At 41.4% G+C, this 242,742-nt stretch overlaps 2 protein-coding genes across 3 annotated transcripts; both read left to right on the top strand.

The window, feature by feature from the left end:
- The first annotated feature begins 292 nt into the window (after window positions 1-292).
- Window positions 293-228,395, top strand: LOC101794833 (uncharacterized). Of its 2 annotated transcripts, none has more exons than XM_072030618.1 (65): window positions 293-515; window positions 26,737-26,895; window positions 31,879-32,445; window positions 69,781-69,855; window positions 86,609-86,720; window positions 94,641-94,764; window positions 96,420-96,695; window positions 97,748-97,828; window positions 98,421-98,534; window positions 99,092-99,136; window positions 104,895-104,948; window positions 105,705-105,740; window positions 122,544-122,597; window positions 124,161-124,214; window positions 125,814-125,867; window positions 130,995-131,048; window positions 133,187-133,231; window positions 137,686-137,739; window positions 139,514-139,567; window positions 141,095-141,130; window positions 142,223-142,252; window positions 143,128-143,181; window positions 144,114-144,167; window positions 154,947-155,000; window positions 164,224-164,277; window positions 164,684-164,737; window positions 165,695-165,748; window positions 166,413-166,466; window positions 166,930-166,965; window positions 169,726-169,788; window positions 170,970-171,023; window positions 171,841-171,882; window positions 173,681-173,713; window positions 176,941-176,994; window positions 177,529-177,582; window positions 178,751-178,804; window positions 180,865-180,918; window positions 182,525-182,578; window positions 183,499-183,603; window positions 184,130-184,174; window positions 186,391-186,468; window positions 189,893-189,928; window positions 190,896-190,949; window positions 197,307-197,351; window positions 197,817-197,864; window positions 199,772-199,885; window positions 201,502-201,555; window positions 204,210-204,263; window positions 205,090-205,143; window positions 206,346-206,399; window positions 207,728-207,781; window positions 208,590-208,643; window positions 209,722-209,775; window positions 210,447-210,491; window positions 211,439-211,492; window positions 212,491-212,544; window positions 213,881-213,934; window positions 216,507-216,578; window positions 218,322-218,357; window positions 218,612-218,656; window positions 218,960-219,139; window positions 221,328-221,394; window positions 222,830-223,012; window positions 223,862-223,939; window positions 224,436-228,395. In XM_072030618.1, exons 2-65 carry the CDS (start codon window positions 26,805-26,807, stop codon window positions 224,621-224,623), a joined length of 4,845 nt encoding a protein of 1,614 aa, XP_071886719.1. In that variant the 5' UTR covers window positions 293-515; window positions 26,737-26,804; the 3' UTR covers window positions 224,624-228,395. The 2 variants fall into 2 exon arrangements, with proteins under 2 accessions (XP_071886719.1, XP_071886720.1); XM_072030619.1 differs by lacking the exon at window positions 293-515 and adding an exon at window positions 12,875-12,980.
- A 1,981-nt stretch (window positions 228,396-230,376) lies between these two features.
- Window positions 230,377-237,027, top strand: LOC140000595 (uncharacterized). Its single transcript, XM_072030620.1, has one exon. It carries the CDS (start codon window positions 231,879-231,881, stop codon window positions 232,872-232,874), a length of 996 nt encoding a protein of 331 aa, XP_071886721.1. The 5' UTR covers window positions 230,377-231,878; the 3' UTR covers window positions 232,875-237,027.
- Window positions 237,028-242,742: the final 5,715 nt, after the last annotated feature.

Here is a 242,742-nt window from a genome sequence, read left to right as displayed (position 1 = left end):
TTTTTTCTTGTCTTTTTTTTTGTTGTTGTTGTCTCTCCTCTCCTCTCCTCTCCTCTCCTCTCCTCTCCTCTCCTCTCCTCTCCTCTCCTCTCCTCTCCTCTCCTCTCCTCTCCTCTCCTCTCCTCTCCTCTCCTCTCCTCTCCTCTCCTCTCCTCTCCTCTCCTCTCCTCTCCTCTCCTCTCCTCTCCTCTCCTCTCCTCTCCTCTCCTCTCCTCTCCTCTCCTCTCCTCTCCTCTCCTCTCCTCTCCTCTCCTCTCCTCTCCTCTCCTCTCCTCTCCTCTCCTCTCCTCTCCTCTCCTCTCCTCTCCTCTCCTCTCACCCCCAGCAGAGGATGCAGCATTTTTCCCACCCCTGCTTCATCACCAACACATCTCTGTGACTCTGTGTGTCTGTCTGCGTGTCTGTGCACTCCTGCCCTGCACACCCATCACCACAACACGTCCCTGGGGACTGACAGCTCTGCAGAGCGCACTTGGGCTGTGGTACAGGTCACCGGTGGTGCTGTGCTTGTGCAGGTAAGAGAACATCCTTGGTTTTACAAGCCTGGCACCTGGGACACTGTAACTGAACACAATCCTTGTTTTGTCCATTTCTTTTCATTTTTCCTGTGCACAGAGAGGTGGATCCAGTTCAGAAGATTTTTTTTTTTTTTTTTTTTTTTTTTTTGAATATGGAGACATGCAGAAACAGCATCTGTGTTTTAAAAAGAAAATTCAGTCGGAACTGTGTTAAGCTATTTGGGGTTTGTTCATTTTTTCCTTAGTCAACAAAGTTTGTAGACCTGACTCACCTAGACTCTAGCTCAAGTCTTGCTCAGCCCTTGACTTGTGCTTGGCGGATGCGGAGAGCCTTCACTGCAGGTGGTAAAGCAGAGACGGGGAAGGGCTAATGCCCTCTTTGAGACGAACCACCCAGAAAGTTCAGAGCTGACAGGAGGTTTACAGATGTCAAGGTTGCATTATAATTGTTCTATTTATGCTTGGTTCTTCCAATCATACATTCCTTGGCATTTTGATGACCTAACACCTCCTTGTATTCTAACTGTGTGGCACTTCAGTTTTTATTAGTATGTGGGAATACCCTGGCGTGTTAACAGGATAATGTTTTGTTTTTTTTTTTCAGTTCATGTTTATTATGAATGTGGTTTGCATCACTTTCTTGCTATAGCCTCCCAGTCTTCCTCCAAGCTGCCTTACTCAGCAGTTCTTTCCCTTCTGTATTTTTATAGAGCCAATGTTCTTAAAAAGTGTACTGACTGCTTCACAGCTGACACTTCACAGGCATTAGTATGCACGCAGTGCTGTGCCTGTTTGCATGTATTTTGATTAAGATCTTAAAATAACACAGCCCATCTGCACAGTGTGGACACTAATGGAATCATTCTCAGGAAGATGCACCTGCAAAATCTATGCATGGAACTGTATGCTGAATTTCCACCGAGGATTACCCTAGATGTATGCCTGCATCTCCTCCTTTTCTTTTACAAACGCCAGTTTAGACATCTGACTGGGAGGATGGTTGTATAAATACTAAAGGAAACATAGTATTTAATAAAATAGGAGGAGCGGTTTCTTCCAGGTCATGCAGTCAATCACAAGTTTTAGCCCAATTCTAAAGCTCCATGATTTTTTTAAGAGTAAGTATTTCTAAGCAGTTTTTATTGAACTTTTTAATTGAATCCTTCTGCTATTTCCTAGTGTGATGCTGCAATTCTTAATATATAGGAACTGCAGTTTGGATGTGTTTTTGTCTGTGGATGGGAATATGCTCTGAAGTAAGCACCCAAGTAAGACATATCAAGTATATGAAAACATCTGTTAGAATTTACATGAGTGGAGTGTTTATGGAACGTTATTATGAAATAAAGTTGTAATTATATAATGCAGCTTTGCTGTTTATCTTTAATATGTGTGTTGTATTGCTGTGGATCCTGACAAGAGGCAGTGTGATGTTTTGGGATCCTTGCAGGGGGAAGCTGAGGCTTGGAGAAATTGCAGTCCCGTTCTGAACTTAGTGATAGGCAGCCTGCCAACAGATGAATGTCATCTGTTTTTGGGTAGAATTATTCAAAGTAACTTGCAGAAGGGCAATCTTCAACACTTTTCAAAGTGAAGGGAAGAAAACAGGTCTGCTGGAGCAGTAAATGACAGTGCTGCTCTCTCCAGGGATCAGTTTGACCAAATCTTGCTTCATTAGTACAAATAGTATTCTCTATAATTTAAGCATTTGACTTTGCAATTTGTGTGAGATCTATACCATGAATGAAAAGAGGCTTTGGGTTGGAACAGTATGCGTGATGGAAGGCTTACTGGGAGGGATGTATCAGTATGATTCATGAGTATGACTCATATTAGGATGGCGGAAGAATGAGGTCCCCAGTGGGTACCTAATGGAGGAGGAATTAGGTGGAAAAATCAGTTTGTTTCTGCATTTGTGGGAAGCTTTTTCTGAGCTCAAAGACCTAGACAATGTGTGGGTGAACATGTCTGTAACGCCTATACATACACATAAGTCTTTTCTTACTTCTGCTGGCACTTCTTACAGTTTTAGGGCAAATATCTTTGCTACATGCCAGAGCTAGCTTTTCATTGTGGAGAGTATGATACTTTAAATAATAGGAATAAAAGTAGGCTTTTGTTTCCAACATGTGATAACTTCCTTGCTAAAATACGTTTCTGAGATTTGCTCAGCAATTATCTTGGCTTCAAAGGATATTTCAATTGTCACACTGTAACAGTTTTTGCTAAAACCTGTTTTGATTAATCACTGCTAGGTGATTGCAATTCCTCCCATTTAAAAACCATTCCTAAATGGTTCCCCTTTCTCATAATGAAGAGCAAAACCTTTAAGAAAAAAACTGCATTAGATCAATGTCTCATCTGTACCACCATACCTGACTGGTACAGGTGAATCTAGGCTATTTCAGCTGTTCAGGTAATGTCAAATTCTCCAAGCTTTCTGAGGTAAACTGTAATTTTATGTGGTCTCCCACAACACCAAAATATCCTCATCCAACCTTTCCAGCTCTGTTTTCCTTCTTGAGGAAGATGTGGTGGTGCCACATCTTTCTTCCTTAGTTCTTTAGAGAGGAGCCATTCCTACACATCTTCCTTTGGCCAAATGCGTCTTAAGACATCAATGTTGGGTCCTTACTTACCAAAACTGTAGTAGACACTACCAATTGTTATGAAGACATTTAGGAACATGAGAATTCATGTTTTGGGAAAAAGGGAAGGGGGAAACAGCACCTATAGGAATTACTAATATAATCTACTTAATCACTGTAGCTGAGGAATTAGGAACTTTTTTTTTTTTTTTTTTTTTTTTAGGAAACATAGGTAGAACAAGAAAAGAACACCAAAAGAAGACTACCTAGTTATGCTTTGAAATCTCTCTCTCTATCTATCAATTTGTTCCATCTTGTACTTCATTTTTCTTGGTGTTTACCTAATGGCTTGTTCTGTTGCTGCTGAAGGTTTTGTGATGCCCTCCACTGGAAGTGGCATCAGTCTGCTGAGGTTGTCGTAAGCTAAACTCAACTCAGATGACCGTGTCCCAGCTCATTTAATGGTGTCAAGCAGGAGCTGGTATTTTGCTGGAAAAGAAGCCTCTGCAAAAGTCTCCAATAGTGCTCTTGGGAGATTTATACCTCTTAAGCCTTCACGTTGTCTGGTCAAGCCACACTCAGACTTTCTGTCTTCTTGGCAAGCAAGTATGAAATCCTGTGAGTTAATAAATTCCAACTTCTAGTCTTCGGTTTCAAAATTTGTTTAAAAAATAGTGGTCAGGTTTTGAGGTGTTTTTCAGAGGAGAGGATGTGTTAGTCCTAGATCTTGATTTATAAACTACATTAGGGGTCAGTAAAGTACAAGTGGAATTAAGAATTTTTGCCTTAACACTATGGTTAAAAACTCCATTGGACTATAGTCAGAGGTCTCAGACAACTGATACTGCAGTGGCACAATGTGCTGCAAAGCCTTTAACAAGTCTCTGCACAGTCAGATCTTCTGTCTGTGAATGATGGATAACATTAGAAGAACCTCTTGAATCAGTTGTAACTGAAATCCTAAAAAAAGTTTTTTATTAATACGCTGCATTCTGATTTCTTAATGAGTAATATATTCTCTAAGAACCAGGAACACTTCCAGAATACAGGTTCCAGAATACAGGTTTACCTGGATTCAATTTTTAAGAATTGAAAGACTTGTCCTATAACATCTTGTACTTTTCTGTTGTGGAGCACATCTCTGATGCAGAATTCTGGCCAAAGCTGTTATATGCAGGGGTGTGAGGCCCTGGGACTCCAAATTTGTCCTGGCATGGTTCTGAAGATGTGAAGCATAAGGAAGATGCAGAATGGGGCAGGCATGTCCTCTTTTTTTTTTTTTTTTTTTTTTTTTTGTCTCTGAGACACATGCATAAACTTACCTTACTGAGGTTCCAGCACATTTCCATGACTCTTATGGTGTATTTGTACTCTTGAGAAATGTGCACAAAAAAATGGTCTTCGGAGATAATAACACAACACTGATAACCCTAAAAAAACTTTTTCCATGTCAGGACTCTTCCCTTTCTTTTTATGATCTCCTTTGCACTTGCTAGTGCTGGCTGCCATGGGAGTTGTGACCAGCAATTAAAATCCCCAGGTTGACAACCCCAGCAGAAGACCTTGGCTGGTGGCTTGGGGGAAGAGCGTGCACCAAATTCTTCTCCCCAATGTATTCCTGATGTTCAACTCCACTGACTAGGCTTAAATATTGTAGCAACTGCATATGGTCTGCAAAACGGGACTGATAGTTCTGGTTGAGGAAAAAGTTGCTTTTCTCTCTTCGCCTCTGTTCCTAGTCTGAACATGGGGGTGGAGGGGGCTGATAATATTTATTTTCCACCATCACTAAAAGGTCTATGAAGATTAAATAGCAAATGCTTTGCCTAGCAAGAAAAAGGTACATAGGCATTATTATTGCCTTGGGAAAAGTGTTTCAGAATTGGCAGTAGGTGGGTAGATGGTGAGTGTATAGTCTGCTAAAGACTTGTGGTATAGATCATAAATTTGACCTGGCATGGGGAAAATAAGAAACAACCCACCTCTATAATAAACATTATTGATACACAACAGATGTATTACAACCTACTGGTTAGTGGAAAATTAATTTCACTAGGTGATACAAGTAGCGAGCTAGTTTTCATTTCCTTGTGCTGCTAGAAACAAATTAAAAACAAAACAAACAAACAAACAAACAAAAACAACAGAGTTTGGTTTTGGGAGATTGAGAGTTGGGCTGTAGCGGTGTTGCCATTCAGATTATTTACGATATTGAGTTTTTCATGGCCAATACCTGGTATTTTGCATACAGCGATGAAGAAGAGTCTCAGACTTGTGACATAGTTTGAATTTTAAAGGCTGCTTGATGTAAAGCAATATGAATATTCTTTAGTAACTTTCCATTGCTTGGTAGGGAAGTTAGCAATAGAGGGCAGGTGCCTGTGAGCGCTGGCACCTGCTTGGAAAGGCTTGTGCTACAGAAATAGCACCACAGCCCATCCTGAGCACCCCCTGAAGAGCCACAAATCCCACACCAGGGTGGATGTGGCTGCAGAGCTGGCCAGAAAGTGCAAAACCTGGAGCTGATGTGGTTACATGTCACAAATGCTCCTCCAGGCTATGTTAGCCTTGACAATTCATTAGGAATGAATGAAATTGAATTATGGGTCATGTATTGCAAGTGCTGTCAGTCCTGATTATGCAGTCATTTAGATTTCCTTTGCTCAGGGAGTACTGCTATCGCAGAGCTTATCTACTATGCAGTAGATGCAAGCTATCCTTGCCCAGCTTATCAGAATCTATTTACTTTGCATTGATTCAGTTCCTTAGAAATTAATCTTTGATTCTTTGCAAAATAGAAGGATCCCCCTGAGTTTGGTTTAAGCAACTCAATTTGATTATTGTTATGTCCAGAATATTGATTCTTAAGTAATTTTAATAAGAGATGTCAAGCCCACCATATTTCACATCACATTTGAGGGGAAGTTTAAACTATTGACAGTTTAAAATATTTTTTGGAGTCATGCTCTTTGATCAGAGCTTAGCCAATGCTTGATAGTTGTTTTGACTGCTTATTACCCAAGTGCAATTTTTGCAGTGCTGTTTGCTTAACCATGTTGAATTATGTGCCTGTTGGCAGCATCCAGGTAATTCTTTCAAAAGCAACAAAGTTTATATTGATTTTCATAAGAAGAGGTATTCTGTATATCAATTGCAATTACCTTTTCTGAGCTGGAAAGTTTAGAGATGGGGGAACCAGGGGAATTTCTGTTGGCTCCACACTTAGTATCAAACTAATTACCACTTGTACAACAGCACAACAGTAATTCCAATTTTATCAGTAGGTAAAGGTTACAAATAATGTGTATGGATTGTCTTGGTTATTACTGCAGTTAGAAATGAAACAACAGCTTATACCCATTTCAGAGCGCTTCTTGTAATGGACATCCCTGCAACCCTTTATCCATTTCAGTGGTAGGACACAGCTTTTGCTCCGCAGCAAATGAAATACCCTAATTAAATGATAAGGCAGGAATGCAAAGGAATGTGTGGTTTTCAGTACACTGTAATACTTAATAAGAGAAAGGTGCTCAGTGCTGTTCTTTGCAAAATATACCAGAAGATCTTCAACAAGCCCCATTGACTAGATCTAGACAGATGGTGAAAGGCACAATGGTTGTAATTATAGATTAGAAAATCATGGACTCACAGAATGGTTGAGGTTGAGGAAAATGGTTGAGGAAGGGACCTCTGGAAGTCATCTGGTCCAAACTCCTGCTCAAGCAGGGCCACCTACAAGTATTTTTTGTTGTTCAGATGGAACATCTTGAGTTTCAGTTTGTATCCATTGTCTTAAACTAGTTGAGTCCCCTCTAAAAGGCACTGGAGCACAGTCCTGCTGTAGCACCTGAATATCAGCTGGTCCCATGTGGGTGCTGGTAAGGCTCAAACCTACCTTATCTATAAGCTCTGCAATGTCACAGCCCAGGATGCTCTCAGGCTGAACACGGGACTTGATGAATATTTCTGCAATGGCCAGTGACTCCACGTTCCTGAAGCAGGAAGAAAAAAATCATTCCTTTCATAAAGCACAAGGCTTTAGCGTAGGTAATAAAATTGTGCAACTTCTCTGGGAGGCTAGGGAACTAGTGAACTACTCTTTCCTAACAAATGGGTTGGCAACCTTTGTTTGAGTTCTGAAATTTCATAAGCCACCTCGTGCTTGAGTCGTTTCAAACCAATTTCCCCCTGTCCCGCTTTGCTGTATAATTATGGTACCACCTGTAGTGTATTTCTAAGAGTTGTTTTTCTGTTTTGTGGAGGCTTTTCTTAATTATACGCATAAGTACTTTTATGATTCATTCCTGAAATTAAAGCAGTTTACCACGTGGGCTTATTTTATTCTTTGTCATGCCTTATTTTATTCTTTGTCATCCCTTGGGTTTATTACTGAGTGCATTTTCTTTTTTTTGTTGTTGTTGCTTTGTTTTGTTTTGCTTTGTTTTTCACTCAAGTTATTTGTTCATTTCTAAGTACTTTCTTCTTTTATTTCACTCTTCTGTCTTTTTTATTCCCTTCTTGTATTTCTTTTTACAGTGGATATCTCTATTGTCATGTTTTGTTCCCCTAGTGTCCTTTTCTCTTCCCTTAGCAGCTGTTCCTCGACTACAGGCCATGACCCCAAGAAGGCTGGAGCAGTTACGAGCGGGCTATAAAATTAAGTTGTTAATTTTAGTTGCAGCAATACAGGGTAGTCAGAGAAGTGCTGCTTTCCAGGACACCATCCAATAGAGCTGTATACTGACTCCCTTACTTAAACTGTTTCTGAGTTAAGACTAGTAATAACACATGACAAAGCAAACAGATAAAGCATAAAGTAACCTTATGCCAAATTTCGCTGGTATGATCAACAACTTAAAAATGTTTCCTCTTACTTCAATTTCTTTTCATTTCCACTTCAGTGTTTATGCTTTCAGTCTCTCTCCCAGAGAGTATCTTTGAAGGTAATAACCCACAAGGTGGATCCCAGCCAGCTGAGGAAGCCACAGAGGGAGCTTGCATATACAGGGGAGACTTTCTCCCCTAGTTGGAGGAATTCTTTTATCCTTCTGTTAATGATGTGAAAAATCATTGTATCACTGTCTGAATTCCCTTAAATAATTACCATTGCACATAGCACAGGTAGGTATAGTTCCTGGGCAGGGATTGTGCCACCAATCCCTGTGAGGTTTGTGTGGCTGTTAACCTTTCTTGGGTCTGCCTGCCTCGTGCAGAGTGGCCCAGAATATAATAAAACAGAATCATTAAGGTTGGAAAAGACCTCCAAGATCATCTGGTCCAACCATCACCCTACGACCAATATTACCACTAAACCATGTCCCTAAGCACCATGTCCAACCTTTCCTTGGACACCCCCAGGGACAGTGACTCCACCACCTCCCTGGGCAACCCGTCCCAGTGCCTGACTGCTCTTGCTGAGCAGAAATGTCTCCTCATTTCCAACCTGAACCTCCCCTAGTGCAACTTGAGGCCATTCCCTCTAGTCCTATCACTGGTTACCTGTGAGAAGAAGCTGACTCCCAGCTCCCCACAGCTTCTTTTCAGGCAGTTGCAGAGAGTAATAAGGTCTCCCCTGAATCTCCTCTTCTCCAGACTAAAGACTCCCAGTTCCCTCAACTGCTCCTCACAGGGATTGTGCTCCAGGCCCTTCACCAGCTTTGTAGCCCTTCTCTGGGCACGTTCCATGGCCTCCATGTCCTTCTTGTAGTGAGGGGCCCAAAGCTGAACACAGTACTTGAGGTGTGGCCTCACCAGAGCAGAGTACAGGGAGATGATCACCTCCCTGGCCCTGCTGGCTGCACTATTCCTGATACAAGTGAATATGTCTGAGACAGGTCCTTTCAGCCCAAGATGTCATGGTGGGTCACCTCACCTAGCTTTAGATGCCTGCTACCAAGTCCTCCTGCTCAGCTGGACAGCCCTTACTCCCTTTGGTGTTGGGTAAGAAAAACAGGAGGTTTTACAGCATGATTCATCTGGCCTGTTTGAAATGTATTACTCCCTAGAAACGTCTGTTCCTCTCTATGGCTTATAAAGGGACAGCAGTGGTTTGCTCGGATAGAGACAATGACACTGTAAATCTCTGTATTTGATCAGTTTAATCCCCGTAATTTCTATAAGGCCTTAGCACATCAGTCAGCAGAGTTAACAAGCAGGACTACATTCCCACAGACGGACTGGGGGGGGGGGGGAACCATGGCTGTTGACCAACAAGCAGTGGCATCACAATAAATTAAAACTGTGGAAAAGTTTTGAATTGATTATTAGAAAAGTTTAGGTTGAGCAGGAGGATCTGTACTAGCTGTAGCAGGGTGATGTGACAATTTTTATCCCAGATACCAGATTTAGGACCCTTATGGAGATACACATTTTGACTATGATGCCCACATAGCTACGTGCTCAGTCATGCACAGATGATATAGGAAGTTTTGGGCTGTTGGGCTGCATGTTATCTTAAAAAAGCTCTTCCCTGTCTCCACCAGGGCACATGCAGGAGGAGGGATTACACTGGCTTTGGGGAAAAATAGCCTTTGGGGTGAGTTATTCATCCCCCATAGCCAATTTATGACAATGCTGTTATGAAGACAGTGTTTGTCTTTCACTGAAGATGGCCAGCAAAAATAATTGCTGGAGCATGGTGGCAATTTTCTGTGAAGCAGACACTTACATGTATGATCCTTTTGCTTATTCCTGTTATAAATGGGATAATGTTTATTAATTCTGATTTGTCATTAACAGGCTCCACTGAGCATGGATTTTTCCATTGTCAGTCCTAAGCTGTCTGCAGATGTTGACCTTTATCTGTGAAGTCTCTCAATTAAATAACAGTATTATGAATACTCTTGACCCATGCCTAGGTGGGGGGATCCATGCTATTGTACAAACAGCTTTTCTGCCTCATTACCAGCTCTTCTTGTTTAGCTAACTTGTTTGCCTGATCCAATGATAAGTGCTAATCCCTTCTCTGTTCTGTGACATGATGCTGTCTGTATGGGAGAGCTTCTCTCCTTAAATACCCTCCACAAGAATGGGAGGGGCAAGGAGGCTATTAATCCCTTTTGAATCCTTTCTGGCTGTGTACTCATGGGATTTGTGAAATTCTGCTTATTAGATTGTAAACTCTTTAGGCACTGGGATCATGTCTGGTAAACAGGGTGCCCTTTGCTGTGCCAGCAGAGATAACAAAGGAAAAGGAAGCTTTCCTTTTGGTGCAAGACTTGCCTTGCTGAACTGAGCTAAATTCTCAGCAATGTCACAGTAACCTTAGGCAAAACAGATCCTTCAGTGTCCAAGTTCCCTGTGTGAAAAACTGGCATTTTACAGACTAGCTGACAGGTGAATGGCCTGATTATAGCCCGTATCTCATTCCTCCAGGACCTGTTTCTAATTCAGTTCATAGCAGAGACTTGCTGGGAGATGTATGCTGATGGGAGACTTGAGGCATGGCAGCATCTGGAAGATCAGTTGAAGGAGCACTTTATTTCAGGGCTTTAAAAGACTCAGGAGAGAGAAACTTGGAGGAATTAGGATGGGAAAATTATGTGTAACTCTTTAGGGCAGAGCTTGTCTTTGAATTGTTCCCCTGCCAAAATCCCCTAAGGTGCATTGAGAGGGAGTGTCACTAAACACTCCTAAATTATGCTTCAGGAGATGTAGGCAGGTTAAAAGAGAATTTTTGAAAGGATTTGTCCTACCTACCCCTGTTTTTTCCCACCTATGATGTTTATTCATTTACCACCTATGATGTTTATTCATTGAACAATTCCCCTTTCTTGCTGAAAACCTCCCACTCAGTAACTTCCTCCATTGCTGCGAGTAGACAGTGCCAACTGCGTGAGAGTGGTAGGTTTTACACTAGGTCTCACAACTCCCAGCTGTCTTTCTGGGTTTTCAAGTCAGATATCACCTGCTCAGCGTTCTGGAATTGCCACCATTCAAAGTGTGTTGTCTGCTGCCAAGAGACGAGTCTTCTTTTTGGGCATCTGTATGACTATAGGGCTTGTTTTGTCCTTTTAAATAAAACATGCGATGCGCATTGAAGCAGCCCAGTCCTGTGATTCTTGGAGTTACGCAATCTTGTGTTTTACTGAAGATGATCCTCTTTAGGTCATGGTTTATCACAAAAGGCAATCTTGTGGTCTTCCTGAGCAAGTCAAACTGAATCACAAAAATAATCTATGAATTTCAGTCCCCTGAGGTGTAAAATCACTCTTACATATCCAACAACGACTGAAAAGAATGGGAATTAAAAGCTAAAATTTGCAGAAGTGCTTGTCAGGTATTACATACTGGGGGAAATTTTTCAAGTTTGTGTTATTATTTTCTAGGAGAAATAGGGTACCCGTGTCTTATTAAATAAATAAAATACCTGACACTTGAAGGACTTAATAAACACTTAAATCATTCTGAGATGATTCCACTGACGTGAAAGTTTTAAGTTGTATTTGAAAATGCAGACAGCTTACTTTGGTCACCATTGTATAAAAATAGTGGCATACGTCTCTCTTTTAGCACCTGCTAGTTTGCCATAGGTTTTGGGATCCCTAATGTGTCCACAAGAAAAGCCGATGATTAAAATAAGTAGATTTTGAAGGTTGCAGAAGAAGTCTGAATGGATGTGGACTCAGGAATTACTTCACATTCAAGCCTATATTTGAGGAAAAAAAGATGTTTTTTATCCTCTGTGGTCTTTCATTGTATCTCCTGAGTTCAGAAAAAAGTCTCTAACCTTGTGCACACTGATGCTTTCTTGCACAGTAAAAACTAACTCTTTGGGATATGGTTTAAGTGATGGATGAACAGAATAGGAAATAAAGGTAAGAAAATTAATGCAGTCCTGCCCTTAGGTTTAATGCTTTCTGGGAATAAATCCATGAAGTCTAGGGAGGGCTCTGTCACTAACAACAGCTTTCTGTGATTTAAGGTTTCAACAGTGTGTTTAGTGTTATATGGACTTAAGTGGAAAATGACTCCCAATTTATTGAGGCTTCTACTGTGGTTTCTTTATTTAGGAGTAGATTCTGTCATCCCAATGAAAAAAATATGGAGTACTTTAATCTGCTAAGAGGTATGTTGAGATACCAGTGGGATTGTCTGAACATCGATCTTTTTGCAAGCTGTGTTACTAAATCAGCTAGGCTAGCAAGGACTGTAGTCATTTCTGAAGAACATAATTCAGGGTGTGGTATTTCAAAAAAAAAAATGTCAAAGTTGGCTTCTCCTGATGTGATGAGTTCAGTAGGAACACTTGAAATATTGAAAATATTGAGCTTTTAAAATGTTTTCAGTAATTTGCAAAATGACTCAAATCTTTTTAAAAATTGTTTATGACAAATTACAAAAAAAAAAATGCACTCAGGCTGCTCTTTACATCAGAAGTAGATGAGCTAGAATATTGCTGGCAGCATCTTTTCTAGGCTAGTGCATCAGGAAATGCTTGAAATCAGACTAGAAGCTGGTGAGCTTTGATTGCCAAAGAGCAGTCTGAATTAAATGGGTATCTGCAAGTACTGGTGCATTCCCCAGTATTCATGGGGATACTGGGACCAGCACAGCAACTGGTCTTTAAGTGAAAGGGAGGGTGAGCAGTGCTTATGTGTTGTCTTGGCCCAGGAGGGAGGTAAGGGCTGGTGTTACCCAAGCAGTAATCATGGGAGGCACTGCAGTGGGGATAGCCCTTCATTGCCAGTCCTTTTCTGCTTTTGTGGTGGCTGTGAGGCTACTTTGGTCCCTGGGAGGGTACAGCTTCTCAGGGCGGCGGGTGTTGTAGATCCCAAGTTCTGCCCACATCCTGCCTGTCCCTGCCTGTTTACTTGCAGGGCTCCAGCCTGCAAGAAGGGCATTCCTCTGCTGCAGGACGGCGTTCAGAAACAAGGTAGGTCTTTCGTGGCTGAGAAACAGATGGTAGGCAAAATACTCTTCCCACCTCTGTTTTCCTAAGTTGAGAAATGGGAGAATGTAGCCCAGTCCTAGATGATTGCTTTTCCCTTATAAATGTTCCTTTTCTTTTGTGAGATTCACACCAAGCAAAAGCAATGCTGCTATTTATAACCTGTGGTTGAAGACAAGTCTCTCATTAAGTAGAAGAGTCATCTTAGAGTAACCGTTGAATGGACTTAAATGATTTGGTAATATATTTTATGGGCTTGTCCTCTGAAGAAAGGTGGTTAAGCCTCAGCATCAGGGGCAGTGATACTTCACTCTTGTCTAATTCCTTTTGGTCTTAAGATATATATTTTTTGTTATTGTTGGTTTTGTTGTCGGAGTTTCTTTTTGATAAGAAAAGAAACTGGTTTTGTTACACTAACACATAGAGCTGCAGCTGCACATCAGAATGGAGTCAGGCGCTGAGATTCTAAAGATTTGCTGGTACAGAAAAGTAATTGATTCCTGCTACTTGGAATCTGATGAAACTGAAATGTGTTAAGCCTTGATACTTAGCCTGCACTTGCATGATCTTTCCAATAACTCATGTTCCTTTGAAGTCATTTCATTGTCCTGACTTTCCTGGTCTTGAATTGTTGCCAGTGAATCTGAGTCCTCCTGGCGTAACTCATAGGCTGGAGTCATAAAGCTGACACTCTTGTACACTGGTATGCACTAGGGAAGAAATCTTTTTGCCTCTGGGATGTTATTAGGAACAGGATGACAACTTGTGAATATTTTCCAGATATCATAATGTTGTACTGTATTGGAATGCTGAATAACATTGGTGATAACATCGCAGCAGTGTGTGACAGAAGAATAAGCACTGCGTTGCAGCGATCTGTGCTCTGGCTTAAGATGGACATGGAAAATCTTGGTGCTGAGACTTGTATTCTAGCTTTTAACATTGGTCTTTGTCTTTTAATGTTTTCAACCTTACAGGAACTTCACCTGAAAAACATACAATAATAGGGAAAACTCTGGTCTGATGGCTCTTCAGTGGCATTGCTGTGGATATAACTGAACGCTTTATAAAAGTGACAGATTAGCTTTTACAGCATATAAAAAAAAAGTTTTTACCTGAAATCTAATAATATGTTAGGAAGGGTGTTGCTCTGTAGTTTCTTTTTGTGTTTGTGTATGTGTGTGTTTTATGGTGGACTCTTCTTAATTAGCAAAGTCAGAGGCAAGCTAGACAAGCTGCTACACATGAGTAAATGAATCAATATGTCAAACTAAGGCAGTGGTGTGGAAAGGGAATAAGGGGGCCATTGTCAGTGAGAAGAGACTCAGGAGTGGAGGAGTGGATGTACCGTGCAATTTTGTCTGACAAACACTTCTCCACTGACTTCAGAAGTGGAAGGTGTGTGTCGAGTATGAAGAACTGTAGCATGCTTTTGATCTTTTCAGTGTTTCACACACCTCAGAGGGAAATAAAATTCTGTCTTCTCAAAGGGGAGAGCAAATGTGAAGAGCTAGGGTACTCCTGTCTCAGTGACTTGAGAGTCAGAGCTGGTGTTCGTACACGTGGAAGCACCAGAGAGACGAGTTAAACCTACAGCAGTCTTCTGCTCAAATGGTTGTTTCAAAGAATAAAGGAGACCCAGCACTCTCTTCTGGTCTTACATAGCTATTTCAAGGGGGGAAAAAATCCCTTTCAACAGAAAAATGTCAAACATGACTACTGCACTGTATGATGCCAATCATATAGAGAAGACTATGCCATGGGAAGGTGTAGTTTATGTCAGACAAGTTGAGTATAATGGCTCTCCAAAGCCATTTGTATCCCAAGTAGTGTTGAAGATTTGTTGCTTTACTACACTTGCAAATATAGCAAGGCAGAATTCTAACACAGCAAATGTTTCTCCAAATCTAACTGTTACTTGAACAAAGATTATTTCTTTTCCCATCCTCTTTATGGTATTTTAGGACTTACACCAGTTATTGCTTTAGTGTAATTCTCCTCGGATGTCAGATTTGCCTGAGAGATGTAAGTCTTTGTGCCGGCAAGACGTTTCACTGGAAATGAAAGCCACAGTCCAGCAGTTCAGATTTAAGCATGCTGAATTTCAGAGAGAAAATTCCTTTCCAGAATTTGGGAGTCACCCCAGCAACTCGCATGCCGTGCATGCCAAGTGGAAGCAGTAGGGGTGGGAGCTGAATGGGGAGTGGGATTGCATCGGAAGACCTGAAAGTTAGATGCATAAACAATGGCTGAAAAATGTACTTTCTTAGGTAGCTTTAAAAGATGTTTTCTAGTAAAAACACAGTGAATGCAGTTGCTATAGCTACTGGGGGCGGGGGGGGGGGGGGGGGGGGGGATTGTTGAGAACTTCTTGAGATACTTGCTGTTTAGTTGTACACAAATGCATAGTTTTTCTCACTCGGAGGGTTCAGCATCACCTTGCATTTGGCTTCTCTCCTAAAGCATTTAAACTGCCACTGGTAAGCAGCAGCAGTGTTTAGAGCTTCTGGAGGGCATATAAAAAGCAAGGTGCTATGCTGATCTTGAGGAATCTTTTTATTTTTTCTCTCTTTATTGCATAAGTAAAACGCTGCTGATTTAGCTGAGCTGGTGTTTTATTTCATTTCTTATTTGCTCATCTGTTTGGGGTTCTTTTTAGGCTAAGGAATAACTATTGGCATTGTAGAGTTTTATGATCACTTTTGTAGGGAACATTTTGAAATTTTTGAATATTACCCGAGCCTAGCAACTCAAAACTAGGCCCCAAAAACAAGTCGGGGTTTCAGATTAAAGCATGATGATGTAAGGACGCTGGAAACAGAAGATGAATGAATTCATTCTAGAGTTTCAGTATATTACGTGATGGTAACTGATCACCTGAACAACTTTCTAGTTGTGGTGCAGGAATGTTTGGTCTCATAAATCAAGACTGAAAGCTTTCTAGAGCCGGAAAAGTACTGCCTCTTTTGTACAAGCTATAAATGATATACTGATATTTTAAGGATAATTTTGGACCCATGTTACAGAGGAGATCAGATTGCACGTAATCTTCCTTTTTATCTGCTAAGATCTGTAAGTCAGAGTTGTCCTCTAAATTTGTTGATATAAATATGAAAAACAGCCATTCCTTAAATTAGGTCTTATGCATACCCATGGAAAACAGGAGTTATAACCCCAGTTTTCATCCAGTAAATAAGTCTGTCAGCCATGCTAACACAGAGAACAAAACAGCAGAACAAGGACAACCTCATATATATTTTTTTTAATTGAAATTAGAAGATATACTCAAAGTAAAGAGGCAGAAACTTTATTTAAACTGTTACTCTTCAGAAAACAACTGCTTTGTTTATTTGTGTATGGGTAAATTTATGTGCATCTCTGCCCGTCATGATGGTGCATTAAATATTTTGCACTTGCCTGGATGTGAGAAGGAAAGCAACGAAAAACACTTGCTCTTTGCTTGGTGGGAAAGGAGATCTAGTGATAAAAAGACATAGAAAAGGTCAAGGAACTCAGTGCTTTATTTCACATTTGTTTTTACTGTTGTGGTGTGTTCTCAGGTCCCCAGATCCTGGAGCCTACTTCCAGAGTCAGTGTGAGCATTTACGTCAATTGAACATCAAGACTAATTTCATCCAGTTCAGTTTGTCTGTACGGAAAAGTCAAACTGAAGTTTCACCCTTTAGGCAATTCAAGATTCTAGAAATGCCCTTTTAGGTCCTGTGTCCATAATGATTCACCCAGAAATTAGGCTAGGTCCTGAATGGGATGTTCTAAAGCAGTCTTTGTGTAAGTATACATGATATATAGTACAACAGTTCAAAATGGCATTGCTCTTTGTAGCTTCACTTTGTTCCTTCTACCCAAACCTGCTTTTGTAACACAATTTCATCATTCTGGAAGGGGTATCTGCGTAGAAATCTGTATGTACTTCTTCTCCCCATTAGACAAAGTCTTTCTACTCAACTGTTTTCACCCTCTGCATCTGAACTGGCTAAAGTTTCCTATCGTTACTGTTAGTCTGTGAGTAGTTGCTGCTTTTGGCTGGCTTTATCTCACATTGACCACACAGACATCTGTTGATACATCAGCATCTAAATCTCAGCTGTTTATCTAGGCTCTGAGGAAGATAAGCACTGCTTGTGTGTAGCTCACTTGTTTAACTCATCCTCCTCAGAAAGAGATAAAATCAATCTAGGTATGGATTTGTTTTCTTCTCCATGAGCTAGGAGGGGGACCCACCCTGAGTAGCTCAAGTATAACACATACAATATTAGTTAAGACACCTAATATCTGAATTTAGATTAAATAAAACCAAGCCAAAGCTCTACAGTGTCTTAGGAGACAGTGTAGTGTGAGAGAGCTTCTTAAATGCATCTCTAAAGTCCAGAAAGCACAGATGTCATTTGATTTAAGTTCTAGAACTGCTATTTAAATGTGTATTTCTTTTCCATTTCTGCATTTTTTCCTGTCCTTTCTCCTCTACCAAAGTTTCCAGTTCTGCATTTGCTGTCCTTTTCCTGCTAGCAGCTGTATGTCCTGCTGTCTGATCCTGGCATCCTCGTTTTCAGTTGTCTTTGCTTTTACTGCTTTCCTGATGTCACCATCCAGCCCTTGGCCATCTGCACGAACTGGTATGAGAACAAAGCACAGGGATAATGGGATAGCATCATAAAAAGACCTGTATGTAAGGATCGGTACTCTGTTTCTGAGATAACAATTCAGTCTGCAAACTTGTCATTAGTTTTGGATTAATGGGAACTTTAGAAACATTTGAGTCCTTATTCAGTTAAAGTATCCTTCCTCTAACCATCACATAAAACCTTTGATATCTGGTACAGCCTATCTAGCCTCTCTCTCTTCTTTTGAGGTATGAATTCATGATATTACAATATGAAAAGGAAAGGGAATGGAATCATGTAATTTTTAAGTTTCTGGTCTTTGACACAGCTTGGTGTCACAGGTGTCTTGTAGTTAATTACAAGAATTTGAGATATGAAGAAATGAGAATGTTAAGAAGACCTGAGTTTGTTATTGTTCTATGTTTCATCCCCAAGCTTTATTTTTGTATAGCTGTCTCCCTTTCTGCTCTCTATTTCCTTCAAGAGTGTGACTGCTGCCATTTCTGAGACTTGTGAGAAGAATTAAAAGAAATGAAGCAGAGCGGAGGGGATCGGCTGCAATGAGAATTGAGGTGATTCAAAACCCTTCCAGTCAGTGTCAGGATTATTGACACTGACCCTTTGCTTGGAGCACAGACAGGCAGACAGAGCTGTTGTGCTGGGGTGGTAGATATTGACCTTTCTTATAAACTACTAAGAATCCTTCTGCAGCTGACACGTCCCTGGTGTGAGAGTTGTGTGTGAGTTTTGGTTTCTTACTTTTGGTTTCTTACCCTTTCTGTAGAAGTGGCAGTAGTCATGAGAGCCCTTCATTGAGGAAAATGGGAGCAATTTGCACGCTTTCTCTGGCTACAGTTATTTTCTGTTTCATTTACAGCTTCCAGACCCTTATTTGCTATACTTCTTTTGACTTTTAACTTCTTCATTGGCATCCTGTTCTTACTCACAGCCCTAGAAACAGAAAAGCCAGGAAAACGGACAGGAGTAGAGCTTTACAGCAGGTCTCCTGGCAGGATGATTCATGGGCAGCAATTTCCTCTCTGTTGCATTCAGAAACTGGGGGCAGGGAAGTATATTTTATCTCAGTCTCTTGACTTAAGATCCTTGAAATTCTGCTTTTGCTTGAGTCTCATGTGCTCCCCTTACCTGCTAGTCCTGTGTTGATGGTGCTTACAATGTTGGGCAGAGATCCCAGCGGCATCACGGATCTGATTTTCAACTTGCCTTGACTCAAAGCTTGTGCTGCAGTAAGGCTGTGCTCCTTAGTTCTCTCATTTCTCTTACTTTAAAGGAGCTTATTGTGACGGTGAAGGCATCTACAATGCAGACCCCTATGGTCAGAGAAGTTGCATTTTCCCTTTTCCTCCCATCCCTAGATCCTTTCATGAGAGAGAAAAACATTTTATGTTCAAGCCAAAAAAAAGCCTGGGTGACATTTAGGCACCTACTTCCAAGACTTTCAGTCTCAAATCCTCTGTACAGCACCAGGGATGTAAAGAATGGCCTTCTCCAGAATATGTGGTGGGAGAGGGTTGCCTGCAAGCTGCCTATTTCTTTGCCCATTCAGCTGTCCTTTTATTTTCTTTCTTTTAAAAGAGAGGTGGTAATGCTTGTTCTCAGTAGAGATGAGCCTGGAGATGCTCATCTGTGTGGATTTCAGGCAGTGGATCCCTCACAGGGGACAAGTGTTAAGTGAAAGCATCAGGGCAAGGCTGAGGATGTCACCCTCTTATCTGCACCTTCCCATGTGGTTCTGGTATCTTCTGGTTTTGTGGCCTTTGTTCAGAAATCTTTCACTTTTGTTGGTGTGGTGGTGTCCTCAGTAGAGTTCTGGGTTTCTTTACAGAGGCCAAGAACATGAAAATTAGGCAATGAAAAGGCTTTGTGATTGATCTCTTAATCAAATGTAGCCATCCTTTCTGTACACACCTTCAGAAAATTTGATGGCCATTAACATGTTGGAACAAGTGGAGGAGAGATTCACCCACATAGTGTGCGTAGGATATGTGTATTCCTGTATTTGGGAAATTATCTGTCCTCAGTAACAATGTTGGAAAGTGGGTGGTTGATGAATGTGTGGTACATTTCAAATGACTGTGGACCTTTTATTAACCCTTGGAATGAGAAACAATTGGTATGAGCTTATTTCTGGAACTTTTAGGGATTCTGGTAATCCCTTTTCATGCCATTATCATAATGCATTGGGAAAGAAATCCAAAGCAATGCTTCCCTGGATGGGCCTCAGTAGGACTTCTGGGAGATACATTCACCACTCTCCTCCCTGTTAGAAAAATATGTTGCCTATTTTCCAGATTTAGGCTGTTATCCCATCCCAATTCCTGGCTCCAGCTCTGTTAGCTGACTATATAAAGCCATGACATATGGGTCTTTTTACTGACATAATCCTGTACTGTACTAAAAAAAAATAATATATTAGGTTTCATTCCAGGAGCTGGAAGAACTTCCATGAGGATATAAAAAGCAGGAAATGGGCCCGGTATGAGTAGAGCATTCTCATATTGAATGGCCTCGAGGGGCTCAGTGTTAAAGGCTTCTTCCCAATCGTTAATGCGGGCTGGAACCGCTCTGTCTATGCCTGAAAGGAAACGGGGTTTGTGGGACTTGCCTCATGCAGGTTTTAGGGCTTAAGTCAATGGACTGGTGTCCTGTGACCCTAAAATAAATCAATGTTCTCCACACATATGGCAGTAAGGACAGTCAGAGCATTTTGTGTTGGGGGCGTCTTGGGATTTTCTACTCCACTGAAAGTTTCTTCCATGGTTTGGGCTGTTAACTTCTTTGGATGTCATTTTGGTTTTTGACTCACTAACATTACTCCTTATTAATCTGGATAGCCTTTACACCAGTGGCTCTAAAATTAAATGTTTGAATTGGGCTCCTCTTTCCATGAGGATGCCAGTGAATAGTGTTCTCTATAATCCTAAATTGACAGTGTGCTTTGTATTACATGCAAGTGGTGGACTTTTCAGTTCTAGTATATGTGTGTATTGCAAACCCTGCTACGGTGACAATATGAGAGATGCTTCTGTGCTAAGTTTAAAAAAGTTGCCAAGGTAAATTTGGGAACGGTAGTGGAATTGGAGGTACCCACAGACTTCAGGATTTAGGAGATTCTATCTCAGAGACATTTTATTTTAGGTTAGTTTGGGGTTTTCGTAGCCAGTCAATAGAAAGATCTGATATACAAGAATACAGTTTAAATATGAAGTTACTTCCTCTGGACAAATCACTGGAAAGTTATACTTGGGGTTATTGCATCAAGGCTTTAGCCTGCAGACACTGTGTGGCTACAGCAGGCAAAAATACATCGCAAAGTGCTTGAGCAGTACATAGGGTATTTTAGAACTGCATCAATTTGGCAGGCAACCAGTAATAGCTTGTTTTAAATCGTCTGAGGGGGATGCACTCACAAAGGATCAATTGGTGGGATAGACGATCTAAGCGTGGGTTAAGGAGTCAGGAGCTGCCCAATTCCAGTTCTGACTTTCTCTCAGGTTTCCCTGCAAGAGCACGTGCAGTGCCACGGAGTTTAGAAGAACGTTTCTACGGCTGCAAAGTGGAGCGTGCAGAAATTAGGAAATGCCCGTGCTGAGTTAATCCAGTCCCCCCTGGAGAATGTTGTCTGATCCTTTAAGACACTCAGTTACCCTTCTCTGTATGATATTTTTTCCCATCCAATTCCTGCCTCGTTCAGTCTCCTGGACAGACACCTGTCACTTAGCAAGCAGCTAGTTATTAATTTCCCCCTCCTGATTGTTCTGCATGCAATTTATTTGTTGCATGATCAAACTTCTTTCCAAATGCAGCGATATTAATCATTCACGGGGCCCGGCAGTTCCAGCACCAAGTGCTTCGGAGCACCAAGAGAGTTCAGCTAAGGCAAACAAACCAATGGGTTTGGAGGCTCTGCTGCTCTTCCCTCGGCGCCCCATTTCATCTCCTGTCAAAATGACAGATCTCTTTGGCTAGCATTCACACCAACCATCTCAGTGCAAGCGATCTGCTTTTTGGGGAGCAGTTTAGGAGCGGATTTTGAGACGTGATATTGCAAAAGATGGGAAGAACCACCAGCTCCCACAGCCTCAGTACTTACAGCAGGTGCTGGGGACCTCATGGCTGGCAGGGTTCATGAAAGTCCCCAACTAACCAGCTGTGGAGCTGCTGACAGTCTCCTCCCTGGTTTCACAGATTTTCCATTGGTTGTAGTTAAACAAAGTACCTCGGGAGTAACTGTGGTGTTAGCAGAGGATTTTCTGCTCTATTATTCATTTGGGTTTTGAAATAATGCGCGCTGAAATCAATGGCCCTGTTTTCATTAACTACACTTGGCTTTAGATCAGGCCTGGAAAGATGCATATCTTCCAGAAATGCCATGGGATGATTTCTTGAAAAAGCATTGAACAAAGATATACGATGGCATGAGCTGACTGGGGGGGAGAAAGCCCCATCTCTCTTTTATATGGTGTGCTTCCTGCTCATATCAGCAATAATTTAGATAATTAAATTGCTTAGTTCAGGAGTTGGAAGAGACACGATCAACAAACTGACTCTACTAGATATCAGATGTATTAGTGTCCTTTTTTGTTGTTGTTCTTTTTTTTTTTGTTTGTTCATGTGTGTGAAAAGCTGTATAATCGGACACTGTCTTTTCCACCCTAGGCTAACCTCTTCTTCAGAGGAGCATACTAAAGACATTTAAAATCACATTATGAATGCCAGCATAGCTAGGATATTTATATGGTGTATGGTGATGTGCAGCAGCAGCAGACAAATGGGTGAGATTAAGAAAAACAATATCAGCACCCCTAGAATTTAACAGTGAGATGCACAGGTTGGTGTCAGGATCTAGTAAACCATATCCTCCGGTAAAAGCTCAGGTATGTTAATGAGCACACTTCAGTCCCCAGCTAGACATGCTTTTTACATTCAGACTTGAATCACTGCTCCTTGCACTGTCCCTGAAGGGTCTTTGAACTTTTGCATGCATGAGGTACGAGCAGTTTTATTAGATTGCACTGCTGAAATGATCGCCTTAGTATTGACTCCAGGTTTTTTGTTTGTGTGTTTTTGTTTTTTGAGTTAATACAGTTTTGTGACAGACTCATTTGTATAAAGGATGAAGGATCAAATAAATCGGTCTGTTCGGTGTGTGTGTGTGTGTGTTTTTTTCCCATCTCTGATTCACAAAGGTTTTTGTGTCAGTGATATGCCTCAAACCAGGACAGAAGAGCAGAGTCTGGGGGCTGAAGCAGGGAATATCCAGTGCTTGTGCTTAAATCACACGTCCTAGAAATGCTCTGAAGTTTTCTGCTCTGCCACATTCTTTGTATCTGTCCCTTCTTTTCTCTTCATTTTTGCAGGATGCCATTTCTAAGCACACAATTTTACTTGTATTCTTTTATACAAGTTTCCCCTCCTTGTCCCCTGAATTACAATGATGTGACAGCACTATCTGAGAAGTGGGGCTAAAACAAAGTCCCTCTATTGTCCCTTCTGCATCCAGCCCAGGTAGGACAAAACCAGAGAGAGCAGGACAGAAAACCCCATTGCCTTATTTGCAAAGAGCAGGGGCTTTGTTTTCCAAATGAACCCATGTCAGGATATTCTTTTATTTTGGTTCAAACAGGGAAAAACAAACAAACAAACAAAAACACAAGAAAATGCAGCCCGGCTATGTTGTTTTGTTCTGAATGTGTATGGGATGCTTTTGATGCAGAGCCCTAGCTGTTCTCAGCTTCCATGATGCTCAAGAAGACAAAGCAGCATCCCTTACAACACAGGAGTACAAGAGAAGCCCAACAATGAGCAAAAGAATAAAATACTTTTGAGATGAGAAGATCCAGTCAGCTCTTCAGCTCCTTTTTTTTTTTTTTTCTCTCAGTGCTGCTTTTTATGACCATACATTTCCCAAAGTGAATTTACTTGCCATGGATGCTCACTGACATAACTCTATACCACCCTCTGAAAAAGTTAAATGTTATGCAGAGCTTGTGTCTATCTTCTGCATATTGTTTGTTCAGCTGTGAGGCTGTATGAATAGCTTGGTATTATGCCTGTATTTTAAGCACAGAGAGCTCACTTTAACGTTTACCAGCATGCTTTTCAGCCCCAATGCCATTCCTATATAATATTTGCATGTAGCCAGAACTGTTCATTTCTTTATTCCCTGGTAAACTATTAAAAATGGGACCTCGGGCACAGAGTTTGCAGTTTGGTAGCAAACTTGGACATAATAGGGTTTGTCAGGTCTTTTTGCAGTATCACATGTAAATGTGTCACAAAGGGATCCCCTAGTGATGCTTGCAAAATAAACAGAAAAAAGAGGTATTTTTAAAGAATGTAAATTGACTTATGCCACCTGAAGGAAAAATATTCCCAAGTGATAGGCTGAAGTAAATAGTAATAACAGAAAACCACGTTGGCCAACTGTAAACAGAGTCCCCTAAAAATAATTTCTTATTCTTGGGTCACTCTGAAGCCTAGACTGTGCCAGTCTGGGCTCCTTTTCAACCCTTCCTCCTGGAATAGGATATAAACATTGATCAGATGCTGTGACCACAGACTGGGCTTCGTCTCATGGTGGTGAACTGAAGTGGGAAGGAAGCTGCTGTGGAAAACCTCTCACTAGAAATGCTTTACCTCCAACCTTTCTTCTAACACCCCTGAAGACTTCATTACTGGGATGTGAGTCTTGTTGATGTGGATGGGGCACTTTCGTCTCCCTGAAACATCCATACATAAACCAGTTGCAAGTTAAGAGACTTGGTTCAATTCTCTGTGCTGTAAAAATGGATAAAATGATGTATTTTGGCCTGAATGCAAGAATAACACTGAACCACAAATGTGCATTAAAGCTACCACAGGTTATGATTCTAGATTTTAAGCAGATGTTCTGATTTGATTTGTGTTCCCCCTTCTCCCCCTATTTTTAGTCCAAATGACTGCTCTGAGATACCTTTCAGCATTCATAACACTGCAATGAACTCTTGAAGTATTTTAGCCTGGAGTGGGGATGAATGACTTTGAAACACAGCTCTCCAGTCCTTCTTTTGGGGCAGAAGTATGGGAAGCGAACCGTGCCCCCCAAGCTTTCCACGTCTGCTGCCTTCCGAGCCAGCCTCAGCTCATCCCGGCACCGTTCTGCTGAGTGACACCAGCTGCTGGTCTGCTCCATTTATCCTGGCCCCGTGTGGGTTAGCAGCTGGCAAAGGCTGTTTTTAATAATGTATTTATAAAACTTCGCTGGCGTGCAAGCCCAGACACACAGAAATGACGTTTTGAGCTCCCGGTGCTGAGAGTGGAGAATGCCCCGTGGCAGATCTGGTTTCTCATCTCTCGCTGCCACCCCTAAGTGCCAGAAACCAACGTTTCCTGAGAAATACACGGGAGGAAAAACCTTGGGCTCCCATAGCTATTTTAAATGGTGCTTGCCCCAATCCCTCCGCAGGCAGCTGCCCGATCGGTATTTCGGTAAAGTGTTTATTTAGAAGGAAATTCTAACTACTCTAGGGCACTGTGATATTTTAATGCCCTTTTTATATTTTACCCCGCAATCTCTTCCAGGGAGCTCAGACCTGAGCACCTCACTGTCTCGCAGGGACACCATCTGGCAGAGGTGTAAACTACAGTACCTGCTTGTACCCTTTGGATTTCGGGATGCTGCTTGAATAAAAAAGCAGACTTTTATTTATTTATTTATTTTTGATCCTTTCTTGAATTTATATTCCACTGCTGGCAGATGCTTCCTACTTTTTATTTGCGGAGCGCAGGATGTGTTAGGTGCATTGTTTTCTCCTTGTCTGTATATGATACAGATTTTTTAAAATCAAGAGGCCTGTATTTTGTCCTTGGAATAAGAATTTACAGCTATGTCTCAATGACTACAGAAGATTTTTCATTTTTTTGCTTCCTAAGCCAGAATGATGTGCAATTTATTTCTGAGAGACATGATAGAGATTGGCCCAACATTTGACTGATCAAGACTGTATTTGAACAGATGCTGACACCACCGTTCTTTTTGTCTATGATTCCCCCAAAACCCTATGGCTTTGAAAAGAAATAGCCTAGACTGCATAATCAGCCATACAGCAATGATCTACAATATAGTTGGCTTCTGTACCCATCAACAGAAGGAAGCTGATGTGCATGTTAAAAGACAGAGGAAGCAGAAATTCCTTAAGAAAATGAACCAAGAAATGTGTGCACTAAGAAGGAAAAGATGGATTCAGGAGCTGGGAGAAACTTTTCCAAAATGATTCCCTAGGCAATAAGAGATACAGAGTGGAAACTGTTTTCCCTTGCATGTATGAAACTCAGTCCATAAAATTGCAATGACTTTATGATCTTTATAGTAAAAATTAGCTTTTAAAAAGAGTAAATAAATAATTAAATATTGAAATAATATAAAAAGAGTTAGCTTAGTGTTAGAAAATGTTGCTAAACTTTAATTGCCTTGCTACAATACCTGCTGATTTCCGTGGCTTCAGACAGGGTAAATTTGAACCAGTGACGTTAAACTGAAGGTGTTCCACCTGAGCTTTTGCAATTCTTATCTAAATAGTCGAAAGACTCGTTCTGAAGCTGCTGAGTTTAATACTATAGACATCAGCTGAGAGCAGCAAGCAAATGCATGAAAACAGCCACATGTTTTTAGTGCTCAGCATTTCTGGGGCTTGGGAACGGAGAGCAGCGATGGGTGCAGTGGCAATGGGTCGTGTGTGATTTGCAGTGGGCTGTAACTCGGTTCCGCGTTTTGTTTCCCCTAACGATGAATGTGTGGGAGGGCCGGGTCAGGAATGGTTTCCACTCCAGTGCGTTGATTGTGTAGTTGGCAGTGGGCTCAATTAAAGTATAATAATCTGGTAATCTCTCTCCTTTTTTTTCTGTCCAGGCTGCTGCATGCTGAATAGAGCTAGTGAAAGGCTATAGCATTTGAAAAGTAGGTGAACTTCTTGCCTCTTTGTCTGAGTGGTTTGTGTCTGGTCAACAAAATGACAGGCGGAAGCGACAGCTCCCAAAAACGGTGCTCTCATGGCTTGCATCATTGCTTCTGTTTGTTTTTCTATGAGATAACACTTGCTCTTTATTTTCCTTGCTAGGCTACAAATTGGATTTCTTGCGAGCTTCTCACCACGGTGAAAAGACAAGCTGATGTGAGGAAGGAGATATGTCTGTTATGGGAAGACGCCGCGTACCCCATCTCCTGGTTCTCCTTACACTTGTGTTCGGTGGGGAGAGAACTGAGGCACAAAGAGCAGGTATGCAGCATCCCACTCCTGTTAAATAGCTGCTGGGGCTTTTACGTGGCTGAGATGCTATCATTGGTAGGAGGAAAACAATAAAACAAATAAATAAAAAAAAAAAACAACAAGCAAGACATTTACTGCTGAAAAGACATAGAACAGACCTTAGGGATGGAGGTAACTCAGGGATCAAGGATTTAACTAGAGTTCCTGGTTCTGCTGTGGGCTTAGACAAGTTGGCTCAGCCACCCACAACAAAGGGAGAAGTGTGATGTGTGCTCATGGATATGCCTCATCCATGGAGACAGTATGGAGACCACTCCTTACATTGTCTTCAGAGGGTTTCAGGTTAGACCTGGCGAATCTTCCTTCTGGCTGGCTTTCCTGGTGCACTAAACAGAGTCAAGGTACTCTGCTAATTCTTCTGGCTCATGGTTCCTACTGTCTAGAATGGACCCTGACATGGTTTTTGGCCTGTGCCAGTTAGCACCTTCCCCTAAATGCCACTGAAGGGCAACCTGCTGCAGGTAGGCCTGCTTGAGCAGGGAGTTGGACCAGATCACCTCCGGAGGTCACTTCCAACCTCAGCCATTCTGCGATTCTGTGAATGAGGGTGGTGTGATTGAGAAGCTGTTCCTATGGGTTGTCTTCACAAGGACAGATTATTTTTTAAGGGGAAATAGGAAGAGTTATCTAGAAGTGCTAGAGGTCAAGGAGAAAATACAATTGTAGACCTACTCTGCTTATTCATTATGAAAGCCCAAAGGCTTATTTATTATCGTTTATTTATTTATATATGCTTGAGGTGGAATTTTTCTGTCTCTTTTTCTAGCAAAGATGCTATTCTGTATCCTTGGCTAATTTATAGTAAAGAAAAGGAGTTTTTAGACTTCTCTCTGTCTAAGGAATAGCTGCTTTACAGTGATGTTATGTGATCTATGTAAGGCTTTTTGTATGAACTTTAACAGGAGTAAGTACTTAGTAACAAAATAATGTGGAATAGCATCTTTTTTTTTTTTTTTTTTTTGCTTGTGGATCACTCAAAGGAAGGAAATGATGGTACCATTTATATGTTCTTTCTGTGATTACTTTAAATAATTTGGGTCTTATGGTTTGTTTGTGGACTATTTTTAATGGCAATATAGCAAAATGGTTGACTCATTGTCTGAGCTGGTGAATACAACTCCTAGAATTATGTTTCCACAGAGCATTCCTGTAATTACAAAACTGAAAGTTGACTTTCTATGAATTATCTCCCATATTCCCTTAACATGAACTGTTTCTGCCAGTAAACAACATTGTAATAGCATTCTTGGAAAACAATCAATTTTGTCCAGTAGTGGACATTACTGTGCTAAAAATGCAGATTAATATTTAGTAAAAGCTTTTCTGCAGCATTTAATCTCACTGCCATCAGGTCTGTAAGCAAAGAATCACTAACTTTAAGAAAATGATCCTGAAAGACCGTCTTTTTCTTCCCTGCAATACTGCCTGAATAGGCATTGCTTTTTAAACTTCAAAACCACCTTGTTTTAAGGCTCATTGCCCTTGAACACAGATAGGATAGATTCTTTCTGTTGTGTTTGTTTTTAAACTGCAGCCATCTCACCTGCTGAGAGTCATTAAAATGAGCAACAGGAAGGTCTGTACCTTGTGGGCTTTATAGTTAAACCTTTATATTCTTTAGTTAGCCTAATTTATTTAATTTTTATTTTATTATTATTTTTTTTTTCAAGCATCATAGATTAACATAGTGTTGTTTTTTTTTTTCGTTTTGAAAGCAGAAATTTCTTGCTTAGCCTTTACTGTTATATCCTTTATATTTTGCAAAGAGGAAGCAGAACTACACTTGGCAATCTAACCTATATACACGGATGTAATGTAATTGACATCCCATAGTATAAATCCATATATTCCATCATCTTCATGCTCTCATTACCCTTGAGAGAATTGTTATTTTCCTCCTTGCAGCAATGTTCAGAAGGCTGCTCATGCTGCTGGTGTATCCATCCAGACCTTTCTTGCTCTGTGGTTAGAGAAAAGCATGCCCTCACTTGCAAAATGCCATCACGGAATGTGATCTTGTGTGGACAGGTTGTTTCCAGTGTGATCCGATGTGGACAGGTTGTTCCCAACATGAACCCAAACCCATACATACAAGTTTTTCCCTTAGACACTGGAGGAATGGCAGCACCTGGGTGAGGTCTCTGGAATATTCCTTGCAACAGAAATTAACACAGCAAGAGATGATGTTCATTTTCATCACCTGCAACATTCTGGGACCTTTATAGGCTTGAGAGTTGGGCCCGTGTCATCTTTGTAACGTTCAACAAGGCCAAGTGCAAGGTCCTGCATCTGAGTTGGGGCAATCCCAAGTACGGATACGGGCTGGGTGGAGAATTGATTGAAAGGAGCCCTGTTGAGAAGGACCTGTGGGTGTTGGTTGATGAGAAGCTCAATATGAGCTGGCAATGTGCACTTGCAGCCCAGAAAGTCAACCGTATCCTGGGCTGCATCAAAAGCATCATGGCCAGAAGGGCAAGGGAGATGATTGTCCCTCTCTGCTCTGCTCTTGTGAGACCCCCCCCGGAGCTCTGTGTTCAGCTCTGCGGTCCCCAGCACCAGAAGGACATGGACCTGTTAGAAAGAGTCCAGGGGAGGGCCACAAAGATGATTAAGGGGCTGCAGCACCTCTCCCGTGAGGACAGGCTGATGGAATTGGGGTTGTTCAGCCTGGAGAAGAGAAGGCTCTGAGTAGACCTTACAGCTGCCTTTCAGTGCCTAAAGGGGGGCTACAGGAAAGCTGGGGAGGGACTCTTTGTCAGAGGGTATAGGACAGAACAAGGGGAATGGCTTTAAACTAAGAAATAATAGATTTAGACTAAACATTCAGAATAAATTCTTCATTCAAAGAGTGGTGAGGCACTGGCACAGGCTGCCCAGATAAGCTGGGGATGCCCCATCCCTGGAGGTGCTCAAGGCCAGGCTTGATGGGGCTTTGGGCAACCTGGTCTGGTGGGAGTTGTCCCTGCCCAGGGCAGGGGTGTTGGAAATGGATTAGCTTTGAGGTCCCTTCCAACCCAAACTGTTCTCTCATTCTGTGAGGTCTGAAAACATCAGCTGGGGTCAGCCACTCTCCAGGCATGTCCACAGAGGTGAGGCAGGTTTGAAGTGAAGCTGGGAAATCAGTCAGTGGCTCAGGCAAGGACCAAGGGTGACAACTTTACCTTAAAAGCAGCTTACAGAGGGAGGAGAGGCAAATGTTTCTTGAATGCTTGTAGAAGAGCTTCCTGAGGAGTTCACCCAAGGCCATGGATCCCTGACAGCCAAGCCCCACAGAATAACCATGCTCTCAGGGCCCTGGCAAGGATTTCAAAACCTCCACAGTGAATTTTTCAAGCATTTTCTGTTGTTGTGCTTTGGTTCACGTTAGTGAGCAGCCCTGTATTAATTTCCTATGAAACTGAGCTGCGAGATGCACTTCAGATGCACATGTAATGTATCTTAGTCATTGATGTGCATTTAATTGCTGGAACTTGGCTGGAACTAGTCTGATGTGAAAACACACAAAGTGTAGAGCAAGAATGACTGGAATCTCATATTTTCACCACTACTCCTGGATTTTCTGACCAAAGGAAGTAGGTTGGTTGATCCAGGTCAGAGCCCAAAGGAGGTCATTGCCATAGATGTAGTGGGAATAGTTGGGGAAATCAGGGTCCTATAATGAAACAGGACAGATCTGCCCTCAGTGGGTGTGGATAGATGTGGGCTAGCTCAGAGCCTGGTAAAGCAGCAGGGTTTAAAAGCAATTGCCAGCAATTCAGAGGACACATATAACATCTCCAGTTCCGTGGGGCAAAAAAAAGCCCTATAAAAGGGATGCAGTGGCACAGGCACTTGTATGGACCAGCTCTCTGTCATGCACCATGTTACATGTGCTTTTTTTTTTCCTTTTTTTTTTTTTTCATGTGATTGGTTGTACTTCCTGAGGTGATGTGGGAGAAGAACTACTGGAGAAGTGATGGCTGATGGGGGACTATATAGGGACTATAGCTTATAATAATAAATTAAATATATCTATGTATACATTTTGTCCAGCTGTGGCATTATGTTGATACGTCTTGATCACCTCTGGGTCTTTTTATGAATATACTGCTGGTTGGCTTATCTGTGTTCAGAAAGAGATAGAAAACATCTCCTGGGAGATCTATTTTCTTGGTAAGCAGCTGACAAATATATGACCAGTCTGGTTTCATAGGGCAAGAAAACTGCAATTAAAATACATTTGCCTTTTGGATTACATAGGCCTCAGATTACAAATATCATGGTTGGAGCCAAAAGGGTGTTTGTGGGGATAAGTGAACTTTTCTCACACAAAGGAACTGCCCTTTGTTGTCAAGGAAGCCATCCCAGTATTCAGTGAGTCATCCTTTAGTCAATAGTCAATGGCAGAGAGCCTCAAAATCAAAATAATCTTGTTATAAACTTGCTTCACCAAGATATCATGCTGAGCAGAAGAAGTGCTTCTAGCTAAGCATAAATAAATCATAATGCTAATGCAAGAGGGAACATGAAAGCTTCACTACTCAAGGTCAGGATTGGCAAAGGGAAGGTCAGAGCAGGTCTCTTGAGCTGCCAAGGTCATTTCAGAGCATTGCCTGAGCAGAGGGACTGCAATGAAGTTTTTAAAAGAGAAAAATAGCTTCATATGCATGCAGATGGTGTAGGTGAAAGATTGAGCAAAGGAAGTTAGTAGTGCAGGAAGAGAAAGGCTTTGCATTTCAAAGAGAAGCGTGTGCCGATCTACTGTAGATGTCCTGAAACAGATGAGGTGAATCACAAGGAAGAGAGGCTGAGAATCTGCACTTTCTCTGCAGGATAGGGATGTTTGCTGCCTCCTCAGAACAGCTCGCTGAGGAGCCATGCCTGGGGAATATTTGTTATATCTGATACTTGTCTTTCACCTTCCCTCAGCGATATATTCTGCCACTCCTGCAGGTTGCAAGAACGTTCACTATGACCTCGTGTTCATCTTGGACGCCTCCTCCAGTGTTGGAAAAGAAGATTTTGAGAAGGTTCGGCAGTGGGTGGCTAATTTGGTGGAAACTTTCGAGATTGGCCCAGATAAGACCCGTGTAGGTGTGGTGCGATACAGCGATCGGCCAACCACCGAGTTCGACCTGGGAAAATACAAAACCCGTGAGGAAATCAAAGAGGCCGCCAGAAAAATTAAGTACTATGGGGGCAACACAAACACTGGAGATGCTCTCAGGTACATCAACACGTACAGCTTTTCCAAAGAAGCAGGTGGGAGACTTAGTGATCGAACTGTTAAAAAAGTGGCTATCCTTCTGACTGATGGAAGGAGCCAGGATTATGTCTTGGATCCAGCCACTGCAGCCCGTCAGGCTGGAATTAGGATCTTTGCAGTGGGTGTTGGCGAAGCCTTAAAAGAGGAACTCGATGAGATTGCTTCAGAACCCAAGTCTGCTCACGTGTTTCATGTCTCCGATTACAATGCCATCGATAAAATTCGGGGGAAGCTGAGAAGGCGTCTCTGTGAAAGTAAGTAGAGCTCCCAGTTCTTCTACACAAAGAGAATTATAATAGGTGCAATTAACATAGGTCTGTGATTATTTCCTTCCATGATTACCTGGTTCTAACACTGCTGATAGTTCTTTATTTTATTGTTTTCTGCTCTGTTCCCTTCTGTAAGAAGTTGTTTTACTACCCAGAGTGCAATGAAGCACTCACTTTCTGGGTTCTTCTGCCCAAGTCACCGTTAAATATAAGACAGCTTCTAGTGGTCACCTGAAGAGCATAATGTGTCTTCACTTTTTGTTCTCATATAGTTTAGTTACTCTATTAGATTTTGTATTACTGAATAGATTTTAATCTATATCCAGTGTATCCTGGCATAGATGTGAAGGTTGACAGCTTATTCATACCCAGAATTTGATCTATTCTGTATATGAAATGTGCTTTTTTTTGCCTTTTTTTTTTTTTTCTTTCCTTATTTTCTGGCATTATAATATGAAAAGTGTGCTCTGGATGCTTCTGAGATTAATCCTTTAGGAAACAAAAAGATACTTTTTATTTTTGGCCTTTCAGCATCCCAACTCTACTGACAACTGGTGTTCACAAGTGGTCTGGCTACTAACCACATAAACCCTGCTGATGTTTTGAATGGTGTTTAATAGAGAACAGTGTCTGAAAATCACACAGTACAAATGAACTTTGAATTTCTAGCCCCTTGGAAAAGAACTGTAATAGCATTATGTCTGTTATTAGTACTTCTTACCTAGGTCTGTGTTTGTTGCCTTCTCAAGAAATCATTTGCCCATCTGACAGAGTATAATGCTATTTGCCCGTGGCTTTCTGAGCCCATACTAGGTCCCCACATAAGTGCATACCACTCATTATTAAATCCCAAAGGATTACTAGGATCATCCTTACTCCAGAGTGTGATCATTGTCACTTCCAGGGTGTTTGCTTCCACCTTCACTGGTGGTTTTGTTGGGGAGAAATAAAACCACTGAAAGGGCAGGTGAAAGGGAAGAGTTTAGTTGTGTTAGATACAGAGAAATTTAAGGGGAAGGTAGACTGCTAAATGAATTGTTTCAAATGTGAGAACAAAAGGAATCAGACTGCCATCAATGAACATTATTAGTAAGAACATTATTAGTAAGAAAGGTAGCAGAGAGGAAGGAATTAGCTGAACAAACAATGAGTTGATAATGTGTACATTTGGAGGGACATTCAGGCAGAATAACAAAGTGTAAGGAAGTGAACAGTGACAAGGGGAATTGAGTATCTAGTACATGGGACACAGTGAATGCAGGTAGATTTGAAAGAAATGGATCTAGGATAGGGGAGTTATTCTAAGGCAGCAAATACAGGTGCATAAAAATGTATTAATCTTTGCAATGGCATGATTTCCACAGGAACAGAATTTATAGGGGATAGGTGTGCAACAGGTGTTCCCAGGTGGCGTTTTTCTGATTCAAGGATGCTGTTGAGATGCTCTAATGTCCCTAGATCCTTCATTCCAGTCTTAACAGGGGAGACTTTCTACTCAATGTCTGGCCTCAGTCCCACTCACCGCACTGGGAGCCTGATCTGGTTCTGTTTTCATTGGATATCAAAAAGTATTTATTCTCTTCCTCTGTACAGCAGTCCTTTCTCTTTGGAGGGCTATTACAGAATCACAGAGTGGCTGACGTAGGAAAGGACTTCTGGAAGTCATCTGGCCCAACCACGCTGCTCAAGCAAGGACACCTAGACCTGGTTGCCCAGCCTTGCTAGAGAAGATTACATATCTTTCCCAAGTCGTTTCTTTCTAGAATGAATACAAGGAAACTGTTCTGAGGCAGAATAAACTTGTTTAATTTATCGTTTTGCATGTTTTGCACTTAGTAGAAGGTGTCCCTGCCCATGGCAGGGGGGTTGAAATAAGATAATTCTTAAGGTCCCTTCCAACCCAAATCATTCTATGATTTTATGTGAAATGAAGAAATTATGGGTGGCACTGAAGCTGGCCATTGAAGTAGGGTATGAGACAGCAAGAGCACCATCAGCAGAAGTATTAACATAGAGATCAGGTAACTTTCTAATCTGAATATGTGAAATAGAAATGTTTTGGAGGATGGCAGAGAGCTGGTGGAGAAAGAGACCCAGTCTATTCTGGTGCATGTGCCCCTTTTAGTTGTGTTAGTATGGTGGGAACAGGAGAGGAGTCCACCATAAGGGCTATAGGTATACATATTTAGAAGGTAAAACTTACAGTAGATGTTGTAGTTAACTTTCTGTAATTTTAACGTGACAACACTGCATAAAACAGGAACATATAAACTACTGGGTGGGTGGAAGACGTGACAAGGGCACATGCCAAGTTGTTTGGTTCGTGCACATTCTGAGATAAAAGCGTGTATCATCAGAACCAAGCCATGGTTTTAATAGACTTTATCTGTGAGTTCCTGGGAGACACATGAATCAATGAGTGGAACTGGTAGGGAGAAAGTTTTTTGTTGTATTGACTAGTGATGAGTCTTCCAGTCCCTGTGCTACTGTACTATGGAAAGTGAAGAGTTGCGCAGTGTTTCAAATACAGGATTTCATGCCAGCAGCTGCTCATAATCTCTTGTCTCTGGTCTCACTGGATGTCTGTCCTAGACTCTGTCATTCCATCTTGTTATATATGACTGAAATTATTTCTAAGAATATGTCATTATGAGCATTAGTAACATTCTCGGTCTCACTTGATCTTGTGGAAGTAAGCATAGCAGAATCAAAAAATAACATGTCTGCTCAGTGAGACATGGTGGCAGTGGGAGATATTTTTGCCAAAAGTCTCTGTTACATTCTGGACTATAGTTAGCAGGCAAAAATGGGTGATGGTTTTACAAGACAGCAGGAGAGATGTATTCTGCTAAAAATTCCGGAGATGCTACTTGGTTTCTAAATAGGATTTCTGCTTATATGTTGTAGGGATAACAACAGACCTATGGAATATTTAAAAATATACTGGCACCTGCTTCTGGGAGGTAAATAGTAGGCTTATGCTTGTCAAAGAGAGCCAATTGGCTCACACACAGGTTTATTCGAAGCTGAACTTGATAACTTAGTATATGTATAAAGCTGTCAGACTGGCTTAAATCTGTTAGCTCTGGAGGTTAACAGGAGGTTATCATCTGGTAAACCTCAATGGGGAAGACGTTGCAATGGTTCCCTAAAACACCCGTATTTCTTAAATAACACTGATTCCAGTGCTCTGCACATTGTAGTATTTGAGTTTATTGTGTTATCATTAAGCCAGACAGATAATAAGGTACAGTTTTCAAAACTGACCAAAGACTTTCGAAAACTTTCTCACTACTCACTGGCTCCATAAAGAAGAAGCCTATGACTTGGACTACATCAACACGTATGATTTTGAAAAGAAATGTAGCATTAGACCTATAATCACTGCTAAGAGCTATTTTTTCTACATCAAGTAATAGGAGAAGCACACACAGATGTTTTCTAAGGAAGTACTGTGCTCAGCATTGGTCTATGTCCAGTAGTGAGCAGTATGTATAATGTAGCCCTTCCTACAGTCAGTTTTTTGTTGCCTGTGAGAGTGATTTGTATGCCACAATGAGTTTTTCTGCAAATGTGTAGACCAAAGAACCATGTCATCATACAAATCTCAAGTTCTTTACAAGTATAAGGAACTAGAGTTGAAATGTTTTGATATCTGGTAGGTACCAATGCTTTATTATTGATTTCAAAGCAAGTAACAAGTCCTGTGATGAAGTCTCAAAAGCAATCACATGTTCAGATGATTCATAAAATGTATTTTTCTATTTTGTATGTGTCTTTCTTTACTTTGGGTTGTGTGCACAGTGCATAAAATAAGTCCTGCGCTGCTACTGCTCTATTTCTAATGCAAAAGGGGCTACGACTTTCAAGACACCAGCTTTAGTACCATTCAAAATAATATTCTAAAAGCTTCAGAGCTGTCTTTTCTTTGAAGTCAGCTTTCCTCAGGTTCATGGCATGTTCGCAGAAGAGCTTGTCATCAGAAAAGAGGGCTGTTTCTTCTTGGCCTTCAATATTAAAACTATCACATATACTGAGAACAAAGGGTAGGCATCTGAATTGCCATATTTTGTGGCAATTCAGTGACTGACAATTCCTGAAAGACTTAATCACCGTGGTCAAATTTCAACTGAGCATTTAAATATCTGAACACATCAGTACTTAGCAATATTTACCTAACTGTTGACATGAACATTTTATACTCCTTGTTGAGCTCTGAGATTTCACTGTAAAAGCATTTATTTCTAGATAGCTTTGTGGTAGACATCATGAAGTAGGGAAGGAGGTAGAACTCAACAAGCTGACAGGAGTGAGAAGCCTGAAGTATTTTAATGAACTTAGTTATGGTAGTTTTCTTTTGAATTTGGTGAGCAGAATTTGTAGACTTGGGAGTCTGTAGACTGGTTTAACCTTCAGAGTTGGAGTATAACTCTATTTGGGTTCTCCAAAAGTTCAGCTTTGCCGTAGTTTGAAGTCTTACCTACTGGTATTGCAAGGTCATCTAGAAGCTGCTTTTCATTATTGTGATCACTTGTAGAGACCTTCCACAAATGTGAACATAACTTCTTGTCATCTGGGAAGAACTTTGGGCATGCCAGAAGTGGATCTATAAATTTACTTGGAAAAAAATGTGGCACACACCTCCACGTTGAGTGCAGAGAAGGTTGAGGTGTTCTGGTGTAACAGACTGGCTGAAGTCTGGTTAGCACAGTATGTCCCATGAAGATTTTCTAACTCTTGTGCTTCTGCCTCATGTATGCATCATGCCTGCCACAAACAGCATTTTTACTGTGATGTTCCACATTCAGCTCTTTAACAGTATATCCAGGCTACGTGCAGCTACTAATTTTGATTAGTAATGATGATTACTATTCTTTTTGTTTTATTAGTAATCAATGATTTTGATTCTCACTTGCAAATCTAGGCACTTCCAGGTGGTTTGGAAAGTCTGATAAAAGCTGAGCAGACATCTGCTGCTATTTAAAAAAAAAATGCAGTGACCCAGTTGGTATCACCTCTGATTTCTCTTGTTGCTTCTTGATGCTCTCGTCACCCCCAGCTGCAGTGGTAGCTTTCTCAAACTCTGTAGCATCTCCAGTTTGTAGTAGTCTTTTCATGTCACAGATGACAGGATCACACATCCTTTCACTCCTACATTTGCTGGATAACAGCAGTTTCCTGATAAGGCATAAAAAATCTGTAATATAATTTCCAATTCATTTATCTTTTGCTTGAAAGAGGAGAAGAACTTTCACTTTTCGTGAATGGTGGGCTGAGAGGGCATAAAATATTTGATGGGCTCAATGGGAATGACATGCAACTTTCTTCTGCTATTTGGTGGGTTGAAGGACAGCCTGATATCTTGGTTTATGGCTCCAGCAAACACAGCAAGGATATTCTTTTTTTCTCTTGCAGCATTTTTTTTGTTTATTTTCAAATCAAACACTTGCCTTAAATTCTTGAATCCAATTTCCTACTTGTTGTGGTCATCATCGGCTAAACCAAAATCATTCCAGAGCTGGTGAAATGCCTCAGCTCAAGGTTAAGCTGTGACTTCTGGTTGCTCCATTTCCTCTGCAGATCCTGTAGAAGTAACTGTTTTCCCAGAGCATAAATACAGTCCTGTACGGCTTGTGTACAATCTCTATATCACTTAAATAACTTCTTATTTCACTTGGGATTCTGAAATGAATAGGTTTATTCTGAGTTAGCAACAGTGCTGTTCTACAGCCAGTTAAGCCCAGCCCTGCTGCTAAAAAAGAAAGGCTTACTCTTCCCAGCTTCCTTCTCCCATCTGTCAGCACAGGCTTTTACGTGGCCCCACCATGAACTACAGCAGGGAGACAATGAGAGTTGTTGCCTTCTTTCCTGGATTAATTTGCACTCTGATTTAGTTCACCGTGAAGCCACATGGCCATTTGCTGTTCCAGAGGAGAAACTGGCACAAGGTGAGAACAAGAAATTAGAGATGGAAGGAAGAGCTGGACTGTGACTTTTGGTACAGAACTTGTTCGTGCCAGCTTTATAAACCACATATCATTTGTTAAGGGCTTCATAATATGCTCTCACTATAAACATGAGCCTTTGTTCTGCCATCCTATGGTTAAAGTGTGCACAAAATGGATTGCTAGGCAGGTTCTTCCCATTCCAACTCATCTTCTAGGCTTCAGCACAGCTTACTTACCTTAAATAATCTGCCTGTTTAACAAAAATATCCCATTGCAGACTGATCTCTTCATGATTTCATTACGTTTCCCTTAAATAGGCTGTTCAGTATGAGTAATTATTGCTGCCTTGCCACTAACTTAGCTGCTGGTTGTTTGGGGTGGTAGCTGTAACCACAGAGCTCTCCCTCCTCGGACACGCACTGTGCCTGGCTGTGAGCATCTTCCTGGTGGTGGGGTGAGTGACCTGACCATTGCTCTCACCGCTACTACTTTGGAAAGGGATTTATCAGTTTGGTTTTCTTCCCAGGTGCTCTGCAGAACACAATATGTTAGTCATTGTCTTCAGGTAAGGAGGAAATTCAGCCCTGCAACATCTGTGGTCTTGCTCCTGCTTTTGCTCAGGGAGCAAAGGTGTGGATTGAGCACTCATCTAAATAACATATTTTTAGAAGTAACTCTGTGGCAGAAAAAGGAGTTACTTCTACTCAAATATAGCTGAAAAAAAGGAACCTGTTCCAAACCTGTAGCTTCTTACAGACCACTGGGGACCTTACAAGAGGCTCTGAAGGCAGAGATATAATAAAATGGCATCAATTAACTCTTCTGCACTTGCCTTTCTTATCTCCAGTTTCTTTCTTTCCAGTTTCTTTCATAAAAGTAGTAGCATCATAAAACACGGGCAAACTTTTACATAAAACAATGAATCTCTGGACTGCCAACAATGTATTCTCCAAAATCACAGAATCTAGCTGAATGATAACATCTCTTCTAGCTTGAAATAGTTTTTCTTGCTTTTCAGTTAAGAAATCTCTCTGAATAATGTTTAATGTGCAGCAAAACTAATTGTAAAGGCAGAGAGAAGATTAGACCCATGACAAATAAAACTGAGCCCCAGACATTAGAAAGAAACATTGAGACACTCAGGGAAAGTATGGGTCTCAGTGGCAGGAGAAATTACGTCTTATGAAAAAATTATGTGCCGTTTAGAGAACAAAAAGAGGAAAAATACGGTGACTGTGGGAGCCTTTCCTAAACAGGGTAGGAATGAAAGAGAAATACTAAAATAGGAACAGACAAAAGACTGGGACATATTGTTGTGTGCTGAAAGTTATTAGTAGCTTGTGTTTCAACACCGCCTGCAGCCCTCATTGATTTTGCAGGAAATCAGGGTGCTCAGCACTTTCCAAAATGAGGCTGTAGAGCCCAATACTTATCCACCTGCAATCACAAGGAGGCTTTCTGTCTGCTCCAGTGGACTCCAAAAGACAGGGTGAAAGAGAGGGCTCATCCTTGGGGTAGTACTTGGGTGTTTCTAATGGACCTGGGAGGAACCCTCAGCGGAAATAATAATCTCTGGGCAGGTGCTCAGCAGGAAACTAGGGCAAGGCACACAAAAACCTCTAAGGTTTCAGGTTTAGTTAAAGACTTTTCTGTCCAAGCTGAACAGAGAGATGAGGAGAAAACCACTGCCAGGTGTCCTTTGAAAAGCTAAAGGGCCTATAAAGCTCAGCAGCTGTTGTGTTGTCAGGGCTTTTTTCCTCTTTACTTAACAGCCCTCTAAGCTGACCTTTCACTGGAAGAAGGCCACTTATTTAACCTTCTAGGCCTGCTTTTTTGTGCTTTATGTGCCACAGAAGTCTAATGGTATCTTTCAGCATGTGGAGCTAGGCAATCACCCACCCTGGTTAGGCGCAACACTAAGTTAAAGATTTCCTCTGCTCTCCTTTGACTTGGGGACAAAGTTCTATTTAGGATAGGGAAAGCCAGATCTGGAAACATGCTATGGACACTTAGTCCTAGTTCTGCTAACAGAGCTGTTACAATCTATTTCAAGTGACAGAGAAGTGCGCGTGCTCGTCAGAGCACGCCATACAATGCCTCAAAGATCCCAGTTAAAGCATGTTAGGCTTTTTAGGCTTTCTCCCGAAACTTGGGTTATTTCCTGAGCCCCACAACCTCTTATGAAATAAATGTTTCTGTAAACCTCATATAGTAATGGTGAACTTGGTCTCTAAGGTTTTGTTTTGTTTTTTTCTTCTCCTGGCTCCATATTATTGAAGGCTGAAAATCCTGTGGTGGATAGCTGCAATGACATCTGCTACAAGTGATGAGGCTGCCTGTGTCACTTAGGCTAAAGTTTAGCACAAAAACTGTCCTGGTTATATAGAAACTTTCTCATCAAAGAGTTTCACTGGGAAACTTGCACCATTTTGCAGTGTTGAATCAAAATCTTCATATCACCTGAAAGCTGAGCTGCTTTTGGAAACCATTTCACTTGCAGAGTTGAACCATGAAAGCAAAACCTTGCTGAGACCTAGTTAACCTGTTCCATTAACAACACCTGAAACAACCTGGGCAGGACCACCTGCTTTTAGGATCTGGGATGAAACCACTGTTTCTAGTTGTGTCTGGCTGAGCTGTGTTTAGGACACTGTGATGTTTATCCCTGTGCCCAGGACTGATGCAAATCTTGTCATCTAAATTTCTAAGGGCTTATTTTGAAGATTTTCAGGTAGGTCTCTAATACACGGAAAACTTGTCTGGACTCTCTGCAATAGAGATCTTCACCCAGATGTTGTTACTGGAATTCAAACTCAAATAACCATTTCCTTTTTCATCCAGCACTAGCATAAAGTGAAATGATGAATAGTTTATTTTTTGGAAAGCTTATAAAGTTTATCGGTTCTTTCTGCTACTGAATTTCATTTCTTATTTTGCTCTCAAATGAGCTGAACCAACAGAAAAAATTGAATTGCAGTGTACTGGTTTGTCGAGAATATTTCTTCCCCAGTGGTAGAGCCGAAGTGTGGTTTAGCTGGTGGACTATTTTTGTTAGCAAATTGTAGGGTTAGAGTTTCAATCCCATCAAGGTCCCTACAAGTTACACCCAAAGACCAAATTCCTTTTTTTTTTTTTTTTTTTTTTAATTGGTAATTGGTTTATAATATGAAACAAAAGCAGGGAGAGCATTTTGAACACCTAGGGTTTTTTGTTAGAGTAGTAATTAGTCTCTTTAAAATGCAAATAAGAGATTGTAACAAGCCTGGTGATATTGATGTAGTTACAAATGACAGAAAATGGTGTCATTTTCTGGATGTCAGAAAATGCCTTTTGGTGTGCTCTCTGTTTTGGGAACTGTGAGTACTAACGCTGATCAAAAATGAGGAAGGTATCTTTCAGGAAAATTAGCTGGATCAATCGGATACAATGATTTTTGTTCCTCGCTGTTCGTAAACTGTTAAATAGCAGTCTTGTGTGATGTCAGGTTTCAAATCTCAGTTCATTTCATCACATCTTAATAGGAAAAATAAAGTGTCAGTTCAGCTATAACTTGATCTGTATTCTAGGAAATTAAGCAATACATACGAACACACACATATATATACGTGTAAGCTCTAGAAAGCAAAGCTGTGTCCTTTCAGCCTGAAGCATCAGTCCTTCCTTTTTTTTTTTTTTTTTTTTTTTTTTTTACAGTGAGGCAGATAAAAAGCCCTAACATGTTAAAACCCTAGTGAAGATGAAATACAGGACATTTTTACTGCAGTGTAACTACACACGATCAACCCAATCCACCACCTCTGGGCAAGCCTTCGTTTAGCTACACTGCAGTCAGAATCACTGTGCTTTTTTTCCCCCCAGGGTTTTATAGCAAGATGGATAACATATATTAGTTATCTGCTATAAAAACCTCTCACTTTTGGCAGTGAAGACATAACATCTCTGTGAGAGGCTGCAATACTAATATAACACATGTAGGATGGCGCAGCAGAATTTTAGTCTCTAGTGCTAATGCTTTTTGGCAAATCACTCTAATTCCTTGAAGGGTGTTTCTGAGTTTAAAACAGATGTTGGATCAGAACCGAGATCCATAAATTGAATTAAATGATACTGTATCTTTACCTTCAGGTGTCTTCAGTGGGATTCATATTTCCTAACTTCAGTGGCCCGAAAGTTATTTGTCTAGACTCTTTTGATAGTCAGTGAGAGGGAGTAGACACCTCCAGAGGGTGATTCATCCTTTTCTAAGAAGACTGTCCAAGACAGGTGGCATGATTCAACTTTGGAGTGCCTATCTCTTTTCATTAACTTCTGAGACAGCTTAGATAACTCGCTTGTATCCCTCGCATTGACAGCCAAAAGCAAACGAGTTGAATCTTTCCCACAGCACTCTGGGAATACAATAACGTTTGGTTGCTTATGATAGTAAATCTGGCTGTTGGGACCTGCGTTACAGGTGTATATATAAACTAGAGCGGTTGTATCGTGCACATCACGTTTCTTGTCTACCTATCTGAGGCTGTGGTATTTGTGCAGTTGCAAGAGACAACGCCATGTTAGAAATATATTTTCTAGTACTGCTAAATGTTTTGGGTCAAATATTGTATTAGTAAATTGTACTTCGTCCCTCAGTCATGTGCAGAAAGGACTACACTTGCAAAAAGAATTGTTTCCTCTCCTTTATCTTGGGATCCTTCCTAAGGATTGTGGTAAATTGGCTCTTGAAGTAAAGTGCACTGTGATAGTACCTGGTGCAGTCTCTTGGCTCATTATAGCAAGGAAATAATGCTTTAAAAACCAGCTAATGGCTGAAATACAATTAGGAGTAATAGAGAAGGAGACAGCTATTTTAATTAATGTTGTTGAAAGACACCTTCACTAAGGATAGCCTTTTTTTCCCGTTAATTGAAGCATGTAGGTTGCATCCTGAGACAGGCCCACAAATCCACTCTTGTTTAACGATCTTTCAGGTTATCGCTATAATAAAGGCAGACCCCAAACCAAACTGTTCTCTCTGCTGGAATCAAAATGGGAAGGGTCCTCGCTCAGACCTGTTCACATGCTACCAAGTTCATGGTACAGGCCCATACAAATTGTCTTCCCATCTAAGTAAGCTAAGAAACACGGAAGGCATGTGTAGGACCTGGTGAAAAAGCCCAGCTGAAGAACTGCTGGTGCTTCTTGTGGGTTTGGGGCTATGGACTGGAAAGCTGGCAAGTGACTTTGGATCATCAGAGTGTCCACGTATAGTAATTAAAAAGTCTTTGTTCAAGTTCTCATCAATGATATCATCTGATCTCATCAATGTATGTAAATACCTGAAAGAAGGATGCAGTGAAAGTGGAGCCAGGCTCTTTCCAGCAGTGCCCAGTGCCAGGACAAGAGGAAATGGGCACAAACTAGAGCACAGAAGGTTCCCTCTGGACATCAGGCAGCAATTCTGTGCTGTATGGGTGGCTGAGCACTGGCACAGGATGACCAGAGAGGTTGTGGAGTCTCCTCCTTGGAGATCTTCAAGTTCCTTCCCTTCAATGGCTAGATTAAGAACCTTGGATATTCTTTTGTTGTTGTTGTTGTTTTCTTTCTTTCTTTTTTTTTTTATTTTTTATTTTTTTGTATTTTTCATTCCCCATGTATGCACTGCCCTACCCCAGGGGTCCTGTCAGAATATACATATTGGCATAATCCCCCTGCCCTCATGCAGTTTAGGGAGAGCCTGCAGTCACAACTCACCTTCCAGAGACACGACCCCCTTCTAGACTCATGGCCCTATTAGTTCCGAGCTTGCTGCTTTAATGAAAAGGTTAACAGAGCATAGAGCCAGAAGGAAGCCATCATTATCTCAGCTGTATCACACAGGCCATGAGACTCCCTGAACTGTGAGTATACAACGTCTTGGGTAAAAAAAGGCAAAATGTCCTAGAAAATTTACTGTGTTAGTTACAAATCAATATATTTAGGGAGGTATCTGCTAACTATTCCTCCAAGCTATCAGAGAGATCTGGACTGGAATAGTGAGTCATGCATGTTGATTTTTAACAGAGCTGTTTAAGGAGACGAGTGTAAAATTTGCAAAGCTACAAATCTTTTGAAAATTCAACATCATTTCCATTGGCTATCTCTATTCCTGTTAGCAAGCACAGCAGCTGATGCTTGGTTTGTTTATCTGATAAACTGTTCTTTGACTTCACAGTGGCCTTGATGATATCCTGAAGAATTAATTTCCTTGGGCTAATATTATATTTATGATGTATTTTTTACCAAGGTAAAATTTACATGCTCACAGTTTTATATGCCATGAGACACTGCATGTTCACACAATGTAGGATGGCACACAGGAACCTCTTTATGGCTGGTTCAGAATCAAGGATTTTTATCATCTGTATTTAAGTTTATCCCAGTGGGTGGGATTTTTTTTTCATTGTAAACCTTTTTGCATATTATAATTTAGCTAAAAATACCATCCAAGATACTTGCTGACATGAAAAGAATAAGGCACAGGACCTCTAAGCAAATGCAATTAGTACATGGATTACTGCACTCTGCAACCACACTCAGCCCTACAAACTATTTTTGGGATGATTACATACCTCAAGTAATTTGGCTTTGGAGGTGGCTATATTTATTTGTCTTAGTGCAGGAGACCTGTAATAAAAAAAAAAAGTCTCAGGTTTTTTCTTTGATTTTCATGGGTTCATGCCTTGGCCATAAATGTTACACTCTGTTGAAATTTCCAAACCCATCTCTTTGTTTCACAGGGACAGGAAAGTTATTCCTTGTTCATATCCTACTGGAGATTGTTTCCCTTTTATTTATTTATTTATTTATTTATTTATTTATTTATTTATTTTAAAAGTACTCTTAATTCTTAATTTAGATTACTGCTAATGCAGTAAGATTTATTTTGTGGCTGTCATCTAAAGCTCGGAGTAGTTACACTCATTTGTGTTTACACTCAGTAGTATCTCACTGCAAGTTATTTTCCATGAACTCCTAATGTAGTAAGATAATATATATTCTTTTTTAATTAACCAAAACCTTGGAGAAAGTATTAGACTCTGATTTGCCACAACATTGCACAGCTATTTACATCAGCCCTGAGTCATTTCTGGTGGATTCAATGGTTTTCTTCCGTTCACACAGCAGGGCAGTAAAAGATCTCAGAGGAAAACCTTAGGTGACCTGATTTACACGCACATCATGCTGGAATTAAGCTGTTTGAATACTGCAGCAGTGGCACACGTCGCCTGGTGTTTCCCAGCAGGTCTTGAGTCTAACCTTGAAGGATCTCTGCTGCTGAAGGAGCCACCCGCATTGCTCTCCATCTCACCTATGTACTCACAGACTGCTGTGAGGTTGGGTTTGTAAGATATCCTCACCACGTTGGTGATTTTATTAGGTTGTAAAGCACTGATCTGCTGTTAGATGTGGTGCAGCTCCCTTCACTATGGGGTAAACTCTGAAGATTTGTGTGAGAGGCTTGGTGCCTAAAGAAGATGCATGATCTTGGTGTAAGATCTAACTGTTTCCATTCTAAAACACAGCTTGTCCTGTGAAGCCAATGCAGAAAATCTCTTTAGGAATTTATTTTGTTTGGGTATATGTGGTTGCACTGGGTATGGGGTTTGTGTTCCTACATCTCCCTAGAGTGCTCCAGCATTCAGTGTGGACCTGGCCTGGCTTTGTAGCTTTCCAGATTTTGTTTCTGCTCACTTGTCTTCTCTTGCTGATAAACAGACATTGTCGGTGTCATGCTAGGATGATGCAAGGTTGGGGCAGTTCAGGAGTGTTGCAGCAGCCCTTGAGGCTGTAATTGTGTGAAGCTGGCCCCTTTCATCTTCTGTTCTGTTCTTTTTTCTTCCCAATAATTGTCTTCCCTTCACCACAAAGTGTACAGGAGAAAAACAGCTTTTCAGGAAAAGTGTTTTCTACCCGTAAATCTGTGCTGTGGTGGGAAGAGAGGGAAAAATGCCAACAGAAGCAGATAGAAGTGCAGAGTCACCAAGGGTTTGGGTTGTCTGTGGCTTCTCCCCTCTGTTTGTTATGGCATAAGCTTCCAAATCACCTGGTGACAGCAGAAGGCAATGGGATTAATGCCCTCCTTCACCAGTTTAACTTAGGGAGATGCTGCCTCTGACTGGGTGGTTTCAAATTAAGTAGAAGATGAAGTCTAGATCAAGACACTTAGTAAAAGGTGGAGGCTGATCATCTTTTTGGGGGGCCGTTTTTGGCTGATGGGGAACTCCACATCTCCTGAAACACTTGAGCATATTCCACAATCTTCACTTGGAGTTGGGCTCCTTTGGTTAGCAGGCTCCATCCAGAGCCTTTCTTTTCACTTCACTTTACTCACTGCTTTTTATAGCATCTGCTAAGGGATTTTTTTTTCTTTAATGTAAATATGTGCATATATACATATATATATTTATATTCATATATATATATAACCACATGTGAATCAAGTGATTTTCTTTCAGTAAATGTAAATCCAGGGAATGTAAACCACAGGGGTGGCTAAACATGCTATTCATGCTGGGTGGGTCTGTGCTCCCATGGTGGGAGCAGAGAGTCCTAATTTCAGGATAGTACAGACTGAGTCTCCATCAAATAGATGTTTAATTATATGATTTTGGAGGGGACAGTGGAGAACACAGACATATATCTGCAATATATCTATAACTGTATAGTCATTTTCTGCTTAAGATTTTTTTGTTTTGCCTTTTTTTTTTTTTTCTCCTTCCTGACATTGTGCATTATTTTCCAAGAATTGGTAGGAACTATAAAAAAGCAGCTGAAGTCAGTAAAGAGAAACCCATCTCGGGTCTGGGTGTCATTTGTTTTCCTGCTCGTAAGCGGAGCTTTTCATCTCACTCTTGTCTCATCATCAGGCTGGATGCCAAGTTTGAGTCTCCCTACACTTTTAGGTTTGTAGCTAAGGAGGAACTGTGCTGGAGTGATAGTGTGAAGAAGTGTTAAATGTTATCTTTCACCTAGGAAAATAAAACACAGAGCTTTCTCCCCTAAGATTCTGCCTAGCATCATTTAACCTTCCCTGCTGGATACACAGCTTCTGCTATGGCAGCTCTTTTCAATGAAAGTGAGGAATATAAAGATGAAATGCAGCTGCAAGTGGATGCTCTCTTAGTTAAATAATGTACACCACAACAATGTTAATTATAAAGAAATTGCATTTAGCAGTTAATGTACCTGTAGTTAAGGCAAATAGGATCTGCATACACGGCTTTATGTTTACTTGGACAGATACTTTATGGTGAAAACTTGTGTTTATTCAATAACTGCATGAAATACCTTCACAAGAGAGTCCTTGAGCTGCAGACATGTGGTACTGATACTGCTTCCAATATAGACCTATTAAAATATTGTCCTGTCCTTAGCAGGTGCTTGCCCAGCCCTCCTTAAAGATCAGCAGAGAAGACATATCTATAGTCAAGTCTTGCGTCTGTTTTAAATATATAGGTCCAAATTCATTCTTGCTCAATAATTATAGCACATATTAATCTGCCTCATGATTCAAGACTTGCTTCTGACCAGGGATGAAATTTGTCCTTTACTGCCCAGAGATAATATTGCCATTCTCTCTTTCTACTTTTCATATTTATTAAAAGGCCTCTGGAGTCTCTCTGGAGATTCTCAGCTTTATTATATTTGGAGAAACATGATCTCAGTAACATACTCTGATTAAAAGAATGGATTTTGTGTTTTTATTATTATTTTTTTCCTGGTCTAAGAATGTGGCTTAAAATATACTTCCTTTCGAACAAGGCTGCCAATCTGTTTAATGTAAAATTCTTTGCTTTGGGCTGAGTCTGAATCTTATCTTTATGTTACTGTTTTATTTGGAGTTATAAAGTGACCTTGCACTAACTTAAAAAATTCATGCCACATTAAACACCAGTCTTGCTAATGATCTAAATTCCCAAACCACCTGTAGAATAATATATTAGGGAGTATGACCGTCAGTGCCCATCACGCCTTTGAAGAAGTATGGAAAGCTGAAAACAAAGGGACAGTCAGCTATGTTAGAACTTGTTGCACTCATGGGAATTGTGGAGTCAACCACAGCCTCTGCATAACAAACCGGACCACAAACACTTTGGAAAACACTATGGCACACTGACTGGCTAAATCCCTTCATCAAGACAAAAGTGGAAACTGAAGGCTGCTTCTCAAGGGGCAAAATATATATATATATATATTTTTTTTTTTTCTTTTTAGTTCTGAAGCTAATTAATCACTGCAACAAGATCACCAGGAGTGTTGCTGGAGTGTGTTCCTTTGGTCTTTTTAAATGCAGGTTGATGCTTTTGTAAGAGACGGTCTTGCTCAGCTCATCCTCAAACTGCTGGTTTTAACAGAATTTCCTTCTGCAAAAGAAGGGATTAATTCCCAAACTAGCAGATATCTCAGTGGGACATGAGCAGTCTGATGTCCTGTACAAGCTTTGATGCTGGTCATTCTCTGTAGCTGCAAAATCTGTTAATCTGGTAGTAAGAGATGAAAAACCCTCTTTGAGAGATCACCAGTATAAGCTTTCCTCCAGACAAAAAGCTACAAGAGCAGCTCTCTGTCAGACTGAGCTTCCAGACTCTGGTGGGAGGGATGTTTAGATCTATAACTGTTTATGTGTAGAGTTGTTTTTTTTTTTGTTTTTTTTTTTTTTTTTATTGCAGCAACTTTGCCCTGGCATGAACAGAAAATGGGAAGAAGGAAAAATGGCAAACACATCCCTGATTAGAAGGCAAACTGTGCTCTAATGGAGATGATTAGAGACAAATTGAAGACTTTGTTTGTACATAAGGCAGTAGAGTGCTTTTCTTGTGTGGTGGCCTGGAAGGCTGCCAAGATGTTTCTCAGTTAGCTAATCCTGAGTCAGTTAGGGGCACAGAAAACAATGCCACGTATCTAACACTTCCTAGGGAAAGAGGGCATAAGCTCGTGCTGGTGATCACCACAGATAGCAAGCTCTCACTTTCCCACTGGGATTGGTGGCTCCATGTCTGTCCCTCTGACCTGCCTGCTTCCTGGAGAGGCAGTGCTGGAGCAATTCAGGAGGAACTGGCCTTGGGACTGATCATTGTAAAGACAGACAGTTCTGCTGTGAAGCCAATGCTGTGATGGCTAGGGAAGGCCAAGTGAAGTGCATGGTGTCAATGCCCATGGCAGCAGGGTTGGACCAGAATCACAGAACCATAAAATCACAGAATCGTTTGGGTTGAAAGGGACCTTAAAACCCATCTAGTTCAACCCCCCTGCCATGGGCAAGGACACCTCCCACCAGCCCAGGTTGCCCAAAGCCCCATCCAGCCTGGCCTTGAGCACCTCCAGGGATGGGGCATCCACAGCTTCTCTGGGCAGCCTGTGCCAGTGCCTCACCACCCTCTGAATGAAGAATTTCTTCCTAACATCTCAGCTAAATCTCCCTTCTTTTAGTTTAAAATCATTCCCCCTTGACTTATTGCTACCTGCCTGACCAGAGGATCCTTAAAGGCATCTTCCAACCCAAATCACTATGATTCTATAACTTTATGGATGGGATGGATGAAGTCTGACATTGAAAGGGCTCAGTCCTGCATTGTCTTACTTCTCATATGAAAATTCATTCTTTCTGTAACACTGTGTGTCACATAAAAGCATGTCCTGCTCAGAGAAGTACCCCTGTGTAGGCCATTCCAGGCTGGAGTCACAAACATCTGGAAGACATTCTGCCTGTCTGCCCTCTTGGCCAGCTACACTACCACTAGTAGCTTAAGGCAGTGTCCTGGTGAAGCTTAAGCTACCATTGGTAGCTACCACTGGTACTTAAGGACTTAACATGCCCTTGTCTCCTTTGTGCTCCATCGTAAACAAAGCTGGAGTAACTCATTACATCCTTGCTGTTCTGGATAGCTCAAAGTGAGCTCTGGGATTCGGGCCACTCTCAATAAGACTTCCCCCTCTGTGGGTTGCTGTGCTGAGGAGTAGTGATGGAGACCTTGATTCTACACATACACACACAGTGAGACAAGGAGAAACGTGCTGTGTTAATGTAGGTGCTTGTGAACTGTACCACTACCTGTACAGGGCCTGGCCCTGGTGCTGTCCCACCACAGGCCTTGGGACACTCCATGGGTCCTATGAGGAGCAGCTGAGGGAACTGGGAATGTTTGGTCTGGAGAAGAGGAGGCTCAGGGGAGACCTCATTGCTTTCTGCAACTACCTGAAAGGAAGGTGTGGGGAGCTGGGGGTCAGCCTCTTCTCACAGGTAATTAGGGATAGGACTAGAGGGAATGGCCTCAAGTTGTGCCAGGGAAGGTTCGGGTTGGAAATGAGGAGACATTTCTGCTCAGCAAGAGCAGTCAGGGACTGGGATGGGTTGCCCAGGGAGGTGGTGGAGTCACCATCCCTGGGGGTGTTCAAGCAAAGGTTGGACGTGGTGCTTAGGGACATGTTTTAGTGGGTGACATTGGTGGCAGGGGAATGGTTGGATCAGATGATCTTGGAGGTCTTTTCCAACGTTAATGATTCTATGATTATGTGGGTTCACTCTGTGCTAATGAGCACTTTCTAAACAATGCCCAGACATGGTTCAGGGGATAGCAAAGTCCTGGGCCAGGAAGCTTTCCCTAATAGGCAGTGGGAATGTGGCATCCAATTTTGGGGTGGATGGGAGTGGAAGAGTTCATCTCTGCCTTCTCTCCCTCATGGCCAGGGACCAAGTTTAGTTTGTATAGAAATATGTAAAAAGCTTTGAGCACTGTAAAGTGGATCGGATGTTTGAGTGTGGAAGCATTGGGCCATACTGCACTATTTTGGGGGGTGGGTAGTGTTGCCCTCAGCTTGTCTTGAATGCTTGCATTGTCTTGCCTTTCACAGCACAGCCATTGAGCCTGTAACTAGTTCATACACTTACCGCATCCTTGATGGTGTCTTCTTCTGTGGGGACTTGGGTTTTCGTGCAGTGAACCATGAAGTCTAACCTGATACATTGCTGGGATGAGGAGGCCAGTGAAATACAGAAGCTCATGGCACCTCATGATCAAAGGCAAAAATGTGATGTATTATATATAATTTATATAATTATATAATAATTACATATATAATTTTATGTAATCAGTGTTTATTAAGGCAAAGTTATCTTTGACCTCTCCACAAAAGGCAAGCTGAGGCAAGCTGCCATTCCCTCTCCTCTCCTTGCTCCCCAATAACTCTTTGTGAGCCTCATCTAGATTAATCTCAGTTGAGGTGAATATCTGCCCAACCTCAAATCGAGGTTTGGGGGTTAGCAGCTATAACAGGACATTTTGCTGTTTTATAGCAGATTATTAGGGATAAGGCTCAGTTTGTGGTGTCCAATGTTGCACATTTAGCTTTGTTTCACTGCTATCAGCGACAGACGGGTGGTCAGAAAACAAAACACCCAGCTACATTCTGCACTCATTTACAGTGATCTAAATCCAGATTAATTTCACTCTAATGAATGAACAACTAAGCAAAAGAGTTGGCCTATCACCACACTTAGCACTAATTAGTATTTTTCTTACCAATGACTGCAGAAAAGCCGATCTGTTTTGTATTCTGAGCTGAAAACACACCCTCTGGTTTGCAGTAATTTTCATCACCAGCGTGTATATCATTCCCCCAGGCTTCCACAGCTGCTTAGAAAATCCTGTTGGGGGGACAAAATAATTTAGCCAGGCTGCTGGTGGTGAGGAAGTGTGGTGCAGGGAAAGCTACACATGCGGTCTGCCATGGGGACTTCCTGGAATTCACGCTGGCCTCGGCTTGCTTGCATCTGTTTTTGTGATAGCTGCTTTCCATGCAAATAGACCAGCTTTTGTGAAATGCCACCGTGGACCTGTGTGAGTGGCAGCTGTGCTCTGCAGTCAGGGTAGCTTTGCCTTTGTTGGAGGGGTTGGTAGTTGCTTTTGGTTATTCAGAGCCTCAATTAAAGGAGGAGAGCTGTGGTTATTAGTTGTGCTCACTGGGGCAGAGCACAATGATGTCTGCTCAGCGTGCGAGGGAACCACTGGCTGCTTCAGACAGCTCGGGCTTCCAAAAGACCCAGGAGAAACAGGGAGGGGAAGAGGACAAAGTGCCAAGCAGGGGTACTTTGGGCTAAACATGCCGCAGGCATCCTACGCTCTGGAGGGGATGCGGGGCAATGCGTGGGAATGGTGCCGGTGCCAACAAATCCTGGCAGAGGGGTCTTTGTTCTCCCATGCTGTTTGCTGAGCTGATGGGGGTCCCATTTCCACAGTCCTGAAGTAGCAGGTGGCAAAGAGCCAACTGGTCCACTATGGGACTTGTGGGGTGTGTTTTGGAGTTATTAGGAGGTTTATAAGAAATGGATTAACTTCCTTAGCTCTTTTTTTCCATCCCCATCCTTTCCCTCACATGTATGTCGCATAATTTTTATAATGAACTTATATTTTCTGCCACTTTATGGTTTTCGCCACTCTAGCTAATTACATAGACTATTTATAATCTTATCAGAAAGTGATAAATGAAAAGCTTTAATATGTCTGGTCATAATCCTGTAGCAGACTCCACCACTGTTACTCCCATGTCTATTCACACGCAATCCCAGCACAGTATGTGTCCTGCTACACTTCTGAAAGCTCAAACTTATTCTCCTGCGATCCTTGTCCAGAAACAATTTCTTCTTCAGGTCAGCACATAAAATCTGCTCACCAAGGCTGTATCTCTGCAAGATAAGTCAGGTAAACACGCACACGCACAAACCTTTACCATATTCAGCTAAAGCTCAAGTCTCTCTTTTAAAGGGGAAGCATCCAGCCTCCACACCCTGTATAAAGCATGGGAAATAACTGCCTAAGTGTTACACAGAGCTCAAAAAAAAAAAAAAAAAATTAAGCATTGATTGCACAAATAGGAATTTGCCTCTATCCTAGTGCAGAAGGGGGAAGTATTGTCACAGAACCATAGAATCACAGAATGGGTTGGGCTGGAAGGGACCTTAAAGATCACCTAATTCCAACTCCCCTGCCATGGACAAGGACACCTCCCACCAGACCAAGTTGCCCAAAGCCCCATCCAGCCTGGCCTTGAGCACCTCCAGGGATGGGGCATCCACAGCTTCTCTGGGCTGCTTGTGCCAGTGCCTCACCACTCTCCGAGTGAATAATTTCCCCCTTACATCTCATCTGCATCTCCCCTGTTTTAGTTTTAAACCATCAGCCCTTGTCCTGTCATTATCCAACCAAGCAAAAAATTGTTCTCCATCTTTTTTATAAGCCCCCTTTAAGCTGCAATGAGGTCTCCCTGGAACCTTCTCTCCTCCAGCTGGACAGCCACAGTTCTCTCAGCCTTTCTTCATGGGGGAGAAGAATTATCTCATATTACCTGAGATAACAGATATGAAAGAAAAAAAAATAATTAAAAAAAGAAGTAACATCTGCAATGTTCTTGGTGCCCATGTGGCTCTTCAGGGGTGTGCAAAAAAAATAAAAAAAAAAAAAAAAAAAAAAAAATACCACCACCAATGACAACAAAAAATCTCTTGGGGAATTAGTGTTTTAAAATATGTGGTGTCTCTTCAAGGACAACTTCTGGAGATGCGTTTCAGCACAGACCAGTTGTGCTGCTAAGCTGCTGCTGCAGTTGGTGGCAGTAAATGTGTCCTTCCCTGAGTCTTCAAGAGCTTTTCAAAAGCCATTTACCATTCATTTACCATTCATTTCATTAGCCATTTACCACTGCATTCCAGCAGTGTGCCCTGGCAGCCAGGAGGGCCAACCGTATCCTGGGGTGCATCAAGCACGGCATCGCTAGCAGGTCGAGGGAGGTGATTGTCCCGCTCTACTCTGCGCTGGTGCGGCCTCACCTCGAGTACTGTGTGCAGTTCTGGGCACCACAGTATAAAAAGGACATGAAACTGTTGGAGAGTGTCCAGAGGAGGGCTACGAAGATGGTGAAAGGCCTGGAGGGGAAGACGTACGAGGAACGGCTGAGGGCACTGGGCCTGTTCAGCCTGGAGAAGAGGAGGCTGAGGGGAGACCTCATCGCAGTCTACAACTTCCTCGTAAGGGGGTGTCGAGAGGCAGGAGACCTTTTCTCCATTAACACTAGCGACAGGACCCGCGGGAACGGGGTTAAGCTGAAGCAGGGGAAGTTTAGGCTGGACATCAGGAAGGGGTTCTTCACAGAGAGAGTGGTTGCACACTGGAACAGGCTCCCCAGGGAAGTGGTCACTGCACCGAGCCTGACTGAATTTAAGAAGAGATTGGACTGTGCACTTAGTCACATGGTCTGAACTTTTGGGTAGACCTGTGCGGTGTCAAGAGTTGGACTTGATGATCCTTAAGGGTCCCTTCCAACTCAGGATATTCTATGATTCTATGATTCTATGATCTCAGGCTGGAGAGATGGTATTGCAGTATGAGCAATGGTTGAACATTGTCCTTCAAGACTAATCAGAGGCTCTTGAGCTGAAATGCTCTACTTCTGCCTACAGTTTTTATTTTATTTCCGATTAAAACATCAGTTTCAATTCTCTCTTTCCTAACTGGCAGCAGATAAAATTATCTGCCTCCTGCACCATATAGCCCTATGTGCATGTGCTTGTGGACATGACATTGTGTAGGAAAGGAAACCACTCAGAAATGTTTGGGAACCTTTAATTAAGTGCCTGTCATAGGAAAAATGCTAATTCATTAAGACTGGAACTACTGTGAAAAGCCAAATTAGATAAGATTTTGGTGATGAAGGGGAATTGGAAGAAAAAAAAAAATATTATTAAAATGCTTGATTTTAACCTTTTTTTTTTTTTTTCAAAATGAAAAAGTTTCATTTTTGGTTCAAAATGTCCATTACTTAATGCATAAAAAAAAATAAAATACAAAAATCAATGCAAATCACGTTCCCCTTCAGGCAGACAGCATACTCAGCTCTCTAGGTAGGAGCTGCAGGGATTAGTAGAGTTGCACTAAGCTTGCAGATCCTCAGGCGACACATCGTGGTGTACTTCTTGTGACTATGTAACTGCAACTTTTATAGGCTGAATTCCTCCTGGAATGTCTCTGTGGAGGTTTGGGTCGTCTTGCTGGCCAGCTAGCAGAACAGCACAGTTTGATTCCAAATACACACAGATGACGACACATGGTTACTGCACAGTGCGGCAGTCCTGTATTATGGCACAGGGCATGATAAATGGGAGCTTTTCTTGCACAGATAGGCTCTTAGTGGGGAATGAAGATCTCAGTATCCAGAAGTGGCAGGGTTGTAGCTGCTGATTGATACTCATGTGCTTTTTGTCTCTTAAATTGTTTCCGTTTCGTACTCTGGGTTGATTCTCTCCCCCTCCCCTTTTTGCAGTTTTCTTGCTTGAAGCATCATTTCAGACCTCTTATATCTCCTTAACAAAATGAGTGATTGCCATTTCTGAAGAGGGAAAACTTCATAAAAGGGAGAGGAGGGGAAGAATGTTCTTGACCGATGTGTGCACCTGGCTCGAGGAACAGAACTCAGCTTGTGCCTGCTTTGATTTATAGCTCCCAATCGCTTTGCTTTCCAGGTTCCAGTTGTAACTTCCTTTCTGTAGCAGAGAGGGGAGAGGACAGATATTGTTAAAAGCATTTTCCATTTATTTGCTGTTCTTGCAGCTGCTTTTAGGCTTGAGGAAAGAGATTCCTGGAAGTTCCTGTGGAATTGAAGTGCCCAGGTCTCATGCAAGCCTCCTTAGAAAGTATGGACCTAGTGGCATGGTTGAGAATGGGCAGGTGGACAAGGCTTCTTGGATAAAATGAATATTGAGCTGCAGTTGCTTTTCAAGACATGAGTCAGAAATTTCGGCCTGGCTCTTCTACGTATGTTTGAGAGCTGTAAGACACAGACAGTCCCTTGATGGTTCTGAATTCAGTAAAGGTGTCAAAGGTGTCATTGATAGAAATGACATTGAGGCCATTAAGTGTGTCCAGAGAAAAGCTACAAAGCTGGTGAAGGGCCTGGAGCACAAGTTCTGTGAGGAGCAGCTGAGGGAGCTGGGGATGTTTGGTCTGGAGGAGTCTCAGGGGAGACCTCATTGCTCTCTGCAACTCCCTGAAAGGAAGGTGTGGGGAGCTGGGGGTCAGCCTCTTCTCACAGGTAACCAGTAATAGGACCAGAGGGAATGGCCTCAAATTGTGCCAAGGGAGGTTCAGGTTGGAAATGAGGAGACATTTCTGCTCAGCAAGAGCAGTCAGGCACTGGGACGGGTTGCCCAGGGAGGTGGTGGAGTCACCATCCCTGGGGGTGTTCAAGAAAAAAAAAAAGGGCACCACAGAATTTGTGGCTCCTGGTGTAGGCTGAGCTCAAAATGGCACTCTGGGAATCGCTTGGGTGGGTCCCTGTGTGGTCCCTTGAGGCTCATTTTTCCCTGCTGTTAAAAACGCTGAAAGCTGGGTTGCAGCAGAGCTCTGGAGAAATGAGAAATTGATGCCTGAGCAATATATTTTTGGCTGAAATGTGTGTGAACAACAAGCTGGAGCCAGGGATATTGCTAGGGAGGATGGAGGGAGCCTATGTGGCTGGAGCCATGGCATTCACCAGGTGCACCCAGCCCCCTCTGCCAGGATGTTAATTTATCCTGTCTTTTCAGAGAGGAAACTAAAGTCACTTATTTATCTTCAAAAACCCTTCATTTCGCAAAGGTGGTGTTACAATTCCTTACAAAACAAAAACAAACTCTTAACCAGAGTCAAGCCTTGTATTTATACGGAAATTTCCTGGCTTTGCTCTTGTGATATAATTATACTGCTGAAGGTTTGAGTCCCAAAGCCGCTGTTACAGTATACCAAAAAATACCCACGTGAAAGATGATACTGTTCAATCTGCAGTTGTATAATTACACCAGAAGAGTAACGCCAGTCACAGTCCTTTTAAAACATGTCCTTGAGCTATATATCTCTCTTGAAAGTTATTTGAGTACAACTAGTGTATATTTATTGATCGGCCATAATGGCACCAGCTTTAAAAGAAGTTGCTCCTAATTAATTCAGTTCTGGAATTACTTTGAAGGAACAAAATGCCACACTTACTTGGGTTTCTTCTTATAATTATTGGGAAGCTCCCCCCCCCCCCCTTTATTTTTTTTTTTTTGGTGAAAATTTAACAAATAAAGTAAACTTTTCTGTCTTTTCAGGATTTGCTTTCTTAACATCAATTATAAAACCTAACTTGGGGCCTCACTATTTTGCCAGTGCTTGCATTAGGAGCCTCTGTACTCTTGTCTCTTTGCTATGGCACAGGTGAGGGTAATGGATCAGCAGGCTTGGACCTCCTTCTGCAGATCTGTGGCTGTACCGCTCCGCTGGGCTCATTTAGGAAATGTGCCTTTCATGAGTACTGAGTGCAAGTGAGATGGATGGGGTTTTATAGCAGAAATATTGTAATGTTCCTATTCAGTGAGACCCAGCGCATCCGAGCTCTGCACTGAATTTGTTTTTAATCTCAGTTTTTTCAATTACAGAGCTAACACAGAATCGCTACTTTTAAAACCAAATGAAACAAAAACACCTTCTCTGTCCTGTCAAAAGCATTTTACAACATTTGAGCCCATCTCCCTGTTGTGAGATTTGCTGCTGGCAAAATTTTGTTTCCATATTACTTGCTTAATAGTGCAGGAAAAAAAGATAAGAGAGATCCATTCCTCATAGCGGAGATTCTTCTCCTCCTGATTCTACAATCAACACTCGCACATGTAGTATTGATCGTTATAAGTTTTAAAACAAGTACAAAGAACAGATATTTCAGTTCAGCTCTTCTTATGGACCACAGAAGTCAAATTTGTTCATTATGCTGAAGGATATTGGAATTAAGCTATATTGAAGTGGGAGGCTTTTAAGAAACAGCTGAGGATGCTCTAGTAGTTGTCTAGCTCTTCTGCGATGCAGACCCTAAAACACTGCTGTAGCAGAGCTGTGGTGTGTGGAAGGGCATATTTAAGCCTCTTTTCCTTGCCATTCATAGACCACACAGACACAGTCCACAGATTTCTTTGCATTTCTGCTTACTGTGTTTGAACTAGAAGCAAATTATAATGGTAATAGATTTCATGGTGAAAAACAGTGGAAATTTATCTGTACTTCAATCTTATTTGTACTTGAATAAAAATATATTTATTATAAGTAATTATCACTGTATTATTATTATATGGTATATGTAATGTTTTCTATCTATATATTATTTATAAAGTATTAATAATTGTATTTTAATCTGTATCTTATCTTAATCTGAGTTTTTGAGACAACAGATCAGAAAGTTAAGCCTGTTTTCAACAAAAAGCAGAGGGAAGATGAGGGAAGATGTACAACAGCTCTTCCAAACCAGAAAGGACTGACTTTAGTTCCACCCTTGAATGAGGAGCTGCACCTGTCCATTATATACTGTCAAGTACATTATATATTGATCTCTTCATTCTATTCTGTACTTTTGAGTTCCTCGTTTGATAAGTGGTAGCTTTGTCTGACCACAGCCAAGTGAACAATACCTTTAATCCTTTTCTTCATCTGGGACACAGAGGCAAGCAGGAAACTTTCCCAGCCTTACAGCCCATGATGTACACACAAGGAATCACCTAAAATTGGTGTGAGGAACCTAGTAGCTGGGTTAGGGGACATGGTCCATTTGTGCTGATAGAGCAGCTGTGGGATATGACTCAAACCCACATTGAAATTCCACTGAATATTTTATAGGTCATCAGCATGAAGCCATTTTGATGGAAATTTTTCTGCTAAGGCAATGATCAGCCACTTGAGAAACCCAGCAGTTATTTGGGTTCGAGCACACTTTGCAAGGTGAAGCTTCACCTCTTGCTTGAGATGGATAAACCCAAGGGAAAGGGGTGGACTCGCCCCATTGCAGTGATCATCTCACAGTCGGGATGGAAAGCGCTGCAGCTGCTAATTGCTTTCCTCAAAACCTTGTGCTGTTTGCCGACAAGCTCCTTGGCACACAGTCTGTGTGTTTGTTTAGGGGCAGACACAAGCAAATTAGCTTGGAAGTGCCGAGGCCTGATGCTATATTCATATTCCCATAGTGCCATTTATTCCTGTGGGAGCATGTGCAAATTAATTCTGGAGGCTGCTCACTTAAATGGTGCTAATTGCATCGGTCCTCTTGACAAGATACGTCTGCTGTCAGACGTCCAACGAGTTTCTTGCATTTGTGTGGGTGTGTTAGAGAGGGAGAGGCTATCGGAGAATCTTATAGTGTAGGTGTCTCTTGGAAAGAGGAGTCCTCACCAAGATTCAGGAGCTCCAAAAGGAACTTTGGATGGAGATTTAAAGACAGGCTAATGGGTCAGCCTGGAGATAAGACTGCTGAGATGTTCAGAAAAAAAATATTAATACATTTTTCTTTTTTTCACCGGGTTCAAAAGCACTTTAAGTACTTGGAAATCCCAGAACGCCCTGCATTTCCCTTGTCCTGACTTAAACAGGATAAGATGTTTCTTGGCTGTGCAATCAGCCCCTTCCCACTTTCTTTTTTTTTGAAACGAATGCATGTAAAATTGGTGACCTGTGACCATAAAATGAATTTAGCAGTTTTGCCCAAGAGGCTCCTTTTGATCTTTATTACAGAGCTCTTAGCAAAGGATGATATTTACGGGTTGTATCTGAACTAGGAACTGTAAATGTGGCCAGAAGCGTTCCTGGGCAATGTAATGCACTCATCTGTGCTGGTAAACTCGGAGAATGATGTCTGGTACATTTGGCCCAGGCCAGCTAATGCTCTGTCTGATGATTTGTAGGGCCCAGATGGGCACTTTTAGCATGCCAGGGACTGTTCACGGACAGCAGAGGCCTTGTTTTGCAGGCTAAATCCTTTTGCTAGCATAGACATGAACTTGAACATGCCATGGCCTCGGTGCATGTGACCGTGCTTGTTTTACTTGGATGAATGCAACTGTAGCATCTTTGATAGATGTCTAACTTGGGAACCGTGTGTCCTCAAGTTCCCCCTGTAATCAGAAGGGAACAGCTTTTTCAGGGGTAAATCAGGGCACCTAGTTTGGGTTTCTGCTCTGAATTGCCCTCTGAAGGAGCTGTGCTTCTCAGTCCCTGTAGAAGGAGTCAGAGAAGAACATCCTCCTGCCTGGGACCTTAAATGTGTGTGGCATGAATACACCCTGGGGTGTAATACCTACTAATAGCTGTAATACCTACTAATAGCTTTGCTTGCCCTCTGTGTGATATATGGCAGCTACTGAGCAGTGCAGGGCACTGAATGCATGGTTATTTGCACAGCCACATTTTCTGGCCGCTGTGCTGATAAAAAGAGAGGGAGTCAGGCTAAAGTTATGTGAGAGCAGATACCTGCACTCCCACCTCAATCACCTCTGATCCTGCTCTGCAGCCAGGGAAGTTTGTGAGCAGGGTGCTGGTGCTTATTTAGTCTGAATTACAAATATGGCAACCTCATCAGAGTCAGAATCAACGTAGGCACTATTTGAAGAGAAAAAGGCAGAATCCACCTTGGCTACAGCATCCACGAAGTGCTGATTTTCCTGGCATTGATGGACTTCAAACTCCGCAGTGTACTAGATACAGCATGGTTCCAGAAAGGAAGAATTACATTAGGCATTAAACTGCAAGGTGGAATCACATAATTGCTGTGGTGCTCTGTTTTACTTACACATTGCTGCAAATTATAATGTTAGTATAGAAGCAATTGCAGTATCATTACACTGCCAGTGCCGCCACTGCAATTGAAAGATATGCCAGTTTTTTTTTCCTTATGAATTTGTTTTCAAGGGTGGGTTGCACATTAAGGATCACTTCATTCGTTGGGAAGGAACATTTGACAATGAACATTTGCAAAAAGTCTTTAGTGCATATGGGCAGAGCGTGGAGGTATACTTTTAAAAGAAGTATTTTTAAAAGCGTTTAAAAAAAAAAAGAATTTTGAGGCTTCATAATACTCCATGCAGAGTGTTTTATAAAAGAAAAAAAAAAAGAGCAAATAAAAGTAGTGCTATAAATAGGAGTCATTTTTGTTATCAACTGACTGCGGGGAGTTAAGTGTTCTGGAGGAACTGCTGCACAGTGAACCAAGTAACTGAAGAGCAGAGCTAATGGGGTCTGGGAGAGCTCCACTGAGAAACTAGTTTCACGAAATCTCCTTAACTTTAAGAAGAATTTTGTCACTAGGCCCTTGTCCTTTAAGCTTGAGCTTTGATGGGAAAATTTCTTCCAATGCAGAAAAAAAAAATGCAATATTAACTACCAGAGAAAAATGAAGTTTGTTCTATGCAGCTAAGCTCTTTCCCCTTAAATCCTTCAAATCTCTCTTATGTTTAGCTCTGAAAAACACACAAGGTCCAGAATTCATCTTTGGACACTGGCCAAAGAAACGTTATCCTTTGCAAATATTTTGAGTTATGGTCTAAATTTTTGGAAGACAGCTTTTAATGAGGCTTATGAATTATGAATTATTTAATGAGGCCTGGATTTGCCAGGCTATTTCTTTAGCCATGGGTAGAATTTGTGGTGGGGTAAGATCTGTGTCAGAGGATAAAACAATTCAAATGTTTAAATTAGGTAGATCATGGTTTTTAGGAGAAAGTGGATGCTTTCTGCTGCAGAAATGGAAAAATGATGGAAAATGATGGAGATGCAGAGAGTGGCTAAATCTCTGGCAAAGCACTAGGCACTGCTGAAATTCTGGAATCCTAAAATTCTGGGTTTGGAAAAAAAAAAAAAAAGGAAACATGGCAATAAATAATGCTTGCTTTAACCTTCTTGTGTTTCTCTTCTCACCTCTGCTTTATTCTCGTGTAACTTGACAGTTACACGTGTTCAGCATTCATTATACACAAGTCCCTGGAGGAGTGCTTGGCAGCTGAGGGCTTGCTTATTCTTGAAAGAATAAAAATGAATTTGAAGAAACTGTTTAAAAAGTTTTGTCCTAAGGACAAAAGGACAGAGTGCTGGAAACTGGAGATTATGTTTAGTTCTTTGTACAGAAGGTTTCTCAATAGAAAACCCTGAGGGGCAGAAGGATCACAGCGTTCCTAGTCAAGGATCAGTGTAACAGGTGTGATACTGAGACTTCTGCAGCTCCCTCAGGAGGGGAGCGGAGGGGCAGGCGCTGAGCTCTGCTCTCTGGGGACAACGACAGGACCTGAGGGAACCAGGACCTGAGGGAATGGCATGGAGCTGGGACAGGGGAGGGTCAGGCTGGGGGTTAGGGAAAGGTTCTGCACCCAGAGGTGGTCAGGCACTGGGACAGGCTGCCCAGGGCAGTGGTCACAGCACCGAGCCTGGCAGAATTCAAGAATAGTTTGGACAGTGCTCTCAGACACATGGTCTGGTTATTTATTTATTTATTTATTGGGGTGGAGACCCAAAAGTTGGATTTGATGATCCCTGTGGGTCCTTTCCAGCTCGGATATTCTATGATCTATGACTTTAACCAAACTTTCAAAGGGAGGGAGTTGCCTTCTCAAGGATGTTGGATTTAGGGTTCTCAGCAGAGGGACAACCTCATGTCCTCCTAACGTGAGCTAGTCCAGAAGTGGAAAAAGGAAATATCATAAAGAAAAAATTGCCTTGCGCTTTAAATCTGTCTCAATGAAGCTTTAAGGGAGAGTTTAGTAGATTTAATAACCCACTGCAGTGCAAAATCATTTCTCCATTTGTGTGTTTGTAGACCTTAATGGGGCTTTGTGGTGAGCAAATTCTTTACCTTTCCCATTCCTTTCTTCCTTCTTTCTTCCTTTCTTTCTTTCTTTCTTTCTTTCTTTCTTTCTTTCTTTCTTTCTTTCTTCTTTCTTTCTTTCTTTCTTTCTTTCTTTCTTTCTTTCTTTCTTTTCCTTCCTTTCCTTCCTTCCTTCCTTCCTTCCTTCCTTCCTTCCTTCCTTCCTTCCTTCCTTCCTTCCTTCCTTCCTTCCTTCCTTCCTTCTTTCTTTCCTTCTTTCTTTCCTTCTTCTTTCTTCTTTCCTTCTTTCCTTCTTTCCTTCTTCCTTCTTTCTTTCCTTCTTTCTTTCCTTCTTTCTTTCCTTCCTTCTTTCTTTCCTTTCTTTCTTTCTTTCTTTCTTTCTTTCTTTCTTTCTTCTTTCTTTCTTCTTTCTTTCTTTCTTTCTTTCTTTCTTTCTTTCTTTCTTTCTTTCTTTCTTTCTTTCTTTCTTTCTTTCTTTCTTTCTTTCTCTTTCTTTCTCTTTCTTTCTCTTCTTTCTCTCTTTCTTTCTCTCTTTCTTTCTCTCTCTTCCTTCCTTCCTTCCTTCCTTCCTTCCTTCCTTCCTTCCTTCCTGCCTTCCTGCCTTCCTGCCTTCCTGCCTTCCCTTTCTTTCTTGCCTGCCTTTTCCTGCCTGCCTTCCATCTCTCTGTGACACTTTATCTTTCTCTCTGTTCCTTTCTGTTTTTCTTTCACTCTCTTTTTTTCTGTCCCTTTTCCTTGACTTTCCTTTGACATAACAAGGAGAGTTAAAACATCAGATCATTCACATTGTTCTTTCCTAAATTCTTAGCCCTATTATTACAGTTTCACGTCAATATGTTATTAATGCTAATTTAATGCTACTGAAAGTTTCTGAGCTGACATGCTCTGCTGACACATCTCTTACAGTGCATATACTCCGTACGGTGCACTGTCTCTTAATTTTAAAATATTTGACAGCTTTGGGATTTTTTCATGGGGCGTAACTTAAAGGATGATATATAAAAGTGAGGTTTAAATCACTCATTATCATCAAACAGATTTCAGTATGATTTGCTTAAAGAAAAGGGTGTTAGCTTCACTTTCAGGAAACAACACTCTGCTTCCTTGAACCAAGGAGCTCAGATGAACCAAGTCAGCATGTCCAGTGATGAGCAGGATTCAGAGGAAGATATCAACATCAAAATAAGTGGGACAGAGAGCCCCAGTTCCTTCAGGTTCTTAAGCATTTTTATGATGGGAGTTGCCTCACCTGTATTTAAATGTCTTAAATTAAAGTAAAAGAGATATATAAGCTCTGTTTGTATTCAGTGCAGAGAAGGACATTTCCAAAGAGTGTTGCAACCCACCTTAAGCCAGGTGTCCAAGACAGCTGTAGAGGGTGCTGAGACAGTTCAGAATAGGTAGAAGCTTTTCAGAGCCCAATGTATTGCATCATTTTTTGGTGCATTGGGTGCACAGGCACTGTGAGACTTGTCAGTATCTTTTGACAGGATTCATGAGACAGTTTCTGTAAGAAAGTGTCCCCAGTGCTTAGAAATGATTGAACGTCTTTTTGAAGGATATACAACATCCATTTCTCTTTGAGATTCAATTGTCACTATGACCACAATATTTTTCCCAATATTTTCTGTTGTTACTCTTTTGTACTTAAGACAGTCCTGCAGCAGGCATCCTCTATGCTAATATGACTCTGTTCCAGAGGACCTAGTAGGATGGAGTGAGGGAGGACAGGGATCAGGGTGGAAAAATAGAATTTTTTGTCAAGATCATCATCAGCCCTGGAACAGGGAAAGTGGAAAACCATTGTCCCTGAGTCAGCCTCAAGACTTGTGTGAGGCTGATTTGGATCCTCTGTTTTCTCACTGATGAGAGATCCACAAACAATTCTGAACAATTTGGAGTTTTCTGGAAAAAAAAAAAAAAGAAAAAAAAGGAAGGAGATGATCTCCAGCCATCCCAACAAAACATACTGTCATTGCTGGAAAGTGTGGACTACTGCAGTAGGAAAGTGTGGACTACTACAGGATAAGAGAAGAAAGATACCTGGGAAAAAATTTAGCTGTTGAGCACAACACTAATTATGGGCCTTTAAAATGATGATAATGTATTTCTAATTCAAAAAGTTATTCAAATGTCTAGTTATAGACCGGTTTACCTGATTCAGTCACAAAAAAAAAAAAAAAAAAAAAAAAGAATAATAGTTGACGTGGAAGCCGGTGAATAAAGTATTACAGATGAGAATTATTATGTATCCCTATTCAGGGATTATATTTTTATGAGAAGGAGGTCATCTCTAAGAAAACTCATTTCTTTCTGCGAGGAGTTATGGTTTGGTTGATATGGTAACTACCCAGATATAATATATTTGTTCTTAGGCATTGTTACTGCCTACTGAATGACATTTGCATTAAAAAGTAACACTATACAGTGGATTAAGAACTGACTGAACTCATGTAGCAGGTATCAGTGGAAAGGCATCATTTCTAGTGCAAATGTAAAAGGGATATATAGAAGTTCTGGCGCTATTCCAAATTTCTGCGAACCCTATGGACATTAATATAAAATCTTTGTCATAATATTTGTGGATAGAGCAAAGGATTGATAGAATATTGCATAAGGCAGAGGACAAGGAAGTAATTTTAAGCAGTATGTATTTAAAAGCTACTGCAAAATTGTATTGCTTTGCTCCTGAAGGAAAACACCACGGCTGTAATTTTATTTTATGAAATACTTAACATGCATGGGAATCAAATTTTCTAAGGTAGCTAGAAAGGACATAACAATGACCAGTGGCTGAAAGCTCAGGTTACTTAGTTGTGTCTTCTCTTTTACAGAATGCTTAAATGCTTACAAATTAACAGAGGTGTAGCTGCAGTGCAGATTTTATTACTCTATTTGCCACTCATGTTGGGTGCTCACTGCTGCAAACCTTCTGAGGAATTCTCCAAACACCACAAGTGTTTGCCTGAAGCTTTGCCTGGCAATAGAAAAAGAATGGGTGTAAGCACTCTTCTTTAGTGCTAAAATCTTTATCAGGGATCTGGATGAAAGGCTCCAAAAGAAGGGAACAGCTTTTGCCATCCCTTTTCTCTCAGTGCACCCCTGGACGTAGCACTGGGACCTGGTTTCCAGCTGGGACCAGTTGATTTACTTTCATTCTGGCACAGTCTTCCTTTGGACACAAGAAGCCGTGCTGCTAAGTTAGATGGTAAAGCACTAGCCTCTGATACGTCTGTATGAATTATTCTGTAGCTGGAAAGCGAGCATAGCAAATATTTTCTTTCCCTTGTGGATTATTTGTTCCTGTGCATTAGATATGGACAGGAAGGCAGTACAAGACATCTGTAAAATAAAGGCCAAAGTGAGGCCACAGTTGTTTAAGAGGTAATAAGAGATTTAAAGGACAAAGTTATAAGAAGAAAATTGGCATTTCTATTTCTTTGTGGCAAGAGAGTTCTGCATCAAGGCCAAGCATATAGTTTTGCTGTATAGTCCTGGTTCAAATACAGGAGCTACAACCAGGAAGATTTTTCTAGCCTGTGCTTCCCTGCTAGGAAGCCATGGTTCTTTCTAATTGAACCTAGTGGAGGGTGTCTGATGTCATTAAAGATTGAAGTGATAATTAATGTATCTATAATTTAGCAGCATTAGTTCCCTGTTACACGAAGAGGTACCCCGCTGTGTTTGTGACTTGTTTTATTCTTCCTTCTGTATCTCTCTGAGGCAGCATAGGTGAATGGCATTTTTGTGATTTTATTTATTCCTTCCATTTGTTTACTCTTTATTTGGGAGAATTTTGCTCATTTTGGTTTCTTACTTTGCTTATTTTATTGCATAGCCATACATCTTCTAATTCTGTGACCAGGCCTCAGAAGTACTGTTTCCTGCACTGACTCAGTACCTGTAACCAAAAGAGCATTCGTTCTTAGCAAAAGCAGAATTCAAAGCATCGATTTAATATCTGCACAGGGCTTTTGATACTTCTAAGCAAATCTTTTGTCAGTACAGCTTGGTTTTGAATGGGAGAAGTGGCATCACTTTGGCTCTTGGAAGTCTTAATGGTTTCAAAGTTCTCCTAACAGAGGAGAGTTTTGCTATTGTGTTGGGAGGTTGTACAGGCCTCTGATGAAGAGGAAAAAAATGATGATTTCACCTGTCTAATGCAAAGATATAAGTAGTCTTGAATGAAGTATCCAGGTTTTCAATCCACTAGGTAAAATGGAGCACAAGAGATCTCTGGCTAAAATTTACATGAAATGACCCTGTGATCACTCAATATTGGTTCCCGGTAGTGGATGGTGCTGCATCCAGCTCTGGGGTCGCCAGGACAAGAAAGACGTGGATGTGTTAGAGCTGGTCTGTAGGGGTCTTTATCAGGCTTTGTAGTGATAGGACAAGTTGTAATGGTTTTAAACTGAAAGAGGGTGGTTTTATATTATATATAAGGAAGAAATTCTTTACTCAGAGGGTGATGAGGCCCTGACACAGGCTGCCCAGAGAAGCTGTGGATGCCCCATCCCTGGAGTGCTCAAGGCCAGGCTGGATGGGGCTTTGGGCAAGCTGGGCTGGTGGGAGGTGTCCCTGCCCATGGCAGGGGGTTGATATTAGGTGATCTTTAAGTCACTTAAAACCAAACCCATTCTGTGGTTCTGTGTGATGTGAAAAAAAGGTGACGGCTCTGAATTTTATTTGTAGAAGCAACAGCCCTGAAGGTAGCCCAAAGAAAATCTGCTTGCATGATTCTGCTTGGCAAAGAGATGTAGGCATAGAACCACAGAATGGGTTGGAAGGGACCTTACAGACCATGCTGGTGTTTCTCTCAAAAACATGCTGGTAGGAATTTGACTGAGGTGCTCTACAAGTACTGTGACAAACTCCTTGCCTATGTGAACTATGCAGCAGCAGATGCTTGGCTGAGTAAAGACACTTTTGTGCTGTGTTGATACAAAATTGTCCCAGTTCTAAACACCCTGGATAACACATGCTAGTAAGAGTGACTGCTCTGTGGTCTCCTTTGCTGCTGCAGCAAAGGGTGGCTGGATGTGTTCAACTGCTTTTTATTGCTGTGTTGGCTTTTGGGACTTCTGGCAATGGATTTTACAGTCTTCTTTGTTTCCATTGAGCTTAGCGTACCTCAGCTGCATCTGATAATCTGGCCCGTAAATTCATCAGCACAATGAAACAGGAAAAATATCTGATTTCATTGCTAGGCTTAACTAAACATTGTGGAATATCAGATTTTTTATTGGAAGTTGGAAAGCAGGAGGAGAAATGTAGGTTCTGCTGTCAACATCCTCAGACAAATCATTCTTACCTCAAAATTTTTATGTAGCTTCATGAACAGTTCAAGGTGAGCCTACTGAAGAAAGTCTTCAGAGAGCCCTGTGGGATTGTGTCCCACTGGTGAGGGCATTGCCTCTGCTGGGGTCACTCTTGCTTTGACTCCTGGCTCCGTGCTCTTTTGGAAGCAGCTAGCCCTTGCTGCTCCTTGACAAGCACAACAACTAAAGATACTGAAGGAATAATGTATGAAATATCAGGCGAAGATGATATTATGCAGCAAGACAAGTTTTGCAGCTGCAGAATATATATATATATATATATATATATATATATATATATATATTACGGTGTTTACAATTAGGCAAATGGAGGAATGGGGCTTAGTTTTCCTCACCTGGCTGCATTGAAATAAGAGAAAGGACATGAATGTGGGGCTGTGCATGCAGTGTGTAGTCAGAGGTTCATTTGTACATTCTCATTAAACCAATTCCTCGAGCTGGTTGTCCCCGTTGATTACAAGTGTGCAATTATCTATTGATCTGGGAAAACAAAACATAAATAAATGTTGCTTCAAAGATATGTCAGGAAAGAGGTGAATAGGTAGACAGTTCTCTGCAGAAAAGCATTTACCCACAGCTGTGATGACACTAATTGGGAGCATGAGAAATGACTGGGTATTTTCATGATTTCCTTTGGAGCCTGTGTATAGGGCTGAATGTTCTTCAAAGTTTTAGTCGTACTTAATAATGCTTTCTGCTTGAGCAAACTCAAGGAGAACAGACACATAAGAGTCATGGCCCTAGAGCAGTGTTGTCAGGGGAACCACGCACAATTCGGTAAGATACCTGAGAGTGGGCTTCACTTTGACACTGGCTTCTTATGGGACCTTTTCACGATCAAAGTCAGTTCATCATTCCGTGCTCCAGATTCTGCTTCCCATCTTCCTTCTGTTTTAGGTAGAGATTTATATATTTATGAGTAGGAGCTGTTCTATCTATCTGAAAAGTCTGAGCAGCACCCAAATATTAACTGGGTCTTGAGATGGGCCTTCTCACCAAATATGACAGTGGAATCATATTTTAAATATTCTTAATTTTTTTTTGTCTTCCATGAAGATTTATGGAGTAATGAAAGAAAGCCAAAGTAATGACCTAGCTGTGGGGAAGGCTCTGTTGGGCTTCTTGGCTGGCCGGTCAAGAAAAAAGTAGCTCAAAACCAGATGTAGTGTCTTTGGTCTCTTGCCTAGCCTGTGGTTAAGGGATAGGATAGGGAAAGGGAATTTAGGGCATGTAGAGAGAGACAGGGAACATAACTTTTGCAGTGGGACCGCATGGAAGTGTACAAATCCCAAGAAATCAGGTTCTGTTAGTTCCATATCTTGCAAAATGATGTATTTACCTGTGATAATTTTGTACTGGTTCTTTTGCTTTTTCAGATGTTCTGTGTCCAAACGTCCGTGTGGAAGGAGATCGATTCAAGCATACCAATGGAGACACTGATGAGATTCCAGGTAAAGAGACACACTTTTTGCGCTGTAAATTGGGGGTTGAAAAAATAGAATTATACATTTCTGGTGTGATGTTCTTATCTGTTACACAGTTTAGCTGTCATTTTTTTAATCTAACACATTCAGTGATGGAGAATTAGTCTAGAAACTGTAGGACTGGAAAAGAGTTATCTGACCATGGACAGAAAATTTATCATGAGCTTTTTTTTTTTTCTTTTTTTTTTGACATGGCAGAAAATTAAAAAGCTAGTGGATCTTAGAGTAGTGGATAGAGGAAAGTAACAAGCCTTGGAGATTTTTTATGTATTTATTTTTTTAATCACTCAACGTTTGGTGAGTTTGAATGTCCATTTATTTGGTCTCTGATTGTTGTGGGATGACCACGACCAATAGTAATTACCATTGATGATCAGGTTATACATAGGTATGTAAGAGAAAAACAAAAAGAAAGAGAGAGAAAGAAATTTACAAGAAGAACCAGCTCATCTGAAACACTGGTGAGAAATCAAGAGGAAAGCAGATTTGGTTTTCTGTGGGTTCTGATACATCCTTCCAGGCAGATGAAGGACTTAATTTGCCAGACATATGCAGGGGCTGTGCTTCTTTTCTACCCACCCAAGACTGTTTGAGCTGTTGGCAGAGAAAATCTGTGCAGCAAGGATGTGCTGTGAATATCTCTGATTGACCCAAAATCTGTGGTGAGAGGCAGGAGGCTCTTCTGCAGGTTGATTATGAGTCAAAATGGTAAAGGTCTGACAGCTCTGCTACACGTTAAGAGTTTTTTTCACTGGGGGACTTGCACTGCCTGCACAGAATATCAGTTCAACTGTGCTGTCTGTAGGCAGTTATTTTGGCTGCAGTCTGGCTTCACCTAGGCCTGTGATGATGTTGGGTGGTAGCACCTTTTCTGGTTGTCAGACGCAACCCCATAGTCCTCATACACCCAATCTCAACTGCTGTCCACTTCTAGGTCTTGTGTCAACTGTGTCAACTTATTCTGACAGTCCTACCGGGCTGTGCAAATGGTAGAGATATTCAACAGATAACCATACTAATTCTGAAGGAACCTGTTTGCGGTGGAAGTTGCAGCTCAAAATGAGTAGGAGGATTGTATCTCTCTCACAATATCATCTTCTATGTGATGCTTTCCAGAAGTCTGGTGTTGCAAATGGCTGCCTATTTCTAGTCCGTGTTTATCAGAGTAGAATTTTAATTCATGTGCTAATTGATACACTCTGTGCTTTCATTTGATTTCAAAAGTAAATCTGATAGGAAGTGTAAAGGGCAAGCGTTCCACTTCAGGTCCAATGCAAGAGTATTGAGTACAGTGAGGTATACATTTTTATACACATGCACATTTATATATGTAGATAACTATACTCTTCTGCAAAGTTTCTGTCTTTTAACTGTAGACTAGTTCAGGTTGGAAGTAAACAATGGAAATCATCTGGTCCAACCTTCTGCTGGAAGTGAGACCTAACTTCAAGATCCTCTTTGAAATTAACAAGTTGTTTGGGGCCTTGTATAGTTGAGTTTTGAGTATCTTCAAAGACAGATTTTCCATGAGTCCCCTAGGCCCCTGTTCCAGTTTTGTTGCTATCACATTTTCTTTTTTTTTCCCCTAATATCTAATCAGAATTTTATTTGTTGCAAGGTGTCTGTTCTCCTGGTTGGACAGATAGCACGGTGCAGGCATTTACTGGACACAGCGTTCACCATTAAAGCACAAAGGCTCATCGTACTATGGAGTGGCTTAATAACAAGGTTATTGTAATATTTGACTAAAAATGGTCTAAAGGTCATTGTGCGGCTGCAGATGGATCAGTACGGGACCAAAATACTTACTTATACACTCCCTGCATGCACTGTGATAGTTTCAGAAGACTGCAGGCCCTTGAGTCCAATTCCAGCAGAATATCATTGCATTTTCTGAGCTGAAGTAATTGGAAAATTTCTGTTGGCTTAGACCACTGAATTTCCTTTTCTGAAATAAGGTGTTATGCTGGTAGTTGCTGCTGAAGGGCTTTTTTTGTGCTGCCCCAAAGAGGACTGTGCTGCAGTTCTGAGGAGCAGCTTTCCACCCACTACTCACACCTGTGAGAGCACTTCAGCTCTGGGGTTTCTGTGGATTCACCACTGACAGCACAGAGGGGAAGGCAGTTCCTCTGCCAACTAGTCCTCAACTATTAAAGGATTTGAAGTTAATACCTGTGTCTTCCACTCCTCTTGGAAACTTGATGAGAGCCAAAATTGGTACTTGCCTGCAGGCTCCTAGCATGGCAATTTGCAGCTGCATCCTGCACAAGCTTGTTTCTAGGCTGGCACAAAGTGGAGCCCCATAGGGTGGATGTTTCAGCTAACCTCATTTTAGGGTTCTGTTTAGGCTGTATTAAAAGGCTTCTCACAGCAAACACCTTTCCTCTTTCAGGCATGGATAAGGTGCGAGAACTGGAAGTAAGAAGGAGAAAAGTCCTTTCTTTTTTTTTTCTTTTTTTTTTTTTTTTTTCCTTAATTGATTGCAATGCAGCAGCACATGTCACAGGCAATTGTTTCACACAGAATATCACCAATGCCAGCCCTTTCCCATATACAATACTTACGTATACATAATAACACGACCAGCGACCTCTAAGTGTCTGATTGCAGTTAGCTGAATGTGAATTGAGTCACTTTGGATTAGCAAAAGTAAACATAAAGGCTAGATGATAGATGAGGTATAAAAGGACTTACTTTGTGCAATGAAGGGAGCAGGTGGTGTCACTGAGCAGTGGAAGATGTGTGGGATTTTGTTAGGGTTGAGGCTGAGGGTAGGGGCACAGCTGAGAGCATGGCCCAGGCACAACCCAGTGAATAACTGCATGAAAAAGGATGCTATGAGCTGGAAGAGAACCAGCAGACTAAAATGATATTTTCCCTTCAAAAGGCAGGTGCTTCTTTTCTTTAAAGAAACAGAACTAAGCTAATCTCATCTATCTGAACCTCAGCAAGCATTTGCCAGAGTATTGTATTGAAAATAATTGCTAAAATTAAAAAGGATAGATATTAATAAAAGATATAAAATGAGACAGAAACTGGCTAGCAGGGAAGTAATGATGGAGTTTCTAGGAAAGGGAATAACAAGCCCGAGGGCAGACAGTGATGGACCTCCTCAGGTCCAGTTTTAGGTCTAATCTTCTCTGTGAATATCCACAATATAAATTAGGATCAAGCTATCATGCAGGAGGAACTGGTTTGTCTCAAAAGCTTGGGATTTTTTCCAACTGAGTTGGGACCATTTGTTCAAAGGACATATTATGGGACTTAGGGATCAGGACCAGGAATCTGTGCCATAAACCCATATTTTTTGACGGCGTCTTAGCAGATGCTTGTAAGCCACAGAGCTGTACAGCTAGAGAAAAAGGCAATGGTCATTATTGGATAGGGTAAAGTAGGTCTTGTAGAGATAGGGAGGAATTCATGGGAATGGGCAGGGTTTTGGTTGCAATTTATCTAGAAGAGCGTGCTTAGACTTCTTTGGTCAGGAAAGATGGGTTTGGTCTCAAGAAACTAATATTGTGTTCAGGAGCCAGAGAGCCTATTTTCAACAGGAGATTACAAAACTGTAACATGCAGGTGGAAGGGGGAGATATGATTGTCTTCCACAAATAGATCAGGGGAATAGCTGGAGGGAGATAGGGGAATCACTCAAGCTAAAGGACAAAGAGTATCATAAAAAATGGGTATCAGCTGTTTAAGAAATACATTCAGGTAAGGCATTAGAAGAAGGCTTCAGACTGTCAGAGATACAAAGTCCTGGAACCAGCTGTGAAGTAATAGTAATGGAGACAAACAGCAATGGACAGGGCTACTTCTCATAGCAGAAGGCTGTACGCTGACCCTCTGGTATCACAACATTTAAATGAAAAATCACAAGCTGTAGCATCCAATGATGGTTGCCACAGTGAAACATGATTGCATGAGGTAAGGATATATAGGCAGCTTTACTGTACTACTGATACAAATTTTGGCAGTGAAGTGAAGCAGCATCTGCTGAGCAGTTCACAACACGTAAATTCTGAATATAAATGTTTCTGCACGCATTAGGAATCACACTGGGAATTTTGCAAGAAAGAGAGAAATCTGGTTAGGATACCAGGATAAACACTGTTTCTCTTCCAGAAAGTCTGATATTTTAAAGCAATGCTTAATGATACTTAAAATGAATTTCTTTCAGCATCCTTGTGGGTACCATGAGTTTTTTTTTGTTTGTTTGTTTTTTTAATCAAGAAGGGAAAAGAAAACAGAAGAGGGTTTAACTCATCTGCCCTGAAATATACAAAATAAAACCACAGTTGTAATACTTAATCTCTCATATATTTCTATTGTTATTTTGGTCCATCACTGTTCAACAAGGGATCATAGCCTACTATGAATTGTGTCCAGGCAGGAAAACAATGATAACATTTTGCACCCTGAAGATGTACCCCTTGTGTAGTTTTATGAACCATTATATTACATTGAAACAACACATGAATTATCAAGCTACTGAAAAATGAATTATACTTCATGAGGTTTTAAAACTTCACATTTGAATTATTTGGTTATTAAAACAGACCTGCAGGACATGCGGGATTTGATTGCAGAAATCTGCATGATCCTAGATGTAAAAATGAGCTGAGCTCTGGTCTTCAGCATTGTCCACCAGAGGAGATAATGCTACTCAGCAGATGTCGGTTCCTATTTTCAGAGTGAATCTGCCACAGAAGTAAAGAATGACTTGCACATACATTTTTATAAAATGCAAGGAAAAATTAACCCTGGGGAGGGATGCTTCCAACCACTGCATAACATTATGCATCACATACAAGCCACACTGGATGGTGTTAATGGGGAAAGAAGGAAACATGAAAGCCCTGACTCTGTCTCCTAAGTAGTCACAAAGGCCGTGGTGTGAAGAACAGCAGACATTGCATTATGGGTTGTGCCACGGATTGACCTCAGCAATCTAACTCTCTTCCCAATCTCTGAAACCTTCATTCACAGATGAGCAAAATGCCAGCATATTTATGATCTCCGTGTTTTTCTGTTGCTCTATAAAAGACATTTGGGCATTCTACTATAGAGACACCGGCTGTAAAACTAGTAGCCTACAATTATAGCCTGTAATGGCTGTGTTTAACTGTCAGCATGTCTCCAGTGTCCTGTGGTTTGCCATACAGGGTCTGCATTCCAGAGATGCCAGTGACTAACCAGCTAATTATAATATTCCTGGGACTATTTATATTTTTTATATTAAAACGTGGTAGCAGGACAGAACTGGAACATCCAGGCTGTTGAATCTGCAGAAGGAGCACGTTAGATCCATGTCCCTCAGGGGGCAAAAGTGCTCTTGTCACAGCATGATGGGCATTTTGCCCTCCCTTTGCACTTGGTACACTGCATCATCCATCTCAAAGTCTCCTTGAGAATCCCCTGAGAGGAGAATGGTGAATCCAGGAATAGCTGCAGAGCTCTGTAGTGGATCATTGACTTCAGACAGTAGATGCACGCAGTTTTGCAGCAAACTTGAAGGTGGCGATTCATGTAGACACCAGCCACTCAATCCACAGTGGTGTAACCATATGTGCAAGACTGGATGTAGCTATGAGAGATGAGGGAGAAGGATGGAGCTTTCCTGTGCCAAGGTGCAGTCACATTGCTCTCACATTTTTCAATAAGCACCCATGAAGTAATGATAGAGTGGAGGAGGCCAGGAGCTTCTTCCTTCCTTCCTTCCTTCCTTCCTTCCTTCCTTCCTTCCTTCCTTCCTTCCTTCCTTCCTTCCTTCCTTCCTTCCTTCCTTCCTTCCTTCCTTCCTTCCTTCCTTCCTTCCTTCCTTCCTTCCTTCCTTCCTTCCTTCCTTCCTTCCTTCCTTCCTTCCTTCCTTCCTTCCTTCCTTCCTTCCTTCCTTCCTTCCTTCCTTCCTTCCTTCCTTCCTTCCTCTCAACTTTTCCTTCCCCCCTACTTTTCCAAGAAAGTTCCCCATATATAATTTGGTAAAGAGTGACCAGCATTGCCTTAAGTGCTAAAGATCATCCCTGGAGGTCTTCAAGAAATGTAGAACCCAGTAGCATGATATAGTGATGGACTTTAGTACTAGGTTAAAGGTTGGACCAGATAATCTTAGAGGGCTTTTCCAACCTGAATGCTTCTATTATTCTATGATCTCTGTTCTATACGAATGTGGAGAGGTGGATTTGAAGCCTGGCTCCTGAGACAAATGTATCTGACTATAGCTGCTGTGTCTCCATGAGAAGCAAGCAGGAAAAGCAGCAGTTGACATATTGTCCAAGTGTCAGTATTGTGTGAGCTGGAGAGACTGGATGGACTTATGTGGGCTAGATTCATCGTCTAGGCTGGTAGATGGGTTACCTGTGGAGGTAGTCTTAGGAAGTCATTTTCAGCTTTGCTTTTCAGGAGGCTATGGACTGTAAAATAGCTAATCTCAACAACATATCTGGGTTATCACACTTAAAAGAACTTTGAAGGTTTTCAGAAGTCACCAAATGACTCACCACTCACTGTTCAAGGACATTTTAGTACTCAGTAACTCCAAGAAAAGCAGCTCAGATAAGCAAATGATTGCCAATAAATCATCTGTGAGCTGTAGCTGTAGCTGCACCATGGCATGCCCAGTGTCCAGATCCCCCAGTTATCCAGGATGGGGACCTGTGGTGGTTTCACTTGGGCTTATGAACAAAAGCATCCTGCAGATTGTGCATCATAACACTGCCCCCAACAGAGCTGGGTTCAGGAATTTCTTGAATTAAAACCCCATGTTTTAAACTTTTTTTTTTCTTTTTTTTTTTTCTCCTAATACGTTCACAGTTGTAGCTACTTCCCAACATCATGGATCTCTAGGCATTGAATCTGCACTGGAGAAGGTAGCTCAGATTAGCTGCTCAAAGACATCAGGCAAAATGGAGAACAAATGATGAAATTACTTTAGGATTTGCTACTGCAGGAAGAAAACTGGAATATTTGGTAAAAACTGAGCAGTCCCCATGAAAACCTTTCTCTGGTCTGAATCCCAGCAGTAACAAATTTTGACTTCTGCATTCACATTAAATACTTACATGGGTTAACCATGCACAGAAATACGCACATGAAATATTCAGATACCTGCATATTTTAAAAATATCCATCCCCAAAGGTTGTAGGGTTTTTCTTGTTATTGTTGTTTTTAAACTAGTAACATTTGCTTTCTTCCAGAAGTCAAACAAGCCTGGGCTTTTTCTTACTGCAGTGTATTTGAGGTTGATAAAAGAGAAATAAATTCAATTTCTGCCTCTTCATAGCCCAAGAAGCAACCAATCCTTTGGCTATAAAAAGATTAATTGTTTGGAGAATGCTGAGGTACCTGCCAGATATTTCTCGGTCCAGATAGTTTTGATTAATCCTACTTCAGAAAGAGATTGCTGCAAAAGAAGGTACTGGAAAAAGAATCTCCTAGATTTGTCACTGCAAGTGTTTTGGCCATTGTGCACATAAGATGGGAAGAAGGTGTATATACAGTTTCAAGAACCTCCTCCTAATGCTTGGAAATAAATCAGCCTGTCTGATGCAAATGGTCTCCAATGACTGCTGTGGTCAGTTTTGAGATTACCTACAGGTTTAATCTATTTGGCACTAATCGTCTGGCACAAAGCAACCAGCACAGTCTCTTAGAAAGCAGTCCCTAGCTGCTGTCATATTAGGCCTTGCTCATAGCACCTAAAATTAACACGAGTACTTTTATTTTCATGAATAATCTGTTGATGAGGTTTTTGTGTAGCACAGAGAGTAGAACTGCAAGGAGAATTTAGCAGGTTATACCCTATTAAAATGGTTTTGATCATGTACCTTTCCACAGCCTGAAAACACTGGTAGTCTTTTGGGCAAGCAAACAGTAGGTAATGCTGAGTTCATCAGTCCTGCCACTCTCATATGCACTTATCTGCTGTTGCTCTTCTCACCTATATGCAAAGAGTTCTTCTAGGTCCAGTGTGCTGCCAGCAAAACCTTTATTCAAAGAAGTGTGGAGACCTCCCCTTCCTTCTGCTAACCCAAGTGGTTACCCTGTGGTTAGTCCATTTGATGGATTTCCAGAGGAACACAGGGCACCTCAGCTCCCAAGGAACTCAAAGGAGGGCTTCGAAATAGAGGAACTAATTAAAATCAGAACTTAATACAAATAGTCCTGCTAAGTTCAGCTGGTGCAAGCCTATCTGGCATACAAGGACATCAAAGGAATAATGAACCCCTGTTTAATCTTGTAAATCACTGGAGCAGGAAAGGAGCTGAAAGAGGGCCCATGGCAGTAAGCCAAATGTCCATCACCGAGAAAATGGAGAATGACTTCAACACAGAAAAGCCTTCAGCAACAAGGCGAAGAGCTCAGTGTCAAGACCAACTTTCAGTGTCATTCAGTATGCCACTTGCCCCTGTCCGAAAACAGAGGCAAACAGATAAGAGAGGATGAGTGGGCTGGTGTAGATAAACAGAACAGTGCATTGAATAAAGTGGCGTGTTATTAACATGGGATCAGGTGCTGAAATGTGCTGCCTTAGAGACAGCTGCCATAGACATGTATTTATTTCCTGCTCTTACAACAGGCCGAGGGTTAGATTCTACCAGGTGTGTCCATCTATAATCTGTGTATTCGCCTACTTATGACTTTGACCTCTTTCTTTCTCTCTAGTACTGCCTCTGTGGTCTCGTTTTCTTATTCATTTTATAACCCTCTTATCTTTCCTGAAAGGTTATCTTCCCCTTCCTGTGTGAGGATATGAAGTGATTGTTTCTGGTCCTTATTTTTTTGAGTAAAGCTTTAGGCTGATGTTTGCACAAAAGAGTAGCCCTGTAGTTCAGCCTAGTGACTGCCTGCTCACCTGCCTTGCTGCTTCACCGTGCTTGCTCCTTTTTGAAGTAAAACTCTGTGATATCCCTCAAACAATGTCCCTGCTTCTGGTAATCCCAGATGCAGACTGAAGCTCAAGCTGAGGTTGAGTTCATTTTGGCTTCTGCAAGGGACTGTTGTGGCTTGCTGCTTTGCTGGGCCAAACAAAAAGTAGAAATTGTCCCTTCCAGTGTCATGATGCATAGAAAGCAAACCAGGATCAGTAAAACAGCAGCCTGAGTGGTGGCAACAGGTATCAGGGTACATCTGTTTTATTATGGTTATAAACGGAGACCATCTAGGATATCTTCTAAGATACCTTCTGGAGTATCACCTGGAAGGTACTTGGCTTGCTGAAATAACTTCACTAGCTTCATGCTGTAAGAGCTGTTCCTCCTGCTTCAGCAGTGCCTCATTAGAAGCTTAATCTCTTACCTGCTCTTCCCAATGAGGCCGTATTAAAATTCCAGTGGATCTCATGGGAAGGGAGTCAGATCATCATGAAGTGCTGCTTAAATCTCAACTGTAGCATCTGTGGAAACAAAGGACACTTGGTTAATAGCAAGAACTTCTTTAAAACACCCTTGAGACCCTCTAATCTATAGGCTTTGGAGAATTGTATAGTTCCAAAATTCTCTTACAATCTGCTTTTAAATGTAGCAAATTAATTTTAAGGACTTGTGCAACCCATTTGCTCACCACACTGCTTCACTCAGGGTTTGTGGGCAGTGAGTAAATCTCTCTGGTTTACTCCTCAGGTGCAGTCCTTAATGCTCTGGGAATACATCAGATAACAGCTGCTGGATGCTTCTTTTGAATCAAACTGTTAAGCTGGGAATGCTGGATGTGGGATGAAATATCTGTGCAGAATGTAAGATACTGCTTTCTCTGTTTTTGCTGGAGAAGTGAAGTATAGGGGAATAAAACAGGGCCAGAAGATAGAGTTCTTATCCATTGTAAGTCTTTGGAAATCACTTAGTTGTTGACAGCCAGAAAGGTTTTCCAGGAAAAGACCTGAGGGTAATGGTGAATAAAAATTGGACACGAGCCAACAATGTGTTCTTGCAGCCCAGAAAGCCAACCATGTCCTGGGTTGCATCAAGAGCAGTGTGGCCAGCAGGTTGAGGGAGGTGATTCTAGCCAACTCAAACCATTGCATGATTCTGTAATAACATCAGTGCACAACATCTCCCCTCCTAAATACTACTTTTATTGCCCAGTGATTCGGGCACTGATGCACTGTTGTGGATATGGATAATTTTAACATAGAGGAAGAACTTTGGAGATGGAGAATTCAGTTATCCCTAAAAATATCCCTAATTATCTAAGGTTCTGTCAGCTCTTGCCAGAATTTCCTTTCCTGTGATGGAAGGAATGTCAGGAACAGCAAAAATGCTCTAGCAGATGATGGCTACTATAACAGTAACAGCAACACATGTTTAGTAAAGCAGTACATGTAGGTTTCCCCTTCAGTCTTTGGACACTTACTTCTGTCCCAGCCCTGGACTGAGACACATCTTCACTGTCCAGAAAGAACTATTTTCAGCCTAGAGCATTTTGGAAAACAAGGATGCCAAGGGTTTAGATACAGTAAAAGAAAAATTATAACTCTCATTTATACTCTGACTTCAGGTAGCTAATTGCCAGACACAGCTGGCTAAAAATACATCATTGAATTTCAGAATATGGCATGGTAGCTTTTTCCCTTTCCCTTTCCCTTTCCCTTTCCCTTTCCCTTTCCCTTTCCCTTTCCCTTTCCCTTTCCCTTTCCCTTTTCCCTTTTCCCTTTTCCCTTTTCCTGTACATATTAGCAGAATATAACTAGGGGAGGTAGCAAAAATGGCCACCGAAGGTGGTAATAATCTTGCAGACCATATTGGAGAAATTGAATGAGTGCGTTCAGGACCTACTGAACATGCAGGCTCTTCATTGTGAGCACAGGCAAACCATGTAAACTTAATTTTCACGAATGCAGAAATGTTAGGAAATAAAACTGATAAATTCTTGTATTTTCTGAAAGACTCCTAGGTGACACTATTCTTCCTAGGAATTCATACACTTCTCTACCAGAATGTTTACTGCCATTGACCTCTGCTAGTGAAAGTAACGTGCTGTCTTATCACAGGCACTACAGATTGCCATTTTCAGAAGTGTCAGAGGAACAGTAGCTGATGACAACCTCCCTTGACCTTGGCACTTGGCAGTACTCCATCAGTATCTAGACAAGGCTGATAATTCAGCTTGAAGTTTAACTAAGACCAGCGTATGGAGCATTTCCTGCAAACGCCACTTAGTCTTATATTAGTGCTTGTGGATGGAAATCCTCTGTGATAAATGTAGTCCAGACACATTACCTGAGGCTCCAATGCCCAGTGCCTTTCCAGATTCCTTTCTCACCTGATTTCCACATTGCCCACCAAAAACTTTTACAATTAGAAGTAGCCCGCTGAGCCCCCAACAAGTGTTACCTCGAGCTCCTTGGGAATGCAAAGCAGGAACCTTTTCTTAGAAAGTTTCTTTAGACAAAATAAGAAGCTAATGGCCCTGTCCTACTTTGAGAAGACTTTCCAAATGTGCACACTGTTATGTTTCTGGTTATTAAAACTTCTTGCTGTTGCTTTGGTTTTCTGAGTTTGGGTATTGTTTTTTCTTGTGACAATCCCCTGCCCCCTAATACAGATTCTTAATGGAATCAAGCAGAAATCCAGCTTGTGCTCAGGGGAACCAACTATGGCCCCTTCAGCCTGATCTTGAAATAATTACTATAAAAAAAAAAAAAAAAAGTGAGTCTGTGAGACAGAGCTCTTTGATCATCCTTTAGCCACGCTTTAGTGTGTGGCAGCGTGCAGTGTGGACATCCTTCCTGTAAAAGAGAATCTGTTGAAGGTTAGAGGTAGACGATGTAGAAATTGTCTAGTGCCAAGTTTTACCAATCTTTTCCCTGCAACAGGCAGCCTACTTTCTGATTCTGGGAAAATGAGCTGCTTCCTGTAAGGGGCTATTACTTGCAAGTAAAGATACATTCGGCTGATTTGATCAGTAGAGCAGTGCATAAGAAATTGCTTTTCAAGCCAAGTATGCTGTTAGGCATCTAGGCTTCTCTTTCAGGTCACTGTTTTAATTTTAATGTTAACGGGCTAGGGTGCACTGCTTTTCAGGAGACGTAATTAGGTTAGAGGGTTTCAGTGGCCCCATATTGTTTTAGTAGCCATAATGAAGTAGGAAGCTTATGATCAAAGAGTATTATTCATCTTATTAATTGTCATATTTATGGCATTACTGATTAAATAATTTATAAGCCATCTGGGAAACCATACCTGTCCTTTTACACACATAGGAAAAAAAAAAAAATCCTTTTCAAGCAAAGCACCTGAGAACAGAAAACTTCTCCCCTTTCATCCTGTGCTGGAGCATGGTGCAATGGCTCGGTAACAGAACCTTTGTCCTTGCTAATTCAGCTAGATATGTTTCTTCCTCTTCATTTTTGGAGAGGACTGGGAAGCTATGTGTAGGACCTCATTTTCCCTGTAGCCCTCAGACAGCATTTGACTTGTGTCTTCTAAACATAGCTGAACTCTCAAACTCCTGTTTTCCCACATTTGGCTTTTTGGAGTTGGAGATATCTGTGAATTTTCTTGGATCCAGGGATGATGCCACTCATTGGCAGTGACAACGTGATTTGTCCTTGATGGTGGAAAACTAATGTGCAGCCCAAATTTCTGCTGTCAGTCCATCCCAGAAATGTAGTGCAACAGACTAAATAGGCAGTAAGACATTTAGGGAAAGATCTAAGTGAACTGTTTTCACTGCATTGTTAGCAGCCAGGTAGTGCTGGGTGTAAGATTCTGTTCAAGTGTTGGAGAAATTATTACATAATAAATATTTTTTTAACAGTGATATTTAATACTAAATTAAAAGCATCACACTGGTTCCCTCACAATCCCAGTCCTAGTCCTGAAGTCAACAAGGGAAGAACATATTCAATCCATTGCTTCCAGGCACGTGAAATAAACAAAATAGTAAAAATAAAGACTATATATGTTTTCTTCTCCTTCAACTAGAATAATCTTGGAGATTACATTCAAGCAAAAATTTGTATGGGACTCTTTTCATGTCTTCTTTCCAGTCTCACCTGGGCAATCTGCCCAGACCAATCTCTCAACTCAATTGACAATATTTGGGGTTTGTTTCTTCTCCCTCTTAGAAATGGTATAGTACCTGTTTAAGAGAATACATAAATGGCCAAGAGATACTATTAAGGAGATTCTGTAAATGGTCAGGATAGCAAACTTAAGATATTGCTCTTCTGATTTTAAAAATCTGCAACATTTATTCAATCCTGAATGCAAATGAGGCAATGTAAACATAAATTATGTGTCATTATTTACATTTTTTTTCCTCTTAATTTCTGCTTCATTCAATGCAAAAAAAAAGAAAGAAAAAAAAAAACAAACAGATGTACAATAGGTGGAATAGGTGGAAAATACCTCACTTCAGTGGTCTGAAAATTATGGTCTGTATGGGCTTCCATTCTAGTGAATGGAAGCAGGTAGGCACTGCCAAATAGTCATTTGGCCTGTCTTTAGATAGGTCCAAGACAGATGTGTTCAGTCAGCTACCTAGATACTCCTGTATTTCTCTGCTGATCCACAAGGAAACTGAGACAACCTGCATACATCAGAAGTCTCCTGTTTTGGACAGCTAAAATTAGGTGAGGTGCATCCCATTCTCAAAACACAGTTCTTTGTTTAGTGCATGGCCTGATGCTATATTTTCTGTAATGCTACTGAAATCCTTGAGGTAATGGACGATTGAAATGTCTATTGCCTCCTCAGGTTTGGTAGGCAATGAAATATCTAGGAGTGTGAGTCATTTCACCAGCTATTCACCAGCTACAGACCTTTACTAGGTGAGGTTTAGCAAGGAGACTGAGCAACCTAAGCTCTCTTTATGTCAATGGAGACAAACATTCACTTTTAGCATCTGTTTTAGCATGAGATGAATCTTTCCCTAGAAGTGCATGTGTTAACCCTCTTTGCCTGAGAATCTATGTTATTACACTGTCTAAAGAGCTGACCTTTAGCTAGATGAAGTGCTCCATGTGAAGTGCTCTGAGAACATGAATTTGTTTCATAGCTCTCTCTAAGGAAATTAGAGGCAATACCTGAATTAGATATAGAGCAAAATCATGGTGTAATTAAGACAAAAGCATTTGCTGGTTTTGGGTGTGCACTCTGACACATTTAGAGCTCAACTTTTCCATGAGACTAAAAGGCACTTCAAATTTTCAAAGAACAACCGTCGTTCATTTCTAAATTAAAAGTATATCAAAAATTTTTCAAGTTGTAAATCCATAGCCTGAATACAAAAAAGGTATAGTGATTTACTGGTGTGCTTTATTCAGTTCTGAATGCAATTGGACACTATAAGTTGTATGTGACCTACCCTAAGTACTGCAAGTTCTGCTTGCAAATAGTCCTAATAGCCTTGTTTGCATTTCATTGTGTTGTTTAGGAATCTCAGGGGAAAAAAAAAAAAAAAAAAAGAAAAAAAGAGAGAGATGGAATAAACCTGACTCTTGGCTTATATCCACTGCAAAAACACGCTAGTGTGCACACCTCAATAGTTGCTCGTGATGTGAATGCTAACTTGAGTTTTTAGAGAAAGATGAGACTAAGTTTGGGTCTGAGCTAAATTAGCAGGAAATTCTTGTCACTGTATCTTGTACTTGTGTACCTGAGCAACGTTCAGCCTTACAAGCTCCATGGACTGAGCAATTCTTCATGGCTTTTAGACTCTTGTGACTTGACACTGTGACATGGCTTGGGCAGCTTTTCAGCCTTATTCATTCACACCTTAGCTCCTGTGAACACTGTACAATTTTCCTTGCCTGCCAGTACCGGCTCTTACCAGCAAAGCTCAACTGCCTTCCTCGCTTTTCTGCAGCTGGTGTAGATGAAGGATATGTATTGCATGATGAAACAAGCTATGGGAGAGTTTATACGGGGGACTCGTACTGCATACTGTTTTTCATGTGATAGCCAGCAGGGAGCTCTCATGTTCTGGTAGGGTCTATTTGCTACGATTTATAGCTGCAATCGTGGCTGATTACTGCATGTCAGAAGGGTGTATCACTAGCGTTGCTGCAGAGGTGATTATGAGGTGGAGCCATGAGGCCCTGGAGCATCTTAACTGCCTATTTGCCCTCCTGAAAGTCCAGTAATAGCTGAAAATAGAGTGGGCAGGAGGGAAAAGCTGTTGACAGCCAAGAAAGTTACTGTAATACAAAAGGCCTCAACTTGGCACCAGGCAACCATTTCTGTCTTTTCAAACAATTAAGATTATATTTCTTCAGAAAAAGCAATTTCTTTAGAAAAAGCTCCATGTCAGAAGTTTTGTACTTTATTTGCTGTCTGCTGTCACATCTTGATCTGCCTGGAGGCTGGACCACACATTTTTTTTGCACCTATTTATTCCTATAAATTTGAAAAATGATATCATTAGGCGGGTTCCTTTTCCTATTGCAGCAGTTTTGAAGTCCTGCTGTGGCTTTCAGTGGAAAAGATTCACAAAGGGAACTAAGAAGCCCAAGAGTTTTAAGGCTTAAGTTCACCACACAAAAATGTTTGTCAATTCTGAAAAGGATTTAGGAGCTCACTAATTGAACAATGTTGAAACTCCTGTCATAGTTCAACATCAATTTACTAAAATAATTTGTTTTAATATCACCAGTTTCATGTATTGGAATACATCCATGGGATACCATATGTGCAGTCCCGTGTCTGAGAGGGGAAGGAGATGCTGGAATAACCCCAAAAAAGAAAGACATGGGTTCTATTTTAAGCCACAGAAACACAGAATCACAGAATGGGTGAGGTTGGAAGGGACCCCTGGAGGTCATCTTCACCAACCCTCTGCTGAAGCAGGGTGGCCCAGGACTATGTCCAGGAAGCTTTTGGGGATCTACAAGGAGGGAGACAACACAACCTCTGGGCAAGCTGTTCCAATCTTCAGTCTTTCCTAAGTCACTCTTGGCCTGGCTTTTGCACTGTCTTTGCCTCTAACTCCACAGTGTGTCTGGTTCTGGGAGCAGCTAATAGTTTGGATGTGCATTCTGTGGAGGTAGTTTGGAGGTAAATTCAGGATAGTTGAATCCGCAGAGCACTGCAGCTCCAGGATCTAGATACATTCAGGATCAAGGCACAGTTGTACTCACTCTGTCCTTGGCAGGGTTTAGTACCTGGGACTGTGTCACGAAAGCATGGGCTCTTTGTGGCTGGGAGGACATTGATGCTAGAGATGCATAGACCCACATGAACAGCTTGAGCTTGAGCTAATAAGCCTTGTCAGAACAAAGTCAGAAGCTTGACACATGTGTCAGCAGTCCAGATTAACCACTCATAGTAATGATCAGTTAATTGGACTAGGTTGTATTAAAACTATTAGAAAAGTGTATGCAGACAAGTGTCTTGGACTAGCAATTTTCAATAAGTATTACAGTTTGCACACGTGCATTTTTCAACCTTATCTTAGACTTTACAGGGATTAATGAATTATATAGTATTTTCAAGGTGCTGTGGCAATGCAAACAATAACTGTTGATTTCTGGAGAACTTTATTTTAATTTCTCAAAGACTTGTTACATTTTGACTCTGAGCTTGGTTTTGAGATTTTGGGCTAAGCAGATTAGGCCACATGAGAATTTTGTTCTGGCTTTTCCCAGCAACAAGGTTAATCTCTGAAGTGCTACATCTGTGGGCTAAGATAACCTAAGTATGGTTATAGACATTCCCCACTGCTCCCCTTTGTGTATATAGCAGCCTGATCAATGCCTTGTATTTGTACTTCTGATATGGACAGGATTTGACCTGATGGATTCGTTCAGCGTGAAACAGATCTTTGGAATGAAAGAAAATGGAATTCAGAGCTCTTATGTGCGACTTGGAAGTTTTCCTGTTGTTCAGAAAACTGAGTGAGTACCCTGGTCCTTCACTGTATTTTTGTCTGAGACTCTGATTTTTGTTGTTTGGTTCCTCTAGGTTTATTGTGAAGTACCTAGTACCTACAGATATTCTGCTGCTTTGATCAGCTCTTTCAGTCCCGCTGGCTCAGAATTTATAAAAGGTGCTTGGGATCCTCTGTACCAACTTGAGGCTCCATGCTGGTAGACAATGAGCCGGTCACAGTGTATCTCAATGGCTGTGAGGAGCAGTATTAAGAAAATCACAAAATAATTTAGGGCCTAGTAAATAGACTCTAAAAGGAATATTTGGTAGCTCTCCTGTTGAGATACAGAATCACAGAATCATCTAGGCCGGAAGAGACTTTCAAGACTGTCAAGTCCAACCATCTTGAACTGGAAGTGCAGGTCGTGACCTGGTTTTCTTTCTCTGCAAAGGGCACAGGCTCATGTCTTCTATCTCATGGATGCAGCTGGGGATGTGAGACTTGTCCCCACAGAGGTCTGAGCTTCTTCCCCTGTTGGCATCATGGGCAGATGGGAGATGTGGGTTACAATCTGTGTGTCTGTCTCCAAGAGGTTCTTGCATCTTCTACATCCTGGGCACAAACGGAGGTGCAGCTCTTGATCTGAATGCTCACAGAGTAGAGATCCAGTGAGCAGGGCTTTGATCTCCTTGGGATCGCAGAGACGAGGTGGGATAGCTCACCCTCCATGGTGACACCAGATCTTCAGGAAGGTTGTGTTGGGGCAGTGAGGAGGAGGAGGAATTGCACTGTGTGTGAGAGCAGCAGGGAGGCATGGAGCTCAGTTTGACAAAAGTGTTTTAAGTGGAAAAAGTAAAGATTTAAGTTTTCTTAGGTAAAAAGTAAATGTTTAAGATTTCTCGAGTTTTAAGAAAATAGATCTTGGAGTAGTCCAGTAGTTTCTGGGATCCGAAAAGCTCCGTGAACTAACTCTATGTAATTGGAAGAAACTCCTGCTGTCTTTTGCTCCTCTGTCCTTTTGCCACATATGTAAGGTGAAAATTAATTCCAAAGCGAAGATAATGACAGACTAATACAATGTCTAACAGTTGTGGAATTGTTCTGACCATAAGGAACTGAAGTTCAGGCAACCTGGAACATATTTGCAGTCCCTTTTTGGTTTTTAGAAGATACTGAGTATTTTTTTCATTAAGTCCTGTAGAGACAATGTAAAACTGTCTACAGGATCATTTACACCATAGTATTTCAGATATTTTTAGAAATATTAGCAAATAATACACTTCATAATCTGAATGTCATTTGTGGCACTGTAGTGTATCTTCTAACATTTTTCTTCTAAAAATTACCAAAGTAACTCCCCTCACTGTGAATTCTGTAATGATGGTGATTTTCTGAGTTCAAGCGGGTTTTCTGGTGAAAGCTGCAGTTCAGAATACATTAAAATATATTTGTTAATTGCAAGAGACCACTTCGTAGTAGATATTATCAGTTAGCTAATAAGGTTTTTGGCCTCGTAGAAGAAGGAGCAGTTTTTAATCCTGTGTCACCATCAGTTTGGTCCTTGGAGCCTTTTATAACCTGAGGCTGCCAGTTGTGTCGTAGGCTATCAGACTGTTTTCTCTTTGGATTGTCATTTGAGTTGTGCTAGCATTAGCCTTGAAAAGAGTGAGTGCATAATTTCACTGAGTAACCACAAGCCATAGATTGAATTGTCATCATTAACATCTTTGCAGTAAATTTCACTCTGCTGGTTTGAACTTCAGCTTAAAAAATCGATGGTAATTCTTTTCCTTCTTACAGATGAAGGCTGTTTTTTGTTGTTTTTGTTGGATTTTTCACGTTGTTGATTGTTTGTTTTCAGTTTTGGCTCTTCTATTTAGCTCATTGCATCTTTGAGATTGTCCCGTGACTTGCATTTGCTTGATTTCACAATATATGTTAATCTTGTAGCCCACCTGGATTGATTTGCTCTTCTCTCCTCTCCTTCTTTCTCTATATAAACACAACATAAAGAGTCTTAAAAAAAAAGTCCAAAAATGGTATATTGAATGGAAAACTGTTTGCTCTAATGCCCATGAATGATGTCTAGTCTCAGGGCATGTAAATTCATCATCTGGAAGACGGCCAACAAACTAAGGCATCTTTGTCTTGACAAGTAGTGTATACATCGCTGGTGTGTGCAGGGAAGGAAATAAACCTTTTTTTTTTTTTTTTTTTTTTTTTTTTGTCTTACAGCAGCTTGTGGGCACAATCCTTGCTTGCTGTGGCTTGTAATAACAAGCAGTCGTGTACTCTATCACTGGAGAGAGTTACCATCAGGGCCTGTGTAGAAGGTAGCCCTTGCTGTAGGGAACTGCAGCTTCTACTAAAGAAATTCTGGCAGTCTTGATCTACTGAACTGGAGCTCAGGGAAACAGGACTAATGCAATCCTCAGGTGTATAAGCAGGAACTTGCAAGTATGGGCTAACTATCTCCGTTACGAGGAACTCTGTCATCACTTCTTTGTCCAGTCTTTGTGTCCATAATTCAATAAAGAATGAAATGAATGGAAGGTTAAAGAATCAGGAAGCAAGTCTAATAGTAAGAAACACGAGCACAATACAGTCAGGTAAAGTTAAGAAGAAGTTAACAACTGGGGTGATCACCACTTACATGTACAAGCACCTTTGGGGAATGAAAGGTTAGTAGAGAGTCTTTGGTGCAACGGATAGTGGTAGATTGAAAGTCAGTGCCTGCCTATTAACATCATCAAAAAACAGCTTGGAAGAAATGCACACTTTTAATGAATGCATTTACCCTCTGGAACAACTTACCATGGATTATAAAGAGCTGTCCATTTGCACTGCTTTTAGAAATTAAGAGCTGAAGCACTTTGTTCTTGTTTTTGCTGTTGATGTTCTCCCAGAAAAGCTGAGGAAGCAAAGCCAGACCAACCAGTTATGATGACTTTCCATCTGCTCAGATTGCATCCATTTATTTGTTCATGTTGTTTTTAAAATAAGTAGGATATTTTTGCCCAGTCTTTTTTTTTTTTTTTTTTCTTTCCAATTGTCTATTTTGCCAATTGGGAGTAAAGTATCCTAAATTAGTACATTGAAATGACTAAGCTTCCTTTTAAATGATTAACAGAAACATAGAACTAAGGAAGATTTTTTTTTCTGTTTTCAGCCTTTTGCATTTTAACTTCCATACTCCTGTGGTTTGGGAATGAAACCAAATGGATATGTCACTGCGGAAGGTGTCTGCATATTTGGTTCATTTTACTTGTTGGATGTCAGGATTCAGAGATGGTGCATATAGGGTCATTGCTCACAGAAAATGAAATCTCATAAGGCTGAACAAAACCGATAACTGGAATAATAAACAAAACAAAAACATCTGTCCTGTCTTGCAGATAACCTCAAGCAACATTTAGCAACTGATAGCTACATCTCATAATTAGAAACAAAATCGTTAACCAAGTAATATATTTAATTCACTTTATTATCTGCTTAAAGGATTTGTATCATTTTATATAAACACTCGTACTTTTACAAAGTGCCAGCTTAGTTGCATGGGAAATGTGCCTATTCGTCTTCCGATCTGGAGCCTACACCCATGAACTTTCTTCCCGTTCATAGTGAGGCACCCTGCGAGTGATCAAATGCAACAGACAGGATGCAATCTGTGTCCTGGGCACTGCGGGACTGGCAGATCTCTCTAGCTGCCTGAGGACTAGTCTAGTGCTAGTGCTTCTCCCCACAGCTCAGGTCGCTGGGGCTCTGCTGCTGTTTGCTCATGGCTCCTCTGTGCCCCAGATTTTGGGTTTGGTTTATTCAGGCATGTTTCTCTTCACGGTTGTCTTGGCTAATGACAAGATTTTGGCTCACTATCCCATTCTCTCCTCTGTTTATTTCTTCTGGTTCTAACTCCAAAGGCTTCCTTCTGCAATGTATATCCCTCAGTCTCCTTATGCCTGATCTGGCTCTAGCCTGGCTTGGTTCTTATCCCAGTTGCCACCTCACAGAACTTCTTGATGCTTGGCTGGCTGTTCCTGTCTGGAATAGCCTGCTGTAGCTCCCCTTTCCCTTCCCTTCCCTTCCCTTCCCTTCCCTTCCCTTCCCTTCCCTTCCCTTCCCTTCCCTTCCCTTCCCTTCCCTTCCCTTCCCTTCCCTTCCCTTCCCTTCCCTTCCCTTCCCTTCCCTTCCCTTCCCTTCCCTTCCCTTCCCTTCCCTTCCCTTCCCTTCCCTTCCCTTCCCTTCCCTTCCCTTCCCTTCCCTTCCCTTCCCTTCCCCCTCTTCTTCTGCTTCTCATCCTCCTCTTCCTACTTAGTGGTTAGTGGTTTTTAGTTGAGGTGAAAATGGTCAGACTTTCTAGGCGTATTCATTATGTCCCTTCCTCACCAAATGCAAACACCTTATTAATAACCATTACATTCCATGTCTGAAATGAGAACTGATAATCTTATTTTTCTCCACTGTATTATTGTTATAGATGTAGGATATCACTCTGATTGTTACAGATGTAGGCTCTTACACCAAACAAAAACATGTAAGAAGGAGGATATATCGTGTAAATGGAAAATGGCTAAGAGAGTCTCCTGCCTGGTCATTATCATCTTTTCTTTGTAGAAGTTGTGATTTACCTGAACTTGGTGATGGGTTAATTAACTCTTAGACCGACCTGCAGCACCAGAGGATTCCCATGTCTTGGAGTTTTATAATGAGCTCTTCTGCAATCCATCCTGTTGTCAGAGTTATAGACCAAGGAGCCGGCAGAGAGCTCCCTGTAGGTACCAGCCATCCAGCAAAGCTCCATAATATGGATCATCAGTTCAATTCAGCCTTGAGTGAGAGAAGGAAGTAAAACATACCTAGGGACAGCAATTCCTGCCCTTGGATTCCTAAGTAAAGCTGGGCTTTTAGATGGAGATCACTTTTTAGTGAGGAAAGAAATGAAAGCTCATAAACAGAGGTGCTGTTATTTATGCAGTAATGCCTCTCTGTAAAAGATGCAAGGACCAAGGACTTGAGAAATAGCTTTTATCATATCTTCAGAGCAATGAGCGTTTTTAGGTTTGCTTTTGGCAGGGAGCCTTTTTCTGTCTGGTACTTGCAGTCAGTTCTTCAGCACCTTAAAAAATCAGTTGAGGTTGACAGGTAATAGGTCATTATAGCTTTCTATCAGTGTAAGTCAACCCAATGGACCATTTGTCAGCCTCTGTGTGACGATGTGTGGCCAGACTCACAAGGATATTTAGGTACCTAATTCTCAGTTATTTCTGTGGGTATTAAGCATCTGAAAACCTTTTTTTTCTGAATTTAAGCTTGCATGGTGATATTCCTGTTTCCAGATCAGAAGTATCCAGAGAGACTGTCTGAGCTCAGAGGCCAGCAATCAGCTCTTCCAGGTTTGGTTGTAGGCTGTCAGGCCAAACACGATATCATCACAAGGGATTAACTTCAACCACATGCTCGTATACCTACCTGCTCAGCAAAGCAGCGATGCCACAGTTACAGACACTGCCTTTAATTTGTACTAGGAACGAAGCACGCCTGTATACATGGAGTTGTAAAAGCAACAAGGAAAGGCAGCACAGAAAGCAAGAGTCAAGCTGCTGTTGATGTGATAACAGCAAACGTGTTATGGACCAGGACAGCTAAGCATCCCCAGACCTGTAACTCTGCCACCTTGTGCCACCCGGGGATTAACTGAGAAACCATTTTTCTGCTTTGCTTTCATTCAGGATGAGGTTAGAGTTGGTGGTGGGGTGTAGCCAGAAAAATAAGTCAGTAGGGTTCTCTTGTGCCCAAAAGGCAAACCAGAGTCCTGAAAATCTGGGTGGGGATGCAGCCCACTAAACCTGGCTGTGATGATGAAGGTAGGTGGTAAGGAGTGAGTTAAGTTAAATGCACTGGGCATCTATTCTGAAACAGCAGAGGTTTAGGAGCTGAGCCACAGGGAAATTTCCATACAAACTGCACTCTCATGTGGAAATGTTCAAGAGGATGCAGTGATAAGAAAAGCATTTTTAGCTGTCAATCTTCTACCTTGCTGAAGTTTCTTGATCTGTCAATGATTTTAAAAGCCAAGCAATGGTTCTTCTTTGACAAACACGGAGACAATGAGTGTCCAAAGCCATTTGACAGGAAATTTGTACCAGGGCATGTCAACAGTTCAAGAGACCTGGCTGGGTGCCCTCTCGGGAGGGCTGATGTGACCAACTTGGCTCCTTCTTGCCAAATATCCCCTAGTTTTTCTTGGTGGTTTTCAGTGCCCAGTCATGCCAGTTTTATTCTCCATGGCAGCTCTGCCATGTGACAACTGACAGGCTTCTTGTTTCATCGTGAAGGGAGGGGAATGTCTGGTTATTTTGTGCACCACAGGGGAGATCGATGCTGGCATGAGGTGGATCTGTGACCAGGGAAGGATGGTTCATGAATGCCTATTACTGAGAAATAAGACAGCCTTGTCTGCTCTCCAAAGGGAAGGAGCTGGTTTAGTTTTCTCTTGTGCTGGAAGACTCCAGAAGGTGCCTTTGCCCCCAGTGGGAAGACCAGCTTATAATGATGCATAGTCTCCATGGGCTTTTTATATAGCAAAAACTACAGCAGTGGAAAAAAAATCACAGTAATACTTATTCTGAAATTTAAACTTGGCTAAAAATACAAGAAATTCAAAGCACTGACTAAATGATGATTGAATATTTTGGCCTTCAACTTTTGCTGTAAATGTAAAACAACACATTCTGGAAATGCTGAAGATGAGACTTTTGCCTTAAAGTCCAGTAACAACTTCTAGCTTTGCATGCCGTTGGGTTAACCGTGCCAGTGTCTGCATAGCAATGGACTGTGTTGAGTATTCAGTATTCTTTAAGAGTACTCTCTTCACTGTTTTGCTCTTTTGCTCTTTATTAACTGCTGCTGTTGTCTTTTTTTTTTTTTTTTTTTAATGGGTGCTTATGCCTGACTGCTCAGATGTCCAGAAGCAAAGACATGATATTTAGGAAGGGCCTATTTAGGAGTAATCAGAGGAGCAGGCTGTCCTGGGCATTAGGAACAATGAAGTTAGCTGGGACTATTCAACTGGGAAAAGAGATAGCTTAGAGGCAATATAAGTAAAGTTTGCAAAATCATGAATGTAATAAAAAAATAGAAAAATAATTGGTTCATTGTGTTGCACTGTTATAAAGAGAGCATAAAGAGAAATCCTAAAGAGTTGGAGGGAGGGAGAGCATGTTTGTTCCATTCATCCTCATTCCTAGATGTCCATTTATGCCTAGTGACAAAAAATTGTGATTTTGGGTTAATTATCCCTTCTGTCCAGCTCATTTCTGGTATGTTCTTATGTTGGGGTTGAGTCAAACAGTGCTGGTTTTGTTTAATTCAGACTTATGCATGGACCATGGTGTCACAATGAACAAATTTCTGCCTAAGGTACTTGTAAAGTGTGATTTGAGAAGGTTCTGTTCTCCCAGGCCGCCAGCCAAGGAAAATATCCTTGGGCAGGAATGAGGTGTAGTGCCTATTTTGGGGGAAGTATCACAATATTTGTTACTATAATTTGGTACATTTATAGAGGATTTCAAGCATGCCTGCCCACTGTCAGATTTCAGAGGTCTCCAGTGCATCTAGAGAAGAACAGGACGATTTGCTGCATGCATGAACTGAATCATCAGGTGAAAATCAATTGCTTTGACATGATGAATCTGAGACTGAAGCTTTTCGCTGTTCCTTATTTAACCTGAGAGCTTCATTGTTGGAATGGAGAAGGGCTCCTCAAGGACAGAACCACCTGGAGGGCACAAACTCATGTTCATCTTTTTTAAGCTGCCAAATACAGCAGATTTTGTGGGAACGACATGATACTTTTGGGAAGCATTGTTGGGACATGCAGAGTTTTTAGAAATTCTGCTCTACACTGCTAAGCCTGATACATTGCTCTCTTTTTCCCTCCCCATGCCAGGGATGTATTCCCACAAGGTCTGCCTGATGAATATGCCTTTGTAACTACCTTCAAATTCCGGAAGGCTTCCAGAAAAGAAGACTGGTATATTTGGCAGATTATTGACAAGTACGGCATACCACAGGTATGAGACCCTAAGGTTGGCTGTCTTTTCCAATCTAGCATTCTTAGTATTATACTAAGCTTAGAGATTTGAGTGTGCTTCAGCAGGAGATGGTTTGGTTGGGCTGTATGTTTTTCAGGGTTGTATGTTTTGTTGGAGACAGCTGAAAACCTGAACTGTGTAGATGGAGAGAGAAAAAAGAACTCAAGATTCTCAGTAATATTTTCAAAAGCGCCTTCAATTGTGGTGCCAAAAGTGTTCTTAGAGCCTCATGAGCCTTGTTTCATGCACAGTCTCTTGAACTTTGGCCACTAAGTGTTTGTGTACCTGCTTAGTTTACAGACAGCTCACACTTCTAAACCAGCACTGATCTGAGATGGCATTTCTAGCCAGCATGGTACCCAGCTGCATGGAGATGTGTCAGGTTTGGAGGCAGCCTACCCTGTGTTGCTTCCATCAGGCACAGTTTGGTGCCAATGTGGCCAAACTCCTTTCAGCTTTGCAGTTCATGGATGCACCACTGCTTCCCCAGGCTCTGAGCTCTGCTCCATTCCCTGCTGCTTGCCAGTAACTGTCTGTCTTTGATAAAAGAGAAAATCAATTTTTAAATGAGCTAAGAGTATAACGTCTTCAAAAGCCTATGTTTACCTACTCCGTAGCTTGCAACATGGGGTATATGTAGCACAATGTTGCTAGGAATGGCTTGTGGAGAGAAAGGCAGAGACATGTAAAGGAAGAAAGATGGAGGGAATCAATGGTGAGGTATTGATTCTGCAGTGATCAAGTGGAGTGGTGTGATTTAATACAAGATTAAAATGGAATTTTGTTTTCACTCATTTGAAAATGCTTTGCCTAAGAGTGGTCACCTGGGACTTCATTTTTTATGTGTTACACTTGATAATTTTACTCTGAAAGGAAGACATTTGAGGCTGTCTATCCTTTAACTTCTAGCTTTCCTCCATCACTAGGCATTGTCTCTTTTATTTCTAATTAAATGATTTAGGCCAGGAACCAGTCTTCAGTACTGACTTCAAGTTGCACAGCTTGTCTGTGTCCACACTGTGTAATAACATGGTCCTAGGTCTCCTCAGAGCCCGAGGCATAATCATTATTGTGTGTTTTCGTCTTCAGTTCAAAGTGTCTTGAATAATCTGTAATGCTACAGCGGAGCAGACTGTTTGCATATCAGGAAATGAGGTATTTGTCCATGCCCTGTGGGATGGTTGAGGACATGTGAGGGAGACTAAAGAGCACAGAGCCTGCTGGGAAGTAGTGGAGGATTGCACAGGGTAAAGGGATCCAAAACAGGCTCAGCTTTGTCTGTATACCTTTGGGGAAATGTCTCTGACATGTGCTAGCACCCAACCATGCCCAAGCATTGCCAGGGAGGCATTATGGTGGCATGGGATGAAACCATACCAGGGAGCGTTCTCATGAGGAGAGACTTTGGATGGTCAAGGGTTTGTGCTCAAGCCTGTGCCCTGCCCTGTCTGTTCACTAGAACAGGTATAGGCTCCCTATCCAACTTCATATCTCATCCAAAAGAACATCCTCTGCTCTTTGCATCAGCTTGTAACCAAATCCCTGTCTTTGGGGTGTCAGTTGCAATGGAAAGCAGGCAGGAGGAACGAGGAGGCTGTACACCTAATGGCAAAATCACCTCTGTCTGTTTTCAGGTCTCAATCCGTCTGGACGGAGAGAACAAAGCCGTGGAGTACAATGCCGTTGGGCTCACCAAAGATGCCGTGAGAGTGGTTTTCCGCAGCGCACGAGTCAGTGATCTCTTTGACCGCAGCTGGCACAAGATTGCCCTCAGCATTCAGTCAACAGCTGTCTCGCTGTACATAGACTGCAAGCTGGTGCAGATGCTGCCTATTGAAGACAGGGAAAATATTGACATTCAGGGAAAGACTGTGATTGGCAAACGTTTGTACGATAGTGTCCCCATTGATGTAAGTACTGCACGTATCGAGTAGAACTGGTGTAACTTTCAGTGCTGGGCTTGCAGCATGTGATTGTATTTTGGGGCGTTTTTGTTGTAAATGACCCTTATCCTAAAGCAGCATAACTGAAATATTACCTGTGTTGCACAGCTAAAACAGATTGGCATTTCATCGCGTGTAAGACTTGTGGCCTTTTTATGCGAGATTGTCAATATCTATGTAAAAGGGATTAAAAATGAGAAATGTATTTCATCTTTCTGTCTAGTCCCAGGATACACAAGAGTTAAGATCAGAGACAAAATCATCCATAAATATGATCGAAATAAGTACTGAGCTACACACATAAAGATGATTTTCTGTCCAGTCTGGCCTTAAGAAGGTTTCCACCTGTGACAGCAAGGGATGGGGAAAAAAAAGAAATCCTATTGACTAAGTAGAGTCACGACATAGTCTCTATTCCTTGGAAAATAAAGCTGATATTAAATGGCTCTTGCTCTAATTGAACTTAAGGTTAGACCTGCACATTGGTCTGGTTGCTGCATTAACCTGGTATAACTTAAGCATGATGGGTGGTTTGAGGCTTAGGTAATCTTTCTTTGCTGCACAACAAGGATGGGATGTGCATATTAAGTGTGCTAATAGCATTTCTCACACAGGGGTAAATGGTCAGAAGATGCAAGGCGCAACAGGAGAAAAACAAACCTTATGTCTAGATGAAATTCTAGGAAGGATATAGGTGGGCAAAATATGTCTTCCCAGACAGGAATTTGGCCAGGACACAGCGATTAGCAGAGCTCCTTATTGTATTAAAACCTGCATCACAGAGTTAATAGGCGTATTCAGGGGCTCATTAACACAGCACTCTTGAAGAATGCTGAGATATTGGTCTGTTATTGAGAGAGAAAGAGAGAGATTGACTACGGGAGTCACAGAATCGCCATGAATTTAGCCCCATCTGGTTTTTATTTGCATTCATCTGCACTGTGTGTATCCAAACAAAAGGACATGTGGTCTTTAATAATTCACTGTCTCTGAGACTATTGCCTCACTTTGTCTTCCAGTTTGATCTTCAGCGGATGGTTATTTACTGTGATTCTCGGCATGCTGAGCTGGAGACCTGCTGTGACATTCCCTCTGGACCAGTAAGCTTCTTTTTGTCATTAATTCATTTTCACATGAACACTCTTCATTGAAATCTATTACACAAACCAGGAAATATATGACAGTGTGGGTTTATCATTTTTATAATGATGGTGAATCAAACCTAGCTATATAATTGGTAAAGCAGCAGTGCCAGAAGAGAACTGTAAAGGGATGAGTATGAGGAATTTGAAGTTTCCAAGTCACTTTTTCCCTGTCAAACTGTCATGGGAAACAAAACCCTGAAGTGATGATGGAACAACAGAAATTCAGCATGAAATATTCAGCACGAATCCCACTGGTTTTATATGGGGAGAGCTAACACAGTGCCAGTTGCTGCTTAGTTTCCTGTGCCCAGCTCTCAGTAGTCACTTCCACTCCCCTTTCACTCTTCTCCTCTCGATCCTGGTTAAAGAGATTCATTGTTCATTTTGCCACTTTTTCTCCCATTGCTCGAATGAATGGCTTTTGTGGGATTTCATTCCTAACATATTTAGCTGTGCAGTAATGCCTATGCGGTTTCTCTAAAGTGGGTGGAAGAGAAAGTTTTCTAGCATCCAAGTCTTCATCATGACCTTGAGTGTTTGGGTGCAGTGCCAGGTCACGGTCCTGACAGAAGCACCTCCCGTGGAAGTGAAGCCCACTGTTGGCAGCGAGCAAGTTGCCCACCTCAAGACCGTCAATTGCTCCTGTTCTGCTGGAGAAAAGGTGAGTGTAGAGTGCGTTTTTTTTTCTGGTATGTTGGATGGGTTTGTAAATAATGATACCATGCAAGTGAGTTGTAAGAAACACCATGTTTGTGAAGTGCTTGGAGACCTAGTGGTGGTAAGCACTTCACAGAAAGAACCAGATGGTGGGATGTCTATAGAGGTAATGGCAATCTTCCCAGGTGTTTTATCTTTATTTAATTCAGTTTTGATCATGCTGATAGTCTTGAAAGCAACCTTGGAAAACAAAGTGGTTATTTTTATCCACCCCAATCTTGTGCATCGTTCTTCAGTTGAGCAGCAAGAAATTCTGGAAATAAAGATAGCCACCCTGAGAAAGATCTCATACCTTTTAAAAATCATATAATGCTTGTATTGGCTGTGACTGGGACCTCTGAGCAGCCAACTTCACTGTCACTGCTTGTGAAGACCTGTCACTTTTAGCCTGCTGTCCACTAAAACCAGAAAACCTTTCTGTTGTTCTCAGTGACTGTGGGATTGGGTCCCTTTGTTGTATAATGGCAAGATCCATCTGACTAATCATGTTTTTTTCTTTAGGGTGAGAGAGGCCCAATCGGCCCTGAAGGTCCTAAAGGCCAAAAGGTCAGTAAGATGTGCTGGTTCATCTATCTGATAAAGCCAACAACAAAAAAAGGCAGTTTCAGAGTAAATAGAGGAGTTGAAGATTTTGAGAAATAAGGATCAATTTGACATATCACTTAGTTCAGATACTTTTCAATGACCTTGGAGTGCTGGGGACTCTGCCTGACTCGTAGCTTTACTCTAGGCTTGCATTTCAGCCTCTGTTGCCACTTGAGAATAAATGTGTTCCAAAATCTTTTCACATAGGTTCTAAACTGGTATTTTTTGCAAACTCCTATTTTTCACTGGGTCATGCACAGCTTTCATGATGAGTCACCTGGAAACCCTTCTGTGCTGAGCCTTGCTCAGCAGCACTAGATAGCTGTAGGTTAGGTAGCAGCCTCCCAGTCACTCTCTACAATATCTCCTGAGAATGGGGCAAGGGATTAGCCACAATCTGTTATTAACGAGCGTGTTTTAGTCATGAGCTGATGTTAAATACAGGCCACTTTCCTTAGTACTCTTCTTCCTAGATAACAGGGTAGGAGAATGGTTGTGATGGCTGCTTCAAGTTTCACAGTGCAACCTCTATATTATCCTGCATGTTCTGCAAGCTTCTTTGATGTGTGTGTGTTGTGCACATTCAACACGCAGGCATTCTCCTTCTTGCATGGCTCTAGTTCGAGCTGTGAAACAGACTTAGAGGAGAGCACTTGTACTGGAAGAAAACAAGGGTTCATGTTGCTTTAGAGGTGAAAGTTGGTGGTGTTGGTGGTTCCCAGTGTCACCATCTGTGTGATTAAAAAGCCTTTGGGGAAGAATCTGTATTCAAAAATGTTTCCATATGAATCACTTTTGCAAATTCAGTGACTGAATTTAAAACTGGTGAATAAACTCACTGCAGCCCAGCAAAAGGTATTCGGTTGTCCTGAAACACTGTGAGAGGGGAGAGGAGAGGAAAAATCTCAGGGTTTTGGAAGGTCAGATATCCTCAGCACTGATTTTGTTGTGGTGGTGTTGGTGTTTTTTGTTGTTTTGTTTTGGTTTTTGTTAGTTTGTTTTTTTTGGGGGGGCAAACTTTGCTCTTCTGCCTGCAGAGAGAAATCTTGAGTGATGGAGATCTGTGTTTGGGGGTATGTTTTCTGCTGGCAATAAAGAGCATGAGTGCATTAGTGTTCAAATGTGCCTGACTGAAACTGCAGAAAATATTTCCTCATGGGAATATAAATAGCAACTTTCTATTTTAATCTGTGACAGCCTAAATAATAAGGGGCTGTTTTGAAGAATGGCAGAGCCATGACTCCTGTGAGGAGGCTGCAGAAGGGCGACGAGGGTTATAATAAAAGTGCCCTGCAGCAGCATCCCGTTGTCTTTCAGTGCTTTGACAAGGTCTGCACACTGGCGAGGATGTCTGTAGGGTGCAGCACGGCACAGCGTAGGAGGTATTAGTTGTTTACATAACAGGCTATGTCCAAGCACCACAGCAGGAGGCTTTTTTTAACAGATCCCCAAATGGCTGTCCCACCCCTGCAGGTGGGTGACTCGATGGCTCTGGAGATGTGTATGGCTTTTTGTTGGATGTAGTGTTCCATGACTTGCATGCTACTAAGGTAGGGCCATGCCACAGGCGCTGAGAGTCGGGGATGATGCCACTTAGATGACTCTGACAGCAGTCTGGTACAAACAACTGATGATTTGAGGCAGACAGCTTAGCTTCTTTATCTGCTAAAGAAGGCAAGCCATAGATTTGATTCCTGACCAGCAAAGATTAAATAATATATAAAGCCCTTGACAACAGTCCTTGCACAGGCCAGCCAAAGACCAGCTTGCTGGAGATCAGCTTTGTCCCAATCCCTGCTCTCTGTGCAGAGACAAATTTCTCTCCCTTCCTTCCTATTTGTATATTACTGAGCCACCCAAACTGAAATGCTGGCAATAGGGAAGAAAGGAGGTGCTATTTGCAGCTCCCCAGTATTACCATGAGGTGGGCCAAGGCCCCACAGAAATGACTGGCTTCTGCATTATGGTGTAGAGGTGTCCAAAATATGGTTCAACTCGTCTCCTTGTTTCTAAGGGGCAAGGTTTTAAAGTTGTGTTGCTGTGTAATGAGGATGGCTCTAAAGCTTTTTTAAGGGAATGAATATTGAATATTTCTATTATTTGTTACATAAATCCTAGAGCTGTGGCTTCAAGAAATGCTACAAAAAAAAAAAAAAAAATCCATATCCACCATACTCTTAGGTTTGATTAAAACACATTAGCAAGCAAGTACAGCCTAAGAAAAGACTAAGCATTAATTGACTAAATGGAGAGGTGGGAGTAAACTAATTAAGAAGGAAAGGAATTATCAGAAAAAGGTAGAAACAGTGATGTCAGGACTCTGAGTCAGAAGTCATGATTTTCTCTGTAGACATCAACATAATTGAACATCTCTTTATTGGGGGTGAGTTGCAAGGCTGAAATCTAATCCTAAATAACCAGAGCCCTAGGGATACTTAAGTGGACTGTAGGCACTTGGGCATTATCCAGAAGTCTTTTACAGGCTGGTACTGAGAACTACCCCACAAGGGACCTTATGGCTATATAAGTACCCAGGAAAGCAGCTGATGTAGCTGCTTCAAAAAAAACTATGTGCAGGTGGTGTGAGTCACCTGAGAAATGAGTCCCACTAGGGGGTACTAATAGCAGTGGAGATCAATGGCAGAAACCAAAATAAACCCCTTGCCCCCAAAAGGGGGAATCTTTGGAGAGGCTGATAAAAGGAAGAAGACTGTAACACTACTTCTCTAGAGTAAGATAGTTGTTATTGTTGTTTTGTCTTGGATTTCTTTGTTTGTTTTTTCCCCGGATTAGAGCAGTAGCTGGTGGCTTATTCACTCCTTGTCCAAAGTAGAAATAATGGCTACTTTTTTTTTTTCCCTTTTTTTTTTTTTTTCTTTTTCTTTTCAGTCAGTTTGAGGGTCTGTTTAGCAAAGTGATTGTGACAGTCATCTATCGGGGTTGAAGGCAAAGAGATTAGTGTTCAGGCTCCATTATCCTGAGGTCCCAAAGTATATTTCTTCTTTTAGTAAGGGTTGTTTAGACAAGCTTTTCCTATGGTGCTATCAGACTGGGGTAATACTCCAAGCATATACCCTGCATGGGAAGATAATGAGTTTCTGTCCTTCTTTAATTTGACTTTCAAAACCCATGGCAAAACAGGAGCTTGCAGTCACTAGAAAAAGTAGAAAAAAATATCTTGGAGATGAACATTTTTGCTTCAGTCATCTATGCTGCCAAACTTGGGTTTCTGTATGGAGACACACTGTACATGTTTTGGAAGGAGATACAGTAAAGGATGGTGTTGGGGAAGAGCAAGATAGGAAATAGCCTTGGAAGAATTGGCTTGAACTTGGGTCTTATTGACAAGTTTTAGATTCTAACAGCCCAATGGAATTTATTTTCCTTTTGTACTTGCCATCCATGCTGTGTTTTTTGGAGGCAGCCAGGCTGGCTGGGGTACTGGGCTGATGGTCAGTGGGCTTCTGCTCTCTTCTAGGACTGCTATCAATCTGTGCTCCAAGTTTAAGGAAAATCTTTTATCTGTGGGATCTGTTTCCATCCACTTCGCAGAAATGGTGTTGCTTACCTGCCTTTGACTACAATGTTGTTTTTTTTTTTTTTGCATGTGTGCTACTTGCTCTGTGAAGTTTTTTCCTTTTGGCAAAATTGATATGGATGTTTTCAAAAGTCTATCTGCATCAGGGGAAAAGAAAGCATGATTTTGACAAATATTTCAGTGTCTGGTGCAGCTAAACACACTTTTTGGACAGAGATCAGGACAAAATGAATTGAGATAAAAAAATAAATCCTATGCAGTTCACATGGAATGACTGGGGAGTACAGGGGTCACCGGATTTACTGCCATTGTGGCAGTTGAAAATTCCCATTCCAGGTCTGAGATATTTTCAGCCTGATACCGTGTCTACACCAGACTACCTAAACTGCCTACAATCAAAAGTCAATCACAGGTACAAACAGTGGAGGCATGTGCAAGGAACAGTGTCACTGTATTTCAGCATGATGGATGGAAGGCTCAGCAGTGTTGCTGGTGTATGTGCTCTGTGTGAGAACCAGGCAGGAGGTAACTAGAAGTGCATAGGCAGAGCCTTCTGCTTTCCATCACCTTCTGGTGCAGGAGGACTCAAAGGAGTGACTGGCAACACTAAAAATAGCTTTAAACAGGTCTAAGTAATGTACGTATGCTCAGCTGGTCCCTCTTCCAGTCTTAAGACTCTGGAGTACATGACTATGATTTCCAGATATTTTTTTCTGCACTTGCAGATTTTATCATCTTTAGTTCTATATTTGATAGATGTTTATCAAATGGTATGTCTTCCTTGGCTCTCTGTTTATTTCACCTCTTAGCCTGGAAAATATTTTCTCTTTCCTGGGTGAAAACTATCCTTTTTCTCCGGGGCCCCTAGCACAAGAAGGACATGGAAGTACTAGAACAAGTCCAGAGGAGGGCCACAAAGATGATCAAGGGGTTGGAGCACCTCTTCAATGAAGATAGGCTAAGGAGGTTGGGGTTGTTCAGCCTGGAGAAGAGAAGGCTCCAGAGACACCTTCCAGCGGCCTGCAAGTGCCTAAAGGGGGCTACAGAAGAGCTGCAGAGGGACTCTTTGTCAGGGGGTGCAGATAGGACAAGGGGGAGTGTCTTTAAACTAAGAAATAGAAGATTATGATTAGATATAAGGAATAAATTCTTTCCTCAGAGGGTGCTGAGGCACTGGCCCAGAGAATCTGTGGATGCCCCATCCCTGGAGGCGTTCAAGGCCAGGCTGGATGGGGCTTTGGGCAACCTGGGCTGGTGGGAGGTGTCCCTGCCCATGGCAGAGGAGTTATAAACCAATGGTCTTCAAAGTCCCTTCCAACCCAAACTATTCTATGATTCCTAGAAAACAAGTGAAGAGAAAGTTTTGTCTGGGTTTTATTTGATCACTGTTCCTCCCTATATACTTGTTTTTCCAGTTTTTGCTTCCCTACCAATCATAATTTGTATTTTTTTTAATGTTTTCAACTACCTTTTTACATCTTACCTTTCTTTCACTTCCATTTGTGGAAGCAGTAAGAGTGACTGTGTGTGTTGTACCTTTCTACTAGGGAATGGAGGAGTTGGCTGATCATGAAAACCTGATGTGAATGAAAACAATGTTTTTTCAAAATTGGAAGTATAAATATAACTCTAAAGTCCTGACAATATTTACAGGTTTATTTTTTCCACATCTTAGGTGTGCACCCTCTAGGTGTTATGCAAACCAACTTTCTAAGTTCTTCCTGGTTTAAGAGAAAATAATGACTTTTGAAGTACTTCACAATAGAGAGCTCTATGCCTAGCCAGTGCACCCTGAAGGGTTCCAGCAGTATTTTCATATGAAAAATAGAGTGCAAAATCAATCTGAGAGCTTGGGCATTCAAGTCTGTATAAATGTAATGAAGTCCACACTGTCCTTCTGGACTTTCAGCAGGAGCTGAAATCTCAGTAGAGACTAGTGCGAACAGAAGTATCCACAATCTCAGCCAAGCCCTCATTGCACTGCTCTCCAAAAAGCAAGTAAAAAATAATGAACAACCAAATAAAACCACAAGGCAGCCAAAACCTAACTGTGAAATGCAAACACCAACATCATGCTGCTCACAAGTGAGGACAATGGGGAGGATAACTGGAAATTTTTGTCCATTATTTCTGGGCCTGTGGTTATCTCTGTGGTATCAACAACCTTTCTTCTTTTTGAAGGGAGAAAGCGGCAGTCAAGGGCTTCCTGGACTCAGAGGAGAAAAAGGAGAGTCAGTAAGTAAGAAATAGAATGATTTTTAGATAACGAGGTGGAAATACAAGTAGTTTTTCTCTCCTCTACATGGAACATTTGCTCACAGTGTTAGTGTACTCTGTTTAATATTTCTCTTGCTGGGCCTTTATACCAGGGAGAAACTGGTCTTTCTAGCATCCATTGGCCTTTCAGGGGGGAATGGATGGGTTCATCCCTGAGTTTAGTTGATAATTAACTTAATAATGGCATTTTAGTTAAAATATGTGTCTTGGATGTACTTGGTTTTAGCACAGCTGCACGTCCAGCAGAGGACAGTAAGAGGCAACTACACACAAAGAAGATGCAAATCTCTCCCAACTTCTTTACATTCACATAACCAAGATCCTGCTTTCCCCAGCTGCAATTAATGCAAATGCCAGACTGAGTTTTTAAGCAAGGAAGTCTTTAACCCTCAGTCTAATTAGAGTTGCTGGCATCTTTGATTTTGAAAATGTAATATCAGACTCCGGTATCAGTGAAAAACAAGATGTGTTTTCTGGTGCTAGAGTAGGAGAATTGGGGATGGGCTATCTATTTTAATTTGTAACTGAAGTATTAAGGAATTTTGCCCCAAAAAGTAACTTTACATACATTAACCATCCTGTGATTGTGTGTATATATGTATTAGTGATATTTATGCACAAACACACATAGATATCAAGGAAAAGATGAAATATGTATTTACAGTATAGTTTGACACCCTTGCTATTAAATGTACCTTCTTTTTGCATTTCTAGGGCAGAGTCTATGGCAGAGGAGAAAAAGGAGAAAAGGTAAGATCTAATCCTTTCTTGAACTAATTAAATGAGAGATGCTTGCTTAGCTTGGAGGTAACTTTTGGAGGGCACAGAATGCAATAGATGTGATACAATTGGATCTTTGTGGGGAAGTTTTATATTGAGTTAAGCTTCCTTCTATAGAAAAGCTTTCAAGTGTTCATTGCTTTTCCCCTTCATATTCTTTGAGTTTCCTTTGTGCACTGGACATGTAAAATGCTATTAAATTGAAATCATAATCTTTGTTTTATGTAAGCAGCAGTGAGTTCATGGAGGATAATGCAGTAAAGTAACTGGCTGGAAGGATGAAAAACAAACGGAATGTATAAGTTCAAGTTTATTGAATTTTCAACAGGATTAAATTTGGGTCATGAGGAGACTACTATAATTCTTTTTTTCCATTGGATATTTTCATTAATAACCTGAGGGACAAAAGCCAGAGTATTTTCATATTGAATATATCAGTTAAGATAGAGAAATAAGACAGAGTTTTAAAATTAAAGATAGAAAGTAACACCACTGAAAATTGCTGGATCATCTGTCTTGAAAAATATGTTCAACTGTGATCAACAGTGAGAAATAAAGCATAATTGGATTAATGTGCATCAAAAGAGACATGGATTTCCAGACAATTCTGGTTGGGAACTTCCCACTCCCCCCAAAAATGAGGCTACACACCTAGAATGAAAAGGGCAAGTAGCTGTTTCCCCCCACAACTCCATATTGCACCTGGCTGTGTGTGTTTTCCTTTTTTCCAAAATGAAATTTCATGGTGTGGGGTACAATGAGAAAAGATCAACAGGAGGGTCTAAGAGATGAATGGGATGAAATAAGGAAACTGTCATGCTTCATACTGCAAATGGGTTTAAGAGTCTGTGGACCTGTTTTCCAGGGATTCTGTGGCTACCCGATTGCTCAGGGAATTTAAAATAATATTGGATTGTGATCTGAAAGGAAGATTGCTGCAGTGGCAAGAACATGGCATTTATGGCCATTCCATCTCCTCATTTGTTCTTTCTGTGATTATGATATATTGATTGTATATGGTGGCAATGTGTCATGTGAAATTACAATCTAAATGAGGGTTGCTCATGGCAGGAAATATTATTGAGCTGGGCTAGAGACATGGGGGCTGTAAAGCGCACATTTCTGCATCCATCTTCCTGCAGTCCTCCCACTGACAGCCACTATTTAGCCTCTGAGACTCAGAATTCAGCCTTTGGAAACCAGCTCGTGCTTGGCAGGTGGTGAGAGTCAGCAGTCTGATGGGAAACATGATGTTTACGATGTAAGTTGTGCTGCAGTTGAAGCAAGTTCTTGTTTTCTTATGTTCTGATCTCTGCAAAAAGTGGTGGAAAACATCACTCCATCTATAGTATTCTCATGCCTGGAAAAATAGGTCTGCAAATCTGGTTCAGAGGGGGGAAAATAAGAAGATCCCCCCCCAGACACAATAGGTTTGCCCAGAACTGCTCCGATTGGGATAGCCAAACAACTCAGACTGCCCCAAATGACTGTAAAGGCACAGAGATCCCAGAGCTGATGGCCAGCTTATTTTGTTGATTTGGAGCACCTACCAGCCAAGGCAGCATGTGCTCCTCTGCAGAGGATGTGCATTTGGGAGCCAGTGTGTGTGCCTCCCGTGTCCACCAGTGCCTGAGAGTCATTGCTGTTGCTGATGGAAAGCAAAAATTGATCTGCTGTGACTCGCTAGCTTGATTAAAGGGAACATGATGGGGTTTGTGTCCGTGTGTATTTTTTCCTGAACATAAAAAAATCATCTTAAAGACAGCCTTTAGGTGTAAAGGTGAGCATTCAGTAGCAGAAAGTGGTAGGTAGGGCAGGGAGGTCACCCCTGCATGTTTGTGTGCAGTGGATGTATGGCTGGAGGACGTGTCTGTGTCTTGGTGTCAGAAGAAGCCTCTTTGAGAGGGAAGGGGCCAGAACCACGGGGTGATGGGCTGCATGTATCTGTGATGCTGATTGCCATCTACCCTCCTGAAAAAGGAGGAGCACAGCTTAGGAAACGAGACCTTTTCCAGACAGGAGAACGTGACACACCTGGAAGGAGAGGATTCATGTGGCTCCTTTTTGTTTGCCTGCTGTGCTGTAATGGCTGCGTGAGCATGAATTCTTGTTTTTCACTCTGGCTGTGACAGCTTTATGTTTCCTTGATTTTATGGGTATGGGCCATGGCTAGGGAACTAGATCAGAGATATTTGACTTCAAACAGCTGCAGTCCGTGCAATCTTTGCTATGTGTGTGCTGTGGACTCTCTTGTAGGAACAAGGCTCCCATCCTAAGTGTTGAGAGAGGAAGGTTATCACACCTTTGAAAAGACTGAGATGATGAGATTAAATCAATCCCCTTACTATAGTATTGCTTTCCAGCTGTGCTAGTGCCAAACACCTGCCAGATCGTGTTTTTGCCAAGTATTGTGTGTAGGGCAATTACGTGAGGTCTGAGGCATTTGTTAGAGGACAAATCCAGTGCTTTTCCAGGAGGACAACAGTGGCGCTGGCCTTGCTTCCCCAGGCCATTACCTCAGTTATATCTCTAAGTTAAAGCCAGAGTGGTGCTTGCATTAGAACACATAACATGCCAAGCACATCATTAGTGGTAAACCAAAAGATAATAGCAGCTGTGGCTAAAAACCTAATTCATGTCAACATGAGGTCTTGTGTGACTTTGTAAACCAAGAAATTTGCTGTGATGGAGCAAGTGACAGCCCAGCATGTCCTGCCAGCCCTAAATAACTCAGCTTGATGGAGGATGATCTCTAAGTGCAGAAACATGCAAGTACAGACCAAGGAATTGTACACAGATACCAAACCAGAAAATAACGTAATGCATCTCCAGGTGATCATGCAAACTGCTCCTGGGTGGATTTTCTTATTCAGGTGTGGTTCTGTTGCCACTGCTCTGTGTTGGATCTTGATTTTCTGCTGTTGGCCATCATCTTTCAGCCCTTGAAGTGTTTAGTCCCTGTGGCATTAACACGTAGTCTGTTATATTTCTGTTCCTAAATTTGTGCTGTGTCTTTATTCACTTTTTTTTCACACATTCATGTTACCAATAAGCTGATTTTATACGGTAAAATATCCAAATCTGTAACATGATCACCATGAAAGGCACTGTTCTGGCTTTCTTCTGTAGGTTATTCAAGCAGGTATTTGCTAGACCAGATGGCCTGGTCCTCCAAAGCTTATAAAGCATATCTTCAGACCTCTGTTCCTCCAAAAGGAATGGGAGCAGGAGAGGAATGAGGGCAAAAAGAACAGCTGTAGAGCATTTTTTAAGGATGTTTCAAACAAGACGGAGTTTCAGTGACTTGATCAAAGTCAGGTAAATCACATTTGACAAGGGAGGTTCTGTACAGTTTGTGGTCTGCATTCCCGGGGCACAGCCATCCACGTCGCAAGCCACTCTTCCCTTTTAATGCCCCCCTACAAAGTTTAATTTAGAGGCTTTCAAAATCTTACGCCCTTGTCTTGCAAGGTGCAGAGTATTTTCCAGCACTGCTGAGCCACCCTTGCCTCCCAAAAACCAACGGTGCTGAGAAGGGTCTGTGGGTGAAAAGGGGAAGTGATGGCTTTGTATGTGAAAATCTGTCGTACTCTGAGTGGTACGGACACATCAGTAGGAATTCATCTTTTCATTGCTTCTTTTATTGCAAAAGCTAAGGGGAAGCAAAAGAAACGAGCTGATGGCAAGTTTCAAAGGAACGAAATGAAGTGGCTTTTCATACGGTATGCATTGGAGATTCTCCTTGCAGTTTGCTCTGGAGGATGAAATGTGTGTGTTTAAAAAAATAAAGTTCATACAAATTCTTTGAAGAGAGACATCTGTCGAGATCTATTCAGTACAAAAGACATTATCTCTGCTTTAGGATGTCTGCAAGTCACTTTAAATTGTGATGTGCAATCACAGGACAGTAGGCTGGAGAAGTCTCCTACGAGGCCACTGCTGCAGATGGGCTGTGGGCTGGCTGTTCTTACAGTTTTTGTTCAACTCTTGGTGAACCTCCCAAACAGCCTCACTGCCCAGGAGGGGACAGAAGTTTCCCCAGCCTGTTCAGGGTTTCTGACAATGCTGCCTAGAGCTGTTGAAGAAAAATCTCTGGCTCCTCGTGTGTGGAAGAACAAGGTATAGAATAGCTTGGTTAGTAATGTGTGGTGTCAGGGAGAAAAATGAATGAGGATTTTGATGAAAAAGTTGAGTCTTGTGATTGCTGCTGTGATTTTTTCCATAGGAAGCCACTCTGTAGAGGAAAAAATTCTAACCCGGAGCACCCACCTTCCCCTGCAGAGGTGTGGATGAAGGTTTCATTACAGATTACAGTGCTCTATGGGAGTTCCCTTGAAAATATGTTTCCAAGAGTATCTGAGCTTTCCCTTTGTGCCTTATCAGTTTCCCTTCATGCTAATAATCACAAACGCAGCAATGAATATGAGAAACAACTTTAGAAGATTAAGTCTATGTTCTCCTAAAATGTGTGGGGGGTTTTGTGTTGTTGGAATTTTTTCATGGTAATGACTTGCCCTGATAAAAAATTCAGGCGGATTATTATAGGATTTCTAATGAGAATAAAACCTCTGAAGTGGCTTGGCTTATTAGAGATGCAGTGACTGCAAGACCAAGCATAGAAAAGCAGGCAGATTGCTAAGGCTCTGGACTATGCTGCAGAAGTGGGCTTTAAACTTGGCTCCAACAGATTTGCTGACCTTGGGCAAAGCAGCTAGTCTTTGTTCCTGTAAAATGAATCTGGAGACTCTCTTTCCCTCCAGGCTTTGAATATCTTTCCTGCTATATCCTTCAAATAAAGGCCTTGCTTCCCTTTCCCTTATGTGTCTTCCAAACTGGAGATATTGCCATTTTTAGAGCTTCTGGAAAAGCTGTGGAAATGCACCCTGCTAGATGCAGTCTATCTACATGCAACCCTTCTCTCTCTGTCTTCACCCCGAGGCAGCTGGATATAACAAAGGTCTGACCTAAAAGCCACGTAACTTCTTTATCAGTGTGGTTTACCAAATGACCACAGTGCCTCTTGGTCGGGGCTGGCTGGCATCCAGCAACATGGGACTCAAGTAAAATGGGTGCAGGTCTGCCTGCAAAGAGTGTAGCTGGAGTCTAACGTTACACAGGTCAGAGGGCAAGGAGAGCTTTTGCCTGGATTTTTTTTGAGATGCATTTGGGCATCAGAAGGGCTGTGAGTGATTCACTTGCTGGAATTTTGGACTTGTGAGCTATACTGTCAGGTTCCTGAGTGTCAGGGTGCAGCAAGGGGCAGTTACACCCCAAGGGAAATGCAGGCTGGAGCTGAGATGCCACAGCCGGCAGCATAGGGACCTCACAGCACCCATACCATGGAGCAGAGTGGGTCACTGATAGAACTCAGGTTCATCCGGGAGTCTAGATCACCAGGCTCATCCCTGGTGATGAAGCAGATCAAAATCTAAGTCAGGAAGCTGAGCCTGAAAGGTAGGGCCAGGAGCAGCCAGGTACATGGCCAGGCTGCTGCAGTGCAGTTCTACTAAGTGCCAAATGTGAGAGCCTCAACTTCAAACCAGCTCCAGTATAAAGCAGGGAGAATAACCAGAACATAGTAGAACATGTGCTCTGAGCATGTACATGTATACAATGTGGAGTCTAAGCTTGCAAGGATTAAGGATCAGTCCGTATACCTAAACTATTGATCACTCCAGGAGCTGATGTGTATCCTTTTGCCACTGAAGCCTTGAGCCCTGTTGCAGGCAAGATGCTGCAGAAGTTTCTAGGCCTTGCTTGGGCTGCTGTAGTGTTTGGATAGTCGTCAAGTTCAAAATATCTTGAATATAGCTTGGTTTACCTGGGGCTGGCTGGCTGAGAGGAGACTGGGGGCTCTGGGAGGCACCAGGGTCCAGGACTGCAGGCAGCACTCTTTCAGCCAGCACATCTTGACAGTAACAAGAAGGTAAAACATTTCCAAGTTCAGAGATACTATTGAGTCTGAAATTGGAAAACAAAACAAAACCCCAATCACCCAGTAATTGGTGTTCCTTGGAGACGAGGTCTGTGGAAACATTGCCTCCTCAGGGCATGGTTCTTAGCACTCACATCTTGTTAGTTTATTGCCAAATGAAAAATAATGTGAGCATAGCTCAAATTGAGCTGGTAATGGAAAGTGAAAGTGCAATATCTGCAGATTTTTTTTCCTTATATATATATTTTTTTCTGCTTCTGGGAATTATATCCCTCAGAATCCATTCCTGGCTACGGGCTTCATCTGGTTAAGGTCATCCAGCACTTAACCTCCCCATCCAGTGTTTACATATTTTCCTAATGGTCCACATCTGTATAATAGCACCTCCACTAATTCGTAAGGCTTTTGTGCAGCTCACTGGAGTAATTTGTAGCTGTCATTTTTTTTCTGAGTCTTCCCATTAAAGAGTAAGGTGTAGTAATGTCGCTGTCTGCCTTTGTGCGGTCTGAGTACGGTCTGAATCCTCTTGTGCACACAGACAATTTTGGTCTGCACCTCAAGTATTTCTCAGTCCTCTTAACTGTAGTTAAAGTACATTCTGCACAGCTAAATAACTGTGGTTTGATGGATTTTTTTTTTCTTAACAATAATTAGAGGGCTTTAGAGAAATTCTGTGGTTTTCTGTGACCCAGAATAACAGCTGCAGATGGTAATAAACAGCTCAAAGTCAGATCACTTACTAATTGTGCATCGTGACAGCTTAATTCTCAGCAGTGCAAGGGTACTAGTAACTTGTTTTTTACTTACATAAACTTAGAAAACATCACTTTATTTTTTCTTTCTTTTTCTTTTTCTCTCTTAGCATTGGACTCTGGCTGGCAGGCACATTGCTGGTATATAATGACATCTACTGGCAACCAGAAGTTTGTGAAATCCCCAGCACTTCTTTAGAGGCTTTCTCTGCCAAGATCCATTGGCAGCGTAGAAAGGAAGTGAATGAGAAAGATTTGCCATCTTTTTGCTTCCTCTGTTAGAAGAGCTGGAGGGGAGAGGTAGAAAAAAAAAATCAGATTTCCTTGATTCTGTCATTTATAACTCTTGCTCAGATTTGAGATGTTCCTGAGAGCGATATTGCAATTGATAGGTATGGATTAGCTGTCTGTTAGGTGCAAAAGTGAAAAGCTTTGCTAGCGGTGTGAAACAGGTCTCATAGCCTATTGAATTACAGACAGCTGAAGCATTACACAAAGCAGGTTGCTATCTGCTGTCTGTCAAAGCCATCTTAAGTTCTCTCTGCCCCTCTCACATTTTCACATCTGCCCTTCCAGCCAGCCCATGATAGCCATGCAGCTTTTCCTCCCTCTCAGTGTTTCTGATATTAGGGCAGGGGCAGTGTCACAAGCTCTGCTCTGCTGTTGCAGCCAAGCAGCCCAGTTTTCCCCCTTCCCGTGGTGTGCTCTACTGATCAAAGGAGTTTCCTGGCTGAATTTCCTTGGTCATGGCTGAGCACCGTAGCTCTGTGACAGTGCAGGTGGAGGGGCAGGTGGTATCACAGCACCCCTGTGTTTCATGCTGTTCTGTATGAACCCTGGTACCAACCTGGACATCTGAAATTCACCCTTTTGGGTCTCTCACCCTTTGTCTTCAGCACTACCTAGTTTTCCAAAGCCTACAAGACCTGTTGTCTCTGGATATGACATAAAGATGATGATTTTTGTCTCAGACCTTTCTGGGCAATGAACACGCACACAATAGCAAATGTTTTTTTCATGGCAAATGCTTATTTCCCAGTAAAACTATGAGAAGATCATTAGTGGTCATTATTTCAAGAGAATCAGATGCATTTGGTGCTGAAGTGGCCTGGAGATCCAGTTTTGTCCCCAGCTCTGGCATTGGCTCCACAGGGGATCTTGTCCTTAGCTTTTCCCCTTGTGCCTTGGTGTCTCCATATGTAAAATGAGAAGAATAATCGCAGCTTTTGTACTGCACTTCCAAATGAAGACCTGGGAGCAGCATCACTTTATAGTCCAGGTAGGGGAAGAAATCTTCTCAGATGTTGCACAAAATGCTGCTGACACTTTTGAGGGGTGTGTGGAGGTCTGGAGCATCAGGGGCTTCCCAGGAGCAGAGCAAAAGGAATTAAAAGATTTTTCTAGCAATATAAATACATATTAATCCAGCACCTGACTAATCATCCACACGCTCCAAACTATTTTCTGTGTGCTATCTGTAGATGTAAGAACATAAATTAATGTGTCATGATATATGACTGAGTTATTTTTTCTACATCAGTGAGCACTTCCCCTCTAGCACTTCGCAAGCTTTTTGCCTCATCCCAAGCTCTGGCATATACCAGGAAGGAGCATCAGCTTTTACTTTGAGACAAGGAAGGTTTTAGAGCAGAGCTGTTCTGTTTTTCACATTTCAAAGTGTCCAACAAATGCATCCTCTTGTCCCAACCATGAAAAACAGATAAATGGGAATTTAATTTTGGTAACAGTTCTTCCACATCGGTAGAAATTTGGGATGGATGAGTAAGGACCTCTTGCTCACATCATATCTGGTTTTATTGGCTTTCCATGATCAGGTATAGAGGATTTTTTATGTTCAAGATATATTTTGTCACTGGAAAAATAGATGAGATCTTATTATCTGGTCTGGTTATACAAGGAAAATCTGTATCCCTGGGCTATCTTTCACAAGCAGAGAGGATCCTGGCTTTCACCATATCAAGGCAGGATACAAATGATCTGTCAATCAATCCCTCATCTTGATACATATTGTTCAATAATATGAAGTCATCTTTGTTTTCTCTTTCACACTGGATTTCTTAGGTGCTCCAGGGGCCACCAGACTGTGCTACATGTGCATCCTGATTAGCACGGGGATTTAAATCCTGCTTTACTGTGACAGTCTTTTGCTGTTTGCAAGGACTGGTACATAGGCAGAATACCAAGGGAGATGCAAGCAGAATCAACCGAGTTGTCTCTTGCCTTTGCTTGCATTGTTTTCCTCTGAGATCTGCAAGGAAGGCTGCCTTCCAGCAGCTGCTGCTGGTAATCCAACCTCTTGTAATCCATTTTTTTTTTTCTCAGTTGTTTTTCTGAACTTGAGAGGATTTGGTCAGTTGATCAAACAACTCGTATAGCTGTTGAACAGAGGAATTTCAAATGCAACAGCTAGTACATTATCTGTTATCTCCCTTGCTTTGTTGCAGAGGTAGATGTTCAGTGCAAGTAAGTCTTGAAGGCAGTCTTGATACAGGTGGGGCAGTTGCTTGATACGTGGGGCAGTTTTCATACTGTTGAATTGACAGTTGAACAGTTGTCAGAGGTGTCTGACCATCCCACTGTTTCAGGAATCCCCTATGTAGTTAGTGAAGGAGTGTCACAGTGGACTTGCAGGTAGTATGAAGCTAATTAGCAGTAATGATGAGTGCTTTGAAGTCTTAGGAGATTCCCATCCTATTCTGAACTCTACAGTGACCTTGATCAGGGTACGGTCGGTTACCAAGTCACTAAGTTCTGATGAATCTTCTCACCTGCAGCACCGAGTTTATGGGTGTATATTTATATATATATACACACATATATATATATGTTCATAACTATCATTTAACAAGCTGTCTGAATACTGGGCTGGGCTTCCTGATAGACTAAGAACACTTACAACTTCTACTGACTCCTGTGTATGTTGTCCACATGGCTTTTCTTTTTTTAAAATCAGAATATAGTACTGTGACAAAGCAAGATGATTTTCTTCTCTTCTTAGAATGAACTGAAGTGAACTCCTAGTTGAAATGAATGTCTTATTTCTTGCAGAAGCAGAAGATAATGCCAATTTTGTTGTCAAATTTTCCAAGATATTAATAGAGTTTTAGCATCATTAAGCTAATACAATCCTGCATCTGTGCCTTAGAAAATGGCAGTCATTTGCACTGCCTGTCTGGTCAGCAGCTTTTGAAAATGGAGCTGGGTGACACATCCACTGCAGCCCTGCATCTCAGTTGATCTGCAGATCACCTCTGGCCTTTAATGAAACTTTATATTTCCCTCATCACTCCAAAACAAAAGAAACAAAACTAAACAACAACAAAACAAAACACCAAGCCCAGAACTGACAATATTTCTAAAGAAATACTCAATTTGCAACATCTCCTTCTGCCCTTTTCTCATCAAACCCTGAAAACTGTTTAGGGCTGGATCAGCAGCAGCCACTTACCCACAGTCTTCTGGTTTATCTTTTGGGAACATCAGGTTGCCAGATTAAATGCAGGTCAAATAGCCAGGAGAAAGATTTGACTTATGGTTCGGGCACTGACCTAGGACCTAGGAAATCTGCAGTGAGTTTCTATCTTTGTCACAGACTCTGGGGCCTTCCATGTGTTTCCAGTTGCACCTCTGACTTACCACCCTCGTGGAATGAAAGCAATATTGGAGTTGCTGTAAATTCTCATTTCACAGGGATACTGTGAAGTTAATTAACAGAGGAGAGAGAGGTGTATTAATCATGAAATGGTAACACTGTGCAGCTCAGTTTTGCTTCTGTTTCCATTTATCTTGCCCATTTTCTTCTATTTTGATTCAGCTTTTGCTATTTCATCTCCCACCTTGGACATAGATCCCCCGCCTTGCAAAGCTGTCAATATGCTGAGTGCGTGATTCATGGAGCCCTGCTTGGCAGATTTGTGCAGGTCCCCCAGTGACACCTCTATTGATGTTTTGTGACAGGGTTACACATTTTTATTTCATTTTGGGATTAGAAAAGGGGTGCTTTTGTGTTAGGTGTAGACCAATTTGGAAGAGAGAATAAAGGTGGTGTATAGAATTGACCTTGGTGTGGTACATCTTCTGTAGCCTGCTTTGTGAAGGTGAAGGAAAAGTCCGGTGATTTACTTGAATTTGACAGGAAAATAAGAATCTAACTATGTGTTTTGGACTGTCTTTTTTTTTTTTTTTTTTTTTTCCCATTATTTTCTTGTTTAGTTTGCTCTCATTTCCATTAACATAGGCCACAACCCAGAGTTTGAAATAAAATATGTGATTATAGGCCACAGCTGCTCTCGAGTTGGAAGAAATGTTTGTAAACTTGGCAGCTGCTTAAGGAGTTGCAAGTGGAGGAAAGAAAAGCAGTTAAACTTGAGCAGATTGCTTAAAAAGCAGCACTGATGGGTTATTCCTTCCTGTGCTTTCCATGTATCTCTAGAATCAGGTAATACTGAATTATTGTATCTCTGTATCTTTCCATGTACAGGAGGACAACTTCTTCCTCCATTTTAGGTCTCTTTTCTGAGGCTGGATATGGCAAAATCTGTGTAGTAGTAGTTCCATCTTTGAGGAAGCATATTATCTAGCAATTAGATTATCTACTTTGTAATTTTACAATTATCTCCATTCAGCCATCTGAGGATCTACATGGGATGTAGATATAATCTAGTCACAGCCCATATACATAACATTCAGTGATTGTATGGGCTAGTAAGGCTCAGTTTAACCCAAGGGAGGGGAATCTTTGGATGATATGCAACAAATTAAGCTGAGTGTGCGTTATGTGTGCATATGGTGAGCATGTAATGATAGGTTTTAAAATAATAATTTCAAAAGAGACCTTAAGACCTTCCTGACCATGGAGGGGTCTCTAGCCTAGAGCTGACATGATTTGGTAAATCCATTTGACACCGGTATGCCAGGAACATGTCCTTACTCAAATCTAAAAATGAGATAACTGCTGATGCACAAGCTAATAAAGGAACCTATCTATAAATGTTTATACTTTCCCAGCTCATCTGTATTTTCAGCTGCTGTAGTAACCTGAAGTTGATGGGGATATCTTTATTCTTAGTCACATCAATACTCTGCAGCAGCTGAGAGTTGCCTGGGCTCTCAATTTCTTTGGGATGTGGCATTTCCTTTTGCCCATTGGGTCTGGAAAAAACACATGGCTCATAAAAACCTTGCTTTGAGACACCCAGGAAGGACAAAAGTAGTGCTTAGGCCTTGCTCTGTATTTTTTTCTGTGAGACTGAACACGTTCATTAAATACAAGCAAATTCAAAATTCTATCTTACTGAATGCTGCCTAACCTTCTTGTTTTAGTGTGGCTTAGAAAACCTCTTAATTTGCTCACAGAATTTGTATCAGTTCATTAAGGAAAGAAAGATTGAGTTCTCGGAGTGATTTATTTGGTGCTACATCCTCAGTTTGTAAGAGTCAGTATTTTGGGAAATTCCTAAGCCAAACTGGCATATTTACTAATACACTTCTTCACAGGTAAAAATACATACATGCTCAAACATTTTTGCACAAAACTATTGGCCAAGGAAACAACAAGCCACCCCACCCAAAGTATGAAGGTACTCCATCAAAACCAGGAGGTGTTGGCTAAGCCTAAGGGAAGCTGCCTTAGAAGCTGTACTCTGTACCTCTCCTTAATAGTAGTCTCTTCTGCTTCTTCCCTGGAGTCCTGGTCCTTGTTATCTTCCTGTCCTAGTCCAGATGTTTCTCTAGAAAGGAGAAAAAGTTCCCTATAAAAGTTCAGCTGTCCGTAAAGTAGATGGGTGGCAGCAGAAATGCATGGGATAAAGAGTTACGTACGGTTTACATGTCACCACCAGAATCTCATTGTGTCGAAGCTGGGAACACAGCCAGCCTGTGAATATACAGAATTATTTTTATCCTTCTCAGTGTGTACAACCACGGTTGGCCTTAGTGCAAGAAATGCAATGAGCTTTTCTTCCCCAGGGCTTAATGCCAGCTGCTGAAGCTGACCCATTTCTCGCAGCGTGATAACTAGATCCTTCAGCCCAGTGCACTTGCAGAGCCGTGTCTGCTTGGCAGCTATTTCACTAGCCTGTACCCTCTGTCTCTGCTATTTCTTTATTACATTTACATATCGCTTGCAATTTTGAACTGGGCTCTTGAGTGTAGTGACTGTCATTTAGTATTTATTCATACAGTGTCTGACAGAGTGACCCAAGCAGGAAAGAAATGAGGCCTTGCTGTACTTCAATACTCATAGAATGACTCTTGAAAAATGAAAAGTGGCATTTGTAGAAATATGTAGCTACCCGCTAGGTACGTTACCTCTGTATACTAACAGTCTGTACCACTATGTCTTCAGTGCTTGCAGTACCTACCAGCCCTCTCTTGCTCAGCAGTGGCTGCTTCCACGTGGCTGAGAGCACACCACAGTGATATCCCACGAGAAGTCCTCTGGCCACTTGAGATCCGATGGCAGCTCGCCAGATGTAGACCCTTCTGTCAAGGGTTTTGCCAACGATGAGCTAATCAACATGTTTATTCTCTTGCTAACCTTGGTGGGAAGGTTTGATTAAAGGCCACTGGCTGTGCAGCAGAGAGGAAGAAGCTAAACATACGTGGCTAGATTTTCAGTGAATGAGGAAAAGACAGTATGTTCAAGAACTTAAAAAGAAACTAAAAAGTACTCAGGAAAATCTACTGCCTTCCTTTTGAGCCTCATTGCTGGAGTTGTAACCTCCCCAGCAAGAACTCCTCTTCAAAAACATCATTTCAGGCCCCTTTGATTTCTCCTTCAATCAATATTGTCATTCTCTAATTGCAACTTTCCCTGGCCTTAGTGCTTTCCAGGAGAGATGCACTGGCCCTTTGCTAACCCAGCTGACCTAATTGGGGTGAGGGCAAGGGGGGAACACACATCTTTGGGGTACACCAACACTTCCTGAGGTCTTAGCAGCACGGTGAGCCCAACAGTTGGGATCTTACCTGGTTAAAAAATAATTCTGTTGGCCACTTGAAAAGAAAATGTGATCGTTCTGTGATTGTGATGCATTTCATGAATTGGGTACTAAAAAGGGAAAAAAAAAAAAAAGAAAAAAAAAGAAAAAGGAAAAAAAAAAAAGCTTAGTGAAATAAATTGCCCTGGCAACAGAACTCTGTTCCAGTTAGCTGCGTCCTTTAGTGAGGGTTTTGGCAGCTGGCAGTGAACTGAGGGTGCAGGCTCTTGGTTGCTTTCCATCCCTGCCTGTCACAGCTCCTTTGGCACCGTATGAAAGCACAGCAATGTCAGTGCTTTTCTGCTTCCTGCTCTCTTCTGCTGATCACTCCTGTAGGTTATGCACTTTACTTTGTGAACGTGCGTGTTTCGATATAGGCAACACAATCTCAAGCTTTTATTGAGGTTCAAAGAGCTGCTGAACCTACCCTTTGCCTGACAGGCTTTTCTGTGGGACACAAAGCAGTTTTCCAGGGCTACAAGGGAGTCAGATGAAGTGGCAGAAGTAGGAGACCTACTTTGTTGGGTAGTGGCATTCAGTGGTGGTTCCCCAGTGGATGTTAAACTTGTCTTGAGAATCTAGGTTGCTTCTACACAGTTTTCTGGTAAGGCTGGTGGGTACTTGAAGATTGCCACTGCAAACTGATTAAATTTATTTCTAGTGAAGGGTCAGTTCTGTGCTAGAGCACCTGGGGTGTGCCACACAGTGCTTATGCAGCAGGAGGGAGGCTGTGGCAATAAATACAGATGGAGAATATGTCTTTAGGGAGCTCCTTGGAGAGCTGGGCTTTGCTGGTTCACGTACTCCTTGAGCATGGTGAATCCCTGAAGCCTCTTTCCCCTCCTTGTTGACCCTGGGGCTGATCAGTGGGCTGAAAAGCTGCTCCTGGTATGTATGATCACTGGGTAGGGGAGGGTCTACAGTTCTTTCCTGAAAATGGCCATGCAGTCCCTTCATTGTGAAGGCCAACACGTTGTTCTGGACTTCACATCTTTGCAGGCAGCTTCTCGGGATCTGTAGAAAATCAAAAGGCGAAACTGAAGTGTATAAAACCCTGAACAGCTGGAAACTGAAGTGTATAAAACCCTGAACAGCTTGGTCTGAGTTCACTGTTGATGGTGCTTTTCATTAGGAGACATTTCTTCTCAGAAAGAGCAGTCAGGCATTGGAACGGGTTCCCGAGGGAGGTGGTGGAGTCACCGTCCCTGGGGGTGTTTAAGTAAAGTTTGGACATAATGCTTAGGGACATAGTTTAGTGGGTGACATTGGTGGTAGGGGAATGGTTGGACCAGATGATCTTGGAGGTCTTTTCTAACCTTAATGATTCTGTGATTCTATGAGTGGAAGGTTGGAGGAGAAACATTTTTAGGTGCTGTCCAACATGAATGGCTCATTGAGCACTGTATGAAATTTATTGACTGATATCAGGGTTACTTTGTTCAGCTATGCTAGGAAGTTGCTACTTCATAAAGAAGAATAAGAAAAAAAAAAGATAAGTTATTTAACCCTATTCCTTTCATTTGCCAAGAAAACATACAAATCATTGTTCTACCTATGCTGCACATTTTGCAATGGAACAGCAGTTTCTTCAAGTTATATTGACCTCTTAGAGCAAATAATTTCCTTTAAAATCACATTTGCTATTTGATGGGTTTTCTATCTCATCAGGGAGCCGTTCAAATACAGCAGATCTGATTTGTACCACTAAGCTGCATTGGAAATCCTAGGCCGAGTGCTGCATGAAGGTTCAGTTAGCAAGAAATGTGATTATTAAAGTATTTAATGTCTTCAATTTGCATATAGAGTACAGATACTTTTCAGATACTGTCTTTTATTATCCTTTAAGTGCAAAATATACTCATAAGTGCAAACTATGCTTATAAATAAGGCCATATTTTGTCTTTTTGTCTGAAATTGATTGGAACCTTGCCCTTAGAATAGATCCATCCAAGTCTACTAGACTGTTCATGAAAAAAAAAACAAAAACAAAGCAAATAAAACTGAGAATGGCAGGATTTGGCCTGAACTTACTTGCATCGGTAGGTAGTCCATACGTGTTTACAGGTGGCTTAGAAAATTCCAGAGTTGCTGGATACATTTCTAATTTTCATGTGCTTGGCTTAACCACTTCAATGTTATTTCAATGGGATCTTTCTGTGTTACAGAAGTAGACAGGGAAAAAGCTCTCAGTGGCTTAGCTCTGCTTTGTGCCATGCCACTTGCTAGCAGTCTGGCAGTTTTAATCATAGAATCATAAAGGTTGGAAAAGCCCTCCAAGATAATCTGGTCCAACCATCCCCCTACCACCAATGCTACCCACTAAACTGTGTCCCTAAGCACCACGTCCAACCACTACCTAATGTCCCATGCATGGATGTCCACCGTTTCAGGTAGCAGAAATGCTGGTAACCATCCATTGTGGGACACATACCAACGTCTCTTGTAAAACCCAGCAATGCTGGATCCTGGGTGCCATCAGTTGAAGCATGAACAGACGTAGGCAGGCTGCTGGATTTTGAACAAATCTGTGTAATACTGGACATAATCCTGCTCCTTCACTGAGTTCTGGCTGAAACATGCTCTGAGTCTTTGAAGACATTAGCTGTTGACTATGAGAAGTACCTACTGATAAAGGTCTAAATGGAAAGGCTTCTAAGGTGTACCTTTTAGCTTAATGTGAACAGGTAAAAGGGGAAATAAATGATATATCTCTGGCAGTACGTTGGCCACAGAAAATTTCAAGTCCCTGTACTTTGAAATGCAGCAATGAGAGTTTGTCAGTGAAATGTTTCTATGCTTGAAATAGTTTTATTTAATAAGGATATACCTCTAATTTTGTTCTTGGAAAAAAGACTCCTCCTGGCTGGTATTTACAAAAAGAAAAAAAAATCAGTAAGAGGCCGACAGTTGGTTGGAAAATTGGAAGTGAACACATTCAAATATGGCCAAGTTGCAGGTGATTGAGCAGCATCTTTTACAGCAAGGAGGAGAGGTTGGCCTCAACTTCCAAAAGATAACAGTGGTCTCTAAATACACAGATATATATGCTATTTTATACAAGGTACATTTTGTTTTGGTGTTTTAGGGTGAAGAAGGAGCCCCCGGCTTTCCTGGATTGAAAGGTGATAAAGGAGAAAAAGTAAGTCCGAGCCTTTATTAACTACACTGTGATGTGTTCATAAAGCTATTGAGGAAGGCTTATGAAAATAGATCTTCGTAAGTCTTTTGTTTTACCTCTGTTTTCTTTTTGTGTGTTAGCAAGATGCTAAGAAAATAAAACTGTGTTGTGCTGTTTGTCTGCAAAGTAACCCTTCGCATCTCTAAGCCTGTGCTTGGCCACATTTGGCAAATGTGTGGAGATCGCAGGGGCAGGAACTTTGTCTGAAGGTTGTAAAACTCTGAAACAGGATAGAAGAGGGCTCAGAGCTAAGTGTTTCCACACACAGGAATACCGACATTTCTTCAGTATGAGACATAGAAGGCAAAAGAGTATTGTGTCCTTTTTCTTCACTGAGCATAAATAACCTTTAGACTGAGATGGCCTTTTGCTGCTTACTGTAGCAGCCTCTTATAACACAAACAAAGAAAAAGATAATCCAGTACCAGGCTTACTCTATCTGTTAGTATTTACTCTGGACACTTCTGTCAGAGATGCCTTAAATGTCATTTGCAGGAGAGATTTCAGCAATTTAGACGTTTCCCACCTGTTCTAAAACAGTAAATGTTCAGGATTGCAAAAGGCAAGAGCCCCCTCCAAGTAATACACAGCAAACCTGTTTGGTTTAATCAGAGCCCATAGTAACCATTTGCAGTGCCTGTGCCTGTTTCTCATTTGAGGCTTTTTTTTTTCTTTCTTTATTTTTTTAAATAATCCTCCTAAAAAGAAACTGCTGCAGAACCTAGGAGTAAAAACACTCAGCCAATTCCTTCCCATGTACTTGGGCTTTCCTGTTCTGTGTCTATTCCCTTCCCACTCTCCATTTGTTCTTTAAACTGCCAGCTGCATGCAGTAAAACTTGGCTTTCCCCTGTGTTTGCTGCAGTCCCTGTTATCTGTGCTGCTGCCAGCCTCAACATATTTAGTCCCATTCATCCTGGTGTGCAGACAGATTTAAGAAGCGGTGCCTGGTTTTCCTGTTCGTTTGTTTTCTACAGCTTTGCACATTCCCAGCTCTGAGCCTAACTTCCCTGTAGGTAGGGTAGTTCCTGAGGGCTGCTTCAGTTTTTCAAGGCTTCTTTTCTGTTTGCTTTTAGGCTCATTGCTTATGTTCATTACAGCTGTGCCTAGAGGCTTCTGAGCTTTGGAGTGGATGCTGTACAGGCACGGAGTCGAAAATAAATAAAAAATCAGTATTTAGTTACAAAACAGCAGGTTTTTGAGACAACAGAATGGTGGACAGGCTGCGGAAAGATGATATTAAGATGACTCAATGGTTATGTGTCTCATCGGCTGCAGAGCTTTTATATTAATTTACTCTTAAGTGAGTTAAGTGGCCAAGAGTGCCTAGTTCCTCATTAACAGCTCATCAATTGGCCATAGTGTGTTAATGTTAGCTGCAGCTCCTCCAGAGACTGTAAATAATAAATGTTTGTGTAGAAATGATTCTCCTCATTCCTTATTCTTGTCTTGCTGCATTACTCATGTCCTTGCGCTTGCAAGTGGTGTTAATATCGTGCTGATGACAGTCCTGTTGTTGTTACAGGGGTCCCTTGGCTCGCCCGGCCTCCCGGGGAAGGATGGAGCAAAAGGAGAAGCCGTAAGCTTTTTTTGTTCTCCCCCCTCCCCCGCCCATGTAATCCTTGCATTTCAGTGCAAGCCAGGCAGTGGAAATCAATCTGTATTGAGTGAAAACACGTCTTGGGGATTTGTATGGCCATTTTAGGAGCAGCAGAAACAAACGGCAGGAGGTTAATAGCCTCGGCACTCTCCCTCGCATGTTCCCAGTGACAGTGGGTGTTGTACAGATTAGCCATCCCCGGACGCTCCAGGGGCAGCTCTGTTCCCATTCATTAAGCTGGAAGAGGGGGGAAGTCGTGGCAGCCTGAGGTCTGGGACTCGTTGTGGCAGTGGTGGTTGATAGCTGCAGCTGCAGAGCTCAGCAATTTGGTTTGAGTCTGGCCAAGAGACATCAGCCAGTGGAGAGGGCAGGGGGTGCTTCCAGGAGCATCTTGTGCTTCCAGGAGCAAATAGGTGTGGGAGAAATATCACAGAATCATAGACTGGCTTGGGTTGGAAGGAACCTTAAAGATCATCTATTTCCAACCCCCTGCCATGGGCAAGGATGCCACCCACTACATCAGGTTGGCCATGGCCCTATCCAGCCTGGCCTTGAACATCTCCAGGGATGGGGCATCTGCAACCTCTCTGGGCAAACAGGCAGCTCGGCCACAGAAACAAGGACCTGAGCTCTTCTTGGGCACTGCTAAAAGCTAAGGACAAAGAAGGAGGTTCAGATAGGTCAAAGAAGGACAAAGCATACCAAATTTTGCCTTTAAAAGAATTACACACGAGGAATGTGTAATTCCACAAATAAACCACAGATAAATTTTCCAGCATCTTATATAAATGTGTTTTAGAGCTTTCATCCTTTCCTATGTTCAACCACTGGAGCTCAAACACCATCCCTTTCAATTTTCTTCATCCCAATGGTCTGTTATTCTGAACTCTTTGCCTTACTTGACTCCTTTTTGCCTTAACTGTCCTTGGGGAAGGAACTTGATCATCCCATTCACCATCCCTTTTCAGCAGTCATTTTATGGTGTCTGGAGGAGCTTGGGGAAAGGGCTTGGAATGCCCCAAAAGTAATGATACACAGCAGAAAAGCTCCTACTTCTCTGACACTCTACATCCTGTTTCTGCTTTGTGCCACCTGGACCCATGACCTGCTCAGGCATAGTGTGCCATATCTCTTCCAGAACTGGTACAACCTCATTGCTTCCTGCACGGCACGATCTGTGATCGGACAGTGACTTACTTGGGTTTGCAGAATTTCTTATAGGATGTGTTTATTGCACCAACCAAATGCAATATGTTATCTCCAAGGAATCATCAGCTGCAGAATGTAGTTGGTGCAAGCTGTTTGCTTCGTACAGAACTCATTTCTAGCTATTTCGGTGGTTGTGTTTGAAGAGCAGACGAATAACTACTTCAGTTTTCTGTTTGTCTCCTTCTGCTTTTATTTTTGCAAAGAAAGCACAATGCAGACTTTCAGATCTCCAGATAATGGTACTCAGGACTGTAGATAGTGGATAGAGCTTCCATTTCTAAAGCTATATATAAAGACTGTTTTGAGTTATCTTAGCCCCTGTAGAAAAAAAATATTAGCATTTACCACTTCTGCTGCTGTTACTTACAGGGTGAACCAGGACAGCCAGGAGCATTTGGACTGCCTGGGCCAGCAGGTCCAAAGGTAAGCTTTCAATTTCTTCTTTACATGGGTAAGTGTACCTTTTACACTGAGTTTTCGTATGTGTGGATTGCTTGAATTATTGTTTTTTTTGTTTGGAGGCCTGCTGACGTATCAGAAATTAGGCAAGGTATGTAAAAAGATCTTTTGTTTGATCTGTATAGTTAGAGAAGGTGAAGAGAACATGTTTTGGGGCACATAAACCTTACTTCATGTTTTCAGTAAACTCTCCCAACTCTGACAAAGATGCAGGTACATCTTCTCATGAGCAATGCTTAGTCTTCTTTCCAAAGTCTCAGCTCTCCTTGCCTTGTTCCCTGGTTAGTGAGGGGATAAATAGCCATCAGCTAGTTTCAGTCATCTTTATGATACACAAAGACAATAGTGCATTAGATTGATGAGTGTTTTTTTTCAGGGACGTCATGCACAGCAAGTTCAGCTCAGCCTATGAAAGATGTGGCAAGGATAATAGATTGATAATCCAAATTTGCTTGACCCAGTTCTGCTCCCATACATGCTAAGGTCTTTGAGCATCACATTTTTCTGGAAGAGCTGTATCTGTTTAACTAAACCTCCTGTTGAGTTTACTGATGGCTTTGTCCTCAAATAGGAGTTAAATACCTGAATATTTTTCCAGATGTCATCCTGATGGTCACCTGGTTCTGTCTGAGAGGACTCTATAACACAGTTTATTTATAGTTTATTTATAGTTTCTTTTGGGTTTCTCAGCTACAGAGAGGCTCTTTCTCCAAAATATCTTGTTTTCATAGAGGGAAATGTTCATCATTTCCTAAAGTCTCATCAGGAGGGTATCAGAACTAATGGTGTATTTGTGGATTAGTGGAAATACTTGGCAGCCATCCCACGGTTCTCTGCAGGAGCTGTATTGCCTTCAGCAACATGAAGGGGTTGATTGTGGAAGCTGCATGGCAGCACATTCAGCAGGGGATAAATGACAGCTGTAAAGCAGGGCTGGGCTGAGCTGAGAAGGGGTACTCTGGATATTGTTTTGCCCTTCAGTGGAATTAGGAAGTAGATGAAACGAACTGGATTCATCACCCATAAATGCCTGTCAGCTGCATCTCACATATTATATAATAAACAAATACATGTTTTCTCTATGCCATGCATGTTTTCTGTAGTGGAATTAAAAGCCAGTAAGCTCTACAATACCCAGTCTCCTTGTACAGTGAAGCTCCTCACTCTTGCTTTACAAAGCTTTTACAGACTAAGCTGAATTGAGGCAACTACATCTACCTGCAGAAGGGCTTGATCCTGGAAGATGCTCTGTATTTCCCACCAGGATCATCAGGCACATGTAGTTCAGCCAAATAATGCGCCAATACTGAATGCAAGTTTAGCAGTATGGGCTGGGCAGAATAGGTGCTGATGGAGCTGAACCTAAACACAGCCTGAGTAGAGAGTGCCAAATACTCCTAGAGAAGAGGTGAGCTTGGCTAACCCCCATCCTCTAAGCTACAGTGGCTAAATATAAAATGATCATGTGCTGTCACGGTGACTTTTATTTATTTGAACGGATGCACTGGCTGTTTGCAGTGTCCTTGAGCTGGATTCTGGCCTGAACTATTTTAAGAAACAATCCTGATTTTGTTGTCAGGGCTTTAAAAGTCTAAAATATGAATCAACACTCCTTTGCAAAGCCCAGCCACCTTGCTGGTGTGGAACGGGGTGTATAGAGATGCATGGAGCAGGCAATCAGAAAGGTCATGTCTCCAATTACAGTTGTAATGATTGCTTTTTGCCAGATCACTTACTTTTATTTAAATTCATCAGCATCAATACAGTGGCTCCAGGCTCCATAGAAACCTACCTTGCATTTTCTATGTTCATTTGGGATGTGGCCCTTCCCAGCTCAACCCATCTTCATTTCCATTAAGCCAGGCAAGCTCAGTTACAGTTGGTAGCTGTACGTATACCCCTGGAAATTCATCTGCTTGGCTGAGGAATTTCCAGTCTTTTGCCTCAGTGTCAAGTGCCAGCAATTTCTTTCTTTTAAGAAGGTACCAAGGAATTTTTACAGACCTCATTAATTGCATGATGAAATTTCCAGCAGCACAGAAAAGGGTCCTGCAGACTTCTTGTTATAAGACTTCACTCCCCAGGAGTACCCTAAATAGATGATGAGTCCATTAGGGTACATGTATGATTTACAGGAATTAAATGCCCTCTGTATGTGATTTCTGTCTTTACTGTTTTTGCTGCTCAATGAAGTCTAATGGGGAGTTGTTCCTAGCTCAGTGTCTTCATCATAACAATTATTTTTCTTCCCCCAACTCATCAAGCTTGGTGGGTAAACTTCAGTGGTCGGTAAACTTCTTCATCCAGGAAGGATGTCTGATCGTGCTGGCTACAAGTGGGTGGAGGCAAAGAAGAGCTCACAGTGTCAGCCTTGTGCCAATCCAAGTCAGAGCATCTGGTTATAGAAGGTGCTGTGGTAGTCTGGGATGTCAGGAAACATCCATTGCTCAACATAGAAAGCTCCCATGTAAATATGTGGGATATGGCAAGATAATTTAAACGGAGTAAATGAGTCTGGAAAAAAAAGCACAATTCCATCACTATGGTTTTATAGCAGTTAAATAAAGCTTGAATGTTTGAGACCAGACCCTTTAGCCTGTACAGTCCTGCAGCAAATACTCAACCTTTTTCTTTTTTTTTTTTTTTCTTCTTGTATCTTTAATAAAAGGTTAAAGATATATATATATATATATATTTTTTTTTTTTTTTTTGTGGCTGTCATTGCTGTTGAACTGACATAGCTATAGCATTGCTATCTGAACTGACAGATATCTACGCTCAATAGGAAAAAAAAAAAAAAGGAGGAGACAAAAAATAAGCCTTTGAAATATAAAGTATTAGGTAAGGCTTTCATTTTGACAAATTTCCTAATTCTTGTTCACTTCAGCTGTCGAAGGTCTTGCACTTCTCAGGTTTACCAGACATGATCTCAGCACAGGCCTTGAGTGGGATCAGCAAGTCTTCCCGTCCAGACAAACCCAGTTTCTCTATCTATAATATTTGCTGCCTGCTATAACCACAGCTTATGCAACAGTCTGAGTTGGGTGTTGAGAATTTGGACAACTCAGAGCAAGCTTCTGTTTCCATAGGGGTTTTGCCTGGAATTTGACAGTATTATTTTTCGGCAGGTTGAGATAAGTGTTTGCCTGCTTCTCTTTCTCTGTTATTACTGGGCTTGCACAGCTGACACTTCCTGATGCTGTAGAGATTGACTTTGCTTGTGCATAAACCCAGCTGTTGTTAACCTGTTTGTGAATCTCCCCATGAGTTTGCAGCGTGGCTGGCTTCCATTCTTAACCTGGGTTCAACTGTTTTACAGCTGGGCTGATGAGCTGCTCGTAAGCTTCGGGGCACGGTTTCATCTGTTCTAAAGAGCAAAGTCCTTTCTGGCAAAGGCAGGGGACAGTTTTGGCAATGCACTGCTTAAAGTGGTGGTGAAACTCTTGCCAACTACAGTCCAGCCAGCCGGCCAGGTCTGTGCTTAACAACTGTTGCAAATGAGATTGTCATTTTGGGCTAAATGCGAGTGTAAACAGCGGCGTGACATGACCAGCCTCCCAGGCACTCGTGCTGGGACAAAAATGCCCCGCTTCTGCTAATAGTTCACCCCAGACACATCTTGCATTTTTAAATGTTTTATTTTATTTTTTAATATGAAATGTCCATTAAGAAGGAATGTAGAATCATTTAAAAATACAGTCCTGGTCTGTTTTGAAGCCCTATCCACTGTGGCAACCCAGTACAGGCATTAACCAGATAGGAGAGGGAAAAAAAAGGAAAGAGAGATAAGAAACAACACAATCAGCCAGTCTGGTGATGTAAGAGGCCTACCCAACTCTCATGGCTACCTTATCAGATGTAGGCTGCCAACGTAGGGTTGCTCTGAGGGCTGATCCTGTTCAGCCAAAGATCCATACAATTTGTGGGGTTGTAAGGCACATAAACACACACAGAGAGAGCCTTTCAGTTGGCCATCTCTGAGGGAGACAGCTAGTGCATAACCAGCTGAAAGACTGCTGAAATGTCTCTGATCCTTGTGTATTTGTGTTGTTTATGATGAAACTGTGGTCTTTTATGCCTTAAACATATTTGGGGCACATCGAGTCATAGAAAGGCCTAAGCTGGAAGGGACCTTGAAAGATCATCAGGAAGATCATCAGGTTGTGAGAAAAGGGAGCCAAGATGAGATTATCTAACACCTCTTGAAAACCTCCAGTGATGGGAAGTCTACCACATCCCTTGTGAGGTTGTTCCAGTGATTGATTTTTCTCACTGTCAAAAATATCTTTTGTACTTAAAAGCAAAACCTCTCCTGGTGTAGCTTGTATACAATTACCCCTCATCTTTTCTCATACGGCTCCTTGTGAAAAGAGAACCTCCATCCTCTCTGTAGTAAGTACAGGAATACCGTGATGAGGTCCCTTCTGAGCCTTCTCTGCTCCAGGGCTAAAAGACATAATTCTTTTAGTCTTCCTCACAGGCCAGTTTCTCAAGCCCATTGATCATCTTCTTTTGACCCCCTCTAGTCTGCATCTTTTTTGCATTGTAGGGACCAGAACTGGATGCAGTGCTCCAGATGTGTCCTGACAAACACTGATCATGAGAGAAGCATGATCACGTCCCTAACTCTGTTAGTAATGCCCCTGTGGCTGCAGCCCAGGACCTGAATTGCCTTCGTTTGTTAGCTTTCATACAATTCTTGCTTGCACACTCTTCCAACCTGCCCAGGTCTCTTTGTAAAATATCTCTCCCTTCTCACCTGTCCACCTCACCACCCAATTTACTGAGTGTTTTCACCTCTGAAACAACCCATAGAGGAATTTGTGTGTGACAGGTTGAAAAGCAAGGCTGGAAGCAGAGCAGTAAAACTTGCTAATGCCTGAGTGCTGGGGACAAAATCAAACATTGGGGCATCACTTTGGGTAAGTAAAGTCAGACACTGCTCTGTATATTAGAGCTGAGATAACTGAGAAGCCTCAACAGCCCCCTGTGAGCCAAGGAATACAGGTTACATTTCTGAATAACTCATTTTTTGGGGTCTTTTATGTGAAACAGTTCCCATTGCTTTACTGTATCTCAATTCTTTGCCAGGGATCTGAGGGAAAACAGGGTCCTCCAGGCATTAAAGGCTACGTAGGAGCACCGGTAAGTTATGATTCCTATTACATTTTTGACATTCTGGAAACTTTATCCATTTTTTTTCAGTGTGTTCTGCCCACTTTTTTTTTTTTTTTTTTTTTTTTTTTGAATTAAGAGATATCAAGTATATCTGACTATTTACCTGTACTCTGTCCAAATAGTGACATTTTCTTGACTTCATTGAGTTTCTTGTGACTTCTTTAAATGAGAGCAGATCTGTACCTACTGCAGAGCTGTCAGTAGAAATTACTTGATTACCAAGGTAACAGCTGGGGATTTTGTGATGCTCCCACTGTAATGCAATTGCTTTGGTCTGTATTGATGCACCATTTATATGGTGCTTGAAAACTTCATCATAACACCAAGCAAAACCACCAGCTCTCAGTGAGTTTCCAATCATATTTTCAAAACTGTCAGGAAACAGCACTTTGGACTCAGGGGACAGACCTGCCTTGAATGGACAGACAGCAATAAGAAAATAAATCACATGCTGTCAAGTTAGCATCTCTGTCTTGTGGTCTCACCTTGGTAATTACAGAGGCAGCCTTAAAGCTGGTGTTGCAAAGGCTGATTGGATTTGCTGGGGTTTAATGACCTGGCTGTATATCGGTGTGCTTTAGTGGCATACCAGACGTGCTCATGCACCAAAAGATTTCCCTGTGCCAGCCAAGGTCTTGCTTTACAACTCACTACAAAGAGACCCGATGTGTTCAAAAGAGCATGGGTGCTTATGTCTTTGCCCAGGTGTGTGCTGTCTCTCTGCATGGTCTAACATCGAATTGTGTTAGGCAAGAAGAAGATGAAATGAATAGAGGGGTGGCATTACCTGCCCATGTCCTAGATCCTTGCAATATTAATGAGTTAAATGGACAAGGAGATGAGAATACCTCCTTCCTGCTCCCCAAGTCACCTTTCTGTGTGAAAAGCAAAGCACCCACCTGTGGTGCAGTGTTACCAAAGGTCCTGTTCATGTCTATCATCAGACTGACATTTGGCTTGGGCTGCTGGGCAGGAACAAGGCTGTAATCACCCATGCAGTGTATATGAGGGCCCCATGGTTATTAGTGCATTAAGGGAGTCACATTTTAAACCTCTTCCTATCTTCTTTTTGGAAGTAGTGGGGTTATTGCTTTGCAGCGTGGGAAGCTGTGCAGGCTCATTTTAGGTCGTTAGAGGTAGATGGAGCTGTGCTGAATTTGCTCACGGTCAACCATGGCATGAAAGCTGAAGTCCTTAATAATTATCTGTGTCATCCTTATGGACCAAATAAGTCCAGACATGTAGTTCTCATCAGCTTGGAGTTAAATCTTCAGCACAGTGTAAAGTAAACTAAAGTTTAAATATAAATATATTGTAAGAAGTGTTTCAAATTTCAGCAGTTTTGGAGAGACCACTACTGACTGAGCATATTTGTCTGCCTGTGGCCTTTAGTCGATTGCTCAGTTGGTAAAATAAGGGTAAAATACACAGTGCTTCCTGTGCTGAGGGGGGCTGAAATCCATTCCCGCCCATTTTGTTGATCGCCTGTGTTAGCACTGCTGTCTTTCATCAAACCGAGCTCCAGCAAATGGTTCTGGCGTACCTGGGAGAAGATGAATTTTGCTGTCCAGATGAACTCTAGCACTGGTTTCACAGAGCAAAAATGCGCTTGGACCTCCAGGACAGGGACTTTTGTTTGCCAGTTCTCAGAGGTACCTGCTGTCTGTCTAGCTACTTCATCCAAAACCACCAGGAAAGGGTATTCTTGCTTGTTTATGCGATCGGTTTTTCCATCAGCATTGTCCTCTACCCAAGTTCTCATTGTTTATGAGCAACACAAAAAACGTGGAGTAGTGGGTGGTTTCTAGACCATCTGCAGCTGCGGTGTGTTCCCTGTCCCTCCTCACTGCTGCTGGCAGGAGGGTTGTGTGTCTGGGAACAAGATAATATTACAGACAGTCTTGGGTCCACAGGTCATCCCTGCTCTTTTTGTCTGTTTAGACCTTGCTTGTGGCCAACGTGGAGTACTGGCAATGAGGTAAACGTCCTTGAGGTTCACTTAAATAGATTGTGCAGATGTGCAGTGATTTGGTGACTAATTAGAGGAGGTAGCTATGTTTCTTCTTGAATTTAATTCCATAATCTCTTTTTGCTTTTCTTTTTAGGGTCTCCAAGGAGAAAGAGGAGAAAAGGGAACACGAGGAGACAAGGTATTCCTGCTGCATGCTAGGAAATGCCGGACTGCTCTTTGCCTTTTTCCTTTAAACTGCCAGCTTTAAAGGGTGATGTTGGAAAGTTTCCTCACTGCTGTGCACCTCCTGGTGCTGTTCATGAATGACCTCCCATGGGAGTGCAGGAGGGGTTTACAGATCTCTGCTGTCTCCTAAGCCCACATTTAAGTCTAGGAAGAGCGGAAAGAGGAAGGATGGGGTGCTGGGATGCCACTGAGGACAGCTAGTGGGGTGTCCACGCTGTATGCACCACTTGTGAGCCCTGAATAACCACTGACTGCTGCTGACCAAGTTTTCATCCAGCATTTCCTTGCTTTGGTGTAGTTGCTGTGATGATCCAACATTTCTGCCTTCTCCCATCACTGTAAGCTCAGTTTTTAATGAGTACCACAAAGTTTCTCTATTAAAAGCTTCATCCAACTGGTGATGCTGATGCTCCCTAGTTTCCTGCTCTCTCCTGTCTGGGAATAGAGTTTTTATGCAGCACAGGACTCTCTGGGATTTGAACCACCTTTATGGTTCAGTGAAGAGGCCACGTGCCTATTATAACCAGAGTACACATTTAAAAGGAGAGCTGGGCAGGCACAAAGCCCTTCATTATTTCAGTCTGCTTGTTGTGTTTGGAGAGATCTCAGATGTGCCCACACTTCTGTTGCAGACCTGTCAGCCACTGCTGAAGGCTTCTCAGAAATGCCTGCAAAAATGCATTTTGCTGCCTCTGCCAGGAGAAAAGGGTGCTAAAGGGGTCCTGCCCTGGGAAGCGGTGGGATGTGTGTCATAGCCAGGCTCTCAGCCCAACCGAAGTTCTCCATCTTTTTTGGGTCTCAAATTGGCCCTGAGGCAGGAATATCTCAGTGCCATTCTGGCAGCTTTGCCTGTGTTCAAGCTTCCTTTAAGTGATAACCTGGCCGTAAGTGTTTGCGCTAAGGAGGGAGTTAATAGCTTGCCAACTCCTCCTTGTTCCCATTTCTCACTCTCCATCTCCTCCTGGAGAAGCATGGAAATTTAGACCTCGCTTGTGCCTGGCAGGACAAATGATTAACAGGCCCTTAACACGAGATACTGCATTTTGCTTCCCTGTGTGTTAGGGTGTCAGTTCCCACCATTCATTTTGTTGTTTAGTTAGAAGTAGCCATGGCCAGGTTTCATATTACTGATTCTCACCATTGCAACAAGCTGGATCTCGCTTTATCTTTATCATGCTTTTGCCTCAGCCCCTTGCAGGACTGGTGTGTTGTGTCTAGCCGGTGCTTCAGCTGCTTTTCCAGAGGTCAGGTTGTCCAATCTGCTGGAATATTTGGTTCCTGGAAGAAAATCTGTCTTTCTGACATCACCATGATGGCAGAGAGAGCTGGAGCAGTGTGTGGGCTGGTGGCTGACTAAGCTAAAGATTAAAGTGCGAAAGGAATGAAATAGGTTTTGTTCCATTATAAGGATATGAACAATTAGAGCTCCCTTTTATTTCCTTTTTTTTTTTTTTCCTTTTCTTTTCTTGTGTTTTCTTCCTGAGGCAGACAGATCTCTGCTACAACAATTGTGCTTTGTTTTTTTCCCAACTTGAAGCTGTTCTCAGAGCATCTACTGCTGCTGCTTTACCTTCCACCAGCTGGGACTACTGCGAACACAGTGGGCGTTAGTGTGGCGGGCCAAATATTTCCTTGTCTGCTTTTCAGTTTGTAATTTGAATACTGACACCTACACAACCCGTGCTTCTTCTCTGCCTGAGGAGAAGAGTGTTTATTGTATCAAAGTGTTAGCCCATGTACTGATTACTGGTCTGTTCAATCTGTACCGCGGTATGACAAAAGTCCTAATATCCCGTAATAATATCCCATCTTGCCTTTATGTTATTATATCTTGCAACCTCTGATGAAAATACTGAGGTTTTGTAGCGAGGGTCCCAAATCCAGTATTATCAGTTACATCTGCTCTTGAGGAGAACCACTGGTTATTATGAGCAGCATCTCATCCTTTTGTGTCTGGTGGGCTCGCTGTAGACTTCTGTACAATTCTATTTTCACCAAATCATTGTAGGCTGATGTATAAATTTTCTTCAGCAGGGGAAGGAAAGGGAGTCTTGAAGTGAAAATTTGAGAATAAATCTTTTATTGAGCTTTTTCTTTCTTTGAAGAAAAAAATACTGTCTCTAAATGGCCTTTTTCAAAGAATGAAAAAAATCACCTAAGAAAGAAATTTATAATAACAGATTTTTCTGAAGACACAACTGAAAGAAGAGTTCTCTGGAACATTTTCAAACAGCTCTAGTGAATGCATTTATATAAATAATACATTTGCCTTTCCCAGCCCCCATTAGGAGCAGTAAGAATATTGACCCTTTTTTTTTTTTTTTTTGGCAGCTAAATGAGCGTGTGTGAAGTTCTTGTTGCTGCACTGTATTGATGCTAACAAATTCTCTTGAGAATATAGTGCTCATTTTGTCAGCAACCCACCAGACTGTCACTGAAAGTCTCAAATTCAGGATGCTCATAGCTGAGTTAGACAGTGCAAATGTTTTATGAATGTGGAAACTGTTGCCCCAGCAGTGAGTAGATCTGGGTGCCTGACACTGCTTTTCAGCTGCTTTTTGTAGGGTGTAAGTCTCTCTAATTTCACTCCTTGGATGCATCTTTTTGAAATAACTTTTCTGTTACAAGACCAATTGACTTTCTAAAGGGAGGAAAGAAATGAAATGATTTGCAAATCCAGTGCTGGATGCTGAATTAAGGCGTTTTCAAAAGGAGCTAATTAAATCCAATGCTGCAAGTGTAGGTTTGTTTGCATATAACAACTGAGATCTATCAGGGATACTGTGGGATAGTAATCAGAACTAAAAAGTCTGAAATTAAAAAAAATAAAAATAGAGTAAAGCTAATATTTTGCTGTCACTCCTTGTATTTGTAGAATTTGTTTATGTACACTTATGTTAACACTAGCAGCATGTGTATGTATTTGATTATTTAAATTCAGCAGTGTATGCAGGCTCCAAACAAAATCAGTGTTCCATTCTACAGAGATTTAAGCACTTAACACAGCGAGAGAAAGTCCCTGCTCAATGAGTTTTAAATTATGATGGCTACATGGGCAAGGGCCATGATCTGTAAGGAAAGAAGTAAGTTTGGCGGGATTGATCTAGTCATCATTTCTGTCAAGGACCTGGTTTATAAAATATGAATTATGCTTATTAATTTTGAACGTGGAAGTACAATGGAGGTCAGGATCAGAATTCGAAATGGTCTTTTACATGTAAATGTAATCCCCCCAAAGCAGAAGATGACATTGAGAAGCAAGAATAGGATGCTGCATACACAACTAATTGTGCACTGCTGCAGATTAGGATCATGGAATTACAGAATGGTTTGGGTTGGAAGGGACCCTAAAGATCACCTAAATCCAGCCCTCCCTCTCACAAGCAGGGACATCATTGGGAACTGATTAAGGAGCTGTCCTGCAAAAGGTGGTTTGGGGTAAAGCAAACATTAACCTGGGATTTAAACAAAAGAACAGTCTATAAAGCATGAAATAAATTTTCTTCTCAGAGTTAGCCTCAGCTGTGTCCAGCTTTGGGCATCTAGTTACAGTCAAGATGTGGAAAAATTGAATAATGCCCAAATAAGAGCAATAAAAATGATAAGAGGTCAGGAAAATACACCCAGTAAGAAAAGTTGAAAGTACTGAGGTTGTTTAGTCTGGAGTTTGAAGTTTGAAGGGGGAGTTTTGTAAGACTTCAGATACATAAGAGGCTGTTGATGAAGGGAGCAATCTGTTTTCTGTGTCTGGAGGGGTGAGGAAAGACGTACTAGTTTGAAACAGTAGTGAGAAAAAAGTCAGGTTTAGACACAGGGGAAAAACATATCTGCAGGTGTTAAAAGTAAAGTGGTAGAATAGGTTGCCTGTGGACTTTGGGGACTGTCCATCTCTGAAGACATATAAGAGTGGATTAATTGATCCCCCAGGCTAAGGAAAGCAAAGGTGAAAAATCAAACGTTTTTCTGAAGTGGGTAAAAATGTCCGTTTCCTGGACTTTTGGCTCATTGTTTTTGTAAGACCTATTACAGATTGATGTTCTTCTAGTTTATATGAACCTGGGTCAGAAGGCAGAGGAAGGATGCCCAAGTAGAAAGCTGGCACACAACCACTTCTCAGAATTCACCTCCCAGTTACCTGATGCTAAGTTTTCTAGCTAGATAAGTGCCATCAGTTAGTAAAGTTAGAGGGGATAGAAGTTTCATTGGGTTCACCTTCTTGTTTCAGGATGCTCCCAGCAACTTTTCTGAGTACACATATGTGGACTTCAGGCATTTCCTCTACTGGGCTAGCTTGAATTACTTTTCTTTCATCTTTCTGCTTGGAAAGAATAACATGGACATCTCTTGTATAACACTAACCCAAACATCACAGATGTGTTACAGAGTTTTTTTCTCATCCTTCTCCAGGGAGAACGAGGCCTAGATGGACTCCCAGGAAAGCCAGGTGTGGAGGGGAAACAGGTACGTGGCAAATACTCAGCAGCTGGAGGCTTTTCTTTGGAGTGAGTGAGTTTCTTTAAATTTGATACTTATCTTGGACAGCTGCTGAGTCATGGCAGGACCCCATTGCATCAGCAGTTTTCAGAATCCTTATTCTAAGGCTCTACATGTATGTTAGCAGTTTTCTTTATTTTTTCTTTTTTTTTTCCTTTTATTCTCCCTTTTCTTTTTTCTGTTTTTTTTTTTTTTTTCTTTTAAAAATTAAATAGTAATGCAATATCCACTTAAAAGCAATGCCAAACCTTTAAACATGATAGGTTAGAAGCTTGTCTGAATTTTTATCAAAGACATAAGGAAGCACAAATGAAAAATTTAGCTGTTTGATCCTGACTTTTATAAAGTGTGTTTTTTTTCCACCCACAACATGAAAGGAGGAGAACTGGATTTGGTTTATTTTCAATAGAAAAACTATAGCTTGGAACTATTTACATTTTTAAGACAAGATGAAACCAGAAAGTTATTCTATAAAATCAGTACACTTCTGCAGATTAGACAGATAACACTTTGTCTGTATCTAAAACTATCTATAGATCCCACAAGACTGTTTTCATTACTCATCGTAATGTCCCTAATGAGAATCATCCTTTACTCCCAAGGATCTTCTGGGCTTCTGGCAAAGGATGGAGTAAGAAACAGAGACAAGTGATGTGATTTGCCAAAAGTCATTGCAACTAATAGTTACCACCCTTGAGCCTGAAGCCTCCAGGCTCCTATGTCTGCATCCTATCCCCTAACCCTCGCTGTTTCCCTCTATGGAAAGGATTGTTTGGAGGCATGATTTTGCATTTGCAGGGGTGGAGAAGCTGCCCAGCTGCATCACTTTCGCTCTTTTGGCAGTCGGAATTTCAATTTGATTTGGTTTATTTGGGAAGTCATTTTGTTTCCATATCAGACATCTTTTGTATTTAGATGGCAAGGTGTAGTGTCATAAGTAATCATAGTCTTTGTTAAACTATACCTTCCTTTCTGTGAGGTGATAGAGATTATTTCACTTTTTTTTTTTTTTTTTTCTATTTCTCTGTGGGAGATTTGATAGTTAATCATCACTTTCTCTCTGCTCTGTTCCTCAGCCATGGTTTATCCTATGCTGTGAAATATTTCTCTGGTTAGTGTTTATCACTATCCTTATAAGATGGAAATGTTTCCCAGTGTTAGATGTGGCACTGGCATCTCAATGAACTATGTTCACCGTGCCTGTTGCGTTGTTTACAGGACTGGTTTGTACTTGCAGCAAGTGTGGATGAAGTGAGAAATTGCAGAGGGATGTGAAGGTGGATGCTGATTGTTTACTACTCCTAAGGAACAATTTCTCCAAGTGACACCCTATTACAGAAGTCGGGTTATTCTGAAGTTTTTCTGCCTTTTTCATGTCTAGACTCCTAGCAGTGGGCAAATCTTCACGCCTGAATTTTATCCTAAATTTTGTGTTTGACACTGATTTACTCCCTGAACTGCAATCCTTCTGAACCAGCTGAAATTGGATTGCTATTATCGTGCCTGCTGCGGCATCTCCATCCTTATTCCCCTTCCTGTCTACATGGTAGAGCCAAAGCAGCCTTGTGTGTTGTATTAGTTGTTATTGCAGTGCAATGGGACATAACTGTTGATACCCAAACCTGCAACTTTCTGTTTGTCCTGTACTTTAAAGGGAATTGCAAATGATGACCTGGAATAAGTAAAACAAAGGTAAAAGGTATACAAAGTATGCAAAACTCTGTTTTTTTCCTTTTTACAGGGCCCTGCTGGCAGCCCAGGCCCTCCAGGTGCCAGTGGGACCAAAGGAGAAAAGGTGAGTTGGGATGAGATGCACAGGAGGGGTTCAGAGGCATCAATTATTTCCTCCTAGAATCCCTGGAAATATCATGGCTGTTGACTTAATATTTCTCTTATTTATGTTTATGTGAACATATGAATGTTTAACTTTCCTGATGTTGCTTCAGTCCAAAATGGGTGTAAGTGAGAGGTAAAACAGGCCTGGTTGTAGCTCCGCTACTCTTACCTTAACCCTCTTTGTGGAAGTAGAAGGAAGTAGAGAGTAGTTTGGCCCAAGTGACACAGTTACACAAGGTGAGTAGAAACGTCAATATATTTGTGTAGAGGCTGGTTTTCTGACCCAGGAGATGTAGAATTGACTCAGAAAGTGCCAGTCAGATGAGACTATTCCTCTTACCTGCATGATAATTATTCATTGCTCTCAGCAGCAATTTCAGCCTTGTTATTCTGCAGATTTATTAAAGTTTCCAGGACAGCCTTATCTTTCCCTTCCTACTCAGGTTGACATTGTGGTTTTGATATTTCCTATCTAGTTCTTTAGCATGAATAGAAAGTTGTGCCCAGTTCTGGATTTTCTTTCTCCTTTTCTCATCCAAGCAGTGAACCTTATCCAAGAGTGCACAGATCAGAAGCAAATCTTATTATTTTCCCAACCAGATTGAAAATATATGGGTGAGATCTCAGAACCACCTACAAGTAGGGCATATCCATGGAGATGATAAGAGAGAGCAATATCTTTGTGCTCCAGTATTGAAGTAGAGAACAATCAACAATCTTGACTTCATAACACTTCATCATCTCTCTAGTAGCTGCATGTAGCCCTTCCAGAAAATTTTTATCTCCTTGCTCCATAACTTTCAGTGTAGGTGACATGTGTCTCTTCAGTCCTTCTGACACAGCATGGGCACACTTTGGAATAAATAACAAATAGTAATTAAAACGAAAGAGAATGAAAGGTATGATGGGTCACTTGGAGACCTACAAGAATAATGAAGAAACAACAAACGTGTGAAAGGAAACATGATGATTTTGCATTGGTTTGTACCTAAAGTAAAAGAGACACCTTCTGGAGGCATAGTCATAAAGCGTAATAAATACTGGACACTACTGGAGACAAACTGCTGGAATAAATGGATAGCCTAGGTAAATCACGTAGAGTGGATCATGTAGAGTAGCATCCTAGTGTCCTGCAAACACAGGATCATTCTGCTCTGTAAGAAAGACTTCGGGAAACTGTCACCATTTTAAGTCAGTAAATATCATTGGAGTCAGCGTGTAACATCACGGTGTCACAGAAGACAAGCAGTTCCTGCATATATTCACTTGTAGGGTAGAAAGGACAAGAGTTAATTGGGATTGCATATTCATATCTATCAACTCTGGGTTGGTATAGAAAATAAGAACGTACAAGAGCAGTTGGAAAACATACTGGGAAATTTGCTTTGGTTCTGTGTTACGTAGTGTGTTATGCTGTGTTTTGTGTTATGCTGTGTTTTTTTTTTTTTTTTTTTTTTTTTTTAATTTCTGTTGTATTTCCCTGCAGGGTGAACCAGGGCTACCAGGATTGCCAGGCTCTTCAGTAAGATTTTTTTTTTTTTTTCAAACGTTATAAGCTTTATTGTGTGGAAATAGAATATGGAAGCTGGGACTCAACTCAAGAACTTTATTAAATGTTCTTAAATAGATTTAAAAAAAAAAAAAAAGAAAAGTGAAGTTTAAGCCAGTAAAGATTTCTGAAGAAGGAACATGACAAATTCCAATTAGGAAATGTGCTGCCACAGTTTTGGGAGATATTGAAATGTGAAGATTAGGACTTCATGAGACAATGAAACATTACCTCAGGTAAATCAGAGAAATGCTGTGACATGACTTTGTGGGTTCCAGGACAGCTGTTGAGCCAATGCCAACAAAAGTGGTAAAAGACAAACCAAGAAGATAGGAGAGAGGGGGCTGATCTTTCGCATGATGCTAGCTTTACATGTCTTTCAATATCTCCCATCTCTTGTCCCATCTTGTCCCAACTTGTCCCATCTCTGCCCCTGCCTTGAAGGGACACAAGAATGTCTACAGGTAATCTCCTCGACTAGAAAGTGGTGGAAACCAAAGGAGGGAGGGAGAAAGACTTCTGGAAAAAAAAAAAAAAAAAAAAGGAGAAAAAAAAAAAAGAGAAAAACTGTGTGGGTAGGAGCCTCTTACTGTTCTGCTTAAATGGGAAATTACTGATGTGATGGTAGTTGCCAAGAGATTTTGAAAGATGTACATGAAACCTGAAAATGAGCACTGTCTTGTCCCAGTGCCCACTGAAGTTTCAGGAGGTGGGTGCGGAGGGCTGAGAAGACTGACAGTTGTCAGTTACGGCCCTGATGGTTGCATCGTGGAGAATTACGAACTTATTTATACTGACAAGATAATGAATTATGTTCCTACTGTTTATACAGCCTCACAAATCCCTTCACAGGGAACTGAGTGAACAAACGCTGACAGTCTGAGCTTCTTAAATAGAAAATATCCTCCAGCCTGCAATGGGATTGAGTTGTTGCACTTAGAGTGTATCTTAAGGGAATGGAAAGGAGAGAAAAATAAACTGTGTGGGACAGTCACACCCCAGAGCCTCCCAGATTGTCTTTTTTTTTTTTTTTTTCCCCTGTATAACTTTGCATTTTTATTGCAGGTACACACTGAAGGCTTAAAAGGCGAGCAAGTAAGAGAGATTCAATAACTGTACTTCTGCTGCAAGGATGCTTTTACGTATTTTAACTGTCTGCTAGATTAGATTTTGCTTTAGAATGATATTTCAAAATTAAGGTGGATAAAAGCAATGTCAGGACATCAAGAAACAAGCTAACATACTTACAGCAGGGAAAATAAACAGAAGAGGGGAAAGGGTAACATCTTTATAAAGTGCAATGAGTCTAACATGAGTAACAAGTGTAAATTGGAAGGGGTCAGCTAAGTAATTCTTTACATCCTGGAAAGTGTTAATATAAAAGTGAAACTGTGTCCAAGTTTTATGCTGAGTTTGTCTCTGAACATGGGCACTCAAACAGGGAAAAGACACCAATTTCTTCAGTCAATTTTCCTATGTATATTTAAATTTTTACTTTGTGTTATAAGTTGTATTTTACTCCTATTTCATGTAATTATATGAGACATACATACAATACTTTAAAGCCCTTCACAGCTGTGCTGGCTCTGGGGAAAATGCTGCGGAAGCTGCTTTTGCAAGAATTGCTTTTCTCCACCTCTGAACCCCAGCCCACAGTGTTTTCCTGGAATATCCAGGATAGCCCAGGGTCTGTGGCAGAGTTACTACCTTTGAAGGACAGAGAGCCAGTTACGGATAAAGGCTGGCTAAGTGTGGGTGGATCAGTCTGTGTGCAGCCTAATGAGTGTTGATAATTCAGATAACCCCAGGGTGAAGGAGAAAACCAGCTGGTCTCTGCACTGTTTTTTTTTGGGACCTATAAGGAAAGGGGTGGTGTAGGTCCTGTACAGATGGCTAGCATGAGTACTGTGTCCATATAATTTTTCCTATAGGTATTTTATCTTATTTTATTTTTTTTCTTATGTTTGTAGGGAGAGCCTGGCCCACGAGGACCACAAGGCCAACCTGGACTTCCTGGACCTCCAGTAAGTGGTTTATCTCACTGCTTACAAGCCCCAGAAACTGAAACTCAAGCTGAGCTGAGGTATACACGCAAAATCTTATATGTTATTTGAGTACTAAGAGCTTAATCAGCGTGCCCAGCCTTCTGTTTCTTCACTGGTGAGAGAAACTCTCCTGCTGTTGGTGGCCACTCTGGATGTATGGAGGTGGCACCCAGGACATAGGTGGTCATGACACAGTGGTATACATTACCTCAAGGCTGTTGTCCTGCAAAAGCTGATTCTTTTCCCATTTCTAATGTCCTGAGGAGCTGTATGAGTATTCAGCACATCTCAGAGAGAAGCCTCAACGATAACCTCTAAGCCACCATAGAATGATGGGCAAAGAATCATTGCTTTATGCCACAATGTCCCAGCAAAAATCTTCTGCATATGAAAAATAAGAGATGTGTGTTTGTGTTTCAGCAGGGAATACAACACAATATTTGCAACAATTTAAGCACTCCAGTATTCTTACTTTTCACTTGATTGCGTCTTCTTCCAGGTACATTTTATAACCCAGCTCTGCAGGAAATCTCACTTCAGACTATCACTGCTGTCTCATTTGCACACACTCTGTATTTCCTCATTTCTGAATTTTTTGTTGTGTTTCACTGTTGATTGGGTTTTGTAAAATTGATGTCATTGTGAAAATGCATTACTTAGGCATATCTGCCTTTAACTATGTAATTGTGTGGTCTGGATTTAATCAGGGCATTGTCACTTTTTCTCTATCCTGTTTTCTTATTCTATTCTGCTCACAGGACAATATAATTATCAGTTAAGAACTGTCTAGGTAGCCATTCAGTAGCAGTAGCCCAGAAAATGGTGACGTAATTCATTAGTTTTTTGTTTATTTTTTTTTTTCGTTTGTTTTTAACTTGGTTATCTTTCTAAAAATATTTTCACTTTTAAAGGGAGAGGCTGGTCCAGAAGGCAAGTCTGGAGTCCCAGGTTTACCAGGTCAAAGGGTGAGTTGCTCTTTTTATTTAATGTATGACTCAGTGTGCTGAGGACAGCTGTGCTCAATAAGCATTCATACTTTGACTCACCTTACATTCAGTTTTTTACTTATTTAAGGATCCTTGAAGCCTGGATCCTTTCTCTTGTTTCTTCTTTATAGTCCAGCAACTTTCAGTACCTCTCGGTATGAAATTCAACAAATTTGTGTGCAGTGCCCAGTAGGACCCTGGGAAAATTTCTTGTAATTTCTTCTCCTCTCTTTGCGTCTGCTTCTTGGTGCCAAGAGGATTCTTGATCCTCTTTCCCACACAGACACTTTGGAACCCCTGTGTATACATATATGTATGTTTATCAGAGGTTAAAATAATGGAAGCTTTATTTCTCACTGATGTGCCCCTTTTAAAGGGATGCTCCTGAGTCATACTTGGCCACACGGTTAGTCTTTTAAAAACATAGCAAAACATCTGTAGGAGGAGCAATGAGTGATAGGAAAGATCCAAGAAGATATCTTCTGGAAATAGACTTTGAGCACAGACAAATATCCCCTTGCACCTTGTAAACAGTAGAAGAGCATAAAATCCAGCAAAGCCTCCTATAGAAGTCTCATAGAAGCTATCTATAAACTTGCCATGCCTTGTGAACTGACCTACAAAATCATTTAATTTTAGGTGGAAAATGGGTTGGAAGATTCTTAGAAATTCATTAATTACTAAAAACGTAAAAATGGAGTGGAGTTTTCCTGTGAATGAAACTTGAAATATTTTTACCACTGTTAAGATATGATTCTGAGTGTGTAGAGCCTCTGGTAAGATGGACAAGTTGAAATTTCAGATAAATGGTGCTGTCTTGGAAGTCAAATAAATCCAAAGACACCTTCAATACTTAATATAAATTGAAGCCATTCTTTTTTTGTTTGGTCTGTACTCAAACAGAAGATCCCACAAAATTCTGGTGTACCATTCTCCACAAGGAGGTTAGATAGTATATTTTTTGTTTGTTTTGTTCCCTCTTCTTGTTTTTTAAAAAAATACTTTCTTTGACTCATACCCATATGTTGAAATATTCAAGTGCTGATAAAAGGGGAACTTCATAGTAGGCCTGATTATTTCTTATGAATGCTCAGAGCCTGCCTTTCCTTGCTTTAGCCCATTTGTAGGAAGAACATCTCATTAAGCAACAGATAAGTGTGGGAGTGAGATACATGCTTAACCTTTGTGGAGACTGTCACTTCAATCTCAGTATTGGTGTTTGATGGGCTACTTTTTTAGGTTGTCACAGAGACTTGATTGTAGCTTAATCCATAGAGGAGGTCACAAGGGTTGCCTGTAGTGCTTGCCACCTGAGTCAGCACCAGCGGTGTTAAAAAGTGGGCATGAGAGCCCTACTTGTGGGCATGTTAGGGTTATGGGCAGAGGACAATACAGGGAGGAAATATATTTTGGTAGGTGGGTTTCTATAGGCTTCCAGTTGAATTACATGACACTGAATGGAACTGTAACCTTGGCTTTTAGGAATCGTCTTCCAGAGAATATGTGCCTGCAGTGTTATGTTAATGCCACAGTGGAAAAGGGCATTTATTTGCTTTCTTGTACTTTTCCAGTGCTTAGAAAATATCAGCTAATGGCTTAGCAAATAACTCTGCTGTGCTTTACTTATGAGTTGACAAGTTCTGAATTGTCCTGATTTTAAAGCCTGCTGTGAAACATTGTTTCTTGAGTAAGATTAATAGAGCGTATTAGCTGAGTAAAGGACAGTGATCAGTCAGGGTCTGCGACAGGATACGAAATGCTCCTGCTAATGATCATTTGATTAGAGATGTCATTTGATACATACTGTGTTTGAATGTTTCCCTAGACTCTGTTGTGTCTAGCTAGTTAGACTTCTCCTAAGGGTCTTTATTAGTCACCAGGCGTCTTAGGTGGTTAGATATATTTTTTTAATTAAAGGCTGTTATTCAATGACGGAATACCTGGGATGAATCAAAGCCTCAGGCTTGGTGGATATACATGGATAACCTACAGATGTTGGAGAGAGAATGGATTAGCAGATGCTACTGATTCACCATTAGTACAGTTGTTGCCAAAGCACAATTCCATGCATTGATTACCATTTTACCTAAATTTTGCTGCAAAAACAAGTATTTCCCTAAGCAGATTTAGAAGTTAAAATGCCAAGAGCAGTAATCATCTCCTGCTCCTTCTCTTCCTCTGAAGCTACAGCTCAGATCTGCAGTGATTCTTCTAGCACACCCCCCCAAAAAAAAACACTTTATAGCAGCACAGACCAACAATGAGGCCATGGCCTGGGTCGTGATACCACAGATTCATTTTTGACTCCGGCCCTGGCTTGTAAGACACTGGCCACATCTCTTCACCTCTGTATCTGCTCTATATAGGAACAGAAGTGTATGGTTATACAAGTATGTGAGCAAACCAAACAGAGTCAAAACAGTGGTGTGAGTGTGTGTTTGTTTAACACTAAGCAAGTTTACCTGCACAATTTCAGGCCATGATAACTAGTCTCATACAAATGTCAGAAGAAATTCTTTCCTCAGAGGTGGGTGAGGCAGTGGCACAGGCTGCCCAGAGAAGCTGTGGATGTCCCATCCCTGGAGGTGCTCAAGGCTGGATGGGGCTTTGGGCAACCTGGGCTGGTGGGAGGTGTCCCTGCCCATAGGAGGGGGGTTGGAATTAGATGGGCTTTAAGGTCCATTCCAACTGAAGCCATTCTGTGATTCTATGATTCTGTGATCTGTGAGCTTTGCATGTGGAGCTGAGGCCTGTTGGATTTATTAGCATAGGCATAGCTTTCTTCATTGTGGTGAAGACTGAAAGTCAGACATAGCCAGAAGCAGATTTGGGTCCCTTTCCAGCGTTGTTAGCAGATCTGTGCTGAACAGCTGAAAAACACTAAATGTCTGCTTGGCTGGCCCCTCTGCTGTTTTATACAGCTGGAGTTTCAGGATATGATGTTATGCCAGTTTATATCTCCTGAAAATTTCATTCATAAGGGACTTACTTCATAAGTCTTCTGCACTAATATCTTGTAACTAACGTGACAGATTACAGTGCAAGATTAAATTCCAAGTTCTGATCTGCTTGACTTCAGAGCCATCTCGAGTAGCACGCTGCAAGAAGGGCTGATATAAAACAGTTGCTGTTCTGCAGTATGATTCAAGTTCCTTTTGGCTGTATGATCCTCAACCGAGATTTAGGTGAAGATGGTGTGCACACACACCAAGCTCCTGTCCTGACACATATATGCAAATACAACCATTTGCTGGAGTTCTTAGAAGGCTGCAGTGCTTTAGTTAGCTGTAATGTAGCTGGAATGGACTACTAATGAACTAAAGATGTTTGGAACCATTTCACAGAGGAATTCATTCATGCCTCATAACACAGTCTACCGGAAGTGAAGAGATTTTGAAATCTGTGAGGACAGAGCCATCACTGGATGATGTTAGAAATGTGATGCAGGAGCCACCTACACAGTGTACGTGAGGTTTCACAGAAGATGACATAGTCATATGGTGCCAAATACCCTAGTGACAGTTTGGCCAACAGGAGTAGGGTCATACATTTCGGACAGACTTCTAGGAAAGAAGGAGGTATGATATTCTTTTGGCATGAATTGCTGTTCCTGTTGAAGAAATAAAAGTATATATGGGTTAGTACAGTTGGCAGTAAGCAAGGAACGTTCTTCACAGAGTCACCATTTGTGCTACAGGAAACACAGGAAAGATAGTACGGGTTTAATTTCTTAAGATGGTTCCTGCAAATTTAATCTTTCATTTAAATGCATTTGCTGTACTTTTTGGCCAAAATATTTTTTTTCCAATCACCCCTGCTTAGACTGAACAGTTACAGAGTGTTTTGCTAATGTTTGACACAAGTATGGCTGAATAACCAGGTGGGGTGAAGAAGCCTTGTCATCAAGGCTTTTGATGGCCCAAGGCTTCTTCTGGCCTGGATAAAACCAATGTATTAAGACAACATCTGTTGCTTTTTGAGGGCTCACCACAAAAACAGACTTTCTGTTTGCAGATACCGAGAACCTTAGGTAAGGCCTAGCCATATCCAGCTAGTCTCCTCCAAGCAGATTTGAGCACCACAGTGCATTTTCAGACAACTTTCCAGAAGTTGTGGACAAATCAGTATGCTCACAGCTGTAACTGGTGTGTCTCAGAAAGTGTGCCCAATTGGGAATCACTGCTCAACAGGAGGATGAACTCTGGGGGAGCAGGTGACAGTCTGGAAAAGGCACTACCAGACCCTAGTTGGCATTAGAAAGAAAAGAGCTCCTAAGGTGATGCAAGAATGTGATTGAGTGTCTTCCTAATATTTTATTTAGAAAAATTAAATGAGACACTTCTGAGGGCAGGGAGTGGAGGCAGTGTTGTACCCTTAAAAAAAAATAATAAAAAAAAAGAAAGTAAAATAAAAGTGATGGTATTGTAGTGATCTTCTTGCCAAATTTATCAGAAGCTCACCTTGCTATCTATGAACATCTTCCTCCTGTAGTCCATTCCCAGGAGCTCCAATATGGACAGTGCATTTTCAACGTAATTGTAATAATGCACACTTACAGATAAAGATTTTAGACATGGAAAGCTAATCTGAGGGCTGCTTACACCTTGTGGAGCTGCCCAGTACTGACAATACACTAAGGAGAACATAAGCTGCGGAGACAGAACATCTTTCAAGCGTTTAAAAGAAATTCTCTGTTAGTCTTCTTTAGTTGCAGGTCTTGAAGTCCTTTATGGGCATAGAAAAAAATGTGCATGATCTCCTTAGTACATCTGCTGAACTGCTAATCTGACAATTCACCTCGATCCTTTGAACCTATCTGGGGAGGAGGATATAACAATTCTAGCCTGAATCAGACAACTGGGTTATATTCATTTTATTAGCCAGCTGCTTCAAAGTGCCTGACACCTAAGGTCTATATTTTGACAATGATACCCTCACATCAAGCACACACAGTGCAAAGAATGTAGCTTTGCTGTTCTTATCTGTCCTGTAAGACCTTTGAGTGAGACAGTACTGTTTCTCTGATTTTACTAAATCTGCCTGAAAAAGAGTTAGAGAGTGTGGATTCATTTCCCACCCCTCACTCCCCCTCTCTTCCTGTCCTTTTCCTGAGAAATGGAAGAGAATCAAAGTACTTTGATTCTCCTCTTTTTTTGACAACTGGTCTACTGAATTTTGTTGGAAATAAACCCAGCTTTCTGTGCTTGATAGACGCAAAAGGTGCAGGTGACTGACATGCTCCTGAAAAGCATAAAAATGTTTGGGCAAACTAATGTAAATGTGGGGTTCTTCTGAAGTGTGCTAGCATTGCTAGCAAGTCAAGGGAAGTGCTCCATGCTGGTGCAGCCTCGCCTCAAGCACTGTGTGCAGTTTTGGGTACCACAGTCTAACGAGGACATAAAACTGTTAGAGAGTGTCCAAAGGAGGGCTACAAAGATGGTGAAGAGTCTGGAGGGGAATATGTTTGAGGAGCAGCCAAGGTCCCTTGGTTTGTTCAGCCCAGAGCAGAGCAGGCTGAGGGGAGGCCTCATGGCGGCCTGCAGCTCCCTCACGAGGGGAGCGGAGGGGCAGGCGCTGAGCTCTGCTCTCTGGGGACAGCGACAGGACCCGAGGGAACAGCATGGAGCTGGGACAGGGGAGGGTGAGGCTGGGGGTTAGGGAAAGGTTCTGCACCCAGAGGTGGTCAGGCACTGGGACAGGCTCCCCAAGGCAGTGGTCACAGCACCGAGCCTGTCAGAGTTCAAGGATCACGATTCAAGGATCATGATTGAAATTTCATAAGGAAATCAAGAGAAAACATCTATTTATCCTGTAAGAGTACTTTCCACTTAGGCATGATGTAACAGCTACCTAGACCCACCATGATTTTGATGTGTGGTATTGCAGCCTAGTTTTCTGGATTTGTATTCTCAAAATTTTCTCATGCTCAAAGAACAATCAGTGCACAGCACTAAAAAATACATGAGTCTCACAGAATAGTAAGAACAGTCTTATGGAAAAAAAATCTTAATGGAAAACATCTTTTAAAAGTTATATTCTTTAATGAATGTCCTTATCCATGGTTAAGACTGCAATGTAACCGCGTCAGGTAGATAGGTAATAATAATTCCCCTTTTTTCAACTTATTTGGTGCACAGATAATGTATGCACAGTCGAGTACAGAATGAGAATGAATTGGATGTCAAAACAGAATAACATAAAAAATTTACTGCAAGGCCTTTCTTTTGTGAGTGAACTGCAAAGTTCAGGATTGCATTCTGCCAGGTTGGAGGCAAGAGGAATGAGGGCAACTCCAGGAGTGCGTTACCAAGGGGTGTCTTCTGCATCCTTAATTCAGCTGTCATGTTTCAGCAGGTTTTCATGTGCATATGTCCACGTCCCTTGAAAGTTTATCCCTGAAGTCAGAGCAGCACAAAAAGCTTAACAGACTTTTCTTGACTCTTTACAACTAGATTAACAAGGCTGTGAGTCTCAGTAACTGCTAAATATTTGTTTTACAATATAGCCTAAAGGGTTCTGTTAAAAGTGGGAACTACTGGGTTCAGGGCACACCCTCCACCTGAAAGAAATGTGTTAAAAAAAAAAACAAACATTTGCCAATACATGAAAGGTTTTTCCCCATTAACTGTAATGGGAGAGATAAATTTCTCAGATCTCTGGAGGCTGCTGAGCTCTTCTTTGTGCTTTTTTTGATGGCAGGACAGAAATACAGGTGTTTGGCTTTCCCCCTCTTGACCTCTGTCTCCTGTTAAAGTGAATTGTTGCATATGATGTTCCTAGTTTGGCCAGTCATAACTTGAAACGGGCAGCAAACAGTGTTTCAACTCGTATTTCTCTGTGTATGAACTCCCCTTGATTTGAACAACCTTAGACTTGTAAAGTGCATGGGAAAAAAATGGTAGGTATTTCCAGAAAAAAGATGTGCTGCGTTTGGTAAATAAAGCAGAAGAGAAAAAGCATTTTTCCCAGCAAACTAAGCAGACTTAGTTTGAAAGAGTCAGTCCCAAGGTGTGACTTCTTTCAATGTCCAGAAGTCCTAATAAGTCCCTTATTTCTCTTTGTCACAGCAGCCCCCTGTAATCACCCATAGGCTGGCCAGTCCCAGTGGTGTTTACATGCACATTTAGACACTCCTGCTTCTAAATTTACTGACATTGTCCAATACATACAGAACCTGTAAAAACATGGTGCCTTTAGGGTGTTCAACCATTGATTGCAACTGCTGGATTTCCTCTGATGATGTATAGGTAAAGCGACAGGGCTGAAAGAGGTAATCCTATATCCCACCCAGTTTACAGAGAAAACAGTTGGCATTTATGCTTGCAGTCATATTAATTCACAGTTAAGGGTTTTTCCTACATATTTGGTACCAAAACCTCTCTTCCTGGGGCCAAACCTCAGTGAAAATCATGTTATGAGAATATAGAGCTGTTCAAGCTATTGGACAGCAAGTTAAGAAAGTCTCAAGCTATGATACCTTTCAGAATTTCCCCTCTAGCAGAGCAGAACCAATATGTCCCTCTGGTTTCTTGTCTTCTGTATGGTAAAGATGTTTCCAGTGGTTAGTTGTGTTTGTACATATTTGTGGGTGCTTGAACTGTTTGGGTGATATTGCCCTTGCAAATTTCAGCAGCGCAGAAATTGAAATTTAAGTAAATGAACAAAAGGGAGGAAGAAAGGATTGATGGTGTAGATTAAATCCAGAGTGAAACTGTAATTGTCAGTGAGGTAAATATATTCATTTCCAATAAGACACATTTTTAACTGTGCTATTATTCAAATTGCTGATAAAGGCAAATAACATATATTTCATATATTCAAAGAGTACACATTCTTACACACATAGCTGATTCTTGCTATAAGTAACAGAGCATAATTGCTAGTTTTGTCTGTCATATTATTAGGTGATGTGACATTTCACTGAGCATTGCTCTCATAGGTATAATTTCTCCCAGCAAGTATTTCTGTACTTTCCAGACAGGCTGTAATATTATGGAGCAACCCTGTTGTAGTTTGATTTTGGCTAACCTCTGAGTGGCCAAAATGTTCCCTTCACAATGGGAAATACACTTTCAGCCTCTCTGTCAGTATAATTATGTGCTGCTCTGAGGGATTTCTCGGTGTTTTGAAAAGCACCAAAGTTTCTCAGTGTAATACACAAGAAAAGGATAGACTCCTTTCACATCTGTTATTGCTGCCGTAGATTAGCGTGCCTGGCCATTTGTGTGGAAACAGAAGAACTAGTGTATACTTATCTCAGGCAGCAAAATTTGTCCTTCCTCCCTCTTCTCAGCTTTTGAGATCAGTTTGGGAGCAAACTGGAGCTGCTATCTCCTTCCTCAGGTTCCCCAACTAATTTTATCTGATGCCACCAATTTTCCAAAAAGCAGTGTATTCAGAAAACTATATCTGGATAATGCTCTTAAGTCACTGAAGTCACATCCCTGTGGACCACCAAAATAAGGTCTATATGTACTGCTTCGTTGCAAGGTCACAAGTCTCAATGGGATTTTGTTGTCCTGAACAGCAGCGTATGCATCAGTCATCATGGTTTTCACGTAAAGTACATCACAGGGTGTATTCATGCTCTCCCAACTTTCAGTGCCTGATTTGGGGTGACTGCTCAGGAAGGTAATTCCTTTATGCTCTTTCAAAGGGTTATCAAAATGTTTATGTCAGGTTTCTTGTCTTCATCTAACACACTGATTTAATGTCTCTAAATGGAACTGAAGGAGATGCATAAACGTTGTAAGGAGAGTTGTAAAAACACCCAGTAAGCAATGAGGTTGGTGAGACATGATGGAAACAATAATACTGTGTTTTCTGCTGCCCTCACTGTTGTAGCTGTGGAAGCAGACATCTTAACACGTGGTTCCCACTTTGATAGAGAGCTGGAGGTGAGATGCTTCTCGTATGCAGTCATGCTCATCTTCCATGTTTGGCCCAACATACCACAACCCTGTATATTCTATTCATATTCTTATCTATTTAAACGAGTTTTTTAAGAGGGTGTCTTATGTGGTCTCACTGTCAGTTGGCAACATGAGTCTCCAACTAGGAAATGTGTTGATTCGTGTAGTGACAGAAGTCCTCCAGGTTTAAATGGGCTTTGACAAGGAAAGAAGTGATGGATGTTGGAAAAAGCAGAAAGAACACTCATGAATAGTGCATGTACTTGAGAGCATTATGAACATTTGCATTGGTATCAGGGTCCTGGCAATGACTGCAAACTCTTTCTGGTACCCAAGGACCTCATAATTGTTCTTTTAATATTTTTCTTATATTTTTCAGTACATGAGAGCTGATATTTTTATTATCAAAAAATAAAGAAAAGATCAGATTCTGACACCCCAGCTAACAAAACTCAGTCAAGATTTTGTAAAATGTGATGAAAACTTGTTTTGTTTGTGTTGTGTTAGCTGTTTCACTCATTTAAGTCAACAAGAATTATAGAAATTGTTTCTGGATATTTCAGTAAAGAAAAATAAAGGGAAAATTACATATCTGACTTACACATCTGTATGACAAATCACATCATCAGTCACACGAAACTAGCTTAATTATAATATCCTTCTAAAAAGAAAACCAGTTTGAGTGAGAAGTAGAAATGAGGAAAAAAAAATCATTTCTCTGACTTCCTGGTATTTACATGATTTATCTTGTAACCTCCTAGTACATTATGAAAACTCTCAGAATTACTAATGATTCAGTATCTATACATGTCAGGGAAGGATAGATTATTTTCACAAGAAAGCTGAGTCACAAAATATGTGACTTGCCCAAAGTAACACAGCAAGTAAGCTACTGAGTTGAGAAACAAGCCAAATTTCTGCCTGAATTTCAGGCATCCTTTCTCCATCCTTTCTTCCTCTTTTTTCTCATGTAGGACATTTTCCCTGTGAACTAGTTGAGATCAACCCCATAGAGAACACAGGTGAAGGAGCATCCACATGGGTGCACTTTTCTCAAGGGTGTGCTCCAAGTCCTGGCTTATCCTCCCCTTGCAGTGCTGAAGCTCTGCTGTTCCTCTGGAGGAAGTTTTTTTGCTTGCAGAGGAGTCACTGAGCTCTGTCCCTTGGTGATAATGCCAACTCCAGTTAGAAATGCCTCATGTATTCATGTTTTCTGGCGCAGGGATTGTGAATCTTTTATATTCCTCCATGTAGCAGAGTTCTTAATTATTTTCTTTATGCGTAAGGTAGTGCAGGGAGCACAAGGGACACTGCTTGGCTTGGTTGGGAAGGGGTGAAGGTCTACACTGGTAGCAGAGAAAGTGCCTCTTAGTGTGCCTGCACTTGGTGCCACTCTTGGCAGTATCTCAGCATTGTGCCTTCTCTGATCCCCTTTGGGCAACACCCAGGTGTGATTGCAGAGTGTTAGAGATCAAGAGATGCAAGAAACAAACCTTCATTTATGGGGGTGATGGTTACACCCCATCTGTGAGGCTTGGTAGATCTGAATTCACAAGAAAGAGAATTTGAATTCCCTACAGCCTTTGAGAGACATTAATTTCCAGATGTGACCTGTGTTAGGATCGCATGTCATTCTACCTCTTGGTGCACATACTTGGGTGGCAAGAACCACACAGACCACTGCAGTTGCACATCCAAATGGTGTGTGCTGCCTTCATTTCTAGCACTTATGTTTTGTATACCCGTGTAATGGAGATTTACCGGTTTGGGGGTAAACGTTTTTGGAAAGTCTCAGTAGCAATTTTTTCCTTGGTGTCTAATATTTGCTTTTCTGTTGAACACATAGGGTAAAAAGGGGGAACCTGGATTCCCGGGAATCAATGGTCTAATCGGCCCCCAGGTAAGTGGCAATTTCTTCATTTTCACATAATATGTGGGCAAATGTATGTTGTGGCACCAGGTGTCTTGGAACCACAATGCAGCATTCAATGAGCTTATTCTCTGCTCATCTATACTGTCTTCAGAACTTTGAAGGTGTTTCACCTTTAAGATTTACTCTGACGTGAATGAGAGAAGAGTCTGCCTGTCTGGCAGCAATTACTTTTACCTTCCACAGTTTTTCAGCATCTTTGTACGAGGGCAGAAGGAGGTGTTTTGTCTGTGATTTTCCCATTGCTTTTGCATACAGCGGTATCATTCCACAGGGAAAGCAATGACATGTGCTTTGTAATATTTAGGACAGTGCCTGAGCTAATTATTGGCTGTGTGAATTGGCAGTTGCAGGTATATCTCCTGTGCTGCAGTCTTGAGGGAAAAAACAGTTTAAAAGGTATTTGCTTTATAGAAAGCACACTTCTTTGCACACCATGTTTTTGGTTTGTTTGTTTATTTGTTTTTATTTGCACATCAGTTTTTGTTTTGGTTTGGTTTGTTGGTTTTCTTTTTTGTTACTTTGACGGTCACATTTCCACTTGTTACAGGGTGTCATGATCTGGCTTATTAGGGAAGGTACAGACAGAGGCTTAAAACTATGTCTATTCTCCCAATGAGGGATGATGTGAAGAATGTTTTAAGTTCATGACCCCTTATCTCTATTTTTTTTAAGCTTTTGTCAAGATAATGCTCCAACTTGCACCATCTGTAACTTTATAAGGACAAAACAATGCTATGTGTGTCATGTATTGTCAAGGAGGGTTTGTCTCCACCTTGAAACAACCCATGCTGCCCTGTGCTGTTATAACCCTGGCACTTGCCTCTGGCTTGGCTTCTTGCTAACTTTGTAGCCAAATTCAGTCAACCCAAGTCACTATTTAGGGGCATTCTGCGTAATGAGAAAAATGTCTTTGGGAACGTGCTCAGGCAGGAAGAATGCAAGCTCGCTTTAAGCTAATCACTCAGGAGCAAACTGAGTATTTTATTTGTTCCCCTTCTCAAGCTAACAAACAGTGTCTTTGACTTCGGGATTTTGTTACAACACTCAGTTAAGTTTGGAGCATGAATGAAGAACCTCCATTACTACAGCTGTTGGTGATGTGTTGCAATGAACAGCACACAGCTCAACAGCAGACACTGATTTTTCGTTTATTTCCTCTGGCAAGCTATGCCCTTGTAACCAGGAAACATGATCTAGAAATGGATTCTGCAGCAGACATTTAGCAGTGAGCTGTTCCCATGTCTGCAGAGGCCGTCAGCGATGCAATCCAGGGTTTTCAGATCCTGTGCGGGTGAGGACCCTTGTGTTCAGCTGGGAACTTTGCCCTGCCACACCACCCAATATTGATCTACATATTTTTAAGACTTTTTCATTTGGTACACTATTTGGTTTGTAAATACTTCAACAGCAGCCTTTAAGAAGAATGAAGGCATTATTTCCAATGGATTTAATTTTAATATTTTTTTTTTTCCCCCAGATAATATTAAAAGGTCCCCCCACACTTTCTGAACTATGTGTGTAGCCACCGGGAGAGGATTTTCCTTGCTTTTGGGGAAGATTTGTCTCCATGCATTAATTCTGATATATCTAACTATCCATCCAAACAATGTCATACTTGCTCAGCTCAAGTTCTCTGTAACTTTACAAAAAATATATATGCATATGTTAGCAATTTCATAAACATATCTGCGAGAACTGCTGACATAGCAATAAGTAGTTTTCCTTTCAGCACAGGCTAAATAAAGTTTTCAAATTTTATGTTAATTAAAGCTGCATATAGTGCTAGCCCCATTGAGGGATACTTAAATTGACTCTTCCTCCAAGCTAACTGTGAGGATGGAAAAACATCGTTCCTATTCCTGCAGTGACACGCTGTCCCCAATATATTACTGCAGATTTCCATATTTCTGTTTGGAGAAAGTGCTTACGTTCAACTTGTGACAAAACTACTTTTCAGCTTAGCAGCAGTTTTTATGACATTAGGTTTCTAAGCACTTTATCAGCATTTCTCTCTCTCTCTTTTTTTTTTTCTTTTTTTCTCTCTCCATTTTACCTTAATCACTCTATGCTCCCAAAATACCCAAGAAGAGAAGTGGTTTCCTTAGGCTGTAGTTACAGTGAGGTTCTTCCAAATGATTTATGGAAGTCTGGGCCACCTGTTCCCATGCCATCTTCATAGTGTTGAGGACCAACAGATTTGATTTGCCCATACATTAATTAGTTTAGGACACTAAAATAACCTTCCTTCCTCTGCTATTTTAAATTTAAATATAGTTTTGTTTTCTGACCTGTCTGCCTCCATGGACAGCTGTGTGGGCAGAAGAAAGGAATGGAGATAGGGGTGAAGAAGCAGTGTTGTTACTGAAATGCATAGAAAAAGCCACAAAAGGATGCCAGTAGATTCTTACCCCCTGTTCTGCAGAACCCACTGGGTCAGCAGATCCAGTGACAACCCGCAGCAGAGATGATATCTGTCTGTCTGTAGAGGACCCTTGATTGGGCATCTTCATATTTCAGAGTTAATTAAGTGGCACATCTGATGAAGCAGTGAGAAGGCAATTTCTTAGCCAGCCTGGGGATGTCTTGTGACAACAGGGTAGCCACAGTTTTGCCTTTCTCCTTACATGCCCCAACTCAAACTAAACTTTAATCCAAAAAGTCCTTTTGATTTTTTTCCTTCTAAATCTGCCATGGTGGTGAGCCTGTCCATGTACTTGCTTGTTCCATGTTATCCAGTCAGCACCCCCAAAAAGGAGCACCTATTATCGTGACCCTTACAAATGTTGCATCTTGCAATGTCATTAAGCCCTGGGCATTAAACACATTGGGGTTTATTTCCCCTCTGGATATTCATGTTTTTCCTGCAGCAGAGACACAGACATCTGAGCTCGTAATGTGTTTGTGTTGTTATTATTTACTTGTACTATTTTTGTTTGCAGGAAACTTAATCATGGGCCAAGCTTCTATTGCAGTAGGCTGTTCGAATGCAGACTGAAAAATGAGCATTTCTGTGAAGTGCTTTCAGTCGAAACAGATGGATGAGTACCAAGCACGGCAAACAATGAGGCTGTGCATTTCTGCATGGTTGCCTGAGATCCTGATGTACCACATCTGTCCCGTTGTTGGGAGGAAGAGTTCAGAGAAGGGGCTGAAGGCAGTTGATTAGGCACCTTTTCAAATGCTTTTCTAGGCATGAGGGTTATTCTGAGGAGGCAGGAGATCCACAGTTAGGCATGGTACACCAGGTGAGCTGCGAGGGCTGCATTTGCTGGCTCGGCAAAGGGGGAATTTGATGCCCCAGTACCCGTTGAGGGCTCAGACTCTGAGCTGAGTCACTGTGTTACCAGGGCTGGGATTCAGCTCCATAAACAAGTTCTTGTTACTAGCAATTAAGGGCAGAGATGCATGTGTCTGTGCTCCTGTTACAGTTGACTAAGGTCCAGTTAATACTGGTGGTGGAGCCCAGGCAGCCATTCAACTCTCCTGAAGCAGCTACTTCCAAATTCTCCACTGAGCCACTCTCTAGGCTTCCTGAGCTGAGCAGGTGCATGCTGTCCACCAGTGGGAAGGCAAAATGATTCAAAACTATCTGAAATTTAAGTTAAAGTTCCATAACTTATGCTTGTGATATGTCTGGGCCATTATTGAGGTTTGCTTTATGGTAAATAACCTGGTGATAGAACTAAGACCTGTAAGGGAGGCCAGTACAAGCTGTACCTTTTATGGCTGTGGCTGGAAGTGATTTAATTAGTATAGACTCATTTGTAGGGTGTGAGATCAAGCCCGGCTTTTCTTAACTAGCTCAGAGGAAATAAATGGTATCCTTCGAAATGCATGGTGTCCTTAATGTCCTTTTTGTGATGCAAGTTAATACTGCGAAATGTAAGAAAAATATACAGGCCCCAGCTGCAAAGCTCAGATTGAATTAAACTATGCCAGTGCTGCTTGAAATTGGAAGATACTGCTCAGAGCTATCTTTAATAAGATCTATACCTTTAACAAAACAAAGGAAAAAAAAATCACCAGACTGTAGACCACTAATAGTACTGAAACAAGAGACCATAAGGAAGATTTTTTTATTCTCTTATTTGCTGTACTGACTCAGTAAAACAACTGAAAGCAAACAAATAGGAAATAAATCTTAATCTGTGGACAAAAGAGATCATGTTCATATCTTACACTAAGTGATGAAATTAAACAAATACTGCTTTGCACTGAAAGCAAGAAATTCTCCTGCAGAGACTGCCATGTACAAAGTCAACTTTATTCAGTACCCTTACAGAGCTGGAAAGACAGTTCAGGGAATCTCTGTTTAATACATTTATTTTTTAAAATAATGTTGGTATTCCAATTATAATGCCACCTGGTGAAACAACTGGAGACCTCATTCATTTATAAATTATGACAGTATCGCTGAAACCAACTATACAGGATACATCATAGGAAATGTTCAGATCTGTTGGATCCTCAGGCTTTTTGGTTTTCAGCATCATCAGCAATACCCTTTTCCTATATCCTCTTATCTTTTCTTGGTTTGTAAGGCAGGATTCAAGCAAAGAAAGCAAAACAGTATTCTACTGCAGCATTAATGAAGATAACTCACAGGAGTTGTGTTGTCGGATGTGGTCGTGCCAGAGGTGAAAAAAGATGAGCAGATGTGAGAGGCAGATTCCAGAGACTGTTCAGATGTAGTAAAGGAGAAATAGAGATCTGGGGTAGCAGGGGACATGGTGAGGCACATGGACTGCTCCACACAATTTGCTGCAACAGCCAACTCTGATGGGAAGGAAAGGGAAATAAAGGGGAGTCATCATGGAGCCAACAGGTCAGGTCTGTGAGGACTTCCCGAGAGGTGAAGGGAATAATTGGTTCTGAACTGGAGACAAGCCCCAGCACTGGAAGAGGAAGACTCTCAGCACCATGTCATTCATTTCACTATCATTATGGCAGGAGACAGGATGTTTCTGGATGTCCTGGAGGTTTGTCTCATTCATAAAGCTGGCATACTGCCTAAAGGGTCCAGACCACAGTCTGCTTTTTCATGGATTTAGGGCTTTTCTAAGCCTTTCTCACAGTGCTAGAGGCTCTAGGCGTTGGCATGGAATGATATGAAGAAAATAGGGTTGTGCAAGCTTTGCCTGCAGAGACAGATATCTGGAAAAGCCATCAGACTTCAGTTTCCATCTTGGAATGACATTTGTTCACCTTTCTTTAAAACATAGCCATCCTTTTTTTTTTTTTTTTTTTTTCTCCCTGGAAAATAGATTTGGGCAAACAACCTACTGATGCAGTCACACACAAAAGCTTTTGTTCCTTTTCAAAGTTTCCTTAGGGAGTGCAGAACCCAAATCTTAATAGCTCTGCCTTTCCCAGCCTGTCTTTCAGCAGGGTATGTGCTGGAAGAAGAAAGCATCCTTTAGTGGTTCCTGGAGAACAGGCACAGCTGTGCCTTCGGTATCGTGTCAGATTTCTTTCCTGAGAACTGTCCGTGGATTACATTGTCTTAGGAATGGAGCTGGATAAAACATAAGCCTGAAAAATATCCCACACCACAATGTCTGTATAGTTGTCCCTACCCTAACACACACACCTCAATACACTTTCCCATGGATATTTGGATTTTAAAGAACATTTGCAATATTTTTGTTTCCAAATAGCAGTTTGATAATAACTTCTTCTAAACTTTTTCATAGAAGAGCCATGTTTTGCATTTGTTTTCCAAACTGAGATTGTATACTTCTGTTTTAAAGAACAAAGTTTTTATCTTCCTTTTTTTTTTCAGCATGTAGGAAGCACACATCAGCATCTTTACCAGCCAGGAAAAACAAAAGCAAAAAACAAAAACAAAAACAAAACAAAACAAAAACTCCATCTATTTTTTTCTTCTGGATTGGAATTTTAAAGGGACAGCCTTGGGATTTGGGTCAGGGACTTTCATATGTATAATTCATCAGATGGTCAGTGAAAAAGGTGATCAGCAAAATAAGGTGCTTTAATCTGGATTCAGGACAAAAGGAAATCAAGGAAAACAGATTGTGTGAGATTTTGGTATTAAACAATATTGGCTGTCCTCCTGCTGCTGTTTTTTTTTTTTGTTTTGTTTTGTTTTGTTTTGTTTTGTTTTTCTTTCTTTCTTTATCACTAATAAATGCTGTCAGTTAGTTTGGACCTTTCTAAATACCTGGGAGAATAGTTCTTTCTCTGAAGTTTACTCAGAAGTGGATGTACTGGTGTACACGGTCAGCTGGATCAGGCTGTCAGAATCCTGCATGCTTCCCCAGGATGCAGGTAGTCAAGGCATAGAATTGTTCTTTCTAAATCCATCTCAGAGAGTCTTTATCAGAAGAGCTATCCATTTTTGGGTTTCACTTTGTTGGTGCACCATGTGGTGAAGTTAACTGGGTAGCCCAGTCTTAGGCGTAATGTCCCAGGTGATTGCTTTCAAAGGGAGCAATGGCACTGAATTACTAGCAGTAGTCGTGGGTAAGGATCGGTGTGTTTTGATTTCAAGACTCAGGATTGAATGAAGTTTCTGTGTTCCAGAATATGGAAAGTTTAAGAGAAAAATCAGAAATTCTTTGGATAATAGGGATATCCAGAGTTGCTAGGAGAAAGAGTTTGGACCAGGAGGATGTGGAGCCACATGTTTCAGGAGTTAGGCTGCTTGCTGATGGATACGTGAGCGAAACTTTTCTTATGGAGAAGATAGATCCTGTCTAGGGTGTGTATCCTACATGGGGGATGACCAGGCTGACGCTGAGTCCTGGCTGAGGTTTGCTGTGGTATGGCAGTTTCATTAATCCTTATGGATTGTTTACTAGATGCCATTGTCACAAAAATCAGAAAGAGATGATAATTTTTATAGGTCATGAAGAAGATAAAAATGATGCTATTAAATATATGGAAGTATGTTCTTTGCTCTTATAAGCCATTTTTTTTAAATAACCTGCACTGTTAGGTAAAACATGAATGTTTCTGGAAATGTCTGGGTGTCAGACAGATTTCACACCTCTTGGTAGAAGCTCCCTGTTGTAGGGCTATGGGGAATATGTGTTTGATCTTTGGAGTTCATGAGGTCATGGCAGAGAGAAAGAACAAAATTAGGCTAATAGGTAGGAAGCCAGAGAACAGGCAAGGAAAGCCTGCAAGGGTAAATTTCACACTTTTATATTTTTTTTCTGCTTATGTACAATCTACTTGGCTGCTGAATCAGTTTGTTTTTGTATTTCTAAAGCTACCCTTGACATCTTTCCTAGCACTGCACACATTCTTCATGACAACCACTTCTTGGAGCCCATACCTTATTCAAGGCCTCCCAACAATACCATCCTGGTAGGGTTAGAGTAGGGCCAAGCAGGACTTTGAGGTGCCTGGCATCTGATCTCCGTTCTGTTGCCCTCTGCTGGTATTTTTTTCTAGTACTGGGCTAATTTGGACTGTTATTTATTTATTTATTTTTATGTCAAAGTCTCTTTTAAATGATGGATGGGCTCATCCAGGTGTGTTCTGGTGGGTCCAGAGCTCCTTAAATGCAGGCCTCTCCTGCAATGGCATTTGAACTCCTGTGCCCAGAGGCAGGCACAGGGTTCCCCAGAAGTTATGTCATCAGCATCAGGCATCCCAAGGCATTTGTTCCTGCAGATTTTTGAGCTGTGCTCACACTTGAGACACTCTGCAAATACTGATGTTGTTGGTGGAATGATTCCATGTCTATTCTGGACTGAGTTGCAGTGAAAGCAGATTATGGGTGGTGTATAAACCAAGTGCATCTTCAGGTCTCTTTTTTGGTTGCTTAGCACCATCTATTGGTGAGATGACATACTCTGGCTGATTTTTACAAGCATATTCTAAAATGACTGCTTATCCAGTGCTTTCTCTGTCAAACTATGCCACAAAAATTGCCTTGTTCTTTTTCATTATCACCATTTTATCCTCTCCAGCTACAATTTTCCTTAAATGTTAAATGCTAATATTGATCCATGACTTGTAATATCATTGTAGTAAAAAAATCACTGTAATAAAAAAAACATATCATTGTAATAAAAAAAATCACAAAAGCTGTGATTTTTGATATTGATACTGAATTGTAACACAGGTCTAGCAGAAAAGAAGCTAACTAATCATTTTCTATCTTGTATTGGTTGCTCACTTTTAATTTTTTACATAGAGTGTTGTATATGTTTTTGTTTGTTTGTTTATTTGTTCATTTTGGGATGTGTTTTTGAAGTACAAATATCAAAACTCCCTCTGTGCTGGAAACTGAAAATGACTTAAATCATGGTGTTAGAAAGTCTGAAAGAAACAGACAAGGTTAAAGTTTCAACTCTGTCATGTATCCATCCTTATACTGATTGCATAGGTCCTGATACAAAAACCCCATGAACACATGCTTCTTTGTAAGTACAGGATAAATCCTATCTTGTCATCCAGCAGAAGCTGAAGGTAACTAAAACCTCTGTATCTCAGGCAGCCTATTAAGATTTGTCAAGTATGGAAAGAAAGTCCTCAGCTAGGAACTCACTTTTAACAATTTACCTTGTACACAAAAATAAATCCCTATGAAAATTGGATAGCTATTGAGATGAAATTTTCCCAAGAGAATTGTTGCAGGAAGGTGAGTAAGACTTCTAGGACATTTCCAGCTGCATGTGTGCATTGAAGTATGAGTTTGTGAAAATCTTTTATTGTCATAAAGGTTAATACAGAGCACTGAACTGGTGGAGTATTTATTTTAAAACACCTGATCCAATATATACTTCTCCATACATTTGGATTCTTATTCAAAAACAAGCAAGCAAGCAAGCAAACAGAAACACCACAAGTCTGTTCCATTCACTAGTTACTTCAGAACTATTTTTGCAGTAGCAAATCATTTGTTTTGAAACATTAATCAAGATTAAACTAGGCTGGATGCCACGAGGGGTCCCACCATACCTTGTACTGGAGTCCAGGATGGAGCTCACCTCATAACAACAGTAACTAGTGCCTTAAGCAGGAGATCCTGTTCTGTTCATGAGCACAGTTCCCTGGGAGCTCAGTTTGGCATCTTTCAGGTTTTGGACACTAGTTAATGAAACATGAAGCTCATTGCTGATGCTGTTTGGAATGGGCTGCATTTGCACAGAGGAAAGGCCTGAGGCTTTTTGCCACTAACAGGGAGATTAATAAATGGGTTTTGCTTCTCTTACAGGGACCTCCAGGGCCCCCAGGCATTGCTGGACCCCCTGGACCACCTGGAGCACCAGTAAGAAAACAACTTTGTTTGTTTGTTTGTTTATCTTTGTTGTTTGTTTTACATCAAGGAGAGGAAAGAAATAATAATAATAATAAAAAAAAACAGTTCAGGAGAATTTAGGTGATTGGATTTCAGTGGGAACTGAGTCAGGCCCTTTGGCAATGTGTGTTTTCTCTTGTATTTTCATGATGAAAAGCCACAGCTGGCCTTGCAGGACAATGTCTCTGCATCAAGCACTGGAATCACTTTGACGCTACCTGCACAAAAGTCAATGTCTGCAGGATTCCCCACGGCAGGGACCTGACTTCTGTGGAAGGGAGAATTGTATTTGAATTGAAAGCAGAAGCCTCCGGTGAGGTGGCTGTAAAGGGCAGAAATACTGATTTTGTGTGTGTGTGCTCGATTCTTTTTTCAGGGACTGCCAGGAGAGGTTGGCGTTTCTGGTAAAACCGGACCCCCGGGACCAGCTGTAAGTTTGGAGGGATGGTTTGCATCGCCTCCATGCTCTCTGTGACTTCACATATTTTACTTCTAAAGTCTTTGCTCCCTTCCTGCAGGTTTTAAGTGCTGGCTCCAACACTGTCTCCTTTAATGCAGGCATTAGCCTGATGCCTTTAGTGATCAAGAAGCTTACCAGATGCAGCTGCACATTGGGACTGTGATGTTCTCATTATATAATAACTTTCAAAAGTCATTTTGCATTTGGCACAATATTCGTCTTCCAGACCTGGAGTTCCCTGAATCAGGCCAAAGAAGTGAAATAACAATCTCAGTTTTAGCAGAGCATCACAATTTCTATTCTCTCTTATGTCAAGAAAGGTGAATTATGGAATACTTCGTATTAAGAAGTGCCACCTACAGCCTGCAGTGTTTGGAGATTCACTGATGCTCAGAAAAGGGACACTTCTTTTTTTTTCTCACCATTTAAATGCATTTTAGAAGTAATTTTAATTCTTATCTTGCTGAATCATTATGTCTATATGTTGTGTAATTTAAAATCTATGTGTTGTATAAGATATTACTAATATTTAAAAGGTGAGACAGACTTTAGAAAAGCTTTATAGGTAAATAATAGAGATGTACAGAAAACGATAAGTAAAAATGCAATTTTTAAAGTTGTTCAGGACTCCACAGTCTTCATAAAACTTTTATATTGTTTTTTCTCTGTAACGATACTGACATCCAGTGGTCATTCACTATAATTGTGATACTGAAAAAAGGCTGAGCAGGTACATGTATATGCCTTGAAAGAGGTTTTGTATAATTTGAGTCACAGGAATGAAAAAGTCGGAAGAAAATGAATGAAATTGATCTTTTTCTTAAACTTGGTCAGTGGCAAGAGGGATGATTTCAGTGTGCTTATGTTTAGCTTGCTGTTAATGATTTAAAGAATGGGCATGTAGAGCTGATACTTTTCTCATTTTAGGGTTTGCCAGGCAAAGATGGATTAAATGGTCTTCCTGGGCTCCCAGGTCAAAAGGCAAGTGACACCACAAACACTGGCATAACCTACTCACCTGGGCAGCTTACCTGAGTGAGCTAGCAAGTGTAAGCAGGAAGGGGGCAGATCTCCAGAGCCAAACACACCTCACCTGATTCCTCTGGTGAAGCTCCATATACCTCTTTAACCCTGATACACAGCCCTTTGCAGTATCCAGTGCACTTCCAAGCTACACAGCATGTTTCAGCTCTTGATCACCAGTCTCTACTCTCCATGCAGACACCACCTATACTGAAAGATCAGATTCAAAGGTTTCACCTAAACATTCCGGTGGCCAAGACTCCAACCCCACAATTATCTGTTTTTCTTAACAGAAGTATTGTAGACTTTTTCACCACATACAACTTAAAGAAACTGAATGGAGATTTTGTTTTCCAGCGAATTTACTCTGGAAATCTTTAATATAACACCAGTTGACTTTTGTGTTATTCCAGAGATATCCCAGTAGATTTATTGGTGCTGCAGGTGTGCCTGCAAATAGTGCTAGAATGGTAAAACTTTCCTGGAAAGATACTCCCATGTGGCTCCATTTACATCCTCAGGCTGATACTGGGGCTCTGAGTCAAAATATTCCTCACTGTTGCCTGCAGACATGTTCCACTACCAGAGGAGTTTGAATATTAACATCTCGTATTCCCTGCAGGGAGAACAAGGGGAAAAGGGTGAAGAAGGCTTTCCTGGAAAAGCTGGCCCCAAGGTAAGTAATTTTATTTAATAGTTTGCTGTAGCCACTGAGTCAGCCAAGGTGTGATTTTGGAAGGGCTTGTGCTGAACTCAGGAGGGTAATGTTCCTCTAAAGTTTGATGGATAACAGGGTAATCAGTTATGGCTCAGTGCATCTTACTGTTCATGGTGTTCCAAGTTACTAAACCACATCTGATGCTCCTCTCTCAAGTCTACATGTGTAGGAAGATCTCATCTGTCCCTTGCATTGGATCCCTGTGGTCTGGGATCCTAAGACATCAAGAAGGCAGTTTCAGTGCCTTTCTGAAAGTAGGTAGAAGAACATGTGCCAGGACAATAGGGGGTACAATTTACCGATGAGAAAGCATTCTTGCAACAGGGTCTTGTCCTTACACTGTTAAAGTCATGTTTGTTTTTTTTTTTATTTTATTTTTTATTTTTTATTTTTTGTTTTTTGTTTTTTGTTTTTTTTTCAGGGTGACCCAGGAAGCCGTGGCCAAGCTGGTGAACAGGTGAGCAGAACAAATTATGCTAGCAGCAACTTCAGAGCAATGTAAAGTGACCACATGCAATAACAAAGCCATCTGTCAATAAAAAGAAGAGTGAAAGTCAGCAAGTGAATGGACAAGACTCGAGTTTGGAAAAATAATGTGGACATTCCACAGAAAATATACTAAATCCAGTTTTATCTGTATCTCAGAAAATTCAGTCTTCTTGCTGCAGGTGGATAAGGAAGAAAAGGAAGGCAGAGTGGCATAGAAGTGATTGTTTTTCCTTCACATTGCACATAAACCCAGTGTGCTAGTGACAGTTCTGGATGATGATGAACTTTTTGTAACTATGAGATGCAAGGGGTCATGCAGTCATTTCTAGATCATAAATGCTTGTTAGCACATAACCCCAGCTGGCTGTTAGAAATTACACAGTTATTTTCGTCTTTATGCACTGGGATTTAGGTTTCAGCAGATATCTGTTGAGCTCAGAGAGGAACAAGGGAACCATCCTGATATTTCCTAAAGCTGCCTGGAGCCCAATCAGGACCACTAACCAGAGATGTTAATGTCATCGTCTGCACACCAACTTTTCACCTGCAGCATGAAAATCTGGAGAAAGAGATACCTGTATCAGAGAGTCTTAAATCTTTGGCATACATCTTTGGATACTGAGTTATAGAGTATAAGCCAGCAATAGAAGAGTCTCAGAGCTTCAGTCTTCTCTCCTACCGGTCTCAGTCCAATCGTCTGCTATAAAGATGAAAGGGGAGAATGGTCATAACCTCTGCTCCCATGTTGTCTTTTGCAGTAAAACAGATCACACACTATCTGTACCATCAACTGGACTAGAAGGAGTAGCAGAAGAAGGTGTCCATGAGGAATTTCATATAGCAGCTTTCCATAAGCTGTGACAGTCTCTCCTTGCCTATTCTCTTTGAGGAGCTGATTGCCATTTTCCCTTGTTTGTCAGGGCTGTTTTGAATTTTAATCCCCCTTCCCAAAACACCTCTCTCTCCACAGTATCATGTTCTCCATACATTATATAAATGTTTCTGTCACTATTAAATAGTGCAAGCCCTTAGAGGACTTCACTTCATCTTTCTCTGAATTTGAAAGGCAACAGCCAGTTACAGGTGTGTGAATGTAATTGTTTAATCAGTTGTACACCACCCTCCAGAGAGCCGCCTTCTACTCTGTTTTTCTGTAGTTTGCTAATGAGAACGTTACGTTGGCCTGTGTCAGACGTCTTACTAATGTCAAGATACATCACACAAATGCTTCCTTCTTGCCTGCTTAGTTATCCTGTCAAGGGAGGGAACTGGATGGATTTAACATGATTAGTTTTTAGCAGATCCACATTGACTGTTTCTTAATACCTTCCTGTCTTTGAGCTCATACAAGCTCATTGACATTTTGCTTCAGTAGCTTTCTAGAGACCATATTTACACCACATGCCTTTATTTTAATTCTAAATACTCTCTTTTTCATCTCTTTAATATTAGGCTGTTTGTTAGTCCTTCTCATGATCTCTGGGATCTCATCATCAGCCAGGATCCCGCAGTGGCTCTCAAAAAACACCACTCCATCTCATCTCCAAATGTCACCATCTTTTAAAATGCTCCAAACATCATCCTGATGTTCCCAGTTCTGCTCAGTCAGCAAAATATCTTTTTCCTCCTGTGAGTTCTTCTGCAGACTCATTGCACCTATATCACAATAATGTTTGGACTCTTCTGATAAAGAGATAATCTCTTTAAAGAGGGAATTACCAGTTATAAATTCATGTTCCTACAATACTTAGTGCAATTGGGTTCTGTCCATCACTGAGATTCTTTTAGATATTGAAGTACAAATACATGTAGCAGAATAGTTATAAATAACAAACCCTGTGATTATTTTCAGATGACAAACTGGGTCAACTTGTAGCTAAGTTTAAGAATACTTGATATATTTAGAACAAACCACATGACACAGAGATTACAATTACTCCAACAACAGGCATTATAAAGCAGAAAGTCAAAGGTGAGGCTCAGACAGAAACAAATTCAAATGTGAAATAGCGCATCAAGACAATTCTAGACCTGCTCATTAGGTAACATCTGTACTGTTCAGATTACTAGAGTATTGTGTTTGCACTACCAGACTACCCGAGATGATTAAAATATTAAAGATATTTATTTATTTATTTATTTTTAGCTGCTCTTATTTTATTTGCTTGGTGCTGCTACAGAACAGCGTGAAGAAAACTTGCCCTAAATGTCATGGTCTCAGTTAACTGTGTAAAGGCAAAAAAAAGAGAGATCTCAGTTGCTGTTTTAAGTAATGATTTTGCAAGAAAAAATATATGTTGTAATTGAACAAGATGCTGTTTTCTCCCATCAAGACACACATATAATGATTCCAGGGCAAAAAAAAAGTTCAGTACAGCCCATACGTGATGTGGTGTGACTAGGTATCAAGAAGTAACTGCAGTCATTATGAATGCTGAACAATTCACAGACTAATATCAGTCATGCATTAAAATAGACAGCTAAATCAAGGTTTCATCCTTCCCAGCCTAAGGGCTAGCTGGATTAATCTGCCCTGAGAGCCAGCCTTGATGTATTTTTAAATGACATGAATGAGCAAGTGAAGAGTTTAGCCTGCCATTCTTCCCTTTCATTATTAATGATGCTTGAGATTTTGAGACTAATAATGTTTTTTGTTTGTTTGTTTTTAGTAGAAGGCATTCTTGAGGAATGTTCCTAGATTTCACCTACTACTTTCTCTGACTTTCAGGGTGAGGCAGGTCTTCCTGGTCCTCAGGGCTTGCCTGGACTGAGAGGAGAAAAAGGAGACCAGGTGAGTAACTTCAAGCCATAACTTGATTTTATTTGTCCATTTGGTGCCAGGTGGACACTTTGGTGCTTCAAGTGTGCCTAGATAATATTCTCTCTTGGTGGGTTTGCTGTGGTGGCATCTAGCAAGACCACCAAGTACCCCTTCCAATGTGGTACTTTACTGCCTCGTGACCACTACTGACTGCAGTGGAGGTGCTAAAGAACAGGATCTATCCTGAGCACAGAAGGTTTTGACTGAAGTCATACTGCTTGCGAGGCAGTGGAAGAGGTATAGTACTCATAAGGCATTTTCAGAAATACCTGCATGATTTAAGAACATTAAAAAAATGATGATAACAACTAAAATGCCAAATTCCTCTTGTCACTGAGCTCTGGAGAAGGTTCCAGATGGTTGGATTATTTTCTGATGGCCTAATTTCCACCCAAGTCCTGATATTTTGTGCTTCCCCCAGCTAGTTCTAGACCTTCAGAAGCATCTACACACTGAAAAATAGTTGGATCAGGAGCCTGGTAGTAAATTTAGCCATGTCAGTGAAGCCATTAGTCCTGATAGCTGATGTGTGCTTAAATGTGAGCAAGAAAGATCTAAAATTGACTCAAGATTTCCTGGTTGATTTGCTGTATTATATACACTGTAGAGTGTAGAATATAGAATATATTCTCTGTCTACACGAAATCATAGAAAGGTAGGTCATCTAGCTCTTATGTGAATACAGGATAAATATGTTTGTTTATGCACTTTGAGGAATATTCACATCATCCTTGTTAAGGGTCTTCCATTCAGGACACCAAGTTTCCTGGGCAAAGTAGAGATGTAGGCACCAGTGAATGGATGACTCAAGTCTTTCAACATAAGAAAACTAGTAGCACCGTTGTTCTCTCTGAGTCTTAAGTTGGTTCTGCTTCTTGTCTTTTTCAAATGGAAAAAAATCTGTGTTTTAAAACTGCATCAGTCAATAGGACCTTCTACATGCAAGTTGATTTAGGACTGGTGCTTTCCTTTCCATGAACTTAATCACCAGTGGTTGGTTTTTGAAAAGAGTGTGGATTTTGTGAAGCCATCTGAAAAATGTTATCCTTTCAATTGTTTGCACCGCATCTTGGATGACAGGTAAGATCAACTGAAACTGTAAAATGAGACTGATACAATCAAATTTCCTGCTTTCCTTTTTCTGCATTTAGGGAGAAAAAGGAAAAGATGGTCTCCCGGGACTGAAAGGTGAAAGAGGAGAAAAAGTAAGCCACTAATTGGTGGGCTATCAAACTACAGGTGCCACTTCCAGATAAGTCAACCTGGACTTCCCAGCTGATAGATCCTCAGGGTTTGGGGAGGGGTCATGGGACTGGGATGGTGCAGGAACTGCAGAGCTCTGCAGTCCCATTGGGGGATGTACAGAGGAAGGAGGAACTGGAGGAAAAATGAGGGGATAGATAGGTAGGAAAAGATTGTTATGAATGAACCAGGTGCCAGCTACTGGAGTCAGACCAATGCTGTGGGTGCCTCTGGCCTGTAGTGCCAGCTACTGGAGTGACTGGGGGGACCTCAATGCCAGCTACTGCAACCAGTGGGGTCTTCCACTCCCAGGCACTGGGGTGGGAGCAGAGTGTGGTCCCCAACCAGCTACGGCGGTGATTCTAGTGTGGGTGAGGTGTGTGTGCAACTTTACCTCACATAACAGTTTTAGCTAAAACACACTTTCCAATCAAGAATTCTGATCAGCTTTAACCTAAAATGTAAGTTAAGCTCTATATCACTCCTACAGGGGATGGAGTAACGTTAGAAATTCACTGCAAGGTGATAAAGACAACAAAGTGAGTGTCATGTGTGCAACAAAATTAGGACAGCAGAAATTCTGGCCAGAACAGTGGAGTAAATTCCATCCATGAGACAAGGCTGAACTCAGGGACTCCGGGATTTTCAGTGTCTCTGAACTGACAGATTGTCATTAGGCTACGTTTCCTCTGTAATGTTGCATCTTCTTGATGGTAAAGCTGTATTTTATTTGCACAGATTTTTATATCCTTAGTTATATTCTTCTTTTTCTCTCCCTAGGGTGACACAGGTTCCCCTGGCCCACCAGGCTTACCTGGAACAGTAAGTAAGGTTATATTTTGTGCTGCAAGCAATGTTCTGGGCATCATTACATTTCTCCCACACAAATGCCTCAGTAACAAAGCTTTTCAAGATCTGTATTTCTTTGCAGAAACATTAGGACCCATTTACTCTCAGATTAACTCCCTTAGCTTGAGAGAAGCACTATTAAGGCACATTTGGTCTTTTATATTTTTGGGAGGTTGTGCACTCCTCTGCCTCTTTGGAAACAGCTCTTTCCTATGTCTTTGTTTTGTGGTAGCATTTATTTTGAATTTGCGATATATTTAGCAGCTGTAGGAGCTGATGATGAAGGTCATGGGTGAAGATGGGGAGTATGTTTGCACAGATTTTCTAGGGTGAGCTAGATTTTCCCACCTGGAATCTCACAGTCGATGGGATACCAGAACAGATACCAGTGAACAACAACTTGTCTTATGGTGAACAATTCACCTTTTCCCAGGCAGAGCAGAGGACTCCACTTCTCACCGACAGTAGCTTATGGGGTGAAAGATTCAGCTTCAACGATGCTGTAACCTCCTAGAGCATTTATTGTGTACAGTGCTTTCCTGTGCTGAAAGCCCAGGAAGACCTTCTCATCCCACAGCTTGTACCTAGATACTTGGGTTCAGTACTGCATCCAGCCCACAACCAAACAAATCATATCTGATTACACGTATCCTTTGTGCTAATAAGAGATATTAAACAAACAAACAAACAAAAAAAAAATCAGGTGTTTGTTTTTTTTTTTTTTTAAATGAGCCTGCACAATGTCTTTTGGAAGCCTGAGCATAATTACAACAAAAGTAGCTATGGGCAATTTAAACCAGCAACCACTGAAAGTAAATAGAAAAACACCACATTACCCTCTAGCAAAATTTGAGTAAGCAGCTTGGAGCAAGCACTAGGAATGGGCCTCTCATTGCAACAGAAGGGGTGATCCCAGCCACAGATCCTCCATAAAACAGCAAACACACACATTTCAGCTTTGCTTGCCACAGCTGATTACAGCTGCCACATTCACAGATTATGGAGAGAATTTGAATAAACATCTGTTGGTGAAAATCCAATGTCTACAAGCCTTTGTGCAGCAATGGAGGAGGTATTATTACTTCTTCCCTGCCATCAGTTGTGTCTCTTTGCTCTGTGACAAAGGGTATTTTATGGGATCTCGTGAGAAGAGTGTGTCTTGGTCAAAGGTTTGGAAAAGTCTTATAAATGTAGTAGCACAAGGCTAGATATAAAGATATGACTGACCCACTCAGGCTTCCTGTGTTTGTAGGGAGAGGTAATTTCTATCTCAGCTGTAAAAATAGATAACAATTTTGACGTATTCTCATTTCATCAAGGACTATTTTTTTTCCTGATTTTATCAGTTTTGATGATAAATACTGCCTCTCTCTACTAAATGAGACCCTTATTTTTGGGGTCAGTCCTTCAGGATGACCACGTTACGAGACAACCACCTGTGTTGTCTTATATGTCTTATAGGTGGTACAAAGTAGAGAGAAAAATTGCCAAAATTGCTAATAGCTCAAGGTTAAAGATTGTTTGGCTTTTCATAGGGGTGGGACATATGGGGCAGTTTTGAGTTTATGTTCATATTTCAAATCTTCTAGGAAATATCTGATACTTGTGGGCTTTTTTCCAAGCAGCCAGATGTTATAATGCGTTGCTCATTTATAAACCTACTAATGGATACATTCAATGTATAATCTATAATGACAAGGAGAGTATGTAAGTTATTGCATTTCCAGGAAAATAGATGATGATGCTTTTAACACTCCTCTTTCTGTTCCAGACAGCCTTCTTCACCCCACACCCTAGGATTCCTGTAAGTAACATCACTAGCAAAGATGACCTTTAGTTTGTTGCCTCTCTGGTAGAGACAGAGTACCTTAATATTTCCAATGTTATATACATGCTTTTTGTAAAGAGCTCAATTTGAGCCTGGTTCTGGGTAACTTCACCGTTGTAACTAGCAGTGATGAGTGCCACAGATGTGTCCTGGTACAGCAATGTCCAAATCAGCTTTATTCAGGACACAGCTGCATGCTGTCCCACTGTTTAAATGAGGAGTGCTTGCAGTACATAGTGGGAATTACCTGGCATTATTAGGATCACATCATTGGTATGTGAATAAGCCTGTTAAGGATCAGGAGGCTTTATGGCGTGTATAAATGGCAGAGATAGACTGCAATCATGGTATTAAAAAAAAAAAAGTGTGTATGACAGGTTCTTCAGAGGTGGAGGAAATAGGAATGTGAGGCAGTGCTGGAAATGGAGACAGGATTTCTTTGGTTCTCTCTTCCTTTTTGTTCGTAGCTTGCTAATGTATATACAAAGGAAATATGCAGAAAAATGACATCTTATGTGGTCTTTGTAGCGCTGCAGTCACAGAAGGAGTGCACAGGAGGAGCAGTAACCTTTTGCTTTGAGTGCATTTCTTTTGTAAATGAGCTGCAAGACAGTGAAGAATAAAAGGCTTGAAGTGTGTCAGCGGGTCATATTGCGGAGTTTTCTCCGTGTACAAGTTAAATGCGATGATGCTTACTGTTGCACAGAACTGCACATAGCATTGCAAGGTCTGGGAGGAGAAGGGGAGGTAAAAATAGTTACCTTTGATTTGCAGCTTTCCAAATTAAGGTGTCAGAAGGTGATGATATGCCTCAGGAGATTGTCATGGGTTATGTTATAGAGGCTGCAGCAACAGCAGGGTGCTGAAAATTGGCATGCACTCTCCAAAACACAGCACTTGCTTTCCATTCAGTCTGTGGTGTATAGTAACAGGGAGAGGCAGGAAACACAGCCTGAATAGAAGGCAGCAGCACCATTACTCTGTTTCCTCATTATTAGTTTAAATCTATTTCATTTAAAACACACCACAATAATTGTCAGAAATGGAAAAGCTCTGACCAAGTGAGTCAAGGGCTGCTATTTACCTATCACCACAGCTCTGTTGTGTGTTTTGGGTGCCATGAGCTCTGCAGAAACTCACTGATCCAGCAGGGCAGTAGAGGGGTTTCTTCCATGGGGCACGGTGAACTTTTCCATGTATATCTATATATCTATAGAAAATTAAAATTATTAAATATTTCTTGGAGATGGGGTGCATAAGAACCCCAGTGGTGGTCAAGTTTGATGTCTGGAAATGGCAAAAGCAGTAAAACAGGAGATGGCTCCTTACTTTGCCTTCTGCCTCCCACTGCAGCTGTCCACAGCTGAGCCCCCACTCCCTGCTCTCCTTCAAATGGTACAGAAAATATGAATGCATTAATTGAGAGTACAGCAGGACACTGCCAAGAGAGGAGGTCAAGAAAGCTGTAAGCTACCAATCTGGCCCAGCTTGGTAGCAGCTGTTAGTCGTCACCACATCATTTCTGTTCATTGAGCTGGAGAAAAGAAGTGGGTGGCAGTGGATTAAGTCCAGCTGCCAGGGGCCAGAGGTCTCCACAATGTGCAGCACTAGTGGACAGTGTTAACAGTCTCAGCGGATAGTCACGGATTCAGCAAATTTGGGAAGGACTCGTAGGCAGATTTGCTGGCAGGTTGGGTTAAGGAAAACAACCTCTGCCCTTGGTTGTGGCTGTGCAAGGACATCAGACTGGACTTTTGCCAATTTTGCATTGACATGCAAGTCAAATATCAAGGAAAATGTAGGAGAAAGGAGAATATTAAAAATGCTTCCTCCTTTTACCTCTTGAGTTACTTCTTCCTTTTGCACTCTTGTTCTCCCTGATAATACATGCCCTTATTCACATTTAGTAACACCACCCTTAGCTACAAATTTATTAATATATGTCTGTGCTTTGTTGCTCTGCTCCCTTAAAAGGGTTTCAGAGCTTGAAATGTTATTGTGCAAAACAAATTTCAGGCACAACCATTTAGGTTTGTTAGATAGGACTTTTGCTTTAAGTACTTCATGCGGTTACACTATTCTTCTGAAGGCCAGTAGATGGCATCAGGGACTGCCTCATTAGAATTGGTCTAATGGGGTATTAATTGTAAAGTAAAATTCCTCAAATTATTTATCACAAACCATAATATTTATTCATAATGCATAATAAATACGGACATAAGTAGTATTTATGCTGTTACATTTATTTTGTCTGTTAGAGAATCATTTGCAAATGGACTTTGAATTCCCAGATGTTGCAGATATGATTGGCAAATAGTAGATGTGAATAAAATACAAACTGGTTTGTTCACGGATTCTGCATTTTGACTGATCACTATTCCTTGCGTGTGTGCTGGGGGGTGCTTAAATCACTGATGTTCTTATTGTTCCTTGATTGCATAATTGAAACACCTCCTATGATAAATAATGAATAAGTAATGAGTGCTATTGCCTGAATACATATAGTCATATAAATAAACAACCATGGTTATTCAAGTAGTGACCGAGTTATTCTGGCTGGTACCATAATTGTGTGCAATTCCACCCAATTTATAAAAAGCAGAAATATGTACTTATTGATTATTATTAAAGAACGCACAACAAAGCTGATGAACTTCTGTGTGAAAGCATCTTCAATTTACTTAAAGAGGAAGAAGAGAGGTAAATTAATCCTATTAGTCAGTGATGGTAGTGAAGGATATATTGACAATGCAGGAGGGGGGTAAGCTGCATGAATTTGTGGTGGTGTTAACAAAACTAGAGATCTGGAAAAGCCATCTAATACATGTTTCTGGAAATGCTCAAGTTGAGACCCTGAACACCTCTGTCTTATAGGTGGAATAAGGAGCTGCTCATATGTGGAACGTTTTTCCCCCTGTAGGACTGTAGGACCACATTCCTGATGCACAGCACAATGCAGTGGCTGTGGTGCTGTTGCTGTTGGTTGTGCCATCTGGCCTATTAATACATCAGAGCTGAATTGATCAAATTTTAGGACCATAAATTCTTTAACTACTCTTCTCCATGAAGGGAAGCTCTTCTCTTTTTAAACTGAACATATTTTGCAATTAATATCACAACGTGACTGGTGTGCCTTCTAGCTTTTATTTCTCCATTTTTTTTGTTGTTTTCTTTTTTTTTTTTTTCCTTATTGTTTTATATAGGGTGAACCTGGACCAAAAGGGGAGAAAGGAGATCAAGGAACAAGTGGAGAACCTGTAAGGACAGCTACGTTTTTTTTTCAGCTGGTTTTGAACTTTATCAGGGAGAAGACATGTCTGAAGACTGTCTGTTTTGGAAGGAGAGGGTGGGACATGCTCCTTCTGTAGCTGGCATGCTTCTCTCATCAGAAATGGCCACAGGGGTGCTTGGCTTTGGCTCTACAGGAAGATAGATGACTGCATGAAATTAAGCACCTGATTTATATCCCAGGGCCTTAGTGGCTAAGGACTGTGGGGTTTTCAACACAGAGCTTGGCTGACAGTAAGGTTGTACAGGATTTATTAAGGGCTTTTGAAATGATGTGACCTAGCTAAATTATGCATTTGGCTACTCTGCTTATATTCTGCCTTGCTCTTGTTCTGGAGGGAGCCCTGAGGAGAGGCAGACTCCCGTTCAGTCAAAGCCTCCATAAAAAAAAAAACAAACCACTTTCTTCTCTTGATGGGGGGAAGGAGAAATATCTTCTTTTGATGAGGAGAAGAACTGAACAGTTTTCTTCAGCTCTTCCACCTCAGCTTCTGTTTTTGCAGGGATTACCAGGGGTCCCAGGTGAACAGGGTGTGCCAGGACCTGCAGGACTACAGGTAAGAAGGGACAGAAAGAAAGAAAGCCGTGGTATGACCAAAGAAGACTGCCTTCATGGTGCATTTCACTGGAAATAATCCTTCCCCTACACACTGACAGCCCACATCTCCTTCATTTCTGTAAGTTCAGGGACTTTTGTAGAGGTATTTGTTCATGATGGACATCAGGACAACATCAGGAGAATCAAAGCAGAAATATGTCATCTCTGTATCGAGATGAGTGTCATCTGAGAGACTCCTTCCAACTTCAGGTTCCTTCAAGAAAGCATCTTGTTTTGGTGCCTTCAAAGCGCAGGTCTCACAGATAAGTTACTGCGATGCATTAGCAAAGTGTTGCAGAACATTCAGATTCAACCCCAGCCCATTTGATCCTGAAGGCACCATGTCTTATGTGAAATAGATTTATAGTCTCAATTGTCTTCTAAAAATTTATTGGTTCAGGCCCATTATTTCCATTTACCACTGAGGTATGTTTTAATGTAGTCATGGAGGGGTGTTCACTCTGTCTTCATCTGTACTGTGTCCAAGCTACATAATCATCTATTACTAGGGAATTAGCGGTATAAACAAATTAACAGCAGTCTTAGCATCATGAAAATAAACAAACAAACAAAAACAATAATGCCATGCAATTTTAAACTCACTTTTGCTAAAAGGGGGACCAGATCAGTTGGTAGACTCCTCTTAGTCCTGCCAAAAACCTTATAAAAGAGCTAAGGCATTTGAGTCATATGAGGAATGGGGCAAAGTCTCTGCACTGTGATCTGTTTTGACCATTTCTAAATGATTGTTGTTTGTATTTGAGAACCACAGGCAAAAGCTCCTCTTTGCAGGGAGATCATCAGAGTTCAGCTGGCATTGAAGTAGCAGGTAGGCCTGAGGATAGGAAAGCGCTTCCCCTAGATGAATGTCTGCAAGTTTCAGCATGCAGTGCTGTGAAATAGCCTCTGAGCTGATCAGTCATTAGTAATTCCTCTTGTGTCTCAGGGTTTTATTTTTATATTTCATTTTCTTGCTGCATAGAGAACTGGGAGCCATTTCCTCAGCTGTTAAACTCCTCCGTGAATTGATTAGCTGAGTGCACATTCAGGCATTTTGAAGTCTTCTTGTCTGGCAGGCAGTCCCATCTCATCACTAATCAGCTGGCATCTCTTTTCTTTCTGCACAGGGCACAAAGGGGCAGAAAGGCGCTCGAGGAGAAGTTGGAACCCCTGGAGAGGCTGTGAGTAACTGCTTCCCTTGCAGCATTTTTTCCCTGATAGTAACACACCTGAAGGGACTTTGAAGTCCCTGCCTTGCAGATTCACAGTCCCAAGGAGCTTGGGCACAGGGCACATCCTAATCTGCAGCTGGAAGGAGTCACTGCTTGTGGGGAAACAGACACAGCTGCACCAAACCGATCAATGCCCCACTCAGCCCAGCTCTGAGATGTTTGTCTTTTGTTGGCCAAAGTTCTCCCTCTCTAATAAAATGCCTTCTTTTCTGGGTGAGGTGAGGCTGAGCTTGCTACTTCACTGCGATATCAGCCAAGCCCAGGCAGCCAGCTTGTGCACGGAGTGAGCTTTGCATCAGCAGCCAGAATTAGCTTTTGATCACAGTTGGTTTTAGGCTTCTTAGTCAATTCTGCTTTCTTTAATAAAGCCTCAGCACCATAGGAATCATCACATACCACTTTTCAAGGCATGTTTTGTAGGGAGTGCTGCTATTCTCTGAAAGAACAGTGAAGAATTCAAGTCCTATTTTATTATTGTGGCAGTGTATAAGCCCTTTGTGGCTGAATAAAAGATCACGTACTTTCTTTTTAAGCAGAGAAGGAAGACTGAAGAACTATTTCAAGCAGTGACTGGGCAATATGATGTTTGTATCTGGGAGAAGGAAGCCATAGGAAATCCAAGCAAAGTGTCCTAGAGCTTTGAAATTCTTTCTTGTATCTTTGTGTTCATGGTTTTCCTTCTTGGATTTGTATTTAGCATGTTGTATTATATATGTCTTAGATGTTGTATTTAGCAGTGCTTTGACCCTGAACTCTGAACTGCCTGTCCCTAGCATTCTGTCACTCTCAGTTGAAAGACTCCTTAAACTTTGTAGGGAAAAAAGTTAAAAAGTGTCCAGCTATCCCCAAACCAATTCATTGGCTTTATTTCTTAGTATTGCCTGGTGCCTTGGAGGACATGAATGATGTGCAAATACAGGCATATGTAAGCATCTGTTTGTTTGCCATTCTTTCATAGACTGCCACTGCTCTACACATTTATTTTGGCTTGTAGACCAGTGACTGCAAACAACACAGAAATGAGGAAACTTTTAATTCTCTTTTAGTGAGCCAGACAAACAGATAGTCATTCACTTTCTGAAGAGCTGTGCTCTGGAAGAGTTTCACCATATTACCATATTCCACTGTTTGCACTGTCCTGTATCTAGTATCTGCAAGATGTTGCTAACCAGCTCTTCTGATAGAAAGAGTTTCTATACTCCAGGTCAGACAGATTATTTCACTTTGCTGATGCAGATGTTTTTAGATAGCCTGTCTGTTTTTACCATGAATGGCTTAGGAATACTAATAGATATTCTTTTCCTTGTGAAGCTGTGGCAGCAGGTGAACCCTGGCTACTGCAGGCTGATGAAGGATTCCAGAGATAATAACTTTGACCTGGTGCTATCAAGTCTAGAGGAAAATGGCCAACTGTAGCCTGGTAACCCCAAAACATACATCTCCATGGGGACAAAAAATCCAAAAGCATACATGCTCCTGTATCCCCTGTACATGACTGGGGACATACATGGGCTCTTTCATCCCAAATAGCTTTCACTTGAAGACAAAAGTGCCTGTAATTCAGAACGACAACAGTCTGAATGGTTTCTGCTGTTTGTCTATGTAGTGGGAATGAGTATTTTCAGGTTTTGTTCCTCAGTGTAGAGAAAGGTAGAATTGTTAACATAGCATATTTTGTTGGCCTAGATTTTTATTTTAATGATGAATCAACATACTTTCCTCTGTTCTTTTGATGTTTTGGTCTCAGACCTTTCTTCCCGTATCTCAGCGAGATTTAGGATTTATTTTGATGGTGGGTAATTTAAGCTCCCTAGGAGAGTCTTCATCCATTTTGTATTGCTTCATGCTTCTTTACACTACAAAGTGTTTCACAAAAGCACCATTTTTTGTTTTGTGCTTGTACAACACCTTGTCTGACGTGAACTCCAATCTCACTTGGAACATCTTGTTCCTGTGATAGTACAAGCTGTGAATTACATATGCACTTGCATTTGATTTTCTTAAAACAGGGTGCGACTGGACCAGCAGGGCCCCCAGGTCCAAGAGGATTGCCAGGAAATGTGGTATGTATGCGCTGGTGTATTTGTTTTCCCATCTGTGCCCTGATTTCTTTATTTAATATGTTTAGATTTCCCTCCCATGGGGTGTTTTATAAGGTTCAAAAGGCTGTGTTTCATTACACTTCTTTATGGTTGAATTGAAAGATGTGGTGGCACCTGGGAATGGTGTTTCCATTAAACATATTTTCATATTCATTTGTAACAAGAGGGAGGCATGGAGCTGCTTCACTCCTCATCAAATTGTCAAAAACATTTTTTGCTGCCAGCTCTTCAAGAGAAAAATTGCGATGTTTATTGTCTGGCTGGTTTTGTTTCCTTTGCCTCATTTCCATTTGTCCTTTCCTTTTGAAAACTTGACTTCTTGATATAAAGATTGCATAGTAAGCTCTTATTCTGTGTTAAGAAAACATGTAAGCATTAGATCCTACAATCAGAGCCTTGAAGTCAGTACAGCATCCTCCTTACCTCAGTACATGCTCATCACCATTATTAAATTGTGCATGATAGAGCTTTTCTTGTCTGCATAGAAATCTTTAGGCTTACTCTACTCCCTGCTCCACCAGTGTAATTCTCTATTTAGAGCCTGGGATTTCTCTGAGTTTATGCTGGAGTAAGTGAAAAACAGCACTTAGACCCCAAGATAAAGCATTCAGGCACAATGGTTTAGCACAGGGGGCTCTTTAAGGTGGAGTTTGTCAGCTGGTAAATCTGAGAAATCTTGAATTGCCTTTCTACTAATTGTTAAGTCACATTTCCTTTAATTGTATTAATATGGTGATATCATTTCAAACTGGAAGGTGATATCCAAAATGAAGACCTTGGTCAATTTCATATTCTTTTAAGCTAAGTTCTCTACTAGTAATACCAATATATTACCTATAAAATCTAATACAGTTGTAAATGATTTTTACTGGTGCATAAAAGAAAATAATTATCGCATCCACACGTAGAAGTCAATCCAACCTTATGGTGCCACAGCATTTCATATTTTAAAATGGAGTACTACTCTGTAGCTTACACATATTTTGGTGAGTTGGGAAGCTACAGTATTTGATTTGGAGCTCATATATAATCATCTGTATTTTGACAAGGAAACCTTTTTGATCTGCCAAGACATGAAAAGGGTCAAAAACTGAAACAAAAGGTAAAACAAACACAGCTACGTTTTCCAGTTTGTGGCTCTGAAGAACATTAGCCATAAAGAAATGTAGACTTTGTTTTGCGAGACTTTTGGCTTCTTTGACACAGAGGTGATGATTTGGGGGTTGTTGGTAATGGATTAAGAACTACTGGGGATTTCACAGAATGAAACAGTTATTGGTAGAAGGAGAATGCACAAATCCGGGATTAGCTCTATTTCTGCTTCTGCTGTTCAGCTCTTTTTTATACTGAAAAAAATAACTCCTTTAAGCACTTGGTACACAGCTCTTCTGTGGTTTTCTGGATTACCTGATTCTCTGGATTCTCTAGTTGTCTGTACTGGAAAGTGTAAAACTGATACTAATCCTTGAGATAGACTGTACTGAATACACTGGTCTATCCATTTTCTTTAGGATCAAATATTGCTTAAAAAGTAAAGTTTTAATCCTTAAAGTTCTTTTCTTTTCAGGGAGTGCATGGAGATCCCGGACTACCAGGAAAGGAAGGAGAAAAAGGGGAAAAGGTGAGCTTGTTCTTTCATGGATTTGTTTCTTTTCTTCTTGGCCATTTTAAGTAACCTGGGAGGGAAACAACTTGAATGGGAAATTATTTCATAGGTTCATGGACTACTAAGACACATGGGCTCATGGGTCATCTCACCTGACCTCCTCTACTACAAATGCTAAAAGGACTTCACCCTGTTCAGCTTTATAATTTATCTAATAAAACCACTGAGATACAACCGGATACAGTGAAGTCATTGCTACCCATTTAATACAATGATGATCTTCTTCTGTCCTCACCACCCGACAAGATGGAAGAAAAGCTTCCTTTTGTTGCTTAGGAAATTGAGATCTCTGCTTTCCTGATAAACTGCTATAATTGGACCATTAGTTAAGCTTTTCAGTGCACCCTTGCTGCTTTGCATGTCTGCTTTGCTCAACTGTTATGTCCTATCTTACAGCTAGGCAATGAGCTCTCTCTGAGGACAACGACTTGTAATATACTACTACTTTCACAGTGCCCATCATGCCAATGTCCCAATCTTTGTTTGCTATAGTAGGAATGATTAATCAGAGACACGGCACCCTATATGTAGGATATGGGATTTAAAATGAGGATAAATTACAGTCTTTTCAGTCAAATTCTGTTCCAGAATACTGAGATACATCTCAGCACTATGTATGAATCAAGGGCTCCCTCATCTAGTTGGTTCCAAAACATTTTGAAATGTTGTTTTATTTTTCTTTTTAAGGAAAATTACAAATATCTTGATATTCCTGTAGGAAAAGGCTTCCCAAAAAGAAGATACCTTGTGATTCCATGAAAAATCCAAATGATGAGTCTAGAAGAAAATGCACATCTTTTAGTCACAATGAAAGATCTGAGACAGGAATAGTCTTTAGGGTGTGATTAACAGGTTTGTTGGATTGTCTTCTACAGGGTGACCCAGGAAAAGAAGGAAAAGTGGGTTTACCAGGGCCTGCTGGTGAACCAGGGCCTGCTGGAGAGCCAGGTTTGCCTGGCAAGGGTAAAGATGGAGAACGGGTAAGTACTGCTAGCAAGCTCTGGTCTCAGGTAGTTCAGTATGGGCTAGACAAACAAAGCTTCTGCAGTGAAATGGTGGACTTTGGTAAAGAATTAGGTTAATCACAGATACTTACAGGCCATCTACCTGAAGACATGAAAGGTCTTGTCATGCAAAATGCTGCAGATCCCAGTGCTGTATGCAAAAAGTCAAAGAGAACAGAAGATGTATTTCTGAACATTATACCCTCTTCGCTGTGTCATGTTGGCCATCTCCAAATGGAGACCTCCATGAGGAGTAACAATCAAATGTCCTTGTGACCAGTACAGAAACACCTAGATTGTTGAAAGTTCCTTAAAAACATTTAGTTGTAATAAAGTTAGTAGATTATTTAATTTGCTTACAAGTTATCCATAGAATATTACAAGGATTGTGTGGAGCAAGGAGGGTGGTGGTGGTGGGGGTGGTTGCTGTCTTCACTGTCTCAAAGGCTCCTGTCTTTGGCTGCGCAATGATGCTTCTTTGGTTTTGGTTCTGTCACTTTAGGGGGAAAGAGGCCCACCAGGCTTGCCAGGACCTTTTGGGCACAAGGTAAGAAAGTCTGGACTTTATTGTTCATTTCAGATTGCTTCCCTTCATTGCTGAAACTGAAGAAGAAGTTGTGGTGAAAAATATGGTCTGTTTTTCACCAGAAAATAGAGGTTGTGAAACTTGCGCTCAAAAACTACTTAGGACATTCCTTTCTTTATTATTCCAATACCTCTATAGATGCAAATACTAGGATATGAATTAACTGTGTTCACTTTCCACATTTAAAATTTCTTCAAGTATTATGCAAATTCAACACAGACTAAATGCTAAATGCTGCACACTTTTTCAGGGAAATTGTGACTGGGGACCTTTAATCCATGCAACAAGAGAGACATTGCATAGAAAAAGGATGAACTACTCTTGAGACCACCTGTCAACTCATCAAAGAACACTCCTCCATAGGATTTATTTCTTTCACCTCCCTCAAAGGGAAATTAATTATTTTCCATTGAGACTGAATGGGCCTGGTTTGCCTTCCTATACTGTAGCTAAGGCAGACTAACTTGTTGATTAAGTTAATGTCTGCAATGGAAAATAAAGTTTATTCCCTTACAAGTGCACAGCAAATAGAGAAAGGAGTAAAACAGCAAAAACATTTGCTTCTGGAAGCATCTGGATTTTACATGAGTCTTCAATCACATATATGAGAAATTCTTTTTGAAATGGCTGTGTATTGATCTGGGTTGGAAGATGAATAAGGTATTGAAACAGATTTTGTAAATGACAGAGGTGGGAATATAGCAGTATGAAACTGGATCCATATAGGTCCAGTATTTTTTAAATACTCAAACTGCTATGAAACATTTTATTTTGACTTTGTTGCATTCTGTATAAATGATTTATGCTCTGTTGTATATACCTTGGTCAGTTCAGAACATAGACACAATAACAGAGTCAGAAGTAACATAAAAATCTGAAAAAAAAAAAAACCACTGTGGGAAATCTAATGAAATAGTCTGTTCAATATCAACACAAGATGGTAGGGATCTTAATTGTGCATGGAAAAATGCTATTGAACTTTTTGTATTGAAATCATTTTCTTGAACAAAATAACAGATAAGGGATCTGCAGTAGTGTTTGAACTAATCAGAATACATTTTCTTTCACTGTCCTTACAGTATTGCTTCTTTGTAATATAAGATTAGTTTAAGAAGGAAAGAAAGGAAATAAAGTAGGAGATATTGCAGACTAAATTCAGGGTGGGCAGAATCCACGGGTAACCATTTTTCTATCAAGCTTTTGTATAGCTGGAAATAGTGTAATAATAAATAACATAAATAAGACTCATTGTTATAAGTCTACTGCCAACGTGAGACTGACTCTCACAACCACAATACAATCCATAAAAATCTTATTTGATATTTCTCCCTATAACAAGAAAAGAGAACGGACATTAAATTTAAGTACTGTATCTGAATTCTTGCTTAACCCTCTGTCTACAATGCCCATTAAACAGCGCCAAGTAGTTGTCTGTGCTCTGCAGGTTTTAATATAGAAAATTTAGTTTTCTGGAAGGGAGATCTCGCCATTTGTAGTGTAGTCCCCTAGAGAGAGTGGTAGAAATGCTTTAAAAATTATTAATATTCTGCTGTGAACAGTCCTATGTTGGTAAAGGAAAATATTAAGATGTAATACATCTTTAATTCTGTCTTCCCTGGATAAATAATCTTTATTTAGCAATGTTTGCAGTTTAGCTGTCTACCGTAAAAATGCAGAGAAAGAAAAGCACACTGTGGTGCTTAGTGTTTGCCCAAGCCAAGGAGAGTGTCTAATACCCTGCAGGCAATTGCAAATGTAAAACTCCATAAAAGCAGATGCGATGTTCAACAAAAATCTGAAGTTCTCAATTTACTGCAGTGTATCAGCCACTGTAGCATATGGGAATACTGCTGGAAATCGGATGCTGTGCACTAAAATAAATTAAAATACTTGTAGAAGCTGCATTCCTGCTCAGTTATGTGATGTGGTACGTGCTGACGTGGTGTGAGTGCTCACGGAGGTGGGCTGGTGCCCCTCTCAATGAGGGAGGCACTTTTCTTGGCATGATGTTACAGAAACTGTTCTGTATTTCTGTCCTGACACAACTTGATCCCATTCCTTGGCGGGCAGGATCAGGTCAGGATGTAACAGTATTATGTTCTTTTGTAAAACCTTCTTGCATTTTGGCACATTTTCTCAACAGTGCACAAAACGAATAACTTCTGCCTTCATTTCAGGGTGAGAGGGGAGCTCCTGGCCTCCCTGGACAGCCAGGAGACAGAGGTGTGCCAGGAATCGGACTGGCTGGACCCCCTGTAAGTAGCAGGTGCTGCTGCAGCCTGTGACAAGACAAAAACCTAACTCATTACCATCTGGAGAATGGGTTCTCTGTGCTCTCCTCTGCCAGGAGCATTTTATCCCCTGAAGATGCAAAACTGCAAAGTGTCCCAGAGGCTGCCATCCATGGCTCAGATGTCTGTTGTGAGGGCTCTCGATGCATTCCGTTTTAGTTGAAAGAGAAAGGCAGAAAAGTGCTATCAGAGTGATTGATATCACTGCCTGTTACTTGTGACTTTTCTGCAGCATCTTGACACCCTAGCTCTGGATGTGAGCCAACATCTGTGCTGAGCCAGCAGAAGATGTAACCCCCCTGTCACCCCATTAGGAGGGATGAATGTGGCAGATATGTCCACATCTGATAGGGAAATAAAAAATCAGGTTAGTTAAAATGCCGTGTTATAAGAGAGCCATCATAAGAGAGCCCCATAATTCCCCACAAAGATTTAGTTATGCACCTCATCCAGCTCTGCCCTCACCTCCAGCTGTTGTTGAAGTTCTACCATCATCATCAGGCCATGAGATGTACCTGAGACTGGCCTCAGAAAGTCTAGTCTTGTAGGGATGAAAATCCAGACTTTCAGCAATCCAGTACTTGACACGCATGACTCCTCTGGAGATCAGGGGAATTTGGGAGTGCTCTGACTCTGTAGCTTCCCTGCTCAGTCCTCCAGCTATGCAATGAATGCACAAGTAAAACGTGTCTAGAAGGAATCAAACTATATTCCCAGCTGCAATTGCTAGAGGATGTCAGACCTTGCATCCTTTCACAGCCCCTTGAATATGCCATGATACTGTACCAGTCATCACAGCCAACATTTTCATGCTCTGGTTATCAAGATGGAAGTTTCCTAATTAGTACATGAAATAGCCTTGAAATGAGAAGTCATGTTGCTGAATGATACTGGCTGATAAATTTTATGGGATGTATCTCCATTTAATATTAGATTTTACCATGCTGAATACTATTTATGGTAAAGCAGTCCGGGTCAGACGTATAAGACACCAAGAACATGTCCTGGCCTTCATGGTCCTCAGCAATGTTATCGCCGACTGAAGATTTTCTGGGTGTTATTTGTTATAATTTATATAAGAAACTGTGATGTTCTTGCGTTTCTTAAGGTTCAGTCATTAATATTAAAATTAAATTAGCAAGTGAACATCTGACTTGTTTATAAGTCACTAAGCTGTGGCTAGTTTTTAATTACTGATTTCTAGATTCAGTGCAGGGTTAGGTGAGCTTATTTCTGCACCCTGATGTACACTGGATACCAAAGTCATTCTTCATTAGGTTGTTAGCATCCACATCCACGAACACAAATGACTAAGAACTTGACTCTAGATATAGACATCACTTCTCACACACAAGAGGATTACTTTTTACTATGTCATTGTTGTTTGACCACAGTCAGGATGAGTAGGTGGTGCTGGTACATACTGAAATATTCCTGTTTGACTTCTTTTTATTTATTTTATCTGCTTCACTGAATATATATATATTTAATCACCATTATGGTGATTTTCTTCACTGTAGGTTTATCATAAGCTCCAGTGCAAAGATTCAGAATTTGAAAAGCTCTGTATAACCTTGAATCCATCAGGCTTGCACAAAGACTGAGTCCTGCTAAAAAATAGAATAATCTCAGTGGAGCTGCTTCAGTGCATATTTATACACTGAATAAAGGTGTCAGCCTCTACCCTTTTTAGCAACGTGACAGAACTGTGTATGATGTTTTCAGCTTCTAAGAGCCAGCAACTCTTTTTAAATGGAGTTCTCACCCTGTTTCCTCCTGTCCCCTTAACCTCTATTGGACTTTACACCCTGCATAAAAGCTATACAAAGAAGAGTTTTTTTTGTTTGTATGTTTGTTTGTTTTTACTTTGTCTGCTGAAGTATTATGTTACTATTTGCATAACACTGAGCCCTAAAAAGAGTATTAGGTGTGATCTTCCCAGCTGAACAATAAACAGAAGAGGTAACTGTATGGAGAAATGGAGCGCATTCACGTGCTCGTGTTCTAGCTCCCTAATGGAAACATGATGCATAAAGTAGCAGGGAGCTGCTCATGCTCTGCCTTTCCCTCTTCATATTACCATGGGTTCAGCATGAAGTATTTAGCCTGTGCTTTAGCAGACCATTAAGGCATCTCGCACGGAGAACTGTTTGAGGATTAGCGAATTAATGTGCCTGAAATAGAAACCAAAGGGAGAGGAGTAATAGCGTGAGCCAATTTATTCAAACACAGCACTAGAGACGTGAGGTCAAGCCTTGTTTGGGATGCATTTGGAATACCAGATTGACCCATCTCTGCTGTATATGGGTACCACATCACTACTTCAGTGTTCCTATAGGACTGGATACCTTCATAATACCTTCACTGTACTATGCACCTAGGTAAGTTGCATCTCCAAACAAATAGCATATGAAAGTCCACTGGACTCCGTGTTTTGACCTCATTTAAAGAGCACACAGGTCCCATGGGATGCTTTTCCTTGTTTTAGAAGTAGCTGAACACGGTGGCTTTTGGGACCCAGGAGATGTGGTCCTGTCCCAGCCCAGCAGATCACAAGGCTGCTGTGATTCTGTGCCTGTGGGTCCAGCTAGAAGCAAGGCTGAGACCATATTGCCAATGGGCACGTGCATACACAGTGCCCATGAACACAAAAACGCTGACAAACAGACCAGTGCAGACACACTGATGCCTTTATCAACGCCCACATACACCTAAACAACACTCAGAGGAACGTGACTAAGCATGTCTTGATCCTGCATCTGCCCTCTGGCCGATCAGGTTGGAAGGCCACCATTAGGTCTCGGACACCCAGTCCACCCAGTGCCCAGGCCCTCCACCCCAGCCTCCTCCAGCTGCTTACACCCCAACCTATGAGCCCTTTGGGTTCACAGCCTCTCAGCTCAGCTTCTGGCACCTACCCCTTCCTATTCACCAGCTAGTCTGACTTGAAGCTCAGCAAGATTCAGGCCCACAGGCTCAAATTTGTGAGCTCACCCATTCGGAAGGGTGTTACAAATTGGATTTAATGATGATACAGGACAGATTGTGGTGATGAAGTGGAGGGCTCAGTCAGACAAGAGACATGTTAAAGTACAGCTGGCTCCTTTAGTCCCTTTTTCTGTCTTTTCTCTCCCATTTTTTCCCCCATGATCCACTCAATTTCTCCCTTACTGTGCCTTTGATCCTCCCCCATGAACATCCCACTGAGAGTATTGCACACTACCACTGTGTCTGTCTGAGCAGCCTGTCAGGCCTGCTCCTTTTTTTTGCTTTTCATTTTCTCCTTATTCTTATCTCTGTGCTTCAGGACCCACCCTGACCAGCCAAGAGGAGATGTTAATTTTAAGCTCTGCTAGTGTTCTGAATGCTGTATCTTCTCTGTTTGCAGGGCCCCGTTGGACCACCAGGAGACAAAGGGTCATTGGTACAGTATGTCTTTCTAACTACACCCAGATTTTGTGGGAGGGGGCAAACAAATGAATTGTGCTACTATCATTGATTTCATAAAGGCATGATTAATTTATTGCTTTGGTTTGGCCAAGAAAAGTAGGGTTATGTATTAGCTAGCCAAAGGGGACTTCACATGGGCACTACCACCACCTATCTGCTCAAGTGGGTTGTGAGACCAAGAGTTATCTAGACTCTTGATCTGGTGACAGCTTTTCCTTACCTGTTAGTATAGTCCCACAAGTGGAAACAATGAGTCACTTTTTTAACCCTTCACTGAGAAAATTATTTCAAGGCATATAATTCAAGGCACACTACTATGAGATATAACCAAGGCCTCAAAGGTTTAAATTAAATCATTTTTAAGCATTTTCCTTGCTTAAGTCTTACAGAAAACCCTGCCTTTAAGTATTCACCAAACATACCTAGTTCCTCAACATATGGTTTGTAAGGATGTAATCCATTGGGGTGTAGCCAATAGCTGTGTACTGTGGTTTCATTCACTGGCATTAATTTCCAGTGCTATAGCCAATTCTGGTGTGTACCCATTTGGCACTGAGGAGCTGGACCTTCTTTTCTCCTCTACGGTCCCATCATCAGTCATATTTTTTCCCTGTTCATAAACTTGCCTGCCTATAAAGAGTCATTATTACCTTTTCAGTCAAGGTATGTGAGGCTTGACTTTAGTGATGCACATAAAGCTCCATGAGGCACAGAAATGACTGTTACTGTGATAGTTCAGTGTGGGATCAGTTTGTTGTTGTTGGTTTGTTTATTTTTTTTAATCTCTCTTAGAGTGGTTTAACTGATAGTTTTTTTTGGTTTGTTTATTTAATTAATTATTTTCCTAATAACTATTGGGTTGAGAATTTCTTTTCTTCAGTTAATTAGAACCTGATAAGTACTGCTCATGTTAGTGGATTTTTCTGTTCTCTCCCTGCCAGGGTCCCCGTGGTGTACCTGGTGTCCCTGGACCACAGGGTCCTCCTGGCCAGGATGTAAGTAAACTAAAAGTGTAAGTGCCCAAGAAACTTGCCAGTGCTTGAATCTAATAAAACTTGTGCATATACTCAACCACAGTCGTTGGGTGTTACCAGGATGGTCCAAGGGAGGTGGTTTGAGAAATGAGGCTGTTATGTTTTAGGATTTCAGGATTTAGGATTTTAGGATTTTCAGAAAAAAAAATAGGCAGACTAACCTTTCAAGGGAAGTGGTGGACTTTACCACTGAACTATTAGTTTAAAATGACACCAGAGACTCAGGTTGGCAGCATACACTAGGGAATGATCCTACCATGGAAAAGGACGATAGTTGAGCCCTCTAGGAACTTCTTGGAAGCCTCTGAGGTGGGTAACCTGTAATATTTCTATAAGTGTAGGGCCACAGCCATTAAAAAAGCTTTTTATGAGCTCATTTTGCTGCTGCTACTGAGCTTGAGAGATGACACTTTAACCTCCTCTCAGTGCGTTTTCCTCACTGCTGCCATCTCCATGGTTGAGTCATGGTGCTGAGGGATAGAGAGGAATATGGCAGACTCCCAGCTGGAAAGCTGACCCCTCTTGCTGCCTGCCTCTGACTGCCCCTCAAACTCTCTGCCTTGTCTCAGATGTTTGAATTTTTTAATCAAGAGGTTTTAAACAGGAGATGCAATAGATGGGTTTATTACAACTGTGTATGAGGACAGTGCCAGAGCCAACTTTTCTGAGTCTCTTTCTGTCTCTGCTCAGATCAGCATTGGCTGGTCAGCTCTTGAAGAGGCAGTACTACAGTCTTTAAGTATCTCCTTTTTCCAGCAGAAAATTACGCAAGCGGAAACATTCCTTATGGTACTTATAAAGCACATCCTCTATTACACTAACTGTTTTAATTGCATTCAATATGTCTATTAGGAGCTCTCTGTATTCTGCTTGATCACCTGTTAAGCAATTTTACCTGTGTTTCAGGATGTATAAATGTAACTACAGTGCACATTCCGACATTTCCTGGTAGAACAGCAGGGGTATCTAGTTTGACAAGATCATGAATTTCCAGTTTCTTTATCTCCACTTTCATTTGTGACTAGTACAAAGGATTTCTGGTTCTGCTTTAGCACATTTCTATATCAATGTAGAATTCCTGTGTTCTTTGAAGCATAGCCATTTTTGTATCCTCTTGTTTTTATAGTGTATGTCATTGGTTAGAAAAGCTCTGATTTGAATTGCTAATATGAACTTGCCGTGTAATTCCCAAGCCATTCAGTGGCAACAGCATTAACGACTTGTCTCAGTGTCTCGTCTTTTGCTGAGGTCCTTGCAAATGTATTCCATGTTTTTTGTGTTGTTTTTTTTTTTTTTCTTCTGAGACTGAATAAATCTAAATCTTCTACACCACATTTACATACACTAGGCTATTCTCTAGGCTTATTTTTCCAGCTGCAGAATCATCAGCTTTTGGAATCGTGCCTGCTATATGTTGCTGTTTACTCTGGTGCTGTAAAATCAGATTCACAGTTGTATTTTGGGAAGTGAAAAAGTAAATACTTCCTTTGCAGTAGCTTTGACCAGAATCATCTCCAATAGGAAAAGGTTGTTTGTTTGTTTGTTTGTTTTTCATATAACTGCATCTTTGCATCTTTCTATTGCCCTAAAAGCATGTGCCATATTTTTTACAATAGCGCTGCCCAAGGTTATCTTTTGAAACATCTGTTGGCAACTTGATCAAATATCAAGAGTTCTCAGGACAGTATGTTGCTTTATTAAAACTTAGGTTTTGAAAATCCTTGCCCACATTTACAGTTATGGTTTGGCTTTGTTCTGCTACTCTTAGCATAAGGCTTGGTGTTTATTTGTATGAACTATTCTCCAGAGTCCACTATGTCCATAAATCCTTCCACAGTTTCTTCTTCTGGGACAAAGCAGGAACAGAAAGATCTGCTACTTAATTTTTTTTATGATTTCTTTGGCCCATATACATTGTTTCCTTCTCTCAAGTTTTTTTCCTGGTTAACTAAAGCCTCAATTCTTAAAGCCTGAAAAATGCAGGCTTTTTATGTCCATTGTTGTTCCCTATGGTTGGACTACTTTGCTCAATAAAAGGACTACTATATGCCTAATTTCATTCCTTCTATTACTTCAAATATTAATTTTACTTGCTTTTGAAAAAAAGCACATTTTAAGCTGGCAGTATTCCTATATCAACCATTAAAAAAGCCTAGCCTTAAGTACCTTCTTCAGCGAAATTGGCCAGCTTTGTCTTATGCTCTGAAAACTGCAGAAAATAATTCTACACGTTTATCTGGAAGCATCCACTCTCCTCTGCCTGTCTGCTGGGAGAGAAAATGTTTCCGTCCAACATACCTACTTAGCTCCTTTAGATTAAAATACAGTATGAATGACAAATTCTCTTGTCCTGCTATTAACAGTGATGGCACCTGTTTAATAGGGTCTTACTGTATTTTGATTATGATAATTTTAATTAACATAACCACTGAATTAATCACTTTTTAATTATGTTAATTATTACTGATAACTACATTCCAATATTACTGGGAAGCTAATCTTCCCCTGCATTTATTTGTGTAATTACAAAAACTTTGTGTATGCATACATTATTGCCATCGGATTTGAAAAGCAGAGTTTTCTGGTCTGGGGTTTGTTTTCCTATATAGTTAGAAGGCCAGTTCCAAGGAATGCTTGTGTTTGGTTTAGAGTTCATGAACCGCAAATCAAAGTACATTTATTAACACCTCTTTTGTGTTTTTATTCATGGAAATTAGAACACTCTTAAGTTATTGCATTTTATGTTTAGTTGTCTATCTTGTAATAGTACTTCCCCACCGTTAGCCTTCAATTCTACTGTGGCTGGCTTCCTTATAATTTTTATCTTTCTTTTATTTTCACATGCATCATTTGCCCAAGCATCATTTTTCAGTGTGTCATTTACACAGCTTCCACCCATTCTCAGTTTGGGCCCATTTGTGTGTGTCAGATTTTGCAGGCCAGTTGAGTACTCTGGATCCTGTGTATCACACCTCCTCATTGGTGTCTGCTTTTTCCTGCACTGCTGTGCCACTGGTATTTGTTATCCTAATCTGTATCAGCCACTGTTGAATGTGAACTCCTGAAAATGGTTGAGCTTTGTGAGCATTCCAAATAGTGGTGTTTCTTTGAGTCTGCATGTTCTCACATCACATTAGCAGTTCTGTTTTTCAAAGCCAAGTAGTTTTTTGGGGTAGACTCTTTAGAGTCCTCCTCTTCTCTTTCTCTTTTCCAGTTTCCACCCCTGATAGTCAGCTTGTCAGGTGCAGTTATACTCCATGCCTTCCTTCTACCATTTTCTGCCACCTCTGAGTGATGTTTGCAGCTTGCTATGGACTGTCAGCCTTTTCTAATTCCAGGCCTGAATAGCTCAGCAGTCTTTTCTCTGCTTTGTACTCTGATTTCCATTGCATGCTCTGCAATAATGCAACATGCTGAAGTGCCGGTGTCCTATGTCTGGTTTGTTCCTTTCAGCTCAGACAAGCTTTCTTCAATGTAGACTCTGTTTTTACAGTCTTGTACCTTTCAACTCCTTGGCTTTTCCTGGGGACACTGTAGTTTTCAGATTTGGCAGCCATGGCACATAGCTTAATTTCTCCTCCTGTCTTACTTGCATCCTGTTAAGAGACATTACCACTCCACATCTTACAGCTTTCAAGAAAATAGGTTCATCTCTTTGTCTCAAGGCATTCTGATGTCATGTGGATATCACAGCTATGCTTAAATATTTCCAAGGATTTCAGTTTTAATTGCTCTCTTCTCATGTTTCTTTTCTCGTAACAAAAAAGTATCTTCCTTTACTCTTCTTTAAATAAAACTTCCTTAAATGCTCAAATTCTACCTCTAGTACTGTGTCATACTTAGATGCCTAAGCAAAAGGTTGTCAGTGGGCCTGGTGGTAGAAATAGTTTTTTTATAGCTACTTTAATAGCATAAAACACATTTCTATATTGGCTTTTCTATGTTGCTTTCTGATCCAGGATAATTCTCGTAGCTCAAGTCTTCACTTTCTGTTGAACTCCTTAAAGTAAGTGCTGTGTGAGCCTTCCCGAACAAAGCAGATCTGGGAATATAAGGTCTGCACAGCTGGTATTTAGACAATCCTCTTCCCAATTTGAGAAGCAGTTGAAGAGGATGTCAAAAGCATGGCCTGAAGATTAGTGATTGTGGAACAAAAGGAACTTTGGGATCATCCCACAATCTTATAACAACCACAGAGCTGCTCTGTAGAAACAGCAAAACTTGAAAATGGTTGTAAAGTTGTCTCATATTTCCTTAGTTCTCCAGAATTTGTGGGGAATTATGAACCGACAATCTCCTTTACACCTTACCTTCTCTTGATTCTTACATGTGGAGGGTTTAGTTCCTCAAGAGGCCATCTTTTCATTCATGGACTTCAATACCACTTCAGTTCCACTTTGGCTCCACATCAGTTTATATTTACCATTCATCTCTTAGAAATTCAAGGTAACTGAGTGGTTGTTGCTTGCTCAGAGGTGTTTAATGTAGACATAGGAAAAGTGCAACCAAGAGTTTCCCATTTTCTCTTTCCTCTGATAAGGGGTAGAGAATTTAAATGATGAGTGAGATACAAGGATCAAATTCAGTTTTGCCCTATAGCTGTAACGACAGTGCAGCAGAGTATCACAACTGTGCCTGTGTGCTCAGCCAGTGCACTTAAGTCATTAATTCCCCAGGCAGCCCAAGAACTTCCCATCTGGTTGCCTGCATAAATACTACAATGGACTGATGGGAGACAATGGACTGACTTGAGACAAGGTGATTGACATAACTCCTAATCCCCTTCCTGATAAAGCATTTGACTAATTATTAAAGCAGCTTTCCAGGTGAAAATTTTGGGTAGTCTCGGATGATTCCCTAGACAGCCCCTGAAGAGCCTAGGCCGATTAATAGGCACTACTGCTGTTGATTAATGTCCTGGGTGAGGAATCTGGCACTGTCCCAGAGACCTTCCCAGGTGGGTGCTATTGCAGAAGCAACCAAACCGAGCAAAGCTGAGGTACTTTTAAGTAGTCAGTGGAAACTGTTCTGCAAGTGCAATAGTGGTAATGTAGGACAAACTTTTTTGTATGATGTTAAAATAGTTAGAAGGTATTTTGTATGTAGTTTAAGATAATCAACAGCAGTGGATCTTGGTTGTGCTGGAGTAGTTACGCAGTAGCTTGATAGAGGAATTTAGCTGAGAATGATTTTGGGAAATCTCACCCAGTCCAACTGAAAATGCCACTGCAAACTATTTCTGTCACTATCTGGACGAGAACCAACTGTCCTGTTCAAGAGATTCAGTTCCCCATATGAGTATTACTTTATGCTAAGATTCAAAAAAAAACAAAACAAAAAACAAAAAACAACAACAACGACAACAAAAAAATGTTGTTTGTTTGTTTAACAAATTAATGACTTGCTAATTCCAGGAAAGAGATTCCCATTGGGGGTCCTCTTCCAAACCACGATTTCTTGCATCTTAAATTGTAAGGGTGCTGTTCATTTCTTTATCTTCATCTCATGAAAACCTACAAAAATACTCTCCCCATCCAAGGCAGAGCGAAGGCAGAGCGGAGGGGCAGATGCTGAGCTCTGCTCTCTGGGGTCAGCGACAGGACCCGAGGGAATGGCATGGAGCTGGGACAGGGGAGGGTCAGGCTGGGGGTTAGGGAAAGGTTCTGCACCCAGAGGTGGTTGGGCACTGGGACCAAGCCTGCTAGATTTCAATAAGTGTTTGGACAACGCTCTCAGATACATGGTCTGATTTTTGTGTGGTCCTGTGTGAAGCCAGGTGATGGATAGTATGATCCTTGTGGATCCCTTCCAATTCTGGTTATTCTATTTTAAAAAATGTGGAGGAAAAAAAATATAAAAGGCTTACTGCTATTTCAGGTACAAGGTACATGCAAAGAAGGGCCACAATTTTTCATTTTACAACTGTCTTCAGGGATTTAAAGCTTCATCCTTCACACTACTGCAGTTCGTAGTGTTTCCTGGGACCAGAAGACATGCCACAGCAATTTCAGTTGTTGTGTGGCTAAGATGAACTTGACCTGGTCATACTGTAGATAAGTGAGATTTAGGATGAAGTGCAAAGAAGTGATTAAGAAATGGGGGAAAAAAAAAAAAAAAAAAAAAAAGGAGAAGGAGAGAGAACACTTTTAAAGTTGTAAGTAGTAGTTAAAAGATTTGACTGTGTGCCACATTCAAAGAGCAGTGGTGCTTGGTGGCAGAAAGCAGTAATATATGTTAGCCCAGAGCAGTCAGCAGAGTGTGGGAGCAACCAGGGGGTTAGTGTGTGATTTCAAGATTTGTTTTTCTCTTGACTTGTAGGGTCTACCTGGAAATCCAGGGGAAAGAGGACCTCCTGGAAAACCAGTACGTAACTTCACTTCTATGTTACATCCCCAAAAGATGTCCTACTGTTGTTCTGTTCTCTGTTTTATCTCAGTTTGCACCTGTATATGTCACCTCAAGTCCAGTTCAGTGCTTTTTCCTTGATGCTCTTCTCAGGAAAAATACTAAAAACCATTAAAGTGTTAAGGTGAAAATATCTGTGATGGTTTTTGAACAGTATGTAAATAACTGGATGGCCTGCATGCAAATAAAAGACAAAATTTTAAAGCCAATTTTTTAACACTACTCTGCAGTACAATATGCAAGAACATGAGCAAGAATGCAAAGAGCTCAACTCATCTCAGACATGGTGAAGTATATTGATAATGTAAAGGAGCATGTATGGTCTTGGCCCAAATTGAAGCCAGGCCTTAGGCACATTCAGGAAAATTTCTTACTTTGATGCCTTTTAAAGTTGCCTGAGATAATTAATTTCTCATTCCACAGGGTTCCCCACCCCTGCTCTCTCCAGAGGACATCAATCTCTTAGTAAAGGTAATCAGCATTTGAGCATGGTGGGGGTTTATGCTTGGTTCAAACCTGACTAACCTCCTGTGATGGAGTGTCAAGAGTTTTAAGTTCCTTAAAACACTCTACCAGAGGTTGAAAATTCCTTGAAAATTGCTTGCATTGCTGTTGGGACACACAAGAATGTGTTGGAGATCAAAATCCAGTGCTTTCTCACAATCCCCAGTAGTGACGTGGCCTACAAAGACATTTGTAATGTGGTGTGTGTTGCAAATGCTCTGAGACTTTTCCAGCTCTTTGACAGGCCTATACCTCCACAGAGAAATAAATACTGTCAAGAAGTATTACCTAAAGCAGGAAATGGAAATCACTGTAATCAAATGGCTGATGTTTCATGTACACCTGCAACAGTGACTAGAGTAGGTTTGAACTGTGGGTGCGAAGTCAATTTGCATGGCGCGCCTAAGAGTATGCAGGTAATTAACCCCAGCTGCACTCGTGTTTCAAAAGGGGCCATCTGTCTGTCTGCTTTTACTCTCCATGTAGACCGTTGCCTGGGAAATGAGTCAGTACTTGATAGATGCTGACTGCAAAATCTTTAAAGATTTACATGGGCTGAGTTGGGGGATTTTTAAGCAGGCTTGGGAAATAGCACGTAATCCTTTCTTATTGATTAAAAGAAACCTTATTTTATTTTATTTATTTTATTTTTTACTAACTCTATTAACAAAAAGAACTTTTTAAGATTGCTGCTGTGAAATACCTTCATTGAAGAGCTCTCTTTCTTTGAGTATTTTTCTGGAGAATTCACTGTATTGCAATGTTTAGGATTTCTGATCAGGACAATAGCAACGGAGTGCTTGTGGAGTATGGGATGTCATTATGATATTCCTATGTTTTCATCCTTTGATTATGCTGATTAGGTCAACGCACCTGTACACCCTGCATATTTGTTCTGTTTGGTGCTTTTTTACTCCACATTGGTGCAGTTTACATAGAGCAGCACTTAAGATCCCAGATGAAATTAAAGCTCTGTCGTTCTGGGTGTCTCTCAAGCTCTTTTTTTTTTTTTTTTTTTTTTTTTTAAGTAGACCAATATGCATGAAGGAACTGAGGTTTAAAAGGACATTTTCCCTCACAATTTCACAAGGATCTCTGATGGAGCTGGGAGCTGTACCAAGCAGACCTGAAGTCCTGTCTGCTGGGCTATGCTCTCTCTTGTAACCAGGTTTCACTCCGCTTTTGCTGAAGGGAGTCTATCTTTGAAATGGAAATGCCATCCACATGGTATTTCATTCCTTAAGGGTAGTAGAAATGTGAAGACTACAGAGATAATCCTTCAAAGAGTTTTTGAAGGAGGGAGGTTGTAATTCTCCATGACAGAATTAGGCCAGGACACTGTGATATTCACTTGGTCATCATGAACTGCAGCAGATGAATTCTCCTTGGCCAGACTAGTTTCTGAATAGTTTCCTTTGTGGCACTCCTCTTTCTGGCACTGTGCTGCAAAGGGGTTTTCACTAGCAGTCTGCCCCCTTAACAGTAACTCAAGTCTTTCCAACTGGTGTAGAGTCACAGCTTACAAGTCTTGTAGCTTCAAAACAAAGCTCTTCTTGGTAGTGTTGCTTTGTGGCTGCCTGATCTCCTCATTTCCTCAGTTGCTTGACCTTTCATGATCAGTTAGTTGCCCATTTATGATAGGAAACTTCCCATGGGAGCCTGTGTGATCTCAGCAGCTGACCCTCACTGTCCTCCACACTAACCTTACTTCAATTCTGTATGTTAAAATAATCCAGATCATCCCCAACGTGGTCAAAATGCAAAGGCCTACAGGTTATGCTAGCTTTACACTTCTGCATTCATACTGGGTGTCTGCAGGTTGTACTGGATGTCTTCAGTCTGTTTCTAATTTATTTATTAATGTTTTCTTGTAGGATGTGTGCACTGAGTGCCCTCCTGGCCCACCAGGACTACCAGGCATTCCAGGCTTCAAAGGTGATAAAGGTCTCCGAGGACCACCAGGTAGAGATGGCCAGGATGGGAAAATGGTAAGAAAGCTAGGGAAATGGTCATTCCTTGGATGTGGTTTAACCCGTTTTTTCTTACAATATTTTTACATGGTTTATATTTTTTTTTCAGTGATAATGTACTGAGTCTGTTGTAGATATCTGTGAAGTCAATGGACTGGATTTCAGTTGCTGCTGTGTCTGTAGATAGGCCAAGGCCATCTCTGCTTATGGTGACATAAGTATCCTTGGCTTTTTCTGTACTAGAAGGACCTAAATAGTAGCACTTACTTTTTCTTTTCTTTTTTTCTTTTTTTCTTTTTTTCTTTTTTTCTTTTTTTCCTTTTGGCAGGTTTTGAGCCTTGTAAAATGCATGGGAGCATGGGAGCTGAAGTGGTTGAAGTGTTCCACAATTCTGTAATTCAGAGCTTAGAGCTCTGGACCTGCTGGGTCCTAGAACACTAAAAAATTTAAGAGCTGCAAAGTAACTTTTTTCCTGCACACCATTTACTCTGTGGGAGATACCAAATCATAGAATCATTCAGGTTGGAAAAAATCTCAAAGATCATCTGGTCCAACCCGTAACCTAGCAGGCATAGGTTGTGCTCATAGATCAGAAGGAGAAATAACAGTGGTGTGTAAGAAGGAAATAGAGAGCAGTGACTGAGCAGTGAGCAGAGTCCACTGCTGGTAGGTCCATGATCATTATGTGGATTTTCTGTGGTTACAAGGATATCTGATGGAAAGTGTTACAAGTAGCTGCAGTTTAAGAGACACAAATTTTGCAGAGGTCTTGAAATAAAGGAAGGGGGTTAAGGATTTTTAATAAATAACACATATTGAAATTAATCCCTTAAGCTCTTCAGTAGACTGTCAGAGTGAGTAGACTGTCAGGGTGAGAGGAAAAGTGATGATTCTCTACTATCCAGAGATCCTGTATTATTCATATCTCATATCAAAGGCTCTTCTAATGTTCTCAGTTTCAGTTTTCCTCCATCCATCATGCTAGTGGATCTCTATGCTTCTATTAAGTGGATGTAAGCGAATGAAAAAGTTTGAGGTCTAACTGAGAATTTGGCCCATCTATCCACTGATGCATCCCATTTGAACTGCAAGAAGGAATTTGGGAGAGGAAAATACAGTCCTTACTGTCCCAGGAAAACAATCGCTCCTGTAAAAAAACCACATGGAGAAAGTCTTTATTCTAATTAATCATCATCTTGACCATACTGTACCATGGGGATCCCAGCAAGAGAGGTTCAAGGCTTACTCAGAAAGGAGATTCCCTTGTAATTAATCCTTGCCTGGTACTATTGTTATGATTTCCACCTGAGGTCTTGTGTTTTCAGCAGTGGCCAAGGCTGTTACCAATGGACATATACAGTACAACCACAAATATTTCCTAAGGTGTAGTTTGTCTGGGAAAGACCCATGTACAGTGTTAGACATTGTTGTGTGTTAACCCACAGGGATATGTGCTGACAAATCTGTCTAAAGCCATACTGAAGCATTGGCCCCAACTGAGGGGCAAATGCTGATATGCTCTGCCTGCCCTCCTGATTGGGAGAAAAAAAAAAAAAAAACAACAAGCAAACAAACAAACAAAAATAAAACAGAACAAAACACTAGTATTTACCTCTACCTCTTCTGCATTGCAGGGAAATGCTGGTCCCAGAGGTCCTGCAGGCCCACCTGGGCTGGATGGTCCAAAGGTTGGTTCATTTTCTTTAGTTGTCTAAGCAGAATCTTTCTGTGATTAGTTAGTGCTCTGGGTGACACAGGATCTTGGTGGCACCCATCCCTGTGTAAAGGGGTAGGACTGACCTTTTGGGTGAGCCCTGTACTGGCGATTCACTGTAGTACTACAGGCACATAAAACTGTACAGCTCTCCACATGAACACTTCTTCATTTAACTACGGCCATCTGCCATCCCTCTGTCCACAAAAACAAGCCAACAGACAAACAAAAAATAAAACAGAAGAATTCTGATTGATTCTTGAATGAATTTCATTTCATTGTAATTTTAATGAGAGAAAGACCTTAGAGTAAATGTGAATCCATATCAGGTGAGGAAGAAATTAAAACCTTAGCAGTAGTCCCTCTGAATGATCCTCTCCAGTATGAATTCCATATGCTTGAATCCCTTTAAATTAAAGGGTGACTCAATGGGCTGCTGGACTCCAAATACTCTATCTTTCACGGTTGCTTTTTCCACAGACTCTGAATATTCCCTGAAATACGCTGTAGGAAGAATCACTTGTTTCGTCTCTATGTTTCTGCCTCATGGACATAGGCCAACATCGAACACAATGTCTGTAGGATTAAAATAATGTCACATTTCCAGTGTTTCCCATTAATAGTTCTGTCATCAGTCTGCTCATAATGCCAGTGCCTGGTCAGAGTCAAAACCCTTACAGCTATGTAATGTGAAACAAATCAAAACAAATTAATGGAGAGAGAGATAAGGCATGAGAACCACAGTTCCCTCTATACTTTCCTGCATCCTTACCTACTGTCTAAAACAGCTTCTGCTATTTTAACATCTTTGTATTTGCGTTTATTAGAATGTAGGAAAAGCTAATAAAGATTCATATATATTAACTTTATGTCTTGCAATTAAAAGTATATTGGGGGTGAACAGTAGAGTCTCAAAAGCAAATATGAGGTTGGTCAAAATGACAGTACATGAAATTTTCAAAAGAATTAGCACCCCATAAAGACAATAACTGGCAGAAAACCCATGCAGCCTGAGGCATACCTCATCTGCTGCTTTATTGAGTGCTATGGAAAAGTGTAGGTCAGGGTAGCAAGACTGGATCATAGAATCATAGTATGGTTTGGTTGGAAGATCACCTAATTCCAACCCCCCTGCCATGGGCAGGGACACCTCATGCCAGATCAGGTTGCCCTAAGCCCCATCCAGCCTGGCCTTGAGCACCTCCAGGGATGGGGCATCCACAGCTTCTCTGGGCAGCATGTACCAGTGCCTCACCGCTCTCTGAGTGTAGAATTTCTTCCTTACATCTAATCTACATCTACCCTCTTTTAGTTTAAAGCCATTCCCCCTTGCCCTATCACTTCACTCCCTGACAGAGACCCTCCCCAGCTTTTCTGTAGCCCTCTAGTAGGAAGGCCTCTGTAAGGTCTCCCTGGAGCCTTCGCTTCTCCAGGCTGAACAACCCCAACTCCCTTTCCAGAGTCTCTCTACAGCTTCTGAGATTGTTTAGCTGAAATAGTAAGACCAATTTTAAACTGTACATGTACAGAATATAAAGTTAAATATTTGATAAATAGTCTAATTTCATTCATTTAGAATATCAATTATTTGATTTTATATTCTGCACATATACAGTTTAATATTAAGTAAAATAGCAAATTCACAGAGTTGGTAAATGGTAAGAGAAAATACTGTAAAACTTTTGAGAAGGTTGCGAAGACATAACTGTCATTGTGACTTTTTCCATATATATGAGAAGGCTCCTAGTGGGGGAAGACCCATAGAGCACTTTTGAAAATGCAGTAAGTTGTCCTTTCCCACATCATGTAAACTGGTACAAGGTCCCATTCTGAAATTGAGTCGTGAAACTGCAGATCTTTGCTCATGAGCTGCTTCATGCCTTCTGGCAATATGAATTAGGCCTATTTTAGTTGATAAATAGCAGTTCTCCTTTCCCCACTTGTCTCCTAGCTCTCATGTAATGAACCAGAGTATCATTTCAATGGTCTGCAATTCATTAGTATCCTGTACATTGTTCAGCTCATAATTTGTATCCCTATCATCTAGGCATTTTTTGCTTTGTGAGATTTATCTTGTCTAACTGTAAACATTGATATTACGGACATCTACTTTTGAGTTTGTTGCCTCCATTCTGTTGTCATGAGGACAGAGAGAGAAATGGGGAGAGAGAGGCACTTTATGGGCGTTCATTTTCTGACTGCACCTTAGAAATGTTGGTTTTGTTGCTGTTGTCCCTGAAGGGAGAGGAGATTGGTAGCTCATATTGTGGGTGCCTTCTTTGGACTAGATGATGCCTTACCAAAATCCCATTTAGTACATCGCCTAACAACCTGTCTATTTTTAAGGATGTGTCTGTCCTCTTCACGTCCCTGAGACTATATATAAATATATATATATATAAAAGACTACACTGGGTCTGTTCAAAGACCATTTTCCCAGATATTCCTAGCTCCAACATTTGTAGAGAAAATCTAGGGCAGAATTTAAGAGGAGAGCAAGCAGGGCTCCGTTCTTATTTTTGTGTTTTATGAGCAAATGTCCAAGTGCTTTATGAAATAGGTCAAAAAGCTGACACAACACTGAATCTAAAGCGACCTTCGTTTACTTTTTTTTTTTTTCATTATCAGGGTGCTAAAGGAGACCGTGGTACAACTGGGGATGCAGGAGAAAAAGGAGAACAGGTAAAAATTGAGTATGCTTTTCAACAGTATCATCACTGTCACTCCTTCTTCATCAATAGCTGCTATAATGCTGGTAGAGGAACCAGAGACAGAAGAGGAAGATGGGAGCTCTCCATCGCTGCTAAACCTCAGATGGACTTCCCTTCCCCTCTCCAGCAAAACATTTCCCTGTCTTGTTTTGGTGGATTCCCAAATGATTCCCAGATGATCCTCACCTCTATATTGGATACATTTGGTTCCCTAGAGTAACCAACTTCTGGTCATTTCCTCAGCTAATTTCTAGATGAGATCCAGGCAACTATGTGTCTCTGGGCTGAAAAAGCTAGTGCTGCTGTTTATCTTGGAAGATGAGTTTAAGGATGGCCTCTTTTAGGAGGGATTGAGATGCCACAGGAAAGACAATAGTCTAAATTGGAGCAAACTTTTACACTTTTTTTGCCAAGGGCTGAGTCAGTAGTTGAAAGTGCAAATCAGCACATCTTCAATAAGATCTGTAGGATATTTTAAACAGCATCGATTTCCAGCCTGGTTTTGTGCTTTGTCCAGTCCCACAATGTTTGCTCTCACCTCCTGTTAACATACCATGAAATACACATTAGAGAAAGTACACCCTGAATGTAACTGTATTTATTTCTGAAGTGCATGTTTTGGAAACTAAGGCTTTGATTTTAAAAGCCGTGGTTCATTATTTCCTTATAACTAGTTCCCTGTGACCTGTCTCATTTTGATTTTACCTCCCAGTGCCCAATGACCAATGAACTTATATACAATTAGAAACGTGGACAATGTATAAAATCTCTCCCTTTTGTTTTTGTTTTTTTTTCAGGGTCACCCAGGGATGCCTGGCTTCGCAGGGGCTCCTGGAACTCCTGGTCCTCCTGTAAGTTCTTCTGTTGCAAAGCAGATGGTCTGGTATTTTCCTTACTAATAAAGGTAGTTGCAGCAAGGAACATTCTCACCTGTCTGCATTGCATTTGCCTTTTCCAGTGGGTTCCTAATGGTCCCCTGAGTGTCATAGAATTCCCTGCTCATGATAATTGCTATTTAATACATCAGCCACTTTTCATTGATTGCTTCAACTCACTCTGTAAATGGATGCTAAGCTTCACTCACTCTCTTTACACAAGGCAATGATCATGAAAACCCTTCCACAGAGACTATTTAGTAGTATGCACATAGGTGTTTCCTTATAAGCAGAGTAAGTTGTCAGTCTGGAACCAGCAGATCTAACAGTGGGTTTGATTCTCAGTTTTATGCAGTAGTACAAGACTAGATTTTTCTCCAGTTTTTGTATCCTGTGGTTTACTTCTGAATTAAGAGGCCTTTTACATGTGTCCTATTCCATCACAGTCCTTTTCATTTCTTGTTCTACTCTCTCCACAAATACAATGATTCTTCATTGTATTTATAAAGGCATAATACTGGGGTGTCATTGCAGAATCAAGGCTGGAATAACTTGTCTTTCATGCTTGTGATATTGCACTTAAACTCTCCAAGAGCAGGGAGTTTTCCTGAGGATCAGGCTTTTCTTTCCAACCCTTTTCTTTTTGCCCATAGTCATCACTACGCATATTGCTGCTTGCAGAGTAGTGGGGCTCTGCCATGCTAAGGGTATGCAGCCTTTGTCTTTTCTGTGGATCAGCACAGTCTCTTCAAAGCTAAACTTACATTGTAACACCTAAAGAACAGGAGGTACCAGAAAAAAGGATTGGATTAAAATTCTGTTTTCAGATGGTAGCAGTGCCTAGAGCCTGCTGAATGCTTTGCCACCAGGACAATACATGGACCCTGTTTGAGGGTCATTTGCAGTCCTGCAAGCTCATCTTAAGAAGCAGTTTTTTAGTGAAAAATAAAACTGATCCTGTCAAAGGAGAATAAATCGTGATGTTTCCCTAGACATTTTTTTCCTGCAACTTTTACTGTGCCTTTTTCCTCTTTCATTTACTTGTAGTTCCAGGGTGGTAGGGATTGCAATCACAAATATACAAAATGTGTTAATTGTTCATTTAATTATTCATGTTGTTTCTGCTTTTTTTGTTGTTGTTGTTTGTTTGTTTGTTTGTTTTGTTTTGTTTTGTTTAGGGACCAGATGGGGCACCGGGACCAATAGGACCAGCAGGAAACCCAGGAGACATAGTAAGCTCTATGCTCTGTGTTACACCACTAGCCTTACCTAGACTTAGCTCTGTGAAGTAAAGCTGAGCTGGAACTGATCTTATGTCCTTTGAAAGCTCCCCAGATTATTCAATCTGAAACACTTCTACACCTGCAAGTAGGACACACACAAATAGCAGCAGTTCCTGAAGTTTTGTTTACTCACCAAAAGGAACTCCAAATTAGCCAGAGAGAAAATCCAGTCCATGGGACCTCTTTGCAGCACCCTTGGCCTACCATCTAAGGAGGTTTTTGTACCTCTCATCTATCTGTACTTGCTATGAACATCTTGTAGCCACTATAATAGGATGAGTTAATCTGTTAGGATGGCTCATGACCCAGGATAACACCTGAATTGTGCCTGGGGATTGTCAGAACAAACCAGCACCATTTTGAAGAATGCCATAGCACAGACTGCTCAGATCCCAGGCCCTTAGACCATTCCCTGGCACCACTGAAAATATGAGTACAGATGTAAACTTCAAGAAGTCCATGAAGAATTTTTCTACTGCTGTTTTATTTGAAGGGTGTTCAGATGCTGTTTTATGGTAATGCATCACAAAACCCTGGGAGAGATGGGTAATCTGATGGCAGTCTGATTAATGCTTACTTAAGTGTGAAAAGGAAAAATGAACCATCCTGGAGTAATGCATGATTTAGGACTGTGTAATTCTGTGATTAATTTCTACAGCAAGGTTTCCTAATCAGCAAGACACCTTTTGCACATCTGTTCAGTCTGAACTTCATCATAAGGGACCAGTAATGGTCTTTCTGGTTGTGAAATCAGTGAGCGCTCCCAGCAGAGAGCACAGAGACTACATGGACTTCCCTTTTTAAAAGCAGGTTAAAGCAGAAATAATTTGAAGGACATTGGATACTTTTGTCAGTCCTGTAGAAAAAGACAGGGTTTCTTTCTTGGGACAGTCAATGAGGCACTTCTCATAACTGCTGATTCAGTAGATATAAAATATAGGCCTTCTATTTTCTGGCTGAACACTTCATGCAAGAAGCACTCAGTGTTAAATATAATTAAACTGCAGAAAAAAATACTAGTGATTCTAGTGGTTTCTCCATCTGTAACAACTTATAATTAATATTGGATGTTTTGCTTTAAAAGAAAACTTTCCAATTTATGCAGGAATGAACTCAAGGAAACCTATATATAGGTTTATACCTGTATATGGTATGATGTGAGCTGCAAGACCAGATTTTCACAGTGGTCCCTTGTCAAATGCAGCATTTAATGGTTCTTCATCTGAGAAACATCTGCATGACTTGTCTGAACCACGGTGTTTCTGCTTTCTTTCCAGGGTAAAGATGGTCCTCCAGGTCCACAGGGCCCACCAGGTGTGCCAGGACTTCCAGTGAGTGCCATTCAGCTCCTTCTCCCTCAGTACATTTAACTGTTTATAAGCACAGGTGACATTTCTGGGGTGCTTTGAATGCTGTGTGTGGTCTTTAAAGGGTACCTACCATATTGGTGCTGTGTTTGATCCAGGACACAATGAGCACTGTTTTTGATCACTTTAAATCTAAGTGTTTATTACCAATGTGAAACAGGCCTGTTCCTCATCTGCCTCCTCGTTCTTTGGCATAAATACTCTTATGTAGAGCAGGAAAATCACCTAATAGCTCCCGTATGAGGACATGAGGATTCATAGCCTGGAATACCATCTTCATCTCAGTCCATAGTTAAAATAATTCCTTTGCACTTGCTTAAGATCAAGTGCATCTTGGGCATAAACACTTCTCTTCTGGAAAATATATTAGTACGATACTTTATTTTGGCTTTTATGCCTAATAGAGATAGGGACAGAACTATTTCCAGTGCAAAGCAGTCTAGTTAATTGAAGATAATGCTGTTATAATGATTTATAACAACTGTTTTTAGAATCTTGTTTTAAGGCTGTTGGCATACTTACCTTGCTGAAAAGGAGGAAGCCCCATAGAACTGCCATATGGAAAAGGGAAACAGTTTGTGCTGCTATAGTGGTGTGGCAAGGGCAGGTTTATGGCTGAACTGTAGAAATATCAGACTTTTTGGAGGGCTAGACAAACTTAAGTAATGCCACAATGGAACAGGCTTGCTATTGTGAGTTTTCACACTGACAAAGAATTTCCAATTTATTCTATAAACTTCTTTTTATCCTCTGCTTTGCATTTCATTAACAGGGCATTGCTGGGAATGATGGCAAAGATGGCAAGCCAGGATCTCTTGGGGAACCGGTAATGTAATTTAAAGCTGTTTCACTCAGGCAATCATGAACGACATCCAGTTATTGCTTTTGGAGCTGCCTATCTATGGACTCCTCAGTGGGGGCAGGGAATCTTGGCACATCTTTTTTTTAACACCATAAGGACTATATTGTCTTGATCAATTTATAACTTTCATGTACGAGCAATCTTGAAAAGAAACTGGGTTCTTTTACTTTTACAGCTGCCATAAATACTCTAAAACCTAGTGATTCCACCTTTCCAACTACTGCAAATATTGCAGATAAGGGAGGTTGTGCATTAAACTTGGGGATCCAATTTTTAGGGAGAAGATTATTGGGTGTAAAAAATTTAGAGGAGTTGTCTTTAAAGAACCCTTTTCTGGGTTGCTCTCTGACAGTTCTGTTATCCAGAATTAAGAGGTTTGTATTTGTTGTTCTCTACTTAGTCTACACCTGCATTTATTGAGGGGGGGTGGGGAGGGGGAAAGAGACATAAAGCTGTAAGCCAAAAGGAAATGCTGATATATCAGAGAAAGGGAGATGTTAATAAATTAGAAGATGAATATAATTCCTTGCAACTGTATTTGTTAGAAGAATGTGCTTGCAGAATCTGGAGTTTCCATCCTCTTTGCCAAATGGTACTTAGTGCTTCTGTAAGGAGCCAGGTCCCCAGTCATTTAGGGGAACCGATAAGTGGAGCAGTGCTTGTCACAAAAGCTGTAGACAGCTGTGTGCTTGCATCAGAACACATGGTTTCTGTGTGCAGATAATGATTTTATATGTGCTGACTAGGTATTGCTGCAGTTGTGTGCATTACCCCTCTGAAATAAAAACACTGTAAATTTACAACAGTCCAAAGGTGTAAGTGCCTTTGAAATTCAAAGGGTGTGCTCATGACAGTGATCGACATGTGTGGGAATGTCTCTGTCACTGCTGTCCTTGCACACTCAGGCACAGACACAGCTGGAGAAACCTCAGGCAATCACAATTCTCAGCGTTACACCTAAGGGTATGAGTGGGGAGAATTTTGAACAGCAGAGGGATGGACCTGAGAGCCTTGTTAACATGAACATGATTGTTTCCCATAGGGAAAACCTGGAGAACCAGGGCTCCCAGGCCAGGAGGGTGCCAGAGGCTTACCGGTAGGTAATTCTTCTGTATTATAGATGGGAAGCTTCTGTCAGACAGCTGACAACCCTTACTGATGTGATCAGGTGTGAGTGACATGGACAAAGGTATTGGGTGCACCCTCAGCAAGTTTGCAACCAAGCTGTGTGATGTGGTTGATGTGCTGGAGGGAAGGGATGCCATCCAGAGGGATCTGGACAGGCTAAAGAGGTGGGCCTGTGCAAAACTAATGAAGTTCAACAAGGCTAAGTGCAAGGTCCTACACTTGGGTGAGGGTAATTTAAAGGAGATTGGGTTCCTCACCTAGAGTTTAAAGCAGATAACCTCATGACACCCCTTCTACCAGACACCTGGACATACCTGTAGCCCTTGTGCTCTCTTATGTGTCCTGAAAGGAAGGAAATGATGAAATTAAGAGCTAAATGATTTTTTGGGCTGGTCATACTATGAATACATACCCTATAGTCTTGGTCTTGCAGCCTAAGGAGCTGTGGAAAGGACTTTTATCTCCCCGAGACATTGTTCTACCTAATAGCTGCCTAAAACATGGCAGCTCCATGTTGACCAATCCCTTGTAATCACATGAAAACTGGGAAAGTTATTAAGTGCACATTCTAGATAGAACATTGTCATTCTTCCATGTGGTATGGTAATGGGCGATGGTTTATTTCATTCTCTTTTGCAGGGTTTCAAAGGACAGAGAGGAGACACGGGTCCCCCAGGTCCCCGGGTAAGCAACATGCACTGCATGCATCGTGGTCTTCTGGAGAAAGGTTTTATGAATTGAAGTTGACCTTTCTAGGGCTATACGTGAAAATGATGGCGGGCCTGCATTTAACGTGGCTGTTTTCAAACATAACTCCACAGCCTAAAATCACAGCAGCTGTTTTCATTCCCTCTGCTGAAGTTCTACTGCTGGGTAAGGCAAGGCAGCTGGTAGATCTGAGCTCTCTAATGATAGTCCTTTGAGATAGTCCTTTGTGAGCAATATTCACAGGATGCCTCCATACTGTATCCTGCTGGTACAAATGCTGACATACAAGTTGAGGAAAGCTACTGCATCCATTGGATGAGAATCAGCTCTCCTCCAGAAGTGCCTAAGTCATGCAGAGTAAGATAAGAAACGAACATACAGAAATGAGAATAGAAATGTTTCTAGCCATTTGGCTTACTTGCCTGTGCCTCAAGAAGCCCAAAACTCAAGTCCTGCATAAGAACTTGGTCTCTCTGTTCTGAGCAATGCAGTACAAAATGCTCCCTAGTGTAGAAAGTGGAAAACAAAACTGAACTTCTTTCTGCCTCAGTAATTCTGATTTTCCATGGGGAAAGAAAATGCTTTGCTTAGAGGAGCTTAGCTGAGCAATCCACTGCTAGAGCTCCTCATCCCTTCTTCCTTACGATAGTTTCTGTACCATTAATAGTTTGGTGGTTTTCAGTCACTGCAGTAGCAGTAACAAATCTGCTAGGAGCAGCGCCTGATGCATCACTTTCAGAAGACGCTTCCAAGTTATTTTTGTAATCTGTGTGACATGTATGATGTACAAGGCTCTTAATGGCTTTAAAAAGTCATCACTGAGCTCAGCCCGATATTGCAGAAACCCCATACCACTTGCAGAGGTGTTGCTGGCCTGTCATTGACCTTGAGCTGATATCCCTTTCTTTTTTGCTGAATTGCAGGGGGAACCAGGTGCGACAGGTCCTGCTGGGCGCGAGGGACCACCAGGGAAGGATGTAAGTGTACTATTTTGAGCAGCCATTAATCTTCTTCCTGACAAATGAAAAATTTCATTCACAGTGACCCCTCCCTAAAAACAACCGCAGAAATTGCAATAAAGGGCGAATTACCGCAGCAGTGCACAGGAAATGATTTGTGCAAAGCTCATTAAGGTAACGAGGAATTTGAGAGCCTTTATCACCACTCGGCTGCTGACACTTAAATGTCAGGTATATCTTTGGAAAAGCAGAGAGATCTGTGTTGTTTAAATCCCAGGCTCTACTGTGTAGCTGTGGACCTGCTTTCTGCCACTCCTCCCTGAGCTGTGCTTCGCTCTGCAGGTCCCACTGGGCCAGGTTCCGTCACGCTTCTCCTGCAAAAGCTGTACCTTACTGCACACATAGCTTAACCAAAATCTATATAATACTCGTGGAATGAGACGCTGCTGCTCGGAGGAAAGAGAGATGGTACGAACAGATCCTCTGACATTATTAACGTCAAATGCAGTCACATAACAAAGTCTCTGGAGAGCATAACTGAAGAAGGATCCTGCAGCAGCTGCTGAGCAATGTACCAGGTGGCTGATACGCCATTGCTGTGGGATTTGGGGAAGTGGTTTCTCATTTGCACCCCCCTAGTATCACTGGAAGACTGTTGTGCTGTAAATGGTACCCTACAAAGTAAAATGGAAGGTAGACCTAGGGAAACCCCTCAGAGAATACAGAAGCAGGTTGCTCAGGAGAGAACAATGTAGTCCGGTCCCTGAGGAGTCCAGCTTCAAAATCAGCTGATGCTAATGGGTTCTGCGTGTAATCAGACTGCATTTGGTGATAAATGTTTACACTTCAGAAGAGTGGTCTTCCACTACCTGGAAGGAGGTAGTGAAGGTTTTCTTTAATGTTGTTTTTCCCTAATACACAAACAATGTAATTTAATAGGAATATTTTTAAATGATGTTTTGCTTGCCTCCCTGTCAGGTATTTCCCACTCACCAGAATACTTTTCTTCATTTCAGGGCGATACCGGTCCCATAGGGCCACAGGGTCCTCGAGGACTCAGAGGGCAGCCGGTGAGTTTTCTCTCCTGACAAGCAGTTTCTGGAGATACACTGGGTTTACTGGGGATGTTCTGCATCCCAGACCTCTGGTTTGGAAGAATGCTATGCAAAATCAGGGTGATGTTTGATAAAACACTACCTTTTTTTGGGAAAAAAATAAATAAATCAGAAGTATATTGCTGGAAACCAATGAGAACTAATAGGAGCGCAAAGTATTGTTGGTTTCTGACTTTGGTGGGAAAGTTTAATGATTTCTGCCAGGACTGCAGTGTCAGACATGCTCATATTCCAGACCTGCCCCTGACATATCACTTCTTACAGAGCCTCAGAATATGGTTTTCAAAAGTAGACACTAACTGCAGGTGCCCTGTTTGAGATATTTGGGGTCCATGTGACACCATTCATTTTTGTCATGCTCTTTTCTGACAAAAAAGCATAATTTCAAGAAAAAGATTTATGTAATTGAACACATGTAGAGTTTTATTACATCTTCAGCGGAGAAATGGCAATTTAGTTGACATTTCAGAAAGTGTCATTTGGGATGTCTGAGAAATTACTTTTATTAATTTAACAGGCACTTCAATTCTCTTAAAACCCAGAGCTTTCCAAATTTGGATTCAGGTCTCAGTCACTGAAACTGGGCATATCTTTATTATTTTGCAATAAGAGTGATTTCTTTTCCTTCTGGGAAGACATGCTAGTGAAACAAATTCTGTAACATGTTCCGTATCTGGGCAAAATGCTGATTCAGCCAGCAATGCCAGGAGCTGGAATGGCAGGTCCCTTGAAGCTAGGAGGGTAGGGGGTTAGATTAGACTGTAGGAACATATGGAGAGCTCCTCTGTCTGCCTTGTAATTTATCTCATTATTCCTGGACTGCTGGCATTAGTCATTAATGTGTTGTGCCCCTTCACAACAGTAGTAACGAATAAAAAGGTTTGAGGAGAAGAAAATTACCATCCCAAGCCATGTTCTTCTTTGGAGAAGAGCTACCTGGGTTTTTATATGTTGGAGGGCAAAGTATCAGTTTCTCTTCTTTTTTTTTCCTCTGCTTTGTTTCTTGATTAATAGTAAGCACGAGGTATGATTCTGAATATTGCCAGTAAAAAGGCTGGTCTTTATGGTCAACTTGAATGCAATAACTTTTTATCCTGTGATGGGGTTAGCCATGCACTCAGGCATGCAGAAGTTGTGGGGTTGACTGAAAATAGGAAATCCTTACTCTGTAATCTCCCAAAGGAGGAGGTTGGACGATGTTAGTGAAATCCCTGCTGGCATAGCAGCATGTGGATATTTTTATTGATTGTGGTATATGTTACTTCACTAAACTTTTTTCCTTTTCATCTAGGGCAAGAATGGATTGCCTGGATCTGCAGGAGAGCCTGGCCCAGCAGGTAACCCAGTAAGTATAACAAAGTTCCCTTTGCAGCAAGCAGTTACATCAAGGAGAGGTGACGGATGAAGTATAGATGGAGTGGGTTATGTATAGCAGATTATAAGTTGCTTTGTCCGAAGGTAGAGGTCAGTGACCTGAAAATCGTTGCCTGGCCACAACATCAGAGGAGTTTTGGCTATATTCCTGAGCTGCAAGCTGGGTCATCTTTTTATTTTTATATTTTTTAATCAGCAAATCTGTTCACAGAAAAAAAAAGGAAATGATCGATTACCTGGTATGGAGGAAAGATTGGCATGCCTCGTCTTTACAAGTTGATTTAATTTTGCCAAGCAGAGCCTGTGTAGCCAGCAGAGAGTTGTCACAGGGAAGGGGACGGCCTCGGGGAGTTGGCAGGCTGCCGTGGAGGAACAGCAGCAGTAGAGAAATTCTCCCCAGGCACTTGGGAAAAGAGCAGGCAGTGGGCAGTAAACCAAGATCATGGAGCAGAATGAATCCCCCGGGGGCATCCTGTGTGTGGAAGAACAACGTGGTAATGAAGGGCTGTAAGGAGGACAGAAAGCAGTTGTTTTTTCCCTGTTCTTCTGCTGCAAATTGTTCAGGATTCAGCAAACCCATGCAAATGAACCTTTGTGCCCACCAGCACCTATTGCAGTGCAGGGCTTTTCCTTCTCTTTGACCACCTAGACATTACAGCTCATTGGGATGGTAAATTCAGACAGAAACAAAAGGCATAGGAATCTGAAAAAATAATTGTAGTGGGACTTTGCTCACCTTTGTGGCACTCAGCCCTTGCAATACCATACAGCAACCTCAGCCTTGCCACTAACTTGTGCCCTGAGCACGTTTTGCTTTGCTGCTCGGATGTCTTCTCTCATGAGGCTGCAGAGAAGCAAACAGCTTTGTGCATGGGGAGATGACAACATGCAGGTGGGGTTTGGGTGGTGCAGTCTGCCAGCCTTTCCACAGACAATAATCCTCTGCTTTTTTTGTCTTTGCCACAGTCTCTTTTTGACTTGCTGGGACCACTGCCATTGCCTCTTACCCCATAGATCTTCGCTCTTGCCCTTTCAACCTCCATTTCTTCTTATCGTGTCAACCCCTCCTCCCAATTCTTACTGCTTTTTGGCTTTCTCGGTTGCTCCCCATGTGTTTTCCAAGGTTGCTGTGGTTCTGGAATGCTCTGTGAGTGCCAAACAGGGGTTAGATTTTAATCATCATCATGTTATCACATTACCTACCTAGACAGTCAGCTGGTGACCCAGGGTCTCACCAGGCCGCTTCCTGAACAAACACAGAACTAAAGCAGCCTCTGCTCCAGAGGATTTACAGTCCAAAAATAACATAAGAGATTGAAAAAGGATAAAGTCAGATGGATGAGAAAGGGGAAACAATGACAGTGTTGGTCAGCAGAACAGACAGTCATCTCATCAGTATCTTTCTCTGTCATGAAAATGAATTCTCTCTCCTTCACAAAGGTAATTATGAGAAGTGTTTCCTTGTGCTGTACACTACTCCATTTATTTTCAGCCTTGTCTGGAAATGCACCCATTTCCTTTGCAATTTGGTGTGACAAGCCAATATTTCTGTTTGAAGAAAAGGAGAAGAGAGAAAGATGATTGTGACAATCAGGGTTTCTTTTCCACCTTATGAACTACTTCACCATCGCTGATTTATATCACAAGGACATTGGGCAACACCTGCCAGGAGCCTTCTCCTTTTGCATCTGCTGTTTGACAGTGCCCATGCTGCTCTACGGTGTTCATGCCTATATATTATATTGAGACCCAACCCCTAGAAACTCTAGACTTTTCTCTTTTGTGCAACATTAGCAATGCTTCAAATTGCTGCATACTCAACAGCCACGTGCTTTGTGCCCGTTTGATTTGTTGGCATTCACTTGACAAAAAAACGAGCTTAAAATAAAGGCAGGTTTCATTCTAAGAAGAAAAAAAGGTTACATTCTGAATTAGAAGGTGGCAAATAAAGTTCTGAAAAAAAAGGTTAAAAAAAAAAAAGAATTAAAAAAAAAAAGTATATGTGAAATGGATCTGTTTCCTGAACTGACATTTAAGCTGCCCTGATCTGTAAGAAAATGGGACAGTTTGGCAGAACATCACAAGAGATAAATAAAAGGCGGACGTTTTTTAAATTGAACCTGAAAATAAGAGCAAAGGAGAAGCTCAGTAGCTGTTGTCTGTTAATTGTATTCTCAGATTTGAGCTATATGACCATCTGCACTGCTTCCCTGTTGTTGTGCATCGCGGCATTTCATCGGCTGCAACGACAACTTAGAAACCATGCAGCACCAGAAGTAGCTGCTGAACATACCTCCTGTCACTTCCATAATTGTCACTTTCTTTTCATCCTTTCACAGGGACCCCACACAGCTTATTAATAATGCAGACCTGGTATCTGCAATCTGCTCTTCTAAATGACTTTGTTCTTCCTTTCCTTGTCAGTTTTAGGAGCCCTGCTGCTACGCTGAAATTTGCATATTCCAATGTATCTGTAAGTGCATGCTCTGGAAAAGAGATGGTGGAGAAAGGGCTGCTAGTGTCTCTCTCATTTCTGTCCAAAGGGTCCTAAAGGAAATAAAGGAGAGAACGGCAGCCCAGGACTCCCTGGCTTCATAGGACCCCGAGGACCACCTGTAAGTATGTCTGGGGATGGATTAGAGCCACTAATTACCTGCTTTTAGATGTTGGGCAGATGAAGGTGGGACATAGTTATCTTTAATTAGGTAGAAATCATAGGCAGGAGATCTCACAGAACCAGAAGCCATATGCTCTACTTCCAAAGGAAACTGGTCTGCAAAGGCTGGCGTTATTTTTATGGGCAAATGATTGTAATCTCATTTAATGAACTGGTATTTTTCAGTCAGCCCTGGTAATGTGCACATTAATTGAGATGGTTCAACAGTCTTCTCGGTATGTGTATGGAGTTATTTGAGTTACCCAGTCTATGTCTCTGCATGAACTCCAGAAGGGCTAAATCCAGAAATTTTAAGTGCAGATAGTAATATGGTTATTCTTGATATTTGCTGCTCCCAGGAAAATTCCTTTGTTACCTGCAACAGAGGCAAACTGCAATCAAAACATGTAGACATCTCCCAAATTGATTTAAAATAATATTCACATGAAAATATCACAGCTTTGAAATCCAGTGTCTTTAGCCCTTCCAAGGCAAGCAAAATAAGTTACTACATTCCACTAGAAGGGTAGAAAAGGTGAATGTTAGGTAAATATTTTCATTTCTAACTCTAGTGTGACAAAATGAGATTTTAATTGTTTTTATGTGAATCTAGAATTTCTTCCTTTTTTATTTTTTTAATGATCGGTAAGGGAGTTTTGTGATGAAAAGAGAAGAAAAATATTTCTCTGGAAAATTCATTTAAGGCAGCAAACACAGTGGCCATTTAAAGCAGAAGTGGCCCTAAGGAATACTCAAGTGGGTCTGATGCTGCCTGATTTGGAGCTGATGTGATCACACATCTGTGATTAGTTGCATTGCTCATGCATATGGAGACGTATGCTAGCAAAGTGGAAGTTACTCTGGGTATTGCCAGGTTATGGAAAAATACCATCTGCATACACACATTACAGATATGATCACATGTGTGAGTTGTAAATGGATTGTAAAGATGAATCCATCTACTCATGATGTGGGAATGTGGGCAGAATTTTAGCAACCTGTAGTTTAATGTTTGCTTTGTTTCCATCAGTGCGCTCCAGGACTGCAGTGATTTTTTTTTTTTTTTTCTGCAACGCAAAGATTGTACTGCTTTATTATCACATTCTAAATGTAGAGTATAGAAAAAAAATCCTGATGGGGTGCTTATTTAAATTGAGTTTATTTGATACAGTTCTAAAATGTGGGCAAGCTTTCAAGCTAGAATTTGTTTTATAACTGACTCTCTATCCATTATCTCAGCTTCTGTGATACAAGATGATACCTCTCATTACCAAATATGCATCCCTTACATCTTTAGACAGTTATGCCTATAACATTGGAAGTGCTTAAGCTAAACCAGTGCAAGTTAAAGGGTAGGAAGCTTTGTGAAACATCTGTAAGAAAAAGAAATAGAACTTACTGAAAGCGGAAATGCGTTTTCAATAAAATATCTCTCCTGATCTCAGCTGGTTCTGTAGATGTGCTTTCCTTTTATTTACAAACAGTTACATGGTATATAGCTTTACTAAAAATCCTTTCTCAATAGGATGTGCTTTTCCAGGAATGACCTATAGCAGTAGGCTGACAATAAATAGTCCAAACCCACTACTGTGTGGTAGAAAACTTGTGCTTTAGACAGAAAGTGAGACTCTTGGTTAATAGGTAGGGTTGGTCTTCCAAGTCCTTGAAGTACAGTCATAAATCCACTCTCTCTACTTCTCAGGGAGATCCAGGAGAAAAAGGCCCTCCAGGAAAAGAGGTAAGTTAAACTCCTGGTTGTTTCAGTGCTAGCGTCTCAGAAAAAAACATCGAGGATGCCACCTGGTTTGCAGCAAACTCATTTTTTTCTTGATTTGTTGATATTTGAGAGCAAACAGAGAGCTCTCACGGATCTGTGGGACCAACAGGGAAATGTATTTTCCCCAGGTTGCAAGAATCATTGTGAATGCATACGTTTTATTACTTACTGTTATTATGGATAGCTCTTTCATGCTCACCTTTATTTTGTTGCAGGGTGCACCAGGGAAACCAGGTGAAATTGGCTCCAAAGGAGACAGAGTAGGTTGGAGAGTATTATTAGTTATTTCATTACACTGAAATAAAAACAGCTATTTTGAGGTAGGGGCCAGGGTAAGGGGTCATTTAAGAGTGAAGTGTGGCCTGTGGAGATCTGCTATGCTTCCCCTTTCCTCCCAGCCCTCTCTTTAATCATTCAGCGTCAGTAATAATTTGTGGATCATTTGTAATGCACCAGATGTTGTATTCAGTAACTTTGCCAGCTCAGCTGTTTGTGTTTTGCTGTGCTTGGAACTCAGAAGTTTGCCTTTTATTTCGTGGTGGTAATGTCATTTTTGTGCTTAGGGAGACCCTGGCATCAAAGGCGAAAAAGGCCCTCAAGGAGAAAAGGGCCCTCCAGGTGAACCTGGGATACCTGGTCATAAAGGTCATCCAGGACTGATGGGTCCCCATGGGCCACCAGGAGACACGGGGCAGATTGGACCTCCTGGTCCCCCAGGACAGCCAGGATTTCCAGGACCAAGGGTAAGGCTGCCGGATAAGGGCTTTGTATGGTAATTTTACTGCCACAGTACAATCAGAAAAGCTCCTACGGTAAGGCTGACAGAAATCTGAGCAAGGATATGTTACAATGGGGAGGCAGCATTTTTATCTCTTATCTCTTCATACATAAAAATCATAACTGTAAGATATTGTAGAGATTTGGTGTGGGGGTGTTGGATTGGACTTCAAGAGAGCTGAGCAATTCAGACCCATAGCCAAAGCCAGTCTCTGACTCCTTATAACTCTAAAAGCCTAATCAGGTCATGAGACTATGTCCATGGGTACCTGGAGTCTGAAAAAGCTTCTTCCTATATGGGTGTTAACGCATAGCATTTCATGTAGAGTTCTTATGCCTTCCTCTGCTACTGGTTGTTATGAGAGACAAAACACTAAGCCGCAGAAAGGTCACTGCTCTATTCCTGGAAATCCTGTAGTCAGCTCATCAGAATTCATGAAATCCCATTTTCATTTAATACATAAATATATATATATATTTTTTTCTCTTTCTAACGGGAAACAATCTAGCTATTGAGAGTGCCTGAGGGTAATGTATGTAGAAGAATGGAAACAACTACTGACACTAATGAAGCTGCTATGCCCATCCTGAGGATGAATTTGAGACTACCTCGGGGGGAATAAACAGTAAAGTAATCTGTAATGTAAAGGCTGGGTAAATTTTAGACAAAGCATTTTTTTCATGTCTCAACAGCACAGAGAGATTTGATGATATCCAGTGATGATTATGGAGACTTAATGCAACTAATAGGGTTAAAACTTCAAAAGATAATATGTAAGCCTTCTAATTATGTACCACAACCATGTTTACTTATTGGGATCATTCACTAAGAGCCGTCACAAATAGTTAGTAGTAATGACTTTTTTTTTTTCTTTGTCACCAACAAACACATCTCTTTCTCATGCAAAATTTACATTGTGAAGGAGGCAGCAAGTGGACCAACTCCATACCTATCAGCATTTATTTCAGTTAAAATTGAAATGTTTGTTAGCTACTTAATAAAATCTACATTTATTAATGAGTAATTTCTGGTTCAAAAGACCTCATTAAGTTTGTGTAAACAGACAGCACAGTCCTTATATGTTAAAAGGATAAGTCTGGGTGAAAAACAACACTTTTGTGTGAATAGTTTCATTCACAGAAGAATGCCATTTTTAGGCTGATCAGAAATGTTTTCAAAATTGTCACAAATTGAAAGAAAAATTTCAACCAAAAAATGAAATATTTTTCAAGTGAAACATATCACTTTACAAATTATAAAGAAAAATATTTAATCTTTTGTGCTCAAAATGGTTTATCTTTAAAATACAGCTAAAATTATTCTTCTGAGTTTGTGAAATATGGAAATATAAGCATCTAGTTACCCTAAAACCATTATTTTATTGTCTTGGAAAGCCTCAGCCAAAAATATTCTCCTTCTAGTCTACCAAAAATGATTTCATCAGTTTTTCAGTTGGACACCCAGTGTTGTTGTTTACACAGCTTTGAGTTTTAATGGGTATTACAGCTGTTTAACAGCACTGTCACACAAAGGAGCTGAGAGAGGGAATAAAAGATGCTGTCCCTTGGAGGCTGTGCAAGGAACTGAGTCCAGGCAGCCCCATCTTTCTGTCTCCCTTCAGCGGCCTGGAATCAGGCAAAAGCTTGTGCATGTTTGGAAGAATGAGCATCGTGTGTGTGAATTGGCTTCTGTTCTGCTGAGATAAGGCCTGTCAGCAGGCGATGTATCCAGCATCAGCGCATATACCAAGTCCAGAGACTCTCCTTAACTACTCTGGAGGCACACATACTTCTCTCTGCAAGGAAATGTGCAGAGCTGAGGAAGCAGGTAAGGTGTCCACCATGGCCTAGTGGAGCAGAGGAAGTCTCCTGATTCAATTTCTATTACTTCCCCTGTTAGTGTATAGGAGGGAGATTTTATCTAGGAAGGAAATGAGGAAAGGGAGCAACTGTGTCCTCTGATCAGGCTCCCTGCTTACACCTTGACAGCCAGGTGGGAACTGTGGATGTTCTGAGTCCCTTTATGTTCTTCTTCCAGGCAGTAACTGCAGCCCTGCACTAGGTGAAGAAATGCAACCCTCTAAGCCTTTCATCAAAAGTTTCCCCTGGCTGTGATTAGTATGTCTTATTATTACTGTGATTATTACTCCCTAGGGGGAACCTCCATCTCTAGAGACTTTGAGAAGACTCATCCAAGAGGAATTAGCTAAGCAGCTAGATGGTAAGTAATCAGCTCTGAGAAGCCAACAGATAGATCTGAGTGTATCAAACGCACTTCCCATAGCTGCAGTGCTATAACTGGCACCTGAACCTCTTCTGCTTTTGGAAGGTGATGTTGCAACAAGCCTGCCTGGAAGGCAGGTATGTGTAAAATGAAACGTGCTGAGCAAACTTTACCATTCCCCAGGCTTGATGTTCCCAGCAGCATTGCAGGGGCTTTTCTCCCCTCTTCAGCCTAAGGACATTGCCTGTGCTAATCACATTGTGGCTTTTGCTCCCAACACAGCTTTGTTTTAGAATCATTCCTGCAGATGCCTGGGCTCAGATGGTAGGGAATAAAGAAGATACAAATTAGAACAGATTCATTCGGGGCCTTGGAAGTGAAAGTAAGCAGAGTAGAAGCCCACAGAGGGACTGTGGGCCCTGGTAAACTTGCTTTGAAGTTCCAGCTGGAGGAGAAATGTTCTTGATTTCTGGTTGTGACACTCATTACCCACCAGTATGAGGAGAGGGTGCAGGGTGAATCTAGGCTGCTGTTTCTCTCAAAATATATGAATTGCAGACCACTACTGACAGTGAACTGCAGAGCTGTAGCACTTCTCCTCACACAGCTCTTGGAGCAGCTGAAACATATCCATGGGAATTTTCCTCCACTCCAGAGATCGTGGTGAAATGAGGTGATTTATTTGAAGGAGTTTATTTACATGCTCTCAGACTTCGATTTCCACTGCAGCCTAAAAGCAGTCAAGATTTTGCGTCATTGAAGTCAACATAGAAAACCCTTTTCCCTTCATTCTGTAGGATGTTTTTGTGATGCTAAGTATGTCTTAAGAGCCCTCAAGGCTGCTTAGGGTTTGAATCTGGAAGCCACAAGCAATGTGCCTGCATGGAAATCAGAGAACATGCTGACACAGGGAGCTGCCTTAGTCACAGTTTCTGACTTCACAGGCAGAGATGGGTACATTGGCTTTCACTCCACATGTATTACAGCCCAGAACAAGAAAAGAAAGCTTTCTCCCTACAGAGCAGCCATGTAGCATCTCACTGGGTAGCAGAATCAATGCAGAAGCAATGCTCTTCTTTTCAGATCAGCAATGATCACAGTTCTACAGAAGTCCACCAACTGTACAATTAAATGAAATGATATTTCAGATCCCTGGTGCACAAGGAACAGAGAGAAGTGTTTAGGATTCAGCATGATATTCAGGAGAGGTTTGAAGCTATGGAGAAAATAAGGCTCAAATCATCTAGAAAGGTCCAGTGAGGCATCGACATTACTGACAGGGGAGGATTATGTGGGGATAACAAATAGATGGCCCTAAAAATTTGATCTGTGACAACACATGGACTTTACTGGACCACTGTTTCTGGCTCTCCATGTCTTGGAGCACTGACCTTCTGGTCTAACAAACCCATTCATTCCACTCTCTTCACAGCAAAGTTAGCCTATCTCTTGGCTCAGATACAGCCTGCACATGTAAAAGCATCCCATGGCAGACCAGGACCTCCTGGTCCCCCTGGGAAAGAAGGACTACCAGGAAGACCCGGCCCTCCGGGAGAGCCTGGCCGGCCTGGACAGACTGGGTCTGAAGGGCTACCTGGCCCCATTGGCCCCAAAGGTGAGCAAACCTTGATACGTTTGGGAATTCCAATAAAGGGATGTGTCCACCGTGCGCTCTTCAGAGTAGGCACTGGGTAGCAGGAGTATATTTGAGGTGGTGAGTGACAAGCAGCTCTGGTGAAGAGCTAGGAAATGATAGGACATCGATAGGACAAGTAATGGTTTTAAATAGGACAAGGAGTAATTTTTTTAAACTAAAAAAGAGCAGATTTTGATTACTTTTAGGAAGAAATTCTTTACTCAGAGGGTGGTAAGGCACTGGCACAGGTTGCCCAGAGAAGCTGTGAATGCCCGTGGATGCTGTGGATGTTCATGCTTCGAATTGGTTAAACTGTTTCCCTAAGAGTCGTATTTTCTGAAAGCCTTTTATTTATTTATTTTTAAATACAGTCATCCCATAACTTGCCAGATATTTGAGTATCCTCCAATTTTCTAGTGTCTGAGTTTGTATCATGGTCTTACTTTGCCTTGGGCAGACTTACTGAGATGTTGCAGTGATACAAGCAGTAAGTCGGACTTGCTTAACAACTTTGGTATTCACCTCTCCTGTTAGTAGCCTCTAAGTGGCACTTAGAAGTCATGTTAGAAGCAGGCTCAGTCTTTTAAAGCAGATTTTGTGAATGTGATCAGCAACTTAAGAGTGTGTGTTCTACCTCTGATCAGAATTGGAGCGGTTCGGGTCTTCATTTCTCCTTATGCCCCATCTCAGAGAAGTGACCATAAATAGGAACTGCTTATTAGCAAATATGTTGGCATCAGTGTGGATGGAAGACCTGTGGTAGTATTATTTACATCTGCAGGTAATGCTTACAAATTTATTGTTGTTGTTTTTTTCCCCTCTCTACAGGAGAAAGAGGAGCAAAGGGTGAGAAAGGAGATACTGGCATTGGCCAACGAGGTGAAATAGGTCCTCCAGGAATTCCAGGTATGTTTATTCAGAAAGCCCCACAAAACATATCACTCAGAACAGTCACGAAGACAAGGGCTCTTCAACATTAGATAAACTATCAAGATAACATAAATAACAGCATACACAATTTCTGTAGCCAGTGGCCCAAAGGGAAGAAACCTAACACTAGCATCACATCTGGCCACTTTTCAACATCTGTCCACTTTTCATTTTTTTCAACAACCCATGTTGTTGAAGAATAATAATGTGGAAACTCTACTATATGGAAACTACAACGTGGAAACTCTACATATGTGAAAGCATAGTAGAGTTGTGCATACAGGGTGGAAATCTTGCATTCAGAGGATCCATGTTTGCCATAACCTTGTAGATAAGTGCCAGCCAGACCCAAAATTGTAGAGGCTGATGCCTGCATCCCATGTGGGAGCACCGCACTCTCCTGTGATGTTGCACTGCTGAGTATGGTACCCTAAGGGTGCCACTCACCAAGGGCATTGTGTTTTTATTTTAGGCCTCCCAGGGGAGCCTGGCTATGCCAAAGATGGGATGCCAGGACCACCTGGCCCTCAAGGTGAAGCTGGGGTGCCCGGTCTCATGGGCCCACAGGGACCTCCAGGAGCCAATGGACAGTGTGACCCCACTCAGTGCGCTTACTATGCAAGCCTGGCTGCCAGACCCGCCAATGTCAAAGGGCCCTAGCATGCAGGGAGCATCCCCAGACTTGTTTTTAAAACTTGAATTCATCAAGCCTGCCAAGAGCTCTCGGATGTCTTCAACTGTGTTTCTTTCATGGGAGGCCTTCTAAAGCCAACAAATGCTGCCGGTCGGTCAGATTATTTTTATTAATTATTATTATTATTATTATCTTTGATGTGATATGTGAATTTGTTCTTGTTTTCTCTAACACCAGGGCATATTAAAACATTAAAAATAAGTGTTTTTTTCTCTTTTGAAGAACATACAACATTGATGCATTGTGTAGCTGTTTATGCAAAACCATTCAGATTTTTTTTTTTTATGATGTTAATTCTTTCCAAAGCTTTACCTTTCACCTTTGAAACTGAAATCAAATCCTGCACTGTGCAGCCAGGGCATTAACTGTGAGACTCAGTCTGACTGCATGATTATTGGTGCTAGCTGCCATCCACATGGAGAGGAGGAGGGCAAGACATCTTACCCATGCCAAAGCTGGGTAAGATGTCTCCAATACACTCATCTCACAGTGGACAGACACTTACGGACAGGCAATGTGTTCCTTGGAAGCTTATCTTCCTTCTGCCAGGGAGATGCCTCTGCAAAAAAGCCGTGATGCTGTCTTCCATCAGCTCAGGGTTGCCAAATCTGCTTTTCATTGTCAGTGCACACATAATTCCCTACCACTGCGTCACCCAATAAATTTGCCAGTGAAGCACAGAACATCTGATATTAAAAATCTCAGGAAGCCAAGCGCAACCCAACTTCACTGCTTTGAATGATCCACCATGACAATAAGTTGGCAGGGTTGTGTCTTAGAAGGCAGGTGAGAGATTACAGGCTGGTCTAGGAGAGTGTTGATCTCTAATGAAAAGGTCAGATCAAATTGGTATTCAGAAACCCAGAGAAAACTGTGTTTGAGTGAAAGCCAAAACTCAGACATGGGTCCTTTTTCCTTATCAGCTCATTTTTAAAATCATAAATAAACAGATAATAAAGAAGGGAAAGAGTCTGAGAATGCCTTTATAATTGGTCACTTTTGGTCTAACCCTTTGAGACTTGCCCATACACAATGGTGTGGATCTGAATGATGAACTCAGATATGTACCAGCAAAGGAGCTGCATTTCCAAAAGTCCTCTGCACAAAGCACTTTGTACTGAGGGATCAGAGTAATGAACCTGATACAGGCACTAAGTGCTGAATCTGTTTAGAAATCTCATCAGGTCTTTTGCAGACAGAAATGCAGGCCCCCTGACCTGGCGTGTTCTCCACATGGCACAGTGCTTCCAAGCTGGCTAAGCCAACCAGAAACCACAGCTGTCTACAACCCTCACAGAATCAGACACTGGCTAAAGCCCAGAGCTAGCTATTTGCCAGACTTGGAGTCTCTTCCTTACCCAGCAGCAGATAAAATTTGCCTCTGCTTTACTGAAAAATGAAATTAAATAGCATGTTCACTGCCAGGGTTAAACAAAGTCTTTCCCTTGTAGATCTCAGTGGTGATATTTTTGCTATTTCCTATGCAAATAATCTCTTTGATTTGATTTTACTGTATTTCTCACTATGGAAAGACCAATCAAAGTGAAAATATCATGAAGTGAAAAGCTCGCTGCTTTTTAGTAACTCTCAATAGTATATGTTGCTGTACTGCATCTTAAGCCAGCTCACTATATTTCAGTATTAGGCAAGCATTTTGATCACATCATATTTAACATCATTATTTTTCCTAGTCCAGTTTTCACCCCTCCAGTGGGGATGTACAACAGGCTTCCTACTCGAGAGATACCTCCCAATATAGCACCAGCCATCATTTTGAATAAATATGACAATGAACAGGTTTTATGGAGGTCATGCATGTTAACTCTGCCATATTAATGTGACATTTAGTTCCTGTCCTGGTGGTAACTCGTCAGACTCTGTATCGTATATGTTTATATGTGCCATGCATGGCATAGACTTCAGTACATTCAAACATACCATGTGAAGGCTAAATACATAATGATATTCTGTTAAGCAAATGTCAGGGTCTTTCACACTTCCAAGACTGTATAATTAGATCAAGGAGATCTTGGTGTTTTGTTTCTTTGTGGGTTTGTTTGTTTGTTTTTGCTTTATATTTGTTTTCTTTTGTTGTTTTGTTTCAGTTTTGTTTTGTTTTGTTTCTTGTTTGTTTGTTTTGGGGGGCTGTTTTTTTTCAGATAACTTTTTTCATCTGTAAGTCTTTTAGCGTCATTGCCAGGAGTCTGTGTTAGCAAAAGTGAGGCACACCTGCACCTTCAATAGCAATTAGAAGAACTGCATGGGCTAGTCACAGACTAGAGCTGTGCGATTTCTCCACCCTGAAAAAGGGACCCAGCCTAACTTCCTTTGCTCTATCATATTCCCTACTTTGTGGTTGTCTGTTCAGTCCATTCCCAGAGACAGCCTTGCTTTTGTACTCTAAATGTAGTGGATGCCATTTCCATGCTTCTTCTTAAACCTCGTTGTCTCTCCAGCCAGTTAAATGGCATTTACCAAGCACAATCTGTTGGTAGTGAGGAGCATGAGATACATGCTGTAGACCCAGATTAGCCACGCAGGTGCTATGGGTGTAGACATCAAAGGGAGGTTTCTGTAGCTGCTGCTCCTCCAGAAGCAAGTCCTGTGTGACTGTGCCTAAAGTCAACTGAAAATATATAAATAAACAAACAAATAAATAAGATAAATGTCTGTGCAGGATTCCTGCCCTACAGACTCAAGCAGAAAAAGCTGCACCAGTTTTTGCCTCAGTCTGCTTGTGGGTATTTGCAGTCTTTGGAAAGGTGGCCTGAGATTTCATTCCAAATTAAATCTGCCATCTGGGCGGACAGTTAAATGCCTGAGTACAGCCCTGGGCATGGTCAGAAGCTGCCCTCCAAAAAATGCAGATGCCTGTGTGCCTGAGCAGGTGTCTGTGTGTGCAGGAAGGTGACAGGCAGGCATGTTTTGTCTGTCCAACACTTTGCAAGGCAGCCTTGGATGCACGAGGTGGCTGACAGGGAGGAGATGGTGCTTGTGGCTGCTCCCCTAACCACTCCTGAACAAGATGGGGATGTGGCTTTTGCCTCTCAGTGTTCCTGGCTCTGAAACAAAGTGTTTGGTACATCACAGCAGAGTCCATTCAGTAAGTCTGAGACTGAAATCCAAGGATCCACTTTTATTACTGTTGGATTTCTTTTGGCTGGCCCTGTGGTAAGAGAGAACGTACTGTTAAAATTACACTGTCTGTCTCCCTAATGCATTTTCTACATATTATAAAGGTGCTAATGCTACGTGCATTTTTTTTGATGTTACTGGGAGTTTTTCTTTTTTAAAATAAACATGTAAATTATTGCAATTATAGCAAACAGACCATTATTCCATTACATATTTTGCCTGTCAAGTAAATAATTTAAAGTTTAAAACAAAAACAAAAAACTACTCATTTGGGGAAAATAATTTTGCATGTTACATTATTTAACAATTTTTACTTGCATTCTAAACTGCTTTTAATTAGCTTCTTCTTGAAGCTCTAGCAAGGAATGTACTGTTTTCTTCTTCACTGTCTTTGGAGAGGCTTCTCTCATGACAGCCTTCTGATGCTGCTTTCTTGAGCTGTCCTTTTCACACCTCTTCTTGTTAATATGGGATAATTAAACTGTCTAAGGTTGAACTCCGTTCCACATGTTTATTTGGAAATGTGTAATCAAAGCAAGACTACACTGCCCAGGACAAAAACAAATGTGTGTGTTTTTCCAGAGATGCAATAAAAATTCTGCAGCAGCTAAGCCCAAGGTCTTTACTCTGAGTGCAAAACCATCTGGGAGATAAACACAGCTTTCAAATTATGAACAATTAAAAAAAATAGCATTCACTGATGGTTTAGTCTTTTAAAGTGGAAACTTTCCAAGCTTTGCCCTGCTTCAGTCTGTGTTTTGGCAGCTTCTGGAGTAGGACTTGATGCCTATGCATGGCTGGGTACCACAAGGGATGTCCTAGATCTGCAGTAGGCATCCCTGAGGGAGATTACGGAGCACCTCAAATGATGTGAGATACTTATATCTAGGTACCTGAATCCCATACTCCATCTTTCACAGTGAGATTCAGAATCAGGCTGCAGCACCTGCATTTTGATGTCTTCAATGTGAGAGGGTGATTTAGCCCACCCTAAAGTAGTCAGCTGAAGCAGTCTGAGTTGTGTTGCCTGGATTAACAAGGTGTTCATGAAAGAAGAGTTTCTGACAGGTATTTATCCTCTACCTTTCCTGACTCATATTTCCACTGAGCTGGTGTGGTGATAGCTGTTACAGGTGATGAGGTGTTGGGTGCTATGGGAATGACTGTCGAGCATCTCAGGGGGAGTGAGACATGGTTATGGCATGAACCTGTATTGTCCTTTTGCCAGCAAAAAAAACAGGAAAAAAATCCTTTAAATATCTGCAGACATCCACTACCACCTATTTCATTCTCTGTGAGATCAGATCAGTTCTGCTGAGCATGAAGTCTGCTGCTTTGTGGCAGGGTACAAGAACAGAACCAGCAGTGGGGGTAAAATCAGGCTCTTGCCCTGATCTGCAGCCCTACACAGGGTTGAGCATCCAGCAGAGACCATCAGGGGTCTTTGGTGTGGTCCCCCCAGAGCCAGCTCTGCTAGGGAAGTCTTTACATCAGGCACACAACTGCCTCCTACATCCCAAGCATGGTACTTTTCATAGAGTTATCAGAGTCTGGGCTTTCATTTCAACACCTTGTAACTAGTGAGGTTGAATTAAGAAAAGCCTGCTTAGCTTCATTGTTTTGTTTATACCTAGAAGTCACAACCAGATTTTTGTGTTCTGACTTGTGAAATGGAAACAACCAGTTGGAAAAGCCTGAAAAGAGTATGAACAGGAGACTGTGCTTGTCTGAGTTGCATTACAAAGCAGATTTGTAGGCTAATGTCTGAATTTCTCATGTACCTTGATTCAAGACTCTGCAATATTGTCATTAAAGTTAGTCTAAATTAAAAATGAAAATAATATGCTGAGTCTCTGAGGGGGATCATATGTTGATAATATGGGCTTCTTGTTATTTTATTTTTGGATCATGAACTGTATGGAGAAAGCACAAGGGAACAATTTGACTGAGGGACATTAATCATACACTGACATTCCTGATGAGACAGCATAGGAGGAAGGATGTCCTGCAAGATGAAGCAGAAAAGAACCTGGCACCTTGGTAAAGGAATGCCCAGGGTCAGACCCCTGGAGGAAAAAGTGCAGTAGGGAGAACAGTGCCCAGCATCAGAAAAACCTCTCTCTAAGCTTTGGCTCAGCATGAGGTTCTGTCTGAAAGTCTCGGGTTTTGATGTGGAGAGAGAAATCTGTTTAAGCAGAAGGCAGCATGTACAGCAATTCAGTTTATTTCACAGGACAGACAAAGCAAATATATAAAAACCATTTTTTTCCTGTAGTAATGGGGATGGCTTTTGTTCAAGTCTGAAATGACTCTCATTGCAGTAAATTCTTCAGCAGTTTTTTGATGGGAGTCTTATTTTTATGGTTAATTGTAAAGTCTGTCATTTCTAGTCAGCAACTTTCCCTTAACTTTCCCTTGAAAGTGAAAAAAAAATCTCACTTTTCTTTGGCTGCTCTATTCATCTCTGATATATTAATATATTTCCAAGTTATTATACACAGTCTTACTTATGAACAACTATTAGACTCTGTTGAATCTTTTTTTAATGTAAAATGTCCACCCCTTCTTGATGAAGCTGCTAGAACCTTCATGCTATAACCTTCATGGGGCGTTGGACCCAATGATCTTTCGAGGTCCCTTCTAACCCCTTCAATTCTGTGATTCTGTGATTCAGATCCCATTGACATTAACAGTGACCCTAATGAAAAGGGTAACCATTCTGTGTCCCCAGGATCTGCTCACACCATTGTTCACCAAGTTGTGATAGTCCCAGCTCAGCAGCTTGCATGGTCCCCATCAGGAAGCCATTGCCATCCTCGGAGTTTATGATGCAAAAGGAGCCCCATAGCACTGATGGATACCAGGGAGGAGGTAGTTTTCTCTTACAGATGAATCAGAATGAAATTCAGAGCTTGATTTCAATAGAGTTAGGGTATTTGCACTCAGTCCAAGTTGAGGATAACAGTCAGTATGCAACAGCTCTTAAAGTCTGTATCTGAGGGCAAAATCCAATAGAAAACAGAAGAACCTAAAGTCTAAGTTCAGAAATGGTATTGGTATTCACCTATAATCCCCAAATCCTCTAGTCAGCATCTTCTGGCTGGCTAGCAGGCTCCCAACACTCTCCACACATCTGTGCAAGCTGGTGTTGGGAGACAGATTCCCTGCAAACTCAGCACCATCCAGGGCTAAGGACAACGGATCTGGAGTGGGGAATAGGAACCCATGTGTTCACTGTCCACAAGACCTGACCTGGTAGACCTGTTCACACTGCACTTACAACACGTCTTCTGCCTTTAATACTCAGTGGGAGATTGTGGAGACCCCTCTCCTTGAAAAGCATCTGACATGGTCGTTCCAAGCATTTTTTAGCTGAAAGCCTTAAGGATTAGAGGATGAAATAAAAGAGGTAGCTTTCTCAGCCTGAGGCTTCAAACCCACAATTGTCTCCTTGTGGGAAAATGCCCTGCTCTCTGTGTTGCATGCTGTGCTGAGTGACTTAGGATAAACCTGGTATTTTTCACCTATTACAAAACCATGCAGGAAGGAATAAAAAAAAAATATGTTTTTAAATATGCCAGAATAAGTGCAGCACAAGAAAGACCCTATCTCTGTGGTGCAGAGGTTCATGTGCTCAGCAGGAGAGAGGATGACTTCCAGATTTCAAAATTGATGCTTTTTTGTGTTTGGTTAATGTTAAAGGCAAAAGCTGTCCTGGAGGGCAGGGCTTGTTCCTGACTGCCATCTCCTAAGCCACCAGCTATGAGTCTGTCTCCTTGTCCCATTTACCATGTGCTTTATCTACCCAGCCTTGCTGCTTCCATTGCAATCCCCTGGGAATGGCCAATGTAAATTCTTCAGACAAGCATCTTAGGTGCGCCCACCAGGACAGCGCTACAAACAAAAAATGCTTTGAACCAAACTGCTGACAAGCACAGGCACAGCACTGCTGTTTCACTTTCTAAGCACCAGCAGACACTTGCCACCAGCTGAAAGCACTGAGAGGAAATATTCGCGGCCCAGGAACTGGGTTTTGTGTACGCTGCAGTGCCAGGAGGGAAACACCTGACCGAGCAAGAAGGGCAAATGTTTGCTCAGTGGGACGTCTCTGAGCAACCCAAACACTCCGCATGTGTGTTGTTACGTGCCTGGCAGAGAGGTAAGCTGACAGAGGGCCTTGATCGACTGAGAACCTCAGCAGTTGCCCGTGGTGCATGCAACAAATTGTCTGTCACCCTCCTGGGCTTAGTTCGGCCAGCTACATTTCTTTCTGGTGGAAGAATGAACGCAGATGCCTCCTTCAGATGTGCCCCTACGGGTCCTGACCCACTGTGGAGGTACCTTACAGAGCACGACCCAAAGTACGAAGGGAAGAAGAAACTGAAGATCTCCGGCAGAGAGCTGGCAGCGGTTCCTGAGCAGGTCTTCGGCCTGGACCAGCTGCAGGTCCTGGAGATGAGCCCAGAACGGGAGAGCTGCCTGAGGCACCGCCTGGAGCTGCTCCCCCGAGACATCAGCCGCCTGAAGAACCTCACCCTCCTTTACATGGACTCCAACAACCTGAAGGCCATTCCTGCCGAAATCGGCTCTCTGAGGCACTTGGAGAGGCTCACCCTGAGCAACAACCGCCTGAGCTCCCTGCCCCCTGAAATGGCGGCGCTTCAGAGGCTGCGAAGCCTCCACCTGGCCAACAACAGCCTGACTGAACTGCCTGCCCCTCTCTGCCAGCTAAGGGGCCTCACCTTTCTGGACCTGAGTGACAACAAAATCCGCACAATCCCCTCCAGCATCCGGCATCTGGAGAAACTGGAAACGCTGCTGTTGCTCTTCAACTCCCTGGAGAGCCTGCCTGAGGATATCTGTGTTTTAAGGAACCTGCACACGTTGTGGCTGGGAAACAACTGTTTACGGGCCCTTCCAGCAAGCTTTGGGGAGTTGGTGAACCTGGACTGGGGATGCAATTACTGCTCGTGCAATTTTGAGGGGAATCCACTGGAATGTCCTCCCCCTGAGATCTGCAGCAGAGGCCCTGAAGAGATCAGAGATTATTTCTTGTCGCTTCATAGGACGCAGAGAGAATAGACAACTGGTGCCAGTCCTCCTGAGGTGACTGAGGTGGAATTATGCTCTGCAAATAATCTGCACAGGAGAAATGTGTTTCAGGTGGAAAAGTCTGGTGAAATCACTCTGTGGAGCTTCAAAGCTTCCTCTCTGCTGTACCGTGATTTCTCTGGCAGTCTGTTTTTTGACACGAGTACTGAGTGATGGTCTATACCTTTCAAAGATTATTTCAGGGACAGCTATAATCTTTTTAGTTTTTATAGTTGTATAGATCTATCTCAGGAAATGTTGTAGCCATAAATTCAATCTGAGAAAATAAAAAGTATCTAGGCTGAGAGTATAGAGCACCTCGTGGCTGTAAATGGCAATAATGCATAGTTTTCACGCTGGTCAGTGCTTGAGACTGGACTTGCATTAGGTGCAGGCTGAGATTTGTGGAAGTGTTTAAGACTGTACAGACACATGGATTTGGATTTTCTTGAGGTGGCTCAGAATCTCATTGCTTTCATTGGCATTTTGCAGTTTTGCATCCAACACAAATATAGAATCAGCTCAGGGTTCTGTCTAGCTCTTGATAGAAGCAACCTGTATCCAGGTCCCACAAGGTACCATGCAAGTGATATCTCAAGGCTGGGAAAGTGTTGCGAGATATGAAAAGAGAGATATTAAAATATGAGTATGCAAACTTCCTGCAAGGGAACACTTCTGAAAATTCCTCTTTATAATCATAAAAGGCTTCATCAGTGTTACATTATGGAAATTTGCTGAGACTCCTTTCTGTTTCATTCTGCTCTCCCTTCCCTCAGTCTCTCATCAGCATTTTCTTCCCACCTCTCCTTAGCTTTGCTCTTGTTGGGTGTTTTCTCTGTGGCTGTTGCCTCTGACATTATCTTCCTGTTTCATTATTTCCTCCTGAAAAGCCTCTCACTTCCTTATAAATGCTTTTCTTTGCCCTCTTTCCCCTTTGTTTTCTGTTTCTCATTTGGCTGGTGTACAGAAAGCTGCAGCTTTGTATCTTTCCTGGAAAGGAAAAGGGCTAAGTCAGGTCTGCTGGGATCTGAACCCGTGCTTTCAGGGATCATGGAGAAAAGGAGAGATAGTGTTTGAGACACTGATACATGGACCATTAAATCTATTGTTTGGTCATTTTCTTCTCCTCGTAGCAAAGATCAGCACAAAGAGAACAGGAGACCTGAACAGATGCTGAAGTTGTATTGGGTAACAAAACACAATGCCAGATATTCTTGGCATGAAATGATTTGTACATTGCTCTGACACTGGGTCTGCCTCTTACCTCTGTGAAACTTTTAAGCCAGACATCACCTTTTGGTGATTTACTAATAAGATTTAGTATAGGACTAGTATATCAGATAGCAATGAAGCAATGCATGGAAAAAAAAGGGCACGCAGTAATGACACACCAGCTTGTTTAGGGCATTACATAATGGCAATATCAGCAGCGGAGCGTAAATAAAAACAAGGTTATTCAACTGTTCTGGAACAAATGTGGGTCTGAAATTGTAGTAAGAGTGGTCTTTTTTAGAGGCCCATGTCTGACACACTGAATTCTTCCAGGGCAACATCTTTAGCCATATGGTAAGAGGGACAATTTGTCGTGTCCTTTGTCAAACCATTCAGATCCTGGCTTGCTGTTTTTTTTTTTTTTTTTTTCTGCACTGCACAGAGTTTGAGCTTGAGGATCCATTTCCAATTTTTGCAGCCTTTCCCTTCAGCTTCTGGACCAGTGATTCCCAAATGGCAAGCTGACTTCAGCTTCTTTGGGGAGTTTACAGCATCACACAGCATTTGCTTTTGTATTTGGCCAACATGTTTTCAAACATTAGAGGGTCCTGCAAGTTTCACATTGAGGAGTCAAACTCCTTTCAAGGCTATTCTGAGCTTAGTTCAACCAGTCCCTCTCCAAAATAAATAAATAAAATAGTTCTGAAACATGAAGCATGATTGCATCCATATGACTGTCATTCCTGGGAATAAATGGAGCTAAGAAGGGGGTTTAAGGTTTAAAAGAAAACGTAATAATTAATAAGCAATGTCAATACCTTTGCTTTAGTTCTCCAATTTCAATTTATGGGGATCTAGAGAAATTCTCTGAAATCAATGCAAGGGAGGGCACTTTGCCCTTACCATCATGGTGCTTGTGCAGACTTAATATATTGTTTGGCAAGAAGAAATTCTCTCCCTGTATCATGCTTCGTCCTGGTTGCTTCCAAAATCTCACTTCCCAAAGTGGAAACCCCAACAGTGCATAAGTGTTGTTGTATTCTAGCATCTGTGTTAGTGGCTTAGTTACACAGAGCAATAACTAGATCTTGGTGTTGTCATTAAGAAGGTATTAAAATCTAATCTCAAACTGCTTATCCTGTATTTGTTGTACTATCTGTATTGTTGCTAAGCACTCTCATTTGCCTGTGCTCATTAAAACTTCAAACATTAGTATCAGAGAACAGCAAACTGCTAGGTTATAAGCCCCTGATGAAAAGGCCTAGAGATAGCCCCAAATTCTGGGGGGACACTGTTAAAGCTGACATTCAGCACTGATGGGAGTTGTGCGTGCATTTCCCTTCATCCCACGCTGTACTGCAAACAGACTGGTGCAGAAGAGTGTTGTCCCCTGGAATTGCATAGTACTTTCAATTGAAAACTTTGAACTCTTTCAGCAGAACAGTAATGAAATATAAAAGCAGTAAGTGAAGAAAAAAGCTCCAAATAGGATTCCAGAAGAATTATATATATAAGGGCAGAGGGCTCTTTAATTTAACATACAAATGCATAACACTTCACAGGCTGGTAGCTCCAGCCAGACAAGTTCAGACTACAGATAAGCTGCATATTTTTAATGCTGGAGAGTTCACCTGAGGATATGGCAGATTCTCCACCAACTGAAGTCTGTAAAACCCACAGTCTAGCTCACCTGAAGGTGTGATGGTAACACTCCACCTTATTTTATGCAAAATGAAGGTTACAAAGACTTCTTCTGTCTTTGAAAGTATATGGCTAGAATTTATGGCTGCCATAAATCTAAAATAAATAAATCCCATGCCTCAGCATGAACTTCAGCTTCTTAATTTTCAATGGCTAAGAGCAATACTGGAAAAATTGAAGGTCACCAAGCCAGGAGTGCTGACCAGAGGGCTCTTGTGTTTGGTGCTGGAGTCTCCGAGGTGGTAAAACAAAACAGAATAGGCAGTTTCTGTTCTCCTTCAGCCACAGATTTCCAGAAGCAAAAACAGAAGACTGGTTCTGAATTCCTTTAGAGGGGAGTTTAGCACCCTCTGGTTTTCCAAGTCTTTGGAAAGTCGTGTGGTTGATCAATCAATTACATATTAGTAGGCAGCAAAGGAAACACAACTTTGCAGATCCCAGAAGACAAAACACACTTCAAGTAATGTCCTACACACAATACAAATGCATTTGGTGTCTGAAAGAACGGTGCCAGTTTCCGAACATGTAGTTGTTGGGGATCTGTTCTCAGATGTTTTTCACAAATTCTCTAGACCAGCAGGGTATCTGCTGAAAAGGCCATCGTCACTGACGCAGTTCCTCCTAGCTGGACCTACCCCACTGCCACTCACCATCCTGCCTTCCTCCGTGCTCTGTTGCCTCATCTCAGAACTTGTCAGCCCAAGTTCAGAAAAGATTTTTCTGGAGATTCAGCACTGAGTCAGTACAAGAGGTTCAGGTCTGACATGAACCCATGGGGTCTATGGGTTTAATTATGCTTGATTGCATACAATCAATCACTGTCGGAGGCATCAGATTCAACTGAAGATGGTTCCTTGCACTTGGGCAATGGTATCACAGGAGAAAAAAAAAGCAATCTGTCATAAGCAAGTGCCTTATCTTTCAGCACATCAAATTGCAATAAAAGCTTAAATATCATCTCTAATGGAGATCACTCTAAACCGTTCAAAGAAAAGTTTTTAACTCCTCAGAGTGTTCTGCCCATAAGCCAAGAAACAGGTAGTAAATGGTGCCACAAGAAATACCACATCCAAACTGTGGATTTTGTGTGCGTGTGTGTGTTAGAGATCTCAGCGGTTGTCAAGAAGACTTATTTTTCTGCCACCCTAGGGAAACTGTAAAACATGCTGCCTTTCTCCTTGCACGCAAACAAACTTTTCCTGAACGGTTTGGGCAGCAAGAAAATAGCAAGTGCGGAAGAGACTGATGCAACAAGCAAAGCCCAGATGGAGCAGCCCACACTGAGGCTTTGTGCTGAAACTCTCTGGGTTTCGTCAGGCTGAAACATTTGAGAGATTCAGCATGGAGCTCACTGCAGCTGACTCCCAAAGTGGTCTCACACCCAGTCATTTGGTGCATGAACTTTATGAGGGCTTGCATTCAGAAGGATGCAATGACACTCGCATTGAAGGTATCAGCGCAGTTACAGTCAGGCCATTAGCACAATGTTGTTTTCAAGAGGAATCTTTCCATTACTTTGCACATGTCACTGTTGAAAAGTTCAAATTCTTCTGTAAGTCAAGCATATTCGTGTTCATTTCCCAGAAACTAATTGTTTTATTCCTGTTTGCAAAATCCTTTTACGTACATGAAGCTTATTGAAGAGCTTCTTTTGAGGCTTGTTGAAATTAAACAGACACCAAGTCTGTCAGTCTTACTGTTCCAACCACGTTTTCTGCATCTCTGATGCTATCTATCTTTATGGAGATGTCACATTCAAAACTGAATGCAATATGGTGTCTGAAGTTTTTCCAGTGCCAAGCTGAAGGACTACTGCATGTCTTGAAAGTTACTCCATGTTTGTTCACCCTGCTTTGGTGGTGATTTGCCTTTTTTTCAACAAGAGCATGACACGATTCAGCTTGCGATCCGCTGTGATACCATGCTTCACTATGGCACTGCTATTAAGCAATTTTGATATTGGTGTATAAGTTTTTTAACCTTGTGTTCTGGTTTTAGTTGGGATAGAGTTAATTTTCTTCCTAGAAGCTGGTCTGATGCTATGTTCTGGATGCAGAATGAGAATAACACTGATAACACACTGATGTTTTAGTTGTCGCAGAGCAGTGCTCACACAGAGCCAAGGACCTTCCAGCTTCTCATGCTGCCCTGTCAGTGAGGGGCTGGGGGTGAAAAAGAGATGGGAGGGGAGAGAACCAGGACATCTGGCCCAGGGATATCCCATGCCACAATGCATCATGCTGAGCAATTAATATGGGGTGGCTGGCCAGGGTAGGGTGGACCACTGCTCAGGGATGGGATAGGCATCATTCAGCAGGTCATGAGCAATTACATTGTGCATCACTTGCTTTGTTTGTTCTTTATTAAAGCTTTTACCTATTTTTTTTTTTCCAATTCTACCCCCCATCCCATGGTTTGGGAAGTGAGCAAAGAGCTGTGTGGTGCTCAGCTGCCCGACAGGTTAAACCATAATACCTTGCACTTGCCCCTGCTGAAATGCAGCCTTCTACACACCAGACAGGTTATGCAATTTTTCAAGATCATTCTGAATTCGAATCCTGTCCTCTTATACTTACAATGCCTCTGAGCTTTATGCCACCTGAAAATTTAATAACTGTACTCTCTTTCCATCATCTAATTCATTAATGAAAACACATACCAGAATCAGATCCAGAATAGATTTGGCTGAGCTCCACTTTCTACATCCTTCCACTCTGACAAAGCACCACTGATACCCTCTCCAATACGTTATCAAACCAGCTTTGCACCCAATCTATCATTGTCTCACCTAGACCACGCTGCTGCAGCTTGTTTATGAAAATGTCACATGCAAGTATTTTGGAAACCCTCGTAATGGTACGACTGTGACAGCTACATTTCCTCTACTCTTAAAGCCTGTTGCACTTCTAAAACTGGAGATTAGATCAGTTCAAAACATAGGCTACTTGTCCTTGCTGCTATATGAAGCAGCTGCTGCTGTGATTTATAATCTTGCAGGCATTTATGAAAAGGTTATTTGTTCCAGGATTTTTGCAAAGCTTGAAGGCAGGTCAGAATCATTTCCCATACACTTCCCCCTACCCTATCTGCCCCATCAAAAAACAACAACAAAATGCAGTGCCATTTAGCTTGGACTGTACACTATACCTGCTACCCTGACTTTGTGGCTTTATGCAGACCTGATGCTTGGTGAAACAGCCACCTGCAGCTTCACCTTCTGCAGAAAGGTTGAGGGTTAGTTGGGGCCCAGAGCTCCAGAAGAGCTCATCAGAGGACAAATGCATCCATATTGGAAAGATTTGGTGTGGTCTATACTGTGTCATGCCAGTTGTGATGTGCTTTAGGTGGCCCCACGGTGGTGGTGGAGGGCTGCAGCTCTTCCTGATGCTTGGGAAACACAGCCCCAAAACATCTGGGACAACCATTTGCCTGCATTTCCCTACGTGGTTCCTGTGCAGAGTACTTTGGCCTGATCATGGTTCAGGGAAAAAGCAGTCATTGTGAGGGGGAAAGTGACCCAAGTCGCAAGATATCCAGCTTGTCTTGCTCTTGTCTTGACACCTGTGCTTTTCTTGCTGCACAGCAGAACTAAATAATCCTGCTTTCAAACTGATGTCCTTAATCCCATTGCTTAGACTCAAAACAGGATGAGTAGCACTCTGTTTCTAAGAGGACAGCAGGAAAATGGTAGTTTTGGTCCTGAATAACAAGCTTCAGTAGCTCACAGTGTACATCTGTGTGTGTTCCCTGGGCAGCTGTCACCTAGAGGATATCTACACCATACCTACACTAGTAAAAAGGCTGTTTCAGATCAGACCCCTTTTCATCTAGATGAAAAGAAGATTCCTTTTTATTCTCAGCACTACTGCTGGCTGTTAGGAAGTTCATCCTTTGCATTAGGTCCGTCTGTTCATGGAACAATAGAAAAAAAAAAAAGTTAGCTCACACAGGCTAAGAATCTGCCAGTGAAAGACTGAATGCTTCTGTATAGCTTTCTCACACCAAATACTGTTGGACTCCAGCAATTTCTAAACATGTACATAGCAATAACAGCACAGTTCTGCTATTTGTGAAGCTTCCTTTCCAGCTACAAAGCAGGCCTTACCCATACTGAATAACTGTGGTTTGTTCCCAAGTTATCCCTTATTCTTGATACTTTTCAACCATGAGGATCAAGAACATGCCCTTGATACCCTCTTCTGGTGTTTGGCGTTGTCAGGGTTTGCACAACTGGAAAGAGCAGTGTGGCCTAAGGTCTGTGGGACTGTGAGCTCTGTAGACTCCTTTTGAGCTTGATGTTTATCCAAAACCTACCTGTCCTTCCAAGAACTTAGACTTGCCCCTCCTTTTTCCTTCCATTTCTGGGCTCTTTGTCATCTCTTTGCCTATTAGATGGTGTTTCTTGAAGGGAACACAGTTAACTGATGCTCTATATATCTAGATTGTTTGTGTTTGAAATGTTAAGCTTATTTTTCCTTAACATTTTGTATTGTTTTAGTATCTATGAAGCCACATTCCAGGTTGACAGCAGTTCTGATAAATTCTGCAAAATCTCATATGCTGGGGTTTTCATTTGTTTGTTTGTTTATTTGGCTTGTTTCCTGGAAAACTTTTGTTGATCTGACTGAATCAAAATAGAAGAGAAAATGAAATAAATTATATGATGCCATGGGTACACATGAATGTGGATTCCACATCCTCATTTAGCAGAGCCAGAAGGCAGAGGCTCCCTCTAGACCCCAGTTCCTTGCCCTGTTTTAATACTCAAAGCACTTCACAGACCAACACCCTGCACATGGTACCCTCTGAAGTAGTTTCTTTTAATCCCTTGTTAGTCCCAGCTGCCAGAAGAGCCATACTAGTTCAGATCAAGGGTTATCTTACACCATCTGTGCAGTATTCTCTCCTCAAGTATGCCCATAAAAAAGAAGCCCAAGGGAAAAAAAATAAATAAAAAAGGAACAACAAAAAAGTATTTAAGATACTAAGTTTCTAAGTTTTCCTATTTTCTAAGTATTTTTGGTTCAGAGGAGATGTTGGCCTGGAGCAGCTTTTCTGCTTAGCAGATAATCCCAAACAATCTCCCTTCCAGTTTGCCTTGAGCCCATGAAAACTCCTTGTATCCACAACATCTTTGGCAAGAAGTTTCCCAGGGCTACAGCCCATTTCAGAAAGAATCAGCTCCTTTTGAGCCCCCACTGGCCTCACTCCACAGTGCCTTGGAATGACTCTGAATAATCAGTCCCCATTCACCCTGTTGCTGCTTGTGAGATCTGGGGACTTCACGCTTTCTGCCCAAGCTACAGCTTTCCTCCCAGCCACTTTTCTTCCATTCTTCCTCTGCCTGTTCCATGTCATCTCAAAAGCTTTTCTCTTCCAGGCACATTCTGTCATGTTAAGGAAGGCACAAGTTTCACCTGGCCAGTTTGTTGGATCAGTAGCAAAAGGAAAACAGTCTTCCTTGTTGCCCAGCTACAGCCCTTGAAAGAAAACACATAAACAATATATTAAGCACACACCACTGGTCTCAGTGAACTTTTATTTTGGTTTAAATAATCCCTCTTTTTTTTTTTTTTTTTTCCTGCTCTCTCTTTCCTTCCTCTCTCCCCTTGCATTTATTTTTCTTTCATTTTCAAAAAATGATAATTCTTTTGCAATTAAAATAGAACTATGATCGTTTTTGAGCAAATATGTAAATGAAAACTAAACATGTTTAGGGCTGAATTGCAAGGTCTCTGTGGGAAAAAGAACATATCACTAATAGTAAAAAGCAAAGATGCAGTCATCTAGTACAAAAATGCAAGCTAGAGCTATAGTGAAAACTGCTTTAGTTCCACTCACTTCTGTGCAACTGCAGCAATTTACTTCACTTGACCTTTAATGTGAGATTTAGAAAGGAAATATTTGATATCCTGCTTTATTTGCATGAAACATGTAAGGTAGATAAGTAATACTGCCTTCTTATGCAGATTGTTCCCAGAATAACTTTGATACAAAGTTAGAATTCAGAAACCTTGATTTCTTGCTCAGATATCTCTTAGGAAGAGAGAGGTGGCCATTGATGACATTAAATCTAGACATCACAGCCCAAAAATCTTCCATTTCTCAAATTCTTCCTTAAAGTCCTTCAAAAGTTATACTGAGAAGCAGCACAAATCTGTTATTTAGAGAAAAATCTATCAACCATGTTAAAACAGGTGGAAATGTCCCTGTCCTGAAGGTTAATGTTCTGGCTTTGCTTGCTCCAGCACTTTGTGTGACTTGGGAATTAGTCCTAAATTTCACACAAAATTGCCTCTGCTGGAATCCCATCATAAAATCATTGTATAGTGCTTCTGGCTATATGTGAAGTCGTTATGGAGCACTGATTATTCTGGAACCCTGAATTCTTTTAATAAAGAACACTGATTCAATTCTTGTCGTCTTCATTTTACTCTAGAACTTTAATGTACATATCCAGATATCTGCATATAACCTTACAGCTCTAATTCTGCCTTGCTAAAGACTGAAGAAAATTTTATTTCTGAGAGCTTTAAGACCTCGGAGCTTTTCAGGACAATCAGTGTACTAGAGTACTATAAAATAGTAGAATATCTGAGCAAGATATATATATATATATTGGTATGGTGCTGTGTTTTGGATTTAGGATGAGAATAATATTGATAACACACCAATGTTTTAGTTGTTGCAGAGTGGTGCTTACACTAAGTTAAGGACTTTTCAGGTTTTCCTACTTGCCACCAATAAAAGAACTGTGAACCTTCAAGTGCTGTCTGAGCCCTCCTTCCCTGACCTGCATGGTGCCCCCAGACTGACAAGGAGACGTTTTTGCATGCTGCCCCTGGGACAGGGGAGGAGAGGGCCTGATTGCCTGAAGGCTGTTGCACCAGCCGACCACATGGCCACCAAGGCCTTTGGGGCCTGTCGTGAGCGGTCTTCAGTCAGA

This window comes from Anas platyrhynchos, chromosome W (assembly GCF_047663525.1).
Source record: "Anas platyrhynchos isolate ZD024472 breed Pekin duck chromosome W, IASCAAS_PekinDuck_T2T, whole genome shotgun sequence".
Lineage (NCBI taxonomy): Eukaryota > Metazoa > Chordata > Aves > Anseriformes > Anatidae > Anas > Anas platyrhynchos.
Note: the sequence above shows the minus strand (reverse complement) of the source record. Positions and strands in the feature narration are given on the sequence as shown.

Excerpts from the sequence above, each read along its gene's own strand:
- LOC101794833 (XM_072030618.1), top strand. The coding sequence starts at position 26,805 with ATGTCTGTTATGGGAAGACGCCGCGTACCCCATCTCCTGGTTCTCCTT. Across the intron at positions 69,856-86,608 it reads AGACACTGATGAGATTCCAG|GATTTGACCTGATGGATTCG; the intron begins GTAAAGAGACAC and ends TGATATGGACAG. Across the intron at positions 199,886-201,501 it reads ATGGCCAGGATGGGAAAATG|GGAAATGCTGGTCCCAGAGG; the intron begins GTAAGAAAGCTA and ends TCTGCATTGCAG.
- LOC140000595 (XM_072030620.1), top strand. The coding sequence starts at position 231,879 with ATGTTTGCTCAGTGGGACGTCTCTGAGCAACCCAAACACTCCGCATGT.